Below are 288,358 nucleotides of genomic sequence, written 5' to 3' on the forward strand. Positions count from 1 at the left end.
AGGAGGAGGAGGGGAGGAGGACCCGCGGCGAAGGGCGCAGCGGGGAGAGGCGGCGCCCGCAGCCCCGTGGCAAAGCGGCGGCTGGAGGTGGAGGGAAGCTGCGGCGGGGCTTCCTCGCTCCGCGGTATCCGGGCGTGCGTTAGGCGTTGCGGGGCAGAGCAGCCCTCCCTGCCGCCGTGATGGTGCATTTTTCCTCCGGCTCCGTCGCGGGGATGGTGCTGCAGCCCGACAAGCCCTTGGCCGCTGCCTGCCGAGGCCGGGCGGGATCTCCCTCTCCCTCTTCTCCCCGCTTTCCCCGCTGCGCTCCTTTCTTCCCCTCGCCACCTCGGCGGCCGCGTGCCCGCCCCAGGCCCCGCATCCGCGACCGTCTTTTATTTTCCTAACGTCGCATCCGTGCGTGATTAAGTACAGGCACCCGGGGTGCGCGGCGGCCGGGCAACTTCAGCAGCTCCCGGGCGTGCGTGCGTTGGGAGGGGGGTCACGTATGACAATGCCGGCGCACCCAGGTGAGCCTGCCACCTGCGGCTCTGCGCCGGTCAGCGGGCGATGCGCCCACATGTATGGAGCGCACATGTATGGGACGTACAGGCTCGCACATGTATGGGATGTATGGGCACGTACATGCATGGATGCACACATATATGGGATGGATGGGCGCGCACATGTGTGGACGCGCACAAGTATGGGATGTATGGGCACGCACATGTGTGGACGCGCACATGCGTGGACGCGCACATGTGTGGGATGTATGGGCACGCACATGTGTGGACGCGCACATGTATGGGATGTATGGGCACGCACATGTATGGACGCGCACACGTATGGGTGCGCACGGTGCGGCGCGGCGCTGCCCGGCCCCCGCCCCGTCGGGGTTGCCCGCATCCCTGCAGCCAGCGGCGCAGCGCGGGGGTCGTCCCGGGGCGCGGGGGTGCCGAGCGCGGGCGCGGCGCCTCTCTCCCACCCCGCCCGGCGGCGGCGCGGCCCGGCCCGGCCCCGGGCGCTGCCGCGGGGCGCAGCAGCCCCGCCGGCCCCGCCCGCCGGGCCCCGCATCCCGCTCGGCCAATGGGGGCGGCGGCGCGGCGGCACGTGACGCGGCGGGCCGGGACCTGCTGCTTCCCCCGCGCAGAGGGATGCGGGCGGCAGAGCGGGGCAGGCGGCGGCGGCGGCTGCGCGGCGGCGGCCCCTCCGCGCCCTCCCCCCGCTCACCGCCGCCCGGCCCCTATGGCAGCCGCTCCCCGCCCCGCCGCCGCCCGCACCCCCGCGCCGCCCCGCCGGGCTCCGCCGCTCGCCCCAGCGTCGCACCCGCACTCGGCCGCCGCTCGCTGATCCGCTGCCGCCGCCGGCCGGGGCCCCGGGATGCCCAGCGGCCCCGCCGCCCGTCCTTGCCGCCCGCGGGCTACGCCGCCGCCGCCGCCGGAGAGTTGAGTTAGGAAGTCATGGTGCCCTGGGAACCCTCCCCGCCCCGGCAGTGCGGTGGCGGCGGCGGCTGGACGCTCTGCGACTGCTGCTGCTGGCTGCTGCTGCCCGCCGTGCTGCTCGTCCTCGCCCGCCCCGACAAGCTGGCGGCCTTCCCTACCTCCTTAAGCGACTGCCAGACGCCCACCGGCTGGAACTGCTCCGGTAAGCACCGGGGCACCCCGCGCCCGGCCGAGCCGGGCGCTCAAAGTTACGCGGCTGAGCTCGGGGAAGGCAACTTCAGAGGGCGACTCCGCGTCCCGGTAGAAACACGGGAATAGAGAAGGCAAAAAGTCCAGGCGTTGGGGCTCGCCGCCGTTCCCGGCGCGGCCGCAGCCCCCGGGCACCCCGTTGCCCTCAGCTCCGCGGGGCCGGGCGCGGCAGCCGCGCCCCCTCCGCCGGGGCGCAGCGCCGCGGCCGCGGGCGTCTCCCCATAGCAGGGCTGCCCGGCACCGCCAGAGCGCAACTCCCGCACTTCAACGGGGCAGCTCGGCGTGTGTCTGCGGGAGAAGGGAGCCGGGCCGTGTGTGCGCATCCTGCGGGCGGCTGTTCCCGATCGAGAGCAAATCGGGGTACGGACACCGGGGACCGGGTGCCTGTTCCTTAAAGTCGGGCTGACCTTTAATAATGAGTTTTTTATGTAGGTTAGCAGTCGGCCCTTCTCCGATACGTAAACTAATTCTGAAATTAGACTGTAATAGCCTTCTAAGGGAAGGAGTGTTATTTGGGGTAATGTGTGCATTGCACATAATATGTTAGATTGGGGTGAATTTCCACTGTAAGATCTTAATTTTAAGCATGTAGTGATATGGTTAAGAGTGCTAGTATTTTTCTTCAAACAAATTGATGGATTTGGATCTTAATGGGTTTGGAGTCTGATATAGCTGTTTTGTTTAATACCTTGCTGCACGCTGTTGGAGTGGGAAGTCAGCTAGCGAAATCTGAAATTCATGCTTGTATTCGTGAACTGAATCTTCAGTCAGATCTGTTGGTTCCTGGAGAAAATGAAGGCAAAGAGCTAGGTTCACTCAGCGGCTTGTGGGGAACCTGGCACTTCTCCTGTTAACTTAGAGGCAATCAATCTTCATTGGGATCAGACAGACCATCACGGAAAACACATAGCCTGTTTGTCTTTATTATTGGGGGCTTTGTTGCATCATGGGCTGGAGAAATTCCAATTTGGACTTTTGTCCAACACATTTGCAATCGGATGGGGATAAGTTGATGATATTTCCAATCCAGAGCCATGAAATAGCATAATTACTGGGTGACTTTTGAGGAAACAGAGTCTGTGAAATAGAAAAAAAGTGTGTGAGGCTGTGGGGAATAAGGATTAATAGAAAGACTGAGGGAGAAACAAGAGAAAAAGTGGAAAACTGAGGACAGGGAAGGACAAAAGAAATCTGGACTGTATCATTTCATCAACAAGGTTATTGTGCTGTGTGCATTAAAATGCAATCATCCTGTATTGTTCCACTTGCTAGACCAAAGATGACATTTTTTATTTTTTTTCTCCTCTTTACATTTGAGGTTACGATGACAGAGAAAATGATCTCTTTCTCTGCGACACCAATACCTGTAAATTTGATGGGGAATGTTTAAGGATTGGAGACAGTGTGACTTGTGTCTGTCAGTTCAAGGTAAGACGATTGATACTTTGTTCTCTAATTCACTAATGAGAATACAAATCAAGGATCTCTCTTTATAACCTATCACTTGGCAATTTATTTCTCTACATGCAGAGAAGTTAGAGGGAAAACCCGGTAGGCTGTATAAAAGCCGGCAGGAGAACCAACTGGTGTCAAGAAGACATAAGTTTCTCTGGGAAAATGCAGATGCTGTGGCTTTAAATGTCCCTTCGGGTCTGCAGTTTCAGGTTGTGCATTTCTGATTTTGTGTCTCTGCCCTTTTAACAAGGATTTAGAGTCCTTTCTAAATTCATTTCTGATACAGATCGTGGCTTATTGTATTCGGAGTTCTGATCTAGTTAAAGAAATGGATCTGTAATGTGCTTATGCGATATTTTCAGGAAGGGCTGCATAGTGACAATGCTTCTGCCTGTTTATCTGCCCAGCTGATCAGATTAAAGAGCAATCCCTCTGTTCCAAAATCATGAACTTCCTTTAGGTTTTATATAGTTTTTAGGGGGGCTATTACTGAGTACTAGGTTTTTTTCCATCTATTTCTTCTCTCTCCCTCTTGCAGCTACATCTAAACCTCAGGCATTCTCAAAGTCAGACGATTTCATTATGAAGGATTCCATTTAATATGTTTTAGCCAACTCGCAAAACAGCTGTGCTTTACATAATGACCTGAATAAAAACTGAACAAATTAAAGGAGTTTTAAGCATGTACCAGCACGTGTCGTGTATACGTTTATGCCCCTGTGGTTTCTGGCTTTTTAATGTGGATCTGTGAAGTTGTGGAACTTGTAACACTGATTTGAGTGTTTATAGTAGAGCAGGCCAAATAGTGCACAGTTCAAGATCGTGCACATCTGTAATGATTAATTTATTATTGATTTGAGTGTTTACAGTAGAGCAGGCCAAATAGTGCACAGTTCAAGATCGTGCACATCTGTAATGATTAATTTATTATTGAGCTTTGATAGACTATTCGCTTTGAAGCGTGACAAGTATCGTTTATATTTCTAGAGCCAAATGTGTCTTCAGAGAAAAAACCCAAGTGATAAATTCCTTCATTTAAAACAAAGAAGGAATTTTCTGTAATAAGAACAAGACAGTTGTTTGCTGAAGTGCTTGTGTTTCCCATGTTGGGAGAGAATTCATACTGACCGTGGGGGTTTTTTATTCCATTTCTAGTTTGCATGCAATCAAAAATTCAATGTAAGAATGCTGTTTTGAGCATTTGCCTTGGCTCAGCATGTGCAGTGATTTAAGGGTTGGTCTGTTTTCTCTTTCTAAGAAAAATCTGTAATGTAGTGAAATGACTGTAACGTGTCCTATTGGTGGCAAGCTAGGACAGATGTTGTGCCATGAGCATTGGGAACTCAGAGCGGCCACAGAGAGCGCTTGGGTCTTGTCTTTGGTCCCAGTTTGGTGTTGCCATGTGGCATAAAGCAGTGGACTCGTAGCCTAGAAGGAGCAACCTCAGATGCTGCTATCAGCAGGGAAGAAGGTGTTGGGAGCCTGGTTTTCCCAAGACAGGATGCCAGTCCCTGATGATTCAGGGTAAATGAAGCTAAGTAAACCTCTTTGGGCTGCATTGTCTCTTCTTTGAGAGGTGAAAGCTATCTATATGCTGAGTTGAGCACTTCTCAAGGGGGCAGCTGAAACAGATTTAAGGAAATCAGATAACTGGTGTATGAGTATGTAAGTGAGATCCAAAGAATGAGTTGGGCAGTTGTGGACCTGATCGCTGGTAAATGAATTGAAACCAGCAGTAATCTTTGGTTTCAGTGGCCTTTGGATCAGGCCCCGTAAACATTCGGAGCTCTTTGTCTTGATTTGAGCCCTCCGTGGAGCCGCAGGGCTGACTGTGACCTTGGAGGGCAAATTACCTGTGGCTGATCCTGTGCTGGCGCTGCGAAGGGTGGTGCAGTGCCGGGGGCTTCTGTAGTCAAATGCGTCTGCTTTGATACAGGCAGAGCTGGGGGGATGTTTGCTTCTCTTGTAACATCAGTGGACAGTGTGACAAGCCAAAAAGATCTGCCACCAGAGTAGAAAATTAATTTCTAGTGTGGTGTCTGAGACTGGCCGAGTGAGGCAGAGCCAGCCAGGTAATTTATGTCACGAGTAAGGGGGTCCTCCATCAGAATTCAGGTCCCCCGTTTCAGTGACAGCTCTCAGGGGTGATAGTGAACAAATCAATAGCAGACTCCTCATCATTATAATTACTTTTTATGTTTTCTTCAGAATTTGCCAGGGGCTTTAACTGCAGCTTGAGAGAATAGACAAGGACGGAAAGCTAATTTTGCTTCCATACTGTTGAAAAGTCCAGGGCTGGGGGTGGCAGAAGTGGGGAGCAGGGCTGCTGCAATTTGGGTTTGGGTTTTTTCAAACCAGAATCACAGGTGCATCAGGTTTGTCTAAGTGGAGTTAAAATTAATTTATTGTTATTTGAAAGGGTGAATATGATCAGACTGCTCTGTAACACCTGAGTTAAGCTTCCATCCCTGGAGAGCAGGCAGGCATGTACTAAGAAAGGGATTCATATTGGTTGGCTGTCTTGTCGTACTCTACTGCAAAATGGTAGCCCGTTCACTGACTCCTCAAGATGAGACATGTATTGCATTGGAAAACACCATGTCCCACTCTAATCAGTAAACGCAGACCTGTCCCCTGCTCAGTGCAAGCCCAGACCTTGGTGTCAGAAGGGAGGGAAGGCACTGGGCCAGCGCTGGCTCCAGCAGTGGGGCTGAGCGTGGGGTAAACCACCACCCTTTCCCTCCCAAAACAAGCTCAGTGGGTCCACCAGAAGGTGCAGAGCTGTGCCAGGAGGTGTGTAGTTGGAGACACATCTTGTCAGGGTCTGTACCTGAGTCTGCCCAGAGCCGTAGGTCTGGCAGCCCAGGTTTTCTTCCCTCTTAGAAGTCATGAAGTATATCCAAAAATACAACAGAGTATTTCCATCAATGTGGCATGTCTTTTCTCTTTAGTCACCAAGACTGTGGACACTCATTGTTTTTTATGTGAGGAAAGAGCCCTGTTTTCATGTGTGTTGAATCCCTCACAAGCTTCAGTGTTTGTGGAGCTGGAACATCACCTGGCCGACTTGCAGCTTTATATTATATTTCCTGAATATATTTTCGTGCTACTTGGTTCAAGATGTAGGTGGCGTTTTGGGAACAGTTAATCCATGAGAGTAGGAGGAGGTCAAACTTTTAACAGTGTTAGCAGGATGAGGAGTTACACAGGTTATAATTTTATTTAGAAGATAAACCTTATGCTTTCAGTGCACGGCACTGACCCTGACACTTGCAAAGCTGGTTTGTCTCTGGCTGTGATGGTGGGCACTTGAGGCTGCTAGTGCTGAGGAAGGCAGCCTTTGACTGATGCTGGTTGAATTGGATGTGTCCATTTCCCTTCTCTACAGCTGTATTTTATGAACCTGTGTGCGTAAGAAGTCGACAGTATGGTGCTATGCTGCTGGGTTTAGTGTGAGTTTTGACGTCAATTTCCCCATGTGCTTGATCAGGCCTTACTTTAGGGAGGGAGAATCATTCTCACATCTAGGGCTGGGTCTATTGAGCCCTAAACCAGTGCCAAAAATGTGTCACTAGACTGAGGAGACTATGGCAGTCAAGGTCTAATATCCTCCAGTATTAGCAATAAGTATGTTATGACAATGAAGAGCTGCAGATGTTGGATTCAGCATGGTCAAGTACAAGAGCCTAGCTCTAGTGGGTCACGAGTAACCTGGTGACTAACGTCACAACCTTCTCATCAGCTGTCTTGTTTTCTTTCCTGGGTAACTTCCACTACTGTTTCCTGGTGGCTTTCAGAGCCATCCCAGCTCAAAGCCAAGGCAGGATCTGTCTGGAAGCTCTCACCCCTGTTGTTCCCTGTGGCTCAGCGGCAGCTTCTAGGTTCCTGCCTTTTCTGTCTGAATACTGGTTGTCCAAAGGCAGTGGTGGGAAGAACAGGCAGGAGATGAAGAAATGTATCTGGGTCCAGCACAGTTTGAGAAAGAAACGGCTGTACCACCTGAGCTCATCGTGGAGCACACTCCGTCCCGCTGGCTGAAGCCATGCTCAAGTGCGGCATGAACCACAGGAGAGATGGGGAAACTCCTGTCAAGAGAGTTAAGCCTTCCTGGAGACCTGGTGTCTTTCAAATGCATTTTAAAATTGCCAAGCTTTGGAAGAAGTTTCCGCCTAGCTCATAGCAGCTCTGTCACTCGTTTCTGTGGGTCAGGATTTCTTGATGCCGTACACTGGCAACACAGGGCAGACTGGCCTTGCAGATCTGCAGCTGAGTCTGTGTGAAAGACCGCCTCTTGCTCTGGGCAAAACCAGCAGAGAGTTTGCCACTGTGTTTCTAGGGAAGAGGATCCAACATTGTTTCTACGTGTAAGGGAGCCCGTTGAGATACTTTGCGCCAAATTCCGCACAGATTGCTCTGGCAAAAAGTCCCCTTGGTGACAAGCAGATAGCGTGTCTAAAGTAAGCACGATTTGATCCTTCATGCTTTAGAAAATTCACATGATTGTGTTCACTGTCCTGGTTAAGTGTTCCAGATCAGCCTCCAGCAATTGCTGTTGAGCTTCTGGATGAAGTTGGTATTTTCTGCTAGAAACACTGCTCAGATTTGGAACATAATGGTGACAATAGCATAGAAACACTTTTTAATCAATCTTTGCATGGAGGAGCCCTTCGTTAGGAGCAGAAGGAGAGGATTTCTACTGTTGTGGCTGCTGGTTTTCTTTTCAAGGGAAGAGAATGCTGGGGGTGGGCAGCAGCTCGGAAAGATTTAAGAAAATACAATGCATAAGGAAAATGTCATTTGATTTGGCCCAATCAAAATGTCACTCTGACCAGCTATGAATAATTTCTTGGCAGCCGCTCTGCATGGAGGCCTGCAATTAATGCAATCTGTGCAATTGTTTGTGTTAATCACTTCTGTAGTCATTCACTTTGAAGCATATTTGTTGTTTATATCCCTGGAATTTCAGTTCTGCATTTTACGTTGTGCCTGACGAACACACCTCAGACACTTTGTGGCATAATGCAGCTAAATAGGAAGTATGATTTCTTTTAAATTTTTACTTGGATTTAAGCAGAGGTGAGCATTTGTAAATAATAATTGTGATCATTCCACTTGTTATAATTAAACAATGAGACATACCAGGAGTACAGTAATCATGAGATAATCATATCCCTGATATAATTACTGCGTACAGGGTACATCCAAGTATTTCTAAGCCTCAGAGTGTGATTATCTTATGATAACTGCACCCGGTAGGTTGCCCAATTTTCAATATAAAATGGAATTATTTTTATTAAAATGAACAAGAGAGGGCAAAGCCGTCTTTCAGCGGCAGAGTGAACAAAGCGGGTAGTCTGGGGAGCTGAGCAGGGGTTTGAGGTGACGGCAGGGTGCGTGGCGCGAGTGACTTCTGCGCTCTTCAGCGCGCTGGCTGAGCTGGCGGTGGTGCTGCAGCTCCTGCCCGCCCGCCGCTGCGGGGAGAGCTTGGACCTTCACACAGCATCCCGGGCACAGCTCGCCGGGAACAGAAATGTCCCTGCAGAAAGAGGGATGGATTTGGATCATAGGTCTCTCAGAAATAAATTCCCTCTGTCCAATCAGTTCTAATTACAGCGAAGTACTTAAATAGAGAGTTATGCGCACACGGACACTCCTGCGTGTGCAGGCGGCGCTCTCTGAAGCAGTGAAGGTGTGTGTGTGCAGGAGGAGGGGAAAAGCGAGCCTCTTCGTTGCAATTTGGCTGTTGCCATCCAATGGAAACAAATGAGCTGCTACTGCAGATGCGAGGAGATGTTTGCCTGGCCCGTATTCCTGCCCCGGGAATGTCCCCCCGCCTCATTCTCACAGGGAGAGGCCTCTCTGGGGGCAGCTATTGGACACTTTGCCCATTCAGATAATCTTTTCCCTAACCTGTTCAAGTCTGGTTTATGCTCCTCTGCCTTTTGTCTTTTTAAAAATCACCCCCCCCCTCCCCCCCAATAGCTGTAAATGTGAAAAGGAAGGGCAGTGTCTCCCTCTATGTTGTTTCCCCAGGGTTTTAATACTGGGGGGGGGGCAGGGGGGGTTTAGACGATGACACCCAAAGGGATGCTTGTGCCACCCCGCGTGTGTGACTAACACTGCTGCTCTCTGTCCTTTTCCATCAGTGTAACAATGACTACGTGCCCGTGTGCGGCTCCAATGGTGACACCTACCAGAATGAATGCTACTTGAAACAGGCTGCCTGCAAGCAACAGAGCGAGATACTCCTGGTGTCCGAAGGATCCTGTGCGACTGGTACGTGTAACATGCTCCAGGCTGCCTGCAGACCTTTGCCATACCCCTGAATAAAATAACCTGTGGATGCCAAAAGCCATTTGAATCCCTCCTTTGAATTCATTATGGGTCAATTCTTTGCAGTTTTAGGCATGAGAAGTTGCTACCATCCTTCCCTCTTAAGTAAATAACATAGTATAGGCTCACAGTCTATGATACAGTATACCCTTGATGCTGTTTTGAAGAGTGTGACACAGAAGTTGATATCTTTTTTTTTTTTTAAATACGTGTCTTGTGCTCCTGATCATCCTGTGCGATGCATGCGCTTCTGAGCGCTTACGACAAGTAACTGGAAGCAGATTAAACGAGCAGATGTCTGATAAATGGGCATCTGGATTACTGCAAACCTCTCCATAATCTGGAGAGATGGAACTGGAGCATTACTGCCTGCAATCCAGTTTCTTAGGTTTTTCCTTATGCATGTAGGGCCAGACTCCCAGCTGGTAAGATTCAACAGACCACCGGTTGTAATGAGCCCTGCTGATTTATACCAGCTGAAGATTTGGCCCAAAAAACACTTAATGAACAAGTCTGTGCAATGAGGGTTTTTTTTCTGGACTTGCTGGAAGAATTCATTAAAAAGTATATGTGAAAACTGACTGGCATTTGAGACATCTTTGCTTAACTCTGAGCATCGTGAGTTATTTGTAGCTCTGCTTTTATGAAACAGCTAGATAGGTAAATGCGCAAAGGCAGTCAGGAAAACCAAGATGCTTATGTGCAGGAGTTCTTGATGTTTTCCTTTTGTGCTCGGTATCTGTTAGAGGTGGGCAGTGAAGCTCACTTGGAAAGAACAGGAGGAGTAAGTCTTTGTTCTTGAGAGAGTTCTTTAAACTTAAAGCAGAACTTTTTCTTGGCTGAGGATGGAGGACTCAATAAAAAGTGCATTAGACAAACTTTTTGCAGTGCTGTAATTTTGTGTTTCGTACACCTGAGAGGAAAATAAACTTCTTTCCCTGGAAAAGTTGTTCTTTTGTGAAGCTGTTCCCTGACAATTTTCAAGAGGAAAAAGACATACACTGCAATTTTTTTGTCTATAAATTGGTATTAAATGGAACTCAGGCTGACAAAGCCTATTGTGGCGTAGGATTTGTTCAACTTAATAAACTCTCAGCACAGCAACTGGTCTTTTTTTGTTTCAAACTTTTTGATTAAAGGGATAACTCCAGTGCATTGCGACATCTTTTCTTAAACTTGCTTGCCCTCTGGCAGTGGCTGTGTTGGAAGCATCGTCTCCTGAAACACATTGTGGATTTTGGAAAGGAGAAGGGCTTTCCTGAGGTCTTGATCATTTGGCCTCTTTTTCCTTCTCCCAAGGAGGAGGCTCAGGGGAGAAGGGAGCAGGCATGTACCTCAGGTTTTCCCTGCGGGATGGGGCAGAGAGAGGGTGCACAGGACCATCAGAGACCTGGGCTGCTGAGAGTTTTCCAGCAGCGGGCAGCCCTCCTGGCTGTGACCGGCAGGGGTCTGGGCATCGAAGGGTAAGGGCAGGAGGAGACACACAAGGTCCTTTTCCTCTAAAGAGCCAGAGAATATGGTAGTTCATTGCAGGAGGCAGGTGATAGCAGGCGTTCATTTCTTTGTGCTGGGGAGACCTGGCACGCCTGGAAAAGCAGCGCTTCCCAGAGCCGTGAAGGCATTGTGATGAAGATACCTGCCTTTCCTCAGTAGCTTATTTGGGAAAAAAGCATCAGGACAGAAGGAGCATCACACTACCATTTTCTATTCTCTTTTCCAGCCCCCTTGCTCATCTGCCCCAGGTAGTCTTGCTGTGTAAATCTACTGTTTTAAGCCATCCTTGTGACAGGTTTATTTAAATAAAGGTTTTCCTTTTTTTTTTATCTTTGAGCAATGATGGCATGTACAAGCCAGTTCAGATCCACCAGACCTTGCTGTCAGTAAACTAGATCTAACAGTTCATAGGGTAATTGGATCCCAAAGCATCCTTTCCAAACTCTTTCTATTAATCTTGATGCTGATAAATGGATAACCCCTCGACTAAGGGGGAGGATGGGATGACAACCTCCCTCCCTTCCTTGCAAAAGAAACTCCTCTCATGGACTATTTTTGGTAACCCAACATGTGTGTGCATTTCTGTGCTTTGCTTTGCTTAGACAGTTTCGTAATGAAGCCCTGGGCTTGGCAATTTCGTGATATTGCGCCTTCTAAATTTGTGACTCTCATCATTCCAGCCAACAAAACACTGAGTGGAGGAAAAATAAAGGACTCAATTTTGAAACTCAGCAACAACCTGCAGAAAAACAGCATTTTAATCATTTATCTGAAGACTTTGAGTAATAATAATTTCAATGGTTTATTCCAACTAGTTATGATCTCATGAGATGTCACTGTTTTGTAAAGATGATGACATGAATTTCCAATTGGTCTGGCCTCAAAAAAACTGGCTTTAAAAAATTATCTTTGATGGAGAGAGTTTAGTAGTGGCCAAGTGAAGTAATTTTGCACAACTGTTGGGAACAAAGCTTTATCAGTCTCAGTACAACAAAACGAGGCAAAGGCTTCTGAAGATGTTACAGCACTCCAGGGCTTACGTTATTTTAGTCTGATACAGAGACTTTAAAGAAAAGGAGTTGAGACTAAGATGGCTTGAGTGAACTATGTTCAGATTAGATCTCTATAATTTACCCAGGGATGACATCAAACATAAGGTACGCTGTAATACACTTAACTGAACAGTCTTGCTTTGCATGCTTACAGGACATACTGTAGCACATGAATATAAATTTCTTTCTCTTCTTTTCTCAGATGCCGGCTCAGGATCTGGGGACGGAGGTAAGAGCCATCTTTTAATATCTCTGTGTTTACACGTACACCATTGTCTTTCATGATTTCAGATTGTAAGTGGATAAGCTTTTCACTTCAGTTGTTACACTACGTATTGTCTTTGTTTAGCTTTTTCTCTGAAAAAAGTGACATTTTGCATTTTAGTCAAGCTGGAACCTAATAATGACATGCTGTTTTCTAGGGAAATTCAGGAAGCTGTGTTACTTCTAATAGGACTTGGAATTATTCATAGGTTGTGCTAGGACCTCTATCTCCATCTACTGTTACAGTTGCACTCGTTTATTTCATGTTTAGAGTAATATTTCTTTTGTTTTTAAAACATGAGCTAAACCCTTGGCTCGTCCTCACAGGAGGATTCAAGCCAAATATTTTGTGGTAAAGGAGGGCATTCTTTCAAAGATATGAAGAAATGTCACAGAGAAAGAACAATATGTTTTTATAAGAACAGCAGCAGCAAAAATGAACATGGATATAGTCTGAACCCTTTGCTGCATATAGGGGATATTGTAAAATGTAGGCAAACTCGCATTTAAGTTGGGTTTGGCTGTTTGTTTGGTTTTTTGATTTTATTTCATAGGTGCAGTTATTTCTGGGTTTGCTTGTGTAATGCTGATCCTAGGGTTTGTGACCGATCCTTCTTGGAAGTATAAGTGTTGGGTCTGGGTAGTGCCCTGCCTTGGGGCAGGGAACATGACCTTTGGGAGTTACTTGCATCGTGGGGCTGGTGGGTCAGGCTTCTCTGGGGGCTGGGAGGGCCAGGGCTAGTTTGGGTGGCTATGGTCCTTAAGAGTTACCGTAATTTCTGCCCAAGCCCCCTGAGTAAGCTGTAGGAGCCCCATGGCAGGGAAAGAGCAAGGTCGGCATCAGGCTGGGATGCTGCTGGGTTCCTCCGGCTGGGGCAGCCACCAGGAGCTGAGCCAGCTTTCTGCATACGATACAGACAGCAGGTCTGGGCTCTTACCCAGTTTTATGGCTGCTCCTGGCTGGATTCAGGTTTTTCAAATACAGTCCCGTTATTTGGCAAAGCATCACCTAGTCCTCGTGTAGTTTTGGTAACCAGTATATTAGAAAGTGCAATATGTAGGTAAAGTATTATTTTTACTTATGAAGTCGTCAACAACATGAGCACGAGGCACTTGCAAGGGACCTTATTTTCCAATATTGGACTTGGGCTGTTTTCTGGAAATCAGGACACTTTAAGATGTTTCAAATCTGGCTCCCAAAAAACCACAACCTAAAATATTGCTATTTGTTTTAAAAAGTTTTTTTCTAGTTATTCCTATTTTACTCTAATGTCCTTTTAAATTTTCTTTTTAAACTGTTAGACCAAAGACATTCCTTATTCAGTGCTTAACAGAAATCTAAAATTTGATTTATATTTATGATAGGGTTCTTACGCATATGGCCAGTAAATAAGTTTTCAAATAAAAATAGACATGCAAAATTCATCATGTATATATGAAGGAAAACAGATAAGATTTACAGTTTGTTTTATGACTGGGCAAGGTGGGGAAGCAAATTTGGCCACTTTCTAAGAGTAATGAATTCCATACTGAAAAAGCATAGGAATTTAAAAGCGTGATTTCCAAACAGTTTCACTTTAAGAGCTGAAGCTGACAAAAGACAAGCAGGATAGGACCTTGGGGACTGACTGGGCAGATAGTAAGGAAGCAGATTTGTGAAGGAGACAGAACAAAGTTGGTGTATGTGTTTAAAGGTCTACAAAGCTGCCTTGTATTATTCAAGATTTAGTAGCCAGCCATGGCTGTTCTTAAAGTACAAAAGTATATTTATGTGCCCTAAGAAGCTAAATCCAGCCAAGTAAATGTTGTCACTACATCACTCTTTACTAGACACCGTCTTGTTGTAAAAGCTGTAATAAATTTTGGGTGTCATCGCAGTAAGTCTTGTAAAATCCATTTCAACAATCACGAGTGGAATGTTTTTCCATGAGAAGCCTGAGATATTAGGCAATCTTGTGTGTTTTCTGTTTTCATGAAAATTTTCCTTTCTTGCACTTCTTCAAGCAATCTTGGTTAACAGCTAACCAATGCAGCATAACTTTTTTTGCAAAACTAGAAGCATAGGGACCCTCCAAGCTGGCCGTACCTCTGCCTAAATCAGCAGAATGGTGCTGTGCTGGGTGCTGTAGGTGTCAGAGGTGCTGGGTATGTCTGCAGTGAGGTACCTGACGTATCTCAGGTGCTGGGAGCCCTTAGGAACAGCCATTCCCTTGCTAATTTGCCCCGTTTCTTGTTGCCATCACAGTGCCAGCAGGATGCAGGCGAGTGCTATGCTTTGGCTTTGCTGGTTGCTCTATGTTGGGTGTATATATGTTGTGTTTAGCAGAGCTGGCAGACTTTCTGGCAAGGTTCAGGTTTGCGCAACTGTTGCGGTCTCTCTTTGGAAGGTTTGTTGAAGCCAGGGAGACCCAGGCTGGGAGCCCTGGGGGACCACTGTGGGCATGGGCAGGCCACCTTCTGGGCACGGTGGATCAGAAGGCTTAGGTTGAAAAGAGTTTTCAAGAAGGGAAGGGGTGGATGGACTTTTACTTGAAGGTACCTAAAAAGGCTGATCCTTTAGTCTGAATTGCTGAAGACCATCCTGAGCAGCAGGAATCTCTGCCTCTCAGCGCTTACAACTTCTTACCAGAGCCCCTCCATTTTACTCCCGGGGGTTCCCGTAGTGTTATTGTGCATCACTCCACAAGCTGTGAGACAAGGAAACCAGCTTTTCAACAGAGTTGTATCTCGCTGGATTTCTTGAGTTGGATTTGTTTGGCCTGGTAAGGTACATATCTACTAAGGAATTAACTCAAATTGCAAACTAGTAGAGGACATCAAGTTTTTCTGGTTCCTGGAACACAGCAAGTTTCCTGCTCTGTGGTGGTTTCCCCCATGACTGATAGAGTTCAGCTCTCAGTACTGCTTCTCCCTCAATGGAGCTCTTGTCAAGTGAAAGGATAACTGGTTGATGCTTCAGAAATTGCTGGAAAGGGGGTGGTGCAATGGTCAGACATACACAAACACACAGTGTGGTCACAAAAGCCTCCTTTTCTCAGGAAACTGGGCAGAGTAGAAACAAAACATGCCATGTTTTGCCTGCCATGTTTACCTTCCACGTGTTCCTACTTGGGTGTGCAGAGACGTCTTCTCAATTTAGGATTTAGGATTTGGGGGTTTCTGCTTTACTGTCAGGGATGCTGGGATGAGAGGAGTCCCAGCTTCTTAGCACTTTCGTGATCTTGAGGGCTTCCAGAGGTGATCTAATCCCTGCATTATGCAGCAATAGCATACAAAAGTCCCCTATTTGTAAAGTGACGGGAGAATCTTAATCTCATTTGACTACTGAGCCTTCAGCATGCACTTTTGAGGATATCTAGTAAACGGGTAAGAACAGTAGTTGTTCAGATTTCTTACTGCAGAAAACATTTTTCCCTGTAAATGAAGACTAAAAATTCAGAATCAAGAGCCGTTTCTGTTTTGATTGCGGAAGCTGGGACTATGGTTTGGAATTATTTAAAAACCCATATCCCAGAAAGATACTAATCAATGGGAGAGAGAATGAATGTGAAAGAGTTTATACAGAGAGTAATTTAAAGAGATTCCATTCATTTTCATCTACACTGTTCTCTAGACAACTGGGTTTTTTTTAGAACCCAATGATTCATGTTTTAGTCTTGAACAGCTTCATAATGAATTCTTGCTCGTTTCCTAGCTTCCTTCAAACAGCAACAAACTCAAGATGCAGTATTTCATTATAGCTCTTAATGTGCTGAGAACATTTGGTTTCTTTTTTACTTTGAAACTCCTTGGTTTCTTTTTTACATTGAACACTTCTTTCCCCTCTCTGCATTATCTGTATTCTTAGCTCTGTGGATTGGCTTGCATTCGTAGTCCGATGGATTTCGTGTGGGTGACTATCGCACTAGGTGTTTGTGGTCCCCAGCACAGCAGTCCATAAGCACCTACGCTGAATTAGTTTCAGAGCCTCATTCAATTTCCATTCAAGTCCTACTGACTTCAGTGGGAATTGTACGGGGCCCCTGGGTACACAGATCTTATCCTAGTTTGATTTTTACGTTAATTCTTTATGATCTAGACTAAAGCAGAATGAAAAAAACAAGTCATCATTCATCAGTGTCATCGTCACTGTTTATTTTACAGTAGCATCTAGAGGTGCTAATTATCAGATTAGGAATCCAGTGTGGTACACTCTGATACTGTGAGGCACTTCTTCACGGTGAGGGAGAGCATAAAATCTGTGAAGCAGAGTCTGGATATCCAAGCTGAGCAAAGGCTGGAAGTTGCATCACACTTCAGTGGCTGAATTCACGTATGCTGCTCCGTGCTGCTTCAGAGCCAAACCAGTGCTGTGCCTTGGGAACCACGCTGCTTGTCAACGGACCCATATGTAATCTAGAAAGAATCGGAGATTGTACTGTTCTTAAAGTTATTCCTAATTTGTTAGACAAACATGGAAATGAATAACCTTACAAGCCATCTTCTTTCACCCCCTCTGTCTGTGTCCCTTATTTTGTGTGTATATTTTAAGGATGCGAGTGCCTTGCTTGTTTGTTTGTTCTTTCAATTTATCCCTTCAATCTTATCCAGAAAAATTGAAGTCCTGCAGCTCTTTGTAGGTGCCAACATGTAGATTTAATGATAGATTTGGAATTCTGGTCTGCCTTTCCTGTTGGCTTAGAGATGTGTGAGTAAACACATACATATTATAAATCTGTATGAAGCGGCAGTCATCTTGAAATGCTAACGCAGAGAAAATAGGGAGGAAAAATTAACATGTTGAAACCTATATTATTTTTAAGGCAAACTGTAATGCAGCATGTGTATCTCTTTCTTTAATCAACAGGCAAATGGCTACTTTAACCCAATTGTGTTTGTGCTTGTCTCCATGCTCGGGTTGTATGACTAACTTGAATTCAACAGCTCTGCTGCTTTTCCACCAGTTTCCCTTTCTGCTTTATTATAAGGACGATTGATGGGCAGGGCTATGCAGAACACAATGAATATTCCTGTAAACACTGTCCTAGCAATAACACTTGAGTCAAAATACACCATAAAACCTGGAGTGTGTATTGGCTTGAATGAAGCAGTGTATAAAATGCAATGCTGATAAGACACACGCATACACATGTGTTATCAATATATAGGAAAATACTGGGAATGTTCTTGTTTAACCTCTGTAAGAAAAGGAATTCATATTTTGAGCTCCAGATCCTGTCTTTTCTTTGCCTGAGTGTAACGGGTGATACAGATTTCTCTCATGTGAATTTAAAATATCTGCTGACCCCACGTGCTATCATCAACTGCAATAAGGCAATAGGAAAGCTTCTACTCTAATTTCATTTGGGATGTATAATTTAAAGGAGCATCAGAAGGTACAGAATCAACTATAAGCAACGTGCGCTGACTGGGTAAATACCTCTGGAGGGAATGTTTAAATCTTAAATGATTGACCTGACTGTGGATGGTCAAATATACATCTCCTTTGTTAAACAGGTTTTTACCTTGTTAACCTCAGCATGGCACCGAGCCCAAACCAATAAGCTCTTTGAAAGGCTGGGTTTATTAGCTCAGGCTCTTCACTGTCCTAACGTGATTACATGACTTCTAGTTCAGGGCTGGTGCACATCTGACCTATATAAGAGTTAGGTCGGGAGAAGGCAGTTAATGTCTCTTCATGGCCTTTAAAAATTAGGAAAGGATGAAGTTCCTCTGTTTTTGTTGACTAGATGAGAACCACTCAGGTATTTGCAAGTGCTGAATTTTTAAGTGCTTGCCATGGGCATTTTATGCTGGGTGGGATGCAGTAGCAGTTTTGGAAATCCTAGGAAGGTATGGGAACAACAGGAATACCAGCTTTTGGATTCTTCTCAGGCTCTCATTTGAGCTAAGTACTGAGCTAATTGACCCTGCCTGAGATGTTCCAGCAAATCCCCACAGCTCCTGTGGACTTGAAGCTCTCTAGGGCTATATACAAAGTACCAGTCTGGGAGACACTGGTTTTGGATTTAGTTGCCTGTGTTTTGCTTGCTTCTTCTGAAGTCAGAATGCAAAAATCCCATGAGAAGAGATGCATTTTATCCCTGCGCTTACTTTGTTATTAATGGGCCAAAGTCCTTGCTGTGGTCTCGGAGTGGCTGCACGGCTCCCCTCAAGCCATCTGTCAACACTGAGAAATACCTTGGGAAAGAGTTGACCCATAGTGAGTGATCTGTGGCCCGTTTTCAGCCATTCAAGCAAAACTCAAGAAAGTGAATAGAAGATGCCATAAAGATCCACAGACTTTTGCAGGTGAGAAGTAGCAATGACGTCCGTTCATAGCCTCTTTCCTAAATTATGCAGTCCTTTGTGGGTTTTAGCACTTCTTTTAAGTAGTTCAGAGCACACAAGGAAACTGTGAATGGAAGATGCTTACCTACATCAAAAAATACTGAGGATGCTCTGGTTTTGCTTTAAAATTCAAAATTTCCTGTCCACATCAAAATAAACAAAAAAAAATCCAAAATATGCTGTCTAATCATGTGCAATCTGTAAATCCACAAATAACTAAGTCATCAAACCAGCAAACAAATCCTACGATACCACAGCAAACAGATTAAAAAGGGGGCATCTGATCACAAATGCTCATTTATTGGTCTGCTATTGTAAACACAGCAAGAGAGAGACGTAGTGGACTATATTTGTCTGCTACATCTCCATAAACCTGGATTAATTTTCCCTGTGACAACTGTGGAGTCACTGGAGATTAGCCGTGATGACAGCGAGAGGCGAATCTAGCCCACCATTTCACTTTCCTATGCAGGGAGTCCTTCCACAGGGAAGAAAAATGCTTCTCAAGCTTTCCAATGGCTCTGTCACGCTTACTATGAACGCCTTGCCTCATGGAGTAAGATCATGCGTTCAAGCACGTGCTTAATTTTTGTCACATGCTTAAGTGCCATTAACTTTTAAGTTTCCTTCTGGATGTGGGTGTCTTGCACAAGTGGGGCCTGAGGCAGCCTTGGAGTGACCAGAACTTCTCCAGATCCTTGTGCATCTCTCGGTTATATATTCTGTGGCTTAGTGATTGAAGAAGCTGATTTGCTATGCGCTTGCTTTGAACTGCTTTTGGTGTGACATAGGATTTTGTTAGATGCTCTCATGAGATCTTAAAAAGAACAAATGAGATGAAAACTGCCAAGTCTCTCTCAAGGTTCATGTACTCGCTTTTCTTTAACTCTTACATTTCAGACCTCAGCTGCATCTGACAAATTTAATATATTCTGCATTACATGTTTAAATTCCCTTTTGTCTAAGAGGCTTTCTTTCCTTTCAGAGATAGGGAAATAAAATGAGAAATTTCGCCTGCTGTCTTTGAAGTCAGTGGGAGTTTATCTTCAGGAAGGGCACGACCGATTTCCAGACACTTAGCAAACTGGAGATTGCCACCTGCTTTATGTAAATGCACATACAGGAGAAGTTTAATGACTGTGGTGGAAGCCCAAGAATCCAGAACAATTCATAATCAAATCCAGACAAGTTAAAATTGTATGGTATGGCATTACCAGTTCTTAAGAATTTGCCACAGGTCTTTCAGCCTGGGTTTTTTAATAGTGTTATAGAAGGTGATTAATTTTTCATTTGAAACATGCACATAACATGTTTTTAGTCACTCAGGAGACTACTTGAATAGATGCCCAAAATGCTCAACAACAGGGAGATCTCCAAATTGCATTTCGAAAATAGCATGATTTGGGGAAGAAGTCCAAATTCTTCCATGATATTTCCTACAATTTTTTTAATGCCTCGGACTTCTTGATCTCATTTGTTCTAGCTGCATGGCAGTTAGGTAATGATGGTGCCTATTTAAACCTATTAAAAAAGCAGCTACTGAAGCAGGACCCTTTTTACCTCAGCGGCACCAAATACCTTGCAGGCAGGAGTTTAAAGAGAGCTAGCTGGTTAAGGGACTTTAATGTTGGTTTTCGGTAAGTCTGAGAACATGGGAAAGTTCTAAAGGTCTGAGAGAACGTAGGTGTGTGGGTATTAAAAAGGGTAGGGGAAGAAAACCCCACGTATTTATAGGCCTGTCAATCTGACTTTGATTGAGGTAAAGCAGGACATGCAGACCCGGACCTCCTTAATAAAGAAATAAATGAGAACTAATGCTGAGCAATATGGGCTGATGTAATAGATTTTGTCAACTAATTGAAATGTTATTTATGAAGCTACAAGTTTGCTTGATAAAGACAACAATATTGATGTAGTGTATGTGGATGTCAGTGAAGTATTTGGCATACCGTTACATGCCACTATGATTAAGGAACAAGAATCATGCAAAATTAACATGGGGCATAATTGGTGGAGTAAAAACTGCCTTTCACAATGTAATTACAAGTAGATTTATCATTATTGGATGGACAGCACAGGGATCAGCCTCAAGCTATTTATTTATTTGTTTGTTTTACCAGTGAACTAGGTGGGCACATTCTTTCCTCATTTGATCAAGTTCTCAGTGGTTGTAGCTAGGGAAGTAAGAAATGAACAGTTCAGTGGCACAGACCGATCTGGCTTACTAGGTACACTGGTGCAAGAGCAGGCCTTCTGATGTGGCCAAACGTAAAAGCCACAACCGTAGAACAAAGTTGGGAAACCAGAGGAGCGAGGTTCCACCCTCCCTGGAAATGGTGATGCTACAAAGCAAGCTGGAGCCTTGGTAGTTAGCGGGCTCGTAGTGAGAGTCCTCTGCGAACACAGCGGGCCAAAGGGCCACAATTATCCTGGTATATTTAAGAAGCAGACTCTTGAGCAGGGGTAAGGATGTCAAATTACCTTTAGCGGAGGTGGTGCCTGCAGCTCCAAAGGGGAGAAGGCTGTGCACAGCCAAAGGCAGTGGCTGGCAAGCCAGCTTTGCCGTGAAAGCTTTGATGCCCTTCACTTTGTCAAGGGAAAGGAAAGGGATGCGTAGGTCACGGTTGGTAAGTACCAGTGTGGGGAACACAAATGAGCAGCAGGGCTCTTCATGCTGACAGACAAAGGTCTAATGAGATGCCACGCTGGCAATTAAAGCTAGACAAACTCAGAGTAAGGTTTAGATGCATGTTTGTAAATGAAGGCAACAGCACATAGAAGTAAGTGATTAAAAGTTATGTAGGATTCTGCGTCGCTTAAGGTTTTGACACTTGGATGTCTAGATTGCTCTGCTCAAACAAGGATGAATTTGAAAGTCCAGGGCCGCTGTCACATGGGAGGTCACAGCAGATGCTCAGTGAACCCTTAATTCTAGGTACCATAAATTAGTTGACACATGAAATAGTCTGAGATTAGCCGATTTTGTTCAGCAAGGTTTCTGTGTTAAGCAGTCCGGAAAGGGATTGATTATGTGGATATGTTTGTTCATTTCAAAATCCACACAAGTGTTTTTCTCTCTGCCCTCTCCCTTCTCATTGTGTTCATTTACATATGCAGGTAATGGAAGAGATGTGGGCTTTAGTAGCAAGTGGAAAACCTCATGCATAATGCTCTGCTAATTGCTCTGTATTTAAAATAGACCACACTACACTGCATTTCATCCTAAGACTTCTTTATGTTGTCTGGCACTGGGTAACTTCGGCAGCTCCCTATCTGATCTGTGTCATAACAGGCCCCTTTGGGCTTCTCTCTGTCCTGCAGTGCTGGTCTGATTCCCAGTGTAATTACTGGTCTACCCCCAGCCAGTGCTTGGAGAAAGTCCTGAGGAGGAGGAGGATCACCAGCTCTCTCTGGAGGATCTCTCCAGGATCCTTTTCCTTCCTATTTCTCCTGATGTAAGGGAGTGAGAGCAGAGGGGAGTTTCGCACCCAAAGAGCTCTGAAGTTGGAATCTGTATTGATTATGATTAAATATAATATGATTTTTATCTGTTAATTAAAAACCCTCCCTAGCTTTGATGTATTAATGTATGTGACGGGTTTGGGAGGTGAGAGAGAAGGTACCAGAGTAGGCTGTAATTGCTTTGGCTCATAAACGTCGTCCACTAGACTCACAGAGGCACACCTTCATCTTTTTAGCCTTTATAAACAACTTATTTTGTAAAGTGCCTGCGATTTTTATCAAAAGAGGAGGGAGCCAGTTACATGAATCACAAGGCCAGTGCAGGACAAGTCTATGCTGTAATTCATTTAGACAAATGCTGAAGTAAATTGATGGACTCAGGTTTGTTTAGATTAGTGGCCTTTTGAAAAATGAGTTGTCCTATGTGTACAATTTTTCAATCTGTTTACATCTAATTAGCTGTTCAGATTGGCTAAAATTAAGCGATGTCATTTGTAATGCATTCAGAGGTGAAGATATGATAAAATAGGCTCTTTTATAATCTCTTCAGCAAGTGGCTTGGAGCACTGGCATAGCGTGAACTGAGGGCGTTTGGAAGATCAATCTGTAACGTGGAATCAAATATAATCAAGCTGCAATCTCGCAAATGTAGTGAATAGTCTATAGCATCTCTCTGGTACTGATTCAAAGAGGGAGCGAGTTTTTCCGTCATCCTTTCCCACGGCTCTTTTTCAGTAGGTCTGGCTGGGGCATGGGGCTGGGGTGGCTGCCCCTGTACACTAGCATCTTTACCTGTTCTGATATTGATTCCTGTGGGCTAGATATTCCTCCCTGGAGACAAGTCATTTGAACAGCTTGAAATCTAAAAACTGACTGCTGCAATGTCAGGTTTCTAATTCTGCAGCTCAGCTGACAGCTCTAGAAAGTCCCTATCAAAGGCAGAAAATACAACACTCTTCAGCAGACTTTGTTCTGCCACCATACGGCCCCAATTCTATTTTACTGCTCCAAAGCCTACAGGCTTTTACATGTTTCTGACCGAAAATTCTGCTATTAATATGTAAGCTTCTCAGCAATTAAGCTGTGCTCATTGCTGCATCAGTGCTTTTAGACCGTGACCAGCAAGCAGCATCCTCTCTACAGCAGCAGCAGTTGAGTTCTTATGCTTAGTCATAGATGCACATCTAAGGAGATTTTGGCACAGGTTTTCTCAAATATTTTTAAAAGTTTTTGTTAGTCTTTTCTTTCTTCCTTGGCTCTCCAAAGGCCTTTGCTAGCAATGTGCAGAGCACTCCCCTGTCCTTGTGTAACAATCCCCGAGATTTACGGGGTTTGAGTATTTGCCGAACTGTGAGCTTTCCCATGGTGAGTATAAGGTGCTGTCGCCTGGCTCCTGCCTCCAGCTCCCTACTGCATGGCACAGCAGTGCTGTCCTCTCTCAGATGACCATTCAGCCCTGTAGCACCTGGCATCATGGAGTATGGGCAGGTTCCCCTGCCCCGTCTGTGCAAGGAGCTGTGGTGGGGCTGTGGCCCCCCTCTTTGGTGTCCAGTCTCTCTTCCTGAGACCTGACGTGCCATGATCAGCGGTGATGCACCTGAGTATACATGCTGGAAATGAAAGCTCAGCTCAGTGGCTCAGGACTCCAGGGGCAGGGTCCTGCCATTCACTGAGGTGCCACAGAAGCAGCAGAAGGGGACCTTTAAAAGCTGGCCAGAGGATTGCCCTGTGAAGCCTTTGCAGGCAGCACTGGAGAGGCTTGGCAGGTGACCTGGTGACAGCGCAGATCATGGTGACGGTGGCCGGGCCAAGCTGTCCGTGTGCGGGAATCAGGCTGGGAGCTTCTACCTAGACAACAGCAGTGAAAAGGCCAGCTGTCACCTGCCCAGGCACCTTTGTCATCATAACCCCTTCTGACCCAGCTCCCTCAGGTACTGTCCGTAGCTGGTTTCTGGCTCATTACATTTCCCAAAAAGAACAGAGGGTGCTCAGCGAGTTACGAGGTCAAGCCATGAGATCTCAGGTGCTGGAGCAGCGCCAAGCTTGGCTCCATCCTTGCTGTCGGAGCTGCTTCTGGCTTCATCCTGGGGTTTCTCCCTTCCTGCCCAAGTGGTGGTGGCTGTCCCCTTGCCGTGGCAGTGGTGGCTGGGCCAGGCAGGGTTCCCTTGTGTCAGCAGGGGGAGCTCACATCTTGCCTGTGCCGTGGGTTCTGGAAAAATATGTTTGGGTATTTTCCTTTGATTTTTTCATTTACCATTCACATGGTATGCTCTATCAGGTTGTATCTTGTGGAGTGGATCAAGTCTGAGGCCCTCAATCTCAACACTTCAGCATTCTCCTAAAGATGAGGGATGCCAAATGCCTAAGCAGTTTCTATAGGCAGCAGCAATAACGTTTGTTTCAAAATCAGAGTATTTTTGGTGGAGAGGAACTCTTGTAACCAGTAGAGTAAATGTGTATCTGAACCCGTTAGTGTTACTCAGGGATTTGGCTTGGAAAGCTGCAGTGTGCTCTAGCTCCTCTGCTGTAAGGTACTCTTTTCAGGATGTCTTTAGCTGGATGACAGGTGCTTTGGGGCTTAAATTTTCCATATATTGTTCAGGAGGATTTTCTTGGATTCTTTTTTATTTGAAAACAATACCATGATACATTTTTGAATTGATGATAGTACGCATGAAGTGAAAGGTTTTGTTTTTAAGACATCCATTCTTACTACTTGAAAACAGCAGTTTTAACAGGCGTGAGCTAGTGCTGGGCAGTCTTCAACAGGATTTTTTTGTTTTCTTTATGCCTATCCATCTATCCTCTACCTGAGGTTTAAGCACCTACTTTCCATCTCAACTCCTGTGCTACAGCATTTGTTGGTTAAAAGAGATGCTCTTAATTTCACTTAGCAGTCACTCATTTGTGTAAAGTTAAGCCTGTTTACAGGGGTCAACTAGATTAAGAATAATCTATGTTTTGTTAGTCTCGAGCCAGGGCCAGGGCAGACAAAAAAGTACCCTTAAATTGGAAGTAATGCTGAGAAGATCTATCTGTAATTTACATTTTGTAAAGAATATCTGAAATCATTTTCTAGACCATTATAGTTATTTGAAAACAATTTTAAACGTATAACACAAGAAAATTCAAAGTTAATAAACAGATGTGAAGAAGCCTCTACACATAGTAGCCTGGAAATCCACCAGGCTACTTCATCATATTTTCCTGTCTTCATCTTTAGGTCTTCCTGCTTTGTTCCTTTTCAACTTAATTCATAGGAAGGAAAGATTTTGCTTTGTCTTAACTAAAGAATTGAACAGCTGCTAGGGGCAGGAAAAATGGTGGCACAGTTAATCTTTCATCCTGTTCCATGAGACATTTCGGAAGTCTCTTCTTTCTTGAAGAGATTACTTGTGCAATCTATGTAATTAGGAATACACACACCCCCGTTTCTCTTAGGCAATACGTGGTGGTGAGGCATATAATCTGCCTTTTCTCCCTTCCTCTAAAGGTGCTGTGACTTCAGGATCAGGGCCTCAGAAAGTCATCTTTGCTGTTTTTGCGTTCAGTGGCATTGTAGAACTAACTGATGATATGCTATTAATTTAAAGGGATGTAGAAGGAATGTCAGACCCTCAGCAGACTCTAATCTGACAGCAGGTGAACAGTATAGGGAGCTGTCAGATTGCACAAATTGCTAAAGTCGGGTTAAATTAGTGCCCAGCTACTTGTATAGTGGTAGTAGGTGCTAACACATGTGATACAAGTGTCACTGTGGAAATCCCTGCAAATTCCAGCCTTAAATTAAAGGCACAGAGAAGTCATGTAGCCATGTCACTTGTCAAATGGCAGTGTCTTGGAATGGGGCTGGCAATGAAAATTCGTGGTTTTTAGGGCTTGGTGTCACTTTTAGTGCTATCTGTAAGGGGTTAGACTGGTTCAGCTTGATGTCTCAGCTGAGTTTATAAACACACCAAAAGTTCCAGAGACCCTCATCTTCATTACCTCTCAGGAGGATAAATTGTGAATAAGGTGCCATCATCTCATGGCGACAAAAGTAAGCATACTCTCATGGTTGTGTAAGCACGTAAAGAAGAGAGGGAGAAGATGCCACAGAGCACCCTGGCCTGGTGATCAGCTTTTGGGAACACTGCTCAGGGGTGCATGTTGGGTATGTTCAAGAGACCCTGTGAAGGAATACACTGAAACGCAGAAGAAAGAACCAGTAGCGAGAGGGGAAAGCTCTTCCCCCTCACTGTGGTTGCATTGGTATTGTCTCGCAAGATTCAGTGCCAGAGGGCTTCATAAAAGACAGCAATCCTGAAAGTGCAGTGGAGAAGGTTGTGTTACAGAACTTCTCCTCCTTTAAAGCAAGCTGTCGCACAAGGCTGCTGTAACGCAGCTCTTAGCAGTAGCAGCCAGTTCTGCCATAAACACAGTCAAGACAAATGTAGTGTTTTACCAGAGGCAACCAGCAGATGCTTTGTGTAGACCTTAGTCTGCTGCTGGACAGATTAATTTTTGGTATCTCTTACATTGCATTGTCTTTAAAAAAATATATTTAGAATAATAATCATGTGATAGCTTGAGGTTCTTCAAAGTGCACAACAAAGATTCCCCTCTGTTGAAGGAAGGGCGAAATTTGTGCTTTTGAAGAGCTCCTGTTGTAATCACTGATTCACCGTATAGTTTACAGGCGTTGTAGAGGATTAGCTACAGAGTACTCCAGAGGTGCTCTTCAGTTGTCATCCTGCAGCTGACAATGTCAATTGAGGGAGAAGAGTGTAGGTAAGAAATGCAAATAAGCCAAAGAAAGTGAAAATGTTACCTCCTCCTTTGGCTTGTCTTTCGAAAACACAAGATATAATTTCTGATCTTTTAAACCTACCCATGAATGAAAGCATGTCGGTGAGTGCTCCAAAACATGCGGCTACTAGTGTCTCCTGTATAGAACCCATTCTGCTTATTAAAAGCTGCGCCTCTGCTTTTATGCTCAGAATAGTAATATTGTAAAAAATGCAAGCTTTCGAGCCAACCACAGTATCCTTGTGATGAAAAGAAGCGAAAGGTCAGTGAAGCTTGTCCTTGATGAGAAGCAATCCCAACCGATGCTCAGAAAACTGAAATGGTAAACTAAGCTGTGCTCACGTGTGGCAAACACGATCAAGCTTTTCACTCATTTCAACTGCTTCTGGACAATTCTTTTCAACTAGATGTAGTCTTCAGCCAGGCTTAATTGAGAAGCTGGTCTTGCTAATGAATTTGTATGAGTTTACTGGCCCTGGCAGTTTTCCCTGTAATGCACTCAGTATATTATATTAAAAATGTATATCACAACTGAAGCAGTTTTGTTAAACAAGCTTTAATGCAGCATCTGCTTATTTGTGCCTTGGGGATGTGAGACAACAGCAAACTGCTTACTGCTTGAGAAATCAGCACACCAGCACAGGCGGTGCTCTGGTGTTAGAAGTCAGGGCAATGCCTTGATCTGGATGTGGATCAAATTGTTGTGTTGATAATTAGAAGACAATAAGCCTGCGTGAAATTGAACCAAGATGTATTAAAATCAGGTAGTAATTCTCCTTAATGCTGACTGGAAGTAAGCCATGTCAGAAGGTAACCAGAATGCATTATTGTTTGCCATTATAAAAAGGTCCATTTAAATAGCTCTCTGTCACCTAGGGCTATTTAACCTTTTGTAGGTATGAGCATTACAAGGGAGCCTAATGCATATTTTGTGTGCATTATTGTGCATAAATGCATGCCCACAATTTTTATGTTCCTGTGTGCATATTCATCATGAATCAGACCGGGGTCAACGTATTTCCAAATCATGTCACTGGTGATAGCCAGGAGCAGCTGTTTCCAAAGAAGGTGAAAGAAGCTTCATCCTTGAGCTACCCTAGTGGGAAATCACTTCCTAAGACCTACCAATGGATGCTTGGCTTGTGTGTTGAGATGGGAGTGTAAATGTGAACGTGAATGGTCTCGTAGAAGAAAATGTGTTTGTATGTGAGAATCAGCTGTGAATACACCTAAATGCTGGGGTCTGGCGATATGTTAATGAGCTTAATAGTGATCCCTTTGCTGGAACGAAACCTGTTTCCCTGGATGTCGTCTTTTCCTGGGATACTGAAAGCTGAACGCAAGACCCTTCAGGACGTGGAAGACCCTTCTCTGTGCTGGGCCTTGTTTTATTTGCCCGTCTGCTCCTTTCAGCTTCAACTCCCTTGTAAAAGATACGTGTCATCTTAGGGAAGCACCTTTACACTTAACACTTTCCCAGTGTTTCAACTTGTCCATTTCCTCCCTGTGCTTTTTATACACTATTTTCTATGCTAATGGGACATTATTAGTTTTATTTATAAGGAGTACCGTTACTAATTGTTAAGTGGTTGACTGTGGGGCGTTCCCAGAACCTGACATAACTGGCTGCAGTTTGGTGTGGTTTTTTAATGCCGCTTCTTTCAAAACAGATGGCCTCATGTGCTTGTGTTGATCAATAACTAAAAGAAAGAAACTAAGGCAGCATTTGGAAGCCCATGGATACACTACGCCTGTGAGCTCTCTCTTGGTCTGATCAGCAGCCTTATGGTGGGTTTAATTTGGCAATCATTATTTGAGCAAAACCAGCTGAAGCTCAGCTGGTCCCGAGCGACTTCACAAACATCAGCCTGTCAGTGTCTGGGCAGCTCTGACAGGTGTAACTGGAATCTCAGACCTACACCTCATTTTGCACTGCTACAATGAACAGTTAAAAAGCCCCAAACTGTGTGAGCACCATGGTGTTGCTCAGGCAGCAGGACAGGAGACACGTCCTGGGGAGCTGGACCTCGTTTGGCCGGCGATGCCAAAGTAATGGAAGGTAAATAAGAAACTTCCCATTGACCTCTCTCCTGTTCTCAGCTCTAGGGCACCACTGCAGGTGGTGGTAGCAATATGGGGCAGAGTATTAAGAGAAAGTGTCATTTCTGTTTGCATTTACGGTGTTTATTCAACTATCAAAAACATCAGTAGAAGCCTGTGCTGAAACTATGGGTGCTACTGTGCTGTTCACCTTAGCAGAAGAATAGGGAAGATTCTTAATAGTCTTCATCCACTCCATGCCAGAGCGGTTTGGGTGCAGGCCAATAAACAGGACCAGTGACACTGGTTGGAGATTTATAACTTCCAAGGCTGCGGCTCTAGGAGTGAATCCGGTTGTGTAGCTCTGCCTGAAACCCAAGAGCTAAATTAATCCATCTACCCAGCCACAGTGGTATCAAGGCATTTAATGCTTTTCCTAATCATGTAATAGTGCAAAAGGCAGTACAAGCAATCTGAAACTTGGGTCCCTGAAGCCTGATGCTTCAGGAAAGGCCTTTGTTTCTGAATTGTGTGCCTCGAAGTACTTACTCAAGTGCTTACGGACCATTTGGTCAACTGTTTACACAAGAACTGAATTCCTGAATATATGCTAAACATTTTTTCATCCATAATGTCTTGGAAAAAAAATACTGAGGCAGCCTCATCAGATGTAATGGCTTGTGCCATTCCTCAGTGCCTTCTGTTTAAAGGCAGGCACTTAAGTGGCTGATTCTTTTCCTGCTTTGTTCTTCGGGAAGCTGTCTTTCCTTAAGAGTAAAAGATTGAGGCAGTTTGTGGCTATTGCTTAGACCAGTAACAGAAGAAGGGCTGTGCAAGTGTCAGTGTTTGTATATGTAGCACATATGTAGCACATATGGACATACAATATGTAAGATTGGGTTACTTATATTTAAAAAAAAAATCAAAATAATTGGTTAATTTATTTTAAAGCCATGGGAAGCAGGATTGTTCTTCTTTCTTTCTTTTTTTTTTTTAAGACCTGCAGTGTGCACTGACTATGAAAACCCGCATTATTAAAATTGACAATCACAATAATACTCTAAAATCCATGGGAAGAGGCTCTGGTGATTGAAAAGCCAAGGAAATCATCAGTAGTCAAGGGCAGACAGGCATCCTAAAGGGATTCCAGCTTGTAGAGAAGAAATAATACACCAGGAAGTAACAAATGGAATTAATTGGGTCTTCAAGTAGAACAGTTACAGGAGGAAGGAGGATTATACATATGTATTATTATTTAAATAAAGCCAATGAATAGAGGACTCCAGACCTGCAAGTAGCACACAAACACTACCAAGAGACCCTGGGCTGCTGAAATAAATCTGCATGACAACTGGGCAAGGAAGGAGGAGAATAAGGTACAGTAGCTCCACTTGAACTTATTTTGGCTGCTGCTGATTTGTTAAAACGTTAGACCTTCAGGTTTTAAAATCGCATTTTTGAACACTGAAGAGTTCCATTTGGTTTTCATTTGTTTGTTTATTCAGGGGTCCTTGCCTGCTCTGAAATAAGCAGCTTCATAGTTGGAATTCTGCAAGCCTGACATTTAAATGGCAGTTTCAGTTGTATGCAATTTTCTTCTTCAGTTCTTTTGGGAGTATTTTAGTGTCCTATTGTGCAGTGACAGTGCTACAAACCAAAGTTGTCCGCGTACCACGGATTGCATCTCCTCCTGCGTTTTGTCCCTGGCTCTAGGCAGGAGTTCTGTGTGGGAAGCTTACAAGATTTGAGAGATGTTGTTGTTTGAAGTTTGGCTGCATGCCCTTTAAGTATGAAGGTATTGGATAAACATAAAACACCGTTCTAATTGTGAAGTGGAAAATCTTCAGAAAAATTTAAGTCGGAAAGTTGTCATAGCAGCTATACTATTTCCATTAGAGGAAATCCCTGTAGCATCTTCCAAATAGACTCCGTGTGTTTCTCCTGAAAGGCTAAACCAACTTTTTGCTTTTCTCAGCTCTTATAATTAGCAGGGATAAAAATGTTCAAGATTTCAACAAGCTTTCTGCTGGAGTGCAGATGTGATTCTTGGTGACTCAAACGTTTCCCAGAACTTAGTTAGCCTCTATGTAATTATTCCAAAGAATTATCCTTCCAAAATTAGAAGAAAAAAACATGTAATTACAACTGCAATATTAACATACTTAATGCCTGCCTAATGTCTGAGCATCAAGTCAGAGGCTGTATTTTCAAGCAATATACACACTGTAAGCAAAATGAATTGAGCCACGCGATGTCTTGAACAAAGATTCTAAATATATGAGCTCCACATCATTTATGCCATGATTGGCAATGGAACTTGAAGAGAAACTGGGGGAAAAAGTAACATTTCTTTCTAATTACTCTTTCTCTACCCTCTTTCTCCTTTACATATTGATCCGGCCGTTTTGTCAAGCGCAGCGATCTCGGCTCATCTCACCCTGGGCTGCTGAGGTCCTGCCCTGCATTTTGCTGGCCTTGCTGTTTTCCCAGCCCCTGGCTGTGCCATTTCAATACACCACCCAGCAGAAAATAGCTTGTGCATCCGTAGCTTTGTCTTCTGCAGTGAGGTGGCTCAGCACAGGGCCGGGCACAAGCCAAAAGCGCCTCCGGGAAGGGGCTGAGGAAGGGCAGCTGCCCGCATTCCCCAGAGGGATGCCAGCAGAGCTGGAGAAGATAGGTGAACCTGTGTCTGAGGCGATGCTGCATGGTTAAAGAGTGGTCTGCAGGTATTGTGGATGTCAGTCCTGTTTCTCTCCTCCTTACAGAGAAATCTGCTTTTTAATTGGAGCCAGTGTTGCACCCACAAGCCCTGTGGATTGTGGAAAATGGGGAGCTGGAGACGGATCAGGCCAGAGGTGTATATGTTAGCAACAGCAGTATCGAAGGCTGGTAAAAGCCCTAGAGACACATTTTGGTTAAGGGGCTAGTTAAAAAGAAACACTAGAGCCTTAGATAAAGTCAGGTTGCATAAAATGTGCGTCACTTAGGAGTTGTTTTTTTTAAAAATATAGCACCTGTTTCAACTTCCTCTTTTTTTCCAGAGAACTTTGTTTTGTGCTTTATACTTCTTCGTAGCTAATTTGGCTCCATCTATTTAAAAAATGAGTTTTCAGGTTGCTCAGCCTGATGAAATCTTGCTGTGCTTTTGTTTGCAAGGAGCTGGAGTGAGTGGAAAGGAAGGCAGCACGTTCATATACGTGGTAGAAAATGTAACTTGCAGCACAGTGTTACATTTATGTGACATGACATGCTCATGTGAATCAAATGTGCTATTTTTACGGCATGTATTAAATGTGAAATTGTGACTGGTGTTAGTCAGAGCAGTGCCAGAACTCCTGCCAACGTGCCATGTAATTTTATTTTAAGACTGAAAGGTCTTGAATGAGAACCCTGTATTTCCAGCAAATTTATTCCATTTGTCTAGGGTCAGCTATGCCCATAGGTCATTGCCCTCTTTCTGTTTGATTTCTTCCTTACGTGACATTTGATTTCATCTCAGAATATGAGCAGAGAAACCTAGATGGCTTCTGCAGCTGTAAAGTCCTGTGCGGCGCAAGGGAATGTCCCATAGTGTGTGCTCCACATCTCCAGCCAATGTTGACTGAAGTAGCTGAAGCTGTGTTGATGTATGTAAGCCGAGGAAGAGTCTAACCCAAGAGGCGTCGTTGGTCAGCAGCACCCTTGGCTATGAAATAATCCCTCCCTAAAGCAAAGTGTGAGCTGGGTTGGAATTCATGCCAAATTCATGTAGATCGTGGTACTATCTACACCGCAGACCTGGGCCAGGGGTGCGTTATTAATATGGGGATTAGTGAGCGTGGTAAGTAGCTTGTGGATGCCTAACTTGAGCCTTTGTGAAGGAACCCGTTTTGCTAGAAAAACTTGATATTTCAGACTAATTAGTCTGAATGATCCTTTTGCTCCTTGAAGTCATGTCATGCTGTGCCAAGGAAAATGCCTGTCCGTTTTTAAAACATAGGCATGGCTTTGATCCTCCTTCGTCAGAACGAGGTGATTAACACCAGGGACAGACTGACACTTGAGGAAAGGAGAGTCATGATGGCCATCAAAGTCCTGTGGGCCCACACCAGCTGCCACCACGCTGCAGCCAGGTGGGCCAGGTCAGGCGGCAGAGGAGCAGCAATGAATCACCATTTCGGCTAATTGGGGTCTGTCAAGTCCAAGTACAAGACAGGATCATTGGGGACAAAAGGAGGCAATACACAGATGAGTTCAGTGAAAATAAGAGTGAGGGGGTTTTAATATTTACCTCTGAAGTGTTTCTCATCTCTCATGTGTTCACCTCACGTTCATATCTCTAAAAATCAAAAACCCCCACAAATAAAACTTATGATTTCAGGGAATTATTTTACTGTAATTATAGCCAATCCAATTAAAGGTGATTTGTAATGACTGCAAATTAATTACAGAAATACTGGATTTAATGAGTGGATTACTATTTGTTTTGATAAAAGAGAAAATGCAAATACCAAGGTAGAATATTTAGTTCACTTAGATCATGCTGAGCTCGATACTGCTGGACTTACAGAGCCATTTGTTTCCAAAACGAGGGAGAGCATAGTCCCAGCTGAACACATCAAGACAAATATCAAGCTCTTTTCCTTTCAAAGAGTGTATCAGTACGACAGGGTCAGACTTTCTTGATTTTCTTATAGTGGAAATCAGATGTGATGTCTGAGGTCAGAACTTGGTGCAATACATTGGGAAGCAGAGAATTCTCTTCGGTTTTTTTGGGGGGTAGGTTTTTATCTAATTTTCAGTAAAAGCTTTCTAAGCTTGTACACAGGACACCACTTGACAAGAAGCTTCCTCTACACACCGTGTGTCTTTTTCTACCATTGAGCAACAAACTGAATCATTGCTGGCTTGACTGGTCAATGGTGACCAGTCACTATTGGTCACCATAGTGATCAGGCCACCAATGTTGTGGGCTGATCCTGCGGCTGGTAGGGTACATGGAGAAATGAAGAAGCGCGTGTTTCTGGTCAGGCCGGGCAGCTGAGAGCCCAGCAAAACCCAGGTGCGAGGCAATGGTCATTGGCTCTGCCGCTGGTGCGGTGGTGAGCAGTTGGGGGCAAAAGGCCCTGTACTGGTATTTCAAGATGGTAAAATACATAGGTGTGTTGCGTCCCGCAGCCCTGAAGCAAAGGCAGGTGCAGGACTAAGCTGTCCAGGGCTTTGCTGGGTGGTGTTTTGTGTAAAGGTGTTGGCTGGGGGACACAAAGCGGATACGACAGCTCTGCTTCTGCACCTTCCTGATCTGAAGTAGTGTGAGGTTATTGTGCTTTCTACGGCCTGGAAACATGGGAGAATCAAAAGGCTAGCACTGAGGGTTGCAAGTGTGTGTTGAAGGTGGAAGAAACATTCATTGATAAGGTTCAAGTCTTGGGGAGTGAACAGGTTTATAAAGACAAGAGGGCATGAGAAGATACAAGTGTCTTGAGGCTCTGGTGGGGGAGCCTCTCAGTGACCAAGTATTGCGCAAGCAGAAAAGGAGAGTCTCATTCCAAGGATGTGCACAGACGTCGGCCAGGCGGTTTCCTTAGTGGGCATGCCGTCTTCATCACTTTATGTAACTCTTCCCCTGCTTTTTTCTCCTCTCATCAAGCCTTTCACTTCATTCTGACTGTCCATCTGCTGCTTACGTAAGTGCTGCCATCTCACCATGCACGTGCTCCCCTGCCCATGGCTTGGCCTCGCTTCGTCCTCAAAGCCTTTGCAGCTCTAAATCGGTCTCTAAGTCTGGGTCATGCTATTGTATTAGCAGCTTTTTTTCAATCAGCTAACTGTTTTGGTTATGTTATTGAAGGTGATTGACTAAGTAAATGGAAATGAGCTTCCTTCCCAGCACCTCCTGCAGCAAATTAGGTATGGAACAAACTCTGGTTCCTAAGGAAGTCAGAAACTACTGAGCAACCTGTAATCAAGGTTCTCCTAATGTTGTGTTTTAAGTAGACCCATTATCATAGCAATGTCTTCCTGAAAGCATTTAGACTTCATTACCCCATTAGAGAAATTAACATATTTTAGCTGATAAGCTTCTGGCACATTCAAAAACTTGCAATAATGCTGGGTGTTGAAGCTACTCTAAAACATGCTTTCATTAAAGGGTTCTTATGCCACATAGGAAATATATAAATAGAAAACCCATAATTAAAATGCCACATTATCTTGTTCTAAACTTAGTGTGTCTTGAAATTTAAATATACAGCGCTATCATTAGAACTTTCCAGCAGAATTTTTCCAATTTTATTAGCATAGCAGAAAAGAAACTAGGTAGTGTTTTGGGTTTGTTTTTTTTTTAAAAAAAAAAAAGACTGAATATCAAATGTGACTGTAATAACTGTCTTTAATTAAAGTTGGGATAAATCTTTTTAAACCAGCCACTGATTCTAAGATGTCGCTGATCATCATTGCCGTATTCAGAGCAGAGATTGCACAGGAGCGAGTCAGGAAGAAATGACAAGGAGGATCAGCAGGGTCAATGTGGAGCCAGTGTAAGCATTGTGTGTAGTTGCAAAGTCAACAGAGAGGAGCCAGTTTATGCCAGATCTTGAAAAAAAAAAGAAAAATAACTAAGTCCATAAATACAGATGTAAGGAGGCCTTCTTTTTTGCAAAAATAGCCAAAATTTAGTTTTCCAAACGCTTTCATGGTCAGAAGAACGTATAAAGCCAGTTCCTGTGGTTTGGATTCACAGCAGCTTTCTCCTCCAAAGCTCCTTAATGTTGCAAGTACAGCACAATTTCTAGTACTAGCCTTTCTGTCAGTGGGAGCTGCGGCTGGGGAGCTTCATCTGAATGAAGCTGCTTATTCTCATGAGGCTTGTAGGAAATTAGTATTCTTTTAAATTCTGATACAAAAATTGTGGGAGTCATGCAAAAGACTGAGGGAAAGAGAAAAATCAAAAAGTTATTCTGTTTCTCTAACAGTGATAGAAATGGCATGTGATCTCTGGAGGGCAAATTTAACTATGGAAGAGCTAAAAGATTTTTGTATTTGTAGGTATCTGCGGTATTTGTGGTGCAGGGCTGCCTCACTGTGTCCCAAATCAAATTCAGTGCCTTGCTGTAATGGAGTTGTGAAAGCTCAAGCTGCAACCCATACGGAGAGCACGGCAGGAGCCCTAGGGTAAAAGGGAAAGCATCCAAGGAGAGGTGATCAATACAGCGACTTGATTAGCAAAAGGGTGATGCAGAGCGTAAGGCTGCATCTTTGGACAACTCTGATTGTAATTACTGTCACCTCTTCCAAGCTGTTTCATGCAAAGAGAGAGAGGTTTTACAAGTTTTGCCTTTTGAAATATTCCACAAGTGTTTAAAATTTAAAAAACAACTAAACAAAAAACCCTGCCCTCATTCCTGGGTCATGCACAGAAATCTTTGACTCGTTATTCTTTGCACATTTCCGTAAGTTAAATGTCATTCTGCTTTTTTAAGAGGGACTGCACCAGGCGGAGGGGGGCACACACACATCTTACGGAGACGGGTGGAGGTTGGGGTACTCATACTACTTAATGGACCCTGGATAATTGGCTGCCTTATTAGTCAACCAATGACCTTCTGTGCTTCTAGAAAATTATACCTTGATCGATTGTAGGCATGTTGGGTGCTTTTGTTTGTTTGTTTCTGCTGATAGGGAACACCCCAGAAGCGTGGTCGGAAGCAATCTATATGCCATTCCCTGGCCACAGTTTTCTGATATATTGGCCGAGCTGAACACAAAAGGAGCAAGTTCCCATTCATCAGGCTGAGCTTCAAAGGCATGGCAGGGAGAGAGGGTTGTCTCTGTACTAATGATCTAATACACACTGTTTGTATCAAAACTGTCATAGCAAGGACACTGGTGGGAGTAAGAATGCAGTCAACTCAAAGCTGTGCTTCTGGCGTTATCTGGCATGTTTGCAAAATACATTCTCAAAAATGTAATTACGCTGAATTCACAGAGGTCTTGTGAAAAATGTGTCAAGTTGGATGTTTATTCTGATGGCAAATGAACTCTGACATTCCTCTCTGTGTTGAAATGTGATCATGTGTGGGCGTGTGTAATGATACGTATGCTTACACACATAGGTATCTCTGTATATTCTATACAGAAAGAATGTGTATGTCAGTGTCTGGGTGCGTACTTATGTATTTGCTGTCTCACAGATGGTAAGGCCAATCTGTAATTAACTGATACCGCACCTTATATAAAAGTTACCACGTGGCTTAGGCCTAAATCCTACCTTCCTCCTCTGCTCTAAAAAGTGGGGCTTTGATGTCATGGGAACAGCCTCGCAGATGCTCCCCTGCTGGTTTATCTGCAGTGGGCGGGTGGGGGGGGGTGGCAGGTTGTCACCTCCTGCCTGCGCAGGCAGCACTGTCCCCTCCAGCTCTGCGCTGGGCAGAGGGCAGCCCAGAGACCTGGTCCCCCGCTGGAGCAAAGACCCAGGTACAGGTAGCACGGGGACCAGGCAGTGCTTCCAAATGCTGTCTTTGGTCTCTCCGTGCTTGACTTTTGGCATAGCGTTTGACCTACGTGGCCTCTGCTAAATTTATAGACATGGTTATGCCAGGAAACTCTCTGCTCCAAAAATGCTTACGGGCTCCGTAGAAAAGACAGGCAAGTGAGCAAGGAAAAAGTAGTAGCGCTCCTTCTGCTTTACTGCTGAAGAACTGAGATGCAAGAGATTAATGGGTGTGCCCAAGGTCATATTGGAAATCTGCAGCAGAGCCAGGCACTGAATCCAGATACTCTGCATCCCAGCTCACTGCTGTAGCAATGTTTTTTTTCTGTTAGTATTTAAAAGAAATACTGTTCCTGGAGAGTGAAACAAATCAGAAAAATAAGCTGGTAGTGTGTAAATGAGAAAAGGTCATTTATCCTGTTTCATCACTTTGATGGCCAAAGATCTAATTACTTCTGGAATTACCTCAATGGCTTTCAATCAGTGCCTGTCTGTCTTAGGTCATTCCACACACCTCACCGTGTCAGTTTAAGATGCTTTCTAAAGATTCCCACCCCCACCCCCTAGCTCTTAATTAAAAAATAATGCTTCTGGCCAAATCTTCTGCACGTGTTTTCCAAACCTGTGCATAAGGCTGAATACCAGTAGAACCAAGCACTTGTACTCCTGACATCTGATGATTGCCGTGTAAGAAGCGAGGCACTTTTACCTGTAATATACCAGAGCTTTCCGTAGATTGGAGATGACTTATAAATTACACCGTGGAACTTCTTCACCTGCAATTGAAAGGTAATCGCCGTGGTGTTGGGAGGTGTGGGCCATTTAAGAACGCAGAATTTCTACACCGCACCTTCCCTTACGGCACATTTCAAGACCAGGAATGACTCTAAATCAGCTTGTTTTAAAATACCGTGTTTCTGTTATTCCCTTTTGGTTTCAGGATCTTCAAGGGTGCATTTATATTTTTGAGTTTTTTCTCTGCAGTCATAGAGTTGGGCAGGACTCCTCGACAGTCCTTCCCTGCCTGTTCCATGAAATCACTTACGTGTTTTTCTGGTTCCAGCACCTGAGGACCACACAAAGCCATCAGGTATCATACGTATCACAACAGAGCCATGACAATAAGCAGCTCTCTGTGTATGGCAGGTTAGGCAGGCAGCTGACCTGGAAGAAATAGAAAATCAAAAAGAATGTGCTCATTCTCAGTGAATAGCACTTTCAGCCTGAAAGACAGTTGGGATCATTCCCCAGGAGGTCCACTCCCCCTCAACTTTGTAACTCTTCCAATTTTATTTAATTTTTTAACACTGACCCAAATTCTGGGTGACTGATTTTGGGTGGGACCATGTGTATACCCATGAATTCTGGGGAAAAGCTTTTCCTGGCCTGGCTCCTGACTCATGCTGATCTCTGCTCAGAGGGGATGGTTACCTATTCTAATGCCGGAGATACTGGGACCTCATGGAAAGACCAATTATTAAACTAAACAGTTTAATTCTTCCTACTATACCTCATAAATCTCAAACCACGTTCTGCCTTGACAGCTGTTAATGCCAAATGAGAGCTTCAGAGGTCATCTGGCAGTAGGCACAGCTGCTGGCCTGTGGCTAGCCCAGGCTGGCTCACTTTCATGGTGTGGTGGGTTACTATACCAGGGCCCAGGAACTCTGATGAGGGACACGGACCTCATTTTGCGAGACGTGCAAGTACAGAGAAGAACAAGTCTTTGCCCCTGGAAGTTTACAATCTAAGTAGGCCAAATCTCAGTTAATGACTTGAAAATAATTTTTACAAAGCCATAATTAGGTTAGATTGTACCTTACCCTCCTTTCTTTCCCCCTTCTATGAATGGAGTCGGTGACCTAAAAGCTCTGCTAGACTCCATCCTTTTGTTTCTATTATTAACACTGTTTACTTAGTATTTTACTTGCTGCTGAGAGGGACAAAAGATTTTTTTGTTCCCCTTAGATGCAATTTGTATGATACTGTATTTATTTAGAATTAAATGACAATAACCATGTCCAGTCTAGGCCTTTTTGGAATTAATCAATCTCCCTCAAATTCTGTGTGCAATAATGAGCTCACTTGGGCGGCAAAGAAAACTGCCTCGTTTCACAGCTTCCCCCAAAATGTTACCTTCGTTTCTCTTCTCTGCTTCCTCCTCTCCCTGCCTTCTCCGGCTCGCAGCACAGCTTCCCTTGGTCTTCGTCTGTGCAGTCAGCTGAACCCGATTAGTGTGTTGCAAACTGATCCGTACCTAAAAGCGTAATGGCAAATTTAACCCAGGATAAGCTTAAAGTGGCTTCTGAAAGAAAAGCAGAGAGTAAGGCACTTTCAGCTATGCCTTACAGCGTTTGTACAGTCAGGGGCATAGAGGAACAGACTTTTCAAAGGAAAAAGTTTGGCTGTTTTCTCAGAGTTTTTGCTTAGCGTTAGAGCATTAGCTTTCATCAAAGACCTTAAAAGCAACGGACAAGCCAGTTCAGTGGGGACTAAGTAGAAAGAGGCAGCAGGTGAGGTCCGGCAGTTCTATACCAGCTTCTGTTGGTGTTATAAGAGAGTGCCCAGCTTAACCTGAGTAAAGGAAACACTGAAAAATGTCAGCCAGTGAAACGAAGAGATCCACTCTTTGCAGAGCTCGGCAAAGAGTGCCAAGCACCAGTTGGCAACCCAATAGGAGTGACAGTGAAATGCTAAAAATGTTGAGGATGAAAGATGTAAGTCAAGGATTACGGTAGTGCTCTTATTTATGGGCAATTCTGTATCAGATTCACATCAAGTCCTAAACCAGCAAGTCCCAAATTGAATAAAGCCGTGTTACCCTGCATTTCTTTATTCATGTCAGCAGCTAATTCAAGTTACTGTTGACCAAAGGTCCTTTCACAGTCACCTGGCAACTTCTACTGTATCACATTAATAATCCTCATCAAGATGCGCAGAGGTGAAGGAGCTTTTACCGGTTTCAGACTGAAAGTGTATTTTGAAAGAATAAATGGAATGATTTTGTGGCATTTAAAATACCACAGTACCACGCTTCAGCCTGCACATCCTTGGGTGAGTTTAGAATTGTCCTTGCATTAAGCACAGTTAACGGGTCTCTTTAATATGCCTCTAACAGTCTGTTGCAATACATACAAAGGATTGCTTTATTTCCCCCCAGTGGGGCAAGAGCAGCGATATTAGTTTTGAAACTTTTGGACTGATCTGTCAGCTTAGTCCTTTACTCAGCATGACCTTTATCATCCCATATCTCATTAGAGCCAGAGATTAGTGATTTGTCTTTTGAAAGATCAAAATCATCATTTTTAGATGCGGTTTCATATCTGTATATTTATATCATACTCTTTTCCTTGGCATTTCAGTACATGGTATGAAGCATTGGTTTTTAGCTCTAACAATTCTGAGAGGGGAAGAGCGAAACACTAGTAAAATGTCAGCATTATTATGGCTTAAAGAAGAATATTACAGTGTTAGTAGTCAGAGCGTACGTCTTCTTGTGATGAAATTAAGTTCCTCTATGAGAAGAGTAGTTATTTTCATTTTACAAATAAGCAATTGAGATATAGATAAGTATAATAGTTTTCCTGAGGTCGTAGAAGGAGCTTTGAGGGATACAGTTCACCCCTTGTAAATCTGACCCTGACTAAATGAGCTAATGGAGGAAAAAGATCTGTGCAAGAATAGAGAAAATGGAAATCACTGGATGTGTGTAAGAAAACATCCATAACTTTGCCCCAGATTGGTGTTTTCAGAAGCATCATTTTTCGTTTCTAAGTGTTTCCTACAGTGGAGTAGGAAGTCTTTGTGTTTATTAATATTATTACTTGATCAAAATTCTGTAGCAAGAAGTATTATTGGTTTGTGATCACCATAAGTACTGCTATGTGTGTATAGGCATAGTGGCAGGATTATATTTTGCGTTCTGAAGGGATAGTGTATTGTTAACCAAAAAGCGTGCAGAATCACAGCTCCTTGCCTTGCCTCTCCCTTGATAATGTGTTACTTTTGATATAATTACTTGCACAAAGGAGTTGATCTGTTAGGAACCCCACCTCCTTTGCCCATGGCACGGCAAAGGGAGGCAGTTGCATCGTCCGCTGCCCTCTGAATATAAGTACCTGCAGGGGAAGCTCAGCCTCTACGGTTACCCCTGCGCACAACGGCAAGTGGGACAAGCTGGGCCAGAGGATGTTCAGAGCACTCAAATTAGGCTCTTTCTCTCCATCGTTATATGCCCTCCAGGGTCTTTTTGTCTCTCTGCCTGTTGATATGTATATGGACCTTAGAGACAAGAAGCACCAAAGCTAGGGTGCCTGAAGGAGAGAAGTGTTTGGGAGCACCTACTGCTTCATCTCTGCTGGCAGCCCCCTGGGGAGATGGCATCAAGGCCTGGCCCCTCTCCACCTTGCTGAAGTTACCTGCCCAGAGGAAGCATTGCGCTCTCCTCCCTTGTGCACAAAGCTGTAATCTGGGATGGGCAGAAAGGATAGTTTGTCCTACATTGGTCTGCCATATGATGGTGTGGGGAAAGTTTTGACCTTCCCGCTGCTGTTACCAGGAGATCCACGTGGAAATGATGCTTAAGGACTTGGTGGTACATCTGGGCTTACCCATGGGATGTGATGGGCAGGGAAATATGCACGGATGTGGGTTAAAGTCAATTTACCATATCCTGTAAGAATTACTGCATATCAGTAGTACCCAGGGAAATTGAATATAACTGCAATAGCTAGAACATACCTATTTGTACAGTGCCTGGCACAACCAAGCCATGGACCATCCTCAAAGCATAGAAACAACCTCCCACATCACCAGTGCTTCTCCTGTGCCTCTGGAGGGCACTTCTCAGCCTTATTTAATGGTGAACTATCAGCCCATAAATCAGATTGACCAATATTGGGTTGTGTACGTAGCAGTTCCTTTTCTCTTGCAACCAACCAACGTTGGACAGAAAATAATGCAGTTCATGTACTAAGTATGGTATTTTATGAATGTTCAACGCAGTAATTCTCTTAGTATAGAGGGGTAATAGTTAGGCCAAGTGATAAACCTAAAGGCTGATATGAAAGATCTTTTTTTTTCCTTTTAGAAATTGTATTTTTTTAACAAGAACCAAACTTCATATTTTTTTTGATGAAAAGTTTATCAAGGAAAATAAATAAAGGAAAATCAAAATAATTAATCACACAATTACAAAAGGAGGAATGAAACAGCTTGGCAAATTGCATTTGCAGCATAGTAAAATGTGTACTGTGTCTGCATAAATAGTAAATCAGCATTTTTATAGCAATACTCTGTGAAGCCACAAACTAGATATATGTAAATATTACAAAGTACAGATGTATTTGAATATAAGAAGGTAAATACACCAAACCGAAGACCAAAATTAGGCAATCAACTCCTAATAATTATTTGTAAACATCCTGTTAATCTTAGAACTCTTTATTTGATGTTTTAATACTCTGTTCAGTGATGATACATTACGTGTAAGGCTGCATTTAAATAATCATTAGTTTGGAAGTTTCCGTTGTTAGCAGGATACTGAGAAGACAAATGATGAATTGTGGTTTCCTGATTCCATCTTTTCTTTGCTCCCTTTAGGTCTCATACTGTGTCCTCTTGATTAATGCCAGAATCAGAGCTTGTTTTCAGTCTGACTGGTCTAGTCCGAGTACAGGCTCATTTTTGGGTCCGTGTCAGGGAAATCAAACCTTTTGGGACCTGCCACACATATTGCCTCCGGGGCCGGAGAAAACCTCCATCTCAACACCGCTGGTTTTCTCTGCTGGGGCTTAGAGACTGGCTGTCTCCAGAGGCCCGTTCTGGAGATCATCAAAGGCATTGAGAATGCTGATATTGGCTTAATGGGTTCGGGTGTAGGTATATATTGTCAAAAGAGCTGTAAATAAATGTTTTGGGAAGATGGTTTCTTTCCCAACTGTGTGTAGCAAAGGGGTGGCACTTGCTGCCAAGGTTTGTGGTTTCATCATGGACTCCATGGTATTTTGAATTTATGCACAAGCTTAGGATCCTCTACATGTGATTTATTGAAGATCTGAGCTTTCTTTGAGAGTTTTTAAGGGATCCTCTTGCCCCTCTGTGGTAGAAAGCTAGCTGGCAATGCAATCTGGAAACCTAAGGTGGGCCTCAGATTGATTATTTCTGATGAAAGACTTTTTTTAAGACAGTCTCACAGTTCCTAGGCCTTCCGTCATCAGTCTTGAATTCCTGCCCTTGTTTGCTGAATCTTTGCTCTGCAATCTTGCTGCTTTGCTTTCTCACCGCTCTTAACAGCACTGGATATTAATGTCTTTTATCTTGTGTTCACCCAGTTTATGGTCACCTGAGGTAACTACAAAGAGTGGAAACACGGATCTAAATGAAGCCTGTGTTTAAATAGAAAAAGGTAGCTATGGAAGGGCAGCTTCAGGGATTCAGCCCAAACATCCAGCTCAACAGAAATCTTTTAATTGTGGATCAGACCCTGAACGTAGATGTCCTGTTCTCTTTCTTTGGGTCTGAACCTTGATAAAGTACTTTGACATGAATACATTTTGGGAAATAAACAGCAAGTTCCCAGTACAAGGCAGTTGTTAAAGCACTGTCCGAGTAGTGGAGGAGCTGCTTATCGCTCATGGCCTCTGCCAGTGCTTCGACTGAGAGAGTACAAAGAAGATGAAGAGCCAAAGGAGGGTGGAACCTGAGCAGGAACTTGCTCCAATTAGCAGAAGGCATCTCATCAGGGTGAGCTGAGCACTGACGGGTTTGCTCTGGTCTCGCCTTTCCCGTTGAACAGTTACGTAATAAGTATTCGGAAAAATAACTGCTTGGCAGAACACGGTGTATGGAAAATGAACTCGTTTCTCATGATGATTTAGATGCCACGGAGATTATGATGTTAAGGCTTTTGTTCTAAAGGGTTGCAGACTTTTAACAGAGATCACAAGGAACATCTTGCTTTGGGATTTAACATTTATTCATTCAGTTCATCAAGTACTGATATGCACATAGTACTTTGTTGCAGGCATCACAGTGCTGATAGTAGCCCGAGGTTATGAAGAAAGGATCTCTAGACAGTATAGAAAAGGTTGGCCTTGTATAGTTCCAATCCATTTGTCATGCAATACTTCCTTAGATCTGACTTGCATGTTTTGTACTTTGAACAAATACATGTAGTGCTTTTGCTCACCTCCCCTGCTTTCTGTTTATAAAGGGCTTTACCAATTGATTCTCGAAGCAGGTGTGAAATGGGTGATTTTTCTTTCCAGGGAGTTTCAGCCATACTGGGACTGTGATAAAATCACCGGAGCCTGTCTGTTCTGAACACCGAAGCAATCAAAATGAACATACTACTAATTTTAGCAGCAGTCTTAGAGTTAAAATTATTAAACATTAACCCAGCCTGGATCTCAGTATTGCAGCCATCATACAGTAACCAGAGCAGGGTTTCAGCTGGGTTCATAATGTCAGAATTTCACTGGCCCCATTCAGGGGGAGGGAAGGGGACATGACAAATACAGTGTAATGTTAGCAAAACAAATATCCTTTGATTTCAGCGAGGAATAATATTTCTATATGTGCTTCCTTGTCTCACACTCTTTCTTTTTTTCCCCCACTTTGGAAAATTCTATAGCATGTTTTAAAACCTTACAGAAATGCTGTAAATTTTTTCCGGAGGGGTGAAAAGTTTAATGTAGAAATTCAAACAAAAAAGTTGAATCTTATAGGAATTCCTGGGTGTGGATCTTCTATCAGGAAAGAAGTTGGCCAAGGTCACCCTCCAGATCTCCTCCGATGAGAGCCAGCTGAGAAGCTACATACAGAGATGGCAGAGACTGAATGGCTCATGGATCCTCGTTCTTTCCACTTCCTGACACATCTCTCTCTTCCCTCACACAATATCCCATGAATAGTCATGACACTTCTCAACCTCTGTCTTAGGTCAAACAGGCCACAGTCTCCTGGAATTTCTCTATTTCTCCCTATCCATAGTCAGTTAGATTCAGAAATCAGGATTCCTTGAGCATGGGTAACTAGAGCTTATGACAGCACTCTAATAACAGTATTAATACTTCTCTGTTTCTCCTGTTGGTGAAAATTCGTCCTCACAGAAATCCCGTTGCCTTTCTCACAGTGGCATCACACCCAGATGGCTCATGGTCTGCCTATCACTGCCTCTTTACCCCTGTGGTGTTGCTATATCCACAGTGTTTCTCATGACTGGGGGAGTTGTGGTCATTGCTGCCACCATCTAAATTTGACTCTGAAGTCTAGATGCTTGGGTATCACTGGAAGTCACTTGATGCTGGAAGTAGCTTTCCTGTTGACTTTATAGGGAGGTTTTGTGCCCAGACAGTGTGTAGCAAATTTGTTGGTATCCATCTACCACTGTGGCTGGTGGCAAGATGTTCTCCTGTGTCACTCATCTCCAAGGAGGCAAGGAATGCAGGTCAGGCATAAGATCACACATGGAGGTGTCTTAATTTTGTCACAGATACTTCCTGACTGATAACAGGAACAGCGGGCTGTGCTTTGATGTGCACTGTGGTTGTTGCTCATAGAAACTTTTTCAGCATTTTGCTGAGTTGGGGTAGAAGGATGGAGGTGATGTTGGTTTTTCTAGTCAAGTAACTGATGATAGTTGATGAGCTGGATGGCATCGGGCTTGTTCTCCATTAATGCTCTTAGTAACTGTACTGCACATGCCAGCATCTGCTGTTCCCAATGTGTTTTCATTTGTGCTAAGCTGTTTGGTCTCTTTTTTTTTTTTTTTTGCAGAACTCAACTCTCTATATATTCACAGTAACTACTATCCTAAAAATCTTCATGAAAGGTTATTGCGGTTGTAAGTTAATTTGATGAAACAGCACTCTTAATGCAATTATTCATGATAACAATGATCACAGAAATGAAGAAAGAACATGTTGAAAAAATTTATTTTAGAACTTGTGAAAGCAATATTGCTTGCATTGTTGCTTAACAGCATTCAATTGCTTTGCGTTGCTTGTTACATTGAAATCAATGGCCTTGTTCGCTGTTGTCTTTTTTTTCTATTTGTGTAAATACAATCTATGTTAATGAATATGATATTTGAGCACATCCAAACTGGTTTGTCTTGGAGACTACGAGTAACAGTCTATTTATAACCTCATCGGAAGCAGATCAACATCCAGGCCAAGCTTTATTCTCTCCCTTTATTAAGAGAATAGAATAACTTTCATACAGTAATATTTATGTTGATAGAATAGAAATCATGTAGTGCTGGGAAGCTCAGTGCACTGGATTATTTGCCGTGTCACTAATGTTTTCAGCGGTGCTGCAAGCTAACCCTTTAGAAATCAGTCAATGCTTTTACTAAATGGTAACATTTAATTTTTGAGTGCTTTTACAAAATCCACACAGTTGATGAAAGCAGATTAAAGGAGCATGAAATTAGTGGGGCTTACATCTCTTTATGGTTTGTGAGCTGAACTATTATTGGTCTCCAGACCTGATTCTGAATCCCAATAAACGAAGGCCAAAGTTTCTTATATTTAGATTTCCTAAATAAAAGAGCTTTTAAATTACCTTCTTCACACCAGATGAACACCAAATCTCTTGTAAATTTGTGTATGAAATTACCCTCTGTCCTTTTCTTTAAGCTGTAACAAAAAAGAGCAAAATGTTGAATGAATTAACGCTTTGGCAAGAAATTTAAGGGACGATAGTGATTACTAGGGCCTAGGGAGAAGCGTTCCCTGGGGCCACATTATTGCCTTGATGTCTAATGATGGGCTGGCGCTGACTGCTTTTGGAAATCAAATAATGCATCAGACTGTTAAACTCCCATCAAAACTGCGGTGTTTAATGTGTCTGTGGGCCGTTACTATTTAAGCGTTACTATTTAAATCCCAGGTCAGGGTTAAAGAAGAAATGCTCTGTAGGAGCACCTAGAAAAGATCCATGCTTGTCTACTGATGCAGGTGACTATATTACGCAACTATTTTATTATTTATTATGATACTATCCATACTGGGTTAAGCTCCTTCTAGCTGAAAAAGAAGACCCAGAGAGTTCAAATTCTTAAAACGGGAAGGTGAGTAAGTGGAGACTGTCATTACAGAAAGGCTGCAGGATGCAAGCAAAGCTGTAAAAATGGTTCATAGTCAAACCTTAATGTAGTAACTTCCCTCTTACTGCATTGCTGATCTTGTTTCTCTTTTCAAGTATGATTCACGTCGGAAAATTACGTTCAGGAGAGGTGTCTATTGACTTTATAGGTCTTCAAGGAGAGGAACGAGGCAATAGATGTATGGGTTTATAGTGTTTGTAAGAGTCTGAGAGATGAGAAGGGAATGGGACGGACACCAGAGGACCAGGAAGATGTCGGGGATTCAAAGACGTGGGGAAAGCAGGGGAAAAACATCATGCTGCTGAAGGAGGTGTGAGCAAGCACCCTGGAAAAGGGGAGGACTGCTCAAAAAAGTGGTTTGAGGATGTTTTCACTGGCAAGGAATCTTGTTTGTGTTTGTAGCATTTGAGAGCTAGGCTGTAAGACTGCGTGGAAAATAACGAGATCCCAAATCAGGTAGATTTCTGGAAGGGAGAAATGGCGGCTGGTGGAAGATCCCCCGTTGCATGATACAAGACAGGAGAAGCTTCAAAAAGTTCTGATCAGTGGTGGATTTGGGCAGGTAGTTTCTTTCCTCCTGAGGAAGTGAGCGGTCTCTGGGATTTGCTGCATTCTCTGGAATATGATTCCTTTCCTAAAGTTGATGTCTGAAGGGTTGTTTGACAGTCTGACAGCTCTTTTTTGCATGGTCTTCATGTATATGGAAGTTCTGTTGACATTTTGGCATGTTGCTCTCACTTTATACACAAGAATATACGATGCACAGACTTTGCCCTCTTCAAATGACTGTTCAGAGGTGTGAGGGGAAGGGCTGCACCAATTCCAGCCACGTGTCTGAATGGAGGTGCAGTGACAAAAATGTTTTGTTTGCTATGAGGTTTAAAACTCGTGCTGCCCAAACCACTTCAGTGTTTAGATCATCTGCTTTCATGCCAAAATTTAAAAAAAAAAAACAAAAAAAGAATGTTTCCAGCGCAATTGGAAGCAGAACGATCTGTGATTCCTAGAAAGCTCAGCTAAGCAATGTTTCAACAAACATGAGAGGCTATTGCTTAGAAAAAAAGAAAAAAAAAAAGGAGCAACATTTTCCAGATGTGAAGTTACACTGACACTTTGACTTCTGTTATTGTTTTCATTTTATAAAAATTCTTCCAGTGGCTTGATCACAAAAAAATCTGGTTTTAAGTTTGAGGCTCTTAATAAACGTGGATTCTCAGCCGCACCCAGATAGTTTTATTTTTTTAATATAAAGAATACTAATATAATTCTTCTGCCCTGCTCTAGTTACACTTCTGTAATTCTTGTCTTTTAAGAGAATAAATACTTTTTCATCTTCATTGTCTGTAGAGATACACAAGTGCAAGTCCTACTGGCGTCACCGCACTAAGAAAACATGTAGCACAGAATGGGATCCCAGATATTTCTAATATAAGAAAAATGCCAACTGAATTGCTGTTTATGCCTGTTCGCTTACTCTTAGCACAGCAGTAGAATAAATACATTGTAACAGCTGGGGATGGCAGGGGGTGTTGTCATTGAGGAGAAACCCTGAAAACATCACTGATTTGCAATGAGCCTGACACCATTGTAAAAATACGCTATTAGAGTCACATAAATATGACAATAAGTTTGAGTTCTTCCACAAAAAAAATCTAAAACTTTTCATTTAAAGCAGAAACTTTTGCATTAAAAGGGACATTTTTTTATTGAAGAAACATGTTAAATTTTCAGTCAAATTTAGTTTCTTCTGCTTTCATTTTTCATCCATCCATCCATCCATCTATTCATCAAGCACATTAGCTGTGTCTGTGCTGCCTTTGGTTGCTGCATTCAAGTTTGGGTTTGAGTATAGAGACCCAAATATCTGAAGACAGCTGTCAGTGCTGCTTTTAATGGGCAAAGCCTGAGTGTCATCCACTCCATCTCCCAGGTCTAAAACTGCCTCTGCAGAGAGCTGGAGGGTGAACCAGCAAAGCAGACAAACAATCTGCACAGCAGAGAGTTTCACCTGAAGCCTTTTGTGTGTTCCTTTTTTATGTGCTGGGTTATTGCTGAGTTACTGCACTCATACCAAGGTACATAAACGTTGTGGGGGTTTTTTTCCCTTCTCCAAATGCACAGCTGTAAAACCCTTCTCGCTGGGAGAAATGGCAGTCCTAACAAGTACGTTTTATTCAATCTCCTTTTGTTTCTGTTTGGTCCCATTTAGCTGAAAAATATTTGAGTCATCGGAGGTTTGATCCAAGCTAAGAGAATATGCACATCCCTCTGTTTTCAGCATGAACTTACATTCATGAACCATTTTTGATTAATATTAACATCAGGTTTTAGATTCTCAGTTCGGATGACAGAAGAGACCTTTGAATATAGCTTGGCTGCATTGCCTGCATACTTAAACGTCTTCACGTATTTCCAGACGGTCAGCAAGATCAGCTGTGTGCCCACAGTGGTACTTTTGAGGTGGGGGACTCGGAGGAGGGCCCAGAAGTGACCTCTGAAGAGATCTCACGAAACAGACAGGGCGCCATGATATTATGCAATATCACAAGGAAATAAGTCTGAGTGAATCCTTTTAATCAAATAAAGATCAGAGTATTAGGACCAGAAGATGGCTTTTTCATCTACAGGAAATGAATTGCCAGATGAAAAATTCTTGACGGATACTCACAAATATATGCTCACTTCCAGCTAACATAAGAGCAAAGATCAGATTCACCATTTTACCTGTAAACAATTAAACAAGTGAGAACTCAAAGAACCATCTACCAATGACCTTAAGACGTGTCAAACCCTGAAATTTCTGGCAAACTTGATGTGAAGCTCACTCCCATTAAGTTCTCATTAGTGCTGCAAGTTTAATGCTGGCACCAAGAAAAATTGTTGGCAAATGACGGTATAATGTGCTAAGTGTTAAAAGTAACAGCGAAGCTATTGCACTATTTGCTTAGAATTTAATGAATTAACACAAGATAGATCCTGTATGCTAGGTGCTCGGTTCATTGATGGCAGTTGAGATCTTCACGGCTGGCAGAGGAGCTCTCTGATTTATTCCACCTGGGAAATTGCCACGACTTCTCCAAGCCTGATTTATTTTGCCTTTTTTTGTTTTAGAATAGTAGATTTTCTGAGGCCAGGCTACCACAAGTTATTGTGATTTCTTTATCTAATATCCTGCACGAGAAAAGCACAAAACAAATGTTTCTAAAAGGTCAGTCGTAATATCTCATTTAACTACTCAGATCAACGCTAAACAAAGGGACATGAGACAATGAACTGTGCAAATGCCGTGCTGCGGATGGTAAACCGTTATAATCTGGTACGTGAGGGTCAAAGCACACAGAGATCAACGTAAAGACCTTTGTTGGTTTTGGTAGATCATACCCTTGTTTTCTAAGGCTTACTGACACTTGCCGTTTTTATATCTGGTAGCAAAGAATGTTATGTATGTTCACCAGCAAACAATACCTGGTGGTTTGTTCTGCATGAGCAATACTCAAGATCTCAATGGAATATTATAAAGGCCTTTAGGATTTCTAGGTTTTCCATGCCCCTTTTTTAAGGTACCATTTGTTACCAAAATTAAAGTCTGCATTTTATTTGTCATGGTTTGTCTAGCAAACAATTGAAAACAGAGTTTTCACCCACTTGTCTGAGTGAATGGTGTAGAAGTCAGTTTAAAAGGAATGGATCAGACAAGATAAATCCAAAAGCATGCATGGCAAAATAAAAATTGTACACGATTTATTTGTCATTTTTTCAGCTGAAGACTTGTACCCCAATATTAGTATCTGAAGACAGGAAAACTAGTGCAAAGAACATAGAGTATCTGTTGTGTTAATGACTGTATTAAAGTTGGCTCGCCATGCATGATTTTCTAATAGTCCTGTTTCACCTGCAAGAGACTTTTTCATTGTGTCACACAGGGATATGCTCTTACTAATTATAATTATTAATAGTATTTCTGATTTGATGGACTAATAAAGAATAGGTTACCAGAGTCCCTTTATTACTTAAGTAATCCATGTAACGATTCTTACTATACACCATCGCGGTCTGATGTGGTGATTTTATCTTCAGTTTTATATCCTTCTATTGCATAGTCCAAGAATATATGCATTGCAAGTTACCACAAAATTTATGATACCTACTATACTTTAAAGTATTCAGCTACTAAGCCGAATTTATCACAGGTCTGTGTAGCTCCTTTTGTGAAAGGTACTAAGTTTATGATGTTCATAACTTTGAAGTCAGTCTCAAAGAAGGTATATCGAACTTTCTAGACTCAATATCAGTGATCTGATTGTATGTGTGATCTTTCTTGTGATTCTGGAGAACTGGACCTAGTGACTCACTTGATCCCTTCCATAGTGATTTTTCTAAGAGAAGGAAATTTCTGAGATGGTGGTAACGGTTATTTGCAATTTTCTCATTGGATCGAGTATCGGGCCTTTGCTATTAAATGATTGTAAAGGCCACTGTAAGGGGAGAGGTGCTGACTTTCAGACACAACATCATTAACTTGTGGTCATTAGAAAAATCCCATGATACTTTTTGAAAAAGTAGAGTAGTTAACCTTGGTGGCTTGGCCAGACGCCAGCTTTTGTAATTGCATCCTGCCTAACTGAAATTGCATTGCACGCATTCAATCGGATGGGGTATTCTTCACCTTTTACCCTGAGCTGCTGAGTAGTTGTGTTCAATATTTTCTATATTTCAACCCAGAAATGTCTTCATTCAGTGTTATTTGTTTTGAATGATAGTTCATAAAGTGCTTTGAAATCTTCCTTCCTGAAAGTTACTGTCTACTATAAATGTAAATTTTCTTTGTTGCCAGCTGTAAAATCATACAGGGTTTGACATCAAAAGATCTATGCCTTGCACCATTATGATTTGGCTTGAAGAGCTCCTGAAACCCTAGGCAGAGCATGCGTTAAACACAGCCATTTTCTGCAAGGATGCTGGAGAGAGAGTGTGTATCTCCCAAAGCCAAGCAACTAACATCATGTACCTATGGATCAATAGTATGCCCTTCAGGGACACTGATACTCCGAGGCAGTTGGGGAACTAGCTACGTGGTGTGCAAATACTGTGCTGGTAATGGTGGTGTTAGCTTTAAGAGACCGTGGCCGTGCTCAAAATACTTGCAAGAGGTTAAAATTCATCACGCTGGTAGACTACTGGCCTGTCTTAAATGTAACTTTTGTAGTCAGCCAAGGGAAGCCTTTGCTTGTTTGCGCTGAAACCTGTCAGGGGAGTTTGGAGTGGACTGTGGTCTAAATATAGCAGTGATTGTTTTCTGCGCAAATCTTACATTTTTTTGACAGAAGTCTTCCATCCGTGCATCAAAGCAAGTGCACTTCAAGGGGCTTTATCTGTGTAGATAAGGCTATGTGATACAGGAATTAGGAAAGGAATAAAGCTGGAATTAGCGCTAAATCCACAGTAATATTCTGCTGTGAGATACTTCGACCCGCAGTTCTTTTCAAGTTGTACTGTGTACGCTGTGAGCCGGCTGTATGTGCTTGTAATGAAACATTAAGGAAAGTTTCAGGCAACTGAAGGAGAAAAACACCTGTTTATTGTTCTCTGAGTAATATCTGCTGTGAGAGTCAAAACCTGCCTGCGTCCCCAGGAAACAAACAGAAAATTCAAGGGTGAGTGTGAAAGAGGAAAGAAAAGATCTGCCGAGGGAGAGGGGTAATAAAGACAAAGCTTTGTGCTTTGCCCAAGTGTAAATTCAGGGTTATTTTCCCTTCAGATAGTTTTCTGTACTTCTCCTTGATTTTTTTCTTATGGGCAGACTGCTCCAGCACAAGCAATGCTACCCTTGGGATGGCTTTTGCTGGCATCTGTGGCTTGATCCAAAGCTGACCAAAGGCAGCGCTGTGCTCCCCGTGGACTCTGGGGAGTTTGAGAGTAGAACGCTGGAGTGCTCCGACAGTGTCTTTATTCTGCCAGTCTCTTCAGAGGGACGATGCTTAAAAATGCCTTTCATCCAAAAAGTCTGAAAGTTTTCCGACTTTCATGGGCACAGACTGGAGAAGTTTTCTTACCTTTTTCTGCCGTGAGCCTGTGGCCCCTCTTCGTAGGCACATAACCCGTTCGGTATTTGATGTGTCCAAGTGGCGTATCGTTCTGCAGGGCTTACGTGTAGCCCAGCAGATCTGCTGCCTGCGGAAGGGATGCAGGCATTTTCCAGGCAGTGCTGTCTCCTGTCTTGCAGAGCACTCCTACTCAACAGGGCAGTGCTATATTATCTGAGACACAGCTTATAAATGTTTTTAGAGGACCATCGGGTGTAACAGTCGTGGCCCAGGAAGCAAGGATAACGATGGCTTTGTGGTGAATGTGGGGCTAATCAGGGACCCTTGGCACAGAGGGTATTTTGGAGTGCCTTGCCCTGGCAGGAGTGACAGGCAGAGGTGACAGCCTGCCTGCAGCCTCCACTGCAGGGGTTTTCAGGAGCAGGGAGACCATCTCCCATCCATCATGCTGCTTTCTGGTGAGACTGGAGCGGGCAGGGAGAGGGGAAGACATCAAGAGGTTCATAAAACAAACAGCCGATCTCTTCGGTTTCCTGGCAGCACAACTGCAAATCTGATTTCAGATCATGTTTCAGTATATGCAGTGGCAGCTGGGTTTTATTCAGACACAGCCAAACCCCCTTCCTTAATGTGATGACTTTCCTTCCCTACCCAAGGAAATACGGTACCCACCCTTCTTCGTTTCTACAAATGTTTCAAATTGAGCCCACAAGGCATATTTACTCAACTATGTGCCTAGCTTCATGAAATGCTGAAGTCTATGAAATGAATGAGAGGCAGAGGTTTGTTGTTTCTTGTTGTTTTTTTTAAATACCATAATTAACTCTTGCTCTTGGTCCTCTTAATAGCCACTTGTATTCAGAGCGTGCAAAACTGCTACCCAGACAGTGTTGCTACAGTAAGCCTGGGTGTATTTGCTATAAATTTATTAAATTGCTGGCAGTATCCTTGATTGCCTTAGAAATGCAATATTCATAGAAATATGAACTTTACAGTTGAACTTAGTATATTGGTAGTTTTAACAGAGGAAGATATATGGTCCTTCTTAGGTGGGCAAGGCACAAATCTTGGTGTAGCTAGCATTGTTCCTCCAAAACCTGATGATGGAAACTCTGGTATTCTTTGTCCTTTTATACTATGCTTTTGGTGTGCTCCGGCAGTATAAGCCAATTTTCTAGTTATCTACACACCCACCTATTTTTCTCAGGTGTTCTCCAACTGTAGCCACAAAGATAAGTTTGCATTAGGCCTTACGGAACATGCCGCTCTCCTGAAAAGAGCTCTTCCACCTCTAATGAAGTCGTGTGGTGTTGCCATAGTAATTTCTTCTTACCTGCCTGTGAAATGTCTACCCTGTTTCATCACCACAAGCCCTGTCTTCTACAAAACCTTCTGCTCCGCGCTGGGATACTAATCTTCAAGAGGAATGCTGGCCAGCAGTGAGAGCATTAGCCTGGACTTTTGCAAAGTTGAGTTCAGAATCTTCCTCCCAAAGACTGTGCCAAAAGTGGCTATGTCCTGTCCGTATATAAGGATGGCATACGGGGCGTAATCTGAGCTCCTCCCCTCAGTTAGGTACAAAGTAAGAAAATCCAGGTTTATGGCCTCAGAAAGCAGCTAACGGCTGGACAGTGGGAACACCCAGGACTGCAGTACCCACACAGCAGCAGCCTCAGCGTAGCCTCTGTACTTAGGTCTCTTCATGTGAAATGTGGACAGTGATGTTCTTCTCTCTAGGAGATGTTCCATGTAGATAGATACAAATATTTAAGATGCTCAGTTGGGACCATATAGCTACAAGATATGTTGCAGTAGAAATCTAGGAGCCAAAAAGGAAACTAAGAGCCAGAGGGACACTGTGAATAGTCATCAAAATCATCCTCTGTCCCTTTCCATTGCCTTCAGCATCCAGCAACCACTTCTCTTGTGCAAAGCCACCCCTTCCCTCTATCTCAGGACTCACCTGGCTGGCCCTGGTGGTTAATTTGTGCACGGGAGTAGGTGTTTCCATGATGTTATTGCTGAGTTCTCCTCTGGCGTTCAACAGCTTTGAGAGCAGATGACGGGTAATTGAGAATGTGGTAGCTACATTTTGGTTACCATAATCATCCTGCCAGAATAAATGTCCTTGGGCTGAAGGGACACTTCCAGTGTCAGCTCTTTGGTGTGGGTCTGTGGCACTTAGCCCTTGTGTGATAATGGTGGGATCCGCTAGCACATATCAACATGACATCGTTAAGTCAAGATGACATTGTTATTTCTCTTCTGAGCTTTTCTAGAAGATCCTTCATCTGGTAACAGAAGAGTTACCTTTAAAGCTTACAAATGGCTGCCGAGCCCTAGGAACAATAATTTCAGCACCTAAAATCCCAAACCCAACTAAGGCGTGGGGATGGGCACTAGAATACGTAGAGAGAAGAAAAATATATTAGCAATAGCATGAAAGCTTTATCTGCACCCCTTAGCCTGTTCTGTGCAGGCAGGGTACAAAATTGCTGTGAATTACAAGTGTACTTAAGAGGTCTGAAAAAATAGATCTGCAGCAAATACCATGTTCTGAGTAGTCGGTGGAGGCTGTGGTTCGCTCCTTCCCATCTAACTCAAAAGTAAGAGGCAATAGTGATGTTTAAAATTTGTGGAAGCAATTAAGGAAGAAGCCACGGTGTCATGAGGCCTATTCAGGCTTGTGGGACTGGTTTACGGGCGTGCTGGAGAGCACGGGCAGACAGGGAGGCTGGCGGCTGCTCAGCCAGAGCGTCACGGAGAGGGGCAATATCAATAAGGTTTGGCCTTTTGCAGAGTGCACACCAGTGAACAGTGCACTGAAACTTTATATAGGTGCTGGGGAACGTTTGCTGGCGTGAGGCCAGTTGCAAAAGATAAATAAAAAAAAGGGAACAATGTGACCAAAGACCCTCCGGGAATAAATCGCTGAACTCTGGTCAAGTCTCTGGGATCTCAAGCCAAAATAGTGCAAAGAAAGAATGTGGATAGGCTACAGGAAATTGAGTGTCTCCTAGAAGGACCTGTACCATTTTTTCCATTTGTTAATGATACCTTTGATGTGAGTTAGAGCTCCGCTGATCGGACTATTCAGATCCACCCATTTGGCAAGACGGAAGAGTAGCTCACAAAGACATGGTGTTTATGGCCTGGCAAGGATGTTTGCAGCTGATTATGACATTTTTAACTGCTTAATGTCCTTGTTGGCTTTGATAGGTTTCTGAACCAAACATTAGAGAAGCAAGCGTAAAGCAGGTGCACTGTTTTACCTTGGCAACGGTGAAGGAGCAGAAATTATTTGGGATGACATTTACTCAGATGCTTAGGTTTGCCACTGTTGTAGAAGGATCAGAAATAATGCGATTCAAAGCAGAAGTTGAAGCAATAGTACTACTGGGTAAGCAGGAATATATTTCAGCATCAGATCCTGTATTTGAATAGGGATCAGTTCAGAGCCAGAATAACCTATTCTGGACCTGTCAGAGTGGCAGTGGCGACCAGTAGATATAGACGGTGCGTATGAAATGGGGAAAAGATAGGTGCCTATCCCACGGGCACGCGTGACACAAAGCTGAGATGAAGCTTTCTGATACTGCATAACTTCTGTTAATCTATTTATGTTGTAAATAAAAAATAACCATTAAAAAACTTATGCTTGCAGAGGGAAAAATAGATGCTCTGTAAAGGTTAATATCCAGAATCAAGTCTAAATATGGACTTTTGTTTGTAAATATATTGTGTAAAGGGCAAGAATAAAACGAGTACGAAAAAATGCAGAAGCCAATAGAAAGCATAATGCTGGACTTCTTTAATATTATTTTTTTTTTACTTGTTCTAAATAATGGTATTGTGGTAGAATAGCTTTATGGATATTTTTCCTTTGATCAGATGCAAATCTGAGAGCAAAATGGAATGCACTTAAGTAGGATATGCATATATATCTTACAGGTCACATAATGCCGGGGGTATTTTAGTAAACCTGACCACAAGACCCTAGACACTACTTCCGATAGCAGAGAGTGTCTAATGCACACTGTTCTTCAGGGTAATTACCAGGAAATGCAGAGGGATCAATCATGCTTGATGCACTGAGCAATTATATTTTATCCCCTGAAAAATCTTTTACTGTTCAGGGGATGCAAAGGGTGTGAATTTCATTTCAGCACAGAAATATTGTTAGGAAGACAGCAGCATTAACAAAGCAGACAGGCACAGTGTAAGACCATGAAGGTGCTCAGGTGTTAGGGAGATGCTACCCATAAAGTAATCCCATTTTAGAAATATGAGCAAAGAAAGAAAAACCGCTGTGGGAATTTTCAAGTTAGGAGAAGGTCTTTGAGAAGAACCATCCCCTGCCTTCCCTTGCTGCATGCAGACCCAAACCCCACAGGGGCAGGCATTGTGCCTCTGTGAAGCAGGGATTCCAGATCCCGGGGATGTGAACCCAGATGTGAACCCAGATCCTGGCAAGAAGCTGGGATGTGGCGAAAATAGGCTGTGGCTGATTTAAGAGCGATAAACACTAGGTTCTTGGAGAGAAGAGAGAACCACATTTCATGCTCTGCTATGGGGTTTTGCATGCTCTAGCAGGGACTTAGAGCTCCTTGTGGACTTAGCACCTGGAACCAGACCATGGCGTTGGCAGTGATAGGTCACCTGCTTTGCAGCCAGCTCCGCCACCAACTGTTGAGGTTTCTCTAAAGCATCTTTCTTGGAACTAGCGCAACGCATGGCTGCATTTTCCCTGCTTGCTTTGTTAGCTCTTTGATTAAACTACCTGTGATAATAAGGCTGGAAGAGACAATTTCTGTTTTCATTAATAACGTGATAACACGGAGCTAGGCAGAGCATCTGGTAGATGCTGGTTGAGTGGTGCAGCTGAGATCCTCTCAGATGGCCTCCTGCTGCCCATCAGCCCTCTCCTGGCTTCTGCAGCTGTCCTTGGCATGTTATTGATGCTCTCACCAAAAAGTTGCGGGGTAGAGGAAGAGTTCTGCTCTACCCAAAAGCAAAGCCATCTGCAAACTTCATACGTCCATGGTTAGGTCTTAGAAAACAGCCGTCAGCTCTGGTTTGGGTGGCCAAGATTTTGTGGCCTGTCTGGATCTTGAGCAGTGATGCAAAAACCTGTGCCATCCTCCTTGAACAGGACGCCCCATGGGTGTTGAGACTAAAAAAAGAAACATGAAAAAAATAAATCAAAACTGGTAATTGTTTTGTTTGTCCAATGCCATCAGAAGGGTGATGCCACTTGGAGCCGAGAGCATGGCCTGAGCCGCTGGCAGGCATCGGGGGCCTTGCTTCTGCTTTCTGGTGCTGCCACTCCCCCCAGAAAACAGGAGCACCAAGAGGTTCTTATTTGAAATCACAGGAGAGATGCGACACAGATGCCAAGTTTTGTAAAGCTGCAAGAAGCCTTATCAGATGGTGGGCTGGAGATTTGGGTGGGTTTGATTAATTGCCTCTGTCTGGAGGTGATTAACTCGGTGGGGCTGCCGGGGGCACAGGGAGGGATGGGCCCACCCCTCAGGAAGGGACTGGCACGGTCCCTGCCTCTCCCAACGAAGCTCGAACCAGCCATGTCTGTTCAGCGTTATCCTCTTGTCATTTCTCATTCTCTGCATCTCAAGTGGTGGTATTTAACCAACATTTCTTATTCCTTCTTTTCTTTTTTATTTTTCTTCCATTTTTGCTCTTTGAAGTTTGTCTTTCTGAGGTTTGTGACAGGGCATCCTGAAAGTTCCTCCTCCCGCTCAGCCAGGCGAGGCTGCGGGGGCTCATGTAGCCCGTCCTGATGCAAAATGATAAGAGAGGATTCGCAACTCCCACAGCAAGAATTCATTGCAAGTATATCTGCAAAGCACGCAGGTGCTGAGAAATTGGGCAGGCAGAGCCCATGCGAGTACGATTAAGCAAACAGCCGTGCCCGGGAGGGGGGGGTTGTGTAAACCAGATCACACACACCACACAAAGTCAGAGCCTGCATTTGCTCTTCACTCTCTCAGTCCATTAATGTCATTCCACTCACACCCAAAATGGAAAAGCGACGTTAAAAAAAAGTTTGGAAAACAAAGCAGGCAAATAATCAGGCTACAGAGAAGATGCGTCTGTGGGGTTTTTTTAAAGTGTATTCACAAGTTAATTCAGGTAGGAAATTATTCTGACAGGTAGAGAGTAAAGTTTACTCCCGTGGGCTCTTTGTGCTTTATTTAGGGCTTAAATGAAGCGCAAAAGCTCATGAAAGACAGAAAATCCTTCAATGTGGAAGACAATCCTCTGGAGGTGAAATACGGCTAATCCAACTCCACCTTCCCCCACAACGTTTGCAATTGCTGCCCGACAGCGGCGCGAGGGGTCGGCAGCCCCTCTTAATCCCAGCCTGTGGCGCGCTGGGGGACTGGGGTCAGAAAGCTGGTTTCTCCATGTGTAAATGGTCTCTTTTAAGCTCACCTGTGCACGCTTTGGGGTTACCAGGCTCCCAGTGAGGATAAACACCCCTTGGAGACGCACACAGTTGTTTTTAAAACCATGTGTTGCTGTCAACAGAGTTATAAGCAGAGGCAGACCCCCCGCCTAAATTGTGACAGCCCTGGACCACCGGTAGCTGGCAGAGAGCTTTTTAATGTGTGGTTTTCCCCTCAAATGAGTAGTCTTCTGTTCTTCCTATGGTTAAAACATGGACACGAGCTATGCACCGTGCACTTACATTTTAATGTGGAAATATTATTGCAGAGTCTGAGGTAATTACCCGGTTTTCCTTTTACTGCATGTAATTACAACAAAATACTATGGGGATAGTTTATAGCAGTTCAGTGTAAAATAAGGTACATGAAGCAGTGGTTAGATTAGGTGATGTTTACGCTTCTTCTACTCTGAACAGGCTTTTGCAAAGAATCATACCCACATGTACCATACGCTAATTAACGTTTCCTAAGAAATTTTCATGGTGGCCACCCAGAGCTTGGTCCCCACCTGTTAGGAGTCAGCTCTGCTCTGCTGAAGTCAAGTGGGCACCCACCTGAGAGGAGCTGAAAGCTGACCTTCCCTCTGAGCCAGGAGGCATTTCCTCCTCCCTCACCATGCCGTACATCCAAGGCCACAGCGTTTCTTACGTTTTAGACCGGCACTTGCCAGATGGAATTTATCCTGGGGGGGTTTCCTGAAGCCAAATTTACACAGTGTTTTGAGGAAGAACAACTTTGCATCCTCTATTGCAAATACTTAACGCGTGTTAAGACTTTTGCCCACCGCACTGGACCGCTTGGTTACGCTTACAGGGTCTGATGGCCTTCTGTGTGATTTTTTTTTTAGTCCATATCCCCTCTTCACATGTTTGCGGGGAAGACAGAAGGGCTTTGCTCTCTGCTGAAATAGCATCCGTACCATCTGCATGCATTCTATATGTATTCATGCATACAGATTTACCGCATCAGGCAGGACGAGTTCAGGTGCCTTACCTGATGCTTAGCTGCCATTTCAGGGACTAGGCTTTCTTGCTTCTTATCTCTGTGCTGCGTCTACTCAACCAAACATAAAGGGTTTAATGTGATTGTTAGCAGAGGTAACGAAGAGAGTCCCATTGATTAGAACAGGACCTGAATCAGACCCCCTTATTTTTCCTGGCTGTCACATGGGACACATTTATTATTATGGCCTTTCTTTCTTTTTTTTTCATCAGAATTCACTGCAGACTATTTTTCCATCATTATCTAAGAGATTTTGGAAGGAAAAGTTACATTTTAAAAAGAACCTGCCTTGCTGCGATTTATTCAGCTCCCCATTTCCTGACTCCAGCTGTGTCCTCTTGCTCTAATAGGGTTAGAGAGGCTGAATTCCCCCAGCGCTAAGTAGAGAGAAAACCTCCAGGTGATCAGGAATTGTGCATGTAATATTCTTAATTGTTCTGTACATCATTAAAATGTTCGTGCGTTTCATGCACTTCTGGCTGAAAATTGCCCATTCAGCTTTAACAGCTAATTACAAGAGTGACCAGGCATTCACATGGCACACGCGTGCTTATTGGATATGACAGATGGGTATGTCCAGACCTCTGATTCATCGTTTTATATTTCCTTTCTGAAAGGCTCTGTTATCACTATGCAGATAAACTGTAATTCTGCCCCAGGCCCGCCTGCTCACATAATTTTTCCTGTGTGAAGGAAGGGCAAGAAAGCACACCCCTAAGTGTGTACCTAGGCAGCTACGTAGCGTGGGCACTCGCTGCGAACACTGGAGGCTGAGGAACCTCTGAAGACTGGCTTTGCTCTAAAAGGGCTGCTCACTCCTTGGAAACGGGAACAGAGGGGACAGATTTTGTGCTGTGCCTCCGGCAGATGCGGCACAGAAAGCACAGCTCCAAGGGACACAGAACAAAGGTGGCTACAAGCCCTCTGCGCTGCGTGACTCTCAGCTGTTGCATGGGCCACTGAGGCTCCTGACACACATTCGGGCAGTCACAGTCTGCTCTGGCCGAAAGTAGGGCTCCCCGAGACGCCTAGCTTTGCCGTCTGCAGATTTGGAGCTGGCATGAGGAGCATTTTTCCTTCCGCCGCCTTCTGCCCTTTGCATCGGGGGGGCAGCCGCCGCAGGGTCCGTGATGGGTGGCATCGGTTTGGTGTGAGGGTGGCAGGGCAGGACCTCCACTCTGAGCAGGAGCGGCCTCCCTGGGTATCACCTACGTAGAGACAAACTGAGTAATAACACTGGAAGCTCATTGCCGACTGCTCCGGGAAATGCACTGCATGGCTGGTATTTCTGTATTAACATGGATTTTGCAACCCATTTAACAAATTTTTTTTAAAAGTTTTCCCTTTAAGGAGACGTATGCCTTTTCTCTAAAAGGTATTTTATTGTAATGGAACAAAAACTTGGTCAACTGGAACAAATATTTTCAAACCAACATGTCTAAGAAAAGAAACTTCTCTCTTGAAGGAGGAAGAAGATGCAGTTGGCTCCCCTATCTCTTCAGGATCAGAGGAAGAGCTGAAATCTTGTCCACAGGGTCCTAGGTGTAACCAAATCCTCCAAATCTGCAGGAGTCAGGGACTTCTAGAGATAATGCAAAAACGTACACTGGCCTCGTACGTGGGCAGACATCACACACCTAGCCAACATGAAGACATTTTAATTACATTACCAAAAAAGGCCCCCAATTTCAGCGGGAATTTGTTCAAGTAAAGACTGAGTTATGTGTAAGTATGGAGCCCAGCCATTGCCTGACCTGCAGAAAAGGGATGATATAGTCATAGGCACGTAGTTCTGGAAGTAGCTTCAACTGATCATCTTATCCATCCTTCTGAAGTCTGATAGGAACAACTATAGTTAGGCTGTCCCTCCTGAGATCTGCATGGACCAGTCTCAGAAGCCACTTCTGAGCGCACAAGCTTTGTTCTGGTGCCGCCTGTTCCAGTGCATGGTAATCCTTAGAAGTTGGGAAAAAAATTTCCTAATATCTAACTTAAATCTCCTTTGCTGTAAATTATATCAATTATTTCTTGTCTCAGAAATAGTAGATGTGGAGAACAATTGATTATCCTTCTTTTTATAGCAGCCTTTTTAACATTCCTTTTTATATCAGACGACTAGTCTCTCTTCAATCTTCTCTTTTCCAAAGTAAAAAATTTCCATTCCCCTAAGCTCACCACGGAGGTCGGGTTTTCTGAATCGTGTCATCCTTGCAGCTTTCCCTCGGACTCTGCGAAGGTGGCTGCCCCTTCTTAAATACTCTGCTGGAGCATGTCTCTACATGAAAGCAGAGCAATATTAAGCAGAGTGGGATAAGAATGTCTTATAAAGATACCGAAATGGGGTGGGTGGGGGACAAATAGACATTGGACTAGCCAAAGTATTGATTTATTTTTTTAAGCCCAGAATAAAATTGGGAGTGAGATTTCTTCTGCATTACACATTTTTTTTCTGCCAGTTGTCCTGTGTTGACCTTTCCTGTCCCCAGGAGGTATGTACTGACAACTCCTATTGTATTAAAACAATCTGGTCCTAGTTAATCAATGCACAAGGCTCTCGGGCTCTACTAGGCTGCAAGTCTGCGTTTCCTTCTCTAAATCATTGACGCTTTTTCTGTTTTGATGTTCAGCTACTCCATTAATAAAACTTCTGAGGAAATTGTTTACCCTCTCTGTCAAAGAGATGTCTTGTATCTTCCAGTATCTTGTAGGTCTGAGTTTCCTCTAAATAATTGTTCTTGCTCTGTCTTGGATTTCAATTTAAAAAAGCATTAACCCGATATTTACTTAGCATTGGCAGCAATATACCATTCATAGGATTTTATGTCCTGAGGGTAAATAGCTCGTTCCCTTCACTGTTCGTTAAAAACAAACACAGTTTGCACCCTTTGTCTATTCCCTTAAAAAAACCCCACCAAATTCTTTACTATATTGCCCACAAGCGAACATTTCATTATTTATTGTTTAATTGCTGTTTCGTACTTGGCATAAAGGATGTAAAATAGGATGTGACTACTAGAGGAATAATTATTAGTGGTGAAGAGGAGAAAAAGACCCAAAATATCAGTGGCTGTGTGGAAATGCTATTTCTCACTTGGTGGCGTCTGGTATCATTAGCTGTGATAGCGAACCCTCTCAGCTGGCATGGTGAACCCTCGCACCATGAAGCACTTGTAATTGTTCCTCTGTGGCGCTGCGCCACGGAGAGATACCATTTTCTAACTCGTTTCTATTGTTTCAAAATGAGATCTACAGTCTGCGGACGCGACCTCTTGAAAGGAGCTCCGTGCTTGATCATCCTTGTCGTATTTAACTGGGGTTTAGAGTGTCCACTTGAGTCTACTGACACAGTGGGTGAGGAAATGGAGAATTAATCTTCTATCACATTCCCTTCTGTAGAGAAATTTCCTAATTAAACATAGCTGAAAATTACTTTAAAAGTAGCAGAAGGCGGGGGAAAAAAGTCTTTCCCTTACTGTGGGCATGGACAATATTAATTGAAAAATTGTAATTTATTCATGCAAAGCTTCTAACTGCACCTCATGTCCGCAGTGATTTTCCTGACATGGAGCTAACTTTGTCCCCAACAAGGACTTGTGTTAGGAAAACAGGGGAACATACTATACTGTTTTGCTTCTGGTTGGTTTGCTTCAGATTTTCTGTTCATATCTATATGTGTTCCCAAATTTGAGAAAAATCCCTTGATAATTGCCTCTTCTCTAAGATCTTCTCACTGTGGCAGTTGTCACACACACTGAGAATTTTCCTTTTTAATATTCTGGTCTATTAGCCACTAAGAGCACAGATAAGATAACGAGAAATGAAAGTCCCCTTTTTAAGCATTTTTGTTTTAAAATGACAACTTTAAATGTATTACTCTATTTAGAAAGAAAAATCTGAGTGGATGGCATGATGGGTAATGATATGTAAATGACCATTCATGCATGAAAATCAGGGCCACGGTTGAATGTATTAAGCAATGACTGATATAATCATTATTTTGGATTTTGCATCTGAAGAGGGGGGATTGCAGATATCAAGTGAATTGCATATTTAAAGAAAACATTCATGTGTGTGTGGAATAAAGAATGTTTTCGACATTTTTGCGTTAAGTATCCTGGTGTTATGCTGTTTGGACTTAAATAAGGTCAATATGTTGGGTTTATGCTTTTCATATTATCTCTGGCTCTCGCTCTGGCAGATCCTCCCTTTCCCTGTTTGTGCAGTGTGCCATCGGAGTGCCAAGTTTGTAATGTCAACTCTTTTCAGCTCCCTGTAATGCTTTTATCTACAGAAAGCTGCCTGCTGCTCACACGGGGGGAGAGCTCAGGGAAAGCCAGTCGCTGGCATTTAAAAAAAAAACATGTAGAAATTCATCATCGCTGCGATGCCTTTGTCGCTCTCGCGCTTACACGTGCTTCCCGTGCTGGCAGGGTGGTGCGGGAAGGTTCACGCTGCAGGTCTGGTGGAGCTGCGAGGTCGAGCCGGTGGCCCCCGTCATGGGCTGACACCGGTCCCTTGTCTCCTCACATCCCCGTGGTGACCGGGGTGACCGCTTAACTGGCAGTTTCTCTTTCAAGGGTCAGGGCGGCTGCTGTGGAGTTTGGGGCCATGGCACTGGGGTCGCCGGTCGGGAAGGTGACGACCGACACTTCGTATGGCTGCTCCATCATCCCCCAGCCCGCACGTTGGTGGTGCTTCTGCTGTTGATGTTACAAACAGAGAAGCTGGACCTTAACATGGGCTCAGAGCGCAGCTGCTATTCCGCCATCTCTGTAAATTTGTAAAATTTCTAAATGCGGCTATATGTGTGTTCTGACTGGTGCTTCCTAAGTGTAAACTACAGATTCTTTGTTCTGGTGGCAGACAGGGGAAGACTGTCTGAAGCTGACACAAAAAAATAAGGAAAGTGTCCCTGGGGATTATTGTCCGGGAGGTGACGGTGTAACTCACTCACTTGCTTCCCAGCCATAGCTCTGTGACCACTCTGCTGTCAAAGCACCGCTTTCATGAGGAGACGGGTAGTCAAGACTGAAATAGGAAAAGGAGATGGTATCAGGATATACCTGAGAACACAATGTTTTCTTTTCTTATTCTGTTTTGTAATATGAATTTTAAAGAAAAAAGAAACTTCCATTTGGGAATTGGAGAAAAATAAGCTTCTGTTATACAATATCTACATTAATGGATTCTTTCCATCAAAGGCAGAAAATAGCTGTGTTACTAAATATAATTAATGCATCTCGGGTTTGGAGAACATTATGCTAAATGTCCATGATACATTCTCTGTCCCCTTCGGCAGTAGCATATGATCAATTTTCCTACTCTGTCCTTACCTAATTATTGCTGTTGCTAATGAAGGGAAGTAGAGAAAAACATGTCTTAGTAGGTTAATAAGCCATCCAGAAAATTATATTAGCATGGTCAATCCTTAATGATTATGGTTTCTCATAATATTAGATCACCTGAAAGGTGTTTTTCACAGGAGATGGGAGGGGAAGTAGATATCATTTTGCAGCCATTCTTCCAGGTGCGCTCAGTTGGTTTTTGGAGAGAAAAGCAGTCAAACTTTGGCTCAGGAGTTTTGACTGCTCTTGCAAACATTGATTTACTTAGTGGAACCCGTTTATTTTATCATACAAGCGTCGGGAAGGGCAGCAAGATTTTCTACCTTCCCTCCTTCCACAAATATTTGTGGCACTGGCTTTCAGCTGGGCTGATGGTGTGCGTGTTCTCTGTTGCTTTTCATAACTTTCTGTGAATAAGCTGGCACTCTGAGATCAATCTGAGCAGCTTCCAACGGGCATTTCCCCCCTTCCTCTCTCCATGATGATACACCTTCATTTGCAATCTAGTATCTTGTTTAGCGTCTGTCAGGATTTCTTTCATTTGTTTATTTTTTGTCCTGCTGATGCTTCTTCAAGTACCCATGTATGCCAGTACTGCTGCATCCTCAGGACATGTTTATTTTGATGAAAGCATTTCTCTTAGAGCATGTCCCAGGCATTAAAATGAATAGCAGAGGGGAATGATCCTCAAACATCAGACTTTTTTTTTTTTTTTTATTTAAAGATTTTCCCCAAATTAAACTGAATCACAGTCCTCCCTTTTAATTTGTTAATTACACTTCTGCAATGGTAATGCAATCAGTGAATATAGCTAAAGTGTTTGTGTGTGGGAATCAATATTAATGAGAAAGAGCATATTTGCAAAGTGAGATATGTATCAGCTATTTGCTTTGCATCTGTCTGCCGGTGCACGCCTGCTCTAAACTTGACCCACCTGAGCCGTGCAAAGAAGCGCAATTGCAGGAAGAGAAAGGGGAGAGTCCCTCCAGGTCATTCATTCACTCCCTATAGTCCCCAAATGCGGGGGAAGGTATGGAACAGGGTGCAGTGCCATTCAGCTGGGAGAGGCCCACATTTGGGCAGCGGAGCCCTTGGAGAGCTTGAGTTGAGGGATGGCGGTGCCTTGGCCGGAGCGGAACGCCGGGGCTTTCGCAGCCTGCCTGCCCTGACTGTCTGCGCAGGTGACAAAACTCTGAGCGAGCTCATAAAGGTTAATCACGACTAAGTGAGAATGAAATCTGGCATTTTCCTGCTGGGCTTCCAATTTTCTGTATATGCAGTGTATTGAAGCTAAGTGAGATTAAATGTTTAAACCTTTCGTGCCATATGGCTTCCCCTATATCATAAACACATCTGTAAAATTATGCTCAGAAGGGCAACATTGTTCTGGTGTAAACGGATTCAAATCCATGCTTCTCCACTGCTCGTATCAAGGCTGAGTTTGACATGTGGCACGCAACCTGTTTGTCCTGTTAGTGGAGGTCTGGGAGGTTTTTCCCTACACAGTCACGTAAATTCTGGGTGACAGCAGAAAAACAGATCCTCAGTTTATCCACACACCTGGCCGGTGGAGGCTCCTTCTCCTAAATCTTTGCCACTCTTCCAGGAGTGGCTGTGCTACTCATGAACTCCCTTGCCTTTGTGCTTAGGCTGTCAGCAGTGCTGCCGCTATTTGTCATGGGTTTTGTGCTATGGACACGACTATTCCATTGCATAAACCATAAGCCAAGGAGTACAATAAGCCAGTAATGGTGCTACTCTTGCAATGCCTCAACTTGCCCACTAATAATGGAAATAAAGAGGAAAAACACGGTTAGACTGATTTTTTCCCATTTGTCCTGAAAAGTCATCTTGCTGCTGAACGTTTTCATGCAATTAATTGATGCAGTATGTTTTCATGTTTGTTGAAGAATAGGGTTATATAAAAGATAGGATCTATCTTGCATAAATACTGTATCTCCTCCTGCGGGACTTAGAAACTTTGCAGTTGCCCTCCTCTTAGCTTCTAGCAAGGTCCATCGGTGCCCGCACTCCTGTGCACCCTGAGCTACAGCAGAGGCCCCAGGACTGCCGTGCTACAGGCTTGGGGAGGCAGAAACACCTTTGCACATGTCAGAAGGGATATTTTTCAACTAGCTCTGAGCCAGCTTTTCTTTTTTCCTTAAATGGAAATTCTCACTTATAGAGAAAGAAGCAAACACAGGGATGAGCCCTGGTTGTGCAAGTTTGAGGGATCAGCTCGGCGGTGAAAATTCCAGATCGGGGAGTGCTACTGTGGAAATATTAAATTCTTCTGGGGCAGGAGGTGTGAAGGGGGATTGGGGACTGCCCTCTGCATACAGGCTGGCCACAGATAAGGAGCCATCTATCGTGGCTCCCAACCGCAAGGGTACAGCCTGGCTGAACATGGGGTTTGACAGCCAGTTTTGGCACCTGGCTGAGCTGGCTCCTTCCGACACCCCGTTACAGAGGATGAGCTTCTCGACTTCTGAGCTCCAGGGCTGCGCCTGCTCTCAGTTACATGTGTGTAACCTGCATTAGCACTACAGAAATAAAGAGAAGGGAGTAACATGGAGAAAAGCACAGTGGGAGAAGAAAACTCTGCTCCTCTTGTTGAATTCAGTGAAAGGTAGACCTTCACTGTCATTTTTACAGTAGAGCCACTTTACACCACCCTGATCATGTAAATGGGACATCAAGTAAATTGGACTTTCACTCGCTCTGACACTCCCTTCCGTTGCCAGAGTGATTTACGGAAGCCTTAGCGTAAATTAGAACCAGGACCAGGGTCTGCAGTCCATGTTCTAGGATTTAAACCCAGTCATTTCCCAAGATAATTGTGGCGCAGTCAAGACTAGGAGCAGCTTCCTAAAATTGGTTAATACCCAGATTTGAGTTTCTTCAGTGGCGTAAATGGAGTGGCATATTATCTCCTCTATAGTCTGCCTAAAAGATAGATTTGATGTCTGCGAGTAAAGACATGAAATTGCTATAGGCTTCCACTCTTATAGCCTGCCACCTATTTGATTTATGTGATAAGTGATCTCAGATGACCCTCCAGGGCACTGAACCATTAGAGAGTTATGTTGCACAGCGATAAGAAATCTTCAGAGATACCTAAATCTTCTTTTACCACTGGGAGTTTCATCTGTTCTGGAATAAAGAACATTTTTATGTATGATGTTGCTATCTTGCTAGCCATACTAATATTCAAAAGGATACACAGACTTAAATCAATAGCAAAGTGACAAAGACCTTAAAACTGAAGTAGTCACCAAGTGGATGCTAGACAGCTCTTTTAGGTTTTATCTTTGTTCCTTTCATTCTGTTTCTTGAAAGATGAGTAGCTGTAAGGGTTCACATTCAAGTCGTCTTTTAATCCTTCCACCAGGTAGGAAGCTGGCAAAAGCACTCTTCTGGTGTGGAAAGCCCTGGAAAGTCACATCACCCATTTGGGACTTCCTTATTGGAGGTTTTGTGAAACCATAGGTTGGATCCTTCCTTTTTTTTTTTTCCCCTCAGAATTTCTCTAAATTTGGTGATCCAGGTTCCTCTCTGCCGAGAATGAATAAAACCTCAGGTGGAATGTGAATTCTTGACAGAGGTCAGGGAAAGCACAAATGGGTAATTTCTGTAGTTTATATCCGACTGTAGCATCTTCCCCTGCAGAGGAAGGCACTGCTGACTCATGTTCCTCCAGCTGAACCTATATCATTGCAGTATTTGCTCGATAGGATTCGCTGTAAGTGCTATGTTAGGGTGTGTATATAGTCCATATGTTCTGTCCGTCAGATTATCATTTCATCATGTGTTTAGTGCATCCAAGCATAAGGTATCCAGCAGTAAGGTCCTGTTTCAGGCAGTATGGGATGCAGCTTCTGCCCAGACATGCAAGAGGAAGAGGAAGGGCCAGAACCAGTCCCTGCTTTTCAGCAGAGCCTGATGACGCCGGGGCTCTTTGCAGATCCTCAAGGAGAGGGTGTTTTGCGGTCCACAGAAAGGGTGAAAAGGGTTTTCAGCCTGGCTGCTCCCCTCCCCTCTGGCACATAGGGCTGGGTGGCCACAAGCAGCTCACACTTGACTGTCCCCCTGAGTAACCTTCGATGGCCGTTTTTCTGACAAATAAGAAAAGCGTTATGGTATTGGGTACTTTCCTGGACTGCGGCTTCCCATCTCCCTTGACACAGCGCTGAGGTTTAATGATGTGTGTGACCAGGCAAGTCAACCTGAGGGGGGAATCAGACATCATCTTTTTCTATTTCTCCTTGATCCTGAAAAATCTTCTGGTCCTTGCAATTAGGACTACAGTAGTCTCCTTCCAGGCTCTGTAATAACAGCCTTAATTGGTGGCCCGTCACATTGCATCCATCCAGCTGTGGGCATGTCCACTTGGTTGTTTTGTTCGTGCTGTTGGGCATATTGAAGTACATGAGAGCAGGGACTGATGCCACAAAAGCTTTGGCGGCATCGCAGATGTGTTTTTACAACAAGCTGTATCTATTCCTTGAAAATTCTCCTGCAAGGAAGTGATTTCTCTTTAAAATTAAATTAATGCAAGGCAGAGATGAATAGTCCCCACGTGCTATTTGGCTTTTTACTCAAAGCCGTTTATGAGGGAAAGCTCTTGGCAAAATTAAATGAGCCTCCTCTTCTTCAAGCTGGCAAATACTGTCGGTGCTGGTCATCGTACACCTTCATAAATCTGCGGTGTTGGCATCCCACACACACCAGGCAAACATCAAATTTTGTAGGGGGACCACACAAGGGTGCAATAATCACAGCTGTTTCATGTCAGCATTCAGGAAGCTTACAATAGGGTTTTATTCAATGAGCCATCCCTTTTGAAATGCCATTAGAGATATTTGCTAGGAGAAACTGGCCTCGACTAATCGCATTTAATTTTTTATCAAATGCGCTGTGGGAGCAGCAGGGATATGCATGAGACAGAAACAAGCAAATGGTGTTTATTTAGAATAAATAAACTTTGAGTAAGAATTGAATCCCTTCCCCCCTGGCCACGGTTGTACAAATACAGGCAAGTCCCCACAGAGGTCTGTAGGGGGTCATGTCCTTCAGACCCGGGTGCTCTTGGGTCTTCCCAAGACTTCCAGTTGTGCCCGCTGAAAGGAGAAAACTGCAATTAGATAGATGCAGAAGAGCAATGCCGTTCCTGTGGAACCATTCCTATCCCATCCACTTTTAGCCACAATAAATGAGGTTCAGAGCGTGTGAAGGCTGCCCGTCTCGTCAGGGGAGGCTTCCAAGCCCCTGGACTGGACAGCAGCTGGAAAAGGCTGGTTTCTAAGACGTTGAGCTGTGTGAAGCAAGAGGCTCACGGCTTTGCATGGGACCACTCCCCTCCTCACAGCAGTAGCCCCTCGTCGGGAGGGCTGCCAGAGCTGCTCCGTGCTGGGCCCTGCGCTGGGGTAATTGCAACTGAAGAATTGGAGGGGGGTGAGGAAAGGAAAGCAGCCAAAAGAGGATGGGAAGGAAGGCATGACAGGAAGCAAGACAGGAGGTAAAAAGTAAAGACAGAACTAGAGAGAGCACCAGCGCTTAGTAATAACGTGAAACAATTTTTGAACTAGTTATTTACTGAATGCTGGGCACTTCCCAGACACTGCTGCCTTGCACTAATTAGACTGCCCAGGGCAGAGTCGAAGCCTTCTGCACAACGTGGGGGTGAGCTCAGCGCAGGGCCTTGCACAAGAGCGAGCTGTTTCAGAAGTGCTTCTTTCCTGCCTAACATAAACTCAGCAATGCGCAGGACTGAAAAATCCTGAATCAGCCCTACGAAAAGAATAAGTTTTCAAAAATTGTGAACTTTATAGTTTCTGGTATTTATTATATTTACAAGCTTTTTCTCCACATCCCTAAAGCTTAGACATCCCTTTCAGAACAAACGTAGATAGAAATTGACATCCTTATACCATTAGATAATCCATCAGCTGTGATTTTAAGGAAAAGTATGACCTGAGAGTCGCAGTAGAAGAGAGAGAGATGGAAGACAGTGCAATTTGAGTCTGACTGGCATGAAAGCAGTGCCAGGCTGTATCTACATGGTCTTTAGTGAGAAGATAAGAGCACATTTTATCAGCAATCCGAGCTGGTGGCTGGATACATCTAGTTCCTCTTCGAAAACCCTGTTAGGTATTCACATCATACTGAACTTGTCCCGCTAACCTTTTCCAGCACATGGCTGAGAATGGCAATGTGGAGGTACCCAAGACAGGGTCTAAAGCAATAAAAAGCCTGGGAAAGGTGGTCTGGTTTCCAGATCAGCAGCCAGCTCAGGTATCACACAACCCTGGTGCTGTTTAAATAACCTGCCCATCGATAGTGGAGAGGTATTTTCAAGGACTAACCCTTGGTGGTGTGGAGAAACCGATCAATGGCCCCTTGGCATGAAGGAGAATATTTCAGGTCTCCTTGAGAAGTTGTGAGTTGGGTCCTGAGCTGGGTAGAGACACTATTTTCTGGTGCGATAAGTAATTTCCCCAGAGTGTTTGTGTGTGTGAGAGAGAGCAAATTTGTATTTATTGAGATGGAGCCAGACGGCAGGAGACAAAAGCAGAATAAGGCATGTCAGAGTTTGGATTTATTACTGATAAGGTAGGCCATTTTCTTTTCATTTTGACCGTAGTGCTGTTCTGAGCCTCTGCCAGACTTCGAGAGCAGAGTCATTCATGAGCCGACCCCCTGCTTCACACCCTTCATTTTTCTCACTTTGCAGGTTTTGACTGAGCTAATGCTTTCAGGAAAAAAGACTTATTGATTAGAGTGAAGTTGCTTGCAGCATATGGGCTTTTATTGGTTGAGTTTGTGAGGTGTTTTTAGCCATTTGGTAGAGGTGTGGGCAGTGTTTGTTCTAACATATTTAGTAAATTCTTCTGGCTTCTCTGCCCTCGTTACTCAGAGCTTTCACACTTCATCCACTTGTCTTGTCACCAGCCCAGAGCAGTCCCGTTAGGACCGAAGCATGTGGTGAGATCACCTCAGCTGCTCTGAAGAGCATTCTTCTCCTCCTCCTTCTCCTCCTCCACGTTTTCATTTGCACATTGTCTTTCATTCCAAAATACACAAATGGCCATCAACCCTCATCTCCATGTGATTTTTGTTATCACCTAGATTTTATAGCTAAAACCAAGTGGATATCCGGTTCGGATCAGCTAGAGAAAGCTTTGTTTGAAGTACTTCTTTGAACAGTAGCAAAGATGTCCCACCATGAGGAGTCAAGTCAGAATCAGGGATTGCGATGAGCACGCATCTGATCATATAAATCAATGGAAGACTGCATAATATGAAAACCAATCATAACAATTTATTATAGTCATATTTCTGTATATTCAAGTGTGTGGTGATGATGTTTTATGCTGTTTCTTTGTTGTGTTCTTCAGTATGGTTAAAAAATATTGAATAAGGATTATTATAATAGTGCCAGTAGTCCTACAAAGCCCCATGAAAACTGAACAGGGACTCTCCCGAGTTTGCCGTGTTGCCTTCAGACGCGTGTTAGCGAAGAGAGAGTGAGAGGTTTCTGTTGCCACCTAATTGTCTCTCATGCTCATGGCTCATCAGCTACTCTTTACACTTCCCTTTACTCCTCACAGTATGGTCCATCAGGCAACTTATATGCATGTCCCTTGTGTCACTTAGGAAATAGATGATGCTTTGTATCTCAGATCAAGACTGTGAGCTGCCGTGCATGTTCATAACCATCCCATTGGAGCTGCTATTCTGGAAATTGCAAAAAGTTTATTTCCATCCTGCCTTTGACGCTGGTGGAACATCTTGGGAAGACTGAGCAAGGGTTATCCTAGAATCATAGAATGGTTTGGGTTGGAAGGGACCTTAAAGATCATATGGTTCCAACCCTCCTGCCATGGGCAGGGACACCTCCCACTAGACCAGGCTGCTCGAGCAGAAGCTCATGCACAAAGATTTTGGTGTCCATTTGTTAAAACTGATGACACTTTCAGTCTAGTTTTTCAGCTATGGAGACAAAGTAAAATGTCTCAAAACCAGTTTCTTTCTTCTAGGGCTTGCCAGAAATGCAGATATTCTTGAAATCATGCCTGTTTGATCTGAGTGCAGTGAGAATGCCAGAAAAGGACCAAACGATGAAAACAGGAGCTGTTGTGGTTACCACAGTCCATTGACTCTGTAAATTGTGTGTAGTGCCTTCCCAGCTAAAGAATTTATATTGCTTAGGAGATTGAGATAGTCTCTGGAGTGACTTTCAGATAATGTTAGTGACCTTCTAACCCATGCTAGCACATTTCCTTGAACTATGGAAGTTGCTAATCTTGCTAATACAAATAGAAACTAACAGCTTAACATTTCTCAGTTGTACGAGTAATAAGCAGTGGGCTTCAGAGATTAGCCTCCCTGGAGCCCTGCTACGTTCCTATAGGGTCTTGGTGTTAAACCTCAGCCATAGCTAACATGAGAGCCACGTAACATGGATGGGAAAAATACAACTGTATTCCTTTTGTTTTCAGAAGAGGAATCCAGAAAGTAGTTTATTTTTGCTAGCATTGTTTTTTAAGTCCGGATGTGAGAGCAAGTGCAAATCAGCAAATGCAGTGAGGAAAAAAAAAAAGGAAAAGGAGTCATCTTAGAAAATGAGCATCCACTAGTCCTCAAGCTAAAAAGTAGCAGGAAATATTGGGGAAATAACTCTTTCTAAAATGCCCAGCTTTATCAAAGCATTTATCTGCACAGCGTGGAGAAAACGAGCCCCTGTGTGTGTCAGTCCTGGGTGTGGGTGCACATGCCAGCATGTGTGTTTGTGGAGGGGGAGAAAACACATCTTAAGGAAATGTAAAGAATAATATTATCTGTGGTTACTGAAAACAGAGAAAAAAAGAGAGAGAGATAAATAGCTGTCTTTTTAAGTCAAGATTGCTGCGTGCTTGGACATTTAATGACAAAGTGCACATTGATTATGGAATGCTGGATACAGAGCTGCTTCAGAAAAATAAGGAGTGACCTATTATTTTCTAGTAGAAATTAAGAACTGCATTGTGCCTCGTGCATCACATGGAGATGCTAATGTTGGTCGGACATGGCACTTGGACACCTTGTCCACCCTCATACGTGGACCCTTATAAAACATGAGCCTGAAGAGTTCCTCAGTTATTTAAGGAAACGGAAGAACCTCAGCTCAGACCCTCCCTGCAAAGCCTGACAGTGCAGTAGAACAAAAATCCAGTGTCTGTTTTCTGAGTTTCCCCTTTGGTTTTTTGTACATTAATTTTATGGATATAAAGGTGAGCAAACTTCTACAAGTAGGGCAAAACCCTTTTTTTTTCCTTTCAGGATAATCAGGATGCTCATCATTGGAGAATTTTTTCAGTTTAATATAATCTAAATTAAGGCACGACTGATAAGAAATTGCTGCAGCATAGCTCATACGTACATACCTAAACACACCAACACTTCCTTTCGCTATATTAAGCCTCAGGTAAAAACTTCTTAGACAAACCGTCTACCTTAAGTATTTCTGTGGTCTGTATCACTGTAGTATCTAGCATATAATGATCTTTTAATATATTTGTTTCCATATTCTCTGTTGTTAGAAAGTGGTGTTATTCCCATTTTATGCAATGGGAAACATGACAGAGTGGGGAACAACTTGTCCAGGGTAAGAAAGCAAGTTTGAAAAACAGGCATTAGGGTCACACTTGCTCTTCTAGGGGCAAGAGCCCTTTGTCCTCCAACAGCTTTGTGAAAGCTTGGGACTCTCGTCCTTTCTTGAGTAGATAAGAAAAGCAGCCTATTCGAAGTCAGAGCACTCCCAACACAAAAACCTCCAGTAACAACCCAGTTAGCCGGTAACACCCAGGTTAATGGTCTCATGCAGTGGATGTACAACATCAGGCAGGCGATTTGTCCCATCGGTGTCACTGGGGCTGCCGACACACTTCAGCGTATCCACCAGCTTTGGCAAGTTGGACCCAAAGGTGCAGTAAGCCTGCACTACAGCGCTGATTCCAAATGAAGGAGAGAAATGAAAGGATGACACTGCAGAGGCTGTTTATGCAGATAACAACATCAGTCAAAGCTGATTGATACTGAAAGTCTGGGTTGGTTTAATTATTCTGTAATTGGCAGAAGGACATCACTAGGTACAGCATCTTGCTAGAAAGCAGCATCTTTCGAAAGATATCAAAAGGTGCTTATATACTTTAATACAAATGTAGATAATGTTTCTCTTGGATCTTTTAACATACTGTCTTCTTGGTACTTGCCTTAGTGGTCTGTTTCTCTCTTTCAGTACTCAGATGTCAATATTTTTTTGCAGTCCTCTTATACCCATATTTTTGTTTTCCCCTTAGTCCCTTCATGGTTTTGACTTCAGGGCCAGGTACAAACCTTACACAATTGCAGACATTGGCGTTGACTTTCCTGGGTTTCAAATTTAACCTATGCTGGAGATTGTCCCCTCCTCTGGCAGCACTAAATCTTTCCTGCCAGAGATAACTAGTCCTTGGGGCTCGTAGCTGTACTTCTGAAGAGAAAAATGTTTTGCCTTTGGAATGAACTAGGCAGCGCACGATGCTATCAATACTCCTCCGTTATTTTCCCAGGGAACAAAGCAGTGAGGCTCGGTGGTGACACAACCTTTCCGGGCTGCGGCTTGAAGAGGTCATGGTTTAAGTGGAAAAGGAAAAGGAAGGGTCTTTCTCCAGTTCCCTTTTAATTCCGTAATTTATCACAGACAAACATGGAAATGTCTGTGTTGGCCCCATTCAAAAATACTGTCTGTTGGCCGGGCATTGGCTCTGTGAGCAACGCATTAAGCTGACGCAGTGAATAGATTTTTCTAGAGAGAGAGAGAAGTGCTTTGCTACAGTGCTGCCTATACTAATGTGTATTCTTCTGCTTTCCATCAAACAGTCAATGAAGGCTCAGGTGAAACCAATCAAAAAGAGACATCGACCTGTGACATTTGCCAGTTTGGGGCAGAGTGTGACGAAGATGCAGAGGATGTTTGGTACAGTAATTTGGTCTACTCTTCTATTTTAATGAATGTTGTATTATTTAAAAGTACTGTGGTTTAGAAAGGCATTACAAATATTAGATATTCAATTTTCTGCACCCGGAGATTCATCACACAGTGATTGAGATGGTTATTACTCTGAAAAAAATGGGTAAAGCAGTCTGGTTTATAATTTTGGAACATGCACAATTTAGACAAAGTCTAGAAACACAGTTATCCATTTTGTTGCTGTTATAACTTATGTTATTCCATCTGGGGTTTTACTGCTTTATACTTTGGTAAAAATAGAATTGGGAAAAATAATTGACCTAAAGCTTTTCCGGTTAAAAAGTATCATTAGTATTATCATCATGTTAATTCATGTGTGGTATTAGATATGCCGGGAAATCTGTCTCGCTTTTTCCTAGTTGCTCAAGTTGAAGACTTAACCTGCAAATGTTTGAAATAATTGCAGTGTATGTTTAGACATTTTCTCAATGGAAATTGGTTTATTTTTTATTTTTTAAAAGAGGTTTCAAAATTACATGGTGGGGGTTTTTTTATTATTTTGAACTTTAACCGCATAAGCTGAAGGGAAATAATTGTATCTACTCAGAAATATTTTTTTTTTCATTTTGCCTAGATACTATGCAAACATCTATTAAGCCAACTTTAAACTAATCATTTCATTGTGATTTTGAAACAGCTAATAGATCAAAAAAGTAACTATTCACAGAGCTATACTTCTAACACTGCCTTTATGCCAAGCCTCATATTTCTACCAAAGTAATTAATACAAATTTAGTGAGACAACAAAATAATCATGTAAATGTTAGAGCTGTTGGCTGGATGATGCTTCTGAAACTGTGGGCTGGTGGTAGCTAAAGGATGAATACAGAGACTGGGCAGTGAGATGTCAATAAAGCAGTATTGCCGGAGTTCTAACTTGGACGGTAGGAATGGAGCCAGAGAGGAGTCAATGGAAGAATGAATGAATGGTGAACGTGACAACTGGGGCCAATGTTGGGCAGCTGACCTCATGCAGGCAAGGCATCCATGCACTGTTGGTCAGGCATGAAATTATGAACATTTCTACTATTCAGTGAAGAAGCTTAGGAATATGGTCGTGGTCATCCATTTGTGCTCGTTTTGATTTTGTCTTGCCAGGCTTTTAATAACCTCCAGTTATAGTCTTTAAAAAACAGCAAGTAAACAAACCACAGGGGCCTTACTCTGGCTCCAGTCATCAAAAGAAATTGTGGTGTTGAAGAACAGGAGCAAGATGCATCATGGTTATAGGTTTGCAGCAACGTAATGAGATTTGTGTGGAAAAAAATTGCTTAATTTTGACTTCGCTTAAGAAAATTACGCCAGATGTCAGGATTTTCATTGTCTCCTTGACCGGTTGTCCTTGAGAGTTTTGGTGGTGCAGTGTAGAAACAAAGCCACGGTAAAATTAATATATCAAAATTCACAGTCTAGTGCTCATGTTTTCATAATTAAGTGCGCTTCCAAATTGGAAGGCAGGCGAAGAGAGGGGCAAGGAATAAAATTAGCTACAAGATAACATTATTAATCATAAGCACTGAGTAGCGGTGTTTATTTTTTTTCCAGAAATAGCTTGGTAAAATAGCCTGATCCACCTTACCCCAGCAACGTTCCCACTCCAGCTTTTGCACTATCTAATTCTTCCCCTTTGAAACAACTTGGCTTATACAGAGCAGCATAATGACTGCAGGAGCTGAAGTTCTCAATTTTTATTGACAGACGATCTTTCTGCAGGGAAAGATGCTTCTCGGGGTGGGAAGCAGGGAAGGGCATTTACTGGGAAGATGCTACCAGACAAACTGTTAAAAGGCAGGAAAGCAGATTTCCACCCAGAAGTACAAAGACCATGTAAAGCCTGTTAAAGGTCTGCTTTGAAGTAAACAACTTCATATGCCGTAACGGAGCCCTGTTTTCCTGTCCCTGCCCCCTGATTAGTCTTGGATAAACGTCTTTCTAAAAAATGAGCCTTCTGGGTGTTTGCTCTTTGTTATTCGTATTTCTAGAATAAAAGCGGGCTATGTATGGGGACCTAGATCCCTCTTTCAAATGTACGCTAATTGAATTTCCATGTTTGGCACCAGATAGACAGATTCCCCCACTCCCCCTGCCAAGATTCGGCATGCAGGAAATGTCCTTAGATTAAGTGGGAAAAGAAATTTCAGTTTATTATTTGATCACTATTTTTATGCTGCCCAAATTTCAGATGTAAGCAGGGCTCCTTTATCTGTCTCATCTGACTGATGAGGTTTGTAAAATCCAAATGGGGTCAGCGGGTCCCAGCAGTCCCGGGACCTGTTGTTACAGGGTGATGAGCCCAGCACCGGCAGCGTTCCCCTATCAATCAGAAACAGTTTGAGGGTGCAGGGTCAGTGCCTGATCCATTGCAGGTAAGAGGGATGCAGGCTGGTAGCAGAGCCAGACCGCAGAGAGCTGGAGATGCGAGGCTGGCTGTTCGCCTAATATTTCTAGGGTGCCAGAGTAGATCAGAGAAGAGAGCACAGGTGTGATAGCAGATGTGGCTGGGCTGCTGATGATTTAAAGCGACAATTAACATTATTCTGCATTGCCACAGTCTGTTATTTTGCAGTCCCTTGTCTCTGCTTTAACTCTTTTTTTTTTTTTTTTGGTTATTCATTGCCAGTTGTCACTCAGCTAAATTGTGCTATTGTACTGTGTCACCATTATTTTTAAATCTTCTTATTTGAGTAAAACCAATCTGTTAATGGCTACACTCTTGGGATTCTGATAGAGGGTTTGTCACCTAGAAGACTACTTGAAGGGGTAAGATATGTGTGTGAACATTTTCTGGGAAGTACAAAGAAAAAGCAGAAAAGAACCCACTGTAATAACAGGGTTTTTGCGGCATGGTAAAGCACACATGTATTATTATCCTATTCTCCAGTCTAATATCATGAGAGTGAATGCAATTTGGCATTCCATTAGTGAATCTCTTTCTCTGGGTTAAAAACAAAGACTGTTCAGTTGAAAGTCTTTAACATCTTGCTACTTTAATATGTGAAAGCTTCTTGTCACTAAGAGGATCGTGTATTACTGGCATTATTCCCACCTTTAATGCATTTTGCACCAGTGGGCTTCATGAATATTTAAAGCAGGGCACTGGCTATGCTCTTTAGCACTGGATTGCAATCTATTGGTAAATCAGACATTTGGTGTTGCTTACTTTGGGTTTTAGTTCTGAGCTGGCTAAGGAATAATTGATTTTGTAAGACAGGGCTACTCAACATAACACCCCGAGAGATATACTTAAAAGGAAAAGAAGAATGAAGCGTAACATTCTGAACCGTGGTGTATTTCTAAGATCTTCCAAAAAGCATCTACGAAATACTCACTCACTGTATATAAATAATATTCACCAAATGGAGTGCCTGCTCATCTGCTGAAGTGGCTTAGTGTCAGTGCATAACCACGTCAGAAACCTGGATTCCAGTATTAATCTCCTCCTTATGGGCCACTGAGGAAATAAGAGCACTCTCTACACTGGACAAGCCATGGTTTGGATAGATGCTGGGCGGCTATTTCAGAGCTCCACAATGTGTCCAAATAAGTGGAAGGAGATAAATAATAGGAAGAACCCTTCTGTTGAATTTCCTGTTGGAAAACGCGAGAAAGGGAGGACAGGAGTATTTTCTTAAAATAAGATTAAAGCCTGCAAACCTCTGACTCGTGGAGTTAATCAAAATCAAAATGATGAATTGGGGTTAAATATGCATGCTTTTCCTTCGAATTTCAATACCAGCAGGTCAGTCAGCAGCAGTCTCAAAGTGCAGCGTTGCCCAGAATAAGATGCAGTTTCCTAGCTATGACAGACGCGCAGAGATGTATAATGTGCTTGGGAGAGAGTGCTTTCCCTGCAGCCTGGCAGTGTCCAAGGAGGTGAGGAGGCCACCTCTGCACGTTGCTCCTCTGCCTTCCCCTTCCACCCTCCTGGAGTTTGCAGGTGGAGGAGAGAAGCAGCGGTGTCCTTCGCAGGAGGTAACTTGACCTTGAAATGGGCCACTCAGGGCTTTGCACCAGTGATAAAAAGGGGAGGAAACACCCCTGGTGCTTCCCCCAACTTGATCCCACACACCCCAATGACTCCTTCCTGGCTGAGTGTTAGGGTTTTGTGCTCTGCCATACGCACCATGCTTTTGGTGCCTTCCTCCCTCCTCATGAACCCCATCCACCCAGAAGAGGCCTTTTCCATTTCTCACAAGTGGACAAGGATCCCACCGGGCAGGTTTGGCTCAGGAGAAGACGCTGAAGCCATTCTGTGGGGACACTGTGTCCCTGATGACCCAAAGCTGGGAGCTTGGAAGAAGGCATCCAGGCCTGAATGAAGGGGCTTGGCATGTTCAGTGTCTAGGTCAGTGGGTGAAGGAAGGAGCATCAGTCTCAGGCATGCTGTGCAGCTGGGTGGTATTCCCAACTGAGGTGTTGACGTTGCAGCATAATTACATCAGGTCCCTTGTGTCCTGCGCTTCTTTCCACATGGCTGGGACAATCAACGCCAGTTAGCCACAGCCGACAGACAGACAGGCATACACATACACACAAACACACCCACAATGTAGTAAGAAGATGAACTGTTTCAGTCCTTTGTTTCATATTCTACTGCTAATCACTGATACATATATTTTGGATAAATGGTCTTATAAGGCAACACATCAGGATGGTGAAACTGCATTCTCATGCAAATAAGTGGCACTGTACATGGGAGATATTTGTGCAAATCGTGAAGCTGCCATCCACAGTGACCCCTACAATCAATATTGCTCTAGCAATCAATATTTATCTTTATTATAGTATAGAAAGAAAACATATAAAAGAAACTAATGATTTTGCCAGCTTCTCAATCCACACAGCAATTGGGTCAGTCAGCTTTGGGTCCCTTCCCCCTTCCATCAGTTTCTCTCAACCAGAGCATCTGCAAACAAGATGCTGTACTACTATAAAGTACTAAAAGGTAGTTTGAAAGCTCACATACATTACACGGGTATTGGCTGCTTCATGTTCAGCAGTGTGTGTAATAACTATGTGTGACCTACTTGTTCCAGATGCAGAAACAACGAGCTTCTTTAACATCTGCAATGTCCCGTGCATTATATAGTAGATGTATATTGCTGGTTGCTGCTGCTTTCCTTTCTCTTTTAGAGAAAAAGTAGATCTTTGTTCATGGCTATGTATAACACTTGAAGATACTCATTGGACTTGTGGATCAAAAAACCACAGGAATGGAATCAAATAATTAAAAAAATGCAATCCTGCAAAGACTTAAATTTCTGCTTAGCTTGAGATCACACCTAAGGCATGAAGCGAAGCCGCTGCTGCGTAAATCTTCACATGGAGCTTAGTAGTCATGTCTAATAACAGTCCAGGCAGGGGTTTACAGAGCAAAATAAAGGCGCTGCAGCACGCAATCACTGCATTGCACAGCAGGAGACAACCAAGCAGCTTACACCCTCTTACACCCATGTCACTTACCTTAGCCCCATCCTAATAGCAGAGCTAACACCAGTGCCTGCCCAGAAATTAGCCCAGTTCTGGCTTTTAATGATTCATTTGGGGTGTCTTCTATGCTTAAAAGATTCTGAAATAAAAAGAAAGCAGCTTTTTGTACAGTACTTGTAGTGTAACTGTTGAGACATGATGTTGAGATAACTCTAGAGATACCATGGGCTGAGTCAGCAATACAGTAAAAAAGTAGACTAAGCAACTGGAAAACGGTCAATGAAGGATTTTCAGTGAAAGACAAAACATCAGGAACATTAGAAAAAGCAAGATGTCATTTAGCTGTCTGTACATTATATTTTAATTACTAAGCCTGCACTGAGAATGGGCCAGGTCGGTGGCTTTTATAGGAGGCTGTTCAGCCAGATCTGCTCCCTGAGGCGTGAGAGCTGAATAGACAACCCGGCCACGTTCCTTCATTTGGGCTGTGGAAAGAAATGCCATGTGAACTGGCAAAAAAGTGTGAAAACTCACAAAACACAAAATTGCAGCTTGAATTGCTGTCAATGGCACAAACAAGAACGAAGTTGCAGCAGTTCCAGCTTCGGTGAAAGCTTCAGACTTATTAGCAACCAGTGTCTAGACATCAGGTAAGAGGCGGAAAATATGGTCGCCAGGCGAGTGTTGCATGAATGCCACGGTTCCTGTCAGGTTTCTCACTGGCAAGCTACTGAGGTATTGTAGGACCCTTTCAGTGGGCAGTTTCAACTTAAAACCACCCCAGGTGAGAAAGTGACTTTGTGCCCAACCATAGCCAGAGAAAGATCCCCACCGGCTTCTAAAAGACCTTAAATCAAGCCAAAAATATGCGGGTTTCCTCTTTCTTTAGCAGTGAGTCCTCAGAAAGAGCAAGGGAGGACACGGGAGCAAGAAGTTAGCTTTTATCTTCAGAAGTTTCTCTAAGAGCAGGTTATGGTCCAGTCTCGTTGAGGAGGAGGAGGCAGGAATAAGCACATTGTATTTCTAAACTGAATGCAGTACTAGAAGGTGCTTGGCTAGAGAGTTAATATCTGGAAAAATGATGGCTTGTTTGGCCATCTGGTGAAATTGTTTTACTCTACATATGTTTTATTTGGTTTTATTTAAAAACAGCCATTTTTCCGAGTCAGGTAAGTTTTGCAAAATCACCTTACCATCTTCACATCCTTCATCCTGTGCCAAAAAAACCTATTCAATTTTGAAGCGAGACTGATTCCCCAACTCCCTTAGGGTGGTGGTTTGGAGAATTTGACCTTTCCATCCATTGAGTCAACACAATCCTTCAGAGGCTTATGTTCATTTGACAAACTCCTGCCTTTCTAGATACTCAGGATTTATTTTCTTAATAACATTCTTTAAAAAAAACCTGGTTTTAACATAAGCCAAGGTTGTCTGGAGTTACTTATACTTCATAGTGTTTTATTACCAATACTCTTTGGAACACTCTGGTAAATAATTCAGCCTACACAAAGAAATTGGCTATATTTTCTCTATACATCGAGGAAGTCTGTTATGTAGACTATATATCACAGCTCTAAATGTTCTCAGATAAATGCAAACCCACATTGTGTTCCATCTGTACCACTCACCCAAGTAGGTCTTTTAGGGACCCTATACGACACATACATCTCTTATCCAAAAACTAGAATCCCTAGCGTTTGGTTTTGTAATAAAAAAGACATTTTTTATCTTTTGCAATTACAGCAAAACTTGCTGGGTGTCCAGGGGATAATACCCTACACAGTCATAAAGCTTATAGATTTTTTTTCCTTGTGCTCCTCTTTTCAGATGCTGATCCAAACTAGGTTTTCAGTTGCAGAAGGTGAACTTACAGCTTTTGGAAGTCAATGGAAGTTATTCCACTGACTTCAGTGAAACAAAAGTTCTGTCCCAGTAGAGAACCATACTCATAATCATGGAGTGACTTCTCAGTAGCCAGTGGAGCCTTTCGCTGGCAGAAAGGAGAATAGACTGTTGGAGTGTAAATGTGCAGTCGTTCACAGAGTGCAAAGGAATAACTTGGAAAATGTGATGATAAAAGCAGAATTTGTCTTACTGAGTGCTTCAATTGCTTCAGAGGAAATATTGATTTGTGAAAAGGCAAAAGTAACTTCTGAGATTTTGGAGGGATTTCTTGTCTTATCATGGTATCATGCTGCTGTAGGAGCAAGACGCAAATTTTTCTGAAATTTAAGGGGAGGAAGGCTGGTAAGACATGTTGAGCGGTCATTTGTCTTCACAATTATTAGTCTGTCCGCATTAGAATTGAAAAAAAAAGCTTCAGTAATTTTAAAAGTGTGGTTCAAAAAAAGCCAAATTTTCCTTTAGGAGGTTTCCATGGCCAAGATGCCTACCCCTACGTTCAGCATGTGGTGTGTGGACGGGAGGCATGAGGCACAGAGGGATTGGGTGGTCATAGCAGAAAAGGCTGGAGGGATGGACTGAGAAAGGACAGAGAACTGTGGAAGCAGGGAGAAAACTGAAAGCTGAGTTGCAACTTGTCTGTTTTGCTGTTTGCTGGAGGGCTGGGAGGAGCCGCACAAGCAGGGGCTCGGGGAGGGTTTTTGGGACACTACCTGAAGGCAGCAGGGAGGTCCTCCTCACCTGCCTTCCCTCTGCCTGGCTTGGACACTGAAATGGCACACCCAGCATGGAGCGGGTGAATTAGACATTTACGTGGTAGGGACAGCTGGAGGATGTGCGGGGACGCTCGGCGGGTGTCCAGGCCGTGGCTGCGGGCTGCGTTAACGCCGGTCTGTGCCGGTTACAAGGCTGCATGTGCAGGGCTGGACATCGTGTGAGACATCCACAGCATCCCTCTCCATTTGCAGGAATTTTCCATGCACAGATCAACATATACACGTGACAGCACGGCAGAGGGCAACCATTTTACGTGCCCAGTTTAACAGGGGAGCAAATGAACCCAGAGTTTTGGTATTTACTCCTCTGCCACCAGCTGTGACTGCGTTTGCCAGTCCTAGGTAGGAGAATGTAGCAGCCTTCTGAGCGCACACCTTTATTTGCATTTGAAGGAATGGTTTTGGCAGTCTGGTTTGTGCTCTTGCTGTAATACAGGGTGTTGTAAAGATCATGGCCGGCTCCCGCCGCTTTGTGGGAGGTGCACAAAAAGATCCCTTTTGGCTCTGCAAAGGCAGAGCTGTGCGCGGGTGCTCTGAGGAGAAGCCACCGCTCGGTTGTGTAACCCCACGGCTGGGAGAGCCTGGGCTCGCCAGGTTGTGAAAGTGCACATAAGGGATAATATGATAATGCACATCAAATATTAATGTGCATTGACACATCATCGTCTGCGTACATCAGGGCATTACAGCAGGAAAGAGCAAGTGCAGAGACCTTGGAGAGCAATGCGCTTTTACGCCTTTTCCCCCCTGTTTTCTTTTCCCCTTTTTGTTATTTAAAAATAAGCTTTCCTCCCTCCCTGGCCCCCCATTTAGCCAAAGTCATACCCTAGTAGCAAACTGAGCGGTGCCTTCATGACGGCCTATTTAGTTGCAATAAAAAGCCAATTGGCCTAATGCGCAATCAAGAAAGGAGTGACATTTATTGCTTCGGTTTTATGATGCTGTGAACTGAGCAAGATTTGGAGCCTTACAGTGCCTTCAGGGGGCAGGAGATCACCAGCAATGAATTGTATTTATACCTTTTCCAATTTTCTACTAGCATTTTAGCAATAAATAGACTGTGTTGTTATTGAGTTTTATGTAAGTATGTTTACGAAAGCAGGAATACAACTTTGTAGCTCAGAATTACACGTGTTGGCTAAATAGATCAGCAGAGAGAATAACTATGTAAAGCACTGGGAAAGCACTCTCCAATTTATTATCAAATGTCTTAATAGAATGCTCCGTCTCTTCCATCCCACTTTATGTTAACTATTAAATTAAAACTGCATCCATTACAGAAGGTCGGAGACTCCTTCACACACCCATGTTGGAACATCAGGGCCACGATTTGTTCACACATATAAGCCATTAAAAATACATCCCATGTATTAAATATGAGCCTGAGGAAAACTGAGTAAGAGCTGACGCGGAGGGCCAACCTCAGCTCTCACAGCCCCTGAGGGGTGGCAGGGGTCCCTTCCCCACAGCCATCTCCTGCCCCAGTCCTTTCCCATGTACAAGTCACGGCTGAAAGCCTGCGTGAGGTGTGCCCAGACGTACAGATTTAATTGCTGTCTCTCAGCCTGCCCGTTTTGTAACGAAGCTCTCCCATGTGGAGGAGCACGGATGCCCCAGGGACACCCATCCTGGCCAGGGTGCAGTGCTTGCAGCGCATCCCTTTTGGGAGCTGCAGGTGGATTCTACTGATCTGTGTCCCAGACCTGAGAAGGGTTACTCTCCTCTTGTTGGTTTGCTGGCAAGGATGTGATCTTGAGACAGCACATTTCATGCATTCGTTCATCTTCTTTTCCCTGGCAGCAGTACTTTCCCCTGGGGCGTGCTCCCAAAGGCAGCCAGCCTCTGTGGTCATCGTGAGACAGCAAGAGAAGAGGCAGCATCCCCAGCCAGTAAAGTACAGTAGCTTTCACCTACAGACCTGAACGCTCTGAGGAAAAAGCGGGTTACTACTGCTCTCTCCTCCTTGCATGTGCAGCGATTTGCTCGGGGTTGCATTGGTCCCAGTCTCATACCTATGGCTGAGATCTCATTTTGTCACGGTGTGGGATGACATGAGGTTATTTTGCTTTATTTCTATCTGTGCAGGAGGTGCAAACAAAGCCTGAGGGAAATCCTGGAGTATCCTCCTAAAATTTCATTAAATAGCTAGACTGGATTTTGTTTTATAATTTAAGCCAGCCTACAAGCAGGGTAGCCTGGAGTACGCAGCCAATTCAGATGGTGCTGCCTCAGGGGGGTCTGTCTTCTCGGAAGCAGAAGGCACACGTGTTTGAGGACGCAGAGCAGTTTGTGGTGAAAGTCAGTCTGATTTTGCATGTGTGGAGGGAGTCTTTACGAGGAGGAATTACTTTACCATGGTTTTCTTTTTACTAGTCGTAGGAAGTTTGCTCCTAAGCCTTGCCCTCCCTACTGGCAGTACATGGCTGCATGGGACGGGGCTTGCACTGCACTGGTCTCCACTAGCAGGAAGGCTGTCATCTCACTGGTAAATCAGAGTCCACTTTCAGAAGTAACTTCTGGCATTTTTAACAAAGATGTTACCAGAAATTTGTCGTTGGTCCCATCCCAGCTGGTGCCACAGTTCTTTGAGAGCGGACCGAGCCTTGCTGCATGGCAAGGTCCATGCCAGGACCTGCAGCTAGATGGTGTCCATGCTTCCCACCAGACGTTGCACGCCAAAGTGAAATGCTGGGATTTGTGGGAACAATTCTCGTTATTCTGCTGGCTTCAAGATAGGAGCGAACAATATCAGCAGTCTGAGGCACACAGCGATAAAGCATTCGTGAAGGACAGCCTCACATGTTTACAGAGGGAGAGAAACAGTCAGCAAAGCTTTGTTTTGACACAGACTATAGAGACGTGAAGGACACCGAGTGTAGGCAAACCATAAAAAGGCATTTATTTTGTTCTATGTGCTTTAAATAAACTTCACACGTTAGATACCTGCAGACGCTTGAATTGGCATGTGAACAGAATTAGAATTTTCTCCTCTAGTCACACAGCCAGCGTGAGGATTTTTCCATCACTTTTCAAACCCAGTTGTCACCCCTGTAATTCTCTATTTTATCTGTTTGTGTTTAAAGCATACAGTCTAGCAAAGACTGCTTTACACAGCTTAGTTCCTTTTAAATAGGAATGATGTTTAAAAAAAAATAAAATGAGACATTTATTTTGTCCTAAAGGTTTTATCATACAATTCAGTGTACTGTTGAGGGCACTAGAGGCATTGGGAAGCCAGATGCATGTCATATAATAATTGCTGCTTTAGATTGCAAAAGGGAGGCAAAGGTGGAGCTTGTGATGTTTTTTGTTGAAAACTTAGTAAAGAAAGTTATGGGGGGAGAACGAAAGGAGAATCAGGAATCAAGTTGCAGTGTCTTCTACAGCAGATTAAAGTGGTTTTCATGAGTTGCAGTCTCCAGGATGAAGCCTTGAAAACTGGTGGAGCATGGGACCAGCTCCTCACTAAACTGGTCTGGCTCCGGCAAGGAGCCAGCGCCCGGGTAGCTCTCCTCAGCGCTGTAAGGAGAGGTGCCTCTGGGACTGGTCCGCAACACTGATTTGAAACAAACAACCTCTGTGAGCTGTCATAACAAATGTGCTCTGAGAAATCCATACGTATTTCTAAGCATTACCAGTCTCTCTCTGCTATTAAGCAGCAGCAGCAGTGTGGCAGCTGTACGGCCATTGCCCTGAGCTTCTGGCTCCAGGCTCACAGACTGTGTTGCATTTGGTATGCAAGGAAGGGCAGCAATAAATATATTCACCACTTTAGTGCATTTTAGCTTGACATATGTCCAGTAAACAATATTTTGGTCTCTTGCAGTCCAAAAAAAACCAACCCAACAAAACCACCTGATTATTCAGCGCTTCCTTCTGTTACGATGCTTTAGGGTCCTTCAAATCATTTTCATTATGCACTACATAATAATAAAAATCTCTATGCAGTATGCTGATAATTCTGTGCATGGTTTCTGTGATTTCTAATTGTTTGAATAACGGGATGCTATTGAAATGCCATGCAGAAACATTGTGTCACCCTGAGGGAATCAAGCTTTTTTCCTTTTACTCTTGGTGAAGATAAACATTTGAACAGACAAAATAGGTAAAATATCCCAGGGAAGCCACGGTGAAAAGCAGACTTGCTAAAGCCCTTAATGCAGATGCTGGGCTGCAAAGGACAAAAAGAAAAAAATAAATTAGATAAATAACATTGAATGGAAGGCACTCAAAATAAGCTGTGCTTTTTCTTCTCTTGTGATCTTAAAGCAGAAGAGAAGCACTAGCAGACCCAGGAAAGAAATATCACATGCTATTTTTGTGCTGCCATTATAAAATATGTATTGTTTATTGTTCTGCACTGCAGCTAAAGTTTTGCATCAGCCTCAAAAATACAGCAAAGTTTGTTTTGAAGGAGACACGCAGAGTCTCTATTCTTTAAGCCTCTTAATGATGTTCTTAAGAGTGCGGTGATAGGATTTCAATCTCCTGGCAAGCACAGACAGGTTGTAGGGTATGATTCATAGGAAGTGTAAAAAATTGTGTGCATGTGTGCATTATGAATATATTTTATATATACTGTTTTACATATATGTATGTCTGCGAACCTGATGTTCAGCTGTATGCAAAACCAGACAATGATGCTGGGCAGTTTTGTCTTCTCTCTGGATACATCACTGGGTGCCGTGCTCTTCGTCTGTGCTCCGCAAGCTGCAGAGACCACTGTAGCGTACCTGAGTTTGGCCAAGCTACCAAAAGTCCCTGTTGACTCTGTTTTGAGGGTGCCTGGACTTTACGCTAAAATTTACCTCTCTGTAAAATGGGTATAAGAGTACCAAGTCATTGCTGCTATAGGTTTGTATGAGATTACTGTAGAGCTTAATGGGGTACTTGCAAATGGGCGGAGGGTCAGAGAAAGAAGCTGGTATTTACGTGGTCCTTTTGAGACGGATGTCAAAAGGGAGGTGCCTGCAAGCCCCCGGAGCAATCCAGTTTAGCTGCCTGTGTGCACGGGCAGCTTTGGGGATGCCTGATGTGGTGCCAAGGTGGGTAGCAGAGGTGACCTGTCGCTGCTCCTCAGTAAAGGGGCATCGCAGGCGGTGTGTTGTACGAAGGTGCGATGCAACAGCTCACAGATGGTCTGAACGGGCTCGCTGAGCTCCCAGGGACGGTGGATGCGTGTGAGCACAGGTCTGCCCAGCCTGGTTAACCTTGCCAGTCCCTGCTTAGGGCTAGTTCAAGCATCTCTGCGTGGCGATGTGTTGAGACACATTAAACATACCCAAAGCTGCCCGGGTAAACGAGTGCTCCCACCAGCCTCCCGACACACGGCTGAACCACGGTACAATGCGTGTTCGAATGTTGAGGCGTAATGTTAAGCCTGGCTTCATTTCAACTTGCCTGCTGGTAATGTCAACAAAGATGCCCCGTGTACCAGAAAGAAAAACCTTGCAGGAATCTAAATGATAGAGAAGGCATTTGGGACTGATTGCCAGGTTCTTTATGCAGGCGTATGCTGCCAGATTTGCTTTAAAAGGGCATTTAATACTCTACTCGGAGGGGCAGGGGGCTTGGAGAGGACCACACTGACATCCAACCAGAAATTTGAGTTTCTGATCACTGTTTTCTCGTCAAAAGAGAGGAAGATAAGAAATGTCTCTGGTGGAAATATCATAAATGTACAACAACCAAGTTTTTATTTATACATTGTTTTATGGCAAAGGGAAAGCTTTGGGCTTTTTTTTTTTGCTGCAAAATGTTGTTGGTTTTTTCCGTGGTTTTTCTTTTTTTATTTTTGCCTAGAGAAAATACACGACATGTTTAAAATGATCGCAGAAAGGAACATCGCTTTCCCTGTAAAATAGTGCTCAGTGAGACATGGTGGGATCTCACACTTGACCAAATTAGCATATGCGCTCAAATATCAGAGCTCTGACTAGTAAAAATAACACTAGATTTGCATTTTCACATTTTTAGCTCTCGCTTCCCTGTCTGTTTGGTTTTATGCCTTTTTTCTTGACTGACAATTCTCTTTGTGGCAGATTTATTGCTGTTCTGCTGTTTGGACCCTGTAATCAACTAGACACTTGGCTGAAGACGTTAGTCATTTCATTAAGTACTTTTTTGCAGATATCTCAGACACAATTTTCTGTTGCTCTGGTTCCAAAAAGCAAATGACCCGTGGCCAGCAAAGTCTGAATATGAATCTTTAATAAACAGAGGTAGTACCAACAATGCTCTTAGGTTTCCAAACGGCAGAGGGCTAATTAAAAGATGTTGAATAGGGAAGAACTGCCATTGCCATCTCGCTCTGACAAAAATGTGCCTGCATCTGTTCCCAGTAAAACCGCTCTTTTAGAAGTATTGTCTCTTTTATCCCCCTCCTCCCGTCAGAGCTACATGTGAAACCTTCCTCATACTACACACAGATATTGCATAGTAATTTTTTTAGAATTATTTTTCAGTAATACATTGCTGAAAACAAAGACCGAATAGTTGTCTTAGGAGTAAAGATAAAGCATGGAGTGGGGTTCTTTTTATCATCTCTGTGTCACTAATGATTATACTTTATTCATGAACGAAGGAAATATAATTATAGCATTCCCCTACACTTCATGGGCAAAGAACCATTCTCTCGTTTTATTGAGACGCCTCTTTAAAATGCAGTTTCTCCCTCCAGGGACAGTCCATAGCAGTGAATCCTCTCTTCAGTAGCATGCTCTCTGCAGGCAAAGATACTCTCTGTGCTCAGAAAATAATACCGTATGTTATTTGCAAAAGAATGGGGAGTTAGGAGCCTGTGTGCTCACCAGTATATTCACCCGGGCCTGGTTTATTGACCCCATTAATTTTTACAGAGACTAATTCAACCAAAAGCCAAGTTGGCTGCTCCAGCTTGGCCAAGCGGCCGGGTACAGCACACTGCCATCGCTGCTGGGACACAGACCTCTCTGAGGTCTGGGCAGCCTTTTTTTTCATGGCCAAGATCTGTACAAGAAATAACTACTGGTCTACTGCTGCACTATTCTCTCGTTTCCCAGGGAAGGGGAGAAGCATGTCGCTCAGGCGAAACAGTGACAACCTCTCCCAAAATGCACATGGGTTCCCCTGTGCTGTTTAGTACATTTATTGAAGTTACTGCCTTGACAGAAGCTCAGGGACAGAAGTGCAGTGGGTTGCACCCCGCAAGTCAGGAGTCAGGCACAAGAAGGCGCCCGTCAGCATCTTACCTGTCACAGGCTTAGTTCAGCTTCGTGGGCTTCTCCAGCGTGTCTGCAGAGACGTCCCACTTGTGCCTTGACGTGGTATTTTCATCAGAGGGTCCAGCAGTGTCGCCAAACTGTGCTGTAGGATGCGCCTGGGGGGGTTAGCCCAAAATCCCCCGAGGAGGTGCCCAGGTTTGCCCGATGGACAGTCTTTTTAGTTTGTTTTGATTTTTTTGCTTTCATGATCAGCAAAATAACGAAGTGGATTGCTGGATGTTCAGCTCCTCCAAGATTTTCATCATATGAAATGAAATGGAATAAAATAAACCATATAAAAGAAGTGGAATTCATCAGAGACTATCATAATGACCTGGAAGAATAGACAAAAGAAAATGAGCCTTGTTTAATGATTGTTTACAGTGACAGCCCAAATTTTAATCAATTAGAATATGAGCCCATTACTTGAAAGATGCGATGGGCCTGTGGGACAGCGTTCAGTATTTCTGCCTTTCTCAGGGGAGCTGCAGGGTATCGGCTGACATCTTGGAAGCACTCTTTCCTCACGAATGCTTTTAAAGCTGCTTTTCCAGCTGCAGAAGGCATGGTTAAGCCTTACACATGTATTTTGTGTATGCTCTTGGGTACAGTTTCATCCTGTGACCCCCTAGGAGACCTCATTGACCTTCTCACAGCTTCTTGAGCCCAAGGAAAGCTCAGTCAGCCTTTATATTGCCAAGCTTTCTTCAGTGCTACACTTAGGAACACAGAAACCAAATAGATTTATTGATATAACTATAATCATCAGTCATAGCTAGGATGATAAAATGGTCAAATGATCAAATTACTTAAAATTAGAGGCATAGTGAAGTGCCTCAGGGACTGGGAAGCTGCAGGCAGGCAGCCGGCCTGCTGGTCAGCCCTGTAGCAACGGGATCCATGTTTCCAGCCCCACACGGGCAGGGAGACATGGAGGGACCCCGGGACTGGTACGGCCAACAACCAAAAGAGATGGGGCTGCTCCAATTTTGTCACTTGTGAAAGAACAAGAAGGTGACGGGGCCAGAGCCGGGACACAGCCAGGCTGCAGGCTGAGTGTGAGAGGGGAAGCACCAGCGCTGGGTGCAAGCTGGGAGCGGGACGGGGTTTCTGGGCATGACGAGTGTTGGGGTGAGGCTCTCTTTTTGGGGTAGGGGATTTCTGTGTTCCCCCACAGCATCTGAAATCTTAAACACCATTAGGACTCTCACCTAATGTACAACCTGGCGGGCAAATGGGGACATCACAGTTTGATTATGCTTAATAGGAGACAGTCCCACTTCTGCGTTTTATAACGCTTCAAGAAGTGAAGGCACCTTTACCTATGGATGTAAGATTTTGTTCAATCAAATATGTTAAGTGCCATTCATATTGTATTTATTACATCGCCGGTGGACCCCGCTTAAGGATGATGTATGCTCGGTGACCGTGGGTGCCTGGGCATGCACATTTGCACACAGAATCACAGAGTGGTAGGGTTGGAAGGGACCTCTGGAGATCATCTAGTCCAACCCCCCCTGCCAGAGCAGGGTTTGGAGTAAGTGCCCCACTTTTTTCGCTGTAATTTACTATTCTGGACTTACAGGGGGCAAGGTTGAAATGGCAGACTGCTTGTTCCTCTAGTTTAAAAAAATATGTTTGAATGTACTGTCATTTTCTCTGGTAAGATGAGCACTACAAATTACAGAATCAGCAACCCAGGCACATTAATCTTCCTGATGCAATCCTACCTTTAGCATTTCCAGACGTATATTTGATGTTGCCTTAATTGTGCAGCCTAAAAGTAGGATTTGAGTATGTAAGTGCAAAAGCAGTAAAAAACTGCAGATGCAAGCTAGAAGTTCTCCGCTGAAAACTGTGCAAGGGGTGGACGATGCACAGATCCTTGCAGCAAGGAGATTGGGGTGATGAGTTTATTGTAGTGGTTTTTTCCTGCCTATCTAGTCAGCCCTGAAAATCAGGCTGCACGCAGGAGACCCTGTAAGATTTGAGCATATAGCGTCATCCAGAGGTTGTTCCTCGCTGCTCTCCTTGCACACCAGCCATCTGACATCAGCACGAGTAGCGTGTGGTTCATGGTGCTCGTGTGGTGCCTCCTCTTAATGCAGCTTGTGGCTCCAGAGATCTTGCTTGGAAAGAAAGGCTGGTCTCATGGTTTAGAATGGTGTTGAGAAAAGTCTCGGTTCTCTTCTCACTTTTACTGAAGGAGGTCAGAAAAGTCATTTTGGAACTTTGTTTTTTGGAAGGTATCAAAAGATGCAAATAAATGCCTAATGGGCTCTGAAATGGTCTTTGAAATCAGTAGGAGATAGGTCTCTGAGATTTCAGAAATCCCACACAAAGTGTTTGCATGCATCTTTAAGCATCTAAACACCTTTAAAAATATGTCTCTTAAGTGTCTAACTCTGAGCATAGGTTCCTGTGTCCCCTAGGCATTATTGAAATTGCATCCAAAGTTGCTTAGACTTCCCCTAAAGAGCATTCTTTTGTTTTAATTTTCTCATTGACTTAATTTTCTCTTGACTTGAGACATAATATATATTAACCTACACTCATTTTTTGTAGCAAAATGTAGAGAAGTGAAGCTGTTTCTGAGCTGGTTTATTACAAAAAAAGGAGCATATGGCTGATTGTGTCCCATCTGAAATGCAAATGGTGGAGCTACGTGGAAAGAATTACTATTACTTGAGCAGTAGATGTTTCCTACTGGAGTGAGTTTGACTAAGGTGGGAAGCTGAAAACGGCTGCGGGAAGAAATGACGATGGATAATATTTCGGTGGAGCAGAACATTCTTATTCCTCTGATAAGGAGGTTCTTAGGAAATGAGCTGGATTTTTTTCTTATATTCTATATGTTCATCAGAGTGGGGAAATCGTTACACAGGGAGCCAGACTCTTTTATTCCACCAGTTATGAAATCATGTAATTTAATTTATAACCACAGCTTTTCACCTTTGGCTTCTTTTTGAGCTGAAGTTTTCTGTATTTTGTGAACATTTGGGGAAAACAGACCTACCCAATGTAAAGAAAGTCTAAAAGAAGACAAGTACTGGTTCCACTGATTTTCATCTCCTGGGCACATTTGTGGAGGCCGGAGGCCAAAGGGGGTGATGGAGAAATCTGACCCACGCTGTCTAATTTCCTATGCTCCGTCTTTCCACCAAAGGTTTTCTCTTACGTATATCCCTCTACACTTCCAGTGGTCAAAGGTGTCCAGATGTCTGCTGCAAATGGGAGGTGAACTGACTTTTAAACACTTTCTTAAATCAAGCAGCAAGGCTAGAGGCTGACATTTCCATTACTTAACTTTCCAACGGGAGAGCTGTGGAGCCAGTGTTGTGAGGTTCAGCGCAACCAGTGGGCTGGAGATAGAACATTGGCCGCATTACTTTGCCTTAAATGTCAGAAGAAGCCAGGAAGAGTTTAGATAGCAGCACGTGCACAATTACGTGCTCAGAAGAGCCGAAGCAGCTGCCAGGTTAGACCTCTGGCTTTGTCCCCAAGCAGAATCACGGTGGCGGTAATGCAGGCGTTGCTGAGGCTGAGCTGTCTGTTATATGGCACAGTCAGGGGATGGAAGATTAGCATGCCTTTCCCTTGAGGGTGCCCAAGGGTGTATGACATCGCTAATGATAATGAAATAGCCCCTGGTTTTAATACTGGGTAGGCCCACCATGTCCTGGTAGGACAGATCCTACCACCCCTAGGCACAAAGAGTACAGTCGCGTTGCTAGTGTCAGTCCCAGTCTTGGCAGATGGTTTTATCCCAGTAGGATGAGGTGATGCTTTGGTATCACATCTTTTATTATGATCAGAGTGCCTATAGGTGCTGTAGTTATTATCAGAATTAAATCATAAATCAATAGAAAACCACATTTGTACAGCATTACATCCAGTGGGCAGGACCTCAACAGAGGTTGTATTTTGTGGCTTCTTTAATTGCAAGAGGGTGCAGCAAGAGGAGTAATCTGCATATCTGCTCGGGTGTTCTTTGGTTTACAAGAAATTACAAGTGGTAATGCTGTGGCATAGTTTTCCATGTATAATGCTCTTTTTTATCTTTCCTTTTGCTTGCTTTTCTTTTCTGTGTCTTTTCCCTCTCCCTGCATTTCATTTCCATTCAGAAATACAAATGACCTCTTGATAGAACTTTCCGCTTTCATTCTGTTGATTTGCATTGTGCAGTCAGGAAAATGCAAACACTTTTATTTCTGAGATGTATTTATGATGTCATGAAAAAAGTTTCACATATTAGCCTCTTCTTTTTTCTCTTTCCTTATCTTTTCAGGTGTGTGTGCAACATTGACTGTTCTCAAACCAACTTCAATCCTCTTTGTGCTTCCGATGGGAAATCTTATGATAATGCATGTCAAATCAAAGAGGCATCATGCCAGAAACAGGAGAAAATTGAAGTCATGTCTTTGGGTCGATGTCAAGGTAACTCTCATAACAAAACTCATTTCAAAGAATGTTTTCAATTTTTGTTCAGGAAAAAAAAGAACCAGGGCTGGCTTCTTATTTGGCACTTCTTACATTTCGATTAGACTCTTGCAATTTATATTGTGGAGCACAGGCTGCGGGAGGGGGCAGAGCCCTCCACGGTACAGATGCCAAGCGAGGCATGAGGAGTGGTGTGCGTAACCCTTCCCATCACATCCTGTCCAGCCCTGCACTGGTTTCAAAATCAGGCACCTGGATTTTGCCCATAGCAGCTCTGCCCTCCGGCTAGGAGTCGGAGGAGGACAGCAGGAGAGCCCCTCAGATACATTTTTTCCACCCAGGATAGATCCTCTGTTGCTCCTTTAACTGGAGCAGCATGCAGCAATCTCAGGAGGCCAAAGATGTGCTCACAGCAGTGGTGCTGCTGCTGGTTTCTCCTGTGACCTGCCGTGGGCCCACAAGGTGCCAAACGTGCCTGGAAGGAAATTTTGCCAATAGCAGCTCAAGACTCGCAGTTTTTCTCCATGAATGCCACGCTTCTCTGGGCCCAGCTCATGGGCTATTACAGCACCTGTAGCCCTTGAGTTGACTTTAAAAGCTCTTTTTTGTTCTAAAATAAAAATGAAGAAAATTTGCCTTTAAATAGCTCCTGTAAATAAAGTGTCTACTGAGGCTCAGACTCTTAATAGCTTTTTTTCCCCTTAGCTTCTGACCTATAAATCCTCAGTACATCTACTTACAAGGCCGTACTATACAGGTGTATGAAACACATTCTAGTTTATTCCTGTCTCTTTAAAGTTAACCACCCGACGTGGCATCATTTCAGGGTACATGTTAAAACTCCCCAATTACTTCAAATAGAGCAGAAATGACAACTCCTGCTTCATACTGGTACATTTATCCCAGCTGCAATCTGTTATCACATATTGTCAGAAAAAAAAATGTGTTTTCTTAATGGAAGATGTTTCATGTTTCATTCCAAAAAAGCCCGATCCTGCTGTTTTCCCCTGGCAGGCCCAGGGGAGCCTTGCAGCCAGCAGCAATGCTGTGCGTGCAAGCGAAGCTACCTTCGCCTGGGCACTGGCAGCTGGGGCATAGTCTGTATCAAGTACAGGCTCCCCAACCAACTCGACGTATTTCTTTTCACACAGATAATACCACAACAACTACAAAATCAGAAGATGGGCATTACGCAAGAACAGATTATGCAGGTACGGTTCCTATTCTGTGACAATCACAGTTCCCAGGAACTGTGTAAGTCTCTTTTCTCCTCTGTTTGGTGAGGTGAGGTGTCCTCATCTTCTAGTATCGTTTTGTTGGTTTACTTTAAGAAAACAGTGTCTTTGCATTACTCTCGCTTTTGCTAGAAACTAGCTTCCTTCTTAACAAATGGACTTCTCCCATTTTTATCACTGTACAGATATTCTGGCCATAAAACACCTGTTCCGACAGTGGAAATAAATGTTGTAAAATACTTGCCAGGATTAGCAGACATTTTTGAAAATTACTGAATCAGTGCATTAGTTTATGCATATTTTTGTCACAATATACAGGTTTAAGGAAGTGAAAATCCAGATTATAGCTGTGATACTACAAAACGTTGCCATAATAGATAATATTACCTGCCTGTGTGTTGACTATGAAGTTAATAAGGTTCTTAAGATATTTTTTTAAGTGATAAATGGTTTTAATTTATTTAGAAGCTACAGTAAAATATAATGGCTGAATAGCCTTGTATGGCATTTGAAATTAAAAACGTGTAAATACTAGCAAGGTTTGGGAGACATTTTTTACACCCTTTGCCTGGGAGGATTGATTTAGAAATTGAACGTGTGTGTGCGCGCACACGTGCATGCAGATATTCACAGCTCATGCTGAGAAATCAAGCCTTTGGGGAGGTATTGTGAAAATGGGTCAGGTGATGCATTCGTTGCTTCGGTTTGTGATATTTTTGCGGTTTGAAAGTAGGTATTTAGAGAGAGTAGGTGCAGATCGCTGGGTTTGCCTGAGCGGCTTGCTGCACGGCTTAGGTGAAATCCAGCTGGTGGTTTCACAGGTCTTAACATTGCTTACCAGGAGAGTCCCCTGGCATTACTTGATTCTCTGGTCATTTCTTGTGAGGGCCCTTTGTGCACGATGGCCCTGTGTTAATAGGGTACCCAGCTGTTCGAAATGATTGTTCTGTTCCTACTTAAAAAAGGTACGTGATGATTAAAACATAGACCTATGAATAAATGATGACTTGGTGAGGCAGAGGAGTGCTAGGTGTCGGGGGTGGCTGCGGCACGAAGCAGTGAAGGTAGAAATTTCTATGGAAAGTGATTGCTGGGATTTATTTCCAAAAGATCAAAGATGAGCCGTGGTCCAGATATTTCCTGCTGCCAAGGAGCCCTTCCATGAGTGAAGAGTCATGTGAAGAGGGGAAAGTTTTCATTCCCCAAACCCTTGATTAGTCTCTTTTTTCCTGGGAGGCAGCAGTCAGTTTTCTTAAAAGGCTGGAAGGGCTGAGATTGTATCCTATGATGTGCAGGAGATATGGCCAAGTAGGCCAAAATGATTTAAGTTACAGTTAGAAACAAGGGCAAGCAATATTGTTTTGCTAAATCCTTTTTCTTTCTTGCTGGAGAACCTGAGGAGAGCGCTGGCATCTGCACATCAAGATGGAGACATCCAGTCCCTCTTTAAATGTTTGCAACCTGTCCTACTCTGCTACTGTCCCGTGCTTTAGCTTTAAAATGGCAGCGACCCACATCACAGAGAGAGAAGGCAACACATTTAAGCATGAAGCAATTGAGTTGTAGCAAAAAGGGAGGAAAAGCAGCTTGAGGATTAGGGAGGAGGAGGAGATCACAGCGATGACAAGAGAAAACCAAGTCATGGGTCACGGAGGAAGAGACACACAGAAGGCACCTTTAGCTCAAGTGGGCAGGAGGAAGAGAACAGCTCTCGCTTCGGAGAGAGATGATATTTCAGCCCACGCTTGAGAGGAGAGATGGGGGGTAGAAGAAAATCGATTGCAGCAAAGCGTTGTCAGGGGTTGGAAGTCGGGCAAGGAACAGAGAAGGGAACTGGGTTAGTGGGCAGGGAGGAGGGCAGAGCTGCGGCACGAGGAGCAGGTCTGCAGTGGAGATGGTCTCTGAGAGCTGAGAAGTCAGGAGGAGTGTGGGAACAGACGGTCCAGCGAGAGGTGGGGGGGGCCCCTGGAGGGGCACCTCACTCCCCTGGAGCCAGGGGTGGGGATGGAGACATCCTAAATCAGCAGTCAGGTCCACTAAGTACCTGTTTGGCACTGAAGGGCACCATCATTGCACCTTAGCAAGCAGCTCCTCTAGGCTTTTAGTATGGATCAGGCCCCAGGGGGCTTCTCGAGCGCAGCGACTGTGTGGGTGGGTGTCAGCGGGTGCCATCCATTGATTTAACCTGAACGGCAGTTGCTTACACCCGCTAATGATGCATCTTCTTATAGTGCACCTAACTACTATTCTTGCTTAATTTTTCCATTTTTATATATGGTGACAGCATGTAGGTTGAAAGTTGCAAGGTCACGCAGGGCAATCCACATGCCTCCAGCGTCCCCAAATGTTTGTGGCATAACCCTGCAGGGAGACCCTAGGGGAAAGGGACCACTGTATCAAAAAGCTGTACCAACTCCAGCCTTTTGGAAATAGCTGGTGAAAAGGAAGACAGCAGTATAAAACTCGGGCTTGGTGGACGTTCAGGCTTCAACGTTTGCCAGGCAGGAAACTCCATGTCGTCCTCGTGTTCTTTCAAGTGCAGAAATGTTTGATTATGGCTATTATAGGAATGGGGTATGTGCTACTTTTTTCCTACCTTCATATCTCCTCAGAAGGGAAATGCTGCCCTGACTATGGGGAGCTTTGTGTGAAAAAGCACCAGTTCCTCAGCCATTGAGCCTCTGAAGCAATAACCCCAAGCCTGCTCCTTTCCGGAGAATACTTTTGTTCTCTACCATTTAACGGCATTAAAAATCACCGAGACTGCGAGCACTACATGCTTTTAAAAACACTGACTCGTATGGACTGACTTTCCCAGGGGAGAAAATAGCAGTGGGCATAATTGATGTTTTCAGTTATGCTAATGCAGCAGTGCCAAATGCTCTTTGCAGAGATTGTGGTAGCCGAGTGGTGCGGGTTTTTCCATAACCACGCCCGCACGCTCAAGGTGGGGTCCCAGGAAGGCAGCAGCCTTGCGAGCAACCACAAGTCCCATCACCCAGCTGATTTTTTTTTCACATTGAACTATTCAAACCGTCTGTTCAATCAGTGTCTTTGCTCCCTCCTGTTCTTTCAAGCCCGTTGATCCTGGCAGATAACGCACAAATCTTTCAGTTTGCAAAACCGAGAGTGCTCTATCCTTTGGAGCGTAAATCTTTGCATTAAGTTTGCATCGCCTTGGTTTTTTAAGGGCTCTTACTTTACACAGGCAAGATTTACTCTAGTATTGGAAATGCCCGACTAATGTCAGAGACACCTGAAAAGTGGTGTCCCCTTTTTCAGCAAAGCAAACATGGGCAGAGTGTGCCATGGGTGGCCCTTCTCTGACAGTGTCCACCTCTCCAGGTTCACCAGTCCACTCTTGCCACGGCTGCGTGCGCAATACATGTCAGCACAGTGTCTGTACGTGCGTGTTTGTTTCCCTCTCTGTGCAATTCTGGCCTTTAATTTTTCTGAAACCCCAAAGTATTTATCAGACTCGGGGGTATTTTCACTCATTTCAACAAATGGTTGTTGACATTGATCAAGTTTGTGAAACAAGATTTAGTTCTAGTCAATAAATGAATGGGTGGGATTTTACCCTCAAATCCAATAAAAATATACTTTATCTTGCAATTTCCATTAAAGAGCATTTCTAAACATTTTAAGGGTAATGTATCTTTTGGAACGTAGTGTCTGAGCTGAAAGTCCCGTGACTGATGTTTTCTTGAATTTCCCCATTATATGCATAAAGAAATTGGCTGTTTTGGTGGCATTTTTGCGTTCAGAGTCTAGGCAATCAAGGAGTTTTCATCCTCTTTGTTCATTTGCCTATTTATTTTTATTCTTCAATATTTATATTCCCTTCTTAAGATCTGGGTATTGGCAATTATCCCCCTAACTGATTTTGTCCTTTCTCCCTATCAAATTACAGAGATTTTTTTCAAGCCATTTTAGGCACTATAAAGAATAAGTCAGTATGGATGAGCCATATTTCAATGTTATATATTCATGAAAATTGTCAGCAAAGACACTGACAAATTTGATAGACATATTCAATAATATCATCTTCCAGGCCAGACAAACCTCCCTTAGATCAATCTCAGCAGATGAACGCTAGCAGCACAACAAAGCTGATGGAAAGGGGAAGAAGGCATTTTCAGTCCCGACAGTTTCCTTTGGTGAAAAGTGCGAATCCACAAACGTCAATTTGAGCCGTATTTTTGGGTTCCTCAACAGCAGTAAACTCTCCCTTGGCAGCAGCCTCAAGTGGTACCTTCAGGTGGTCTTGACTAGTCCGGGGACTCACTTGCAGGCAGTGCTGTGGCCCCTCTTGCTGATGCTGTTGCTGTGCCCGGGAAACACTAACGAGCACAAAGTGCTGCGTGTCTGCTCATGGCTGCTCTGTTCCCTGCTCTCCCTCCTGGTTTCCCATGGGATTTCAAATCTACGTGACAGTCTTGGATCTTTTTCAGACCGCTTTCTGGCACTGGGGCCTTCCTGGCACTGCCGGAGGTGCTCGGGCGAGTAATCCACAGATGGCTGTGTTGCCCAAGCAAACTGAACGCTCCACCAAAAAGGGCAAAATTCATCTGTGTCAACACATCAGCTTCCCTTGGCTGGGCCAGGGCTGTGGGAGGAAGGCCATGGGAGCCACCGCAGATTCCCCACTCCAAGGATAAAGAATTGTCTTGGACACACTAAAGAGTCTCTTTGAAAGTCCAAGAATCTTGGACTCCAAAATAAATACAACGTAATGTTTATATTTGAGAGAAGAAAAATATCCTAAAACTTTACCAAGACTCACCACTCTGCATCGTTAACTTCTAAAGCCCTTTGAACGGGAGAACAAGCCGTGCCTATCAAAGAAAATGTGGAGAACTGGCAGCAGTGCACTGACCCAGCACATGTGAGAAGCACTGGGGTGTGATGCAGGCGCAATCCAGAACCCACCGAATTCGGTCACAGTCATCTTCATTGTCTGGAGTAGGCCTGGAGAGCGGCCAGGAATCACAACAGCAGCACTGGATTTCTATAGAGTGACTATTTTTTTTTTCCCCCCGGGAATGAGAATTTCAGCCCAGATTCCTTCTTCAGTTTATGACATTTTCAAAGTAGGTTAACTTTTGAGTGTAAACCACTTGACATTGTCCCTTAAAATTAAATTTTGTGTCTACTACCATGTCAGCCATTTCCTAAACTGGTGAAGAATAATAAAGCCCCGGAGCTTAGCTATGGGATATAAACTATCATGCAGTTTTCCTCTGCCTTTGTGAACCAGGCTTTCCTTTCTTCTCAATGGAATTAGCAAGTGAGACATAGAGCTGAGCACCGCACATCCATCACAGCTAGAGAGAAACCATTTCTCATCTGCAGCTTTGTAAAAACGCTGGGGAAAATTGCATCCTTGCATATGCAGATTTGCTTGGCTTTCGATTCCGCAGACTCCAAGTCAGAGGTTGTCACACTAAACAAATAGATTATTTAGGAAGCGTTCCTGCTTTTCCATCAAATCACTTAAAAATTGAAAAAAACCCACATTTTAATATTTTGACAGCTGTGTGGCAACATGAATGCTGTCTAGCTGCGGCCTCCACCTGCTCTCACACACATAGGCACGCACGCTCCTGGCGGTTGGGAGTGCAAGAATAATACAATTGATACATTTCTTGAAAAACACGAAGCTTTTGAGTGTTGCTGCAATTGTTAGTTACAAGTGCAAGGTTTTATGAAAATATACCTAAGCTTTATGCACAGTGAAAGTCCACAAAAGGCGGCAGGTGAGCTCTACAAAACAGAGAAGAAAAAACATTATAGGCTGTATTTCAGGCTGTACAATTTTGAGTATTTTTGGCCTAAGACTTGAGGAAAGCAATGAGGGCATCTCCCTCCAGGAGATATGACCATATTATGCCCCACATACCTGAATGTCCTTTAAGATGGTTTAAAAATGTAGGTGTCTACAAATAGCTGAAGTCTGGGGCACATAAGATGATGAAAGAACAGAGCCGGTCTCCACTTACAGCGTAATTTACTAATAAAGGCAGGTGGAGAAGGCATTTTGGTCAATTTGCCTACCTAATCCAGGCACTTCTGATAGAAAAGTTTTCCAAAAGTAGAACAGAAATGTCTCGGCTCACTGCGTGGAACCTGGAGGTTTCCAAAATCAAGCTCAAATTTATCATCACGGAAAGCAGTATAGCATTGACTTGGAAATAATAACTGCATCTAACTAATTTATGGAGTACTATAAAACACAGATAAGAAAATATTCCTATTCTGGGGTTCTTCTGAGGGATTTTCAAAGGTGAGAGAGCCTGATGGCACGGCGGTCTCCATCCCTTTTGCTACCTTGCAGATCCTCCACTGTTGTTGATATCCAGAAAAAAATTTAAAAAGTAGAGACAGAGGCCAGCTGGTAGGTTAATAAATCTTCCCGTCAGACACTTCTGATCTAGAGTGTGAGTAGCCGGCACTGTGAGCCCCAGCCACGCACTTGGCCCCCAAACCCTCGCTTGTCCTGGGTGTTTTTTTAAATGAAAAATTGCAGCTGCTTCTTTTTGTAATTTAACTCCTGGGATTCAAATGGTGGAGTGTGGAAAGTCCCACTCCAGCATTTTTCTGTGTCATCAGGAGGACCGAGTGCTTTATTTCTAAAATATGAAAAAACAGGGTATTAATGCAATTGGTCTAGCGGTGGGTGCTGCAGCGTAAGCTACTCTTAATGTTTTTCTTCTCTAGAACGTTCTCAAATGTATCTTTAGATCCCACTAAGCTCCCTCTTACTAAAATCTACATAATTTGGGGGGGAGATGAGCCAGACACACTGAGGTGGAGGTCACGTAGGAGCCTCACAAACAGGTCCTATGCCAGGAAGGAAGCTGCAGCAGTTGGGAGCGCCGTGGTGCGCCGTGTGATTTAACAGCACTTACTCCTAACAGTCTTTTCCTGAGGAGCATGCAAAATGAAAACAGGCTTACGGAGATTTTAAAAACCGGCAATAGGGAGTGAGAAATATTGCTCATTTAATCTGCTAGCCTCAAGAGAATACCTCACTTTTTACGGGAGTTCTCCTTTAACTTTGAAATACATACGCTAAGCTTGGTAAAATGTGCCTTGTTTTTTTGGATTTCTGTTTTTTTGCGGTTTTATAATGAGAGAAATTGTGCCTTTTCATTACTTACGATTTCCCCATGTCATGCTCATGGAACATGTAATTGTTAGCATTAAAACTTAAATTAGGTCTCAGGTGAACTGCTAGACATCTCTTTACCTAGACTGATGTAGCTCAAGGTAAAAGAGCATTTCCACTTGTGCCTTTAAAGCTTAGCCCTTAATTTAGTCACTAATGAATGTGAATCAAAAGTTGCAGAATTCATTTGTGCTTTCGTCCCATAATAAACAAATTCAGTAATGTTGTGAGTGAACACTATAAAGAAAGCTATTTGATTTGCGTAGAAGCTCAGTAGCCTGAAAATTCACTATGTCCAGGCTAAGAGTTTGATCTGTAGGAAATAAACAGGACAAGCAAGTACCAACTTGTAACACCGATATTGGCATGGGCAGCCTAAAAATACAAAATCAGACCAGGCTATTTTACTGTTGTCAGCATCCCTGGAGTATTTAAGTCCTGGAAATGAATTTGGGGTGAGGGTGGAGTTTGTAGTGTAAGTATATTTTTCCATCTGGGGTTTCCATCAGAACTGTGCAAAATTTGTAAAGCTTGCTCCAAACGCGGGCTCCCACTTATTCTGCTTCCCCGACGCTGTGAGTACCTTTCTGGTTGTTTTTTCCCTTATACTATCACGTAAGCAGTCTTCTGTAACATTTTGTTCTGTTAAAGGTGATGGGTAAAACCAGAAATTGTATGTGCAGTAGGATGGGCAGACCTGAGTTCACACAGGAGTTCCTATGGATCCTTCTTTTTGTGTCACAGTCCATAAACACACCATGTATCGTTTACATATCTTTTGTCTTATTTGGAGCATAGAAACTCATCATCCTGAGCAAATCTGAGCCTTTCAGTACCTGCTGATCTTTTTGTCCTCTGCTCAGTATCTGTGTTTTGATCAGAAAAATGAATAAGCTCAAAGGGAGGCAGAGCTTGCATAAAAAACCCAAAAAGACACTTTCCTGCTTAAACATAAAAATATGATCCCTAAAACTCAACACAACCTGGAATGTGCCTGATTTCTCGAGTTGTCTTTAACCAGATACCTTCCTTCTAAACAGGACCTCTAATGGCAAAGGATACCCAGAAGAAATGAATGCAGGAAGGGACTCTTGGAAAAACACGTCCATGGTTTGCAGTTGTTAGGCTCTAGTTAAAGCCACTTCCAGAATTTATTTTTCCCAGCCTTTGTTTTCAGAGGATTATGGAAATGAAGATCCAGCAGCATGATCTACAACCACTGTTCAGTGCCTTGAACATATGGAATATGCACCATAATACTTGGCCTTGTAGAGCACACGGGCTCTGCTATTGTGAAAGGATTTACAGTTATCAAAAAAAGGTCATTTTATATCCCACTGAATCACATTGTGGCACTTGGTTAATACTGTATCTTTGCTACTTCTTAGATGAGGTACCCACCACTTGCAGGCCCCTCCTTTGATATATACCTGGATTAAATAACAGACCTCTATATTAACTCCATCTAACAATGCTGAGAGAGTCTGGCCACAAAGTGACTTTCACAGATTTGTACTTAAATTTACTGCAGACAGCCCCAAACCCACTTCATATCAGAAGTCATGGGGAAGCTTAGATTCTTCTCCCTTTGTGGTCTCGAAAAACCATGCAGCCTGATTCTCCCTTAGGACCAGCGAAAGCGCCATGGTACCGTCTGAGACTTGCTGTGATGCAGGGTGGTGGCACGTGTGACTCTTCTGATACTCTGCCACGATGGCTGCGTTTCACCCTGTGTCAGCTGTGGTGCTGTTTTACGTATCGGTCTGTATTTATCCACGTGCCAGGAAGATGGTAGATCCTAACTGTCTTTGGCTTTTTGACATCTTGATGAAGGCATTTCTCTCTTGATAGCATCTTCTTTCCCTTCTCAACTCCCCTGCTTCCCCTACAAGAAAGGAAAGTAAAAAAAAGTATTTGAGACAAGGCTCTGTCATTCTTCCCCGAGGAATAGGCTGGGAAAATGAATCCTGTTGTCTGGATTTGGGTAGGACTTTCACTCTCCCTTGGTTCCCACCCTTCCTCCAGGCGCTTTGATTAGATCAAGTGTCGTCCTTGAAGGATGCTGTTTGAGATGGTGCGCAGCAGCAGTTTGCCATCCAGGACACTGGTTTGAATTGGTTAGTGGATATTAAGGAGTACCACAGTGTATTTTTATGCCTAGCGGCTCTATTTTAGGCCTAGTTTCTGTAAACCTGCTGTTAGGAATTACAGAGCCTTCCCAAAGATTTGAGAGTTAAAGTTATAATGAGATGCTAGAATATCCATTTTCAGGAAACATCAACATTTAAATATTTGTGTTTGATCTAGTCTGAAATGTTAAAAAAAATATTTTGAAATATTCATAGAACTGAATTTCTTCAGAATTTTGTTTTATGGGATGTTTTGGCATTCTTTATGAAATGTTAGATATCAAAATATCATGAGATGAAAGCATATGACAGTTGTAATAAATAAGTTGCATAGTAAGGAAAGTTGCTACTTAGAACTGACTGAAACATCATCTTTTCTAGAAGGAGTATCGTCATGTCAAATTACAATACAAACACAAGATAATTTGATCATTTAGACACGTGAAATGGTAACCTGAGCCTTAAGATAACAAAGGCTTTCACCTGTGCTCAGGAAGTATAAATGCATCTGGTAGAGTGAAAAGAAATATGGTTGGGGAAGAAAAGAAGGAGCTGGTGAATTTATTTTTTAATAGACCTTCAGAATTAGACTACATGGAGACAAGTATCAATTTTTTGCCGAGTTTAATAGATTTGAGTAAAGAAAGTAAAGACAGATAAATACTTTGCTGCATCATTTTCACTTTGCTGATGGTTCCACTTCTTTTCATTGAATACATCTGCTAAAACTCGTATCTGGGACTGATTGTCCAAGCAATGCAACGTACCTGTTCTTTTTGTATTTCTTAACATTTAGCGTATGAGACACTGAAACCAGTAGTGACAGCAAATTGTTACTTAAGAAAAATGGAAATGGTTTATAGGCAGTAGGAAATCCCGTGGGAGACGCAGCATTTTGTGTATCAGCAGCTCCACTGCTTCTTTGCATAGAAGCACTTCTCTGCATTTGGGAGGAACACAGCCTCGGCAGTTTGAGGCACACATCTGTACCACTGAGCAAGTGGAAGCCCTCTTAACTCAGGTTTGAAACACTGCATTTACCTGCTTAGCAAGGTGACTTCTTACGCACTTGGACTGTCATTTTACCGTGTACCCATGAGCATTAAGTTAGCGTGAAACTCTCTCCCTGCAAATACAACAGCTGTAAACGAAATGTGCTATTTCAGAATCAGCGGCCACGCATTTCAGAATGTTATCAGCAGTGAATCGAAATTTTTGCAAATAATCGAAATTCTGCTGCTATCACCAGCCCTAGCCATTGTAAGCAGCATTACATAATGGTAAAATATTTTTCAGGAGGAGAAAAAAATTTAAACCCCTCCCTATGGTTTTAATCTCCCTCTTTTATTTTGTCTGTTGTTTAAAGCTGTGTTAGGTATACATCAAAAGCACCCCCTCCCCAGGGTATTTCATTTACAATTTCATTTGATAATGGAAGTGTACTTCCATCTAGCTAGGATGGGAAAGGATTAAATAAAAAACACTGTTCTAAAATCAAGTAGCATAAGTCTAGCCTGCCTCTGTGCTCTGCAAATGAAGTAGCCATGGAAGGGCTTGTTATTAGTCTATAATATCAAAACTGATAAACTATTAGTATTTTGTCAGGCATAATATATGCTAAACATTTTCCTCTGCGGATTGCCTCAACAAGAACCGTGACTGTTTTTAGACACATCTGGCACTGCGGATTTTTTTCCATCCTGCATTTCAGTGATTTAAAGGGCCTTGGCTGGGCAGAAGGATGTCAGCTGTTTGGTTTAAAATACTGTTATAAGAGTGAATAAGATTTAAAGAGGCAGTAGGTAAAATTCTGGCCTTGCTGAAGCTAGTGGGAGAATGGCCATTGAGTTTAATGGCTTCCTGATTTCTCTGTACAGCTTTCTCATCCATTTTTATTCTTAGTAAATTTTCCATTTCCCGAAATTGCCCTTTCTTTTCCATTCAGCTTCTCCCACTTTGACTATTAGCACTAGGAGTGAGCGCTGAGATAAAATGCCAAACCCTTTATTTACACAAATGCCATCTCTGCAGCTCACTTCTGTGGCACTTCTGTAAGACAATAATAATGGGTGCGGGCATATAAAAACAGTAAATGCAGGTATTCGTTTATAAAAAAAGATGTTCTTAATATACTTTTCTGGCTGTGCTTCAAAATGGGCTGGGTAACCGGTGATGAATCTCAGGACCTCTGCGGCGTAGAGAAGCTATTCTGCTCTTCACGGAAAGAAATAGCAGGGCAAGCTCTGCACTCGCATTGTGTCTTGTCACACCAAAATACATCGACATGTAAAGGCAGGGGGAGCCGTGGGGTCTGAGGAGAAGAGTTTGATGGGAGATGGACATCACACGGCAACCAGACCCCATCTGCAGTTGGCTTATTTCAGGAGGCAGAGTCTGAGCTGGGTCCATGGAGAAGTCACTTCAAGGACATTGTGCTTCTGGAAGAGTTCGCAGTCATCAGACAAAGAGAGGTGGTGGCTCTGTAACAGTGTCTTCAGTTCAATGTGCGCTCTGGAGGGGTCTCTTTCAGCTCCAGGAGCTACTGATAGGCACAGAGTATGTTCTGCAGGATTGGGTGGTCTCCTCTCCGCATCTCAGAGACCGGTTAATGTCTGATAGACCTTTGGTATTTGAGTAATAGACAAAAAACTTAAATTTGTATGGCAGGATTGGACCCTTTTGTTGCAAAACCAAGAAAATGCAGTGGTTTTGGCTTTGTCATGCTATTGCACATGACAGTTTAATGACAGATGGGAAACAAAGCATATCTTTGGTAAATTAGGTAAAAGAATATAGCAGGTTTTGCTGCAGCGGCATTTTATATTGTTTTACCTTTTTCTCCTACACTTAAAATTGTGAATAGCAAGGGATATCTTTCCCGCTTCAGGCATGGGATTTCCTGATTACCAGGTAGGAATTTCTAACATCTAGTCTGCTAAAAACTGATCTCTGAGCAGCGACAAAAGATTTTAACAATAGAACTAGGCAGATACAGAAAGCAAAGTTGTAGACCGCACGGACCCATTACCATCACAGTTTTACAATGCAGGACTCAGGGGAGACAACTGAGTAAAAATAGAGGCAAACTGAGCAGGATTCATTCCTCAGCAAGCGTAGTGCTTTGCTTTGTACAGACGGGGCATCACAGTTTTGCAACATGCCAATAAAATGTATTTACTTTTCTGAATAGCCTGAACAAAAGCAGTGAAAAGCATGGCTGAAACCATGCTTTTAGTCAAGAACAGACATATCTCTGAGTAGTCACAGGACATTCAGGGTCATCTTCTGGCAATTAAAACAACGAAGATATGCACAATGGATTTGCCAGGCACAGGATTTAGGAAGCATTCGAAAATACGCTATATAGGAGGTACATATTTTTAATTCAGTCTCCTATTTTCTTACGCACACTTCCCCCAGATTCTGCAGCTCTTTCTTCGGTTTCCTGGATGAATTCTCTTGGGCAGCATATTTTTACAAGCACAGATGCTACCTTGGAAAAAAAGAAAGGAGGGAAGGGATCCAAATGGGTGTCATGCTCCAGCTTGGCAGCACCTTACCGACACGCGCCCCCCTTCCTCCCCCAAAAAAGGAAAAAAAAAAAAATACCGCTTTTAGTAATCAAAACTGAATGTAAAATTAGAGCAAAACTGGGGCTGTAAAACCTTCAGATTGTCAAAAGGACTGAAGGAAACACCTTGTGGCCAAAATGACGTCCCTGACCTACTTGTCCGCATTGTCACGTACCTGAGTAACCTTTCCATCTCCGTGTCTTCCATCAAACCTTTCTGACAGTTTTGCCATTCGTACTTGCTTTCAGTTGTAATTTTTTGAGTTTGTTTGAAGCGTGCAACCAAAAAGTAAATTCTCGTAACGTTCATGCTGGCAGTCCTAAAAATAAGTCAGAGACCTTTTCCAATACTGCTTCTTGGCATCCATTGATCTCTGCAGAAAACAATCCATTCAGACATGGAGTTCCTATTGGAAATTAGGGGACAGCCTGGTAATTGGATTAGGGTGCGCTTTTATTTGCAGCAGTTTCTCAAAACGAAGCTCCTGTTTTGTTTCATTGATCGCCTGCCCAATCTTTCTGCCAGTAAAAGCCACTCACATAGCTGAAGAGACAGGGCGAGGATTGATAGCTTTGTGTTACATAAAATGTGCGTGTTCCTCGTAATATAGTCAGGTAGGTACAGATGATAAGTGCATCTGCATGCAAACATGAGAACCTGCTTTCTTAATCCACAGTTAAATTGCTTAAAAGCAATTTTTATCAATGTAGTCTTTAAAAACTGGAAGAGCCACCAGTTGCATCAATACTAAAATTCCTGCCAGCCACCTGCAGAGGTGCCAAAGAGGGAATGGCTTCAGGACACTGGGATTGCGTGTGTGAATTTGGGACCTTTGGAGTCTACATTATTGTAGGGATTGGGGGGAGAGCAAAAAACTGAGTTTGACTTCCACATTTCCAGAGGTAGTTCAGAAATCCTAAATTAAATTTACAGGGTGTACCCAACAGAAACACACCAGGCTTGATCCTGTATGGAGCACGAGTTAGCCAGGCAGCAATTGCCAGGCCGTAACTTAGGGCACTACAATGCCCTGTTTTACTGGTCCTCCAGAGCAAATCTGCCCCAAAATTATTGTTTATAACTCTTACCCAGTCTATCATTCCCTTCCATCTGAACCGTGCTGCATGTTTTATCCCATTGTGTTTATGAAATAAGCCTTTAGATAGTTTAATTCCTATATAGTCCTCCAGAGACATACAGTAGTCACAGCCTGCCCTAGTGTGAGCCACGTGCCAGCCAGCCATGAAAAGTTCTACCAGACACTGAGAGCACTCGCACCCTATTTCTCCCATTTCATCATGGCCACAGAGGAAGAGATACATCCTGGGTGGGCAGAGCTGAAGTGGCAACTGGAATCCTCTTTTCCTGGATGGGCACCAAAGGCACAGCCCTCCCTGGGGCCGGGAGACGGGAAACATCGTTAGTCATGCGACTGTCCCCCCCGGCGGTGCCAGTGAAACGATCTTTCTCCCTCCGCACATCAATATTCTTGACACTCGTCTTAAAACTTAGGTCATGCATATCCATCTACTCTTGGAGAAGTGTCAGAAGGGTACAAATATCCCTTCACTATTTTTAGGGCCATATCAAAAGTATTTATCAGCTTTCTGGCACCTCATCCCATTTGTCATATTTGATGCTATCTACCAGTGGGCGGGGGGAGGAGGATGAAGTCCTTTAGAAATGCAGTGGCAGATGGGTGAAACTCCATAAGCTAAGACTGCAGTGACGGTTAAAGGTGACTCCTGGGGGTTGTTGTGCCTGTTGTCACAGTCAGGAAGCGCCTGTCACAGTCCCCTAACAGCAGGCGGAGCAGGGGCTCGAGGGAATGGCTCGTCCTTACCGCGGCGTTTGCCCACCCACAGGATAGGCAGGGATGTGGAGGAGGTCTGCTCGCAGCCATGGAGAAGGGCTGAGCTATGAGAGAGGGGGACAGCTGATTCCTGGTGACTCCACCATCCGCTCCGCATGCCATCAGCACTCCCACACCGCCTGGTGATGCCAAAAGACTGCTTCCTTTAGCTCACACCCTTTGGCGTCCCAGCGCAAATGTGTACAAGGATGGGGCTCAATCTGTGTATTATACATAATTCACACTCCTCACACTAGGTGGTACGTGAGAGGTGTTGAGACTCATTGTTTTTCCATACACCCGTTGCCAACGGGAAGCTCTTCCAGCTCCTCCGTAACACATACCTCGAGGCCCCGCATCGGACGGCTCTGTACTGTGCAGGTAACACGTTCGTCTGCCTCGTGCCACAAAATTGGGATGTTTTCCTAGCACTATTGGTTTTTAGCAGGCAATGTATTCAGGTTGAAACTTTGCCCACATACCATCTGCCTCAGCCTTATCTGTCTGTGACAAGGAAGCTGAATATATAATGTCCACTTGGCTTTCCCGGCATTACACGAGGTTGTGGTTTTGTGTTGGGTGGGCAGTTTCGGAGCTCCCCGGCAGCTCTTGCAACGAGCTCCTGCTCTTCTTTTCAAGTGGAAAGAACTGTGACAAAAATCAATATCATCTCCATAGCTATAATGAATGTGACCCACAGCCTTTTTTAGGATGACCACAAGCTTCCATCATATGCCTGAGGCCTATTTGCAAATATTGATTTGTATTGCAGATTATCTGTAGCCATTTCACATGAAATCTTAAGGTCTCGCAGTTTTGCTCTTCGTGCTCAGTTTGGTATCAAAGGTACAGCTATAAATCAAAAGACCTGCCCATAGACACTACTGATAGCCATGGTTGCCCCGTTATGAAAATGAGATGTTTGAGGGTTTTTTAAGCTTCTCAAGGAGGACGGAGAAAGCTCGAATTGAGTGAAAGCACTGCTTTGGAGTCACAGCAGACTCTGTTTACTCGAAGGAGGGGAGGAAAAGTGGAACCTTCATATGCAAATGTATGGCATTTGGAAATGTCATATAGCTGCATCTACATATAAATAAGCCACTCTCCGAGTGCTGCACTAGCAAGGCTGCTTTGATACAGAAATTGCGTAGTAGCACACAAAGCAGAAACAGCAGGACATCGCTCGGTCAAGTTCAGGGAGTTTTGTTCCTTAATCACCACTTAACTAAGTTAACCAATATTGCTGTGTCGCTTGGTGTTAGCCTGGGAATGGTTGTGAATAGCTGCTGTTTGGTTTTGCTGCTGGGGGGAAGCGTGTGTTTGTAGGTGCTGCATGGGGCTGTGCGGTGGGGACCACGGTCTGGCTCCTGTGCCCCAGAAGATAGTGCTGAACGTAGAGATGCTTCCGATGTCAGCGTCCCTCCTAGCCACCCTCTGCCTCCTCCTGTAGATCCATGCCTGCCTGCTCTGAAGGAGACACAATTTGGTCACATAAAGAAGCATCTGCTGCTGCCAACATACACGTACTGGAATGGTATTTCCGTCTCTGTTTAATCCAGTATTTTAAAGAGTAAATTGCCACTCTCAGGCATACTTTTTCAGAGGAGAGGACGTAGAGAGGAGCCTTGCTCTGGTTCCCACTGTAACGTTTTTGACCATTTCCAGCACTGGCACTAATGAGGAGCTCAAGGAGAGGTGGATGGGAGGGAAAGTGAGCCATCAGCCAAGCCATTGGGAGGAATTTCTCACAGAGGGGTGACACCCGCTCCGCTCCTGCCGTGCCGCATGTGATGGATGCAGCATTCGCCCCTCTGCCTTCAGGCATGGAGGGAACCTCACAAATCTCTAAACTGACACCAACTTTTTTTCAACACAGAATTACAATAATAATAAGGTTAACTCATTCTCTAAGGGCTCTGTCATGAGCTGCCTAAGGAGATCATACTACGAGGAGAAAAACTACGACTTTATTCCTTTACATGGCTGGTTTCCAAAGGGGGAGGAAGCTGCTCCCACGGGGACGGCGGCATCTCTCTGAGACAGGGGGATCTGAGTGAAGGGAACATCAGTGGCCTGCCAAAAACAAAGACTAGCTGAGTTAGCACAAAGAGGGATTTAATCTATTCTAGGAATGGGGTTAACGCAAATTTATTCAATCCTGTAACAAAAAAAGGAAGTGCAAACTGTAAGGGCCCCTTTACCCTGGGTAAAGGGATAAATCCACAATACAGCCCCACATCATTAAATCACATCCGTAGCAATTAGACCTGCCCCTGCGGCGGCAGCCTTAAAGAGCTCCGTCTGTGTAGTTAATCCACAAAAGTATTGAGAAGTGACCTGGTGACAGCTAACACTGAGACGGTATGGGGAGCTGAAGACCTCTCCAGTCTACCGGACTGGGAAGCAGGCAGGTGCCGATCACAGGCAATGATGGACCGCTCCGAGAAGCTGCTGAAGGAAGAGGTCAGTGCGTCACCTCTTGATGTCCTCAGATCCAGTGTGCAGCATCCGCTTTACACAGCAGTGGCCACTGCTTTTACCGACGGCCTCGGTGGGGGTCAGTGGATGAAAAGTGGTGGTGGGGAAGCAAAAGAGGTCAGACAAGGTGAGACAACAGCCTGCTCTGGGCTTTACCTCCCTGAGTGAAACAGGCGCCCCAGGTAGGAGTTGTGCCTGATGTGAGCACCTGAACGCTGAGAAAATATCGGTTTGAAGCAACATGTTAGCCCACACGGTGTTTTCTTTTCTTTTTTTTTTTTTCTCTTTCAGCCTGGCTAATATTGCAGGGTATTCCTGTTCAAACGTGTGAGCAATGGTTGCTAGCCTGTACTTACTGCTATGCTATTTTTGGAGGATGCTCGGCTGCTATAGGGGTCTGTCAGTCTCTAGGGTAAAGTATCTGTGCCCAGCCATTGAATACAGGTGGACTATGGCCACTGAAAAAACAAATGAGGGTCAAAAAAAAAAAAGGTTACATATAGTTTTGAGTAGACAAATGGTCTTGTTATGTGCAGGAAAATGACTAACAAGTTGCCCAGTTTCTCACATAAGGAAGATGTGTTCACAGATGTTGTAAATAAAAGTACTTCTCGATTTCAAATGTTCAGAGACAGCTTTAACATATATAGCATAGCCCACATATATATGCTGACAAGCTGAAAGCGTTTTGTTCACCATTTGAACATCTGGGGATTATTAGTGTCTTAATTCATTGGTTTCTATTATTAATTGTAGCAGCAGGCTGAATAATTACAATACATTGCTGCAAAAGACAGAGCACAATATTTTTTTCCAAATGCACTAGGACATCTTGCCATCATTTCAAACATAAAAAGCACTAGATTATTTTTAAAAAGGAAAGTGGATGTTATCTTATTCCAGGGAACTCATTTGCATAGGGGCATTTAAAATTAATAAATTACTGTGTTGAGCAAGCCTATTTTGTGCCTGAGAAAAGAAGTGAATGTAATTTAATTCACAAAGTTCCATTTCTTTTTTTTCCTCTCGGTAAAATAGCTAATGTGGGGATGGTATTTTTTGTGCAGTTTATGTAGCAAGACTGGCTTGAAGTTTGTACTTGGAGTGGCTGCAGGATGAATTTAGGCTGGGGCTGCAGCACAGTGATGCCAGACCGTTTTCAGCTGACATTTAGTGTCGCACTTTCCACGAGCTCTCAGGGAGAGTGGGCTGCTGAGCTCCCCCTGGAGTGGCAGCAAGCACTTCCTTCTCAATCCTCACTCCAACGCCCACCCAAACAGGGATTTTCAGGCAAGTTGCTTGCGCACGTTTTCTTCCTTGGAAAGAGACACTCTGTAAGATGAAGAGCTTTGGTATTAAGGGTTTTAAAAGAAGGGAACGCACTGTGTCGAGATAATTAATAAGTCAGATCTGAGCAGCTCTTAATGACGAGGTATGGCTGTGGGGGTGGGTGGCAGCATGGCTGCTGGCAGCTTTGTCAAGGGCAAGGTGTCTGGAGCTGTTGAGCAAAGACTCGTGAGAAATCTCTTTTCTCTCATCAGAGCCAGGTCTGAGCTGGGATTTATCGCATGGTTCTTCATTAGGAGGAAGCCTGCTTAAGGACTTCATCCTCCTGAGTTTCTGTGGGACCTTAATTCTTGTTGGATGCTATTAGAGAGGGGGAAGTACCAGAAAACCTGCTAAAGCAATTCTGCACTTTCAGAGGGAGCAATACCATTATGGCCCCGTTCATTCTGACTTTGCAGAGGGACCTTTGAACCTCTGCAGATGCTGCAAGCGTTTCTGGGCTGAGGAAGCTCCCTCTTCCTCCAGCAGAGTACTGTGAGGACTGCAGATGAGTAACGTAGACTGTCTCTAGGCTCATCCATTGGATTCAGAGTCCCACCCCATGTCAATCACTGAAGCTCTTCCACAAAACTCAGGGCATTCTCTACCTTTGCTTCACAGGTTGTTACTCTCTGGACCTTTATTTTGATTTCAAATACGAATTGCCACACCAAGTCTCTATCATGCAGAGCAGAAGAGCATTGTTAAGTTCCCAATGCTATGCTCTGCAGCATATCTTTGGGAGAGCTGCCAAGGAGGTAAAAGGAGTGGGGGACACACACTTCCAAAAGGAGTTGAGAAGGTTAAGGACATGCATTTGACCCAAGAATCCTTTTCCCCCTTTATAAATCCTCTGAAACTATGATGTGTAAGGAGTCACTACCTCAATATCAGCGAGAGCTTTCAGCTGCAAAGTTGGCTGACTTCAGCAGTATTAAAAAATTAAATTATTATGTAAGTCAGTTCTCCTTAACCACTGTTTCCAATGAGATAGGTGTTAAAATAGCTCTTACTGTACGTGATTCAACATCCCATCCCTTATTCAATGAAATATATGTGTATATATATATGTATTTGCAGGACCTCCCTTGTCCAGTGATGACTGTACACAAGGTACACACTGCACGTGAGCCAATATTTTCTTATATGGGCAGTTATTATTTCCATAAGCTCCAACATTACGCACTGTAGAACGGTGAAAATGCTAACATGCAAATTTACAGGCGGTGGCCCTCTGCTTTGCTTATCGGAAATCACCTGGAAAGTCTCACTGCTTCAAATGTAAGGAACAACAGAATTATCAGCCCTGCAGAACTGATTAAGTGCCTGGCAGTCGATTTTTGGATATAAGAATCCTATTTTTGCCTGGATTTTTATTGAATTTCTCCAAAGGGGATTGCAGGAACTTATGTCTGGAAAGAATTTTCTGGGCACTCCAGGCAGTACTTCATATATTCCTCATCAGGGGCACTAATGGATTTATTTGTTCATCAGTGGCGCTACTCCACATGTTCAGTTGTGTACCAGAAGCCCCATGCTAGCTCAGATGGGAGCTGGGAGCTGGTGAGGGCTGCCCAGAGAAGAATCTGGCTGCGTTGTTCTCATCCCTTACAGAGTCGGGTCCTGCAACCCGGCACATTCTTTCGGCTTTTGAATTTCAGCCTCTACGGAGATATTTAACCGAGTATCCTAATGGTGCACATTCGGCTTCCAAAAACTTTGAAGTAAAGGTATAGCTAATCCAGAAATTAAAATAAAAAGAATACAAAGTATATTTGAAATAATTCTTCCACTGCTTTTTAACGGAGGACAGGAACAGCCATAGATATTAAGGAATTTAGACAAGATAGCTTTAAATAATTTATTTAACATTTCAGAAGATAATCCATCGGGAAAAGCAAGATCACTGAGTGGGCGGTTAGTCACACTGGATAACTTTTCAGGATCAAATTTCTTATCCCAGTGAAATATTTCATCGTCTCGGCATCTCCCTGCCATCCACAGAAGGGTTGGAGAGCAAGTGTTCGACTGGGAGACTCTTCTACTAAGCAAGATGATAAGCTGTTTCAGTCTACACAAAGTAGCATCTGGCCTCAAAGCATTTAAAAATAATCTGTTTTGACTAGTGTATCTTATATGATAGGCTATCATGTCATGTTCTGGCACTAACAAAAGATGTGAACAATATGAGATGTCATGTTACGCTAAAGATGCAAAGAATGTTGCAGAAATGAAAAAGATGTTGGCTTCATCAATGTGATGTTTTCTATCAGAAAAATGCTTCAAGAAAAAGGTTTCTGAAAACAGTTGATCGGGAGGGTGAGGGTGTATTTCTTTTTAAAATGAAAAGGGGAAGCATTTTGAGAAATGTGTCAGGAATTACATTTGTCCAGAGACAGGAGAGATTGACCCAGTCATTCGGGTTTTTATCTTTAGGCTTTACAGCTTCTGTCTCAAATTCTAGCCATCACAAAAAGGTACAAATCCGTCTTTTTGGTGCAAATAAAACTTTCACGCATAGTTGCCAGTAACAATGCAGCAAGTCTAATGAAGAGGAGTTACTGAATTTAGCTTTACTGAAACCTGACGAACTTTGAATTGAGTCTGTATTGTTGCTCTATGAATACCGATCTGCTGTGCTCGGAAAAAAGGGGGTAACTTTGTATTTAAGCATTGCTCTCTGTAGATGCCAGGTTGGTGTGATGGAGGGGCTCCCTAGTTTGGTGATACTGTAATCTGATCAGTGAGGATTGCCTCCGGTACTGAATTTATAAATAATCCAAAATTATAATAAGGGAGGAAGTCTTAATTTATTTCATTTAGTTTTGCTTTTTTGAACTTTGTACAGTTCTTATTTGATTCATGATTTAAACATGTTTTTAATTCATATCCTCTCTTTTTAGAAGAGATTTCTAGTTCTCGTTTCGTAGTGATGTGAAGCCTGTGATGCATTCATGATAGTATCTCATTGATGGCTGTATTGCTGAAAAGTGCTCAGATCCTTCAGGAATGAGAGCAGTCAGTTTTAACATGAAGGAATTTTTAAAGCATATCTTAGTGCTTGGGTCTCTGTTTTGAATCAGAAAAGATGTTTCATGTAATAAGAAAAATAACCTGGTTTTTTTAGACAGGGGAATTATTTTGGATGAATTCGAAATGTGCTGGAAGAGGAGGGGGACTTCTTTGCCTGAAGTAACTGATGCTTTCATTGTCATCTGTCTTTCAAACAACCAAAATGGCAGATGAAAATAAATACAAGCTTTTTCCACCTTTCTGCCTTTTTGTTCAATCCCTAACTCTTTTAGAGCAGTCATCAGTCAAAATGAGGGACTACATGCAATTCGTGTCTACGTTTTGTGGTTTCTTCCAAGCCAGATGACGGGTGTTCCCGTATGAAGTGTTTATCTTATGAAGTGCTAGCAAAGCTTGGGCCATCTCGTTTTTGATTCAGTAAAGCATTTTCTATCATAACATTACGCTTAGAGGTGTAATTGCAAGTTCTGCAGGATCCTAGATTTGCTTTAAAGTATGCTAGAGACCTTTTTAAAGAAAACACTGTTTCCACCCACATGATTGCAAGAGGAGGAAAAATCCTTCCTCTTTTTACCAGCCCTACAGCCTACACACAGTGAGAGCATCGGCAAGTCTGGGAGAGGTCCTGGTCCCCCTTTCAAGTCCTAGTGGATTAGTCTGTCCTGAAAGTAACAATTTCCCTCACCATCCTGAAGCATGCCTTTAAAAAAAAAAAGAAACCAAATGGTATCCTACCATTTTAGCAACACTGCCGGCTCATCGGAGAGAGGAGGGATTCTCACACTGGTTGGTGGTGGCTCATGGACATCGCAGAGATGTCTTGGTATCTGAGAAGGAAGAAGGATCAGAGATCCTTCAGACACACAGAGCGGTCTCCTGTTCTTCAGAAAGGAAGCAAACTTCCTCTTGATAATGGAAGATTTGAAGGAAATGGCATATTTTCCACAACAGAAAAAAAAAAAAAGTGTATTAGTAAGGAACCCCTATTTCTTGATGCAGTTTCCTGGACAGAAATATGTTTGAATGTGGACCATAGCAGAGGTCCAGCACACCCGGAAGCCATCGGGCATGGTGCCTAGATGGCCACTACACGTGTATGGAGTCCAACAAGTCCTGAGTACATCAGGATCTACCTGTGTGCACTGGGCAAGTCCATTGAGAGCTGGCCTATGTCATAAACGATTTTTCTGTTCTGGAAAGGTTTCTGGGTGGAAAAAAGGAATATACACGAAGTCCTGGTGGGAGAATAACTCTCTCTGTGTATATACTTCACATGCTGGTAGCTGTGCCTCCCCTAGGGGGTGATAAGTAGCCAAAAATGTTTAGCGCTGGACCAAATAGATCTTCTGCTACTCCTCTTTCCAATAGCAGGAATTCCTGGGCAAGCTCTCGAAGGAGGTTACACCAGGCCTACAACATGCTTCCTATCAACCCGTCCTATCTGTGCCATCCCAGAAGCAGCTGTCAGCCCCAAGCCCAGGGATCGTCACTGCACCGTGATGCCCACTTTTGTGCTGCCTTGTCATTAACAACCTTCATGGCAGCCTCGCGCAGGTGTCCCAATGTAAGCAGGGACCCAGCAGAGGCAGACAGATTTGTGTTCAACAGACGTGCCTTTAAAAACAAGCGCTAGCAGTCCATAGTGCAGAGGTAGCCTCGCAGAAAGCTGGCTATATGGCAAGTAGTCCACAAGGCCAGTGCCAGTTGTACCTCTCTGGGGACCTACAGGCTGGAGTATCTCATGGAAGCACGTGAATGGAATTTCCTCCCTTTAATAAAAAAAGATGAAAATTAAGTATTATTTATTAGATTTATGACTTCACAGGCTGCGTTTGCTGCAGTTATTTTCCTCAGGTTAAGAGAAAACAGCGCTGGGGCTGTGACATAAGCCTAGCGTTGCTGCCTCCCGTCTCTTCATCTTTCCCAAGAAGAGACTTCATCACTCGTGCTGAAATGTTCTGAAAGTCCTAACAACAACAGAGGAGTTAATGCTGTCTAAAGGGATGTAGAGGTTGCCTTGTCGTTCTCGTTTGCTGGGAGCTTGTCCTCGCCTGTTTTAACATAAGGACAATATAACCAACTTTATTAGTGCAAGTTGTTAGAGACTCTTAAAACTCTCCTTGGACGGCCACAACAGGAAAGAAATTCATTATGAAAATCTGCATCTTGGATCTGCCGCACACACTTTTCCCAAAGGTGGGATAATACCTAAGCGTACCTACTGCCGGCACGACTGGCTTGGAGGCAGAACACAAATTGCAATTGTTTCATAACACTCAGGGACTTCCTTTGGAGGATACAAATGCTTCAGCTTCTTTGTGTGCAAACTACATTTCCTCACACATCCATTAGGAGATATTTTTTCTTCTGTTTTTAATAACTTGTGGCTAGATTATACTATCAAAGAAAAAGGATTTTACCATTTGATTGGTTAAATGGAAGAATTTGCCAAAATTACCCAGATTAATTAACACCTCGGTGGTCTACAAAATTCACATGAGTTTATTGCAAGTAACGCTCTGCGTTTCAGCCCATGATGTAAACATTGAGCACATACCTGTTTCAAAACTAGATTTTCCTGGCTACATGGAGGGAGGCATTTTCAAGGATTTGCAGTCTCAGTGGCTATTTAACAGCTGCAGAAGGAAGTACAGAGGTTAAAGTAGTTTAAAGGTAGCCATGCTGTGGGGCACGGGCACGTAGCACTGGTGATAAATTTCAGCTCTGGACGCCTGTTCTTCTACTTCAGCTATAAAATTATCTTTTCAAATATGTTGTGTTGAATGACCAAATATATTCTAATGGTACATTACATGCAAATGTCCAGAGTCTTCCTCCTAGCCTTGCCTGGGTGTGAGGAGACAGTCCGTAGAGGGTAACAGAAATGATCAGGCATTTTTCATGTGTAATAAGATTTTGAATAGTCAAATATTTTTTTTGGTGTCTCATTTGCTGTAATTTCACAGGAATTAGATATGCAAGAGAATAACAGAAAACCTTGCAAAGCTTTGCATTTACATTGGCCTACCTGTTTCAAGGTGCAAACCCTTGCTCCTGCTTCCCATAAACAGCATCTTTCACATCTTGTTCTTCTGATTTTCCTTTCTTTTATATGTCAAATTCTTTCCATCATTTCACCTTATCCTGCATTGTCAGGTTAATGTTCTCTTCCCCTGTGTTCGCAGAGAATGCAAATAAACTGGAAGAAAGTGCAAGAGGGATCTACATCCCTTGTCCAGAGCATTACAATGGCTTCTGCATGCACGGCAAGTGTGAGCATTCCACTAACATGCTGGAACCATCTTGCAGGTAACCCTTCTACCAAGAAGGAAAGGCTTCACACATGAAAATATTGACTTAAAAAACTCTTAATCTTGATAAAACATGGAAAATAATGGTAACTGTGGCCCTTTGTGCTACAAAACCCATTAGACTTAAATTATTCAACAAAGTCCCCATTTTATGTGGCAAAAGTGTATTGAGTTATGCACAATGTTAATTGATTGTAAAAACATTCCGTAACCTTCATCTATATTTAGATATATTTTGAAAAGCACTTCACAAAGTGCTCCGACAGCTGCTAGGTAGCCTCTTCAGCCTGAAGAAGAGGAGTGCCACCAGGGAGGGATATTACCCTGCTGTGGCAGGAGTGATGATCATGGGGCAGCGGGCTGGGGCGAAGGTGGCTCCTTCGGGAGGTGGCTTTGGAGGAGGTTAGAACAGGGAGGAGAAGTAATAGTGAAAGCATGTGTTTCTGCAGTGAATGCCGCCCTGCAAAGACTCCTGAAGTCCAACCAGGTGGCAAAGAAAAGGACTATTACGCATGAAGCGCCATTTTCCCAGGACGTTGGACTGGGAGAGCAAAGATACGGACCAGACTTACTCCCCAGGACAGATCCTCAAACCAGCTTCTCCCAGCTCCTGCAAACAGCCAGGGCATGTTTTGCTCTTTGCAACCGCTGCATTCTCCATATAGATGGATAAATGTCCTTTCCTCAAGCTGCTGGCTGCTGTGGGAATGCAGGAGAGGAAAAGGGTGGAAGCTCAAGGCTTGACCCATCAGGTTCAGTGCCCCACTAACACTTCTGAGAGGAGCCCAGACAATCTGGCTCGGTCTCTTATGGTTGCTGCTGCCATTGACCTGGATTTTTGTATCTTCTCACTTGGGCTCTTTAGGGGAAAGAGGGCAAGAGCTAAAATGGGAAACCCACTGTTTGTTCCCCAAAATCACAGAAGGAAGATGTCAGGCTGCAGGATGGGAACTGGTGAGCAGCGCAGCAGGCGGCATTGGGGTGGATGGTTGCAGCATCAACAGAGGGTTTTTTATAGCAACCAGACAAAATGTAAATGATGTATCCACTTGCAGGAACATCTAATCACATTTCATACGGAGCTTGGATGATTGCTTATCACCTCCTTAGGGGTAATCTGCATAAGGATCCACAACTAGAAGGCTTTTCACCCTCCCCCACCTCCCCAAAGAAAGGGAGAAATCTAAAATATGTTGTGCGAGGAACTAAATGGATTCTCATCACAACGTGCAAGTAGTTCTACTTGATGCTAGACGAGTCCCCATCCCTGGGCACCGCCTGGTACTGTAGCAGTGTCGTTCACTCTCGCAGACATTGGTGACGCTGAGGACCTGAAGTCTTCCTTCTGAGAGGTCGAGGAGGCATCAGTGCTTTCTTGGGGGGTGCGGGGCATCCTGCAAAAAGTACCCACAGGAGCTAACCCTTAGGCCACTGATTTTTTTTTTCAGATATAATTTTTTTTTTTTCATTCTTTGAAAGCAGCAAGTATAAGCAGAAAAAAATTTTTTGTTTCAGATGTGATGCCGGCTATACTGGACAACACTGTGAAAAAAAGGACTACAGCGTTTTATATGTGGTTCCAGGTCCAGTACGATTTCAGTATGTCTTAATAGCAGCTGTGATTGGAACCATCCAGATTGCTATCATCTGTGTTGTAGTCCTCTGTATTACAAGGTCAGTACTTTGGTACTTTGCAATAGAAAAAGAAAAAGACCTTTGTTTTTCCTACTTTGTGCGCTGATTATACGGATTTCTGCAGTGACACTACTGATAACAAATACTGTTTAAATCACCAACAAACAGACAATATTGTCTGGTCCAGCCAGCCAGTACTGTTTCATTATTATAACGGAATTTTTACTTCCATCTTAATCAAACTTAGGTAGCAACGGTGCCTACAGCAAATGAAGTTTCCTATTTTGTATTCAGGTGCTTGGACAAATATTGTTCATATAAATAAGAGGAATACAAATACAGCAGCTGGATCAGCACTTAATAAAACTAATCATATCTCCATCTGGTTTCCTCAAGGGCCCATTCCCTTAGTCCTAATCAGGCAAAGCATACAAACTTTTAAGCCTGTTTGCAATCCCATTGATTAAATGATTTCATTAGGCTTGTATACATGTTCCAAGGTACCGCACATGTTTAAGGTCTTCACTAGATAGTGGCACACCAAGCCATATATGTTTGGTTTTTTGCTTTAATAAGGAAAGGGTTGTTTGACTGGAAAGGACAGCCCCAGGGTAGTTCAGAACAAGAGAGGTGAACGCAATCCTTCCCCTCCTACGTGTGCTGCTCTGCTTCCCTACTTACTGCATCTAGGAGGGCTTGGGGTAAGTTCTGAACGTCAGACATCTTCAGGCTGCTTTCAGAAATTACGAGGTTAAATTCACTCAGCTAGGAACACCGATAAATCACTCTTGCCGAAATAAATTTCTTTTAAAAGACAAAAAAATTAAAAGCCAGGTATCATACCTCTGTAGAAAATAAAATCTCTAAGATATCTCAGTCCCTATGTTGCACTACCCGGCTGGAAGACAAGTGTAGCATTTGTTTCTAGAAAAGACAACCCCCCAAAAATCATAAGTCCTTCTGTGGCCTAAAGGTGTAAACCGAAACCGTCTTATGAAACGTAGCTACTTTTGTGGCCGAGTCCATCAACTCAACAGTAAATGCTGAATGAGTCAATAGATTATATTGTGGTGATATTCACAGAATTAATTCAGAGAACCGAAAATGTAGTGTGTGGTAACAAAAAGGAGATGGCATAGTAACTGATAGTGGAACAAATGCTCTGTAACATTTTGTTGAGTGACTCCAGTTTTGTCACCTTGACACAGTAACGCAGAATACTTTCTATTGAAGAATGAAGACAGTGTGCTCTGAGAGATCTGGTACTGTAATGCAAATTACCCATCACACTGTTTTCACACAGAGATGGTACCTTTTCCTGCACACTTTGTAACCGAGTTAATTTATGATCTTTTGACTTCTTTCTGTAATGCATGTAATTACTGCAGAGCATCCTCCATCCCAGCATTCGAGATACATTTGCAAAAGTGTACTCTTAAGTGGCCTAAGAGAAATCCACATGACAAGAGAGCGTTGTGGCAGCATATGCATAAGTAATTGAGTTTTTGAAGTCATCTGCATTGGAGAACCTGACTGTACTGGTTCGAACTCCACACCCTGAACTCTTGAAAGCACTAAAACCACCCTACCAGGTTCCTGCGAGAAAGAAGGGAAGCTTCCCTCACTCAGAGGCTGCTGCGGCCAAATTCTTTGCTGCTCATTTCAGTGCAGCTTCACCTAATTAATTTATCAAATGAGTTTGGTGCGCTGTGTCCAAACCCTGCATTTGAGCCGCGTAAGACTACCATTGCAAATCTTTTAGCTGTCGTTACTGTTGTTGCTTTTAAAATTGTACCTGTACAGTGGTGCAAATCTTTGGGGTGTCCTCCATTGCTGGAAGGCTCTGGGCAGTTCCCGGGCACTTTTAGAGCCATTGGTGCAGAGACACTTTAATCAGGATAAATGAGCTGTGCTGCTGACAGGGGCGGTCTGCCCTTGCCCCTTCCCCTGGCTCCTGGGCACTTGGTCCTGCCAATGCTCTCGTGCCACCATCAGCATTTGTGTAGCCACGCAACAAACCCAGTCAGGGGACAGATTTCAGCTGAAAACTCAACCCACAAAACTGATAATTTAATTTTAAGCGGCTCGGCTCCTTGATGAGGTTGGCCACCTGGCTGCTCATCACTAGTGCCAGCAATGGGAATAAGCAGCTGGGGTGGAAGGGCAGGGGACCAGTGGCCAAGAGGCAGGGGGAAAGGGGGTGCAGCAGTGAGGCACGGTCCCTACGCCCGAGAACTTTTAGCTCAGAGGTAAGGCAAAAGAGAAGCAATGATAAAAGTGAAGGAGGATGGTAAATAATATAGGTATGGCCTAGTGTCATAATGATTCTCAGCAGTTTTCTTTACAGCTTTGCATTTTTAGTGCTTCCCTAATGTTTAGTCACAGCAGCTTATTTATGTGAAGAAATAACTTGATTAAAAATGAATGCATAATGTGTTTTACCTGCTATGAATCACATTGTGAGTAACTCAAGCTTGCGAACAAGCTTCAATGGAGGGAGGGCAGGCAGCCTGTGCTCCAGTACCTAGTTTACATTGATATAACTGCTGTGTTCATAAATGAAAGCATCACCCACACAGAGTACTACAAAGAACTTTTGATTAAAGAGTTAAGGAGCAAGAAAAAGCTGTCACTCAATTTTAGCAGATGATTAAGTCTAAAAAACTGGTTAAATGCCAATGCCCCTCCTAGCAAATCCAAACGCATTTCAGACACAGCCTACCTGTAAATGCAATAGCGTTGCGTTTAAGCAGTTGTGGTGTCAGTACGTGGCCCTGGGGCCTTCCCAGGCTTCCATCAAATGGTAGCATAGTGTCTTATGCAATTAAACATGGGCATTTTTGGTTAAGAGGTGCTTTTTCATCATCTTAATTGGAGTAATCTCTAAGTTTGAATCGATTTCTTTTGACCTTGGACTAAGTGCCCGTACAGATACTGTCGATGTCGGTTTTGAGAAAGTGCCCGTGAGATGCACATCTCCTTGCTTCCATCTGGAGCAGTCGGTGTCCACCGTTCTCTGGGAGTGCACGGCCGCATTGCCTGGGATTGCTGACCCTCCTGGTCAGCACCTGGTACCTCCACACATTTCTTACAAAAACAGTCCAGTTGTGCCCACCGTGGCTTCCCACGCCTGGTTCCCCAACCCTGCTTGGGCGCTGGGGCAAAGCAGGGCTGCGCCTTCTGGTGTGAATCCCCATCCTCTGGGGCTGGGGAGGAAGCCCTGGCAGTTTGGTCAGCCTGCGTGGCTGCCGGCGGCTGCAGCAGAATTTAGCGGTGCCATCTCTCAGCGCGTGGAGGTGTCGGTGCCGTCTCCCGTGGAGTGCTGTGAGGTCCTACTGTGCAGCCTCCGGCTGAATGGACAGGAGAGGCCGCGCAGGGACAGTCGGGGCTGTCGGCGTGCACATGACACGCGGCTCAGTGAATCAGCCCTGTGTTTGCCAACAGCGGCTCCCTGGCTCGCTCAGAAAGTTTGATCGCCTTTTGAGGAACACGCAGTGAATAATGAGTTTGTCATGAAATCGCAAACCAGCTAAAGTCTGCATTAGTTTCATAATGAAAGCTCTGCCGTGACCTCCGAGAGCACTGGAGACGCAGGCTTATTTTTCCTGGAGTAATGATAGCAGCCTACTTTACCGCTTCCAAGAAAGGAAGGAGGCAAAATATAGCGCGCAGCCGTGCAGTTTCTCATGAGGGGGTGGTCCTGTTGGCTTAAAAGTGAGGCAAGTCAGGACAATCTGACCCACATTTTGTTAGACGCTTATATAATTGTATTTCAGCGTTTTGAAATGCTTCATAAGTCCTTATGCTCTTGTTTAGCCTTTCAGTTGGCGTCACTAAACTATAGCATCACTCCCATTCAACAGGGGGGAAAAAGGTGGTCTTTTCGATTTTAAGGGGTCAGTAAAAACTTATTTCACTCTATTTTGCTGTTAGTTATTTGACACGGAGCTGAAGGCGAGTGCAATGAGCTCTCACTGTACTGAGAGGTTGGGCTCTCCCCACTGCATAACCCAGAGAGGGCTTCACCAGGTGCCACTGAAAGCCTCCCAGTAACAGAAATACAAGATATCCGAATATAAAGGGATTTTTTTTTCCCATGTCAGTATGGTCTGGAGTATCGTGGGGCTTTCTGTCATACCACTCCAAGGGGGTGTTTCAGCCTTTCTCGTGAGGCGCACCCGGGCGAAACCCCGTGCAGAGCTTCGGCTGAAGAAAGAGGACAAACACACGGCCAAATTAGGAATAGCTTCCTCCTCCTCCTCTGCAAAAAAGTTAACCAGGTCACCCTGAGTAAAGGACTGTTTTTACTGCTGGTTGGTAGCTCACCGTTTTCCTACAGGTACCACAAATGCAAATAGTCTGGGCCTTTTTTAGAGGGTGTTGGTCACCCTGCTGTGCTTCCGCTTGCCCAGCAGTTTCTGCCGTAAGCCCCTTGGCTTTCAGCTGCTCAGAACTCCCTGCAGCCTCCACCCGGGGCTAAACTTCTCCATGCTCTCTGTCTAAGGACGCCTTTCCATGGGAGGAAAGCAGAAACACACGATTATCTTTCTATGAGGGGTAAACGCTGTAGCAGCCCCTGTAGCTGACGCTGCTGCAGGTAAAGGGTTGAAACGTGCCCTCGCCGAGGAGCACTGTGAGGTCCTGAGGCAGAAGAGATTTGCTTTTGCAGCCATCCACAGGAAAATAAGGTTTTGTCTTTGCGGTGCGATTGCTTTCCGCGCTAAGCCAAGCAGCCGTGTGAGGAGCGTAGCGTGGTGCAGGCACCCGTAAGTAAAGTGGCTGCTCGCTAATGACCTGAGCATGGAGCATTTCCATGGAGACTAATAGGGATTGCGGACGCTGAGCTCCTCAGAAAGGCGGCCCCCGCGTCCACACTGTAAGTACTTCCCAGGCCTGGGATGCCGAGCAGGTGAGCGTGAGACCGTCCTAAATCTTCTACCCGCGCCTTGCTGAAAATCGTTCTGTTATTTAAAGACGAGCCAAGAGATGTGGTGCAGTAGGATCTGTTGCAGCACAGCAGTCTCGCCACGGCTCTCCAGGAAGGAGCAGGAATCTTAAATATTTCCCTTGCCATCTTTTTGTTTACAATATGGTTTGTGGCGTGTTGTTGTGATGCCGTTGCCATTAGCCAGCCCTTTTCATTTCATCAAAGACAAAATGTGCCGAGGGCCAGAGGATCCCTCTCTCGCCCTCCTGTCCCCCGCTGCCCGCACCGACCCTTGAGCAGATGCATTCTTAAGAGCCGTGTATTCTCACAACTCTCTTTTCCAGGAAATGTCCCAGGAGCAACAGAATCCACAGACAGAAGCAAAACACAGGGCACTACAGTTCAGACAACACAACAAGAGCATCGACAAGGTTAATTTAAAGAGCGCATGTTTCCACAATGGCAAAACTAACTGCAGAGAGCTTGGACTACAAAATACAGTATTATAGACAAAAGATTAAGACAAGATCTACACATGTTGCCTTGCATTTGTGGTAATCTACACCAATGAGAACATGTACTACAGCTATATTTGATTATGTATGGATATATTTGAAATAGTATACATTGTCTTGATGTTTTTCTGTAATGTAAATAAACTATTTATATCACACAATATAGTTTTTTCTTTTTCATGTATTTGTTATATATAATAAATACTCAGTGATGAGAAAAAAATTGCCTTTCTTAAATTTGCTGTATCTCATAGCTGTGTATAGTCTTGGGATATTGTATATGGACACTAACAAATCTCTTCTTTTTTTTTTTCTTTTTCCAGTTCTAGTGGCAATTTTGAGTCTACTGAACTCAGTAGTAGGGTTTTGAGTTGGTCCAAGATCAGCGACAATTATGGATGTGGGAAAGGTGAAGAATAATTTAACCTACATTGAGGAGGGATAAAATATTTCAGATCCGGAGTCAACTACATTTCATCAGCCTTCTTCTCCCATACCATCTATCTTTACTCTCCCATAGCTTAGGAAGTCTTTGCCTTCTAAATTAAATCCTAACCGAAGGGGAAATGGAGATTCTCGGTAACCGCAATGGGAGTGTCAGGGGTAATGTTTTGATTTGGGAGGGAATTAGGTGTCTATCAAGGTGAACCCTACAAGAACACTTTGCAGAATCTCCAACTCTGGTCACTGGAGTGAGTGAAAATTGCTTCTTACTGTTGATTGAAAATTATTAGGTTAAAAAAGTTAATAACATAATAACAGCTGAAATGCCAGTACCATTTGTACCTCATGAACATGCTGATATAATTTATTTTTTCAAAGAGAAGGTGAAAACCACTCAGAAAACACCTTATGAATAACTTTATGGGTGACCCTACTCCATTAAATGTAATGAACTCAAATGTTGGCTATACCTCAGGAAAATAAGGGCATGTGTTTTGTCACATCCACATGATGGACAAGATGCAAAGTTATTTCCATGGCAGCCGAAACTCTCCAAAACACATTCTTTCGAGAAGGTAATATCACTGTAGTTTGTGCTATGAATTTTGAAGACGACAGAGTGAGACTGAAGGGCAGAGTGCGGTAACTTCGCTCCTGCTGGATAACATCCACTCCACTAATTGACTGCCGGAGTACTAGTCACACTAAATAACATAATTGAACTAAAAAACCCTTGTGTTCATTGTGCTGCTCCTTTCCAAAGAGACTTTGCCTAGGCAGTAAGTACCCATGACAAGAGGCAGGAGTATTTCTCGCTGTCATCACCACGTGAAATTGCATTTGAGTCAGAATCAGGTCTGGGGTTACTCGGGATGAGTGTGTTTCCATTTCCTGCTTCAGCATCGGTCTGGTCACTCACAACAGTCACCACCAACCCCACCAGTGACAGTCCACGCGATCTGGCCCTCAGGCACAGGCGAAGCGATACTTCTACTCTAACACGGCCTTTGGTTGTCCGTCCCCCCCCTTCAGCCTGCTTTAAAGTGAATCCATTGCATGATGTTCACACGCTCTCAGTTTTTGTCTTGTTCTGGGTTTCTTGGCTTTTTAAAGGTAATAAAAGGCGATTGGCAAGAGATGCTTCCAGGCAGCTGGTCTGTGCTGATTGATGGGAGTGGGAGTGCGGTGCTTCCGCAGGCAGCGGGGCCGAGGAAGGTGCCTGGCAGCTCTCCGGCGCTGGACTGCCGTCCCTGCAGGGTCCATCTGCTTCCCGGAGCCCTGGGCTGGGGAGAGGTGGGGGGACGGGGGGGGCTGTACAGCCGCTCCCGCCTCCTCAGCCCTCGCCCCCAGCTCTCCGGTCCTCGAGGCTTCTTTTCAAAGCCGAAGAGCGATGGCGCGGGGTAGGAGTGACAGCAGGGCGGCAGCGAGCAGGCGTGATCCTGGCCCGCTGGACCACAGGGACCCTTCCAGGCAAAACCCACTGGAAAACCCTCCTCTTTGTCCCAGTCCTTGCTGGTTTTGTCTCCCACACGCAGGCTCAGCGGGGGTGGTACGACATGGAGGGGAACGCCGGCACAGCAGCGTGGGGCTGTACTGGTTTGGTGGCACATGATCCCTTCTAGGGAGACTTTGCAAGCTTTGCTAATTAAAGCGATACCTAAGTGGCATTATAACGCCCCTCTTCAGATCCCTCCATCAACTAAACCCGACGCAGCAATGGCAGCGAGCGCCTCCGAGGAGCACCTCAGTGTGAGGTTGAGGATTAGGTTGGAAGTGGAAAACGTAGCTCTACCCTGCCACCCCCCCCGCCCCGTGCTTTGTGCTTTCGGAGTGAGGTGTTGGAGTCTAACGAGCATCGAAAGCACAGACTTTGAGCTGGATCCAAATGTCAGTCCCCCCACTGGGACTATCAGATCTGGATTGTTTATTTCAGTCACTTACATTCAATACAAAAAAAAAAAAAATCAAATGTTAACACATACACGCAGCCGTGTAGCTATAGCAATAAACCTGATTTAAAAAAAGGCAAGGCTTGGCCTGGCCTGGCCTAAAATAGCATAGCATCGCTTAGAAGTGATAACAGGAGTCCACCGCACTATCTGTATGCTTCCCAAAGTTATTTGCCTTGCTTTTGCCGTGCAAGGCCACATTTAACCCCTAAGCAGCCTGCGTTTGCGAGGCGTTACTCGCTGCATCCCCAGCTGCACTGCCTGTCACAAAGCCTTCCCACCTCCAAGGGCAAGGCCGGTTTTTAAGCCCTTGCTGCAAACCAGAGGGCAGAAAGGGGGAAGTGATTCCAGTTTTAATGCACAGAGGACAGGTCCCAGCGAACAGCAGACCTCCCTGGGGCCTGCAGCATGCGGGTATGGGCACACAGCCTGAAACTAACCGTGTCTTGGGGTTGCGTGTACAAGAATGGAGATTTCTACAGAAAACACTCGCAGAACTTGTACCAAACTCAGTACCAAATTTGACGTGGATTTTTTTTGGTTGCTTTGTCCTTTCCTGAAGGGACTGGGCTGCATGAAAAGAAGCGTGGCCAGCAGGGTGAGGGAGGTGATTCTGCCCCTCTACTCTGCTCTGGTGAGACCCCACCTGGAGTACTGCATCCAGCTCTGGAGCCCTCAGCACAAAAGGGACATGGACCTGTTGGAAGGGGTTCAGAGGGGGCCACGAAGACGATCAAAGGGCTGGAGCACCTCTGCTATGAGGACAGGCTGAGAGAGTTGGGGTTGTTCAGCCTGGAGAAGAGAAGGCTCTGGGGAGACCTTATAACGGCCTTCCAGTACCTGAAGGGGGCCTACAGGAAGGATGGGGAGGGACTCTTTAGCAGGGAGTGTAGGGATAGGATGAGGGCTAATGGTTTTGAACTGAAAGACAGTAAATTTAGATTAGATATTAGGAATAAATTCTTTACTGTGAGGGTGGTGAGACACTGGAACAGGTTGCCCAGGGAAGCTGTGGGTGCCCCATCCCTGGAAGTGTTCAAGGCCAGGCTGGATGGGGCTTTGAGCAGCCTGGTCTAGTGGGAGGTGTCCCTGCCCATGGCAGGGGGGTTGGAACTAGATGATCTTTAAGGTCCTTCCAACCCGAACCATTCTGTGACTCTATGGTTCTATGACTGGAAATTGCATTTGTTAGAGCCGCGTGGCAGCCATAACTCAAGATGTGAAAAACCTTTCTGCAGTTTAACTTCACAAAATGGAGGAGGGCTTGGGAACGTAAGGACCTGGCCAGGTGAAGTGGTGGGTGAGGACAGTGACACGCGTGGAGGCAGAGCCGAGCTCCTCTGCACGGAGCCACATGAAGGGGTGACAGCGTGTTGCCATTTGTCCACTTCTCAATGCCCTCTTACACCAGGCAGAACAAGGCCCCTTGCAACACCAACGGGTATCGGCTCACCTCTTATCCAGGGTGACAGTAATTCATTTATTTTGGGTGTTTCATAGGCTTTTTTTGTTATGGTGCTGGAGCATCCATAAATAATCTCAAATACCAGGACACACGTACTTTACAAACCACACAAGAGAAGACCTAGATGTACAAAGCCGCTGACAAGAGCAGTAGTGCCACACTTAGCAGGATTGCTTAGGGGCAGCGCATGCCACTGACATCCCAACAGCCTGCCGTCACTTGCCAGCCTGGCTGCTGTTCTACTGAGGCCAAACCACTTCGTAAAACAGGTAAAAACCAGGACTGCCGGCACACCTTCCCCAAGGTGCTTCCTCTCAGCCTGTAACACTTTTGGAGCAAGAAGGTGTGGGGTTATTTTGTATGTGATGCCCTTAACGCAATCACCCCTGACCTCGGTCCCCAAAATAAAGTCAGGGGTGCTACTTATTGGCACACGCCAAGTGCTGGTGAGCTGAGCTCAGCCACCCTCCCCAGCCTGCGACGTCCTGGTGACGTTCAATCTCTCGGTGCCGTCAGATGCCGGCCAACAAGCCCGCTCTGCTGGATCCCAGCCCATAAGGAAGCCGCCTGTACCGGCACCAAACAGCCTGACTGCAGCGGGTGGGCGACACACGGCTCTCGCCTTCTCCTGCCCCAAATGCCGCACTACGGGACGGGCACAGCTTCCACGCCTCTCCATCACAGAATCATAGGATGGTTTGGGTGCGAAGGGACCTTAAAAATCATCTAGTTCCAACCCCCCTGCCCTCGGCAGGGATCGTGATGCTTTTCCTTAAAATAAAGTCTGATCAGCCGTTCATTATCATTCCCTTTCATCCAATGATGGTAAGACATGTTTTGCAGAACATTATCATTACAAAAATAATACTGTTATTGAAGGGGGGCTGCGCATCCTATTCTAGCCACTGGCCCCTTTACTCACCTGCCTCCGCACACTGAAGCCCCGTGATTCCCTCAATGAAAAGGCAGGGGGGCTGTTTTTCCTCGCTGCTGTAGCCATCCGGGTGTCACCCCTCTGGGCAGCGCAAGATCATCCCAGCTTTGCAGGCGTTTACCGGGTGCCAGCCTGCAGGGCCACGTGCCGGCGGCAGGGACGCCCGCGTGGATCCACGTCTGTCCCACGCGCAGGTTAACCGAGGGGGCGGGTGGACGTGGGCAGAAGGTGGGCGCCGGGTACCCACCGCCTCCTGTTTTCCAGAGGCAGCTCTCAAAAAGCCTCATCTTCAAAGAGCTCTCTCAAGCTTCTTTGAAAACAAAATGATTAAAGGCTATCTTCCCTCTCATCCAACATCAGACACATCTCGCGCCGCATCCTTGCTTTCACCCCTGATTATGCATGCAGCTTTTCCGCAGCTCCCAGTTTTGCGTGGGGATGGAAGTTACAACCCCGAATTAAAAGCGAAGTTCATTACCGCACATCAAAGTAGGCGCCGTGCCTCGGCCAGGCCGGCGCTTTCTTTTATTTATAGGTATGTGGCCGGACCAGGGCGGGCTGGGGGGCTGGTTCCAAGGTATTTACAAACATCAGCCCCCACGGGTCCGTCAGGCGATCTGGGCGTGGGAATGCCCACGTCTGGGGGTGCCGGAGGGTGGTTTTCCCTCCAGAACAACCAGTAACCTCAGCCGGACTTAAAGGTAGATGCAGATACGCTGGCCATTACGATTAGGTCTTTAGAGCCATTTTATTAATAATAACAATATTTTCTCTATAGCTCTGGGCCGGACAGGCCACAGCCTGGCTGGCTGAGCGTGTTCAATTGTGCTCTGTTCGGCACGGGAGCCAAAAGTCTCAGGTTTTGCCCCAGGATGCTGTGCCCTGCCAGTGCCACCAAAGCAGCCTCTGCCAGCACTGGCAGGAGGGGCAGGAGCAGGCAGGAGCAGGCAGGAGCAGGCAGGAGGGGCAGGTGGGGCAGGAGAGGCAGGGGGGCAGGCACAGCCAGCTCCTACTCCAGCCAGCTTTTAGGCTGATGCTTTGCCTTCAAATGCTTTTCGTATCAGGTGGGCTTAATTTATGTTAGTTTCAGTTTAATTAATAGTTTTGTCACAGCGGGAGGGCTGTTGAAAACAAAGACGTATTTAAAAAAAAAAAAAAGGCAAGCGGGATTTTTGTCAACTTTTTCTTTTTTTTTTTTTTTTGTGCTGTATTGAATGTGAGCCACAAAGCAGTAAAATATTCCGCAGTCTCACACAGCAGCCGCCAAGCTGCATAATAAAAAAAAAGCATGTGAGGAATCTGCTCTATAATGCTAACTAGGTGGCATCTGGCACGGCTCTGTAAATAAAACGTGAGGCCTGTTTTGCTCAGCTCAGGAGGAGCAGACCCCAGGTAGGAGCCGTGATACCAGGTCTCTCGCCCATCCGAGTGTCCCTGGGCCGTGGGAGCCATCAGCCCCACATGGCTCTTCCTCCTGAGGGTGAGGAGGGGCAGGAGCAGGGCTTCAGCCCACCAGTGGCCAAACCCCACGGACACAGATGTGTCCCCAGACACCGCCGTCCCCCTGGCTCGCTTTTCTGGGGTCACAGCACCTTCACCCATCACCACCCCAACGTGAAATAAAAACGATTGGAAGGTGAAAAATGTTGAGAAAATGTAGTAACGTCTCATAAAATTGCCATGGGAGGTGCTTTAAAAAGGGCTTGCTTTACATCGGGTCACTCAGCAATGAAGTGTAATTATTCAGGATAAAATCCGGCTTCGAAATGCAAGTGGGCGCGACAGCCCGTCACCCCTGACGGGGGAGCGGGGCAGCGGCGGGCTTTACGGAGAGGAGCTTTCAGCAGAACAGGGATGAGCCGAAAGGTGAGGAAGAGTCGTTTAATGTGACCTGAATTAGCGGCTACAGATAGTGCTTCCTGCATGTTTTACATTTTCAAATAAAAAGGATCTTCTTGTTTAATGGTTAATAAAAATGATTAGTGCTCCCAGGGCACGGATCCTGACAGACGCAGGCTGTGCTGGAGGGACCAGCTACAAGACACAAGAGAAGATGAAACCGCTTTTTTTTTTTTGCCTTTTTTTTTTTTTTTTTTTGCCTGTGGAGTACATCTCTACCAGCATTTGCAAGTTAATTTGTAATATAATTATATGTTGCTTCTGTCACAGAAGCACAGCACGTGTGATGGGCCGGCAGCCCGCCACTGCCACCGGCAGCAAACACTTCTGCAGCGGAGAAAAGCCAACAGCTAAGAGGTTTTTTTGTGTGTGTGTACATATATACGCACACACCCTCTTATATAGTACATATATACACCCATATGTAATATATGCGCATGCCTACATATAATATATACACATAGATCTAAAAATAAAAATGTTTTTATATATATGTATGTATATATGTTTGTGTGACAGACACTAGACAGAAGAGCAAGCTGATGGCCTTGGAGCGTGCGTTGCCCTAAAGCCATCCAGGCTAACTGGCCGGAAAAAAATCTCTGCCCTGCCTGGCTCCCCAGTGCAGCACCCAGCCTCGCCACCCTCTTAACACAAACCAAACCTGCCGTGCCCGCCTCTTGGCAGCTCGACAACCTCACTCTGAAAGCTGGGCTGGCTTTTCTTTTTGGGTGATTTTTTTTTTTTTTTTTTTTATTTTCACGGCCTGCCATGTAGAGGATTATGGTCAGTAATAGTTTCCTAAGAAATAAAGTCTATGAGCGTAATTGTTAGAAACAAGCAGCAATAGCAAATGCTTGCTGAGTGGTTGCCATAGCGCAGGAGCACAATTTGAGATTTAATATCATTACTAATGATATTTACTTGGCCTGCAGGAGGGAGCGAGACTTGTGCTCCCTCAATGTCATTTGACTGCTAATATGTCAGCGAGCGCTCCCAGCCCGGCCCTGGGAAGGGACCTGGCGTGACCCGGGGGAAGGCGACGCTGCTGCTGCTGGTGTCCCCTTCCCCAGGCTGTGCCTACCTGCCGCCCCAAGGAGCCCACGTTTGGCAGGAGTACGAGCCCCCCCCCAACCCGTGTATCCGCAGCGCTGGGGCTCAGCTCCTCCCTGGCACCCACGGGGCATCGCTGCCCCGGCCGCCTGCAGCCGCCGCTTTTTCAGCTGCCTTGCACAGACCGCAAGTTCAGGCTTCCTCTCCTGTTGGGCTTCTCCATGGGAGGGGGGAGACATATTGCGCCGCTGTAAAGTGAGCCATTTAGTTTATTAAACGCTGTGAAGGGTGCCCCGAGGTCTCTGCACATGTGGGACCATCAAGGCGGAATCGTTACTATTATGGTTCTTATTAGTCATAGTCATTTTCCCAGCAATACGTCCAGATGTCTTCCCATCTATCTCTTAAATTTTGCGATGCCAACGCAAAACTGTTATGAAAATGGACTAGTCCAAGTCCCCTTCACGCGGTACAGGAGCAGAACATTCGTGCAAAGATAAATATATATTTTTTTAAATTGAAAGACAAACCAAAGAAAGGGTCATAGTTGGCTAAAAATGAATTGTGCCGTGCATAAAGGAGACATCAGATTAGAGAAGACGATGTTTTAGTTTAAGTGTTCCATCATTATTAATTCATTTGGTGCTCTTTATGATAATACCAATCATTTGGAATTCATTTGGTGTTTATGTGGATGTCATCTCGACTCCTGCAGAAATTCCAAAGTAATTCAGCATTAATGTGCTATTAAAAATTGTTACCAGCCCCTACCTTCATTACTTCACCAGCACACACTAATCTTTCTTCCCTCATCCTCTACATTCAAACTTCAGTGTTTATTTTGCTTTTATCTTTATTAGGGCTTTAAAATGTAATGCTTCTATTTAAAAATTCCCCTTATGCTACATGAGTGTTGTCTTTTTTTTGACAGCATCAAAACTATGCAAATAAAGGAGGGGGTTAATGGTGATTTTTCATTTTGTTACTGGCATTTGACTGAAAAACAACCAAAGAGGTTTCAGCTTATCATTGACAAGAGTGAAGTTACCGAGCTGGTGTTTGTGTTTGCAGCAGATGACACTGAACCAAATCTGGATGAAATACCATCTGCACTGTGTGGAGTTCGTTCTTTTGGGGCACAGCAGCTGCCCCTGCGCCCCCGCGCCAGGCAGGGCAGGGATGCGGCTGCCCCGGCTCTCCCAGGGGTGCAGGGTACCCAGGGGGGATCGAAAGGGCCAACCTGCCACAGACCACCCTTTTCTGGACTCACCCCATCGCTGGAGCATCCTTCTGCTTCCAACTGGGGAACGCCGGGGAGGTGGCTGCAGTAATGGATATCCTGGGTCCAAACCCTGGCAACGGAGGGAAGAAAAGGCTGCGCTCGCACATAACAATAAAAATTAAAAAAAAAAAAAAAAGAAGAAAAAGCCCTGGGAGATGAAATGCAAAAACCTTGTATTAAAAGAGCATTAATTAGGTTTTAGTCAAGGACTCGAAGATTAGAAAATGCCAGATTGCTGGGAGTCTGAAAAAAATATTTTTAAAAAAGAAAGAAAACAGACAGCCTGGGTTCAGTTCCTAGCTGTGCCCGCCTCACTGTGCAGCCCCCTAATTACATGATCACGTACGATTTTTTTCCCCTGGGCACCTGCTTCTTTTGGACCACAGGACAAGGGCACCCAGGGGCAGAGTGAAGTTTGGGCTTGGCAACTCTGGGTCTGGCATCTGCAACTGGAGTGCTTCACCGCGCAACCCCATGGCACTCTGAAGGCTGTTCTTAGCAAGTATTATTTGCTTGAAATCGCAGACTACCGCAAACAGATGCGTATGTGAGGAATTTATGGTGTGTCCTAACTGGAGCAAGTAACCCACCATGCATCTCCCTTCTCCTGGGTCCTCGGGCTGCACGCTGGATGCCCCCTGCTCCTTGCAGACCATGTCAGCATCCCGGTGAGTTCCTGCCGAAATGCTCCTCCACAGCCCCAGTTGGCTGCTGAGGGACAGGGGCGGCTCACAGCCCGCACCGGCTGCGGGGAGCGGGGCGGGAGGTGAGAAACTCACCCCTGCAATGCGTTAGACTGAGGGAGCAGAGGGAGGGAGGGATCTGGCTCATCGCAATGGCTGTGCTGATCCCCATCCACACGTCCCCCTTGGCCAAACGCTCGCCCACCATCAGGGAAAGAAAGACCTCACGAAAAATAGGGGCGGGGGAGCTATAATTCCGCGTTCTTTATCCCAGAGAAAGTGGATGATACAACATAAAGTTTGCCATCAATCACTTTAAACACCCTTTTGATGGAAAGGATGGATGAAGTCCCCCAGGTGATGACCGACCAGCAGCAGGGTCAGGTCAGTGCCCGGGCAGCAGGAGCAGGACAAGGGCAACGGTGCAGGCTGGTCACACCGGGGCTGACACCGAACACCCCCGGCCGATGGCACCCACCTGACTTCCAGCCATGGAGGAGGGAGATGCCACCACCATCTCCTGCCAGCAACAGGTCCCGGGCAGGGCTGAGCATCCTCCGCCGCTCGCACCAACTGCAGAGCACAGCTTTACACAGAGAATAAAGCCCGTCGCAGAGGAATTTTCCACTTAATCAAAATCCTGGGAAGAATATGAATGCTTATAGGTTAAAGGAACCTGGCAGCTCTTACTTGTCTGTCATGTCTTTAAGGATTGCCATTAAGTCATAAACGTGACAAAGATTAAAGAGTTTATTAATGTTATTAGAGAGTTGAGATAAAATGCTATGCCTTGCAGGGTCTCTCTCCCTCTCTCACTATTTAATGAAAACATTTTCATCACTTTCTGAATCTATTATACCAAATATTCATTTCAGGAGTCCTAAGATGATTTTATTTTAATTAGAAAAGATGTAGCAACCACCTGAAAGTAATACAGTTAAAATACTTTGCCACAGTTCCCCTCCCCCCTGCTGCCAGCAGAGGAGCATTTCTCCAGCCGTGCCTCGGCGCTAGAGCGAGCCCAGGGTGACCGACGGGAAGCTTTGCAGCACGGTGGGACCATCATGCTCCTGGAGACCCTGAGAGCCAGCGGCAGTGGCCTGCCAACGGCCCTGTGCATCTCCAAAAGCCACCCCGTTGGGCAAGGTCAATGGGCGGTGGGAGCCGCCGCATCCGCAGGTTGGAACCCGGGGTACGTCCCCAGGGAGCAAGTGAGGGGTGGGAGCACCTTCTGCAGGTGCAGGAGACAACGCGAAGCCCTTCCTGGTGGGGAAAAGCAAGAGAAGGAAACAAAATTTAAAAAAGAAAAAGAAAAGGAAAAGGAAAAAGAAAAAGAAAAAGAAAAAGAAAAAGAAAAAGAAAAAGAAAAAGAAAAAGAAAAAGAAAAAGAAAAAGAAAGAAAAAAAAGAGAGGTTTGCGATGCCCTGTGAAAGGAGCATTATCCACTGCAAATCTATGGCAACTACTCACAAAACCAGAAGAAAATTAGCAGCCAAAGTCCGTCCTTTGTGTGGCTGCTTTGACTGCACTGGGCAGTACATCAGGGCTGAGTTTTAATCCATGTTTAGAGCAGGTCCAGTCTTTGATGATAAAGACTGAAAATCAGCCACTTTCAAGTGGCACCTGGCCACTTACTTTTTTCCTTGTGAGCCTTCCATTCCAGCCCAAGACTTTTTAACTGTCTGTGCAACACAGGCAGCTCACAGACACTCTTCCTTCTAAACTTTCCAACCAACCCGATTTAATTTGTTAATTTATTCTGTAACCTGATTTACTGTTAATTTATTTTGGTGAGTAAGATATCCCGGCTTTAAGTTCCAATTAATTAAAGGGGAGGGCTTAATGTTTTTGCTCCGCAGTATCTTCGTGTCACATTGTATTCCATTTTAACACCGCACTGAAGCATTTCCAAAGTTTATTGCCATTAACTAATATAAATCCATACATCTGCAAATTAATTCCATGCGCACAAAAGATTACCCTTTGCAAGTGTACCTTTAAGAGGGGGATATTGGCTATAGCAATCATCACTTGTTGCTTAGCAACAGCCATAGCATCACTTACGGCAGGTTTATCCTAAACAGCAATGTAAAACCCAGGGATGTGGGCATCCGCCCCATGTCGTCCATCCCTGCAAGTGCTGTTCAGACCTGGGTTAACAGATTCAGACTTTGCTCTTTTTCTTTTTTTTTTTTCTTTTTTTTTTCTTTTTGGAGGAGTGTCTGATTTGAGGGAACTTAAAAACAATAAAAAAAAAAATCTTCAGCCATTAAGCTAATTTTAAGCAGCAATCCAAAGCTTGGTGCCCCGTGCTGACCATGATGGCAACGCCAACACACGTCAACGGGAGCACGAATGCTTGTTCAGGTTGTGGCTACACTACTGTTGGCTCAGCGTTTTGCACCGAAGACTTTTAAAAAATTTACACACAGTTTGTTGCAATCAACTCAAGATTGGAAGAGAGAACTCAGATTGTATTAAGACCATCCTGAGGGTATCCCGAGGCTGTTCTAGTCTTCCTGAAGCCTGGGGAAGTCCCTACAGCCAGAAGCTGTCAGCTCTCATCTCTCTTCTTGCAACCAGCCGGCGCTGCCACAAATGACCTCTGCAATGGTGCGTACATCCCTGCGTCCATCCCTCCATCCGTCTGTCCGTCCGCATCCCTGTGCCTCCTCCAGCTCCTCCCCTCCGCACCCTGCCTGCCCAGCAGCTCTCAGGTGGGACGCTCCCGCCTGCCCTTTGCCAGCGGTGGGCGCCTGCCATCTGCTCCCCTTAGCCAAAAATGTGGCAAGTAAATATTCTAACAGCATCCATTAGCCCTGCTTTTGGCGGCCCATGGAGAGGGGCCCGCAAGCTTGGGCCTGGGTTTTAAAGCCATTATGCCGTGTCTGTAGGCACAGCTAATTCACAAAAGATGAATGCAGGGTTTGCAATCAAGGAAAAATTAGCATCTCAGCCAGCACAGAGGGTGAACATGCGAGCCAGCCAGCACTGCCAGCAACCTTGATTCCCCTTTTGGCAAAGCTGGCTGGCTTGGCAAACACAATGGTAATGAGATAAACTGAAACACCAGGCAACGGGGCTGCTCTTTGAAGTAATTATCCTCCAGGGCAACAAGGAACAAGATGAAAAGGTTTTTAGAGACATGGTGTGGATGCACAGGGAACGTTAGTTGCATTCCTGAAGACAGCCCCCCCCCCCCCACCGCCCGCCCCCGGTTTGCAAGGCTCAGGTGTGCCGATGCCAGGCAGGCAGGGAGAGGGCAGGAAAGCCCCAGCAGCGGGCTCAGCAACACGGGAACGCAGCACGGAGAGGAGCCGTGCAAGGAGCAGCACCATGGGGCCGCACCGCCCCAGCACCGCCAGTGTCACACCTTTCTTGCTCCCAAGAAACGCTCATCCGGGCAGCCACAGCGTACCCGGTGTACTGACCCACCAGCAAAGGCTTTGTTGCAAATATCCAACTTTCAAAAACACATATTGATTTAAGGGGTAGAACAAGGGGCTAGAGAAAAGATGAAGGATTAAATAACGCACTGTCAAATCTTGCAGTCGGGAACTACAGGTGAGCACCGAGCGGGAAGTCCTCTGACAGGCTCTGCAACGCCGTGTACACACGAGAAGAAAGAAAAGGCAAGGCAAGGAAGGGGTAATACATGGCACAAGATGCTCCCGTGGTCACTAACTGGATACGTTGCTGGCTTTTTCCTGTTGAGACACTGAAGTCTAAATTTGAGGTCTTAAACAAAATTATTTTCAAAGTAAGAACGTAACAGTCAGCATCACCAACCCCCGCCATGCACAACCTGCTGTGACAAGCGGGTTTCTTTTAGAAGGCCCAGGGTTAAAGCTGGACCAGCAGCACAACACCTCCCTGAGCATCTCCCCAGCCCCCTGGAGGGGATGGGCTGGCTGGGATGCGGGACATGGCCCACTGCTCCCAGCTTCCACAGCAGGCAGCAGAGATTGTGTGTTAATTTTCTGATACTTGTGAGTTAAAGTCTTTTCTTTTTTTCTTTTATTTTTGACAGAAAGGCCATGAAAAGCAAGAACGCACGTGAGGACTGGGAGGTGGCGAAAGGCAGAGCAGCGGGGACACGGGCGGAGGCGGCAGGACCGGGAGCAGCGCAGTGGGACCCGGGAGAAGGACACACAGGCCTGGCCACGGGATGCCGCAGCTTTCCCAGCCGCGGCCCTTCCCTCTGCCCCCGCCACCACCCAGCCTTTGGCGAAGGAACTGGAGGCGGAGAATCGCAGCATGAAGCCCAGATGTACTTCTCTGAGTCCCTCAGAAAAAAAAAAAAATAAATTAGGAAAGATGGTGCAGGAACCTCCTGGGGTGAGCCCACAGTGCCCGTGACTGGATTCGGCGAATAGTGGTTTCGGAAAGAAAAGCTCTATTCTAGGCAAAAGCCCCATGTTTCCTTCTGCACAGCAAATAGTCCCCATTAGTACAGAGCCAAGCAAGGCAAAAATGTTTATTACAAAGGAAAATTATAAGAGAGGAGTGCCTGAATCCTGAACAAAATGTAAAACAGGGGAAACAAAATGTAAAAAGCTCTATAAAAGTTTTAATGGATCCTTTCAGATTCCTTTCAGATGTGGAGTGGCATTTTAATGTGACGTTTTAAATGATTTCTTTCCCTTTTTTCCCTTTTTTTTTTTTTTTTTTTTTTCTTTTTAGCTTTTAGGCAGACCATTAATCCGAGGGGGCTCTTTCTGCCTGCAGAGGAGCAATGCTTCAAAGCAGGCACCTACCAGAGGAGTGCTGGTGGGCAAAGCGCAAGAGGGGGTTGAAAACGTCAGGGCCGCGGTCTCCGCAGCACGGGGAGCCCTGGCCCTGCAGGACGGCCTCCCCCCCACCAGGCACCCGGCCAGACCCAGCATCACCCCAGCCCGTGGGATTGAAAGGGAGCATCACCCAGGGCAGGTTTGGTGGGGAGGAAGGAAGAGCCGGCGCAAAATGGCGCGTGTACATCTCCTGCTGCTCGCAAACGCGTGTATATCCAGCCAGGCAGTCCTGCCGAGAAGCTTCTCCCACGCTTACTTTTCTGACGCCCGGGACCTACTTTCAGGATTTGACTCCAGCCTGTGCATTTCTGACACATTAAAAGTCTCAAACTGTGTGCTTAAAAATCTTTGGCCTATCGCTGACCTTTCCAAATCCCGGGGACAGCCATTTCTTCTTGCTGATGCAGATGCAGGAAATTCTTAACTAAATCCTAACTGAAAGCCAGAAAAGCAGATAAGCAGGCTAATCCTCCAGCCCGTCAGACCCCGGGCTACCTCAGACCCCAGGTCGAGTCCTCGCTCTGCAGACCAGCTCAGCAGATCGCCCGTCCCTGCCTTGCGTGGGTCGGCGTGTGCGTCTCCGGGGCTGGGGAGGAAAGTGTCACCACCTTCCAGAAAGGGAACTCTTTCGCTGCTGTTCGTTCACTCACCGACATTTGTGGTGCGTTGAAGCTCTGGCTGCTGCTCCCTTCGCAAAAGACCTTGCAGAAGCCTCTGGAAAATGCATGCAAAGGAACACGCGTGGTTCTTGCAGTGGGTTTTGTTTGTCAGGTTTTGGTAACACAGAGCCCTCTCCTCCTCAAAAACCTAATTCTTCCTGGCAATATGTGACACCGCTTAACCCGGAATAGCAACATCTTCTAAGGAAATGTCTGTGTTAGTTAATAAGGACAAATAGTTTCAAATGCAGTAGCACTGTATATGCAAAAAGTATCAATTTTGATGCCTTCAGAGACTCTGCTCTGGTTAAAAAGGAAATTAAAAATGAAAAAAAAAAAAGGGAAGCAATTTTATCTAGAATAGTGCAGTATTGGTTTCGACTCAATTTGGTCTGCTTTCTCAAGAAGGGGTCTGGAAAACCAGTACAGGGGGAAAAAATGACGTCCCAGCCATTCCTTCATTAACGAAACAGCAACAAACTCATTAAGAGCAGCGATTGCTGCCGAGGGTGCCCCGGTTGCACCAGCTGCTCGGCGCAGCAGAGCCCTGCCGGGAGCCCCAATTACGCTGATGGAGCTCGCCGGGCTGGCGGGGGGCCAGCCTGCCCCGGCAATTTAGAGGAGCTGGGCCCAGGCGGGACTGTCACAACGACAGAGACCTCACCGATACTAAAAACAACGCCAGCGGTCATCGCAAAAGCTGCTGCGGAAGAAACCCGTGCAGAAGAACAGCAAGGTCAGGAGGGCGAGTGTGCACAACGCTTATCTGGGGTGGTTTTTGTAACTCACAGGCACTGACCCCTGTCCCCTCCGCCACCAAAGGCTGGAGGTCTCAAATCCCCCTTTTTTCCTTATTTCACACCCTCTCTGCTCACAGGTGATTCTCCCCACACCTGCAGGCAGCATTAAAACCAGAGGTAGCATGAAGAAAGGGAGAAAACGATGAAGTTGCTTGAAAATAACCACAATAAATTAACCCCCTTGAAGGTTAATTTTGTCGCCTTGTCTTTCAGGTTTGCGTAGGACTGCTCTTGCTGTCTGCCCATCACTCCCCATGGTCTCTACAAACACCAGCAATCGCTTGGTTTTCCCATGCTGCACTTACCAGACCCCAGCCCTACCCTGAAAGACAGCCTGGCACAAGCTTGAAAGACAAATGGGCCACCTTTCAGTTTGGAGTCATCTACAGCTCGTGCCCGAGACACTGACAAGTCTTGTTGTGCTGGAGGTGGAAACCCAAAGGACAAAACCCAACCTGATGCCCAAGAATGAAGAAGCCATTTCAGAAGAGGGTGAGTGACTTTTAGGACGTGCTGCTCAGAGAGGTACATGGGGGCTGTCATGACTGCAGGACAGCCTGACCGGTTGGCCCTGCTCTCCTCAAAGCTGGGAGAAAGGAGATCCTCAGAGGACAAGGATACAACATATACAGCCCTGTTGTTTCAACAGTATTATTTTCTAAATGCATTTGCTCTACCAAATGGCGCTTAAAAGCCTGGCCACAAATCAACCATTGTCATTGCTCCCCCAGGGACCCGAACTGCTTCATCCCAACACATGTCACCTGCTGCGATAGTCACAGCTGCTCTGCCAGAGGCTACACGGGGAACACAGGTCCCCCCCTACCAGGGCACAACAAAGGTCCAGCCAGCGGAGTGTTGTGCCTCTGACTTGGGTCAATAGCAGAGGGTAAGAGTGTTCAGTCCCTCACCAGGGCTCCCCGGATGAGCAGCGACTGCTGCTGGCTTTGAGCGGTCACTTGCAGGCCCTCTTCCATCAATGCTACTGGGTCAACACTGAGGAAAGGCAGCTCAGGGACTTCAGGAGGACAAATGCTGCGGCAAATGACCCACTGCTGCTTTGAGCAGTAACAGCACGTGCAGGGACCTCGTCTGCTCCCACTCGCTCTCCCACGTCTTCCCGACTTCTGCTCACGTGTAACCAGGGATTCACTAGAGTGGAAACTTCTCCCTCCTGCTCCTCCTGCCAACAGTTCTCTTCCTTCTCCCTGTTAATTAGTTCAAATTCCATATGCAAGGGTTTGTCTAAAGCCCTTCCCAGTCCTCCCAGTTCTTCTCCTTGTACACCTCCACCCTGTCATCAAGGACAGCTGTGAAGTCACTCAGCAGCATGCCTTCACAAATGTTGATGCATGCTTGTTCAGTATTAAAATTGGTCTACATTAATGTTGCCATAATTAGTGCTTGAATAAAGTAAGCAAAAACCAGAATACTAAGAAATACTAAGAGGTCTCAAAAACAGGAGTTCAGCAGCACGGCTGAAGTGCTTCCAACCCACTCCTATCAAAAATAGAAAGACAGTGAAGGAACCTCTTGACCACGTCCTTACCTCACCCTTGAGAGAACTCCAGGGACTAGAAGGCTGGTGGAGCTGTGTGTGCTTTACACACCAGATTGTGAGAATGTTAAAGGTTGGTTCAAAGGATGTGGGATGTATTTGTATACCGTCTGTTGCACAGGTGCCCTACGTTACCTTACCAGAGTTTCACAAATATTCATCCACATCAGTGAAAACAGTGTTGCCTCCCTGTGAGGTACTAGAACCTGTAAAGCCCCCACAAGTGCTAATTATGATCCCCCCACTGGTGGGACCTCCCCTTCCACATCTCTGTACCTTTGGCTGCTCTAGGTACTTTTGTCAGTGGGTGTTTCTAGATGTGATTTCTATTTTTTTTTCTGGTGCCTATTGACAAAACATGTTAATCATAGCATGGTGGAGTAGCAATACCAACAACCTTACGCAACACTACCCTTCACCAAACTAAGAAATACCATCCTGTACTAAATCTCCAGTCCCATCAGAAGAGTCTGAAACATGGATTACCCCTGTACCACTTTCTGTAGTCATTCCCTGAAGGGAACAGCAGAAAGGCGCCGTCTCACTGAGCAGCAGTCACAGAGAGCAATACCCCACGCCAGAAGATCTTTCCTCAGAGCCAAATGCAACGATGTGCTGGCCATCAGCCGGGCTTTGGTGGCTTGCCCCTGACTGAGCACCACTTGCCGGCTGTGCCACACTGCTCCCCGGCGCTCCCGGCACACAGAAAATTAAACTAGTGTGGAGCAAAGATCTGTAAAAGAAGACCACATCATGGCCCCTGATTTTGCTGGACAGTGAATAACTTTTGATGACGATGAAGACTGACCTGGTCAACTGGTGAAGCCATGCTGAATTTGATTAATGCTTTTCATGAGAAAACAAAACCTTGAATCCAGAAATACATAAGTTCTTTGAAAAAGGTTTTGACATTTTCTAAAACTTCGTTTTCTTACCTTTAATTTTCCTAGAAGGGCACGCATTATAGATTTTAGACATCCATCCTTACCTGGGTGGTCCCTCTTTGTAAGCAAAGGAGAGATTTCTTTAAAATGCTCTTAAAATTAGGTTCTGAAAAGCCTCTGCAGATGACCATCATCCTCCACAAAGAAGTGTCAAGGGACACCGGCTAGCTCCTCTGATGAGGAAACCTCTCCTCCTGCTGCATTTGGAAATTCCCACGTGTTTTAATGCACCTGGAAAGACTGCCGAAAAGAGCTGCTTGCCCTTTAAAAGCAAAAACCTTTCAAACCTAAAAAATAATGACATGGATTTCACCTGAAGTGACAGTGGTAATATGCTTTTAAATAGAGACATACAAGGCAACAGACAAAAATACCGACATCAGAAACCAACTAATCCTGAAAAGCCATTTTTACAGGAGAGCCAGAGGAAAGCGGGAGACTGGGAAAGATAACCATGGTCTGAATAATATCAGAGAGAAAGTACTGGAAGGTGCAGAATTAACCTTTTCCTAGTTAATTACGACTTGTAAGGCAAAGGAAATCAGCCAGTCGAGAGCAATTTTAGTGAGACAGGGATTTCAACACTTGAAACACTCTGGCTGTCCTTTAAAAGCAGGAGAGGAAGGGAAGCGGCTGGTGTCAAGAAAGGGGGGTGCGATGGAGCTGCGAGACCGCCCCAGCCCGCCAGCCACAGCCGAGCCCCCAGCTCCGGAAGGACCGAGCTCAGGATGGCAGCGGGGAAGATTTCATTATAGGATGTAAGCCCACAAGATAACGATCAGTAAATGCATCCTAAACAGGGTTATTCAAAAGGCAATCAAATTTTCGCAAGAGGAAAATTATTCGGGAAGTTGGACTTCAAAAGACTTCTTTAACCTCCTACAACCTGACATTTCATATGCTCCTACATTCAGCTCTTATTTCTTTCAATATTACCATATTTAGTAACTGGAGAAGATGTGGAAATCTTTCCTGAAGGTATTTGGTGGAGAAAATTTTATTATTTACTTTTTAGTCTGGATCTTAACTCCTCAAATCACCCAGCGACTCACCACAAACCTCCTGCATCATCCCTATGGCAAACACCTTGAGTGCAACTTGGCCAGAAGCTTTTTTTTTTTTGGCCTTTTTTTTTTTTTGTTTTAAAACCACTTCATTTTTATTAACACCCACACACTTATATCTCAAGATGGAGAGCTCTCATGGGTGCAGGATTCTCACAAATGCAGATACGGCAAATGATGTAGAGAGGATTCAGGTGGAGAACAACCTGGTCTGCCTGGTCCTCTTGAACCTCATTAAAGCCGCAGAAGGTACAGACCTGCTGGTCTGGCCCAATGACATTGAATCTGGAAAAATATACAGCTTTAAAGCATGCTGCTGCTTTAGGTTGTGCTACCTTGAACTACGTGCTGCTGCACTATGCAAAACTGTGGACCGATGTGACGATAAACAGGGGGGAAACATTTATCAGTATTTTAAAAAAAAAAAGAGAAAGAGAGAAGATAGCAAAGAGTGCTATGTTTTCATACAGAATTTAGCTTGCTTTTTTTTCCTTACACTTCCCATTCAGCTGGACGTTGTCCAAGAGCCAAAGATATTTTTCTGAGTCCCTTGAACGATATTTTTCATCACAAGTCAGCTAAGGAAGTCAGTATTTCCATTCACATTAGTTTTTTGGAGTTACACGTAGCTAATTTACAACAGCCAGCTTTTTTTGCTTTCTGTGCATGAGGGTTAAAAGTGAAGTAGCATCGAGAATAGCACTACAGCACTACAGCATCTTGCTTGCCTTAACCCACTGAGGTATCCTCAGATGCCTAGAGATCGCTCAGAAACAAGCAAACAAACAAATAAACCCGCCGTAGCACTGTAAAGCAATACACTGCAAAATAGTTGCTAGGATGGCTAGTGCTAGGAAACGTAGTAGAGTTCTTAGTGAAGCTCTGAGGTTGGGCAAACATGTCTAGTAGTCAGGAGCCAGGCTTTTTTTGTTCTTTTGAATGCACTATTTTTTAGGACGCACTTTACTAAAGCACAATGCCAATTGTCTTCTTTATTTTTTTTTTCCTTTTTTTTTTTTTTGGCCCTATAGGTTTTATAAAAGGGAATTTATCTGGAGAAAAAACCCAAAATCCTGATGCTCCATTTCTTCAGTCACAACTTACTCCTTCCATGGTCTTACCTGCTCCCATTCAGTATTGGATTTGTGGCTACTGCTCCTGGCAAGCATGAAGAAGCTGGAACGCGAGATTCTGCAGAGACACCAAGCTAGGAGAAAAAGCCCTCCCCAGGTGAAGATTAATTTTCTCAGACCTTCTTTCAGCAACCTGCAATCCTGTCAGAAGATTCAGAGAGGAAAATACTTTGGTTTGGGGTTTTTTGGAGGGATGATGTCCCTTTAACAATAGGTCTGCAGTACCAAAAAATCCTATGCTGAGGAAAAGTCTAAATCAGAGGAGATGCCCATGTACTACTCCGGTGCCTTACATCCCTGGGCTCTCCCTGTCCTCCCCTTCTAAGCAACGAAAAGCAGAAGAGATGAATCTCCACTCACACTGGAAGCTGTGGGACCTGGGGACCTGCCTACAGCTGGCATTGTGCAGTCGGGGATAGGTACAGTTGCCACTGATTTATATTCCACTTACGAGAAATTTTTGTGAAATTATTCGAGCAGCACCGTGTGGGTACGCAATCGGGGCGAGAGCCAGTTGAAAAGCAATGGCATAGCAGCTGGTTTGTTTGGAGGACTAATTATGGGATGGAGTCTTACACATCTGGGTCATCGCTTCACATCCATCTCAGTTGCATACTAGCGACAAGGTCATTACTCTTTGATAGTCGCTAGGTGACAGACACGGAATGGCTCTGCAAGTCCAGACCAGTTTGTAGCGTGCTGGTCTCCTCCTTAGGGTACCCCGCATGACAGGGACTAATTGATCTTTGCGTTGGCAGCGTGAGCAGAGATCTCAGGGCTGATCTGCTCAGGAACGGCATCCAGATTTGATGCACAGCAAGAGGCCAGCATGGAGGAAAACTATCCCACCAGCTTCCCTGCCACAACCCTTCTGCAGCCACCCAGAGAACAGAAAATTATGCCAAGACCTTGTTCAAACACATTCAACACAGCAAAACAACATCGACTTCGGCAAAGGATCACGCATGGCAGAGCACGCCCAACGCAGCCGCTTCACCATCCTTTCTCACGGCAGGAGTAACCTGGATGTGGCTGCAACCCTAAATTGCAGATACTGTCCCAGGGATTTCCAGAAAGCCTGGCAGCACAGCCTGGAGCCTGTGGAAGGAGTCAGGCCTTAGTATTTAGTATTTTGTAGGGAAAGACACAGTCCCGTTCACAGCTGCAGCAGCCCCTTGGCGCAATGGGAAACTCTCTCAGATGACAGCCCGGAGAGGGAGGCAGCACCAGTGTGAGTTACGGGCTCCTGCAGGGCACGAGCAAGCCGTCATCTGAAACACTGAACAGCACCACGGGTTCAGTTCTGCAGCCAATGCATGTAATAACTCCTGGTGAACTGTGCTTGGGTTCAAAAACACAAGTTCACCCCGCTCATGGCTGTGATTTGAACGTGGGTTCACCACCTGTAACCTGGAGCACGACAGCACGCAAGAGAGCCGGTCTAAAATCCTCGGTGCTCGCTGTGTAAACAAATCAATTTGCAGCCTGACATTTTAGCCGTGTCCTATGTAGATGACTTTCTGCCTATTCAATACTTCTGAATAAAAACACTTACAGGCTGTGCAGTAATAAATAAGGTATTAATACTATGCACCACAGATGCTCAGTACCTGATTTAACCTTCTTTTTTTCTTCTAACCTCAACAGAGGCTCTGAAAAACATGCAACTTTTTTATAGCTAAGATAACAAGTGTTTTCAATCCCTGAAAATAATTATTATCAAGAACAGACAGCAGCACGCATAGGGCATATATAAGACAGCAAGGGGAGAGTGCTGGAAAGAGAGAGGGAGCACAAGAGAGGAGGGGAGAAGATACTGTCAAACACCCGAGATCCTTCCAGCCCTGCCAGCTCACACCAGATGCAGTTTTCATGACAAACTGGCTGGTCAAGGTTCAAGTCCCAGTTTGTTTTTTAATCATTTGATTTCAACAATTCCTCACTTACCCACTTCACACAACTTACCACGTGTTTGGTAGTGCTTTTTTTTTTCCTTTTTATTCCACTACCTTAACACAGGCGTGCTGTGGATACACAGGTGACCGGAGGATAAAAAGGACAGAGAAAAATCAAGAGTGCTGCGGTTGGCAAATGCTACCAGGGAGGCCAGCTGGCCTGTGACGGATCCCGTTTGACCGTTCGGCCCATCGTTATCTTGCTTAGCCCCACGAACCTCACCTTGACCAAGTACTCAGAAAAGAGCTCTGGGATGCGCAGCCGGAGTCTGCTGTTCTTGCTTCCTTTTCATGCCATCTTGTCCCATCGTCGCTGCTCATCAGAAACAGTAACTCAGGTTGACATCATTCCTACCAGAGACGGGAGCTATTGAATTATCTAAGGACAAACCTAAATACTAGCTTTTAAAGGATAACCGATCTACTAAAAGCAAGTATTGTTTTGGACATGCCATGTCATATTTATCATGCTTGGCTTTGCATTGCCCTGTTATCTCCTGCGATGTCACTTGAACAACATGAAGTTGCATGGCACAACATGACAGATGCCTCAGCAATGAGGGAAAGACACTCTCTAGATTCCAGGTCATCCCAAATAAAAGATTCAAGGGATATGAATGGCAGTGTGTCTGCAGACCAAAAGTGACTCGAGTCTCCCCAGTTATCTGCAGAAAACAGATCTCCTCAATTCACCTGCTTTTCACATAATTAATGTTCTATTTGCTTCCATTAAATGTGACTTCATTATCATCTTCTTCAAAACAACCTCATTACAAAGCAGGGAAGGTTCTTCTTTCAGCTTTTTACCGATAATGACAATCCCGAGGGATGTGCCAGATAGAGGAAGACTTCTTTTTAGCACAGTACTGATGATAATCCCTGATTTACTGCTAGAAAATCTCCCCTCCATTAGGAAGAGGCATCACCTTGAGCACTCTCCCTAGAGCAACATGAGAACACTCTGCCAGTCTTCACCTGAGCAGACCATCCTTCTCCTTTCCAAGAAGGTTGCTCTCTTAAATGTTCCTTAGGAAATTTCAAAAGGCATTCAAATTTCAAAACATTCATTGAGAATGTATTGTAACAAAAAGTATCCTAGAAGAAAAAGCATGCATGTGTATTCAACTTCAAATTCTTAAAAGCGTTCTAATTTTCACTCTCTTTTAATGGAGGAAGAAAGAGAAAGCAGACAGATCATCTCTGCCTTTCTCTGAAAAACACCTCTCTTTTTTTCCAGAAATATACAAAAATGAAAGGGAAGAGTAGCTCTGTTTCCATAGAATCATAGAATTGCTTAGATTGGAAAAAGACCTTTAAGAACATCAAGTCCAACTGTTAACCTAACACTGCCAAGTCCACCACTAAACTATGTCCAAGCACCACATCTACATATCTTTTAAATACCTCCAGGGATGGTGACTCCACCACTTCCCCGGGCTACCTGTTATCAGACTGACAACCCTTTCAGTGAAGAATTTTTTCATAGTATCTAATCTAAACCTCCCCTGGTTCAACTTGAGTCCATTTCCCCTTGTCCTATCGCTTGTTACTTGGGAGAAGAGACCAACACACACCTCGCTACAACCTCCTTTCAGGTAGTTGTAGAGAGTGATAAGGTCTCCTCTCAGCCTCCTCTTCTCCAGACTAAACAATCCCAGCTCCCTCAGCCGCTCCTCATAAGACTTGTTCTCCAGACCCCTCACCAGCTCCGTTGCCCTTCTCTGGACCCGCTCCAGCACCTCAATGTCTTTTTTGTGGTGAGGGGCCCAAAACCGGACACAGTACTCAAGGTGGGGCCTCACCAGTGCCGAGGACAGGGGGACGATCACTTCCCTCATCCTACTCCCCACACTGTTCCTGATACAGGTCAGAATGCTGCTGGCCTTCTCGGCCACCTGGGCACACTGCTGGCTCGTATTCAGCCACCAGGTCCTTTTCTGCCAGGCAGCTTTCCAGCCACTATTCCCCAAGCCTGTAACGCCGCATGGGGTTGTTGTGACTGCATGAGGTGCAGGACCCGGCACTTGGCCTTGTTGACCTTCACACCGTTGGCCTTGGCCCATCGATCCAGTCTGTCCAGGTCCCGCTGCAGAGCCTTCCTACCCTCAAGCTCCCACCCAACTTGGTGTCATCTGCAAACCGACTGAGGGTGCACTTGATCCCCTCATCCAGATCATTGATAAAGATATTAAACAGAACTGGCCCCAGTACTGAGCCGTGGGGAGCACCATATATAGTTTCTGATCTGAAATTGGGGAAAAACCTCCAGTGTTTTCTTCAAAAGAACCTGGCACCTTTGGAGGAAATTTAAAATGTCGGTGAGCATTTTAACCACACTTCCAAAAAGCCAATCTTTCAGTTGGAAAAGCCTTTCACAAAAAAAAAAAAGCCCCTCCCTCAAGCTCCAGTTCCCTGTGACCTCGCAGATCCTCACACCCACCACAAAGGCCTGGCCGCGGGAGGAGGTTTCGAGGCTGAAGCTGTTTCTCTGCTCCAAAAGCAGAGCTAGTTCCCTGTAGGTAACCATGGCCCATCCTGCAGATCCTGCCATTTTTCATGTCCCTTTAATATCACCTCTGTATCTTTCTTTATTCTGATATTAATGGACTTGCTTATCCTGCTCTGTGCCCCACATATTCGCTAGATGAATGTAATAAATTGGCAAGTCCAGTCTGACTGGCCATATGCTGTTCAATTTGTGTCTGCTGGTGTCCTGACCTCGCTTTTGTTCAAGCTGCTAAAAAGTCCAACTGAGCAGCTGAAATATTCTCCTTTATCTGAAGCTAAGGAAACTATTATTTCCCCTTTCACATAAACTTAATTTGCTTTTCAAAGAAAAAAGTAGTTTATTATTGTGCTCCTCAAATGTCTGAGGAAATACACATAAAATGCCTGGCACATATGGTATTTTTATGTGGCTTATTTTTTTTTCCTTGTCTACAAGTCTGCACAGAATTATTACTATTTGGCACACAGCAAAAGGAAGTCTCCCGTGCATAACATGATTTAGTCTGGCCGATAAAGTGGAAGTGGATTTCTTCGTTGCATATTAAGTTCTGCTGGATACCATTTGCACAAGAGAGCAAAATTGCAGTTTCGTGTTCTTTTATGATGATACATTTCCCGTCAGCCAGCCTCAACTCTCTCTCTCCCCAAATATTAAAATTTCTCCCAGCAGCGACTCTCCAAATTTCCCGTTCTCACATATTGGCTCTCCGAAGACCGTTACTCTTGTTTGCATGGAGTCACCAGCTAGGAGCCAGGCCCTGGGGTGTTCCCTGCCTCGGGGAGCAACTTGGAAGGCCGTCGGGACAAGCAGAGCCCTTGCAGGGAGGGTACGATGACCCGCTCCCCTGCGCACCCCACAGATGGGGCGGCAGGAGGGGCTGGTCTCTGCCTGGAGCCTCTTCCAGCCAGTGCCTCACCCGCCGCCTCTCTCTGCTTCTCGAAGGCTCGTGCTGCCAGTGCACCAAGGAGGATGCTGCTGCTGCATCCTTCTTCTACAGCTCCCTTCTCACCGACTCCCCCCTTCCCAGGGACCCCAAGCTGCCCAGATCCCAATCCACCTTGTACACAGGTGGTGGGTTTTCACTTGCTCGCCTCATGCTAAATATTCTGCATGGCCACCGCGGCGCGTGCAGCCTCCCGGGTTGTCTCCCTCGCCCCAGGAGCTGTGACGTGGTAAGCAGCTTCTCCCTGACCCACCACTTGCTCCTACACACAGAACACTACATCCCTTCTGGGAGACTGATACCTTCTCAAAATCTGAGTGCTAAAGGAGAGGCTGTCAATAATCCACTGCATTTACTGGCACCTATCCGCAGGGCTGGGTTAGTTGTACTGGTCCAAACTGGTTGCTCAGTGCCAAAGGCAATGTGGTAAAGCAGTCACCGTTTCTCTAACCTATTACGTTTCTTCTCTAATGCTTGTACAGCACAACACAAACTGGGTGCTGCCGGTGAAACTGGCTCATAACAGACATACAGTTTTATTTTAAAACACATCAAAAGGCAACGTTAAGGATTGATGGACTAATTTCTCTGCTCTGTGCCATGGGAAGAAGCGGCCTATGGCCAAGGGGAAGAAATGCCTTCTGCTGGGACAAATCCCATCAGCATTTTTAGCCCCACTGCCAAATAACGCAGGGTTCCCTCCATCACCGTGCGTGTTTAACGAATCGGCCGGCCTGCCCTCCATTTCCCCAGAAGCTTTTGGCCAGTTTCAACCAACCCTGGCTGAAAGGCAGAGGCTCCAATGGTGTGACAAGTGCCACTGCAACAGAAGCAGCAGACCCACCTGAGGGAACTGGTACTGTGATCAGCCCTCAGAGAAACCCTCCGGCAAGAGGCAACCAAGTTTTACATCTTCAGTTGCTCGCTGGCTGCAGACGCCACTGGTCCCTGCAGCCGTAGGCACAGCATCGCTTCTCCCCATCCCATTTGTACTCTCTTTTCTCCCCTGGACCCCTGGGAGCAGATATCAGCCCCCTCAAGGCACCCACCCGCCTTTGCTGGGCTCTCCTCCCACGCTTCCCGCAGCTCTTCTCATTAACCAGCTCTTCACCTACCTGCGTTTGCAACAGTTCATGGCCCCACGCCATACCGTTAAAGTCAGTGGGAGCTTGGACACGAAATTCAATAAGCTGAGGATGACCTGTACCGTCCCTGCCATTCTTCCTTCCCCTATTAATTCCTCTCTCCACTCTTTCCTGTCATATTGGTTTGCCTATTACTCCATGCCTAATAAATTACCAGTAACGCTCCAGCATCAAACATCATGTGACTAATGAGTGAGTTAACCTCCAATTTCTGTCCGTGTAATTTGCACACATTGATTTTACATGAAAAGAACTCTTGACTTACATTGGATGATCCTGATAAATTTAATCTCTTTAATGCTTCTTCTTTGTAAATAAACGCAAAATGCTTTCCTCTAGAAAGTTTCTCAGCGGTAAAACCTGCATCGTAACTTGGCAAAAAAACTCCTCCGCTATCCTGCCAAATTAATCAATAAAACTAAAAAAACCCACCCAAACCTGCAAAAAAAGTCTCTGATTCCTCCAAGCGCTGGCAGCTCAGCCAGCCTGGCAGCGTTGTTACAAAAGCAACGGGTAATCGGAGCTGACAGCTGGTGTCAAAACCCACAGCTGGAATCCAGCGGCTGGCTGGAAAAGGTACCAGTTTGGGGCCATCTTATTCCTGGTCTCATCACCCCTCCCGTCCCCACAGCATCGCCTCAGGGCTAGTGACCCGAGTGACAAGGCTGGGCAGGGAGCACAGGGGCAACACGGCACCTTCTGAGCCATGGGGACCCTGAGGAACCCCCGGCGGTGGGTGCTGACAGGCCTTGCAGCTACATCAAGGCTGCTGTCCCTGGCTTTGCTTTACCGGGGCAGAGAAATAACCAGGAAACCATACTTCGGATTTTGTGCTGGCTATCGGGGGCATTGCAGCTTTTCCCTAGGATGCACACAGGGATGGGTGTTCTAAACACTCAAAAATTTGCAGAACCTTTGCAGAAGGCTCATAACAGGAGTCAGGAGAGCATTTATATAGATTGCAAAGATAGCATGCCTATCTTCTCCAGCATGCAAATGTGCCACGTAGAGTAGAATGTTGATGCAGAAAGGCTCAGGAAGACAGGCTCCAAAGTGGAAAGCCAACATGGCCAGCAGCTGGGACCACAGCAAGGCCAGGGCTTCACCATCAAAACTCAAAACTCATCAAAACTTCAGCTCATCAAAACTGAAGAAAAAATTATTTCAGGGGAAAAAACATGGGATTTTGTCACAGGAAAGATATGCAGGTGGGCATGGACAGAGTTGGGTTGCTCCTTCCATGGGAAAAAGGGACAGGAACTGAGCTGAGTCAGAGACGGGGAGAGCTGCGCTTGCCGCTCCTCTGGATTTGCAATGGAGAAGGCTGCCGGCAGAGAAAAAGCAGGAGTGGTACTGCTGGAGGCAGCGGCCTCTCTCCATCCCTCCCCTCCGCCACCCAGCCCAGCACAGTGTGCCATCTCCGCTATAAACTATGACCACTTTGAATTCCTGCTCTTCTCCACACAGTGACAGCGCGTTAGACCCCACCAGGGCAACGTCATCCGCTGCTCTCTGCAAAAACGCCTCCTCCCTGCCCAGGCTCCAAGGTCCCAGCCAAAAAAAAGGGAGAGTAAGGAAGGAAGCTGGGCAAGATCCTGTACCAAGAGGGGTGGACACCGGCAGCCCTTTGGAAACACGAATGTCCTCGGAAGGGCGTAGCAGGTAGTGCTGCCAGGGAGAGCCAGCAGAAACAGAAAGGATTTGTTTAAGTTAATGCCTTTAAAATATGTCCACTCCCCTCGGAGCCTGCATATTTTACAGTCTCGGCATATTTTCCTTGTTGACAACTCTGGCAGACTCGGCGATTTTTTTCCTAAGTGAACTCACTCACCAAACGCATTTTTCAAGCTCCCACAACTTGAGGAACAGAAGTTGCAGCCTGAAGAAAAGCAAGGACCAAAAAATCAGATACTAATGGTAACATTGCAGAACATTCGGGGGCTCCAACATGCAGTGATTGAAACAGCTAACTCATTTGCATTATTCTTAAGTCATTAATTTTTATTCCTTTTCATGGGAAAATGACTAAAATATTTTGGTTTCTGTGTACAAAAAAAAAGGGTGAGGATCACAGCCATTTGGACTCCAAATAAATGTTTTTAATCTACAGGATGCAGGAAAATCATGGAGGAATTATACTGAAGTATTAGGAAAATATTGCAGCTACCCAAGTATTAGAATTCTAGATACCCAAGTACTAGAAACATCTGCGTTGCAGCAAAAAGTCCTGTTACCAGGCAAATGTTAAGAACAGAAGATAAAAAGAAACTGACTGTGCTTGAGAACGTCAGCATGCAGATGAGCAACCCAAGTCCGTGCAACTTTGTAATATTTTCCCTGACGATAACTGCTTTGGATCAGACCTGGGAAGAGTTCTGTATTATTCTAAATAAAACAGCTTGGTATTTCTTCACGCCAAATAGCTCCTTTTGGCGCTTCGCAAAAGCTTGAAAACACTGTCCCTCTGCCACCGCACCGTTTATCGCTATTCCCCCAAAACAGCCATCCTAACCCTATGATTTTTTACCCAAGAAACACTGGAGAATCAAGTCAGGGCAAGCAGAGTGCCCAGCGAGTCTCACATCACGGGCGGTGAAAATCTCCCAGCACTCCTTCCACCAAGCAAGCACCCCATGCAACACCAGACTGGTGGCGCGTGGGGGTGGCGGTTTAAATAACAATCATAACAGAATGGAACGGAATGGAATGCAATAGAATAGAATGGAATACTCATTATCTACATTATTATTAAAAAACATAATGACTAGAATAGAATAATAATTATCTACATTATTATTAAAAACCGTAATAATAAGGAGGAGGAGGATTTAAATTATTACTAAAAAATCCCAGTCTGTTATTGCATGGGGTGCTTGCTTCGTATTGCTGGGAGATTTGCTTCACCCTGTGTGAATATATTATAAGTATGGGAATTATTACAATTATGACACATAGTCAAAAATATTTTAATATTTTAGAAGAATAACTATACCAACTAATGATGTTGTTATCCGTGATTATTATATATTGCTATAGCACCTATTATAGACTATTATAATTGTCATGTTTAATAATAATTTTTAATTTTTATCATTAGCTTAACTCCTTCCGATAAAACGCCAGGCTTGAACTCCGATCGACACCCACAAACTCTCCCGGACCACCACCACCACCACCACCACCGACACCCTCTTTTCCTCATTTTCCCTCCATCCCCTTCTCCACCGGCCGCTCTTTTCCCTCCCATCCCCAGCCGCATTCCGCGGTATCTCCTGCCATCTACTGATGCTTGAGAAGAGCCGCCTACTGCATTTCGCAGAGCCCGGAGCGAGAATACACCCCTTGTTTTTTAAAAAAGGGAGGTGATACGGGATGGGGGGGAGGCACCGGGGGCCCGGCCACGGTCCCGGCACGCCCCGGGCGGCCAAAGGCCGCCCGGGGCGTGCCGGGGCCGGGGCCGGGCTTTGCCCGAAACCTCCCCGGGGGAGGGGGAAGGCTCAGCCCTTAAGAGCGGCGCCGGCATCCAGCGTCCCATCCCGGCGCCGCGATGGGGGAGGCGGCGGGAGGCAGCGCGGTCCCCCCGCTCCCGCCGTCGGAGGCGGTCGGGGGGCAAGTGAACGCCTTGACCGTCCTGGCCTTGCTGGAGAAACTGGTGTCGATGTTGGAAGCGGTGGAAGGGCAGCAGCGGCAGATGGAACAGAGGCAACGGGGTTTGGAAGGGGCGGTGCGGGGTATTCAGGGAGACCTGGGGAAATTGTGCCGCAGCCACGGGGCGACGGGGGAAGCGGTGGAGAAGCTGCTGGAGAAGTCGCGGAAGGTGTGCGCCCACACCCGGGCCGTGCGGGAGCGGCTGGAGAGGCAATGCGACCAGGTGCGACGCCTGGAGCAGCATCACGCACAGCTGCTCCGGCGGGACCGCTTCAAGGTGCTCATCTTCCAGGTGAGAGGCCCCACCACCAGCCCTGCGTCCCCTGGCCCCACCGAGATCGCTCCCAAACTCGAGGGAAGAGCGCATTTCTGTCAACTCCTAGCAGACTTGGGGGGGAAAAAAAGCTGCTTTTTATTCTTGGCAAACTTGGGGAGAGAGCTGACTTGATTTACTAACTTTTAGCAAACTTGGGGAAAGTGCAGTCTTTTGCTAACTCTCAGCAAACTTGGGGAAAGAGCCCTCTTTGATTCTTAGCAAATTTAAGAGAAATGCCCACTTTTACTCTTAGCAAACCTGGGGAAAGAGCTGACTTTATTTACTAACTCTTAGCTAACTTGGGGAAAGAGCTGTCTTTTTGTTAACTTAGCAAACTTGGGAGAAAACCCTTCTTTTAATCTGAACAAACATGGGGAAAGAGCATTTTTTTGCTAACTCCCAGCAAACTTGGGGAAAGAGCCCTCTTTGATTCTTAACAAATTTAGGAGAAACACCCGCTTTTACTCTTAGCAACCTTGTGAAAAAAGCCTGTTTTGGTAACTCCTAGCAAACCTGGGGAAACAGTCTTTTTTTCGTAACTCGTGGCAAACTTGGGGGGGGCGGGAAAAGCCCTTTATTTTTTTTGCTAACTCTTAGCAAACATGGGGAAAGAGCCCTTTTTTTGCTAACTTTTAGCAAACTTTGGGGAAGACCCCTCTAAGTCTTGGCAAACTTAGAGAAAGAGCTATCTTTTAGTAACTCCTAGTGAATCTGAGGAAAGAGATGTTGTTTCGCTAACTCTCAACAAACTTGGGGAAAGAGCCTTCTTGTATTAACTCTTAGTATATGTGGGGAAAGTTGTTTTGTTGTGGTGTTTTGGGGGGGGGTTAAGTAAACTTGAAGAAAGGGCCCTTTTATTCAGCAAACTTGAGAAAAGAGTCCATTTTGCTAACTTAGAGTACTGCCCCTAAAAACTCTCATTGGATCTGCCCTCAGAAGCAGGAGAGGGGCAGGGCTGCAGCTCCCTGTCACACTCAGCCTCACACCCTGCTTTGCTCCTCAGGCTGTTCTGGCGCGTTCAGGGATGAGCTTAAAAATTCAGTTAAATACTCAGCTCCCTGGGAGTCCATCCAGTGATAGCAGCAGTTTGCATATTTTCCCCTTTTTAAGCAATGGTCTGGACAGAACACGGCGTGAGCTTTAACTAAACACAGGATGTGACTTTCACATCTTTTTTTAAAAAAAAAAAAAAAGCCAGACCTCCACAACATGCTGGGGGAAGGAAGGAGAGTGAAGGTGGGGCTGGAGTAGCCACAGCTCAGGCACATCACCAGCTCCTCACACTAAACTTGTTGGCTGGGTTGTTACATCTGTCAGTTGATAACTCTGCTCCCTGGGTGTTGTGTGTTTGTGTTTTTTTTTTTTCTATTTAAACAAACGCAAAACAACAGAGCAGTACTTGATTTTTAGAAGCTGGCAGGCCTGGTTAGTGCACAGGTGCTTCCCCCAGAAAGGAAGCCCCCACCTCCCTGCTTATTGTTCTCCCAAATTACACTCCAGGCTTGTCAAGCCAAAAGAGGAGGAGCTGCAGCGTGTACTTAGCATGGTGGTTTCCACCCCAGAAAGAATGTGGAAATTATTACAGGGACTGGGTAAATTTAAAGACACATGTTCTCTGTGCTTCTGCAAGTAATTTTAAGATCCGTTACTGTAAGTCAAAACACTGCCATCTTCCAGGCCCTGTTAGCTGATGACTGGCTCCTGCCTCCAGGTTCAGACCTAGACCTTGAATGCTTCTCGTGGGGAAGGGTGCACTAGTGTGGCCTGGGGGAAGGTAATTTTGTGGCATTTCTGCTACTTCCAAGTGTGAGAATTAAGGCCTTATTTTTACAACTACACTGCCTTCCTCCACAGAACTCAAATTTTAGCATTTTAAGATGACATAATGCAGAAAGACGAAAACAGCTGTGTGTGTGCAGGGCAGTTAATGTTACCTCGGGGGGAGATCCCCATTGCTGCTGCCTGGAGGCAGCGATTTGCAGGCACTGGGTGAAAAGTAACGGTAAAACTCATCAAGAAGGGTCTGAAGGGTAAAGCAGAGTCCTGACAGGGGAGGGCTGGCTTTGCTTATTTCATGACACTAAATAGTATTACACAGCTAAGGCTTATTTAAACCTCCGAGCCTTTCCTTAATGTTGGGTCCTAAAGCGCACAACCCCAAAGCAAACAGCACAGGCCCCACATCCCAGAACAGCAGCTAAGGAAAATCCACTGCCCGTCACCGGGCTGGTACCTTGGGACAGCAGGACTGTTCTTTGTTGCTTTTACAAGGCTTTAGTTGACTCTGTTCCCATCTCTCACTGGAAAATATGTTGCCACGGCAGGGGAAGATGAACTTAACCGATCCCAAGCTGATGCAGATGAGGAACACAAGCCTTAGAAAAGAAACACTGCAGTTAAGTTCAGTAAAAAAAAAATTCAGCTGTCAACTGGGAATTGCTGCTGGCACTAGCCTGCTGCTAAAAGGTAGCATGGCTCTCTGGAAAACCAGCGCAGCTAGCGGAGCTTCCCAGGGTGTGGGAGGGTGGCTGGGGTGGCCAGCACCCAGGGCTTTCTCCAGCAGAGCCTGGGAGGAGCTGGGATTTTCCACTGGGGAAGTGGCCGCACCCAGAGGGATGGTGGGTGCCCGCCAGGCCGTGCCCATACGCTTGCTGCCAGCCTGGGCAAGAGCCTTACCTGTGTGCCCACCTCCTTGAAACCTCCCCGCGGGATCTCCTTACAAGCTGGAGGTGGGACGACCTGGTAGTCAGCGGGGCCACCGCCTTGCTAGGATAATTGTACAGCGGGAAAAGCAGAAGGCTGGCTGGGCTTCTGCCCTGCCCCACACAGGAATCCATGGAAAAACAATTGCGGGAAGGAGAAGTCGCAGCAATGAGGCCACATTGACGCCGTACTTCTGTAAAAGGAAATCTGGATGTATGAGACCTCTCTTCAGCTGAGGGGATTCTTCTTTTCCACTGAAAAAAAATCCATCCCAAACTTCACACAGCACATTTCTCATTAGGACCCGCTTTTCCAGCTTAGGAAGACAGCTCTGTATGAAAATAAAAATATACATTTGTGATTCCGTTCTGCATTCACCATATACCTTAAAGTCCCTGATACTTGGTGGGAGCACTGAGCACAGCCAGAACACGACTGAGCTCCAGCTCTGCATTTTATGAAACCGTGCTGCACTCGCCAGCATCAGCTTTCCCGCAGCGTACACATTGAGAATGAACTGTGTTTAGAAAAGTTCAGCTATTTACATATTTTCCATTAAAATGCTCTTAGTTTTCTCTCCCTAGCCTGTCTGCATTGTTCCTAGTTTGCATATACTTCTTTAATTGGTGACATATTTTAGTGGAGCTCCACTCCAAGCATTTGAGGATGCAAAAGTTATTACAAATGCCACAAGTGACACAGCAATTTAGCAAAACACTGAAGTGACTGTTTTAAAAAATCCTTGTTAAGCTTTGGCATTGTTCCCTTCTATTTTGTTCTCGCCACATGACCAGCTTTTTGGTTCTGGTTTGGTGGGGGTTTTGTTTGCTTTTTTAGCTGCAAAAGCAAAATGCAAGACAAAAAAGGCTCATGTTTAATTTTTCAATTAACTGTCATGTTTACTGGTGAATAGGACAGGTAAAATAAGTCAAAATTACAGCCTGGGGTCAAGCACGCTGATATTCAAGCCCCTTTCAGATGCTGCTCTTGGTAAACGCTCCATCCTGAAATGAAGCAAGAGGAAGGCACAGGAAATCGGCCATTTGGTTGTATCCTGTTGTTTGGGTCACTGTAATAACCTTTTGAAAAAGCAACTTCAAACTCAAAAATGAACAAGTGAAGGAAACAGAAGAATTACAAACTGATAATGCTATTATCAAACTACTACATTTCCCACTGGACCTTTGCAGGGAGAATACTCTTCTATTGATTAATGACAAAAACAGCTCACGTGGCTCTTAGGACTTGATCCAGCTGTGCTGTAGGAGGTTTGGTGCAGCCAAACCCACAATGCACTCCCAAAACACCCCAGCCTTGGGGACGGTGCAAATTGGCAACTTCCTCCTCCTTGCCCGCAGTCCCAGCCTGCTCCCTGCCCTCCTCCCTCCCCTTGGTGACATCCAGGTCTGAAGTGCACATATTTGTCCAAAGGAAAGGAGGTGGAGCTATAGCTGTTTTTAGAAGGATTTGTCATCTTTTGACCTATTTTGTGCAGCAAAACAAGTTTTAGACTAGTAATCCTGTAGGCATATAACAGCATCTACAAAGGACAGAGAAGCCCGGACTGCTGTAAGCATGGGAAAATGCCATTTCTCCTTCTTGAAGGCCATGGCCTCTGAGCACACCCCTAACAAACATCCACACCAAAGCACACTGATTTCCCTCATGCAGCATCACAGATTCAGCGCTTCTAAGTAAATTAACTACCTTTTCACTCAGGCTGTCCAGTTTTGTAGTACGCCGTTACGGATTTTATCTTCCTTCCTGGTAAAACTTAGGGTTGAGATTATGACCTATAGAAACTTCCCAAGAATGGCTGGTCAAAGCCACAGAGAAGGCACTGATTTTAACTTTGCAAGTATTAGTAGTATTAGCAAGGGTTGTTTTACACAGAGAACTTGCACAAGTCTATTTGGCTCCTACATGGAAAAATAAAATTCAGAGGAGCTAGCTACCTACAGTCAAGCTCATCTGAGAAAATGCAAGTGCTGTTTTTGAACTCAGATGTGGAAAATAAAAAGATGTATCGCTTTCTCAGAATTTTAGATTAGATCAAGAAGAAAAGATCAAAGTTCTACTTTTTTTGGCATGGAAAATAGTTACGCAGTTTGTAACAGTTGGCATTTTTCAGTGTATTGTTCTAGTCTTCCTAAATGAAATACCAGACTGCTTGAAAAATGTATCAAAACAAAATATAGGTGTCATATAAACTTGTTAGACCAAAAAGTTATCAATAGCGCACTTACAACATGTTATCATGCTGTATTTGAAACAGCAATGTCTGTTCCACCACAGAGCATTTCTACTACAGCACCTTTGTATTTCCAAAGCATTTTACTTAATTTATTTTCATTTGCATTTTAATAGTTCCTGTGATCCTTTTAGAAACATGAGATAGGAAAGCATGTCATTCCTATTTTACAAGCAGAGTAATAGATGTCCAGAGGCTGATGTTTTCCAGGGCCATGCAGGAAACTTGGGCAGAGAGGTAATTTCTTGAATGCCAGTACTGTCTGATAGCCAAAGACCACCTAGGATCTGTTTTTAATTGAATCATTAGCTCATTATTGTGTAGTATATTGGTTTTGCTTTGTTTTCTTTATAAATATGGATAGTTTGACAGTCTCTCTTCTACTCAGTCACAAATTTGATTAAAATTGAAACAAAATCCATGTCCATATTTTTCTAGAGACTGCATGCAGTACTTCAGTTTAACGTGAATACTGTAGGCACAGAGCTAAACTGACCTTGAGATGAGCCACACAGGCCCATCTCTGGCTCAGACTGCACTGTGATCAATCTCATATGACACCACTTTCCTAGATTAAAAACTTTAAAAGTTACAACCCATCTTTACTCATTAAAATCAGAGTTTTCTATGCCATTGAGGGACATACACCTGAATGTTGAGGTGCTTAAAACCATATGTGATTACCTAGATTTGGAAAGAATGCAAAAGACACGTAAATTATGCTTTATACTGAGTTCTAATGCTCTGGGGAATAATTTAACACTGCACCCACTCATGTAATTCATATTTCATTAACTGCAACGGAGAGAAAATATAAATATTTGTTCTGCAGTTACAGCTGTTTTCACTTAAAGCTGGTGCAGGTTTTCTTTGTTTTGTTATCTTGGTCACTGTTGCCGATAGTTGCATCAACATTATAGGTGTTAGGAGAAGAAAGCTGGCTTTGTTAGATGTTCCACTGCCAGCAAAGGGCTTGGAAAGCTTTGTCTGTGCCAGTGTATCTGACTGAGGCCGCTGGTCCAGGAAGGTGTGTGGAAACCGCAGAAGCAAAGCACATACAAACTGTCAAACAGCCATCAATTTTTTAGTACTTTTCATTTTCTTATCACCAAGGGATACTCATCAACACACTTGAATCACAGTATATATGATTATATACTGTGTATATATGGTATAAAATGATCCTGCCTGCCCATGTGTGTATTTTTGAGTTCCAGAAGCGCTACAAGGTAGTATTACAACTAGTATTTTGTTTTTAAAAGCAATCACATACAAGGTACTGTGGTATATTCATAAAGACATCCTTATACAGTCATGACAGCAAATTTAACTCGACACTATTCTCTCCAGTGATCACAACTGTATGCTCAGTCCTGAAATAACGAGTGTGAACTTCCAAGTGTATGTGGCCTTTTTTCCCCTTAACTGTACACTCAGGCCCACTAGGGACAGATCTGAGACTATTACAACCATTTCACTCAGCACTTACTGCTTCCCGTATCTAAAGATGAATTGGGGGGGGCAAAAGGGGGCAAAAAAAAAAAATCCTTCAAATCCCAAACAGTAGGTGATATTGCATGCACTCTGTCTGAAGGTGATAAAAAGGTAATAAATAGAGAACACGCAGATCTAAGGCATAACAATTCTGAAAAGAAAAGGGAGTGTGTGAGGAGCCTGGTTTTCTTTGCATGGACAGATGCCGGCAAAACCTACCGCAGAACAGAGTGTTCATTGTGCTGCCTCTGAACTGCTTGGGGTTGCAGAGCTGCTGCGCTTGGTAGTCACAGAGGTCCTTCGTTACCAGTTGCAGCTTCTGCCCTTGTTTAGCCTGTTTTGTTTTCAGATACCTTCTTTCTTTCCATGCCCTTTCTTGGTTTTGTTTCTAAAAAAGCAATCATTTTCCTCTTAGCTAGAAGTGACTACTAGTGTTTTCTATGTCTGTTTATTTTTGTATGCCGTAAACTTTTTTAATTATTATTTTTCAAGGAGTTTTCCTGTCCATATTTTTAATATTTACCAATTTACCAACCAAATTTGATGTTTTTTTCCTGTAAAGAGCTGTAAAATAGCACATACTCTAAACGTCATGGGCTGCATGGCTTCTCAGTGTCAACAATACATTTTTAACAGCAACATAGATTTTTCTGAACCACAGTGAAAGTGCTAACTGCATTTGCCATCTAAGCTACCTCTCAGATGCAACCAACATCTCTGCAGAGATATTCCCGGTCTTTGGCTAGAGAAACTGAAAGCTCTGGGGGGTTACGTGACTTCTATAGGCCTACGCAGGGGTCCACAGAATGACATCCTTAGTCACCATACGATCCCTTCTGCCCAGGGATAGGTGTACAACTTTACAGCTAAAGTCTTATTAAAGAGTATCTAATTTAAATGACAAAGAATGGGATTTCCATTCTGTATACATTCCAAGTCATTCTGAAAGAGAAATCTTACAGCTGACACCTCATTAGTCTTAAACTGTACCAGATAATGGTTCAGTGGGCTTTGAGTGGCTTGTTACTGGTTAAATATACTGAAACAACAAGAAATGTTCAGCATCCTTCATCTCATCATGGGGGGGAAAAAAAGTAATTGTTCAGGGTTGTGCTTTGTTTATTAAATTTGTGTCCTGTGAACTATGAAACTCAAATATTGTCAATTCTTTCAGGAGGAAAATGAGATCCCTGCCAGTGTTTTTGCAAAAGAGCCTATTCCCAGCATTACAGAAGGAAAAGAGGAGCCTGTGGATGAGAACAAGACACTGGAAGAAACCTTGCACACAGTGGAATTGGGTTCAGATGATGAAATGTTTCATGAGGAAGATGACGTGGATGACAGTGCAGAGGAGAAAACAGAAGAATCAAGAGCTGAGAAAATTAAAAGATCCAGCCTGAAGAAGGTAGACAGCCTCAAGAAAGCATTTTCCCGCCAAAACATCGAGAAGAAGATGAACAAGATCAGCACAAAGATTGTCTCGCCTGAACGGAGAGAAAAGATCAAGAAATCACTTACTGTACATCATCAGAAATCCTCCTCTTCCAAGAGTTCGGCTTTCAAAGTATCTCCCCTCACATTCAACGTGAAGAAAGTCCGTGAAGGAGATAGCCCTGCTGAAGCTGAGGACAGACCAACGGAAACTACAAGCAACGACCAAGCTGAGAATGAGGATGAAATGTCATTTGCTGACATGCACTCAGATATGACACCTACCACCTCACTGACCGAGGAGGGCAAAGCAGTAGCCGATTCTCTAGAGAAGGAAGCCAGAATGGAAGGGAACGCCATGATGAACAACAACATCGAGCTGTCCATTGTTGAAGATGATGAAGAGTATAGGATGCCTCTAGAAGTTTCTAGCCAGAAACTGTATGATGAAAGAAACAACCCAGTCGGCGGGGAAATGGAACAATCTGATGAAGAAACAGCCCAAGCAGCTGTCCTGCAGATAGACCAAACAGCGTAATTGACCCGAGCCTTCCTTCGCCTTCCAGATACGCACGGTTTTACTTAGGCGAGTAACTGGTTTCTGCTACACAGGTGGTAGTAACAATTCAGTTTCTTCCATCCTTTTCTCTGCAGTGGTAATTTATTGCATCGTGTTGGAATGGAGAGTGAACAAGGTCCATGACACAGGCTGCAACGTGCTCTGTTTTAGGCCGAGACACTGGTGTTTATTAGTTTAGAGATGCTGTCAGCTGGCATAAGAGACTAGCAGAAAAGAGTATGTCTAGTAGAAGCAAGCTGGTCAGCTGCCTTTCTTCTGGTTAGGTCAGAGGAATGCGTGGAGAGTAGTCAAAAACCAGACATTTTTGTTCTGTTTTCCTATCTCTCAGTATTTCACAGCACTGTGAGTAGTTTTGTATGTAAATGTAGAAATACCAATGAGAACATTTGATTTCGGTTTCCTTGCTATGCTCTGTGAAGACTAACAGCCTCAGTAACTGTGCGGATACGTATAGTTTTTTTGGGGCTTTGCTCCACGACACTGTAAGACTAAAAGAGCAGAGTACTTAGAGGGCGAAGCTGAAAAGTTTCTTCCATCCATTTCAGTGGGGGAAAGATTTTTGCCAGTAATCTCTCGCTATTCACTTAGAAGAAATGACTGTGTTTAGGGGGAAATGAAAAGATGTTTTTCAATCTACCAGAGTTATGGAAGTACACTAGTGACAAGCATGAATGTGTGATCAGTTACTGCACCTTTAAGGGATCAGAAATTGAAAAAAAAAAAAAATAGAAGGAATTTGATACAAACATGGAGATAGTCTGAAGAAAGTATGAAATGCTATGAAATGTAAAAAAAGGAAAAAAACCCCACAATAATAATACTATACTCCCAGCTTAAAGAATATATACTCAGATAACACTAATTAATTAATTCTTAGTCTTTATAGCAATATACTGTCAAACTTTGCACCTGCACAACTTTGTATCTCAGAGTATTTTGAAAATAGCATAATTTATCTTTTTACAAATTATTTCATATATAGAGCTATATCTAAAAAGAAGAGTTAGATAATTACAGGGATGTAAGGACAATTTTTTCAAAAAGGTGAAATATTATTTTAGGCATTTCTAAAGGGAACAATGTGTTATGGAGTGAACTTCATGGCAGGGATGAGTTTACATAAGGATGAGTCTGCAAAGCCACAGGATTTGATTCTCTGCTAATAACTTTCATCACAGCCACCTAACTTCTCTCAAAATTACAAGTCTGTAATTTTTCAAAATTAATGGAAAATGAGAGATTACAGGGTAGTTTGTTCACTATGAATGTTCATTCCTGTCACTTTGTAACAAAGGTAAGGCGGAAGGAAGGAAAGGGAAGCACAATACCCACAACAGTTACCTTACATCCTTGTTTGTTTATGCAGTGGGTTATTTTTATTTTATATATATATATAAAATTCTACTGATACTTAACATTGCACTAAAAGGTTGCTTCCTTCAACTTGTATTTAGAATCACAAATTATAGAAGAAATAAAAACTACAGCAAAAATACCATTATGAAATGATTAACAGATATTACTCCACGGGGGTAATATCTGTAACCAGTAAATCACACTGGAAGTCAGTCAATAAGAGCTTAGTGTAGGCGAGTACTATTAAGAGTTAAGCTCTTAAGTGTATGGTATCATATAGGAGATACTGTTTGTAAGAAAAATCATGGCATAACTCGTGCAGCTATATTTTTATTTTGTATTAACTACAATGGATTTCAATCATTTTTACTTGTAACTAACTACAAATATGACAAATAAAAGCATAACATAAAACACAGCCATGTCACTCTTTGGGAAAAGCAGTCTGAGAAGTTGGCAAAGATGAAATTTAAAGGTCAAGCATTTATTACTTCAGTTCATGTCCCCATTATACCTATACCATTTTCTTTCTCACCCTCTGCTGTTATTCAGCAACGCAAACACCAGTGCTTTGCTTTCCAGATACTTGTCAGATCTCTGGCCCATTTGAATGTAGTCAGGCACTTTCCAAAATCTGCTAGCTCCATCTGCATTTTTTATTGGACGGCAGCACACTTCTAATACTTTAAATAGTCCTGAAAGCATATTTATATGGAAGTGTATATTCTGTTTAGGCACACAGTTAAACTCTTGTCTTCTAGAGTGCCACATAGTCTTTAGCAGGCTTAATTTTACTGACAGACCAAAGAATGCACGTTTAACCTTTATGTAACAGCTGTCAACTTCCCGAAGCCACAAAGTGCTAACCAGGAACCCCAGCATCGTGTTTACATTTCGCTTTCAGATATGCCTGGTTTGTTTGTCCTACTAAGCTTTAATGCAAACAATACCCCTGGCCATGCTTTATCCAGTTTTAGAGATGCTGAAACGAATCCCATGTGCAGTGTTTTTTAAGAGCATTACAATGCTATCCAGTAAAACCATTGGAAATGCAGATACTGAGCATCTGTAAGAATTAATTCAAATACCCACTTAAGGATACACCACACACACAGCCATCAGTTGCAGGGCTAGAATTAAACGTTTTCTCCATCACAATCACACATTTACAAGGACGAGCAGGCCTGTAATCCTAACAAAACTGAGAAAGCATGTTTTGCAAGAAAGAAAAATGTTGACTCAACTCATGAATGTCGGCCTTTGCGCTATCTTATAAACCAGAGAAAGAGGCAAGCTCAGGATCCCAAGATGTCCCCCAAGCTGTTTCTTCCCCTCTCCTTCCATTCTCGAGTCCTGACTAAAAACATTAGTCTGCAAAACTTACTGTTTCAGGGAGGAGGCAGACTGCGGCACCAGCAGCACTGTATTCTTTCAAGTATCTGAAGTATGTGCCTGGATCTTGTCGAGCTGGCAGATGTCAAGCATATGCACGGGTATTCCATGCTTGTGCTGACAGGTTTGTCTACATAATTACTTTTTAAAAAACTGCTTGTTTACCCTTCTTGACACGATAACACGGGGACAGCACCTGCCTGTGGGCTCCACTCATCCCATTATTCCTTGGAAGACCTGACCTGTTAGCTGCTGCACAGATTCAGAGTTTGACCTCCACTGAAATAAGTGGAAGCTTTGCACAAAGAAAGAGGGTGTGATAAAGTCCTTATGGTATAAATATTTAAACTAACAGCACTCAGCGGCTCCTGCTACTTCCATTCTCAATGCCAGAAAACCAGCTGACATTTCTGTCCCCTTTTAGGGGAAAGGGCAAAGAGCATCCTGTTGACCCCCACGTGCTAATCCATGAGCTGGCTCCTCTGTGAAAAGGCACAGATACGGGCTTTCTGGACCATTTCACTGTCAAATAAAGAGAATGCAGTGAAAGCCCTCATACGGTCCTGAATGAAGCATGGTTGATGGTTAAAGAGACAGAAGAAAGAGAAGAAGAAAAGGATCAGAAGGTAAAAGATACCGGTATGCCCTTTACGCTGATGCAATGAAACCCATTTGTTGTTATACACTGTAGTGCCAAACAGTTACATGACTGGTAGTCACACGCTTAAAAAAGAGGTAAACTCAGGAGAATTAGTGAAGTAATGGCAATCTGTTAGAGGGCAAACTGTCCAACCCTGAAAGTCAGTGAAAAGCCTCCAGCTGGCTCAAAGGACTCTCTGAGCCGTACAAGGTTTTTGGACCAAACATACAACTCCTGTGGCCATCACTAAGAGCTGTGTGCATGGATGCAGGACATGAGATCTGTGTATCTCCCCATTCCAATCTGCTTAGCTCATCAACAGAATAAAAAGTTTTACTGCCATCAGCACAGCAGACACAACAGCGTGGCAGAAAGGAAGGCTATAGCCTGCTTTGCAGGGTGAACTGTGAGCAAAATTTCAAGCTAAGTTCTGACTGCAAGGTCTTTGCTGTCAGTAACTGCTTACAATGGAGCACATGCAGCTCCAACTCTGGAAAACGAAGTTGAGTATTTAGGTAGAAAAGTTTAAAAGTTTTACTGTGACCCACTAAGACAGACCACACTCGCTCTGAGCATCAAGAGGAAGGGGTCAGGTAGTCTTCCTGCATGCAAAGAAAAAAGGTTTACCACCCGAGCAAAGCAAGCACGCAGCTGTTTGGCCCCAGTCCTGGTTAGGGCTTTGCCTAGGCAACCAAACAACTGGCAGGAAACAACTGCCAGAGCAGCCCGGAGGGTGCTGACTCAGTAGGTAAGTATCCGCTACTCTCTGACTTACGGCCCTTGCTTTCCCAAATAAATGGAAAAAGGCTGATAGCCACTTTCCACCACTTTAAACTGCCCGTTGCCAGGGTTTTGTTTCAGGATCTGCATTTGAACCAGCCTCAACCCCAGGCTGCATCTAACTGCATGCATAAAGAAATTTTAATCAGCACACTTGCAGCTGTCAGTGGTGGCTGATCTGTCCTGCCCTCCTTTTGATCAAAATGCCTTTTTTCCCTTCCTCTCGCTCTGGCAAGTCAAATGGGAGAGTCTGAAGTGCACACTAATTCAAATAAAGAACTCTCTCTAACTGCATGTTGAGAACTGATAATCAATGTCATCTTTAATTTTTCTTACATGGTTATCCCCTTTAATGGAGTGTGCTGCAGTAACTGAGAATAAATCTGCTTTGGGTTAAGCTAGAGATTGTTATTTATTTTTCTTTCAGATCAGAGATTAATATTGCTGTATGACCATTGGCACTAACCTCTTTTTCCATAGCAACACTAAAGAGAACATAAACTATGAGTCATAATTTCTCTCTGGAGGACTTTTTTGTAATTATGATCATTCCACAGTTCCTAAAATATATTAGCTGATTTATAGCTCTGGTATAACAGCTTTGATTTTCCTTCGTTTGAACACACAGGCAGAAAGAAGAAACTTCCATTATTTTCTTTCTCAGGCTGAGCTAAACACTACACAAAGTACCATACATTCGTTATTCATTATAACTGTGTGCTTCTAAAAAATCCAGAGCAATGTTTTCCTTACAAAGGTGGAACGGGTTTCCTTGCTTTCAATAACCTTAAATGATACTGACCTTCTGAAAGAAAACTCGTGTCCTTCACAACATGGTTAGTAAATTGGGGTCTGACAGCTGGAACCGATCCAAACTAGAAACTGTATTATACTGGGTGGCAGCAAGGTTACAAACTTTCATGGCTCCTCTGCCAGTCAATAGCTTTGAACTCTCCGACAGCTCCTCTCCCACAGAACACAGCTGCAATATACAGCCCAAATTCAGTAATAATCATGATTCTCTTTACTCCCTTCACTGAAAACCTGGCTTTGGAACAACTTACACATACAGGTCCTTGGAATAGCTCAGCAGATGATCACACCAGATCATCACAAGAGACTGTAAGACTTTTTTTTTTGTGCGTGTGTGTGGCCATCTCCTGCTTCCCTAACAGTTTGTTTCCCATACTGTCTGCTGCATGCTGGTGCAAAGCGCTCAGAAAACCTATAGTGTCTGTTGCAGGAGAGGAATCAGGAAAGAAGATTAGCAACCCGAGGACACACACATTCAGTCAACAGTCATAATCCAAAATGGAGAGACAGAACAAGCTTGCGTCTCTCGCTGCTTTGCAGTGTCATCCCCAGCTGCTAAACCAAAGCCAGATGACATCAATGCAAAGGGTACGTGGTTTGTTCTTGCCTTGCCCAACATGAAGCAGCTCACGCAGGCTCAGGCTTGTGCAGGCACACAGTTAAAGACCAGAACACCAACTAGCATAATATCAATCACTCTACAGACTTGTGTACTCCTCCCTAAAGGTGTGGGAGAAAAAAACCAAATGTTCAAATTCCTGAACACAGGGAGCAGAAGGTCTTTGTAAAGCCCTGTGCCATTAACTCCAATGAGGAAAGTCTGGCTCTATCTTCTTTACTCCCTCCCATCACGCTTATGTTGTGTGGAAGTGCAGGTGATGTGAACTGTGCCTGGATACTGAAAATGTGCAAGACAGTGTTAGGTACAAATAACACACAGGGGATGTCTACACTGCACACCATGTACACATACCTCATTTAGATCAAGTACCAGGCACAGCCTAACTACAGAAACACAATGCTCCATTCAAGCAAATTTATCTTATTTCTCAGCTACTTAGCTCCTGATGTCCTACGCTATTCATTTAAAGCGAGCTTCAGCATCTTTTCAGTACGCTGCCAACTACAGTTATATATGCCCTTATATTACTTGTTCCTTCTGACATGCCTGTAGGCAAATGAGCCCCGTGAGGGTGACAACATGAGCTGCATTAACCAGCTGCCTGGTCCCTGAATCATTACAACTCCACACAGCACTGAGAGAGACGTGGAAAAAAAGGACAGTGAGAATGTCTGACTAGCAGTAAACAAATTATGAACACAGAGAAGTCGTCTGCATTTGCAGAGTCAATTGTCACTTCCACACCATCACAGTGAAAGCTACATGCACTGTGACTTCTTTTAAATCGCCTTCATTTTCCTACAAGGTTTACCATTTTACTGTTGATGATCGCTGGAAATTGAAAATCAGTGAGCAGGTTATGACCGAAAACATTAGCAGGTGATATGTCATGCAAGACCTGCGTAAATAGGACCTACACATATTTGAAAAGAAGGGGTTTTCTGTTTGCATGTCCAGGCGTTAGCTCTTTAGAAGAATGACTGCATGCTCTGCATGCCAGTGCACACCTCTTCAAATAAAAGACAAGCCTGTAGTACATGGACGTATGCAGTTCTGGTTTAGGTTTTCCATCATGGAGATCTCAATTAAAACAAGCTCATGTTAGTTCTAAGCCACTACATATGACAAAAACATGGAATATACATGACATCCAGTTTCAAATAAGGTGAGAACCTGGAAAAGTTTTTATGGATTTTGGAATGGTTTTAAATTCTTTCACTAAAAATAAAACAGACGAACAGGATCCTATAAATCCAATCCTAAAAACCAATCCATCAGATTATTTTTTTTAATCAGCTCCCATCGCTTCTTAATGATACTATAGCTGACATTCAGCTGGGAGTGGAAGGAAGAATTAAGACAGGGAAAAGTGTGTGGGAAGAGAAAACAAATAGGAAAATGTGGGTAAGAAATAGAACGGTAGGATATGCACGAGAGAGGGAGCATGTGAGGGAAGGAGCTGGTGTGAAGGGTGAGCAACAGGGAGGAAGGAGCTGAAAGGCTACTAAGAAACACCAGCAGAACACCCAGAATGGAGACAAAGACAATAAAGCAAAGGATGGGACAGAACCAAGAGGCACTAACAAAACAGAGAAAACAAAGAAAAACAAGACCCAATAAGGTCTAGATTTCAAAAGGATGGAAATGAGAGTAGGCAGTCAGAAAAGACTGTGAGATAGCTGCCATGTAAGAGACAGCAACAGCGAGGAAAGAGCACAATATGTAATCATCTCCCTACCTGCCAATCAGTATTGCAGAGGCAGCACCCAGGATTTGGGTCTAGAAATTATTTTTATTGTGCGATGTTGTCAATGCTTTTTGTTTTGCTTGAAGTATTTTGTTTTGCTTTCATTTTTTTGTTTCTTTTCAGGGAGAGAAGTTAGTCAGGAATAGGCAAAAGCAACATCATATTCACACACACCGTAACAGCTCAGCCTGAGCCTGCAGAAGCCCATGCTGGAAACAGCCCGTTCCCAGGTCTGCAGTGCTTGTGAAGAAAATAATTCTGGGCTGACTCCTGCTTGTCAGCGTATGCTCATGCAACACTGCACATTTGCCATGCCTACTTGCTTCCAAAAAGGCTTGCAGGGAGGAGGGCTGGGGGAAAGAGGGTAGAGGCTGCTAACAGCAGGATGGGGTCTCCTCCTGTCCAGACATTTAGCTAATGCCCCACTGAGTATGGACCACCTGTGGGCACGGGGCAGGCAGGATCTACTAGAAGCACTGAGGAATGCACCCCCAACAGCTGGATTTCACTGCCAGATCACTGAATCCCAACGGTTTGCTGGAACAGAGCCAGTGGGATTTCTTTGCTATTGCAAACAGGTTTCTGAGAAAGTAAACGCAGCTCTCCTCCTCCACTGGGCCTCACCCCCCTGCTTTGCCAAGAAGTCTGCTATATTAAGATACGAGGCAGCCATGCTGGCTGGGCCACTTCTCCTTCGTGCTTGGCTTCCCGTGGGAGTTGCTCCATCCTCACATATCTGCTGAGAAACAGCTTGTTCTTTCTGGCTTTCCTCAGTTTCTTTTTTTAGTGGTGCCTTTCTGCCACTTTGCACAGCAGAGGCCAGGTTCTGCTCTGACATTGGCAAGAACCTACCCAAGTCCCATTCTTACCACACACCCCTCAGATCAGAAGCAGCTTTCTGCTGCTCCACTCCTGACATCTCCTAGGTTGCTTCCTGGCGTTTTCTTGTACTTTTCCAGAAGCTCTTCAGTTCACTATATAACTCTCTTATAAAATGAAAGGCTCTACTATTAATTCCTGTTAATGTCTCGCAGGATGCAAGTTAATTGATACAGGGCGTTTCATATCTACCATACTTGGATCGTTTTCTACGCAGAAGAGGGAAACAGGGACAAAACGCTTAAGAGCTTTGGAGCCAACGGAAGGAAAACCTGGATTAGGACTCTCCAAACGGGAAATGTCTCCTCGCCTACTTGTCTGCTGCTGTCAAATTTTAGTGCTTGTTCAGAAGAGAGGAAGGGGGACATGTACTGAGAGATGAAAATGACAGTGGAAACTCAGTTGTAAAAAGATGAAAAACTAAACAAATTCAGGCAGTCCCCTTTTACGTGATGTGACAGAAGCCAAAATCTGTGCCAGCAGTGGGAGATTAACGAAATCCAAATGTGTTTAGAGAAAATTAGGGACAAGAGAACTTGAATTGGTGGTTCTTGATCACATATGAGAGTTACTCAAGCTGCAGCTCTAATAGGAGTAATCCCATATTACAGAGAGTGTTTGCCTTTATAAGGATTTCATACGTTTCTTTCATACACAGTTTTGCACAATATTTTTCAGGCAGAGGCAATGTTCACACTGAGACAGATGCAAGCTCACTTCAAGCCAACTGGAAGACATGTTAAATGTCAGACGTTGCCCCAAGCTAATATGCCACGTCTCTTATTAGCTCAAATGCACTAACTGCATCCATATGATGCCTGGTCAGCTCAAAACACAGACAGGGTGAGATCATCTCTGCCCGTACAATACTGTTAGGCAACGCAGACAGAGAGTTTTGCCTGCAGGAACAATACAGTTGCAGAGGGTATTACTCCATTGTTGCTCTGTTAATGCCTAACCTACCCCAAGTAATAGAACAAAGTAGATCTTTAGACTATAATTAGGAAAAAAAAAATACATCTGGTAAATGTTTTACCTGTAGTAAGTACTGAAGTTTCAGAAAAAAATGTCTCCTCTCATTTTCTTTATACAAGGCTCCAATAGGAGAATAAAGAAGGGATCAGCTGAACTCTGTAGTGGTTTTCTTCTGTCTAAATGCTCTGGGGAAAGTGGCATGAAATACTGCCTGTGGACTCAGCAGCAAGGCATGTGTCTCCCCCTCCATGATACAGGGGCCCATCCACTGGGCCTCTGGGCAAAGCTCACAGTCAGATTTGTCGCCAGCTCAGTTCTCTTGCCATGGCTCTGCCGTCCAGATGACCACAGGGACTTGAGGTGGAAGAAGTGGCAAGATGCTTTTCTGACATGCCTGAGATACACAGAATTCAAGAAGCTTACACAGAATAACTACTTTGTGTAGGTAAGGATGAGGCTTTAGCCTACTTCCATGGCCCCACTGTGATGGAGACATTTTATTCTTTAAGATTATATATTATTCAGTGAATTGTGCCATCTTTCTCCAAATATTATTTTTACTCAACAATGCAGCTGGCCAAATACTACAAAAAAGTATCAGCTGAAAAAAGTATTTGTCAGGAAATAGGGTTTCCTCTTCTCCACCTAATGCATTCCAGCAAGTTCCAGCTACATTGCTTCCTCCCAGCATTTAACTTGACAAAGCTTGTGGTAAGCCTGGCAAGAACCTGAAGGCATTAAATGTTCATGATTATCAGCATTAATCGCTGTTATTGTTCTTATAGCAATAGTTAAAGCTTGCCCTTAGTAAGAAGTCGTTCTTTTTTCCTGACTACTAGAAATACTTCTTGCACAATAATACTCTTTACATAGCAACGTGGTATTTTCAGATTTTCATGTTCAGCTTTGAATGGTACATGGCTACTGCCTGGTGAGGAAAAGCCTGCTACAATTAATATATGTTATAGTTTCATTCTTAACTGGATTTAGTACAGTGATCATTTGTTGTTGTTCCTTTCCCAAGTTGCATTGCTGTGGCTGCAGCCTTCCAAATTTCTTGCTTGTTTTCCATCCATATTTCACTACCACTACCACCTGATTTGCACTATAAGATTGTTTTTCACCAGGCTTGTACTAACCCATGTTAAACTCTGCAGTGACCTAACTATACTCTTTTCTTTTGGTGGTGGTGATGTGGGACGTGGGGTCCTAACATCCATCAGCAGTGGCGTCCTGGAATCATTTGTTGCACCATCCATTCATTTACATTTACCCTGACCATATCGTAAGAGTCCTTATGTTGCTGCTTGCCTTCAGATCTGACTGAGTTTGTACATAAGGTACTCAAAAGTGCCATTTTCAGAAACAAAATCATAAATGGATAAACTGAGTGTCCTGATTCCAGGAGTTAATTTCTTTCTTAGACTTAATGTTCTTTCTGGTCGCTATGTTTCAGATTTAGTATGAAAGGAATGTCAATAATGCATATTGTTTTAGTTGTTGTCAGGTGATGTTTATACTACTCAAGGACTTTTTTCAGCTTCCCATAGAAGCTGAGAAGGAGCATATACAGAACAAAGGAATGGCCAATGGAGCATTCTGTACCATAGATGTCATGCTCCCTATAGAAATGTGCGTTAGCTGGGGGTCAGGAATCCAGGATCGCTGCTTGGTATGGGCTGGGCAACCAATTCACCGGATGGTGAGAGTGACTTGTGTTGTATTACTTTATCTTGTATATTCTTTTACCATTATTATTTTAATTATTATTATTCTCCTTTTCTGTTATTCTTCCATTAAACTGTCTTTATCTCAGCTCATGAGGTTTTTTTTCCCCTTCCTTTCCCCTCCTTTTCTCCTTCTTCTTCCTACCCTTCTGGAGGGGAAAGGGGAGAACTGTGCGAGCGGCTGTGTGGGCCTATCAGCCAGCTGGGGTTAAACCATGACACTGAGTGAGAGCTAAGTATGGGGAGCTTAATTCTACTCTTGTATACGTGGATGCAGTTTTGAAATGAATGCACTGAAGCCAATGGGACTGTGTAAGCTCTATCTATGCTGTGCAGCAGAAAAGATGATCGTGGACCAGGCTCCCCTGCACTGCTAGGTTAGGATTGCAGAATTCTTGTTTGTAGGAATACAGAAGTCCTATTTGAGCTTTTTCAAAAGACAGACGGACCCTTCAGTACCTTCAATACTAAAAGCCTGACCTGAGAATTAATTCAAACCAACTTCAGCATGCTTTGCATTTGATTAAAAATGAGATACCCCCCTTTGCTATAACCTCCCCAAATACTTTCAGTATGTAAACTAGCTTTTAAAAGAACTTTCTCTGAACACAGATTGAATACTCATCTGCAAGACGTTTCTTTGGATGCAAGGTAAAGTACCCAGATACTGTTCTAAGGAGTATGATACACAATATCTTAATTCTCACTCAAACAGTTCCTGTTTATCTTCATGGAGGACTAACTCAAATATTAGCTTTTGGATTTGATAAGGGACACATTAAACAAACACTGACGCCTGTATCATAAAAAAGGTGGCTCTCAGCCAGATAAGTGGAGCACTGCCTGCAAGTATTACTATATTCAGGCTTTGCTTGCAGTGGTATTTTCCATAGCCTGCATTTTTTTCAGTAGTGCATAAGCATATCTAATAGAGTAGCTTACAGGGAGATTTCAGTCACCCCCTAGCACATGACAAATGAGACATTTCTTATGCTAGCTCAGCTGCACACAGTACTCCTCTCCCTCCCGAGAGCTCTGTTAAGAACTTAGGGTCTGAGACACCATTTTGTTATTCCATTATCACGCAGTGATGAAAGACACAACACTTTAATTGTTTTGTATCTGCGAGATAATTAATTACTCCTCTCTCTAAAATAGAGAGGCAGCAAAAGAAGGAATATGAATACTCATTTCCTTTTCCTGTCAACAATTAAAACACTTGTCAAAAAACCTGACAATCGGTAAAAATCAACGTAAAATTTGGTAATAACTTGACACTTTCAATATTGCAAAACCTCTCACCTAATGCTCTCAAATAATCAACCTTACTAAAGCTGAATGGTTCCTTGAAATTAATGGTGCTTCCTGTGGACTATGCCCCTTTTCAGCATGAATTATACAAGCAAAAAATCTCAATGCTTTACAAAGAGATTTTGAAGTAGATCGACAGTAACTCCCAAGGAGCTTCTTCTGATTTAAAAAAACAACAACAACAACAACAACAACAACAAAACAAAACCAAAACCAACCACAAAATCAGCCAACAAAATAGAATAGAAAAAGAAGGGTAAGAAAAGGTCACACTTAACAGAAAACAATGAAAGTTTCCACGGGCATTTACCAACTTCCTTACACTGCACCACGCAAATGTTTAAACACACTCTTACTAGATCTTCCAACAATAGTGAATATTTCACTCCTTGAAGATGACTTCCACATCTCCTTAAACCTGTGTTTTACCTCAACATTTTCTGAAACCATAGGCACAGGCTAAAAATGCCAGAATTTGCCACTGAAATGTGCCACCTGAATGCAGTAATGTTTTCGGAGCTCAGCTTAGAAGCTCTTCTTCCCAGGACTCAACCTTCTGCTGCTCACATCCTGAAGTAAAATGCTGAAAGGAGTTATATTGCTCACATTGGCCATAAATACCAACAGCTCTGTCACTCATTTAGTAAATAATTTTTTTTTCCATAAAACTTGAGAAAAATACTAAACTTCAGCCTGTCCCTGAGGACCCGTCCCCTTTCATCCCAGTCCTGCTCATGATCAATTCCCTGCACAAGGGGACTCTGAACCATGACTGTGGCTCTCAGATACCACCACAATAGAGAGTAAATAGAGGAAACAACAACAGGTTTCCCCCCAAGAGGACTGCATCCAGGCACTTGCCTCACAGCGATAAGCGAGCATCCAAACAATCAGAGGCACAGACGGCATTGCTTTCAGAATAGTTCCCGTGTTCCCAAGTCTTGTGAGAGGTGAAGAGTTCCCTCTCAAGGGACGCTGCTACACATGCACGCTTTCCTGCACCTAGGCTTGCCTCTGGCCCTCGTTGCTCAGCCTGCCCTGATCTCCAAACAATTCAAATGAGAAAACACCAGAATCCGGAACAGCACAACCCACTTGTGCGCTATTTGCCATAGATTTAGTGTGCTCTCTAACCAGCCCCCAGGTTCAACAGCTTTGGTTGTACCTGAACATTACCATCTACGCAGGGAGCATTGCTGAAACGAGTCATTGCTGATGAGGGTCACCTCTCAGGGAAAAGCAGCACTCTATTTCAGAAAAACTAGCACTAGCTTAGAGCCTAAGGTAGCGAGAAAGAAAGGATGAGTACTGTCTTTTCCTCAGGCAGGCAAGTATCCATTAGAAACCTATTTCCAAAGGTTTAGGATAGACTGTCATACCTGCCAGGTGAAATAAAGCCCTGAGCATCTGATCTTGTTCCACAAGCAGGTAAATAAGCTTCCCGCAGCCAAAGCAGCACAACACCCAGCTTTTGGCTCCCGTCTAGCAGAATCACCCAGGAAGCAAGATTTATTTTGCTTAAGGGTAAAAGAAGGTCTGTTCCCACAGGAGAGCTTTGCTTCCTGCTTTGGGAAAACTAAATAGGTTGATTATGTCTGCTACAGCCTTATAAATCCACGTCAGCTACTGCCTCGGGGAGAGCCATTGCTCCTCTGGGTGATTTTCTTCCCTACTTAGAGAAGATGAACAGCTGGTTACGTATATCACAGCTCCAGCAAAACACTTACCCGTAGCCTTATGCCACTGAAGGAGCAGGTTTCTGTCATTGAGACTACAGGAGAGCAGGAGGCAAAGCAGAAGCAGCTTGTTTTCTTTTGCACCAGCTTTTTCAGGTCAGAAGACAAAATGGTAGTCAGAGCAGGCTTTGGTAGTTGGCTTCCTGAACAGCGCTAGAAGCAAACCAAAGAAGCCAAATTTTAAGCCTACTTATGAACATCAAAGTAACTACAATTAGCATGCAGAAAAAAAATAAACTTACATACTAAAAAGCTGCACGAGCCTAGATAAAATAGAGTCTGTGCTGAAGATGGAGGGCTGCTGCAGAGGAGAGACTGTGCCTCATGACAGATGAGCTTCCTATGCAGTCACATGTGGCTCCAGTGTCAGGTCCAGCAGCCAGCATTGTTGCTCAGGATGAACAGCACCAACGGCTACGGAGCTGTGAAATTTAGACTACCCATGGCATGGCACACCCTGTAACCCACCCCAATTCAGCTGCAGGGGCAGCCTGTATACCGCTCGTGGGCAGGCAGCAGCAACCTGGGCAGTGCGGTAAGTCACTGGCTGTGCTCGGTCATCTGGGTCCCACATCATCCAATGCAGCTTCTGACTCCAGGGTTTTGTCTCCAGGGTCAGCCTGAGCCTTGGGGAACCTGGGCTCAGTCCTCACAACACAGACATCCAGGCAAAAATATTAATCATCATGAGCCGATTTAGTACAACCAGGTCATTGCAAAACTCCAGGAACTACACAGCTCTGACGTTTTTTCTGACAACATATATAGCTCCATCCATACCAACAGAGATACATCAGCTCATACCCACTGAAAATCAAGTGCAAAATACATTAAGGTAATACTGGCATTTAGTAACTTGGTCCTTACAAGAATTTTTTAAGACACGCAGTTTTGCATGCATATGGCAAGTTTCCAAGGAACATAAAGTTCCTTTATACTGGGGCAGAAGCATTATCACAAACGTTCTCAACAGTCTGTTTTTCCTTTCATAGCTGGACGTGTCAAACAGACCACAACCAGCAGATAAGAAATGCCTGCAAAATCAAAGCACAGATTAGAGAGGCAGCAACAGCAGCTGAGAGAACCATACACCGCAGCTGCAAGACAGATCAAGGGAGCTGAGAAAAGCTAAGTGCAGTTTCAAACTGTACATGACATTCAATCTATTACATAAATAAACAGGGCATTACGAGCCTGTGAAAACACTGATTTTCTTTGCTGTTTGTTAGCCATGGACTCTATGACATCAGTTGTGGCTAGCGCTGCTGCTCATGATGCTGAAAGGCATGAACGGAGAGCAAAAATAAATTAGCCTCTTCCCTGAGCTTAGAGGGAAATTTTCATGTATTGGTGTTCGTGAGGATGTATACATCTGTTTTTCAGCAAACTGTCACAGCAATATTAAAACCTCGAACTATTAATACGGGAGTGCTCTGTAATTCAGAGACATGCCTGACATGTAAATCTTTCCCTCCAATACAAGCATTCCCCAGAACTAAACCAAGTACAACTGCAGCAGAGTTTGCATATCCAGGAACGAATTTATGTCGTGCAGTGCCAACCCACGGAATGCAATAAACAATGCACAGACAAGGCCTGCAGTATTTTCCAATGCTTTACAGTTACAAGTCAGCTCTCATCAGGGATAGCGGCCAAACACTGTGTAAATGAATGTAGTGGTTTGGGCCGGACTGACTACTGAAGCGAATGACAGATGCTCTTCCCCAGGACAATGAAGCTACACAATATGAAAGTTGTTCCTAGCAGAGACCCAAAAAAGGTCATGAAATCATGAATGTCCCCAACTCACACAACACAGGGCTCTGATCAGCTCACATTGGTGAACAATTGAAGTGTCAGGATCTCCTACTGGATGATGATCAGCATTTATGGGTATGCTGTGGCCTTCAGGCAAGCAAAAATACTACATCTATGGGACAACTAAAGCCAACCATCTGCTGTCTGGGATCACATGGGCAGATGAAAGCAGTACCAGCTAGGGGAACTTAATTCCTTTCAATAAAGTATTGCTTGTTAAACCAATTGATTCGTGTTTGCAAGTGAGGAAAATTAGTATGTTAGACACCAGGTAGTTCGATTTAATTTTCCCAAATTTCCAGGTGGGAACTCCAACAGCGTTTAAGTAGCAATCCCTCTCAATCTGAGCTGGGTCCACGCAGCTGCATGCCAGCCAAATTCTGGCAGAGGCTTATCACATCTATAATAATGCAAATATTACCTGACAACCAATGCCCTGTAACACCAACTAATAGAAAGAGCTACCCTGAACACACGTGGCAGAAATCAGACCATGCAATTTCTGATTTTAGTGTCAAAATGGATATGTAAATAAAAAAACCCCAAAACTTGAAGACCATCTTCCTCTTCTTCACCTTCAATCTATAACTATTCTACCATCTGAAATTCACTGTTTCTAAAACACATCTTTCTTCTTGGTATGAGAACAGCGACAAAAGCGAAAACGTCAAGTGAATGCAACTGTGTCCCTGATGTCAACACAGGAACAGAATCTAAGAGTAAACAAATAAAATTTACATGTCATTTGTCCTTCCCTGCAAAAGAGTGGTGTGATGCACTGAAGCCCATAATGCTCCTTAGAGCATGGCTCCTTTTTGTATAGCTTGAAACACTGCACTTTCAAGGACTGTATTTTTCCCCACTCACAATAAACTGAATAAAATGGGTTGGAATGAAATTGCCAGATGTAACAAAAACTTGCAGAGCCATTGTTGCAGCTTGAAACATCCACCCCATTTCCTGCTCCATCTCAGTGCGGCTGAAGACACGTTTATGCTGCAATGATGAAACCACTACAATGTACACACGGTACAAGAGCTAAGAAAAACATCCAGGGTGTTATTAAATGTCAGTAGAAAATCTCACAGCACTTAAAGTATCCAGTTATTTTTACCTGGGGTTCTGGTGATTAACAAGCTGTGAATGTCAGATCCATCTAACTCACCCTGAAAGAACAGGAGAGGGAACCAAGGAACAGGTCCTTAGCACCACTTACTGAAACAATACAAAAGTAAGAATTATTATTATTGCTAGTTCCACTATTGCACTTCAATTCAACTGAAAATCTGCCCTCTGATAGCACAAAGGTGAGTCAAGTGCCTCAGGAGATGAAGCAACTAACATTACTCTCCAGCTTAGCTTATATTATACCTTGTAAGGTGAAACTATTAGAAATCAACATTCTTTGTATTCCTGACATATACAGGTGCTTTTAATTCATAGCTCTGCCTTCTCCTCCCCTCTTCATGAAAAAGTTGGCGGGTTATGAATATCAATTAAGATAAGAATATGGTGTAAAATGCTTAACATGCCTCACAATGTACTATCGACGGACCACATGCCTGTGCAGCAAAGCATCAGGCCAAAGCGGGAGACAGCATCTGCTTCAGAAAAAAAAGCATGTAGTCGGGAATTACCTTTCAGTGGAAAATATTTAACCAGATGGGAATGTTATTTATACGCGATGCTTCCCGTTAGCGGCGACTAACGTTTATGGTATGAAATCTCTTCTTTTTACAGCACTAGAGTTATCCCATGCTTTTAATAATTAGTAGCACTATTCTCCTTTTCCTTCCCCAGCCTGTACTTTCGTCTATGCAAGAACCGCTGAACTATTAATGGTCTGGTGACCTGCTTAGCACGAAGCAAGGCAGCAGCCAGCAGATAAGCAAGGGAAGAGGGGCAGTCACGGGGACTGGAATTTGTTGCTGCTTTATGATTCACCACTAATTTATGTGGGATGCAAAATCCAAGGACGCATTCAAGTTCACCCTCTGCATTTTCTTTTTTGCTTATAGGTGGGGCTCAGTTCACAGGATTTCCCCTTCCTCTACCATTACAGATCTTCAAGATCGCTTATCAGACAGGGACCACAGGCTGGAAACACTTCGAGAAAACCCAAGTTTCACCCCAGCTAAGGGCAGGCCATCGCTATGCCCTCGGGACAGCCCAGGCTGCTAATGCCTCAGGACAGACATTTTTTGGACCTGCTGACTTTAGCGTGAGTCATGTAACTTATGCAGCGCTTTAGCGCACATTCATGTAAAGGCTGTACCTTCCTTCCACAGATCTTGTGCTTAAAATTACAGCATATGCAGTACATGCATCTTTTCTAAGAATATTATTTATTGCGTGTCCGCTAGCACCAGGTCCTGGTGCAGCCATGTTGGAGGCAAACAGCGCCTGGCTCCTACAGATGGGAAAGCCCGGCCTGAGCCCCAGCAGCTTGCTCCTCACCCAGCGCTGCAGCCTCTCCTCCTCCTCCTCATCCTGACCACACGTATTCCCGGAGAACCGCAGCTCCCCTCCCACACAACCTCCCGGTGCGGCGGCGTCAAGGCCTTCCACGCCGTACGGGCACCCCCGCGGCTGCTTTTCCAAGGAGGAAACAGGGGCCTGAGGGCCCGGTGGGCGGAAGCCTCCACCCTCCGCACCACCCACCACCGGCCCGGCCGACTGAAAGCCCCCGACGGGCCTCCAGCTGGCTGCTGGCCCTGAGGGACGGCACCGGCCATCGCCCAGCCGCCGGCCGGGGCGGGATGTCGCTCTGAGGCGCCCCCTAGCGCCCCGACGGCAGACGGCACGGGGGAGGCCGCGCCCGGCCCGTCCTCAGGCCGGCGTCCCCCCAAGCCGTCGGTCTTCAGCCGGCGGCTCGTCCCGTCAGCCTCTCTGTGCCCGTGACGGTGCCGGGACGCCTCTCCCGTACCCCCGCAGCAACGGGAGCCCAAACGTGGCCCCTCCGCATCCCCGGGCTGCTCACTCCATAGCCCAAGCCCTCTCCGACGAAGGCTGCAGTGCAGGCTGGAGCGTCGCCGGAGAGGGGACAGAGCGGATAACCTGGCTCCCCTCCACTCCAGGTCGTCTTCCGCAGACCCCTCCACGTCTCTGCAGACTGCAGGCTGGCTGGGGTAAAGGCCCGTCCATCTCACGTGCGGAGGCACCAGCAGCAAAAGGGGCTAAAACCGACCAGCACTCTGGCAGCGGTTCTCCGGCAGCTTTCCATCCACGTTCCCCTCATTAAATCTCCTTTTAATACAGCCCTGCTGAGACAGCAGCTTTCAGAGGTGGTGCGTTTTCTGGCTGCGTTTCAAGTCCTGGTTGAAAGCAATTAAAAGTGCTAGCGTGGTGCTCAGCTCCCAAGGTCCCAGGCCTTGTTTAGTAGGTCGAAGCTGTTAGGGTAACACAAAAGCGTGTCCAGTCAACGCAACAGTGCCTTGGGATTGTATAAAGGCAGCCCGGTCAGGACACGGTACAGGGTTACACCTAAGGAACCAGGAGAAACAGACTCACCTATGTGCCGGATAACATAAGAATATACTTTTCTGTTTTAGCCTTGGTCATCTGAATCCCATAGGACTCAGAGGAAGAGAAACGTGGAATGGAAAATCCCCTGTGCCCATTCCTTCCACCTTGGCATGTCCATGAAGTTTGTCCCTGCCTTAATGGGATCACATAGTAGGACAGGACAGAACTTGCATGACCATCCATGATTGTCTTGTGCTCCCCTTCTTATTAAAAAAGGAGCAATGATGCGTATCTTGCCTTCAGCAAGGCTTTCTTTGCAGATATAATCATAAAGAAAAGGAGACATGACCTCGAGTGCAGAAGATACTCTGTCCTCAGAGAGCATTGTCAGTGGTTCACTGTCAAATCGAAAGGATATTTTCTATGATGATTTGTCTTGGGTGACTTAAACACTTTCATAAATAATTTGGATGATGGAAAAGAACATGCTTACTAGTTCTGCAGATGACAAAAGCTTTAAGGAAGTTTGAAGACAGAGCTAGAATGAACATGATCTTGGCAAACCAGAACAAACAGTCTTAAAAATGTAAGTCTTAAAAATGTAAGTAAGTCTTAAAAATGTAACCCAGCTTTGTAATCTAGTGAAGAAAAAAATGCCGTGGCCTACCCTTAGTCAGGATAAGCACCTATATGAAACAGGGAAGGGCAAGGCAGTGGTGCAGGAATGCTTCTGGGATGTTTGTAAGGATTCATAAAATGCATATGAGTCAAAGTAATGCTGCTGCAAAAAGACTTACATCATAAAATGCAGTATCTATAAGAAATCCCTGTGGAGTAACAATAACAGCAAACCCAGCAGTCCTTAGACATCAGCTGAAATACTGCATTTAGAAAGCTACGGGCCAACTGGAGAGAGCCAAAAGTGTTAAAGGAACGGAAAATACATGATACATTTGTCATAATTCATTTGTCATAATGCATGAAGATCAGAGGAAAACTTACCAGTGGTCAGTTATGAGAAGGACTTTACAAAACTAGGAAGGGATCATCTAGTTATTGTCTCCCTAAAGGAAGGGAGAAAAGTAATGATCTATGCTGTCAGCAAAGAGAATTCTGAACAACAGAAAGGGGGAGAAGATGCTTTTTAACGGTACCCACCACGACGCACTAGCGAGATTGTTTGAGGAGGCTGAGGAGTCTCCGTCATCAGATGCTGGTAAGAGCAGGTTGGACAGAGCCCTGCCAGGAATGACGTACCTGTACCTGGACGAGGTGGTGGCACTAGACCCTCTGAAGACCCTTTGCAGCACTGAGCCTCCAATTCTGTTCACTGGCAAGGTGGGAGCCAGGACATCGTGAGTCAGCCTGTCCCCAAGTCGTCATCAAGCATCCACTCAGCTTTTTGCTCCCCTCAGCCTGCAAGAGCAGAAATACCCAGTGAGTTTTAAGAGGTTGACCAGTCCTCAGAACAACGCTGCTTAAAAGGCCTCCCTTCCTCCCAGGGCAATAAGCAATCTCTGCCTATGAAATGCAAAACTGGAGTTAAGTCTCTGACTGGCTACAGGAAATATGAAATTATGTACCCTGACTTGAAGGGTTTATGTGAATCCAGTCAAAACTTTCTGAAGTGGATGCCTCAGATCAGGCCGTTAAGTCCCTACACAGAAGCCTAAATCAGTGGCCTCATTTTCAAACACACACTGAGCACTCAGCAGCTCCTGTAGAGTCTAAGAGGAGCTGGTGATTGCTTGTCACATCTGAGAACTCGTGCCACTTCGGCTCTGAAATGTGGACCTGAAAGCAATTTTCTATGCAATTTTTCACAGTCCTAATCCTGGTGTTTTGTGAACACTTTCCCTACGTTTCTTTTTCCTAGGCCATTATTTTCTTTGTAATATAAAAATAAATATTTCGCATTAAAGCAACTCCAAAGCTCCAACTTTGTAAATCTTCAATGGGCGCAGAACTTCAGGCTGAGAACTACAGCACGCTGAAGATTTTACCATATCAAACGCAGTTTGCACTCCTGCATCCCCTCCTGCATTCATAATTACATTCTGACTCACATTATAATCACATTCGGGTCCCAGTCCTGCTTTGGAGATTTCATGGCTGCAGGCAGGGACATATCTTCCAATGCACAGCACCCATCTTCGGTTAAGCCATATGCAATCTTTATTGCCGCAGCCAAGAAACCGGTTCTTCACCATTTGAATGCACCAGTTACCGCATCTGGACTTTTGGCTGCAAAAACTATACAGTGCAGAATCCTCAACACCCTCTTTATTAAAGAGATGCTAAAAAGGAATATGGCTCCAGCATTAAATGAGATTTTGTTACTGTCACTCTCAAAGATGTTATAATGCTGGGTTTTTTTGGAGCTTAGCAATAGAAGTATTCTGTATCTGTAGGAGGGACAAGAAGTTGTGCCTACCTACAATCATAGTAGAACAGGGAAAAATCCATTTTACGCCCAAACTCTGAGTATTTTATGCAAAATGCATCAAACACATGATTTTGGGTAAGCTTTGAACAGAAATTCCCAACTTTTCCCAGAATTCATCCTCAACAAACTGTAAGAACATGCTTCAGGAATTTTGCCAGGAGGATGCACAGCCAATAGCAGATGTTTGCAACAGTAATTAAAGCTCAGAAACAGGAGAAAAGAATCCAGTAAAAATCTTACCCTGTTACTATGGAGCTTATTACATATGTGGTGGGATTACTCTCACCTAACTTCAGATATCTACAAGGTGGACTTCTGCATGGGACATAGCCGCCCTTGGCTGGCACCATAGCCAGGGAAAAGAGAATATGGTATCTAATGAAATCAGCTTACCAGGGGTAGCAGCGTTTGCACAGTGGGGAAAGGAAAAGCTCCTACTTGCTTTAATAACTGCTTTTCCTTGCATTATCAGGTGGTTTTCTTTAGTCTATTGCATTTATCTTAAAAGTGGTAGCTTGTATTTATTTTAGTGTGATGCAATTCATACATCTCAAAGTGTGCTCTCCTTTACCTTTCCCTTTTTCCTCTTCACAATCCTTACAAACAGTTAAGAGATTCATAGGGAACTGCACATGTACCAGAGAATAAGAACCCTTACCTGACCTAAGCTGCTTAGATTTCAACTATCTTAAATGAAGTACCAGTTAATTACTAATTCATTTATGGTATTTTAAAGACATATTTCTTAAGAAAGCTTTACTTTATGTGTGTTCATGCTGTCCTCTCATTTCCCCACCTATAAATCAAAATATCCCAATGATATCCTTCAGCCATGCTGGAAACCAAACTTCAGCCAAACTGGAAACATAGCCAATGAGTAACAGTTGGGTCGAAGGCAAAGATCATCAACTTTCCTTATTTCAGTAATTTTCTCTTAATCACTATTAAAACATTAAAAATTCTACCTGCCAATGAGAAAAAAAACCACAAACCCTTCCACTTCCAATGAGTAAGTCACCCTGACATGCAGCAGCTATAAATTTGGAAGCCGTTTCCCACTCCCATATGTGACACCTCCAGTTTCTCAAGATAAAGTCAATCTAACATCACCCTGCAGTCCCAGCTGCTTAATCAGAATGAGTAGGAGATGGCGTCCCCACACCTGCATGAGACAGATGGAGAAAGCCACGTGCCACCATCATGGGGGCCATACGAGGTGGTGTGTTTCCACGCATCTGCTCATGCCATCCTGCACACTGCCGACACAGCTCGCCTCTGCAGCATCCGAGAAGGCAACAACCCACAGAGCCAGTGAGCAATTCCCATCTTATCCGTCTCGGTGTATTTTATTACAAATACAGCAACATGGCAACTGAAAACAAACCAACAACTGAATCAACATCAACAACCGGCATCTGAAGTAGCCACGGATCTGAAGACCTGAGGATGCAACAGTTCTGCAGGAGGTTAACAATATTAACATTATTTTGGGGTAGAATTACACATATTTCAAGAAGTGGATTTGAATGCTTCATCTCTTACCAAGGAGGCTTTTGTTCTTGAGAATTCTTTTGTCTGAAGTTATAATTATTTGGGTTCAGAGGAAGAAGAACTGGCAGTGGGTTTCTCTTCATAAGAATTCAGTTGTATTGCAAGGTGAGGAAATAAATCCTAAAGGAATTATATCTATTAGCTACTCCAGTTAGCGATGTTAAAAACAATATAGGCAACACTAATCACGAGTTTAAAACTCCTCATTAAATGATAAGAAAAGGCATTTGTGTTTACCCTTAAAAGCAAGTACTAAATACTGAGTGCAACCATCAAGGAGTTGCTTTGAGCAGAAGAGTTGAGCTTGTGGGCAACTCCAGCCCTGGAGGCCACTGATGGCAGGGATCAATCAGTCCGGGGCAGCCACCGTACAGACCTCTTGAATCTCCGCTGTCAGCCACAGGAGGGCAAAGCGAGCCTAGCCAACCTAAAGAAACCGAAGAGAAGCAGCCAAACCAAGACGGGATTACACGTGGCAAAAGGGAGAAGGTGTCAGGACTAAATAAAGGAAATACAGAATATTTCTAGACATCCTCCAGGTCGAAGGGTTTTTCCCCACAACTCATTAGCAGCAGGAGCCAGCTCAGGAAAGAGCGGCAGACGGCGCAGAGCGGAGCAGCCCGGCAGGACTGTTGGGTACGCAGGCACTGGCAAAGGGTCTCCCAGGGCCAGACGCAAGCCAAATCCCAACCAGCAGCACTCTGCGCACCAGAAAATCAGGCCCCAAATCCCCAATAGCGGTCGAGCGGTTTGCCAATCAGAGCACCAAGCACTGATTTCAGAGTAAACTTATTTGGCCATCGCAGACACTGCAGCTATTCATAATTCCCCCTCAATCACAAACAATTTTGTGATTTGAAAGAATACTCGTTTTTCATAAACGCTGGCATCTCCCCAGCAATCAGTGAACTCCCTGGCAGCCGGCCAGACACATCCACTGGTGGCAGCAGTAATTCCTTCTCATTATAATGTTTATATGTGCATAAATCTGAGCCAGGTGAATTCACAATATGCAGTAGAATGACAAATGTATCACATGCACCAAAAGGTCGAGAAGGTGACTCTGGAGATTTTTCATCACTGGATGACAGCATGATCCAAATACACAGTTCTCAAGGTTTTCGAGTTCCCAAACTCATTGCCAAGTTTCTTAGCTTTTTACTTTCTCCACAGATTTGCTTTAGTTCTCATTAAACAGATGATAAAGTTAACCTGTATATGATTTTTTGTAACTCAACTCAAATGTTTTTTAACTTAAACACGCAAGAAATTTTTTTAAAAAGTAAATCTTGTTTTTTTTCGTTAGAAAGGTAAGGCAGATCTTTGACAGCTTTGCTGCAGGGCCTGTGGGAAATAAAGGGTACTTATTTTATGCATTTTTCATCCTAGCTTATATAGGGTTGGTTTGTTTTCTTCTCCACTTGGACATATTCTCTTTTCTCACTATCAAAAAATCAAGTTGGGGGTGGGACCCAACAGAGCACGAAGGACACTCAAGATTTTAATTTGTGCATTGTGTGTTCACATCATCCAAAGGCAAAATTACTTCAACACATATGTGTTGGAGACATGACCAGAAAGAAACAAAACGGTACCTCCACCTTCACTGGTAAAGAGAGATCTTTAACCAAGCTGTGCTCCCCTCAAAGTGCACATGTCAACAGCCACGTTCAAAAGAGCTTGGCTAAGAATCCACATCTTCCAGTCTAAGCAAAAACAACATTTCAAATATAAAAGTCATACAAAACAAAAAGGCTTTTCAAAATGATCCTTTCCACCATGAGATATATCCCAAAGAAGCAAAACCAGGGGAAAACATTCTTTCAGGTGCCACCTTAACAATAAAAAACAGCTGTGAATAAGTTGCCAATAGCACAACAAAATTATCACCCTGGTTTTCTCCAAAGAAATCATGACCTCTAAAGCCAAAAAGCTTTAAAATGGGGTGTTATATATCTTTGTCTTGTGGTTTTCAAGCCAGTTGCATCACCCTGTTGAGCACCCTCATGCTTTCAGGCCAGTTTTATTTAATGAAAGCAGTCTGATCACAAGACTGGAAGCTTGAGCCCTGAGGAGAATACTGACTATCATGAGACTCCCTAGCAAAAGAACAGGAGTGAACTGTGAAGTGCAGAGGTCTTTAAACATAGAGGCTGTGTTTCATATCTGTGCCGTTTGCCTGTTTGTGCAGGAAGCTCGTGCTTCGTTTCTTCCCTCGGGTGGCAGGCAGTTGAGCTTTCCATCTGAGAACTGAATTTGCGATTTCCAGGTGTATTTCAAAAGGAATTTGAAAGATCCTCCGCTTGTCTGTGGGTATTTCAATCCCATCACTCAGGCAGGAACTGAACAGCTGCTACATTAAAGGGAAAGCCCACGCGTCAGAAGCAGAAGAGAGGAAGATGTTACAAGCAGACCTGAGCAAAAGGCAGCTTATGATTAAGTCATGAGAATGTAATTAGGGGTGTAAGAGCACTGGAATACCCTAGCAGATACTTTCTTTGAGGCCTCCACCTTGGGAAGGCAAGAGGCTCTGCTGTAAACACGTGCAGGATCTATGTCAGCTCTTCTTCGTCACAGATCCGTGCAAACTTCCAGGGCTCCTACACGGAGACAGGCTAAAGTAGGACCTTGTGAAGGGAACTGGTGCCACCATGCTTGTGTCAAATTAATCTGAAGAGCAGATAAATAGGGAAGACTGACTTTTACAGCACTTGGGAAAAGGTATTGCGCCTGCAGTAGCCTGTCCTGATGCATTCAGGTCTGCTATTAAATTGCCCCAGGATTTTTAGCTCACGATTGCAGTGGGGCTGCAGACGAGCAGGAGAAACAGGATGCACCAGAGTGCTTCATGTAAGAACGGAAAGAAGGGAAAAGGCAGCAACTGAAGAACCAGGGAAGTGCTACTGGACTGTGGGATGCAAGAACGTGCATGCGGGCAGAACAAAAGAGCATTATTTCAAAAAGAAGGAGAGAACAGGAATGGCAGAGCCAAAGATACCAGGAGTCAGCAGGGGAAGGAGCTCGGGGCAGACAGAAGCAGGGGGACACAGCCACTGAAAAGTTCAAGTGACAAAGAGTGATACTGGAGATTAGCAAGAACAGGAAAAGAGGGGGAAGTCAAAGAGTGTCTCTATACAAGGCTGTTCTGAGGAAGGTTTGTTTCTTGCATTTTGTGGCATGGGGGAGGACAAGAAATATTTTTTAATATCCTCAAGCTGCTTTGAGGTCGTTTGAGTTAACTTTGTTGAGTTAATTCACTATTTGCATATAATTAGTTTTTGCTGCTAGGCAGTCATATTTGCCATTTTGAATCTAATTAATCATTAAGGCACCTGGGGTCTTTGTACCAGCATTTGAGAAATTCCATATATAAAGGCAGGTTTGTTTTGGTTCATCTGTGTTGCAAACAGGTTTGCTAGCCAGGGACAGAGCTGACACCACTCTAACACTGCACACTTATAACCTTCAAACCTTGACCATAGAATCGTAGAATGGTTGAAGTTGGAAGGGACCTTAAAGATCATCTAGTTCCAGCCCCTCTGCCCTGGGTGGGGACACCTCCCACTAGACCAGGCTGCTCAAAGCCCCATCCAGCCTGGCCTTGAACACTTCCAGGGATGGGGCATCCACAACTTCTCCGAGCAACCTGTTCCAGTGTCTCACCACCCTCACAGTAAAGAATTTCTTCCTAATATCTAATCTAAATGTCCCCTCTTCCAGCTTAAAACAGTTTAAAACTGTTACCTCTCATCCTATCGCTCCAATCCCTGATGAAGAGTCCCTCCCTGTCTTTCCTGTAGGCCCCCTTTGGCGGGGGGCTGGAAAGAGCAAAATAAGGTCTCCCCTGAGCCTTCTCTTTTCCAGGCTGAACAAACCCAACTCTCAGCCTGTCTTCACAGGAGAGATGCTCCAGCCCTCTGATCATCTTCACGGCCCTCCTCTGGACCCGCTCCAACAGGTCCAAGTCCCTCTTATGTCCGGGGCCCCAGAGCTGGACTCAGTGCTCCAGGTGGAGTAGAAGGGGAGAATAACCTCCCTTGACCTGCTGGCCACAATTCCTTTGATGCAGCCCAGGATGCAGTTGGCTTTCTGGGCTGCAAGCACACATTGCTGGCTCAAGTTGAGCTTCTCATCCACCAGCACCGCCAAGTCCTTCTCCTCAGGGCTGCTCTCAATCCATTCTCCACCCAGCCTGTATTTGTGCTTGGGATTGCCTCAACCCACATGCAGGACCTTGCACTTGGCCTGGTTGAACTCTGTGAGGTTTGCACAGGCCCACCTCTCAAGCCTGTCCAGGTCCCTCTGGATGGCATCCCTTCCCTCCAGCATGTCGACCGCTCCACACAGCTTGGTGTCATCGGCAAACTTGCTGAGGGTGTACTCAATCCCACTGTCCATGCCACCGACAAAGATGGTTAAACAGTTAAACAGCACCAGTCCCAGTACCGACCCTTGAGGATCACCACTCATCACTGGTCTCCACTGGGACATTGAGCCGTTGACCACAACTTTGAGTGCGGCCATACAGCCAATTTCTTATCCACTGAGTGGTCCATCCATCAAATCTATGTCTGTCCAATTTAGAGACCAGGATGCCATGTGGGACAGTGTCAAATGCTTTGCATTGACAGCAAGTCCAGGTAGGTGATATCAGTTGCTCTTACCTTATCACCAATGCTGTAATGCCATCATAGAAGGCCACTAAATTTATTAAGCATGATTTGCCCTTAGTGAAGCCATGTTGGCTGTCACCAATCACCTCCTTATTTTCGACTTATTTTCCATGTGCCTTAGCATGGTTTCCAGAAGGATTTTTATTTTTATTTTTTTTTACCATCAGGTATCTTTCTTGTGTGCGCTTCTAAGTAAAACTCTATACTCACTGCAACAACCAATCTATTTGGTGCAGAAATAGATTTTAAAAAGCCAAATACACAGAGGGGATGTAAGGGAGGGAGGAAAAATACTTCCGTGTCTGTATGTGCATAACCAGGGAGTATACATTAGGTGCCTTCTCAGCCAGACATAGCCAGCAAGATGGGCTTCTCGAGAGAAGGATTCAGCATCATCAGGGTCAGCTGTCTGAACATTTAGGGCAGCACACAGACCATGGTGAATTGCACAGCTCAGGGGACTGACAACCTGGGGCTACGGGTTCAGTTCTGACCATTTTTGCAGGGAGCAAAATGTAGTATCTGCTAAAACCAGGTGTTCCTAAGGGGCCAGGATGTGAACTGTACGAGGTGGAAAAGGAGGAGGTGTCTTGAACCCAGCTGGACTCAGCCCAACAGAGGCCTCGAGGAGAGACCTCATAAGGCTCTTTGCAAACTTTGGGTAAGTAATGAAGTATTTTGAATAAACTCTCATTGGTTATCTGGGCAGCCAACAGAAATTAAAAGAGTAAAATTCGTAACAGAAAGGCCTGTGAATATCAAAACTCACAATAAAAACCTAAATTCTTCCTCAGTGAATTAGATGGAGGAAAGGAGGCACATTTCTCCCTAATACTGATTTACTAGAGCTGCACTTCGCATTTTTGCCATTACCATTAAAGTAATGGTTTTGATTGACAGGAGCTCATTTTTAATTAGCCAGATCAACGAAGGCACAACATCAGCATTTCTGAAAGCATCTGAAAAAGCAGCCTACTGCTGCAAGAAAAGCTTATTTCCATTTGAAGATTAAAGGTTCCAGACAGCAGCAATATGTTTCTATCTGCCATTTCAAAAGGAAGACTTGAAAACATCAGGCTGTACCACATGAGATTAAAAGATACGGGGAGATAACTCACAACCAATCCTACTTCTCATAGGTCTTTCTTCCTTAATCCTGTCCAGCAACAGCCTTTAACAACAGTATAACCACATTAATCAAAGATTATTAGCAAGAGATCTTAATGCAGCGTTTTCACCCATCCGTCTCAGAGGCGCTCCACGTTTCTCTGGAGAGGGCCGTCCTCCCTGAATTCATCGACTGGAGAATCGCACACCATGGGATCATGACCCATCCCACTTGTCAGAGCAGTCTGCGTGTTGGTGCGGAGCAGGACCTGCCCACCCGGCAGGGAAGCTGGGAACGATGGCAAGGTCTTCTCCTCGTCTGCGGGGACTGGTGGTCACTGCAGTTTTTTCCTGCAGCTTGACTTCAACAGCAGCGGGAGAAGGCGGTCGCCCTGTCCAAAACTGTGCTGTGTGAGGAGAGGCAGCTGGGAAGGGGAGGAAAAACAAATGACCGAGATACCAGAGACTGATCTGCCTTAACTTTGCTCTTCCATCCTATCTGGCAAAGGCCTTGATTAATCCACAAATGTAGCAAAGCAGCAACCTAGTAGAAAAGCTGTCTAAACCCTGTTATCTCCACTACTTCTATCTCCAGGACTGTTCTTACTGTTTGAGACATTTTTAACCAAGCAACATTTTTCTGAAGCATACTGCTTTTCCAGAAAACATTTCAGCCTGGAGATATACTGCTTTCAATTAAAGCTGCCTGGGAAAGCAGGCAGGGAGGCTGGAAGGGTGCGGGCAGGCACATACGCACACAAGGGGTTTTGCAGGTCGGTGCCATAGTGACAGGGGGGACCTGAATCTCCCATAGTGGCACCTAATGCCCTTACACACCAGGGCAAGCAGAAGCAAAATGTGCACTGCCTTGAGAACACATCCACTATTTTTGCACCCGAACCAGACGTTTCAATTTTGATGAAAAGAGTCCAAAAGAATTTTTTTTTGTTTCCATATGAAAAAGACACAGTTAAAAACCTTGAAAGCCGCAGCAAAGAGAAATCATCATTCCCTGGACAGCTGTGCGCAGGATGACTGCCAGCTACAGGGCATGCAAACAAACCCTTTTAGAAAATATTCCTGCAGACAGACTGCACCGATTTCTTTTCTCTCTCCTCGGCTTCATAGTCTCCTTACATTAAACACTGTATGGCCTGAGCATCAATTCCTTCTGCTGTTGGGTGGACCTGCAAACAGATATCCATAGGGATCTATTTCGAAGAAAAAGCTGAACCAAATATTTCCATATAATAAATTTAGACTCCACAACCCCACAGTTAACCGCTGGAAAAACTAGGACAGAGCTCCTTTGGCAGTGGAAGTCCTGATTGCCTCATGTTCCTGCAAACCACTAACTCTGCTTCTCTGATTTATACCAGATTTCCCAGACCTGCAACACAACCCATTTACAAACCTTACAGGACACGTTTACAGTCCGATCAGCAAACTACACAACTGCACATTCAGTGGGCAAGGGCTTGTTAGACGCCCAGCTTTGGTGCAGATTGGTGCAGATCCTCTTTTTTCTTTTCTTTTTTTTTTTTTTTTTTTTTTTTTTTTTGTCAGTCATAGCTGCCTTAGCTGACACTGGGGCTTTGTCATTTCTGCTCAGCATCAGCAAGGTTTTCACTTTCCGTCATAACCACTACCACTTAGCGCTACGCAGAAGATGGAGACTGTCCAATTGCTTCACTGTCCTCGCTGCTGCAGCCTTTTTTCCTCCAAGAGCTCCTTTTGGGCGAGCTGAGCTCACCCCTCTCGGCTGCAGCAGCCAGGCTGTGCCGAGGGGCCGGGGCAGCCCCCGGCAGCAGACCCAGGCTCCCACCGACCTGGTCCTCACTCTTGGGAGTTCACTGCTGTCTGCCCTGTCCCTCTGCTGCAAGACCTGTCTAAATGCCATCTACCAGGCACAATCCCGAGCACCTATGGAAGTAACACACACAACATGACACTGCCTCTGCTGTTTTGGTACTGCCCAGACCACGGAGAGGTTATATTTAAGATTCAGCTTTACTTACAACTGGCACAGCGTTTAGCTTTTCCTTCTCCAATCCCACTGTTAGCCTAACACATGTACTGCAATCTTTGAAAAAATGCTCCAGCTTTCCAGAAACTGAAGCAAACTTGCACCACCTATCGACACGACAGAGCCAGTGGTTCAGGGACAGAAACCTGACAGCAATTCAGCCGTGCTCCTTGGTACGGAAACTCATCATTGTACTTCCAGCATCTTACATTATAATATGCCTCAAAAAAAGCAGCGCTCAATCTTACCAGCTGTTTGGCAAACACCAGGGTGCCCCTGACCTGACTGTATCTTCTGCCCTCCTACACATCCACCCATCCCAGCACAGTGGGTGAGCCTGGAGGCCCCGGGGTGGCCAAGGGGTGCAGCTGCCCCTCCATGAGCGACTGTGCGTTGCAGAGGAGGTCCTGTGCCTCCTCACCTCTGGCTCAAGCATTTCTGGATTCCTTGTCACAAAGAGCCCTGGCCACAGAGAACTGTCTTCACTTGAAGTTAACTTTCTTTTTCCTTCCCCCTTTCAAGAACTCAAAGACAACCTCTTCTCCAATTTAATTTATTGTCATCACATAGGAAGCTCTGATTCCCAGCTTACCCCTACCCCACTGGCCCTGCAGCGAAGGGACGCACAGGTCACAGTCATCACCTGGCACCTCCACACTGCTGAGCCTTTTCTACAAACTTCACAGCAGGCTCTCAGACATCAGTATCATCAGAAATACTACGTTACATAAAAATTTCCCCCAGCATCATCTGACCTCTGTGTGCAGCAGAGAGCTATTGATACTTTGGGAGGCTGTCCCAGGTGGTGACATCTGTGGTGACTTCTTTTTAATAACTGTTGCAACTATGAGCACAGCCCACGATCGAGAGTCAGCACAACACCTGCCAACGGCCAAAGGATGCTATTTCTTCCTCACCTTTGACGACCACTCACTGCCCTCAGGCCATGGTCTCCGTGGAGGAGGCATCTCGGTGACCCTGAGGACATGGCGGCCTCTCAAAGAAAAGAGCTGCCGTGACCGAGATGGATATCAGTCCTGCCCTGCATGCAGGCACTGGGAAGCTTTATTTTTGCTTTTCCCCGGAGTGGGAAAGGACATGTCAAATGCTCTCAGAACAAGAACTCAAAAGGAATACAGGGTTTCTGGCTAGGCTCTTCCCTGATGATTTAGCTGCTATTCAGCATGCCCCACGTTTTACCACAGAAATAGTGTATTAATTCCACTGTAATGTGCTGAGCTTCCTGCTGTGGGTATTGTGGATTTGCTTCATATTATGACAATTTTAACTTGCAGGCTTCAGTGTTACCAGCACACATTACAGTTCTACTCCTTCAAAGCCGTGTACTCACTGGGGAATGCTGGTTTTATTCCCAGTTTCCCCATTCTGCCTGCGCCATGCTCCACTTTCTGTCCACTCTGAATGTTTTCCAAGAATCAAGTCAAGGCAATGGTGTCAGCATTTTCAGACTAGGTCCAGGTGTCTATGACCCTCAGGGATTCATTTCATTTTCTTCATAAAAGGGACGCAGGGGAAAACGCTACCGCACGAACACCCGGGATTTGTACCACACCTCTCCATTCCTCATAATGAATCTTTTCTCAGGCACACACATTAGGTCATATCCCTATCATGTTTTAAGTCAGATCAGTTCCACTGAGGATAAATAGATCCAATACCCACCAGATGAGAATTTGCCCAACAACTATAAAGCACATGGTGCAGAATAGAAAGACAAACCTGCTCCTTTCTCCTTTCGGTGGTGACCACCACTGTCCACCTTCTGCAATAACAGGGTTTTCCTTCAGCCCTCGCCAGGACTCATCGTTCTCTCCCACCCCTGCAGCATGGGTCTGCTTTGGTCTCCTTGCCTACAAACCTTCTGGCTCCCAAGTCTTTTCTAGCGTCATTAATAATATACTGAAAGACACGTAGCTGACGGAGGCTAAATATATATGTGGGTACCACTGCTGTCAGCTCAGCCCACGGTCTCGCAGCAGGCAGGACCCAGCTCAAAACCTTTGGCTCAGAAGGAGAAAGCTCTGGCCATGTGTAGCACATCTGGAGCCAGCCCAGAAATGATGGGGAAAGGCAAAGGCTGGACAACTCTTTTGTCCGAGCCCTGTAACAGAGTTGTCATGTCTCTCAGTGCCACAAGGCATGCATAGCAAACCTTGGAGACAAGCAGAGAGGGGCCCTGAGGTGGGTTCAGAGCTGGGATGTGATGGTGCAGTTTCAGAAATGCTTCAGTGGCTTCAGCTGAGCTGCTTCACACTCAGAAATTCTACTTTTTAGTGCATTTTGATGCTTAGCAATTAGGCAGAGCTTCCTTCCCTAACTGAAATAACACACAAATTCTTCCAGGGCAATGAGCAGCTGGGAAAAAAAGATTGTTTTGGGAAAATTTGGGAGCTTGGGAATTCAAAGTCTAGCTTTGAATTTTATGAAGGTATAAAACGGCTTCAAACCTGTACCAATTAGGAGGCAGTTTGCTGGAGAAAGCCAAAAGGAGAGTTCAGTTCTACCCAGTGCAATGTCCAGTTGCCCATAATGACCTTTAATATAACAGATACTATTTCAGTGTTTATGTTATATTGATGCAACTACAACGCAAGAGATCCAAAATTTAGAAACTAGTTTTTCTAGCAGTTTTCAAAGACAGAGGGAGAAGCCCACTTTCACAACAGAGCTTGTTCAAATATATGAATAAAGAAATGAATAAATAAAAAGCTATTTCAACCTCACTGGCCTGATCTACCATGATAGGAATCCATCAATTCTTTGAGAAAGCCCAAGAAGCTTAATTGTACATTATATGCTAACACCCAGGGTACATTATTCAGCATTTGGAAGAGAAATTGGTGACATCCAGAGGCCAATTTATTTGTTTTTGCAAAGGATTCGGTTTCATACCAGCTTTGATGCTCAGTTTTACAGAGCGCAGCATCTGCCAAATGACAGCAATCTCCAAGCATAGGTAAGAATCCCATGCCAAGGAAATACAGCAGCTATTTCTTCAACAGTTTTTAACAAACATGTCTTAGTTTTCAACATATCTATTAATATTACCCAGTCCATTACTCTGCATGAGCTCTACAGCATGAAAGTTCTGTCAGATTTGAGGTATTTTAATCCATTTTCTTCCAACTCTCTTTTTGATTTTTGGAAAAAAAAATACACTGATGTCTTTCTTCATATATTATATGTCAGTAGTTAATTGCAGAATAACCTACTGTAGCCTAGAAAATAATGTTATTGTTGTTGAGTGTTTCTCGAATGTTTTTTGCCCAGGACACTCCCTTGACTGTGATAAAGCAAGCACCAAAGAATTGCAGCGATCCAGAAAGCGCTTGCTGACTCACATGAGGGCCAGATTCTCATCTTTATTATAATATTATTTATTTCCAAAAATTATGTATGAGACAAGTCTTTTGATATTCAGTAACCTGTTTACGGGAAATGACTTTACACAAAACATCAAATGAGTTGACAGCAAATTGAATTTAAAATATGATTTTTTAAAACGCTCATGAAATTCATATTGCTTTAAATATAAATTAGGAACAGTGCCAGGAGGGATGAATGTATTTCACTACTTGTCTGCAGATGATTTAAATGTACAGTTTTACCTACGTTCCCTGTGTTTGTTGTACTTTTCTATGAAGGGGTGAAGAAGCCTTCTTAGCTGCTCTGCTGCCTGGTCACACACATTTCCTGGGAATGCCCGGAGGCGAAGGGGTGAAGGGAGAAGCCTTTGGACAGTCACGCTGCCGTACCAGTGCGAGACCAAACCTGGCTATGCTGCATCTGCAGGATACCAAAAGAAAACCAACGACTGCGCGAGATGAGGGGTATCATCTTGCTTTCCCAGCCAACTTGTCACCTTGGTGCCAACAACATGAACTGCCCTGCTGAACATGCATGCACCCAAATTAAAAGTGAAACGACATCCTTATATCCTCTGATCAATGTTCACCCTATAGTATTTTCCCTCAGTTAAAGCAGTATCGTGCATCCTGGTCAAATTCCAAATTTAATAATTGCATTCTTCCGACATAAATTCTTCCTACACAAATGGAGTCAATATTCTTTATTTTCTGACCATAAGTCCTCTGTGCTTTTAAAGATTGGCTGCCTGCTACCCTGAAGTGAAGCTGAAGTGATACATGCAAATTATTTTGAAAGGTCTCTGTGCTCCTAAGAGGAAATACGCTCAACTTCAGGATCTTACCATCATTAATACATTCATACAGGAAATAATAATAATAATACACATTCGATGGTTCATACCACTCTGATAGTCGCCTGAATAGTCACACTCTCGTCGATGAACAGCCTTGCATAAAATTATATCCAAACTTTCACTTAATGTTTGAATTCAACCACTTAAACAAGAAATAACTTTCCCTTTGCTTCCTTACTTTGCATGCACACAACCAAACACCTGGGGATTTCCTAGTTTTGCAGTGGAAGCAAACTGTGAGGCAGCCAACATGGTCAACCAAGAGTCAGCCTAGTTGATCTCCGCAGGCAGAACCCGCGCACTTGAGACGGATCCACTACCTGCAAAGCCATGCGCTGTCTACACACCGGCTCTTGTCTCACCCTAACTACACAATATTTAAAGACATGACGAAGTGCCGCAGACATGCAAAGTTTAAGAGTGCTTCAACAGAGAGCGACAACTAAAATAAACCTCTCTGCATGAAACCAGCTCTGTGTATTTTTCCACCCTCTATCAAGTTACAGGATCACCAAATTATGTTAAGAGAAGCCGTGGCTAAAATGTGAGTTGCTGTATTTCATCATCTGTCAGACACGACTCAGGATTACAAGTACTGAAATAAAATGAACATCCTGTTACAGTTTCTTTAACTAAATTCTCTCCCTCAAATAGCATCAACAAGTGACTCAGTACAATATCATAACAAACAGTGCTTTTGGTACAGCAATGTACTTGGCAAACAGCAATTCTCACAAATAAATCAGTTGCATTTTACTGTAGCTGCTAATCAAAAGATCTTCATTTTATCTTGGGGAGAGAAGAAAAAGGAAATAGTATATAACAACCAGATGGCAAGTAAACCATGTTATTTCCATAAATAAGGGGGAAAACTATTAGTCTGCATTTGGATGAACCAATAAATAATATTTAGGACTATATTTGGCTTCAAGTTGTGACAGCAATGTTAACAAGAGAGCGTATCGCGCTCTGATCTCACTGAGACCAGCAAAAGTGACATCTTTTTCTCTTTCAGATTTTGGTTAAAATATCCCAAGTACTAATGGCAGCCAGGCGAGGGAGAAAATGGTTTATAGCAGAGCAGCACCAGCCTGCTGTAGATCAGAATCACCTGTGCAGTGAATGAACATCATTTTGGGGCTGCGCACAAGCTGTACCTGTACACTGTTCTAGAAGTTTTTTAATGGACTAGATCTCTTCCAGATGCCCAGTTCCAAGCAGTGACTTTATTGCCACCCTCAATCACATCGCTGTGATATCTCTGCACTATTGCCTGCACTCCCAGTTTCTTACATTTGGGAATCCTAGCAAAGTGCAAGTCATCACTCCAAGCCTCTTCTCAAATAGCACTCTGCTCCTGAGCAGTCAACCAAATCACCACACATTACATTTTGCATTATGTTTGGAAAACAAAACAAAACAGAAAACAACCGACATCACTGTGATATCCAATTCTTGGCAAATAATTGTGAATGAAAGGACGTGCCATTTAGAGAACCCATTCATTTCCATCAAACAAAAATCTCATTAAAAGTAAGCTCCTTCTCACCTGTAGCTAACTCAATAATTAGGTGTAGCTACATTAATTAGTTATAATCCAGAGATTACATGGGATAATAGCATGGTCTAATAAGGAAAAATGATGTTCAGCTTTTGAACATTTGGGTTTGTGGTAATTTCCTCAGAGGGGAGCATGCTTTACAAAAGCTATGGATTCAAACAAAATAGCAATTTTAATTCTTTACTGTGAGAAGTGAATACGAAAACAGTTCTCAGAAGCGCAGGAAACCAACCTTGCTCTTTCTTTGGCCATCCTCTTCCAAGCACTGGGTAGTTATTTTGAAGCTTGGATTTTCACTGAGTAGTGGAAGCCCTGGGAGCGCCGTGCTGCCCCAGCCCAGCGAGGAGATCGGCTACGGCCCTTCTGGAGAGACCAGAGCACCTGTGAGGCAGGGCTTTAACAGCACACAGGTGAGACCCCCGGGCAGCCAGCACTGTATGGCACATGATGGTCAGAGGGTTCATTTTCTCATCCGGAGCACTGCAAGCAAAGTGGCAGGGCCGTGACTGGATCAGCAGAGGTGAAGATTTCCTTTCTTGCTGCAGACCAGGAGAATCAAAACAATTAGCTTGCGTTCCCCTTCTCTACAGCCCTTAATAACCTCCCTAGGAACCCCCCTGGCGATCACCTTCAGCTACACACTTGCCTATCAGTCCGTCTTCCTGATCAGCACCGTGTGGTTATGCCTGGTGGTATATACAAATATCAAACAACACACAAAACCTCCCATTATTTAGCACCTTGTTTCACCCTGACAAAAAAAAAAAAAAAGCAAGATCTGTACCGCTTCCCCATCTGACCTGCCAGTTTTCTGCTAGATTTTTCAACATCAGAGTCTCACCACGTGAGACAGACTGCACAGCGGTCTGCCTCAAAAATTAAACAGGCAGCAGGACATTGGATTTCACCACAATGCAAACATAGAAGTACTTGCAATGAAAAGTGAGCGCAGATTTTGGGGAGGGTGATGCCAGGTTTGAAGGTTTTGGTGGATGCTGTTGCTTTTGTTATTGTAAATGGTGACCTATCCTATGTGCCAATAGAAAGCAGATCCCCCCCTCAGCCCCACAGATTCACAACACTTATTTTTTGACATCTAAAATCACGTGATGGTTCAGGCATTCCCATGGATAAGCATTTAGCTTTCAACCCTCTCTTTTCAGCTTAGGAAACAAAGTTTTAATCTTCCAAATAGTTTTACAGTGACTTCATATTTAATTTGCAGCCCAGCAGGTCAGAATACTTTTGGTCATCTTTAATACACTTACTCACGTGGTGCAGATCTGACCACATCTAAGCAAAGGCAGTATTTGCAGAATGCCTTCTTTAAATCACATAAAAGTTAGTTGTTTTGTCTCAAAAGAATTTTTTGTTCAAACCTTGACTGTGGAACTATCCACAGAAACATGACGAACAGACATCAAGAGATTTTAAAACATTTATTCTACAATGATGCTACCAAAGCTAGGTGTTTTCTTAACCAATCATAGAAAGGCAGAAGCGTAGAAACAAATGTATTTTTATCTTGTAAAACTAAACACTTTTCTGCTGAAGAGAAAGACATACTGTTTTTAATGTAGATCTGTTTTGAAAAGGACACAGCTGTTGTTCATTCCCATACCCCACTGCGGCCATAGTCTCCAACAGCATCTTACTGCAAACTCAGGCTTAGCCATGGGATGTTCACGTTTCATTTGGGACCCTTGAATGGGACCCCCCCCCCCCCCGCGAAGTGGGCTTCATGCCACCAGGGCGGTTAGCATGCTGGGATGCCACTCTCTCACCCAAGACTTCCACATCAAATGCACAGTCCAGCTTTTAAGCACAGTCCAGCTTTTTGATAGTTCGAAGGTTTCAAGCTGTCCTAGAGCGGTATTTGAAGTCCTAAATGCTGCCATCAGCCCAACGGGCTATTTTTGAGCCCGCACCCCACTGCCCACACCTGGGAAAGCCCTGCTCTGCTAAAGAGTCCTGCTTTCAATGGGTTTCTTCAACAGCTCCTTCTGTCACTGATGAGTAGATTAAAAAAGAAAAAGATAAAACAGAGATTAATTACAGTAATAATTAAAAGCTCACCTTCCGGTAGTTAAGCCAGACATCTTGACTTCTGAAAGAGCCCGTCCTGCAGGCACAAAGGACAGTAGTTCTTTCTGAGTTACTCTTCACCCATTTTCAGATGTGCAATTTGACTTATTTTATAAATCACTGCCTCAAAACAAGACCAAAACAACCAAACCACTCTCATTTTCTATTTGCAAGACTCAGTGCTTTTTCAGAGAGCAGAAGAACATTGTTTCAGTGGTGGAGGAAGAGCATACTTTGTTTTCTCCAGTACTAGTCACTCCTGTCCTTGCATACAGAGATATAAATCTAGATGCTAGAGATAACCAGGAGAGACAAAATTTACCCCACTCTAAATTTAGTTTGATTGTTTTATAGCACAGATTAGAAAAAGATCTCTTTAAAATACCTTGAGCTAGCCTGGAGTTAAAAAACGAGAGACTCGACATCCCCACTTCCCAGCAGAGTCCTGGTTCCCTGGGCACGGTGGGAAGAAGGACGGCGGGCAACCTGACCCACCGCCTCCTCCGCCCCAACCAAACGCTGCCTTCACTCCACGAGGCCTCGGCCGCAGTATGTACCATGCAAACAGCCACGAACCCTCTAACTATCCAGCTGCAGAGCACCACATGGTTTTCTGGGCGGCAAACAGCCACTAGTGTGAGCCACAAGTCCAGCAGCCGCTCCTGCCCCCTGCCTCCCCCTCCAACACTTCCCCCAAAACTTGGTGTAGCAATAGCTATTTCCAAAGCCAGGCAGCCTGGTGAGACACGCTCTGGGCTTTTGTATTTGGAAACACCACAGTTTGGGTTTAAGCAGGTATTTTGTGATTTGTTCAACTCTTTTCCTCCACGTCTTGGCATCTCATTGAAATGGGCTTTACTAGGCAATTATACAGTAGATCTGTAAAGAAACCAGTGGGTTAATTCAAGAGAGTGCAATCCTTACGGTATTTCCCTCTGGGATTTTCTTGAAGCACACAAAAAAAAATAATGTGTGTATCACTTTTTCCTACCACATTGTTAGTTTTATTTCCAAATCCATATTCTGAGGGGGAAAAAAGTCTCAATACCCCTTCTGCGTTAGGCTACAAACATTGCAGAGCAGGAGGGGCAAAAGGATCTACTACGTTATGAAAAGAAATGTAATGGCATGATTACAATCCCACTTGCAATCCAAAGCCATGAAGACGTTACCAACCCTGCAATGAGTACATTTTGTCACTAAAATGGTTGCTGTTGTGGGTCAGCGTTAGCCCAGATCAATAATAGATCTATCAATACCAAATCTATTGACCAGATCTATCAATAAAGAACATATAACATATCCCTATGCAGGTCTTAGCTACAGCCCCCTGGAAGGGGCAGTGTCAGCGGTGCTGGGAAGCTCCTACGGGGCTGACAAGGGGGCAGATGAGCTCAGGATGGGGGAATGTGCCAAGCCCACAAAGCTGATACAGGACAGAAGAAGCAGAGAGACTGGAGATCTTGAAAGCCCTTGAAGGTAGCAGGGTAACAACCAGCTGAACCGCCAGAGCTGCAGGAGCTCGGACAAGCCACGAAGAAAGGCTGGAGGCAAAGGAAGGCAAAAATCACCTATAAGCCTATTTCAGCTAAGACACAAGAGCAAGAAGAATTTGAAGGAAGAAGTGGAGGTGTTGCCCCATGGGGATGATGCATATGTAGACATACAGCTATTTTAGTGCCCTGCTTTGAGTAGGATCAGGTATTGTTGTTTAGACAGCCTGAACAGCAAGTCCTTCCAAGGCCAGAAACCCCTATCCTTATCCTACCCTTGTCCCTAAAAACTACCCACACCTCTGCAGTTCTCACTCGGTGTCCTGCGCCCCATCTCCCAGTGCAAGGCATGATGGTGACATTCAAAAGACATCCAGTTCCATACAGGGCCGGCCCACCAGATGTCAGAGACGCAGAGCTACCCCAGCAAGTCTGCAGAGTATTTACAAAGCAGTTTGCTAAATTATACAAACGGAATAATTTGCAATGTAATGGTGTGTTTGCATTCTGAATATCTGATTTCCTGTTCAACAAATAACCTAAACACTCCCAACCAAATGAAATGTAGACAAGACTTAAAACGTTTGAAGAAAAGCACTCATCCAGAAAATTAAGGTCAACACGGAACAGATGGTGCCTCTGAAAAATGTGGCTTCAACATTTATCTTTATGTAAAATAAAAATCTTTTAAAAACCTCCGGCTGTTTGGTGACAGTCCTACTTGAAATATTGAATCTCGCACTCCATGGATAATAAAGAAGCACTAAAATATTACTTCAAAATACTAAATCTAAATAAAGTTCTCCCGACTACTGTGCAATAAGATTTTTGTGGGCATGTAAATACATATCAATAAAAGATAGATTCAATTGCTTCTGTAACCGCTATAAATATTGCAAGTGCTCTCCCCATTTCCATAAATATGACCCACGACTCCCAAGTGAAAAGCTTTTTCATTTGCAGCAGTCAGGAAAAAAATGATCCTTCCTTCTTTATCAAAGCCTTTTGAAAGGCTGAATTTGAAGCCCGGTGCACAGGGAGTTGCGAACAACTTGTTACGATGATGCATGAAATGCTCTCTCCGGCCTTGGAGGATCGGATCAATGGGATTGCAGGAGGACCGCTGTTACCCTGGAGGGCAGGCAAGGTCACACCTACCTGGGGAGGGAAACAGGGGCTCCAATTGGGCGGGCCTGCAAATTACTTTGGTAATACAGAAATGAGGCAGAACAAGCAGAAATAACGAGAGGCAGACCTGTCGAACACCTGATGAGTAATAATGTTAGAGACAAATCAGAATGATATTGAAGAAGTTGAGTATTGGCAGCAGTGCAAGTAATCAAAGGGCAAGGTGAGCAAGAGGCAGGGGAAGGCTCGGCAGGGCGGCAGGTGAGACCCCCCCCGCGGCTGCTGGCGGAGGCTTTCTCAGAACAGGTAAAAGCCAGGGCAGTGAGAGAAAACACAGAGCTGCACAGCAGGGAGCTTTCAAGTTTACCTGAATCAAGAAAAAAAAAACAAAAAACAAGCCAAAGTCCACACATCCTGGGCTGGAGTGAACCAAACATTTTTTGGAGGAAGAGGAAACACCTCCAGTACCTAAACCTACAGTCCCAGGGAGACCTCCTCCCATGGGTCACCGACAGAGCACCCTGCTGACAGCCAGGGCCCCCAGACAGGCTGTTAAGCCTGATGACAGGCTACGCACATCACCCAAATCGCTGCACACATCACCCTTAAATTAATCCCTAAGCAGCCACCTTCATGCCTGGACTGAAGAAGTAGCCTGTGGTAATAACTGCAGCTGACCCGCCATGGCCATAGGAGGATCTATTTACTCATGGCACCCCAAAAAATTCAAAATTAGCCCAGTGAGAATAGACTGCTGAAGCACATTCACAAAAACACAACGTAATTACAGATCTGGGTTTTGTCTGACAGTCACCAGACATCCAAAAGAGCCACCGTTATGAATGCACCTTTTCCCCAACGTGGCTTCCAGCCATTTGCATCCACTAGAAAGACCCAGATTTTTGTAACTCACGCCTTCAGCTACAACAGTGATGAAGTTTCACAGAAGGCTTCCACAAACCCACTTTGCTAAAAAAGCTACAGGAAGCTCATTGCAGCCGTTTTCCCAAGCTGACACATCCTTCTTATTGGCTTCGTGATACTGACTTACTGCTGTTTTGGGTCCCACTTTCTCTAGAAATTACCTCTGATTCCCTGCACTGGCTGGGGAAAATAAGCCCAGCATGAACATTTAGACTCACTGTCCCTAGCAGTGGGCCCTGCCAGCAGCAAAGCATAAACAAAATGAAACTAGATTGCGTGTACCGGCGAAAGGCTTTCAAGAGTGGCTTTTACACAGGAGTTTCTTGCTTCAAGGTCATCCCAAACCACATCCCGGACAGCTCTGATAAGCACCAGCACAAGAATGGCTCACCAAAGTCTTACAAATAGCGGAGAATAGATAAAGTTCTCTTTCCCCCCCTACCTAGGGCATTTTTAAACTAAATTAGATCTTTTCTTTTTCTTTTAAGAGAAGGTTGTGTTGATTTTGTCAGTCCTATTGCACAGCTGCTGCTGCTGCACATAGAAATGTCTATCTGCATCAGGCCTCAACTCACTATTTCTAAAAATAAAATAAGTCATATTAATTTGTTCCTCCAGCACCTGGTGTTTAAAGTTATTTCTTGGCAACCTCTGTTCTTGGCATTTAAACATTTTTCATATTCAGCTGAAGTCTGACAGCACTATTGGTTATCCTTCTCTGCCTCGCTAATAATTTGGTTGATGGCATGCAGGTGGGTTTCTCATAATTAAAAAACCCATTTACAAAGTTTACATTAGGTGATCTGAAAAATAGAGCACTCCATTCAAAGGTTAAATATAAGTAGGCTGCAGAGCTCCATGAAAATATTGCATAATTTAGAGCTAAAATTAGTTTTGCTTTATTCAAGCTAGACAGGATAGGTAGATTTTTACCGCAATCAGCCTAAACCTCATCTCTCCAAGTTACACGCTCAAGTTGATTACAGAAAATTAAATTTAGTATTAATCAACCTAGGAAGGAGGAAATTACAAAAATTAAGCTAATGCATAAATCATAGAAAATAATGGTGGAAACGGCTACAGGAGATCACTTAATGCATCTTCATGCTTGTCCCACACCAGAATCAACTCCCCCCTCCCCAAACCACTCCTGACAGGTATTTGTCTGAGAGTTTTAAAAATTTACCCATGATACAGGTACCAGAAGCCACCAACCAGAGCCCTCCAGGGCCCCACCAGCCCTTCTGCTGCAGACCTTGCCCTGGCATCCTCCAGCTATCCTGATTTGGGGTATCCATATCCCCCCGCATCTGCCCTGGTGCGGATGCACAACAGGACCTGATCAGAGCAGAAGCACCAGCTCTAACAGATGAGTTGCTAATGCTGCATTTCCACCCACCAGGACGTGTGTTTTTTCCTTCAGGGGGGGAAAAAAAAAAGCAAGCATCACTGACAGGTCCTGCACAAGCAGTTTCTACGCTGCTGGACCGCTGTGCCCGGCAGGCAGCTGATGTTGCCATATCCAGATGTCCACCGGCACCCTCAGAAGCACCAGTAACTGGTGCTGGGGTGGAAGGGATGGCCTCCCCCGACTTGCCAGGCGGCCGTACAGGTACCCACGGACCCCACACCGGGAGCCGGCACCGCGAGAGCCGGAGCTGTGCGATGACAGCACACAAGCACTCCTCGCAGCAGCCGCCTCTCCCGGTTGCACCCGTGAGCTCTCAACAACTGATGGATCATTTGCAATTTGGGCACAGAACTGCAGCACTTTTGGCACCTCTGGAAGAAAGAGCAAACCCAAATACATAACTATAAAGAATTCAAGTATAGGAATACATATTCCTAAATGTCTCTTGATTTAGAAAGAAAAATCTACACATTGACTGTAGCTTTCAGCTTTTCCACAGCGTTCAGTGTCTTCATAAATTATGAATTTAGCATCAAATAGATCTGCCCCCACCACCGTATCCCAGTTTTACAGATGAGAACCTACTGCCTGCACAGGACCCAATCCAAATCGCACTTGAAGCTGGTGGGATCTCCCGGCCAACCCCGCAGGCAAACGGCAGAGCTGGGCAAGTGTGGTTCCAAATTTCCCAAATATAGTTGTTCAGTCCTTTGCAAGACCTTTTTACTCTGTCTGTGAACCTGAAGATATCTTGGTCGAGGGCTCTGCTGATGTACCTTACAACATACAACTACACTCCTGCAGTCACAGTTAATGATGTAGTAAGCCGATTTTGTCTTTTATATGCCAGTTTATCTAACATGTAGCAGCTAGTCAGCCCTGCAGTGACTGCACTGCTTCGGGTCCCCCACTCTGCAGAGCAGACACCATCCCATTTAAACTCATATAGTAAAGAAGCATTTATCTCTGAAGGTACATTTACAGCACAAGAGTTTTCTTTTCTGAGCTAAATCCTAATGTTTTACCCCATCCCTAATCTTGTTCCCCAGGAAAAGTACAAATCTGGGCAGTCTTTATCAGCTGGGGGGAGTGGGAGAGCAGTTTTAGATGAAGCTTTTATAACGGCATTGCTTTCTTCCTGAGAAACAACATCAGTGATTTAGAGAAATTAAAAAGCTAAATGAAGTCCTTAAGTGTTTCCCTTAGTCACTTCCAAACTTTTTCTTAATCCCTTTAAACTCTATCCTCTGTAGTTCAGTCAACAGCTTGTTTAGGATTAATTTTTTCCATCCCAATTACAAGACGCTGTGTGTGTTTATACATGTTATACACACACACACATACAAATGTCCATCACAGAATGAATTAAAAAGCATAATCCTTATCAAGAGCCGTAACAATTTCAAATTCTGTGGAATCAGGAATAAAGGAATTAGTAGCGCGATTAAGGCTGAAGTCAGAAAGTGTGTTTCTGAATGAATTCCTGAAGGGCTTTGCTGAAAACGCCAATCTCAGTTTTCAGCCAATTGCCCCTGGTTTGGTATGTGTCTTCTAATGGGCACACAACAGCTTTTTTTCTTGTTGTTTAAATTGAAGCCACGTCCCCATGAGTGGTTCCCCCTTCAGGGAGCTCCAATTTCCCTAACTATGCAGAAGCAAACAAAAGCACGCCAGCAAAGGGCTGTTAAATCAGCCGCAGACACAGCCCTCTAAGGCCTGGGTGTTTCCGTGGTCCTAAGCAATCCTCTGCCCCCTGCCCCGCAAAATGGAGCAGGCCCTGGGGATGCTGAGCATCACCCGCAGTGGCTGAAGTACCACCCAAGCCACTGGGGCCAGCAGAGCTCCCCTGAGCTCCCCAAACACAGCACCTGCTCCTGCCACAAGCCCCTGCAAACGGCCAAGCGAAGGCAGCAGCCGGGAGCAGGGGCCTTGCAGGGCCCAGCACCTCCAGCACCCACGCACCATCCCGGATCAGCCTCAGAGCTGCAGCGTGGAGGGGCTGGGGGTCACTGGAGAACCCCTCCTTGGGGGATGCTCCCGGCCACTCAGCCCAGGCTGGCCAGGGCTCCCCGGCAGCCAGGGCCAGGCTCACCCCGCGGCATCGCCCAGCTGGGGGAGCGCCTGGCCCAGGCACAGCCATCCTTAGCTCTGCTGCAGCCATTAACAGAGCCAGGACACAGAGCCACGGCCCTGCGACCTCCTCCGTGACACACGGTGGGCTAAGGGGAAACTCCCCAAATCGACCAACTCCAGCTCAAGAGCTAGCCACTAGCAAGAGCTGCAGGAGAAAGCAAAGCACCTCCCTGGATCCCCTTGGAAAGCACTGCCAGAGACCACTCTCAGCAGTGCAAATAATTGCTTGGCTCAAGGGTTGAGAATGAACAGTATGTCTGAAAGGGCAAACCTATAGACATTTGAGAGAAGCGGGGGAACAACGGGGCAGCTGAGCATACACAGGCCATAAAGCAGCCCAGGAAACTTGCCCAGAAACCCTCAAAACCCCATTGCTTTTACTAATTCCTAGTCCTAACAAAACACTTAGGGAGCTGCTGATGAAAACTGCCTTATAGAACAGGAAAGGATCCTTTGTTCTGGGGGTACGGTTATGAGGTGCAGAGGATGACCATAGCACAGCCAGGCCATCAGCAAAACACAAGTGTTAACATCTGTGAAAAACTGACCCCAATGGGCTACAGGGAACAGCATCTGCCTGCTAAACACTCCCCTCTGCCCAGAGAAATGCACACACTGACAGAACGCGGCTGACATCCCTGCAATGCTGCTATGGGTGTTGTCTGTGCAGACCGCACTGACGTAGAGAAGACATTTCATAGCACCAGTAGCAGCTTCACAGAAGCAGTACTGGCTGCAGATACCCTTACTGGAATTTGTGTGATGCTGAAAAGCAGCATTAGTGGAGTGCACAGGACAGCCAAAGCTAATTAAATGAGTTGGGAAGGCAGATTATGTCTCGCCTGCCTTGGTCCAGCATTTATATTTGCTCTCACAGCAGCTTCCCATTTTCACTGTGGGCATGGAGTGCATGGCGCTACCACGTAGCCAAGCTTAGGACAGTATTTCACAGTACAGGGCTGCTTTTCCACTGTTGGGATCAAGGGGAAAGACTGACACCGAGTATGGAGAAGGAACACACGGAGGACTGCAGCAGACAGAGAGCAAAACTCTCTCTGCTGCCACATTGCTGCAGTCCGCCATCAGTCCTTTCATTAGGGCAGGCAAGAGGAGATGAGCTGTTGTGGGGTGACAAAAGCTGGGCATCTTGTGACTCAAGCGTATGAGAGCCCAGCTGCACTTCAGCATGGTGCCGTTTGTCTGGAGAGGTGAACACCTTACAGATTTTCCTTTGGCAATCTGTATTATCTAGAATGAGACTACTCTAACTGCAGCCTTACCTTTAATATCTCGGGAAGACATCTGTAAAGAGACTCCCTAATGACCTAACCCCTGGGCACCCGTGAACTGCCTCATGGTGTCAGAATAATTAATGACAACTGCTTGTTTACACAAGAGAAATGCATATCTGTGTCTCTCCATACACCAAGGTGGTATGATCCAAACAGACGCAAGGCAGGCTCCCAGATTCCTCTGCAAGCTGAGAACTCACTATCTTGACACTTCCCTCAGAGAGGGAAACAACTTTGTCTTAGGTTCACTGGAAGATCAGAAGATCTTGAAAAATTACTATGATTATTTACTTTAAGTCCATGCGACTTTTCAGGGCACAGATTTCCCCTGCAAAGAAGTAAAAATTTATTAATAAACTGAAATAGTTTCACATAAGAAACAGGGAGGCAGGAATGCTACTAACCTTGAGAACATGAAGACCAGCCTCTTGCTTTTTTCCTCCCAACTGCAAATCAATCATCCACTTGACGGCAAGCTTTTAATCTCATGCCACTTATCAGCAGTAATCATCTTACTTTTTATTTGGAATTTGTGAACAAGTATTCTGTTTATTCGCTTAATAAAAGCTCAAATGCATAGAACTACAAACATCAGGCACCTCAGCACACACTAACACAGGGTTCCTCCCCATTTCAACCTGCTTTATGCTGTAGAGAAGCCAAGACCACCAGGATTTGGGATCCATGGTTGACATACCCCAATGAGGATGAAGTCCCCACCATGCCATCACTTGAACTGTTCACTTGCTACCTTTACAGCTACTACTGGAAAGCACAGCTCTCACACCATACTTACACCTCAGTTACCTCCGGAACATGTCATATATACTTCACAGGTTTAGAAGTCCTCTTGGCTTCCTTCTCACAAGCATATCAAATGTCTTAATGCAACAGTGCATAAGAGGTTGTCCATGCATCTAGACTACACATGACTTATTTAAATAAGAAAGCAATTTAAAGTCCCTGAGTTACATATCACCTCCTTACGCCATCTCCCCAGAAGTCATTGCGTGCTTCCTGGTTTACCAATTACCACTGTTCTTCCATAACAGAACCCATGGGTGATCTCATGAGGCATGCCACCCTCTTGTGTCCAAGACAAGTTTCACTAGTTCCACCTGGAAGCAAGTCTCAGGATAGCACTTTACCAACCAGAGGCAAACATCCCTCAGGTGTCTGGGCACACAGGTTTCTCTAAACAAATTTCAGAAGTTTGTTGTCATGGCTGCTTGCATTAAAAAGAGTTCAGTATTTCAGATTAAGCAAGGAACTTTTACCAATTAGAAGCAATTTTCAACAAACCATCGTGACAGAGTACCAAAGCAGAGGTATCAAATGTAAATAACTTGTAAACATTAGTGACATGGTAGTAGATTCAATTAACATGAACAACCACAGAGACAACTCACAATTCAGAAAGAGCCTTTTGTCATGAAGTCTTTATGGCTTGACAGAAAGAAAGTTAGATTTGTTTCTGAAATGGTTAGTGCAATTTTTTTTATTCAAGAGGTCAGCTATAAGAAGAGTTAAACAGATGAATCCAGTATGACACCTCAGCTTCCAAGTTGTTTTTGAACCTGATCTGAAATATGGCACTGGACTCTTACCTAGAGTCAAGGCATTTGTGATCTCAGAAATAAAACCACAGCTGTTTTCCCCGGGAGATGGTGGTGGTGGGGTTAAGTTCTTTAAGGGATAATTCGCATTTCATATAAAAGAGAGGAAGGAAAGCTTAGCAGCGTAACAGCATCAGAAACGTAGCTGTGTGCTTGGCTAGTACCTCTGTAATCCACACATACAGCTTCATCTCATACATAATTCATTTGGAAAAGTGAATGAAGGAAGGAGAAGTAGGCAGCCTCATTGAAGAGATAGTTAATGCAGCATTTGAAAACAGTTCTTTCTTGGAAATTCACACTCCTGCAAAGTAACCTTGGGCGCTTACACTAGGAGTGGCTACAAACAGCGTATTCTCCAGTGCTGTCTGAATTTAGATCCTCCTCTCCTGCCATTTCATGCAAGCAAGAATGAATATCCAAGCTTCTATCCAAGGCAAAGAAATCAGTGTCACTCTCCTTGATAGTGATAATGGTGTTTATGGAGAGTTTTTCTTTTAAAGTAGTGTACACCATTCTGGAATCAGAAGTCAAGCTTCAAGACACTCACCATGTTTTCAACTTTCATCTGAATTACCCATTCTCTGATTTAGGAGACACCACCAGGTGCTGGCACCACCATTTCCTTATACTTATTGCTTTTACAAGCTATATTCATTCCAAGGACACCGAGTTCACTAGAGCAGCTTTGCTCTTCCCTCTCATTTCTCTTCCAATACGAAGAGCTCCCATTAATCCTAATGGAAGTCAACGTATGCATGCACAGGACATAGCAGACCTTTTAAGGCTATATGGCTGACCAACAGAAACAGAAAAATACATACATGTAACTGAAATTTTCTTCTGTTTAGCAAAGGGTACTGAGTTTTGAGACTCTTAACCCATTACCCTTACTTTCTTATATCCACCTTCTCCCCCTACCCCCTTAATTTATGGGGAAGACTCACTGTGCTTCCCTAAGCAAAACAAGAAATAGATCACATCAAGTTTGCTCCATAGACCAAAAGGTAAAAAAACAACAGTAAAGGACAAACTGGTTCACAGTTAACTATAAATAAAAGTGCAATAAGTGTTCAAGTAGAGTGTAGAGTTTAAGCAAGCTGTACAACCACATTTGGCATAGTCATCTTTTAAAGGCTCTGCGTGGGTCCCTCCCATTACTGACAGCAGGAAGAGGCTGAACGCTATTAGCTGGTGCTGGATTTACGGGTCCTCGTCCATTGCCTCTCCCACTACCTGCATAAGTGTGGCCGTGATTATATGTAAATGGAAATCCGCTTGATTCAGGTCCAGTTTGTAAGCCATTTCCTAAAGAGACAGAAAAAAGGTTATTGCCAAGTTCCATGGACTGAAATCACTGCCCCTTTACATAAGTTTAGCAAGAGGGAATGCATGGAGTTGGCAGCAGCCAGCAAACCCTGGGCACCAGAAGCAAAAGCCCCTCTGGCACTGCAAGACCCCAAACCACAGCATACCTTTTTTCCTCCCTCCCAAACTACCTCCTCTCCACTCTCAACTAAAACAAGAAGGGTCGCGGAGTTGCACGCTAATTCTTTGGCCAGGAGAGAGACTGGAGTCTCGTGAAACTAGACTGGTGCTTTCAGAAACATACACTGGCTTGTAGGTCACACACCAAGATGTTCCAGAGAGACAGCAGGGCAGCAGAAATCAAGGAGGAACCAGCAAAAGAAAAGCAGGCTACACAAAGCTCCTTGCGTCATCCCCCACTACCAGGCACACAGAAACAGAAAGCTGCCTTGTGAAGTCCAGCCACAGAGGCAACTCAGCTAGCCCCAAATTCTCATGAACTTGAGCTTCATTAAGCATCACTGCTCATATTTTGCTGGTAGGAAGAGGGACAGTGCTGAAAAGGCAGAATGATGACAGGAAGCATGGTGAGAGAAGGAAAAGACAAAAGGAAATCATTGCATTTAAAGACCACACAAGAGGCAGGAAGAGAAAAAAAGAAGTTTCAGAAGATATTCACAAGCTCAGTGAAAACAGCTGTTCACCACCCAAAAGCAGGAACATCAAGGAAGTACCTACATGCTAATTGGGCTGAAAGCCTACTCGCCTCACCCTGGCACTGAGGAAAGACCGGCCTGAAAACACTGCCCTTCTTTGCCCAGAATCATTTCTTTTTAAAGGAACACAAAGGGCTCATAAGAAAGTAAGATAAATGAAAATCGTGTTGCTAAAAAGGAAGCGGACAGTCACTGAAGTGACACAGAGGTTTTTAACAGCAAGTTATGGATCTGTTTGCCATCATCCACCAGCAGAGCTTAGCTATACAACGCCAGGTACAGAATTTGGGCATCGTGTAGGCAGGCCATAACTAAGGTTCCCTCTAAGCTTACACCCATTCAAGTCTTCGGAGCATTTTCTTATTTAAGATTCAACATTTAAATACATCACAAAATAATCCAGCCAGGTCAAATATTGAAATTCAGATTACTACCACTTCTGTTTTGGGGAGTTAACCCGGCAGGAACGCCAAGGTGACTGCCAAGTTAAGAGTCATTCATTTTTAAAGCCAAGGTCTCAGGTGGTTTAAAAAAACAGAATTTGTGCTGCAAAAACTCTTTGAAAGCATAAAAACAATTTAGGATCAGTCAAGTCTTTTATATGATAAAAGTACCTTGAATATTCTGATCTCTTATTCTTCTAGGGAAGAAATCCTGAAACCATTATTCAGGAAACGTTCATGCTTATGTGCTTGCAGGTTCGGGCCTCAGTCTAAAAGACTTTTTAGAGCATAGTACACCTTTGTCCCAGAGCGGAGAACCCTTAGCAAGATTAAGTTTCTTTTAATTCCCATTAAGTGTTTCTCATTCTTTCACTTTCACAAAATGAAAAGACTTACCCATTGGCCCGAAAGTACAAGAACCCATATTACTTGATGCAGAACTATTATTCTGTTCACCCTGTGCCTTCAGAGAAATGTAAAAAAAAAAAAAGACAAGACATGGATCAGAAAGAGAAATCACATTTTTTACAGAAAAGGGCTGATTTTTTTCTCCTGTGTTCTTATAGTGGGTCCACACAGAATTTATTTGCTATTCTAATTATTGGCTCATTTTTGTCTATACATCACTTCACTTCAAGTCCATTTTTCCAGAAGAATCACATTTGATCACAGCCTAGTGTGAAATATTCAGAACAAAGAGCACTTTACGCCAGAAGCCTCAGACAAGTTTAACATACCAGTTTGTTCTGCCCGACGTGTTCTGAGTTGGGCTCACTGAAGTTTGGCACTTCTGAGTATACCATGCAGAACCTGAGGAGAAATTAGGATTATGAGGAAGTTCTAAAGCCATTTAACAGAGTTCTCAACTTCACAAGTCAAAGAGCATATGTTCTTGACATATCCCATCACCTAGAAGTAACTAACCCAGAGCCCACTGTTCAGAGAGTATCCATAGGTATTATAAGACTCTCTGATCCCTTTATAGGCTTGTGGCAAAGCTGTCACATCTTCCTGATGACGGTGTTTCAGTCAAGCAGAGGCAAGCACATGCTTACTCTAGGAGGTAAACTGGCCTTAAGGAAACAAAAGGTGATGAAAGGGCTCCCTTCACTGCTCTTCCAGCTGCACAATCTTGTCCAGCGTCCACTCTCAAGGTCACCTGAGGCACAGAGTCACCCAGCCTGCTTCCAAACTGTGACTGCATTAGATCTCTAGGGAAAACTTAAACACTCCCATACTATGGAGCGCTCCATTAACATAATAGCACAGAGCAGTCCAAAATAGGGAGTGAAATTCAAAACATCCTTTTGCACTCAAGGGGACTATGGAGGAATAGACCCACCGACTCACCACATGGAAATTACGGCAGAGGGGAAGAAAGATTTGAATCATTACGCAGCTTGGACTGGTTAAGCAGAAGTGGAGCTCCCACCTCCTGCAGGGACGCACAACACAGATGAGGACTCACCTCGCTGTCTTCCTCACTTCCTTTGCATCAAAGGAAATCTGCACATCATCCCTCCCAAACTCCAGCTGAGCACTGGGCACTTTTGAACCACCTGAGAAAAGCGGTGGCCACCCACAGCCCCATTTCCCAGTTGTCTACAAGGCCTTCCACGGCACTTTGTGCAACAGCGGAAGTACTCTTCTCATTAGAAAATGTTGCTATTTTTCCTGTTGCTTGTCAAGTATGTTACTCATGTTTGTTCTTAGTCAGGAGGAGTCACCGCCTTAGTCTGTGGGCAGCTTAAAGAAGGTTTAATGAGGCTCGCTTCTGTCTAGATATGATTCACTGGAGTAACCTTTGTCTTCCTCCTTTGCACTGCTTGCCTCTAAAGTACAATACACACACGCAAACAAAGTGGTCATACAAGCTGAGGCCTAGGTAAGCAATGCAGATTAAGTCCCTTGTCATTTACACAATTCCCCCATGTGACACCCAGATCTGTGCCACGACGAAGGACAATTTTCCTCAATATACCCTAGAATCCAGAGAGGGCTGGAGCTCATTACCACAACAGCATGTAAAAACTCACACCATAGTTGCCCATACTGTGCCTATCCATGAGCAATCAACAGGCTTTTGCTGCCCCAGCCTCCATTTACTAAGAGCCACCATGTCTTATACTTACCATGACGCTCTGCTGAGAACAGTACATAACACCGCAAGTATAAGCACGCAATACTTACTCCCCAATTTTATGCAGCTCGCCTCCTCGTCCTGTGTAAAGTGTCAGGCATCCTTTCCACAGAGATGCGTACCTGGCCAAAGAAAGGAGAAGCAAAGCACTGTCTCTCAGTGAATGAGAAATACCACCGTTGAAAAAGGAAGTAGAAGCATGCTATGTTAATAATCATTACATATCAACAGGAATGGACTAAAAAAACTCCCAGAGACCACAACTTTACCACGCTAAAATTTTATAGATCCCCATGTTTTACTTCTAGCAAAAGATACTGGAAGCTCAGCTGACTCCTTTGGCAATTCCAGGAAAGCAGCCAATTATTTTGAGACTGGATGCTTTCTCCTTGGTTGGAGCAGCCCTTATGACTGTTCCTGCAGAGGAATGGCATTGTGCCAAAAGCAGTATCCGTGTTACCCTTCACTGACAACTCTCAGTTCTGCTTTCAGCAGGAGCCAGGAAGAACTACCTTTGTTCACTGGAGAATATAAATACCGCTCCTGGATATGTATAATAGGATGTGACTACTTTTTTAGTCTAGGTCCTTACCAGATTTTTTTATATTTTTTTAAAGGCACAAGTTTGGCCATCATGATCCCAGTGACATATAGAAAAGCAATGAAATCACTTTTTGATTGCGGAAACATTCACTTACAAGACAGCATGAGTGCACTCCAGTCTTTATAGTGGTACTTGACTTCAAGCACTGGAATTTGAGTTATGCAAAACTTTCTGCATAATTGTTCCTTCCAGTGAGGGGCATCATGTATGTGAAGAAAATAACAAAAATGCAGAGCAGAAACCCAGGTGCTGCTCAAGGGAGTTAACAGGAATATGGGTATCTTCTAGCAAAGAAATAGGGAGCCCCAGCAATTGGACTCGCAGGAGTCACAGATAACCCGTACAAGTCACCACTTCCTTACGCTCCAGGTCTATCTCTGGAACAGAGATAACAAACCTTCCTCTTGCCCTTTGCCTTATCTGCTGAGGCCGGGAGCCATCCAGCTGCACACAGCACCTTGAGCAGAGGCAGCAGGGAAGAACCAGGTTGGCAGAACAGACCATAATGCCAGTGCAACGATAACCACCTCTGTACTTCAGTGCAAGCAATAAAGCACAGTATCTACAGTTACAGTGCCTGCATTGGAAGTTTCCCACCCAGAGGCAGGATTAATGCTCTCCACTCCATAATGCTACCTTTTACTTTAAAGATTCCCTCTATGCTTAATCTTTAATAACCAGCTAGTTGGACAGTCTGGTGGCAGAGCACAAAGGAAAAGAGCTACCAAATAACAAATATAAGTCAAACATACATTCACTGGGATGAGACCCAGCAAATCATGGGACTGATTACCTCCAGCACAAAGTTATTCCATGTATGCAAGCATTTGTTTTTGTCTCAGAAAGAGCTGGCCATAAAGCACTAACTCCAGAACTAACTTCAAATTTAAAAATATTAACTGCAGCAGCTTCCTGTAAATGAGTTAATCGGCCAATGACAAAAAAATTAGCAACAGTGTCTGCTTCTGCAGAGGAATGCATCTACAGCTTGAAATTTAGCAGGAAAAAAAAATAGGATACATTTACATGTGGGGCCTAGCTAAGCTTTTCTGCTAACAGTGAGTATCCTGCACTGACAAGTCAGATTAGCCTATAGAGATTAAATTTACCTGCCTTGTAATGGCAACATCACACATCCAAATTAGTCCTATTTGAATTAAGTATAAGGCTGTATTTGGAGAACCATGTATGCCAGCATGAGGGTGTTTTTCTTCATATGAGAGCCAAACCAGAATGTATTTAGCTTTTGCCATTTCACTCACTACACAGTCCCTAAGTGAGCATGTAATTCATGTAAATGAAGGCATGACTTAGCCATCCACCAGGAACAGCAATGTCAGCTCATGAACTTAATTCACACAAGCCAAACTCACTTTTTGACATGAAGGGATGCCATGACCCTCCCATTTGTTGCACTGAAACACCAGAGCAGCTACAGTAAGCTCTGTACACAAGAGCTTACTGTACAGCAGAGTACAGTTAACAGCGCTGAACAGTACCACTATTAACTTGTTTCAGTGTCATCTGCACAGAGTGGTGGCCCAGGGCTCTGGTTTAATCCCAGCACTCCATGTGCTCTCCACGCAAGCAGGGTCCCCAGAACCAGCTCTGCTGCGGAGCCAGTCTGCTTCGTGTAAAAGGACATTTGCATAGGAGGAAGCAGCTGTAGTTTTGGTGTCAAGGGTCATCCAATTTCACTCCAATATCAACAACTGCACTCAAATGAACAACTTAAGAGCAGCTCAGTCAGCAGCTCCACTGAGTAACTTTCTACGTACTTTTTTCATAAAAGCCTTACACACCATCTCCTGGCGTGCTGTAGGCCAAAGGATCAGAGTAATGGATTTCTAAGTGTAACCTAACTGGCAGGAAGAACTCAAAGGAAAGTGACTATCTCTTTGCTACTGACAATTTAGTGACATGGAAAAGGATTTTCAAATTGACACTACTACTGTTTCTCACAAGCAATAAAAGGGTTATTTTTAAACAATTAAACCAGAATGGATAAATGAACTGCACCTAAACAAACTAACATGCTCTACAGTGTAACCCTAGTATGCATTTTTATAGTGAATTTGAAAAGCATCTCCTTCTCTGCCTGTCATTTCTGCTAAATCCACTGCAATGAAAAGCAACTTTTCTGCATGAGAGACATTAATCATTTCCTCCTTTCATTAAGGAGCTGACTGCTGGGGTAAAGAATTGGCTGTAAAAATAAGAACAGGCTTCTCACTTCCCTGCTTGATTTACAGATCAGGACTGACTGATCCATCCCCCATACAATCCCCAGCCCAGCACCCCCCCCCCCCAACAAAAAAAAAAGAAGTATTTTCCTAGGGAGATTTTTTCTGAAGCCAAAGCGAGTCTCTTGAACACCACCTCCTCATTAAAAATACAAGCCCTTCCTAGCCATCTACTAGATTGTAGGCTCATGCCAGGCATGTTCCGGGGTGGAGGAGGAGGTTTTAATTTGGCAAGTGATCTCAGGGCGCTGCCTCGGTAACAAGGAGCCAGTCCAAAGGGGGGGAAGCTGTGTCACCCGTGCCTCTCGGAAGGCGGCCGGAGCCCGCTCACGACCCTGCACCTTCGCCTGGGTGACAAAGGGCTCCCCCCGAGCCGGGGGAGCGAGGCGAGGCGGGGTCCCGGCCCCATACGCACCCTTTGGTCAGGCGGATGATGTCCCCCGGCTGGATGAGGCCGCCGATCTCGTCCCACACGGAGATGGTGATGCTGCCCGTCTTGTCCGCCACTTTGCAGGACCTCACCTCGTGCCCGTCCTTCGTCTTGGTGACTCGCCCTGTGGGGGGGGGGGGGGAGGGAGGAGAAGCGCGGCTCAGGGGGGGACACACCGAGGCGGGGGGTGGCACGGCCCCGCCGGCACCCCCCGTCCCCCCCCGGGAGGGACACGCGTGGGCGACCCGGGGGTGGGGCGTACCGGGCGCCACTTACCGATCTCCAGCACAATAAAGATGACATTTAAGTTTTTCAGTCCGGGTTTTATGTCTTTTATGAGGATGTACGTATCGCTCGCCGCGCTCATGCTGCGGCCGGCGCGGGGGGCAGGGCTGGCGGGGCGGGCCGAGCCCGCATCCCGTGGGGGAGCGGCGGTGGCAGCGCAGGGCCGGGCAGGGGGGCACCGGCAGCCCTCACAGGGGATGGGGACACGAGCACCGAGGGGCTGCGCAGTGACTGTGATGCACGCCCGACCCCCACCGCTCCCTCTCCCGACCGACACCGCACACGCAACCCCCCCACCTCCCTCACGCTCCCGCCGGCACTGAGGAGCACATGTGCGCTACGCTCTCTTTTATACCAATGGGGCGGGCCCACCCTGGGCGCCAGGCGGGGGGGGACGTCGGGGGACGGTGCCAAATGGAACCGTCCGGGGTACGCGGAGCGCCGGGACTGGGTAACAGGCGGGCGCGAGCCGGTGCCGCCCGCTGATTGGGCGGTGCTGCGGCCATTTTCCCCTTCCCGGGGCACCGCCAAGACAGAAGCCGCTGCCGTTGGGGCGGTGAGGGGTGCGCTGGGCTCTGGCTGGGGCCGAGGCTGACTCGCCGAGTGCTCTCCGTCGCCTCAGTCACTCACTTCTCCCCCCAGAAAAAAGCCAAACAAAAAAACCCAACAAAAAGCCCAGCAGCGGTCCGATGCGTAGCTGGCGGGGCAGAGGGGGAGTTCGAAAGCGGGTTGCCCCCTGCCCGCGCCATTTTAAGGCCCGGTGGTAACACCGAGAGGGGTCTCGTCATCGAGGTCTCTTGGAGGGCGATTCCGCACCAGTTCTTCATTCAGAAAAAAAAAAAAAAAAAGACGAATTTAGGAGAAGTACGCGTTTGTTGCAACATCGGCTCGGGGCGGGTTTGTTGTTACTCGGGGGAAGACACACCTTGATCTCCACCGAGCAGAAATGGCTGATGTCGGGGCTGGAGGGAGGAGCAGGAGGGCAGCGGTGCCGCCTGGGACCCCGTGATTTTGTGGGGCTGCAGGGCTGGAACCAAATGCTTAGTGGATGCAGGGAAGGTCTAGGGTTATGCAGTACCATGGTTTAAACCTTTCTGTTCGGAAAAATGTAAGCCTAAATCCTACTGAGTGCTAAAACGGCTGTGAAAGTGCCCTGAACTCTGCCAGGAGCCAGCTTTGGAGACACGTTACTCTGAGCTTGGCTACAAGCTGGGTCAAACATGAGGAGAGAATAGCTTCTCCAAGGGGAAAGCCACCAAGGTGCTGGACTAGTGGCAAGGACCATCAGCCTTGTGACGTGCTTGGCTGGAGGGTTCTGAGAAAATAGCTCCCTGCCACAGAACAGCCCACAGGTGTGCAGGTGGTTATGTTATTCAGCTTTCCCCCTTAGGAAAGGTAACAGAGCAGCGTATGGACGCTTTGCTTTTCCTTTTCAGAGCCAGACTGAGTGAGCTGGGCTCTCCCCTTCTATTTTTGTAAGCAGAAATCCATAGATGACAGCAGTTGTGAAATGCTTGGCCACGCGTTCCGCCACACTGGAGCTCTGGTCCAACAAATGTTGTGCAATGCTTATGTGTAGGCAGTGGAGCAGCCCTGCTGCCTGCAGCTCGGTGCTCGGAATAAAATATGCTGCTTGCAGGAATCTGACAGGAAGGCCACATGAGCCACAGGAGAATTTGCTTAAAGCCCCCAAGAGCTTAATCCACTTCTGTCCCAAATCCTTCAGTTGGTGCAGATGGGGGGGATGACAGCCTGGCTCGGTGGCATCTCTTCTGACTGGCTCTGTAACTGTAATCTGGTAGCGCTAAAACCTTTAGAGTGATGAACTGTATGTCAGTACATGAGTTGCTTTAATTTAGTCAGTTGGGAAAGGGTTCAAACTCTAGGAAGGAGTGTCCCTGACAAGGGTTGGACAAAAGTACTTTTGTCTGTGTAACTGGTAAAATTTTTCTGTGCAGATGGGCTTTTTCTGCCTTCCTCTCTGCCTTTTGTCTGCCCCATCTATTTAGAGCCCTTGCACAGTAGGACCCACTCCTGAGTCACTCACTGGGCCCTACCAAACCAGAACGTACTAAAACATTGGGGACAGGACAGCCAAAGGCTATATGCTGCTCTGCCTCGTGGAGAGCAACCCTATGGAAAATCTCCACAACCCATCCCAGCTCTTGCATTCTGACTTACTAGGAGAGAAAAAATAGAAGGTGGATCATACAGCAAATCTCATTGGAGATTTGAGGAGACTGCTTCATTTTGCAAGAGAAAATGGTTAAAAGAATACTGACCTTATGACAAGGCTCGGGCAGAGAGGAAGTCACAAGGGTGTTTAGCTCAAAAGCAGAAAACATTAAAAAGCGCTTCACCACAGACACACTTCTAGTTATGTGTCACCAGTAAGATAGTTTGAAGCGAACATCTGTCCAGGAAGGCAAATGTCAGTGTAACACAGCAGCTGGGAGAGGGACAAAGGATGCTAGATTCGGGCTACTGAGCCACCTTGCTGTTGTAGTCAGTATACTTGCAAATAGGCAGTCGGGCTACCTTTGCGTCAGTGAGTGTGACCACTTTGCAACACATCATGCCCAGGCCGCCTGGTGTTCATCGGCCAGCACAGAGCCACCAGGCCTGCAGCAGGGCACATGGACCAACAGTGAGCACTGAAGGAGGTGGATTTATTTTATACTAAGGTTAAGTTTAAAGCTGGTAGGAAGAGGTTTAAACTATAAATGACAATACAGCAGAGCCCAAGCAAACTAGGAGAGTTCAAGAGCATGCTGATGATGACTCCCTAGCACAGGTGATCGAGGAGCTAACAAGGAAGGGTGCTCTCGTGGAGCTCGTGCTTACAAACAAGGAAGAACTGGTTGGGGACATGAAGTCATTGGATGGCTGTGAGATGGTGGAGTTCAGGATCGTAAGAGGGGAGAATGGGGCAAAAGGCAGGACTGTAACTCCGATTTTGAAGAGCAGACTTTGGCCTCTTCAGAGATCTGCTTGAGATATGGTCCTGGAGAGCATAGGGGTTCAGAAGAGCAGGCTGGCTTTCGAAGATCACCTCCTCCAAGCTCAGGGAAGGTCCATCCCAACAAGTAGGAAATCAAGCTCTGGCGACAGGAGAGAGGCAGACTAGAGAGGCAGACTCTGCCAAGTAGTGCTCACTGACAGGACAGGAGGCACAAATTGAAACACATCAGATTCCATCTGAACACAAACCCCCTTTTTCTTATTGTGAGGGTGCTCAAAAACTGGAGCAGGTTGCCCAGAGAGGTTGTGGAGTCTCCACCCGGGGAAGTATTGAAAACCCAACTGGACACCATCCTTGGCAACCTTCTAGCTCACCCAGCGTGTTGCAGGTTGGACTAGATGATCACAAGATGTCCCAGACAACTTCATTGATTCTGTGAAATATTTCCTATCTGTCTTCTCAAATGCAAAAAGAGACACAGAGCTCTAGAGAGCCTGATGCACGGAGTGGGAAGGCAGCACCACAACTCCCTCTGTATCCGTAAGGGCCCAAGACTGTGCTGGGAAGACAGAGCTGGTCATCTTCCCTCTTCTTATCAGGGACATACACATTCCTTCCAGATTCATTTTAAGGCAGCGTTTACAGTATCTGTTCCAACACTGATGAACAATTTTGCTCTGTTTCACGAGACACTTAAAATCTTGCTCATATTTTTTTAATCATCATTCCAATTGCCAGCACCTGGGAGTGCCCTTGGCATTATCCAGCAGTGATTGGACGATTCCTATTTGCTGTGAAGGTGACCTGCAAAGCAAAACAGTTTTTTCTCCCCTCCTTCTTTATAATGTATGAAGAAGCTATAATTATTATTAATTTATTTTGTTTTTCCAGCATCTTCTTTCCTGCTTCTTTTTTAACCTCAGAACCATAAGGCTATCAAGTGGTAGCTGTGGGTGATGGCAAGCACCAGTCTTCTGCAAACAGGAGGAGCACAGAGGGCTTTGATGCAGGTGTATCTTCAGCCACAAGAGCTTCCAGAAGATTCGCAAATACACTGTAACATGGGTAGGCCTGTAAAGAAGTCCGGAAGCCATGACAGCAATATGCAAAGGAAAGAAGAGAGATGCATTGTCAGTATCTAGGGTGTTCCTGCAATAACCTGGTCTTAAAAAAACGTTGATGAGCATTGACTGCATGAGAGGGTCACGCAAAGAGACAGCATCAAAACTTGGCTCGTGCAGTTCATAGAAGCAACAGGGAGTATGTCGAATAAACGGTGTGACTGCAGCCAAAGCAGGAGCCTTTCCGTCACTGAAGGAGCTGCCTGTCTGTGTGCCACTCAGTCAGTGTCTTACCACACAAGCCAAATTTAGCCCTTGGTGAATGTCTCCAGCAGGAGTTCCGCTGATGAAGTTAAATCTGTTTCCAAGCTCATTTGCTTTCTGCGGAACATTTTTCTTCTGTGTGCAAGATACAAGTGTTTGTAGGCTAAAACTCATGGGGAGGTTTCAGTCCAAAGCAAAATCAGGGTTGAGTTGTTAAAAGAGTTCTCAGCGGTTGCAAGTCTGGCAAAAAGCCCGTGCATCTCAGCAGAGCTGGGATTTCACCCTCTGGCTTTAATGGAGTTATGCCAGCAGAGACACCAGTCCAAACTCCCCCTTTTCTTTCAGTTGCTCAGTATTCAGTGCTACTGGAGTCCCAGAGTAGATCTTCCTGCAAGAAATCTGCCAGCAAGAGCAAGAGCTGATGTTTAATATTTTATTGTACACAGAGATTAAAAACGTATGGAAGCCCCCAAACATCATCTTTAACCAAGCCTTACCAGGCCATTACCATACGTCTGACAAACTCCTAAATTAAGCTACAGGTTCAGTCAGCTGTTTTTTAACATTGATGACACTTCAGCTCCCTGATGACACTTCAGTGCTCATTTAACAAGCTGGCAGCCAGTCTGGCATTCTGCAGACCCCGGAAAACAGTGGTTTGGTGCCTTCAGCATTTCTTGAGTACACCATACTCAGCTATCGGGGTCAGGATTTCCCCAAGGCAATGACTTCAGGGGAAGCCATAAAGGCTTGAGAGGAATTTCAGCCCAGAAGTTTGTGGGACAGATGTGGCGGGGGAATCCTCACTCTCTTGGAGTCGGGGGTAATTTCATGCATGTAGTCCTGCTCCTGGCTCAGGAACACAGATCTGAACTGCCTTCTGCCCCCCCCGCTTCTGAGCAGTGTACCTGCATGATGCCTGAAGCAGGCAGGACTGCCAGGTGTCTGACACCCGCATTTCAGACAGCTTCGTCTGCCTACCTAGCTGTTAGCTAAGAAGGCTGACTGCAAGACTGAGTACCAGGGCTCCATAACGTACCACAGCAAAAAAAAAATAATTTGCAAAGTAAACATTCTGAATTTGCAGCATTCTTTCCAAAGGAACCACATGGATGTCCTGCAGCAGTAATGTAGCCTTTTCTTCCCAGGCTCCACACATTTTAGCAGATGTTTTCATCAGAGGAGCCAGTCCTGCAAGGCATTTATGGAAGTTCTTTACTTCCCTCTTTTGATTAATCCCACACATGTCAGTAGGATGACTTACATGAAATCCTTGATGTGGACCAATTCTAGTGCAACTTTCCTGCTCAGCTGTGAATCTGAGCTTGGACCAGAGGAATTTGGGTCTAAATTTGCCCCATACAGATGGAGAGCATAGGAGCCTCCTCATCTTTTCCATTAGAGCTCCAAAGGACTATGCTCAACAAGGCTCAACAATTTCTGGGTTTGCAGCCCACTAACACTCACGATTGCTGTTTCTTGGGTCTCTAGCGAGTGCTATAGCAAAAACCAGACCTCACAGCTTTGCTCCTTCATCAGACTGATCTTTACTTAAAAGGTTTAACAAGTGCAGATGGGAGGATTAGCACTTTCCCACTGTAGCTACGCCAGAGTAACCCCCACTCTGTTCACAAGGACACCAGTCACAGTCACCTAAACCAGTTCAGTAACTCCTGCTTATGTAGGGAGAATAGATACCAGCTTTACACCAACAAAGACGTGGAGTGATCCCTTAAACTAGCCCCACTGCTGTGGTTGGTTGGCTGATAGAAGAGACAAACGCTTCAAGTCAGAGGAAGAAGGCAGTTCCAGAGGAGCACAGAGCTCTGCCTTTCCCCTAAGTGAGTCACTTGTTCCACACAGGTGGCTCAGCGCAGGGCAGTCAGCACCAGGGAGTTGCCTGAAATGGCCCAGAAACCCTTAAAATACCAGCAAGGCGAGCCCTTTCCTATCGGTTTCAGCCAGGGGGGACACCATTTTAAAAGGCTTTGCAAATGCCTTCTTTTGCCAGCCCTGCCTCTGCCAGCGGCGATTCCTGCAGGTTAGCCCATGAATTTGTCCCATGACACCCCCATGGCAGCAACACATGCCCGCCTGTAGAGACGAGGAGGATCTCTTAACACTTTCCAGCCCAGGAAGGCTTTTGCTTCTCACCTCTTCTCCAGTGCCTGGAGGAGGTATGCAGACATACCACATCACCCTGTCTGCCGGCTGGCTCCGCAGAGGCTAATGGGCTGGAAGTTCAGTGTTGGTCTTGCATCATCTCGTGCTGACCTTCAAAAGAAAAACAGGGGATTTATGTGCAGGAAGGAGGCTTTGAAGATTTAATTTGGTTTGGATTTATTTTTTGTAATGGGGATTTGCGTTTCTTTTCTATGTTCTTTTTTTATTTTTTTCTTCTTTTTTTTTCGGTAGCAGTGTCTGCTTTTTCCTGAAAGTTTGTAGTTGGTCTTAACAATATGGACTTCTACCTTTCTCAAATCTTAATAAGCTAGAAAGTGTGTTAAAGATGGAAAAAACCCCCACCTTCCCACAGGTCTGTTCCCTAGGCAGAGGAACCGCGTCCTGTTCACACTGCCGCAGAGCTGGATGAGGATGTGCTGACCCCCACACTGCCCAAGGTGGTCACCACCTCTCCTCCCTGACCTCCCAGCACCTCTCCAGTCTCCCTGTGTGACCGCTCCATTCCTGTTAGGCAGACGGTGTGCCTGCCTGCCCCTTTCGCTAGCGAGTCAGAAGCGGCTGCAACACCTGGTGGAAAAAGGGGGGTGCGGTGCTGGAATGAGTAACTGTGGGAATATTAGCCCGGCCCTCCGTGCTGTGCAAACAACGTGGCCGTGCTGCCAGTGATGTGGCTTAGAGCAGAAGTGGCAGAAGAGCAGGTAGACGCAGTCTCAGTGGTTTAGCTCTGTGTTAACAGCGAAAAACAAATCCTAGGCGGACTAAACAAATCTCATCATGGCAAAGTGCTTCATGAATTACTAATTCAGCCTCCTGCAGACTAATAGGGAATCAAGCTGTTTACCTCAGAGTATGACACATTTTTCTTTCTTTCCTTCTCCCTGTGGCACCTGTAGATAGATTCTGATGTGCAGAGCTTTGTGTCAGTGACTAATGAGTACCTAACGGTTGCTGCAGATTTCCATAGGCTGTACATTATCACTGCTATTTACAACATCAGGAAAGGACCTCAGAATCGTCTGCCTGGGCCAAAAAGGGTCAGCAGATAAAAAAATGTTCTTTCAGAACCTCAAGTCTGGCTATGCGGCATGTTTCAAGTGCTACTGTCAACACGGAGAGGTTTTGTACCACAGCTTTTGCGTTTCCTCTTCCATTTTCTGAGCATATATAACACCAACATTCCTGTCCAGATGGGATAACAAAGGAAATTGTTCCTTCTGAAAGTCACCAATGTATGTGAAATCAAATGGGTACTCCAAGCGGTGTTTTGTGGTGAGCACCTCTGTGAAGGTAGTGTTTGAAGCTAAGTTGTAGTTTGGGATATTTGAAAACAGGAAAAAAAAAAAAGCCTAACTCATACTCATCACATGTTTGTAGCAACCATTTTACTGCAGCCTATGTTGTTGCCCCGTGTTGTGTTAGGGTATGGGAGGGAATAGAAAAATAAATGGAGTACAGTGAAAGCTTCCTAGGGCTTCCCAGCTTTTGGGCTTGCTGATGACTGATAGTTCGGGAGCACATGTTCCTGGACATTCCTGAATAGTCCAGGCAGGGAGGCTCGGAATAGGACCATCCACACTGTGAGTTACTCGGAAATAGGTGTCGCACTTTGAATTCAGACCCAGCTGGAAGGTATGCACTGAGGAGGGCAACGCGGCCAAGCTGCTCTGGCATTGCACAATCCAGCTCCTTATGATCCCACAGCAACTCCGGGCACAAAAGCTGTACAACAGGCTCTCAGGTTACCAACCTCACGTCATCAGCCGCAAACCAGCTGGGTGATCGTTCCCTCCTGGCATCTTACGCCTACCAGCAGGTTAACCTTTAGAGGCCTGATTTAGTTCTCACTGCAGTCCCTGTGAGCTCCTCTGAGAAGGTAGTGCCAGCCGAGTAGGCACCACGTAGGCAAAGGGGACTTCACCCGGGCTTAAAAATCTCCCCAAACAACCCGTATCAGATGTCTCAGTGAATGCAGCTTCACTTCAGGGAAGAGGAGCGTGATTCTTCTGCGGTACTGCTGGGGAAATGGTTATCCCAAGGCATCGGATGCCTTCACTTCTTTTATTTAAAGGGACTTGCCAACTGGGTGCATTTCCGCTATTGTAAAACTTGTACTACCATGAAATAACTAGTTTCTGTTCTGCTGTGTCTCCTTGACCAATAAAAGGCTTTAATAATAGTAAAACATCAGATACTATCATCGTGTTGTGTAGCAAGTCACTTCGTTCCCTTCCTGTTACTTTCAGATATATGTATAAAGGAGGGCTGAAAATTAGAATCTTGTATGGACTAATTTTTTCTGTGTTTTTAACCATGAAGACACTGGTGCTGCCAAGTATACTTCTTCCTGTTGAGGTTATATTGAAAAACGTTTCTAAGAGTCTCATCTTTGCTCAGGGTAGTATTAGATAATAAAATATATTTTCTGCAAAAGGGTAGTTAATTATTGGAATTAAGCTTAACAAGCAAACATAAAAAGTCTTATGTAGCCAGAGGACCAAAAATTCCTCCACGTTGTTCACTTTGCAGTTGCATTATCTATTCATGCTGTAGTTTCATTAATTTCTGTAGTCAAGCTAGACAATACTGAAATCTTAGCATACAAGGAAATTATTTTGTATTACAGATATTTCAAGCTTCTTTTGTAATTTATAAAGAAATAGAAGAGCATCAGTCCACCCGTCTTATGTGAGTCATCTTTACTGTTTGTGGATGCTGACCTCCACCTGATACAATCTGAGGGTTGTGTCTGGCATCTTGAACTGCAGGAGGAGCTGAGCCTTAAAAATTCCACCCAGCCGTTGCAGAAAAATACCCTTAGCCTCAGCTCCAAAGGCTGAATACAATGGCAAGAAAAATCTGAATGATCCTACTTCAAATTTGAAACTTGGTTCTCTTTTTCTCTCACGTGTTCCTAAAGTGGCAACCACCTGAAGGCAACTCATAAAGGACCACGGATGATGGCTAGCTAGCAGAGCTTTTGCTGGACAGATGATGGTGAGCTCAAAGTACAGTTCTTACCATGTTGATTTACTTCATGTGATGAAGGCTTTAGTGTGACCAAAAGCTTTCATCTGTTGGGCTTGTCTGTACCCTGGACTTCAGTGTGAAAGATGAAAGCCAATACGCATATATTACCAAAGTTTTGTCTTATTCCTTCTACAGAGGTATTTTAGCTTCTGCTGGGTTCACTGATTTTTCCTGTACCAAGAGGGAGTCTTTCCAGTAAGTTAGACTACACGTTTGTTAGACTACCGTTTCATACACTGTTAAAATATTGTTAGGAAGTCTAAAACAAAATCCTAGAAGAACAACCCACTTATCTTTCGACACTGATGAAACGAATAATATTTTATATCTGTCTAGCATCTTCCATTGGATAGAATCCAGGCATGTTATCAATGGTACATTAATTTAACCCCTTGAAATGATTGTAAATTAATGGATATTACATTTGGTTAACAAATGAGAAGATATTGATGAAAGTTCCCTTCTCAGTTTGTCACTTGCTAGATTTGGGAGTAAAAGCTGTATTTCTGCAGCTGTATTGCAATGTCTGCTGTTTCTTGCGAAAGAAAGCAAACTACCAAAATTATCTCACTGCTGCCATAAGTAGGAGTAGTACTTTATTCCCTGATGCAAAGTATTTTCCTGTGATATACTCCGTGCATTTTACAGGTCTGGGTAAAGTCACTCTGCCTCCCCCTCCCACGTGGGCTCACACACAGAGAGTCTGAATGAGAAAGCGCTTACTGGGACATACGTGTGTCCATGGAAAGTCTTCCAGTTTGTCCAGTTTGCTTACTTCCCACAGGATCATTAGGAGGCACATCATCCGCTCGTTGCCATTTAGTCATCCGTCTCTTATGACAGCTTCAGCTGCTGAGATGCAGAACTGAAAAATGTGAACACCTCAATAACACGGTTCAGTAACCCCCTAAATAAATTACATCCTGATCATCATCAGATGCCACGTAACAGAAGATACATAATGACACGTTGGGAATATTTTTGTACATGTTTTCTGTATTCAGGCTTGTTTTTGTCTTGAGATACAAGAGTTTTTAAAACATTCATATAAGCTGCGTTTTAACCAGATGTTAATTTCAGAAGCTCAGTGGCACCTTTCTGGTTTTGAAAGCCATCCCTATATTAGAACTATAACGAAACTCTGCAACGTGCACATGTTATATTAAGAAAACTCATGACATTTGTCAGCCTAGCTGCCAAGGTGAAATCATGGCCAGTCCAGCATAACAGAGAATTGTGTGTCTGATCGTCCCGGCCCATCTGCAATGTACGGGGTCCATCAAGCAATACCAAGAACACATTCCTGCAGAAACCCTCTCTCAGCACAGCCCCTTCCATGGTTGCTCACCCACAGGAAACCCCGCTGAATTCCCAGCCCCGGGAGCTGCTCCTGCAGTTCCCCTCAGCCTTCCCTGAAGCCTGCAGAGCAAGGGAACTCCCTCCTCTCATGGCCTTTCTGCAAGCCTGCAGAGCCACGGCGCCGTCTCTCTCCCTGCTATTTATTTTTCCAAAATGCGTCTGTGCCAACATGACGGGGTTTCTTTTCCAGCCAGATAAGAAGAAATGGCTTTTCCTACCGCAGTGTGTTCACTTCCCTAGAGTTAGGAACCGTGACATTTGCATACATTTATCGCAATCAATATTGCTGTATTTCTGAACAGGAATATCAGTAAATCCTGAAGAAGATTAAAAAACCCAACCAACCGCTGTTGTATTACCCACTCCAGGTTCTCTCTCTATTAACATTTTTACCCTCCACCTCCGCATTCACTGAATTTGGTGGTCACTACCCTAGAGAACACACATCTCAACTTTGCAGCCCTCCTTAATTAGCAGGTAGCAGAGCAACACATAATTAGCAATAAGTGTTGTCTGTTTTCAGCCAAATAATGGAGCAGGGGAGGGTGCAGAGAGCCCACGTAGAGCAGATGTCACGCAGGCCACTCCGCGCTGGCATGATGGCCACGCAGGCTCTTCCTGGGAGAGCTCATCAGGTACAGGTTAGCCATCACCTCAGCAGACAAGTGCGAGACGCTCAGAGCATCATTTTGATAGCCACCCTCTGATTTCATGGGCTTGATTTGTCACGGAGGTATCTGGCGTGCAAAATGCAGACCAGGTTAAGGGCTTTATAAATAGCCCCAGGCTTTCTATCAGGCATCACTCCCTTCATCCCAGTAGCAAGAGGTATAACAATGTCAGGAACCCCATTACTAAAGGCACGTCAAGCAACTGAAATCAGCTGATGGTGGCTAGTGCAAAACACTTGCTTTCTTTAATGTTAACACCTAAGAGTGGGAAATACTCGTTTTTACCAAAGCATGAGTAAAGATACGGCAAAACAGTTTCAGGTCCGTGAAGATTTGATCAAACTGCTTCAGTTTGTCAAATGGAATTAAAAAAAGCAGTTGGTTTTGGTTCAGCTTGGCATTAACAGGTATCTACCCAAGTTGCCAGAGTACTTTGTAGGAAATACAGATAAATTATTTCCTGGCCCTGCTCTTCTACATGGCTCATGTCCCCCCATTTAATTTTCCATCCCACTGTCCCCCCTCAACAGCGACAGGGCCTCATATGGTTTCCCTGGCCAGGACGCAGCACAGGAGATGCTGCCCTGCTGGAAATCTGGGCCATGGAGGAGAATTGGGAACATGGGGCATCCAAGCCGCCGTTCCCACGGGCACTGCCGCTGCTCAGGCAGGGACTTCTCTGCCCAGCTGACCTGGGAAACATGGCTTCAACATTCCAGAGTCATGATCTTTTTCAGCAAGGAAAATGACTGTTTTTGTCCCTCCCCTGGGGCAAAAGAAGTGTCAAAGTACCAGAGTTCTCCATGGGACAAAATTTGTTGTTATCAACCCTCCTGCTGGCAGTGAAAGGGATGGGCATCAGCAATGACCAGGAAAGCGGGGTAAAAACAATAACCCAAAACACAGTCTGACACTGAATGCCAGGACACCGTCAGTGAAGCTTACCCAGGCTTCCTCATCAAGACTAACAGTTTTGCATGAACGCTGCCAGACTGTGCACAGTCCCCCCGGGGCTGCCTCCCCCCTGGCTACACGCAGCTGTGCTCGGTGGCCCAGCACGCAGTTGAAGCCAGCGCCCAAAGGGTTAATTCTGCACAGGGAAGCATCGCTTCTTTGAAGAATGGGTCACTAGACACCAGATAGTTTCCACTGCCGGTAATTAAGCCAATTCGGACATCCAAAGGGCAGTTCTCTTGCCAAGGTGCAGCAGCTCCTGGCAGACAGCCCTCCCAGCTCTCCTGCATCCCGCCGTTGCCATGGCAGCGCGAAGGATGTGCACCTTGGTGCTTATTAGGCTCCAAGAAGCATTTCCCATGTGATTCGGACTGCGCAATCACAGGACAGAACTGTTTAACCATCACGGTATGAAAATTAGCAATGGCCACAATTACACAAAACTCGAAAAGCTGGAAGAGCACTCGTCTTCTTTGCGCACTGGCTGTCCCTGTTTAAGACTTTATCTCTTGACTTTCAAAACACCCCGATAAGCAGAGTCTGCTACGTGGGGACATCAGGTAAACAGGCATCCTTTGACTCTGTGTTTGACAAGGGAGCCCTCCTCCCTTTCCACTCCTGTTACAGTAACTCCTTTAATACTTACCCCCCACACAGTGTTTATTTTCCAGTCAGAAAGGAAATTCATGTGCTGTGCCTGTGCTAGCCACCCCCTGGAATTGCCAGCAGCGAATGTAAACTCCTGGGTGACCTCCTGGGTCTATAAAGCCTGTTGCCGTGGTTCATGCTCTGCTGGTTTAGTTTTTTAGGATTCCACAGATGCCAGAAGTAATCTTAGTTTACATTAAATACAGGCAGGTCAAAGACACTCCACTGAAGCCAAGAGCACTACTTGCCTGAGTAGGGCCTGCCCACAGGAAAAGGATTACTGGTAGAAATAGGGTTTAAAAGAATGAAGCCATCTGTCCTGGTTTGAGGTAAAACAAAACCAATTTTCTATTTGGTAATTTTACTTCTTAGCTAGGCCTCTTCTAACTCTCTGAAATAAACAGCATGTTGTGTTGAAAACAGTTCATTCACAGAGTGCTAAAACCAGTGTTTACAGTTTGTGCCAAGGAACGGTATGCAGAGAGGCTCTTGCTTATACTTATTGCTATAACAACCAAGGTCAGCTAATTTCATTATTTGCCCCATTGGAGGGTTGGAAGCGGAAAAGCGTAGAGGGGTCCCACCTGCAGGGAGGAGCAGACAGGACAGGTGACCCAAAACTGACCAACAGGGTATTCCATCCCATCTGCCCCTTGCTCAGTGTAAAAGCTGAGGGATCAAAGGGTCAGCTCTCTTCCTTCAATGGCTGACGTCCGAGAAGGACCCTGTCTGTTCATCTGCCTTTGATCCCGATCCGTGTGTTCCTGACTCCATCTCTGGAACCCAGTTCCCACCCGTCGCAGCCTGGGACTTCCCCAGTGCCTGCCGGTGATGTCATCCTGGGAGCTTAATACGGTTTTGCATATACTGTATCTATTTCATTATTTCCTTTTTATATTATTATTGATATTTCATTAAAGTAGTTCAGTTTCTTCTAAACTCGTAAATCTCTTTATCTCTCCTCCTCCTCTCCGTGTACGGGAGGTTGGAGGGGAGCATCTGTTGCCGGCCATTGGCCAATTTGGCCAAAACCATGACACCATCAGCCCATAAGTCTCTTTTTTGCTGTGGCAGGCCTTGAGTATGTAGCCTGGTCTGGAGCTGAATGACTCCCAGGATGATGTTGCCAGGAGATCGCGGCCCCACCTACATTCCCCCAAGGTTAGTCTTGGGGCTTTTGAAGTTTCTACCATTTTGGAGGACACCCAAGCCTAATTACAGCAGGGACTGGGTGCTGCCAAGAGCGCAGAAGCTGCTGAAATGTCTTCATGCTCTAATATTGCAAAAGCAGCTTGATGAAGCTCAGCAGTCAGTCCAGGCTCTGGCTCCCAGCGGAGTGGTATATTAAGGAGCAGGGCAGTGACAGGGAGTGATGAAGCACCCGCGGCGGTGACCCTTTCAGGGCTGTCACAACACCCCGCTCCAGGACAGAGCGTGCACTAGCTGACTGGCACGCGGGTCTTCTAAGTTACTTGAGGGATGCGACCTCTGACAAGGTCAGTAGCAGGTTTAGGGTGACTCTATGTTAATTCAAGACACTCGAAGCAGGAGGGGAATTCTGCGATGCTGAGTCATGTCACTCAGCCACTACTTCGGGCCAACAACTTGGCTACAGCCTGGGATGCTGCCCTGTCTCCCGTTTGTTAGCTGTGGCACAGGGAAGAGGGGTTTTGCCCAGACTGCAGCCTGTGAGACCCGAGAGTGTAAGACAAGGTGGCTTTTCTCTCTCTCTCTCTCTTTCTCTCTCTCTCTCTCTCCTGCTTTCGACTAAAAGAAAGTCTGCCATTTACAATGCATCCACCGCCAGTGAACTCAGCGGTCTTCTGTGATGGCTCCAGCTCAGTCACGTGCTCTGTTGTGGTGGACATCACAGCACCGATGTCTTTGCAGGACTGGGGCTAACTCTGGTTGGGACTTGCCTGTACACATCGCCTTGGTACGGTTTCCCTCTGACCATACGCAATGCACACCTCCTAGGCAGGATGACTGCCAGCCTGGTAAAAAACGCTGCGCTGACAAGAGCGGCAGTCTCTATGGGGTGAGTAGGAGCAGTGAGGAGAACATCAACGCAGGGACAAAGCAGAGAGCCTTTTCCTTGCAGCCTCTGGTAATAGCAGCATTTCAAACCCCCACGTACGTGCAAGCCGATATTTCAATGCCTTCAGGTTGCTATGGACAACCAAAGATTTCTAAACTGTCTTACAGAGCAGAGCTTGTCACACTATACACACTAACAACACTTGGCGTTTTTATTATCAAGAACTCTATGTCAGAAGGTAAGAAGTACTGTCATCACTTTGCAACCGAGGGTACTGAAGGCACTATCAGTTTTAAATAAAAGCGATCCCTCAGGTAAACCCCGCCCGTTTAAATGCTCTGGTACCTGAAATCACCTCCTCAAACATACAGCCCCTCAGATAACCCACACAACGTCTGGGGCTGAAGCACGGGCAAACTATGCAGAAGCAAGTCCCTGGGATAAGAACAGGCTCCAGAAAATGACGGGGGGGATTACTGGAAAGAAAGGTCCCCGGAGTGAAGTTTCCTCATGCATTGTAATCCAGGCTGCAGTGAAACTGCACACTGACTTGCAGAGCAGCATCCTGAGTGCCGGCGCAGCCGGTGGCATTCCCAAGGGCGCAGTTAGAGCCGTGAAGAGAAGGACGGGGACAGGGTGTGGGCAGTGGGTGCAGAGACTCAACACCTGCCCTGGCCGGCCAGCTGGGATCCGCCATGTGCGGCGCAGCCCCATCTCGCACGGCTTCAGAAACCCGAGTATTTAAAAAAAACCTACACCCACAAGTTCTTTCTTTGGATCTCTCTCTCATGAACATTAGCATGGCATTATTAACGCTGTGCCTTCTGGATGCAGGGAGTACTGTTACCCGCATTTCAGACAGGGAAAACAAGGTAGAGCAAAATGCAGTGACCTACCCAACATCATGCAGGAGGTCCGTGGCGGAGCTGTGGCAGACTTAGGTCTCCAGAGTCTGCTGACAGCGTCGCGCTTGCTATCAGGACCAAGACAACTATGAAATTTAGTAGCGTACTGCTGTTTTAAGCTGGTGAAAATGCCTGTAGAGTTACAGAAACTCACGCCCCCGCAACTTGTTGCCTTAAGCAGAGAAATACACTTTCATCTGCTCTAAAATGAAAACTATGACACAAAATGATGCAGGATAGTTATTAAAATTACAGTCTCTGAACCATTCTTTGGCCTGGCACAGAGAAAATGTCAAGGAAGAAGATCTAGGAATAGATTCTGCTTATCCTTCTCCATCTATACTCAGTGCATGCCCTCCTCTCTTTGAGCAGATCTGCAAAGCGCCACCTAATTTATCTTCCCACCAACACAGACACAGAGCACACCTCCATGATTAATGGAGTTTTGTACCCGAAGAGTTGGTTACGTTGCAGCAGACAATGAGAAATTTGATTACCGCTAATACGGTATTGACACAAATGTCAATGCTGTAAGGCAAGCAATATCATTTTGAATCAAGGATCCCTTTCATCATTATTATTTTTGTTTGCTTCTTCCATTTTAATAAGCTGTTGCTCTGTGTATTACCCAAATACTCCCAACTAAAACTATCTGGGGACAATTTAGTTTTTACGTAACCCTTGATTTTGTCAGAGGCACCTTTAACAAAAAGGTGCTGTGTGTTCACGTAGCCCTATTATCATTTAAACACACAATACTCCAGCTGAAAACTCCAGTCAGCTGATGCCTTTACCTCAGTGTGTTTTATCAAAGTCAAATACAGTGGGAAGCGGGAATAATAGCTTTTTTCTTTTTTTTTTTAATCTCTGGAGAAGTGCACTGTTCAAATCACTCAAATCTTGACCAGTCAAAAATTTAATTAAGCCTGGCGATCCCGTCACTCAGCTGAATGACTGAGGGATCCTGATCTGCAGGTGGGGCCCTTTCCTTAAGAAGGGCCCACCGCAGCATGGGCGGGAGGCTTCGGCCTCCTGTTCCCCTGGCCACCCCTTCGCTTGGGAAGAGGACCGTCCTTCCCAGCTGGGCAAAGGCAGAACAGGGCTACTCTGCTGGCCTGTCTGGTGGGAACAATGGCTTGCTGTGGGGCTGAAGGGCTTTGCACTCAAACACCTTTCCTGGTTATGGACTTCTTTCTGGATTTCGGACCGCGGTGCCTGACGTGGGCCTTACCTCCTGCCTCCCTCCCCACACGCATCCCTTCCTCTCCATTGTGGAGGTGCAGGGGTCTCCCTCCCGTTAAGGGTGATGGCTTCAGCTGTTTTCCCTGTCTGCCTTTTCATGAGTGAATCTCACTTCAGTACTTTCTGACGGTGCCTCTGGCCTCTTTGGGCTCTTCCAAGCACTGCCTGCAAGCCCCAGGTCTCACGTGGCATCCAGCTTGGATCCAGCTTTCTGTGGAGAGACCCAGTTACCCTTGCTGAGCGATCATTAAATTTCCATATCTTCAAGAAGGAATTAGCCTCTGACACAAAAATTTCAATAAAGACTAGAGAAATAGGCAGGTTGGGAGAAGAAGCAGAGTTTCTGGGGGCTAGGAAAGGAGCTCTTAGTGACACCCATGCAACCATTAAAATCCTTAAACTCAGCACGGAGGCTGCGCAAGAAACTATACCAAGCCTTGAAGCCCATCTCATTTTTATCATGGAACAGGAGGGGAGTGGAGGGAGGGGAATGGAAGGCAAGGGAGAGATGAGGCCTATGGCCAAATGGCAAAGCTCACGCATCGCTTTCAACTTTATACCTGTCCTTCAGGAAACAAAAGCACAGCCCAGGCAAAACAAACAGAACGGACCTTCCGTGGGAAGAACTCGAAGTGGAAATCGGCAAAACCAAAAAAGAACTTTAAGAGCTAAAGAAATAAAAAAAAAACCTCCATACTTTTTATTAATATGTTAAAAGCAGAAAGTCTGCAAAAGCATTTGGAACCACCTGAATGAAGCAAAGTATGAGACAGAAAAGCACTGTGAGGCAGCTAAATAATCTCCTCGCCACCATCCTGCTGCAGGATGCGATAAGGTGGCATCTGCATCCAACCTGCTCCTCGGGGCGATGGACCAAGGTGCTGTCAGGAGTGGGGAGTGAAAGGAGGCTGCGCAAGCTCAAACTGATAAACAGAAAAAAGAAGTTATCGCAGGGCTGGAGGGCTTTCATTGAAATGGTATTTCCTCTGCTGTTACTAGTTTGCTTATAATTATGCCTGAAAATTGGGAGTGCCTTAGTTGAAAATAAAGTATGCCAATAATGGGAAGCTAAACTAAACTATTTGAACAAATGAGTGGATGGCTCATGCTGAGGGTATCAGTTTGGTAAAAGCAACCATCTGCTTTTCTTCTTCAGACACTGTGGTCTCTGACTTGTTGCACCTGATAAACACATTACACCTTCTGGCCAGGAGTTGCTTAGGTGGCCGTTCCTCTCTTCCTCAAGACCTCAAGATATTCTCACAACCTGGTGTTATCCTAGATTTATTATTTAGTGATGACAGCAACTTTAAAAGCCAAAATGAAGGAACTGAGTCACAAACAAAAATGATTTGACACTACTTCAGTCTTGGGAGAGAATCAATTCTATAAATAAGGAATACAGCCCAATATAGACTAGATAGAAAAGGCTTATTTTGATTCTGTCCAGGTCCTCTCTGACCATGGAAAGTCAGAGGGCAGCTCTGCTCTTCATCGCCTCCTAAGCATTACATCATTATATTCCGACTCCCATGACGTTAAAAGGAAGACGGCAAAGATCACTACCCAAATGCTTGGTCATTAGTGCAATCTATTATAAACAACCAGAGACATGAGGTACAATTCACACCAGTGAATATAAAAATTGTATGGAAATGCCATCTATTTCACGCTGCAGGCTATGAAACAGGCAACAGCTGTGACAAGGAAAAACATTCCCTTCCCCATCACCGGAGATTTTAAAAACCGAGTTAGACAGACACCTGCCTGGTGAAGGTAAAGCCAGTCGTGCCCTGGGGCAAAAGGGTAGCCTAGATGAGTTTGAAAATGTTACCCAAGCCCTGTTTGCTACAGTCACTCACGTGCAACGCTTCACAGCCGCCGCACTGACTGTTCAGAAGTCGTTGTACTGCGATGATGAGATCACGGTTACTACAGTAACCACAGCGATTTTCTTTTCTAAGGGATAGACAGAGGAGGTTTTTTCCCCTCAAACTGTAAGTATGCTCAACTCACATGCTTAAATGCCTGCCGCTGCCAGGCTCTACGAACTAGCCCTGAAACAAAGAGTAACAGCAGTGTTTGGTCCATGGGCGGGCAGTGGTGGTACCCCTGGGTACCCACACCTGACATCGCAGGGCTGCTACACAGTTAGCACCGCGCTCTCAAGAACTTTTAAAAAAAAAACAAAACAAAACAAAACCAAAAAAAGGCATCTACAAATTTCCTCCTGCCAGATGCGATGCTCAGGTTAAAAAATTTGCAAATTAAAAACTAACTGAAATAGCTACAGAAAGGGAGAATAGTAATAAGGAAGAGAATTTAGGGTTCTCATTGGTAGGCCAGGAGCAAGCTTGGTGTGAGGCTGGAAATTGCTGGGCACCCTGTAAATAAGATACATGGACTGCCCTCTACAGTGTATCATTAGACTGCGCTTAGTTGGCATGTTCTTAAGTCACTACGACTGTTTTAAAATTCAAGTTGTACATGGAATTTATCCTCCCACTTACCCATACCATTTGAATCTAAGTGCGAAAGCTTCATCTGCCACATTTATCTTTCTTTCCTTCAGACACTTCTCCATTCCTTTACGTTTACATTCCCTAACAGAGAAATGAAATGTTATTCTTCTTTAGTAATCTACTAAAAAACCCCTCTGTTGGTACTCATATTGCTGATAGGGATATTCCCTAATTCTGCTAATCCTCCAGTCCTTATTCGGGGAGTCGTTACTTGATTCAGGTTTTTCCTGTCGGACTTGGCCTTAAATTGAACTGATGGAGCCTTTATTCACCCCAGATAGAGCACTGATTAAGGTATGCAGCATTAAATGCTCACCAGTAAAGCAAAGGCTTTCTAAACTGGCCCTCACATATGCAAGTGGGACTTAACACCTCCCATCCCAGCACCCATCAACTGCAGAGATCATTCTAGACATATTTCTAATGCCGTGTAAGTGAGGTTTTGTATGAATTTACTGGTGCCTAGCTTTATGCCTTGTATCCCATTTTCATTGGCATATATAAAACTTGGGGTTTTTTTCCCTCTGTGAAAGTCTTCCACTGGGATCTGCTTCTCTGTACTGGGCACTTTTAAGAGCATCACAAACTACTTTTCCCCAGCACATAGTTTCCCATCCTATTGTATTTATGTCTCTGCTCGACCTTCTCTCCCAGCACATTTGTTGAGAAAGTAACAGCCCTTGGGGGCAGATATTTCTTATATTTTCTTCATGCCTACAATAATTGTACCTACTTATTAAAAACCTCACTGACAGTATGATACAATAACCTTTGTGATTTATTTATCTTTCAGGGAGCTTTAAATAGAGCTACTGCCTCTTTTCCAGCTTCATACTCTATAGTCCATCATCAAATGCAGCCCTGCGCTCTGATGTTTGTAACATACGACAACAAGAAATTGGTCTTTGAATTACATTTATTCTACCCTTATCTAGTTGATTTACTGGTTCCTCAAATATTTGCTTCCTTATACTATCTTAATTGAAGATTCCTCCTGCCTGTATTTTCTTTCACTGCTATTCTACAGAGAACAACACTCTCCTAGCAGCCCTTTCATGCTGTCTTCCTCATTTTCCGTGTATGGCGCCATACCTATTTTTTTTCCATCGCTTTAGTCTTTAAAAAAAAAAAACAACTAAAAGATTTCAAGGGCATTAAAACCAGCTGGATTCCATGATGCATTTTTTCTTTTCTACAAGGAAGGTCTGCCTTCTGAAGGCACAGGTAAAACATTTATGGGAGGTATCAGCATTGTTAAGGAACCTCCTTACGGTCCTTTGCCCTTGTCTTCTGTACGCCCACTATTTTTTGGATAACTTTGCATGCAAAGCAAAGGACCTATTAATTGTGGGTTTGTTTATTTTTTCTGATAGATGTGCCTGGAAACATGGCCAAAACCTCACCAGTTTCTGGTCTGTTTCTGCCATTCTAGCTTGAAGTAACTCAACCATAATCAACCTTCCACTGCTATAATGGAGATCATGTCTGACCTTGCAGCCTGCCCAAAGCAGTGTTTGATACACCCAAAATCAACAAGTTTAGCCTTCCTTTAGTGTCAACAAAGTACATGTGGTTCCCTCTGTATGGGGTATCACAGACACACCGACTGATGACGCTGTGGGGTAGGGCTCGATGCACAGCAGCTCCTTCACTCTACGCCTTGCTAATGAGAGAGGAACACTAGATATTGTAGTGAACTTATTCCTGTGACCAGCGAGGTGGGCTGATCCTGGCATTGCTCCACATCTGACAGCACTGTCCCAATCAGCCTTGGGGGACACCGGCATGTTTTTAGCAGAGGTGGCTGGTTTCAAACTTCTGCGTTGCGGGGGGAAGCTCTCAGCCGCGCGCGAGGGTCTGCCAGAGCCTCGGCAGAGCTCGGCTTGGAAAGCGGGAAGAGCCCCAGCAGACCAGAACAGCAAAGACATGGTTTTTCCAAACAAACACTGAAGCTCTGCTAGCTCAGCCTCCCTATCGGTTGGATCTGTACCTGTGAGTGAAAAGCAGATGACAAGATCTACAAGTTTAATCTGTTGGTTGGTGGTTTGTTTTTTTTAAAATCAGGACTAAGAACTTCACTTTATGCTTTCTCCTGTGCTGTACCAACCTCTTTGATATAGTGGTATTTTGTGACAAGGATTTATGCAAATTAATTCTAAGCATTTTTTTTGATTGGTTTAACTCTTCTTGGTTTTCATATCTTCGAGTGTCCCCTGTTTATCCTTAAAACAGAAAAAGGAAATGAAGCACCAGATTACCTCCTCACGATACTGCAGAGTGTGGCATGGCACGTGATGGCACTCCTTATACTCTTCTAGCACCTTTTAAAGTTTCCCGGGGCTACTAACACATTTGTAGCCCAATTTTGAAGCCTCCTTTTTCTCAGAAATATAATCATCCAGTTGGAAGGAAGTTTAGCCCTTAAGAGCAAAAGAAAATCTTGGTTTTTTCCTTTCCTGCTGGGTGCTGAAACAGAGCTATATCTTCTCTTTTTTTTTTTTCTTCTTTTAATTAGATACAAAGAAAGCAACTAATAATGACCACAAATAGGAAAGCTTTGCCTGAAGTTGCTAATAATATTCTATCACCTTATCTTTAAATTGTTTTTCATGGATTATAGACATTTATAATTATGACTCCTCCAGCTTCATTTTATCTAGTACAGTAACATAATCAAAATTATCCTGCTCTAAACTCTCTATAGCAAATCGTCTTTTTAAAACCCTTGTTCAACTTCCTCCCTCATTTTCATTTTCTTTGCCGCTTATTATTACACCAAGGCCTAGGAGCTGAAAATTGAACTGTAGCATTAACCATTTTTTCCACACAGACAATACCTGTTCTTTCTGGATGTTAATGCTGTAAATACATTTTAAAACACCAGGCTGCCTGCAGTGAAATGCCTTGCATTCCCATTGTGTTACTGTAAATACCATTATTATGAAGAAATTATTGACTTTGTCTAACGCACTGTTCAAATCGTCTGCAGAGTTGTCTGTGGTGCCAGTGTCATTCCTGTGCTTTAATTATAATTTTAATCATCCATGATCTTCCATTTGTTTGTGCTATAAGCTAATTACTTTTTTCTATCCCAAAGCACTGGAATGATGTCTTAGTATTAATAATTTTTATTATTAAGTAGATTTGCACTTCACTCCTGCTTTTTTTTGCTCCACAAGATGCTCAGTTTCCAAATCTGCTCCTAAAAACACACACAACAGATTCTCTGCCTCCTGCCCTATGCACCTCGCCAGGACATTTGATGACTTATTTAGGTTTGGACTTGCATTAGCAGAGAGTCACCCACAGTGTTAATACAGACGCATACCTACAGGGCAGGGGAACAATTCAGTACACCCCACAGCCAGCATCCCACACCTCTGGGGACCTCTCAAACACCTTTTCCTTGCCCTGTGGTCAATAATCTGTGTCCCATGTCCTTCACCGCTTGCCTTTTAACACTACTGCTGTACTCTCTTTAGTGGGCGGGTACAGGAGAACACACTCTGCTCTGCCAACCAGACACCCTGTAGTCACGTAACACGGCACCGCCAGTCCTGAGACAGTAATTCCAGGTGAGAGGCGGATCATACTTGTTTTGGGGCAAAGCACTTGACTACTTGGCAACGCACCCCTTCCATCATACAGCGACCTCACCTTAGGCTGCAGCAGAGCAAAGAAGACTTGATGGCACAGGAGCAAAACACTGCTCACTTTCTGAAGTCACTTCAACCCCACGCAAAGCTCTGCCAGGAGCTAGGTGCACTCTCATCCCAAAAGCAGGCACGACAAGGCATCGTACCCTGAGCCTCCCAGGTGACTGTCATTACCTTGCAGCAGGTGGGGGGGGCTACCTCGTTAATCAAGCTTATCCTAATATAAGGCTGTGGCTTTATTTCTAATTCAGTTCCTAGGGATGGAAGGGAAACACTGAAGCCCTATTAGCAACTACCCTCTGTGAAGCAGAAGACCTTGTAGCAGCACACTGTATATACTTATAAGCCACCGAACTATGGAATGTCGAAAATAACAGAAAACGCTGGTTTTGTAGGATTTGCTGTATTAGTTTCTCAGAGGGAGATTCACTGATGTGTTCTGACAGAAGCTGTCGTTCCCTGAGTATCAATATCAGGGTGCAATCAGTGGATCCCCTGCTAGCGCTGGCGGACGGGAGCAGGTAGCCAGCGCTGAAGGTGCGCTCCGAAGGCACGCTAAAGGAATCTGCAGCAGCTCTAGCCTGACATTTGTGGGCTAGATGTTCAAAGTGCCTGTACGCATGTGTCAACATGCAAACAGGTATGTGTTCATCTGCGGTTTTTGAAAACACCTCCAGGTAGCTTAAAAATAAGCCTAATAAGAACATGCCTCAAGTCAAATACAGAAAATCTGGAAAAGGACTTAAAACATGCTCTGGGCTGACTGAGCTTCCTGCTCCACACACCCTTAACTCCAGCAGGGATGCGAAAGACTCACAAGCTCTTGACCAGGTCTTGCTCTGCTGCAGCAGACTACCTGGCAGGCTGCAGCTCAATGAGAGAAAGCATAAAGGAAACCACTACTGATTTTAGGAAGCGATACCAGTGCCGCAGAACCTGACCCCCACCGGCTGCTTGGCCGCCTGCAAGAAGTACCGTCTCACCTGCTTCAAGAAATCTGAGAAAAAAAAATAACTTTCCACCTGATTTTCTTCATCATTCTTCTTTGGATGCCTATACACACTAGAAAGCCTGCGGGTCAGCTCCAGGAGCAAGCAAAGAGAGATCGCTTAGAGACAATTAAAGAGAGGCTCAAGCTGTGATGCTGGATTCATTTTTTAAGAATCCCTGAGCATGGCAGGTATTTAGATACTGGTTGTTAGTTCGTGCCCGTGCCTGGAAATGCAGCGGATTTGCATTACTTTTCTGCTTCTGTAATTTCAACGAGCAGGCATTAGACGTTCTGCGAGGTCATTTGATGCTATGTTTTTCAGCTTTTAGCTCGTTGGTGGATTTATGTCTCTTCCCCGCCTGTGAAGGGTTTCCCATTTTCCAACGGGCTGCAGGCAGCTGCCTGCGCCTGCCCTCTCCTGGCAGCCTGGCACTGGAGAGGGAGGAAGGGACAGGCTTGCCCACCGTCCGCCGGTTTCATGCCGAGACAGTGACCCGGAGCAGATTCACACAAGGGTTTTCACTGGCTGCAGCGCGTGCCAGGGTTTCCCTGTGATGGATTAATCTTCCCACATGAACCGTGCCAAAATACCATACTTTAAAGCGTATCTAAAATAACATAAACATTACAGCACTGTGAAGCACAAAAAGGGTGAATCGAAGCAAGGGGAAAGGGGCCTCTCTGAATTAAATGAAGAACTATCATTTTTCTTCCCATCAGGATTTTTTAGTCAGTAGCTCTTGTGTTTTATATCCAACAGCAAACACAGTAGCCATTTCCAGAACAGCCGTTTATACTGACGTAAATACACCCAGGCAAATGCACTCACCCGAGGTAAATACACTCACTAAATAGCTACAAGCAGAGCATTAAACTAGGGCTAAAGACACTGAACATCTCTTAATCTGTCTCACATCGGGACACAGAGCAGGTATCAGAGCCACCTGAAAAAGGCAGAAGCTGCTGGGTGGAGTAAGATGTCGGTGCCGCCAAAACCTGAGGTGAGGTTGCGGTGGACCTCAGGGGCCAGAAGCTGGCCAGGCGTCCTGGTCGCTGCCCTCCTCCTCCTTGCCCAGAGAGGCTGAGCTGGCTCGCTCTTGCAGCAATGGAAATGCAACCCTCCATGAAAACAAGACTGGTGGCTTTCAGGCAGCTGGGATGGAGTTTGGGGTGGACATTTCCCCCCTGTATTACCCAGGACGAGCACAGAGCTTGGGGGGTATCTTCCAGGCAGCAAAACGAGGTCCTGAAAGCCAGGTGGCCCTTGGGGGAGCTCAGCGTGGGCCTGCCTCGATGCCTACCAGACATGGGCATCTCACCCGAGGGGGATGGCAGCCCCAAAAGGACCAGGAGATGGAGGCAGCATTCTGGTCTGAGCGCCTGGGACAGCTGTGCAGTGAGTGATTACCGCTTCTCTCAGCTCAAGCTGTGCTTGCGTACAGCTGCGTTGCGGCATGTGCCCGTACTCAGTTCTGCATTATTCAGTCTGCTTTATCTCCTGCTGGCAGGATCTCCTCCTGGAGCGCTACGCAGAAGTTGCTGTCACTGAGCACAGTCTTCAGTATGTCTGTGGTGGTTATGCATGCCAAGGAACAACCTCACCAGCCTTGGCCTCCATCACAACACCTTTCTTACCAAAATCTGCCTGCAGCAAAAATCTGGCCTTGATGAAGTCAGTGACTTCCATTTCCCTTGGTGGCTCTTTCTAACCTACAAGATTTCCTTGGGAGAGGCTGTTCTCCATCATTCCTTCCAAATGATACTAAAGCTGAATCAGATGCGTCCTACAGCGATGACTACTAGCTTCCTAACAGCCCTGCCATTCCTTTTAAAGGCCACACAGAACAATCATCTTTTTTCCCTCCCTCAGCGGAAGAGTCATTAGCGCCTAAACCATCAACCTGCATGCTGAATGCTCTGGTTGCGATAGCCACGCACTTACAGCTGCATGCTCATCAGCTCCCATTTCACACTGCTCATACAAAAAGATTAAATCATTCTTACTCCATGGTCACATCCACATACCGTTCTCAATTAGTTGGCCTTCGCTCAGTTATTTGCAGAGAAGAGCCTGTGCTTCTTGACTGACACTGGGGTCAGAGTGGAAAGATGCTGATCTAGAACAACCATTGTGTCTGCCTTTTGTATCTGTGTTTTCTGCAGAGGTTGTGCTTTCACATTAAATACTGTCTTCCTTTTATTGTTGCTCAGCTGAATTTATCTCTGTATAAAATGATCACTGCCTTAAAAATAATTTTACAAAAAACAGCAGCAGCCGGCGCTTAGAAGTGATACCTCAGCTTCCACTTTTCTCCTCAGTGAGACGTGAGTTAAAAGCCATCTGGGGCGTACGTAAAAGGCTAACATCATTTCCCCAGCAGGGAGAGGAGGAAATGCTCACCTGGAACCAGCACGGTGGATGGGGTTTTGTGGGGATGGAGCAGAGCACCACTCACGTACCCTTATCCTGCCTTCTGCCTAGCATTGTCACCTCCCCCTCTCCTTTCCTGGTGGCTGACAGCTGAGGAGATGACGGGGATAAGCTCCCACTGCTGCTGCTGAAGCCACTGGGAGCTGACTTGGGTGAGAGGCATCACAGGACCTCATTGACCAGCTCCCCACAGGTTTAGGGGCAGGCAGGTGTGTCCGGAGCCACCACTGCTGTTTCTGAAGCCCCTCCTCTGTTCTTAGCCCCTGGGGACTTCAGGGAGTAGACTCAGACTCGAGTCCCTGAGCTCTCTCTTTCACATAAGACTGTTCACAGCCTTGGGAAACAAGAAACCAATAAGAAATATTGTGCTTTAGAACTTGAATAGAGTTCAGCCGGCTGAAGACAAGCTTCAGAGCCTGCTCCAAAGTCTGTGAAGCTGGTGGTAATGCGAAGACTCGCCTTGACTGCAGAGGGATGAAGGCCCAAGGGAAGAGCGGGTTGATAGCTGACCTGCTTGCCTCGCAGCGCAGGCTGAGAAAGGGAGCTGTAGCACAGATCTCTCCGGTGCGTCAAGTTACAAGCAAGTCCCCTGACGCCGCAGATGCTACAAGAAAGATGAACGCGAGGTCTGGGTCTCCCAGGGTTTTTTTTTTGTTGTTTTGCTTTTGCTGAAAGCTGCTGTTAGAGGGAGACTCCTTTGCTGAGCTGATTTCGCCCAAGTGTTTGTGCTTCAGAGTGACTTAATTTAGTTAACAAACAAATTACAAACACGCACAAAATCTTGGCATTTCAGAGCAGCCCCATGCTCATCTGTACTCTCCCTGCTAATATTTGCCCAGTCTCCTCCCTCTGTCCCCAGCCACTCCGCTGCTATCAAAGCCTTCTCACCAGACTCTTTCCTTATGCTTCAGGCTCACAAACAAACAGCAGCTTTGGTTGTTCCCCCTCAGAATACCAGGATATAAAGGACAAACCACAGTGCTGATACAAATATCAAATTAGCAATAAGAAACAGGAGCAAAACCCTTCATATAGGAGTTTCTAGAGGAAAGCCCCAGGACAAACCAACACGATGTGTTTCTGACCCACCCCTACACCTTCCCAGGGGTGGTAACCCATCGGGTTATGGTAACCTGCTGCCTTACAGTTGTGCCTTCGTGCCCTAACGCCTCGTTCTGCACAAGTGCTGGACTGTGCCTCCAAAATCGCACATAACAGAGGTAGGGAAAATGGTGTAAGTTAACCCATTTGTTTTAAAAAAACCAAACCAAAAAGCTCTCATTTCTAAAAAAAAAACAAACCAAAAACCAGAAAAAAAAAAAAAACTGTTCACAGAATATTATTCACGATAGCCTAACATCTGTTACTTTTTAAGTGGGAGTTTGAAGAAAGTTGTCAGTCCACAGTTACCCTTTATTAAAATCCTGTAGGTCAATATGGGAATAACTACCCTTTATTGAATAGATAAATTATACACACCGAGGAAAATTCATCATAAATGAAAAGTCAGAGGCTTTTTTCTCCAGCTCTCACAATATATTTTATTATACTGTAGTATACACAGCATGTGTGGTTTCCTTTATGGAAGAAATGGTTTGTTGACTGTGACAGGCTGTAATTAGACTGTAATATAAAGCAGGGCCAGTGTAACGCTCTGTGTTCATACACTGTGCATCTCAATGGGATCTCATTCTTGGTTGTCTGTTCCTTGTGCCTGCCCTAATAACCACCATTAACAACAAGAGCAGGTAAAAGCTCTTTTCTTTGCCTATACTATGCAAAGGTGGCCTGTGGGTTCCGTAAAAGGAAGCGATATTACACTGGCCACACCAAAGATGAATGGAGCTAAGAAACAAGCTTCTCTCCAACACTGCCTCACAGACTGTTCAACCTGGATAGATATCAGACCTGTGTGTAAATCAAATTAGTTTTGAAGACACTCCATCATAAGGCTTTCAGCAACAAGGTAGAGCATGTTTTTCCAGGGTTTGGAATTAAGCACAGTTCCCTGAGTCCCTACGTTAGTTCAGTTTGCAAAAAGGCAAGTTCGTTTTTATTTTGCCCAGACTGGCTTCTACTTTGATGCAGGACTGGCTCCAAATCCCTGAAAGCGTTGAAGCTACAATCAGCTACCCTATCTGAGAAAGGCCAGGGACACTTCTAGAGACTGCTACAGAATTATGTAAAGGACAGAGTAGTATAGTGGGTGGGTGAGGGGAGAAATCAGAGATACTATGTAGGAACAGAAAGAGAGACAACGTTGGATCACAGGAGAGCACATAGGAGCAAACCCCAAAAGATGAGTAGACTCATGAAAGATCTTGAAAGTGAAAGCAAGAGTAACCTTGGTCATGCAGGGATTCAAAGAGCAGAAAAACAAGGAGGTCACACTGGAGAAGGCTCAAGTTCACTGTGTATTCTCCGGATTGGAGAGAGATTTTGTGCGTACCGGGACACAAGAGGGAAAGCCGCAGCAACCGGTGCAGGAGATGTTGAAAGAGACCTTTAGGTGGAAGGAGAGAAAACAAACATGAGCGCAATAGGTGGCATCTGAGAGGGGCTGTTCTGGTGTCTTCCAAAGAACTGGTGAGGAAGCTGAAAAAGGGCTCTGCTGGGCTTGTCACAGTGGCTGTTAGTGAATAGTCCTCGGTGACACAGAGCCACGTGAAAGGGTGAAAGCTCTGGAAGGTTGTTTCCTATCTCTGGCTTTCTTTGCTTTCCTCTGCGAGCGGCTGCCATTCAGATGCTGCGATAAAGCAGGTTTCTCATTTGCATTTTCCAAAACAGGCTGATGGCTTGTTTGCTTTTTAAAAATTCTTTCCTATGACCTTGGCGGGAGAAAGCCCACAAATAACTACTGCTATTTGACTTGACCGCTCTTAGGAAGCGGAGAGAGGAACATTTCAGCAGTTCTCAGCCCATGCAAGTCAGTGGCAGCTGCCCGGTGTCTCCCAGGTTTCAGCTCCAAGAACTCGGCCTTTCAAGCAAGCCAGTTGGATATGAAAAACCACAGTATAGACAGGAAATAGAACTTCGCCCGTGTCTAATTATTGTTCGTCTGCTGCCCTGGCAATTAAGAGCAGTACTAAACGATCTGTGGGCTGTCACCCTCGTGTGTTCTGAAGGGTTGATTTCACACTCAACGGGGCACATGGCACATGAGAAAACAAAGACCCCTATTTTTTCCAAGGCAGCGACTGCTTGTGAAAGCCCATGCAGCACTTTGTTACAGCCCGTGTCACTGAAAATGCTGCCAAACATTCAAAAGAGACAAGCAAAGATCTGAAAGATCTGCAGAAAATAAAGCCAGTCACCGGGGCTGGGATTTTCCAAGGAAAATTAAGTAGGGCAACCTTACTGAACAGAAAGAGTGGGACCTAAAATACTGTGAATATTGCTGTCTTGCTGTGACCAAATTAACTTCCGTGTGATTTAGAATAGACCTGACAACTCCATATGTGATCCAAAATAGCTTCATACAATGCAAGACTCTCTCATTCGCTTCCATTAAGAAGGTTTTCTGCCTTACGCAGCCTAACGGCAGGCAAGGCGTAGTGCTAGTGAGAGAGGGTCTTAGTGAAGGGCTGCGCTCCCGAGCACAGGCGTCAAACATGAAAAACCAAATCTGGGTGTCATGGCCACAGCGCATCGTAGGAGGATGTACTAGATACATTTTTCTATTGAAATACCTACCCTCTTTGTTCAAGGAAATCTAAGTGGTTTCATTTCTCTGCTGCAAACAATTCACTTCCTCCTTCTTCTAGCAGGAGGAAGCTGGGGGGATTTTGGGCAGGAGAACATTAACCCCAGAGAGACGCCATCTCTGAAATACACCTACGTACACCAGTCGCTCACGGCTGCCTCAGAAGCCCTGGTTTGCTGCCTGACCTATTTCTAGCTTCGGAAAAGGAGAAGAAGAAAAACAACCCACCATTGATTTTGCAAGCAGTTGTTGTGCAGAATAAAGCAGACCAAACCCGGTGTTTATTGTGCTTCCTGGGGATCTGTCAGAGAGGTCACCGGAGAAGTTACAGAGATGTAGAACAGGAGATAGAGAGATGAAGTTGTTTTCAGTTCAGGAGGCTCATATTTACTAAAGCTACCCACCTGCCCTAGATTTCCCCTTACTGCAAGAGTTTGGTAGAAAAATAAATCTTACAAAGGGCAAAACCTGTGAATTACACAGTGGCATTGATTCCCCGAAGGAGGGGTTTAGAGCAGGCTCTTAAAAACTGATGATAAATGATAACACTCTGCGCAGGCTCCCAACATGAAACATGGCCACAAGCATCCTTTCTCGATGACGCTCTCTTACTCCTGTCACAGCCCCTTCCCTTGCCTTTGCTGCTGCCTTTCATTTTTTTCTGCGACACGGGGATGAGTCCTCCCTTAGCCCATCCTGCAACAGCTAGGATGTCCTCTACTGGAGAGCCGCTCCGCGCTAACTATTTAGAGAAAAGCTGCTCCCAAGCCCCTGGGTAGGCAACTGAACCGAATTCTCCAGTGGCAGCAATGGCTTTGCCCGGCTGGAGGCTCCACAGAGGTAGAAATGCTCGTCTGGAAGCAGGTGGGTGCATCCGACCCTCTGCAGAGCCCCATGTGCTGCTCTGGTGCTGGATGCAGGTCCCCAGGGAGATGCCAGCGCAAGTGGGCTGGGTCGGGTGGAGGGGAGCAGACATCGTTTCTGGCAGGTTTCAGTCAAGTGCTGGGACCTTTAATACTTGTTTCTGTGACGGGTAGAGGCAGAGAAGCAAAGGCTGTCCGCAAGATGTAGTTTCCCAGACAGGTGCGGTGCCACTGGGGGTTGCATTTGCATCAGGTGTCCATCACTGGGCTTAGCAAATGGAAACATTTAGGGTCTCGTGCATTAACTGAGAATCACAGCACCCACTGCGGAAAGAAGAAAACAAATGACATCTGCCCACACAGAGAAAACTGAAATGGGAAGCAGGAGGCAACACTATGACAACACCCAGTAGGTAGTTGTGGTTTTTTTTTTTTAGGACAAGACAAATGCAAGAGCGGCCAGGCTGGGTGAGAGGAAAGGTTTTGCAGTGGTGTTCCCTGTCCCTGAGAGTAGTCACCTCATAGAGACTGGGGAAAGCATATAGCAAAACTTTCCCAGAATGTTTTGTTCAAGGATTTGAGAAACTGATGCCTCCCTCTGAGACGTGTGGCAGAGGGCTGGAAATGCCAATGTGCCCACACAAGTCCTGAGCTAGGAAGCATGGATGTAAAATGCCCGCTGAAGACAATCCGAGGGGAAAAGCTGAGATTCATGGCTACGACAAAGCCTTGTGAAATGGCCCTGTGACCAGGAGTCCCTCCGGGAGGCGTGCAGAAGAGGCTGGCACCCGAACAAGTGTCGTTGTTGCCCACCCAGTGGGCACATCTCAGCAAGTGCCCTTGGCTGTAGCTGATGCAGTGAAGGGCTTGTCTCAGCAGGCGGCACAGGAGAGCGAGCCTGCAGGACAAGGTGTTCCTATTCCCACGTCTACCTCAGGAAGCCCAGCCTAGCCACCAGGATCTCTCCCTGTTTAACACAAGTAAACTCGAATGGAGCAGGTAAAAGATGATGAATTCATGATGAAAGAGAACGTGAATCATGCATGCAAGCAAAATGGCAACGGGACAATCCGCCGTCAAATGAAGTCCTGGATAAAAAGAGATGAGGAAGCAGAACAGCGCACTCTCACCTGGCTCCTGCAGTTATGCATCCAGAAGCATTAAGCATAATTAGGCAGAGCTGCCTAATTTTGGAGTTAGAAAAATGAAGCAAGAGTGCCTAAAATCTGATCCTCCTAGAAGAGGGCAGGGAGAGGGGGCTACAAAGAGCAAAGGGAAAGCTCTGGTGATGGCTTGCGCGCTCTCCTGACCACTGCCGGGGAGGACATCTGGGGGTCACAGGAACACAGGGAGAATCCACAAGCTTTGCCAGCAGAGTAATTGAAGATTTCGTAATCCAGGGCCTTTTCCCATGCCCGAGGCCAAAATGCCTGATCAGCACCTTGCAAACAAGCCTGCCAGCCTTGCATATCAGATATGTTTGGTATTCTGAGAGCTGAGGAGGAATTTCAGGGGGGCTGGAGAAAGAGCAGTTTCTCCCTAGCCAGAGGCTGCCTCTGACAGTAAGGAGATGATGAAAGAACATCCAAGCTGAAAACAAAGGCAGCTAGACGAGAAATTCCCCTTCATTATAGGGCTAAAGAGCATGTTCCTAGCAGGAAAAGGTAGGGAAAGGAGACACAAGAAGCAAGTCCTCATCTTCTCCTAAACAGACTGTTTTCTCTAGCTATTCTGACCCAGCAACTCTCCCTCAGACAGTCCATCTCAGAAACTGGAGCTATAAAATCTGCTAAGGAATGATGCGTCTCACCTAGCAATGCAAGGAACCTATGGATAGGGATGTTAGGAGGAAAGAGAGACCACACGGGCCATTTGCACCATCACCAGGTGCCTCCCTGTTCTAAAGCTGCTTGCCCAGAATCCCACCTGCTTCAGGAAATAGCCACTGATTTACCTGCAGAGTTGTTCTTTTAATTAGATCTACACCTCGTGCGTGCCCACCCTGCGCATAAAAAAACCCCAGTCACTTGAATATTTGAAAAAAAAAAAAAAAAAAAAAAAGGCAGAAAGGTATGAATCCATTCCCAGGACACACTTTGCCAGTGCCCACACTGAGAGCAGCATTTTCTCCCTGCCAGGGCTGGGTCCATCAGCCGTGTCTCACCCTGTTGATCCCAGCTGCTGGTCCCAGAGGTGTGCAGTGCTGCTCCACCACCAGTCTGACCACACCTTTGTGGACGAGCTCAGTCACTGGTGGTGTCTAGTTACTCACTGGCCCTCAGGGGCTTTCTCAGCTGATGTCAACATAACTTCATACATATATTAACATAGGAAAGTAATCTGACTGTATCAGTGGTCTAATTTTGTCATTGCTGCTATGCAACACATAGGAACTGGTAAATGACCAAGATCTGAAGCATCTCTGGACTGCTGCTGCCATATATCCTTTGTGATCAACCAGCCTGTCTTGGCATGGGCCTGCATCTACCGGCCATGGGTGCAGACTGCGTAAAAGACACTGGAGGGAGACACATGAAGATCATTTTGACACAGGCTTGTTGTAGGCCTTGCAGCTTCCTTTTGTTGCGACCATTTCTAGTTTGATCCACAAAGAAGTGGACTATTGAGGAAAAAAAAACATGCTATAGCCAAGCAGGGTATCTGGGAAGACAGAGGGACGAGGAGCTTGTGCATTTGATTACCAGACACCACCTCCCTCTTCTGGACCTAGATGCCTGGGGCGAGACCAGCTGTCCACAAATCACCAAGGTGCCAGTTGCTTTGATGGAATAGAGACATCAGAGAGATGTGGCCCTGGAAATACTCCTGCGCGTAAGCCCGCTCCTCCAAGAATACAAGTCAGTATTTGCAGAAAATGCACACAGTCTACATACATAATGAACACATCATGATGGTCCTTTCCACGGACCTTTTTCACCACTCTCCCAAATGCCCATTTACTTATTGTAGAATGAAGTTTGAGACTCATGAACTATGTGGCTGGTGAGGAGTTATAAGTCTGGCCCCCTCTTGGGTCTTCATGCCAGAGTGACTAGGCTACCATGGGGTGATCCAAATCCCAGCCTGGATAGAGAGAGAGTCACAAGTGTCATTACGACTGCTGCCTCCAGATCACCTCGGAGCCTAGACACCCATGCCTGGCTCAGCTCTATACCATGGAGAAGGGTGGGATCACCAGTCATGACCCAGAAGTACAAGTTGTGTCCAGATATGCGTGGAGAAACCATTCAATTCACTTACTTGGGTGAAATGCAATGCAGGGGTGGCCTGTGAACAGCCTGGGGACCTGTCTCCCTTCATGTCGCGGGTGTATGTCACCTCAGATACTACCCCTTTCAAGTCTCAGGCTTTTCTCACCCTCCTATTCCCGTGCCCTTGTGCCTCCCTACAGTGTCATCAGTCAACCAGGTCTCACACAGTGACCAAGACAACCAGTTTCTTAAACTGTGCCAGGGTTGTTGCTAGAGTTCCCAAGTAGGACAGAGGGACCCTAGAAACTCTTTCATGTCTGCATCCTATACCAAAGGCCTATCTGCGGAGTGATAAGATGAGAAAGTTTTCATCAGTCATTTCCGTGACTGCAGATACCACCTGCCCAGCACTGCGGTTGCTTTTCCTGTAGAGCTCACAAAGGCTCTAAGGCTATTTTTCCCCCCTAGGAATGAAAATAAATCATTCCAATCAGCTGCTTTTGTTGAGGTGCTGCAAAACAAACTACAGTGGAAATGTTATCATTGGTAACAGATTTAGCCTGCAGGACCACACATGATTTAAATTTTAACATTTAAAGATAGTTTCCTATGGCACCGTGTAAATACAAGGTATGGCCAGCACAAGCGGATACAAATTGCATGAAGTTATATTGCCTGAAGGTATTTATTTCTGCATGTGACAGCTGCTGATGAAACCCTGCCCCTTTACTCCTCTGTGTCCCTCATGCATTCAGGATACCAGAGTGACTCAGAAGGACGAGTATGCAGGAGACATTACCATCTTAATCATTACAATGCTGCTTCTCTCTATCACACCTACCCAACACCCAAATATCTGTGAGGAATAGAACATTTACTATCTTGACAAACCAAGCGTGCCCAATTCATACCACTGCCAGAATTATAGCAGTCCCCAAGAGCCCAGAGGTGTCCTCATTGCACTCCTGCTTACCATGCTACCATTACAACACGCTTGATGGCAAAAGGGGTTTTACATCCACTCTTTTCCCAAAAAAACCAAAACCCAAACCACAACCAAAAAAAAACCCACCCCAGTTTTCTCTGGAAGCTGTGATGTGGAAGGAGGAACCTGCAAATATTTTGTGTCATCCTCCCCAAGTAAACTTTAAATATACCTTCCCAGCGGTTTAAATAAACCAACCCGGGGGGGGGGGAGGGGGAGGGAGGGAGGAAAAAAAAAAAAAAGACAATGTGCAAGAGAGGCTCTTGCCTGCTCAAAATTCAAAGCTTGCTCTCTGCTGGGAGGCAGAGACACCCCAAGCAGCAGCCGACCTCCCTGCTTTGCTTTGCGAGTGCTGTGGCAGTGTCCATCTGTCCAGGGCCAGCGCCACAGGAGGAGATCCTCTTTGCTCTCCCTCTGGTCCCTGTGCCTGGAACCGCTGCCTGCAGGGCATCAGCTGGGCTCTGGTAATCACAGGCCCTTCAGACTCGAAGGCTGGCCAAAACTGAAGAGTTTTAAGCCACATCCCTAGCAGAAGCCATCATTCCTCCAGATGTCAAGGCCTTGCCCTGTCAGACTATCACAACCTCTCAAATAATAGGTTTTCCCTCCTCTCTCCTTGTCCACAGAAATGATACTTTCCTAAAATATGGATACTTTCCTAAAACACTCAGCTTGAGTCCCACCTGGCACAAACCAGCTCAGGCCACACAGTGAAATCTTGCCAAAGCACCAACAAACTGAGAGCAGGACCCAGTAAGTGGCAATCAAACAACTTGCCCCCTTAAGATGGGGACACTAAATAGCAAAATGAAAGTGGCCTATGCCTTTCTACGGGCTGAGGACAAGCAAGGACAGCACAGAAGAGAAGAGATGCTGCCTGCTACCTTGTGGGAGCTTAGAAGGCAAAGCAGGGAGTCGGAGAGGCCGAGAGTTGTCTTTGCAAGGAAAAAGGCTTCAGCACACAAAGCAAGGTGTATTCAGAAATACAGGGATTTCTCCCCGCCTCCAGTTTAATGAAGGGGTGCCTAATCAAGGAAAACAGAAGGAAATCTATCCTCGCATTTCCCAGCTACACCTAGTTGGATACGTGTTCCTCGTGCCGTGATTTATTTGCCCGTGCTCTGTGTCTCTCACTGATCACACTGACCACACGCTGCCCGGTATAGTCAGATGATGCCCAAGCATTGCTGCCCCGTAGCGGCATCGTCCTTAGGGAAATAAGGACACGGGAAGAGGGAAAGAGAGAAGCAGCAACTTGAAAGAGCGACTGTCAGAGCCCAGAACAAGTTTTCAGACCTGGCATTTAGGAAAATTCTACTTGTGACGTGAAATAAACTAGATCTAGAAATAAAAAATAGAAAAAGAAAAGTTATGGAAGCCCTCATCATCGATCTTAGGGGCTGGCTTTTCAGGGAAACCATCTTTTAGGGTCATGAGCTCATCTGCCAGGTGGCACATCTTTTTCAACTGAATCCTTACCACAGATGGGCTTTTAGCTGAATTTGTTCAAAAAACCACCCCAAAAAAACAAAGCAAACAAAAAAACCGACCAAACCCAAAACCACACAGTCTCATATGTATACACGCCAGAAAAACTGTCACAAATGTCAGAGGCTTGTCATTTTTGTCATTTCGTATCTTCCTTAAAATAGAGGTTCTTTTTTAATGCCATAAGCATAAGGAATCAGGGAAATGATGGGTCTATACTAGAACAAAAGCATCTGTTCCTTTGTTTGCCAGTTCTAGTGAAACCGAGGGGATTCTGAAAAATGGCAAAATGCTTGGTTTTAAGTTTCCTACATTTAGAGCATTAACAGCAACAGGAGGGCACCGAGAGCCGTATTGGCTGTGATACCATTACGGTGCCATAGGATCATCCCAAATGTTTGCTGGAAGTTGTGTTTTTCTTCATGTTTTGTTTCTTTTTACCATTTTACAAAAGATGCTACTGCAAAAGCTAGAGGAGAAGAGAGATCGGTCACATTCCTCTCCTCTCCAGGCTGTTCCCGCAGTCGGCAGAGAATTGCCATACCTACCCGTGTCCTTATTTAACGCTTCAGTCATTCTTCACACTCCTTTGCAGGAGACGCCAGAGCTTCGAGACAGGTCTAGCAGCAGGTGCACTGGGACACAGGCGCGCTGTGAAGGAATACAAACACCAGCTAATTAAATCTATTGTTAAAACAATTTGTTTCTTGCTGGGGCTGAGTCATCTGAAAGTGTTTGAACGAGACAGGTTTCATTTCTGAGGGCAGACTGCCATCTTCACTCAGGAGCTCCTCATCCTCCTCGCTTCTGTTATTTTAAAGTTCAGATCAGCAGCGGAGGAGGGATTAATATTGAAATAATAATAAAATAAAACCCCAAAGCCCAAAGTGTGAGCTCTTCCTTAGTAAGAGCAACGCTTGGGGGGAAAATCCATGATTTAGCCAGGCAACATGAGCTCCTCGAATAAACAGCGGTGGTGAGCAGTGAGCCCTGCAGCATACAAATCATAAAGGTCTATTTCCAATGAACACCTGCCCCCAAGAGGGCACTGTGATATTATATATACTCCATGGCTTGTGAGCAGTGGGGTGCAGACATGCCCGTCCTCCCGTCCCAGCCCGTGCTGGCGTGCCTGACCTCCACGCTCTGCAGTGACTGTCGGTAAATCAAGGGGAGTCGCTGTTTTTAATGGATTTATTTCCCTCTTAGGGAAGCATGCAAGCAGGAAAACAGCAAAAAGCTCAATTTTCTGGAAAGCAAAATAACATCAACAAATATAATGCAAGGTCTCCTGCTACTTGTATGAGCGGGTCTGTATTCACTGCCCACTCACCACCCATCCTTTTGTCTCTGCATGTGATAAGCCTCAGTTTGCTTTGGCGGTTTTCCTCTCAGGGTCATGGCTAGTTTCTTGCATGGTTTCACAGAATCACAGAATTATAGTGGTTGGAAGGGACCTCTGGAGATCATCTAGTCCAACCCCCTGCCAGAGCAGGGTCACCTCGAGCAGGTTGCACAGGAACGCGTCCAGGCAGGTTTGGAATGTGTCCAGAGACGGAGACTCCAACACCTCTCTGGGCAGCCCATTCCAGTGCTCTGCCACCCTCAAAGTAAAGAAGTTCCTCCTCGTGTTTAGGTGGAACTTCCTATGCTCAAGTTTGTGCCCATTACCTCTTGTCCTGTTGCCAGGCACCACTGAAAAGAGCCTGGCCCCATCCTCCTGACACCCACCCTTTAAGTATTTATAAGCGTTGATAAGATCCCCCTTCAGTCGACTTTTTTCCAGACTAAAAAGACCCAAATCCTTCAGCCTTTCTTCATAAGAGATATGTTCTAGTCCCCTAATCATCTAATCGTCCCAGGCAGTTTCTTCAAATACAGCAAAAGCTTGTCCAGTTAGATGTTGCATGGAGCAGCAAAGAGACCTTCGGACCCTGATAGCTGCCTCCAGCCTTGTTCCCCGAGTGCTTGCCTGCCTCCCTCTTTGATATGTGCATACCCACAACAACTACCTGGTCCAAGATTATCTCCTTCTGCCACTTAGCATTTGTCTTTACTATCTTCCAAATCTCAGCCTAAACTTTCTCATCAGTCTTGATGACTCTGAAACTTGTTGGTTTGCATCTCCAGCTCCTTTAACTCCAGCCCTGCCAGACTCTCGTACAGGACTGGCTCATCCAGGGCTAACCAGATCCATGGGGGAAGCCATCTCAGTGATCAGCTGAGCACCTTCAGGAAGCATTTTAGCACATGACTCCAGAGCAACACATGAAATCAGCCTCTGGCAATGTCCATCCCATTTAAACACCTGCTCCATAGCCATAACACTTTGCCATCAACTTTCCAACTCTGGGTACTGTAGGCTGTCATATCCTAATTACAGGCCAAATTCTGCAATCCTCAATTGGCCACAAATTAATTACAATAGGTGTCAGACAACTAAATCTCTTTCTGAATACATAATGCTCTGTGATGAGGTTATCCACATGTAGTAAAATCAGCATGAGGAAGAAATGTGAGTATTGTTCATTTGGGATAGTTAGCCACAAAACACCTGGTTTTCTAACTTAATTATATTTGGATTTCACGGTCGTAACTTGATGTAGTAAGAAAAGCATCTCATTTCCCAACTTTTCTCTTGACCCTCATCACCACCCAGTTCCAGCTCCATTTCTGCTAACGCAAGAGGTGCTTCCCACAGCTTTTGGAATCTCTGCCTTGCTTCAAGCCTGACCTGAAGCCCTCTCCCTCCTGTTCGACAGGCAGTCATAGCCAGCTCTGCCTAGGGACACGGATAGCAGGCACACAAATACAGTAAGCACGTCAACAGCCATGGTAGGCATTTAATCTTTCTGCTATGAAAACAGATTTGTTGATGCTGAAGCAACAAGGAGAGCAGAGAAATGTTGCCTGGTCTCGGTAGACGTGCAGCACTGAGCCCCTCTGCCTACCCACACCTTTCTTACTGGCTGCCCAGTACCCAGGGGGCTTCTCAGCAGGCGTGCTGGGCTCTTTCCCTGGCCTCAAGGAGGGGCAGGAAAAGCAAGCTTAGACACTTCTCTTGACGCAGCAGCCTGTCAACGCTGCACAGCCCTTCCCTTTGGCTCGCAAGGGTGTTTGGAGGATCTCCCTGGTAAGTAGACAGGAATCAGCCACTTGAAGGCCTGGCCAAGGGTCTGCAGCACCAGCCAAGGAAGAAAGAGCTTCCTAGCTCTCGGAAGGGAGGTGGTGGGAAGGAGCCGTCTGAATGAAGACATAGGGAGATCAACATCTCCGGCCAGGAAAGGGGTGGGGTGAGCTCCCAGGGCTGAGTCCCCCCGCCCCTGCCCCCAGCTCAGCAGGCATTCCAGCACCAGAAAGGAAAAACTTGCCTCCCTACACAGCTGGTTTTCCTTAGCTCTGGCAAGACAGACATGACTCCACTTACTGCAAGGATGGAGGCATAAGATCTCACTCTTCTCCCTCTCTTTCCAAAGGGTTGTTGGTGCAAAGCCTCTAAATGGCAGATCTGGCAGGGCAATCTCCCTGCTCCCCAAGCCACCAACCTACCAAAGCCTGCTTAGTCCCTTCTGTCTCCCACTCCACTCCAGCTTATTGCCTTCAGGTTTGAGATTCTTGGCAGGTGCAGCCTGGCAAAACCAGCTGCAAAATCATGTTTGCACACCAGCCCATTAGCCCTTTCCATCCTTCTTCATCTCCTTTGGCACCTACTGAGGCGCTCACAAGCTGCCCAAGAGGTGGTGACCTGTTGCCGTATATCCATTCCCTCTGGTGGCTTACAAGCCCATTTTATGTCCCTCACATGGTTTAAATTCTCATTTACATGAAGACATGTTTCTGGCACACAAAGGTGTCTGAGCAACCTTGGTTAATCAAATGGACATCCATAGAGTTTTCTGTTCGGTGTTCCTCTCATCCTGCCAAATTTCTAGGAGACCTCTTACTAGTCCCGCAGCCAGCTTCACTAGTTTATTCTTTGTGAACAAGAGGCTAAGGGCAATATCTGATGGCAAACAGCTGTGGCGATCACAGCTGCGTCTGAACATCAGGAGTGTGAGGTGCCAGATCTGCCTATCTACCAAAGGGATAAAAAACCCAACCCAGCCAGAGTATTTTAAACAAATACCAATCCTAGAAACATGAAAGAAAGAAAAAGAAAATGCAGCACATTACCAAGCACAGCTTGCTGATTACCTACAACTTTTGGGTTTCTCCATTGCCAACGCTGCTGTTGCTGCCAGTAAGGAGCCGAGACCATGGCCGAATTCAGGCTGCAGCTGTGGGCACACACACAGCTTTTGTAAAGCATTCAGGGAAAAGGCTTTGCAATTAGTTTTGCATCTTTGACTTTCTAGGTCCATTTAATACCGGTGCCTAAAATAACCTCACAGACAGCTTGATTTTGCAGGAGAGGATCTAGGGCAACGACAGCAATTCAGCTTCTGAGGCAGCTTGGATTCAATGTACTTTTCATGGGATCTGTCCCATTTTTCCAACCGCTCAGACATCACACAGGCCAGCAATCAATTACCTTTAAATAGCTCACTGAACGGTACTTGGCAAGTAAGGGGCAAATAACATCGCTAGAAAAATGAGAGTTCTTGCCAATAGTGTAATTTTCTTTACTGACTATGCCCTATCTAATGAGTGGCTGTACCTGTTACAAGTTAGCCTCACCTTGGCTTCTTCCCGTTGGTACCTATACCTGGAGCGTGTAGTGTAGTTCCATGGGACTACAGAAGAATTCTCATCTGCAAAATTTTCACCAGCCTTCAGCACCTGCACGAACTCCCTGCAACATCCAGATGGATGGAAAATAGTGCTAACAAGCAGCGGGTTTCTTTTCAGTCCAGTGTTTTCTGTAAAACAACTATATACATATATAAAAAACCCATCAAATGCAGGGCAAAACATCACAAGCTTATGTTTAAAGAGCTCTTTTTACCCATTGCTGTCAAGAAGATCTTGGTAACCTGCATTAGCTAGGAAAAATTGTTGTTGCCCTTTGCACTATCTATGATGAGGTAGTCAAGCAAAAATAGTGTCATTAGTTATTTTTACTTCTTGTTCAGCTGTTCGCCCATTCCCACTTTTCACAGGGTGGTGAGCAATAAGGTCTGGCCGTTAGACTGGCCACAAAGTGGGTCACCTAGGAATTACTTGACTGGTCTTGAAAGTTACAAGCCCTGGGCAAAATAGCCCTTCCTGTATGGAAATTGAGGTACTTAAAGAAATCTCAAGGGCTCCGTGCAAGCACAGAGGTCGTTCTACACATTGTAACTTACAGCCTCCTGGCGTAAGGTATAAAACTATGGATTTGTTTTGGCTTCTAGACTATCTGCATTAACAAGAGTTGTATTTTGGTACGCTTGTGCTGGCAGGACCCACATTACGCTCAACACCATTTCCTACTGTGAGAAACCCTTGCCCCGGAGGTGTCAGCCTGTCATCAGATCAATGACCAGCACCCTGAGCCCGGGCGGCCACTCTGCCCCCATGCCAGCAGGACTCCCCGCAGCCCTGCCCGGAGGGATGGGGTCACAGGACAGGGGACTTCGGGGACAATGGGATCATGGGGGACAGATAGAAGTTTGGGAAGCATGCATGCTCTCACGGCCCTCTTGTTGGCTCAGTTGTTTGCCATCCTGCACGACGGTGGCTATCTCAGTCCAGTAATTACACTGAGGTAGTACTGCCTGGCTGAGGTTTGGCAAGAGGGCAGCCACCCAAAAAGGACAGCACAGACACGTTTGATTAACCTAACCCCGATGTTCAGATAGCAGGCTGGTGATTTCTCAGCTATCAACTGCAACACAGCCAGGATTGTCCCGCAAGACCTACTTATTAGCGAAAAAATATATGGGATGACACAGAAAGGAAAAAAAAAGAAAATCCTGCTGCGTTACATCTCATGGCTTGTTTGTTCTTCTCTGGTTGAAGGTTGCTGTGTACGGGGCAGAAGGCTGTAGAGCTCCAGCTGCGTTAGCTTCTCAGCAAGGTGACTTACCCCCTGGGGAACACCATGCTATGTAATTGTAGTGCATCCAGGACCTGGGCAAGGTTAACTCAGGTTTTGGTGTAAAGTGATGCCCAGCACAGCTTGGTCTCTGGTGAGCAGTCCAGCCCCAGGCGATGCAGGACTCACCCTGGCTGAACTTACCCACGGAGGTAAATTAACTTAGGCTGAATTTGAAACAGGCGAGTTGCTTCTGGGGCACCTGGTAGCTCTGTGGCGTCTCTGCGCTGCGCAGCAGCATGAATGTTCCTTCAGGAGTTTATCAGCCCTTTGGCAGGGGAACTGACTACATTTCAGGCTGATGCACGGCCACACCGTTGGAGTCGGAAAACGTGCCCGTAATGAAAACCCTGGCAGTGAGACCCAATAATTTATACCTCTGCAGACCAGCTCCTCCCGCTCATGTGCCAGATTGAGCAAACCGGTAGTTGCTGCCTGATTTCTAATTGCTCTCATTTATAAGAGCAATGGAACAAGTCAGTTCTACAAACACAGCTTTGATGTAAAAAAATGTACCAGAAAGCTCAGCATCCTTTTGTATGTTAGCACGGAGTGCCCTACTAAAGTATATTAGTGTGACCTAAATATTTATATCACAGGCAGCAGTACTTGAGGTGGAGGGATTGGAAGCAAAAGAGGGCTTGGGCGCATTTTTATACCAATACATGTTGAGCCAGCAGCTAACAAGGCAAAAATCTGTTTCTCTGTGATCTAAGCACAGCACAAAAAGCTGAGCTTAGATATCTTTCCTCCTCCTCTGCCTGACAGCATCCTGCCAAACCAAAACCTCTCTTTCATGCCTCTTGCTGTCTTTTTTTTTTTGAGCTTTTTGCAGCAGTCCCAGGCCACGCTGTGAGCTGTGGGTTCGGAGCACAGGGATGCTCAGTGATGATGTCTGCAGCCCTGGCAGCAAAGCCAGCTTGCAGGGGTTTAGCCTGGAGCGTACTGGAGGGGGAGTGTTTGCTACAAGAGACTCCGTCCCGGTTTTCACCAGGGCTTTCTCCCCATCACCTTCCAGGCACTGCTCAAGCCCTTCAGCCCCCAGGATGCTCCCGCAGCATCTAACTGCACAGTGCTTTTTCTGGGCTTGGAGGAGGGATTACTGACTCTCAAACTGCCCACCTCAGCCAAGCTTGCTGAAAACCTCCCAAAAGCGACAAGCTCCCTCGAGCAGACGGAGAGTCCGCCAGCAAGGCGGGACTCCATGACACTGCTCCTTACCATCGCAGCGTGGTTTGTAGCTGCCGCTTCAGTTTTTCCACTGTGGTTTGGACAACACCTCTTCTGCTTACGTTATTACAGGGGGCTTCAAAGAGGTTTCCTGTAAATGGGGATTTTACCTGTAGGATTTGGGAACAAGTCTATAACGTGAACTCCCGTTCCTGTTTTCAAGGATATACTGAGCATCAGCTTAGCCCCTCTAGATAGCTACACACGCATCTTCCTATCTGTCAGAGCACGCGATGGTGGCATTTTCCAGAGGTGCTCTGGTAGTAAGCGGAGAAGGGACGCCTGGTCTAAGCATTTTCCCTCGTATAAATGCCCACATTGGTTCAGTTATGTTTAGCCACCTCAAAGTTCCCAGCTCCTATGAAAAGTCCGGCTCAGACCTTTGCTGAAGTCACTGTGGTTATGACTCACGGACTAAACAGAAGTGCCAGGAAATCATGTGTATCCAGCAAAATTACTGTCTGCATCTGGCCTACTGATTGCTAGGCGGGATTTTTTTGTGTTTAAGTAACTGCAGTTTCTGAATGGGAACTTCTGGAAATGGCTCTATCTGATCCTCTTCAGCAGTAAGAAATCTGGGGCCCTTTATTTGACGGCCCAAACAGAAAGGGAGCGTTGGCTGGCTCGTGTCCTGCGCCTCTGCGTGCATGCGGGAATTCCATCTCCACTCGACTTCCCTACAGACATCAGCCCCTGGCAAAGTACTTGCCATAAAATGGGATGTCTGCTCTCTTTGAAGGAGACAAGGATGGACTGAGGACATTCCTCGGTGGTCAGCAGGGTGGCTCCTGCGCAGGAACAAATCCTCCGTTGTGCAACGTGCATGCTGCTTGCCAGGCCTTTTGACAGCATGCCTGATGATAAATGCCTGATACATGCCTGATGATACGTGCCTGATGATACGTGCCTGATAACTGTGCTTCTACGGCATACTGAATTCTTATACTTCCAAATGGCCTGTAGAAATAGCACCTGAAGTGGGAAAGTGGTTTGGTTTTGACCCACGACTTCTACAGCCGATGAAACTTGACATAGCCACTACTTGCCGTTAGGAGTCAGGGCAAAGCACCCTTGCAGCACATATAGACGTTTGTTTGCAATTTTAAATTAATTTGCTTTCGTCAAGTGACTTCAGAACACTGAGAAGATGAGAACACTCACGAGAAAGATTTCCTTCAGTCTTCGGTTGAGTCTTTTTCCTCTCTAGAACTGATTTGCAAAATGAAGCATATATTCAAAAATTAAAAATAGCATTTGGGCTGGTATTTAGGAAGACAGAAGTTTTGTGGTCCGAGGCTTCTTTGTACAGCTGGGAAGGAAATGCGGGCTCCGCAGGGAGGACAGGATCCTCGAGCAGCTTAAAAAACCAGCACAAACCAGAAACAAATGTTTGTGAGAGCCAAGGACTCAGCACACGGAGGAAGGAGCCGACACTGGCCTGAGACACAGCGTGCAACGGGAGGGACGCTTTGCCCAGGGGTGGCTGTTGCGACCCACCCCAGCTGCCTGCTGCTCCTGCTCCATGCTTAATTCGACTGTCACCTTATGGCAACTGAAACTGACTGAAAGCACTTAAAATCTAAATTACAGAAGCTCTCCAAAGGATCTCTGGTCTCACTTCTCTGTAAGTTTCCAAAATAGCATTTTGATAAAAATAAAGGGAGTGAGTGCAATTCCAAATTCAAAAAATGGAAAAGCTGATTCTTCTGAAAGATGCGTTTAAGGTTCCCCATCCCCACCACACAAAGTCCGAAAGCCTACCTAGAAAAATAGCTCCCTGCACCATTGTAACAAAACCTGAAATATTTACGGCCAGCCGAGGTCGTTTGTAGTTAGGAACAGTAGAAAACACTCCTTTGTACCACTCTGTGTAGTTCTGATTTTAATATAATACCCTGCAGAAAATGGGTACGAGTCCCCAGATGGATTCCTCATCCCAGAAAGCTCCCGTTTAAACTCTTATCACCAAAAGATCCCTGTTTCGAAAACTGAAGTGAAGAGGAGAAAAAGGTAAAAAGTCTAAACTATTCGTCTGCGGGAGTTCTCTCTCCACGTGTGCGTGGGCATGCCTGGGACACCCCTGTGGGGAGGGACCCCACCAGCCACCCCCGTCGTCTCACAAAGGTGCTGCCGTGCAACGCTCCACCCCATCACAATGACTGGGTGAGCCCTGGAGCCCACCGGAGCACCCGTGGGACCAGGGGGAATAACGAAGATCAACAGCTGCCTCACACCACATATTAAAGCTTTCAAATCCTGAAGGAAAACACCAGCTTTGATTAAGCCCAGAGGGATCACACATCATGCCAAAAACTGATGCAGGAGAGAAGGTCCTTTGTGAGCTGGGCTACAGGCTGGGTCACACATTAGGGGAGGGCACCTTCTCCAAGGTGAAAGCAGCCACCTCCAACAAATACAAGGGCCCCTTAGCCATCAAGGTGGTAGACCGACGGCGAGCACCGCCAGCCTTCAAGTACAAGTTCCTGCCCCGGGAGCTCTCCATCATGCGCAAGATCCGGCACCCCAACATTGTGCGCATCTTCGAGCTTATCGAGGTCTCCAGTGGGAAGGTCTACATTGTGATGGAGGCAGCAGCCACTGACCTGCTGCAGCTGGTGCAGGAGCTAGGGAAGCTACCCTGTGTCCCCAAGGCCCGGGACATCTTTGCACAGGTCGTGGGAGCCGTGCGCTACCTGCACGACCGCAACTTGGTGCACCGGGATCTCAAATGTGAGAACGTGCTGCTCATGGCTGACGGCCGCCGGGCCAAACTCAGTGACTTTGATTTTAGCAAAGAGGCAAACAGCTACCCGGACCTGAGCACCACGTTCTGTGGGTCAGCAGCCTACGCTTCCCCGGAGATGCTGATGGGCCTCCCCTACGACGCCAAGAAGAACGACATGTGGAGCCTGGGGGTGATGCTCTACGTGATGGTGACCGGCTGCATTCCGTTTGACGATACCCACATCTGCAGCATGCCCCAGCAGCAGAAGAAAGGGGTGCTGTACCCGGAGGGGCTGCCCCCGCTGCCGGAGCCCTGCCAAACCCTCGTCGCCCAACTGCTCCAGTTCAGCCCGGCCTCCCGGCCCGGCGTGGGGCAAGTGGCCAAGAATAGCTGGCTGAAAGGGGACATCTGAATGAGGAAGCCGTCCCCAGAGATCCCAGGAGAGCAGCCACACTTCAATGCTGTAGTGGAAAAAAAGTGTTTCTGTGGTTTATTGATCATTTTGAGCCCTGGGGTGCCTGTATGTGGGACTGAATAAACTTCAAGCACAGGTAAGACCGTGTGCTCTCCAAAGGTGGTCAGAGCCCTCCACAAAGGAGGCATGCGAGCCTGCTGTGGGTTGGGTTTCAAGACACAATGACCATGCTGAGCTAGGGGTAAGAGCAAAGCGTGGGGCTGCTTACACCAGCAGTGGGTGCCTGACCGCAGCCTGGGGACCTGCACCCCCCCGTCAGGCATCGGGGCTCTCCCACGGAGACAGCAGGGTGGCGAGGTGCACTAACGTGCAGCACTAATTTAAACGTCCTTTAAATTACCTGCTCCTTAGTGCATGTAATGAATGCCAACACTTGCGCGCAGCTACACCTCTCTGCTGCTCCCCACTCTCTGCCACCATACGTGGAGGGCACTGCCCACGGCTGCAGGAGGAAAACCATTTTCATGTGGATCTTGGCTTACCCTCGACCTTATTCCCCAACCAAACTGTATTTGAGCTGGTGGGAGGGCAGAAGTAGTCCTGCAAATCACTACTGCAGAGAAGATGTCACTTTTTTTGTACACCACTGTTTAGATGTCGCAGTGATATTCACAGCCCAAATTCACAGCAGGATGTTTGCAGGCATTACCAAACCAAAAGTTTTGGTGTGGGCTTGAGATCCACGCCTTACATCAACTACATCTTTCAGATATTGATTCTTACCAACATTTGAAATCTCTGCCAAATGATATTTGATGAGAAAGAAATGCCACTGGCCGCGGAGAACCTGAAATGGGAAAGAGATAACGATAAAAAGGAGAGCTGCTTTGCTAACACCTGCTGTCCAGCTTCAGTGTAGAAAGTTACGATTTAATCTGAATGCAACCCCCAAAGCCTACTACAGATCCCTACTGGCAAGTCCTGTTTTGAAAGGGTTAATTAAAGGTAGGGGCTGGCATCTGAAATGTGCTTTCATGAGACATTTCAAATCCCCTATAAGCAATCTCCAACCTAGCTTCCACCGAAACTGAAGTCAAACGGCAAATTTCCAGTTGGGTGGTCCACCAGTCTTCATGCCGCTGGTGCCACGTGAGCGTGACACAGCGCAGCCCTGGCAGAGCTCCCACAGCCAGGCTACGGCTTACACGAACAAACCAGTGCACATGGTTCTGCTAGAAGAGAAGGAAACATCTTTGGCAGAGCACACATTTTGGGTCTATTAAAAGCAGCAGTTTAAGTAGAACAAGATGTGGCATCAGAGCCAGCCCAAGCCTTTTCAGCACATGGGCTACAGTGAATTTTGCCACCCCCAGAACGAAGATTTATTTTGTTCGCCTCCTTGCAGCTGCAAAATGAAACTTCACAGCAGCAGCAAAGTCCAAAGTAGACAGAATAAGGGGTCGGAAGGGTGTCTTGGGGCCATCTATGGCCGGGGAAACAGGCTTTGGAAAGATCTGGAGGATGCTGGGGATGGAAAAGAAAGAGAGGAGTCATAAGGATGTGGGAAGCGAGGAGGTGGATTTCAGGGTAGTGAGATTTTCAGCGAGGCTCAATTCTCCTTTTCCTACTCGCCTTCCAACCACCTTATCAGCCTCATCCCTCTCCAAAGCCACCACCTTCCTTTGGGAGAGCTCCCCAGTCCATGCCCCAGGATATCCAGGTACCTTCTCATCTCCATCCCCTACCTCACTCCAGCCCTTGATTACCTCCAAGTACCTCCCCACAACCTGGGAAGCAGAAAACTGGTGCCAAACCTGGTGCTACTGTATTACCTCTCCTTTTTGCTTTCTTTTAATTTCCTTTTGTTAAAGACAAAGCTAATGTAAAATGAGTTGTTCTAAAACCCAGACCCTCTTCATCTCCCCTCAGCACCACGTTCTCCTAAACAATTGCATCTGTTGAGGACATGAGTTGGGACAGATGACTAATGTTTTGCAAGGATGTACCCCCGTGAGTGGCTTGGGAAAGCAGCTGGGGTTCAAGTGGCTAGTGATTTGAATGAGCCACAGGAGGCTTGTGGGGCTGCCCCGCAGCCCTCGCCTGCGTGCCGATGGCAATCGCACAGGGCCCAGCACTAACGATCTCAGAGCAGCCCCGAGACTGGAAAAATAGCCCATTACAAATCTAATTATGCAGATTAAAAATAAAAATCACAATTAAAGATTCTGAACCAATTCTTATCTAATTTACACCAATGGGAAATCAGTTTTGAAGGAGAACAGAACCGGAGGCGCCGAGCAGGCTGGGGAGGAGGAGGCATCTCCCCCGCCTTGCTCTGCGCCGGAGGGACTCCTGAGGTCTCTGTGTGTGCTGAGCCTGCCGCTTCCCTGGGCGTATTTCCTCCTCAGGAGGGTAGAAATGCTTTTTAACCTTCCTGGGAGGCACACAGTCAATGGAAGTGCCCCTTCCCTGTCTTCTGGGAGATGAGCCCCACTATCCTGTATTTATGGGAGAGCCCTTGAACTTTGAACGCGCACCCGTGGGAGGCATGAACAGCTACTCCGGGTTATCAATATCTCGATCAGTCCCACCGGAGTCGTTCTGCAATGTGACTCTGTCCTCCTCAGGCTGTTTGTAAGGTACTGGTGTGGTACGATCTCAAATGAGGGGTCCTGTCTAATATCAGCACGGAATAAATAACTTTCCGTGGGGAAGCTGATCACCGTGCAAGATACACAATAAATATACTTTATTTAGTCCCTCTTCAAGGACAAGAAGGCAAACGTTCAGAGACCAGTCCTGCAGTATGCCACCGCCTTGCTGCTGGTGGCTTACTACATGATCTGAGCGTTACCCTGTCCATAGCCCTGTCGTTGGCCGTTGTCATGCCCGGTGTCACCCCACGGGCTTAGTCTGTCTTTCAGATTTTTGAACTCATATCTTGAAATCAATTAGAGGGACTCTCCAAATGGCCCTCAGCAGAATAGAGTGTTTAGTATTTTCTTAAGATATGTTCTAAGCATCTTGAAGAAATTTTCCCCCATCTAATCTGAGAAGAGCGCTAATCATTTCAAAGACATCTTCCAGACTTTTAGTGTAGCTTTCCACGCACTGGTCCTTTGTCCAAATTCAGAATCACCTTGCCTGAAATAGTCTTTTATTTCAGGCAAATGAAAGGAAGGGAGATAATTCACTGCACGTTGACGTTAAAACTCCCTTTTCAGCTAAGCAAAATTTGCTTTCAAGATTTTAGGTCATAGCTGATGCGTGTGATAAGCTTTAGGACTCAGCTATTTAAAAGCCTACATGTTACAGAACTCTGGAGATAAGTGTATTCATGAATTGTGGGAAAACACTGCTGGGTAATCAAACACCTGTATTCCTGCGTTAACTCTGGAGCTGGCTCTCTCAGGGCTGTACGCTTCTGCCTGCAGCGAAGCCGGGCTGCCCAGCCTGCAGCTAATGACCTGCTTCAATTACCCTTGGCCGAGCCAGCGCGGGCAGGTTGGGCGAGAGACGTACCTGAGTGACCCTGCCTCGTTGGGAAGGCAGAGCTTTCAACAGGCAATTTAGCAAATAAATATACCTCACTCTGCTGGAATACATTAACCTTTCCATAATTGCAGTCTTTAGTGCTAGCAGCCTTTTATCCAGCTAGCTAGCGTCCTCCTCTCTCTTTTCAAACCCCACACTGTTCCAAGTTATGCGTCTCCCATGCTCTTGTGTGCATCTTCGCCCGTCTTCAGTTTAAGATCTCCTTCTCTTTTCATAGTCCATTGCTCCGCGGGTCTCTACACTTATCTGTTGAAAGAGATAGGGAGGGAGAAAGAGAACAAACATTTTCCTGTCTCGAGCCATTTGATTCTATTAAGCATAATGAAAAAAAGCTAACGAGAGGTTCTCGCCAAAGGATGGGATCCAGAGGCTCCTTGCGTGTACAATTTTCCTGGCAAACAAGAAGCTTTCTGCGAAGAATATTTTCATTTTCATGGCACCGAGCAGACATTAATCCTTGCACTAGCACCAAGTGGTAAATATGATTCTCCCAGTGTTATAGTGAGCAGACAAAGTGGCCTACCTTAAGTCAAGAGGATTTCATTTTACACTACAGCTCAAAACTTCCCTGGCCTCTAGTCTTCTAAGTCAGATCATGACTCTGTCTTGAAACAATAATGGATTCAACAATATTTTATGGTCTGAAAAGACATTTGAATTCCCTCTCCCCAAATGGCTTCCAAATCGATCTCATTTTATCTCATAAATGAATGAATGGGAATATATTACAAAAGCAGATGGTTTGAGCTTCTTTTCCATGCTCTGAGTAAAGGATCCAAATTTCTTAACTGCATTTGACACCCATTTTCAACGGTCAGGGCAGCACCCACACCACGGGATGTAACGTGAGCCCAGGTTGCCCAGAGAGGTTGTGCCATCTCCATCCTTGGAGGTTTTCAAGGGCTGACCAAAGTCCCAGGCAGCCTAGTCTGATCTCAGAGCTGACCCTGCCTTGAGCAGGACGTTGGACTGGAGACCTCCGAGGCCCCCTCCTGCCCGAGCTACCCTGTGATCCAGTGAACCCAGAATTCTGCTATGAAGTGACAACGATTATTTCTCTCACGGATACACAGACTTCTCAATGATTCTGACTGCAAGGGTAATAAGTAACTGAAGTTTCTAGACCCATGAAAATGTGGGTCAGCAAGCAATGGCGGCACCTGCCAATTATATTTTGGTTGTTATCAGTTTCTCTTATAGGTGGTGACATGACATAAGCACCTAAAAAGACAGAGCATAGGGGTGAGCATGGTTGTTAGGTGTTTCTCTTTGAAGTTAGAGAGCTGTACAAGGGTGAGTGGGGTGTCTGTTCTCCTTCCTTCCTTCTCACATTATTATCAACCACAGCGGCAACCAACAGATTCCTTGAAAGGCATCCGTGGTGCTGTTTCTTTCTCTCAGCTGACAGATGTTCATTATATTCAGGTAGCACCCAAAATCCCAAATGTCAAAGGAGAGCTGTTGGAAAAGGTCCTGCATATCGCTTTTGTTATTGATCATTCCTGCCTCAGAAGTTCTCACTTCTTAGATGAGAGGTACCTTGGCCATATAAGAAGACCTTCTCCTGCACCATGCAATCTCTAGGTGACATCACAGAGAACAGATGGTAGGACACCATGGTGATCTGTTTGCCTCATGTATTACCTAGCATCAGGGAAGCATTTCAGGGCAGCAGGGCTCACAGTATGCTTTACAATGCAAGCGATTCCTGCTAACAAATAGGAAACTAATTAAATGCCTCTTAGCAAGCCAATTTAACACCAATATTGAGAAAAAGTCTATAGCAGCATCATCAGAGTCAGCATGGTAGCTGACAGGTTCACAGGTCACCTGGCACCCCTGGAAGAGTGTATTTACAAAGGGTCTGGATCCCACCGGATGCTGAGAGCTCTCAAGTCTTACTAAATGGTTTTAACGTAAATAGTAGCTGAGGGAACTGAGCACCACCAGACAAGCTCTAAAGAAATCCCTGTCCTCTCCTTCTCCATATGGTCACTTTGCGTATTTTCCATGTACCGTTTTGATCCACTGGAAGTGTAATTGGCAACATCGTTTTTTTCATAATACTCTGCACAGCACGGCCATATCTGTGTGTTCTCCAGAAAGGGACAAACACACCACTTCCATGAAAACCTTAATTAAAAATACAGCTTGAGCATTTACTGAAGGCTGGTAAGATGTTGGAGTTCCACCACAAGTACTGGGTAGGGCTCGGCGGGTGGAGGCGAAAGGGAGTTTGCAAAAAGGAGAGGCCAGATTTGCACAGGATGCTGGCTGCTGTGAACAAACAGCCTCACCCAGGGGACACCAACGAACCAGACAACATTCTCATTAATTACAAACAAAAACGCCCAGAATACGCATTATTGTCTCAAATATAATGATAATCCTCGTCTCCTATTCATTAGCTTGTTAATAGGTTACCTGTTACGGAAGACCTAAAACACAGTCATGCACATATGCACCCAGTCATTTATTATAACAATAGCTTCCTCTCTTTCTATTTGATATATTTCTCCCCGGTCCAGACAATGGCTCAAATTGCGCCATCCAGGGCAAACCATAACTGATGAATAAGTCTCGAGGAAAGCAATTTTGCTTTCTGTGCATTATACAGCCAATTATCTTCCCCAGTAACGACGACTGTGTTTGTTTATTAGTGATGGATCCAGGGCATTGCAGGAGGAAGGACCCACGGGAGGGTCGGATCTACTAGCAGCCTTCAAATAAATAGATGTGTTCCTATAAACAGGGTGAGAAATATCAAAAAGCAAGTCCTCACAAACCACGGGTCTTCAAACCACTGTGTCAGAGTAGAAGGAAACTGCTGCTGGTGAAGGAGGAAGCCTCTGGGTGAAGCCCAGGCAGAGGCGAGGACGGACCTCCTGAGCCCGAGAAGGGCGGATGGGTGATGATGTGCCCGGGGAAGACATGCAGGGGCGGGCGGGAGAGCGGCGGTGGCGCGGGTGGGTCGCTGGGGACGGGGAGGCGGAGGGCAGCCAGCCTGGGTGAGCAGGACAGTTGCTCGTGTAGGTGGTGGGCTGGTGATGCAATCGTTTCTGATTCAGCAGCGTGACTAACTGTGAAGATGGGAGCGAGATGTGACTCAGGGCAGAGGAATATGCAGGACATTCCCTGGAGGACATTCACGGTGGTCGCTGCAGCTTCTCCTGTAGCCACCACGTATTTCATTTCATCTTCACGGCAGAAAAAGCAAATTCAGTTTTCTATCTTTTGTTAGACTCTATTTCAGGCAGCGCCCGGCAGCGGTGGAGACACATTCATGGAGACAACTGTGCTGGTGGTTTTGGGACAGAGCGTCAGTCTGTCAGCAGATTAAATCTATTACAAATGCTATTCTCAAGACATCATGCGGGATCTAAACTTTGGAGCAGCAGCTCAGCACAAACTTTATTTCATTAGGAAACTGGAGCCTTTTCATATTTTTTCTACAACGCTTCTAAAACATTTGTGCTCTTCATTGCACCCTGCTCCGTTTCTTTGGTTTTACTCTACCCCTAAATTTGCTGCATGCCTCAGATTTTTACGTGGGCAAGGAACAGCTGCACCTCAGATGCTTTGCTAGCAAAACTCCATGGCCCCGCAGCCGCCGGGGGGACACAAAAATGAGCATCAGCTGATGGCCTACCTGACAGCAGGGGAGCGACGGGGGTTTTGGTAAGTGGGTTGGCGTGGGTGTGGAATTTCCCATTGAGCAAAAAGCATTAGAGGAGGCTCTGGCACCTAGGACCAGGACTTTACCTAAGTGCATACGTTAAAATGCTGACTACTTCAATTATTAACTCTGCTGGAAGTTTAAATACCACGTCTCCAGAATGAATGGTCAGATAAAACAAATCACTATATTGAGCTACGGTTGGAATCATCGCCCACAAAAAAGACCATCACAATGCATTGCGTAAGTTGATCTTCCCCTGAATTTACTGGCAAGAAAAATTAAAGTAATTATACACGGCTGCAGAGCTGCAATTCATGCCAGAACAGGACAGAATCTATAGTTAATTCCAGTATCAGAGAAATACAAAAAATAGCACACAGAAGGGTAGTTTTTGTAACAGGGACGTTTTTTCCAGTAGTAGGCAGACTCCGGTCACTTGTACGTATTTAGCATCTGTCAAATGATAAGGACTGCCGGCTAGCAAAGCACACATGATCTCACTCCGGGCACGCCAAACATTTCCACAGCTTGTCGTTACCCATGGCTTTTATCATCTCTGCCACCAGATTTGCAACTCGTTCCTGCAGCATAAGCAGACCATAGCAGACCTTCTCAACACTAAAAAAACCCACTTCCACTCATTAAACTGTGAAGTTCTCAAGTGGGACCTGGCATCACCAAGCACTGCTGCAGAGGGGAGTCCTGGAACACTTATTGACCTTGACCTTCCTGCCCAGGGGACAACACAAGTGCTACCAAACCCTTGCGTGATTGCCCCCCATGTTGCCCACACACTGAGGAAGGGCGGGCAGTGCTGCACCTTGCAGTGCTGCGAGCAGACAGCACTGGAAGGAAATCAAGGGTGGCATAGGTTAGGCGCGGCCAGTAGAGGAATGCTGCTGTCAAGGATGGTCTATTGGTGTTAGCACCACGCCTTGTGAGCTAGCCTTCCCCACAGTTTAAAAAAAACAACCCTGTTCTACCAAGACAAACTCGCAACAACCAGCGACAGCAGGGAAACAAAATACGAGGTTCAAGAGTGCGGGAGACTCTCTTTCACATCGATGGCTAGTAGTCAGTTCAGCTGCTGCTGGGGCTGGGGAGGCTGGAAACGTGGATGCTTGGAGCTGGTAGGAAGAGGAAGGGTCATAAGAGAACAGCCCAGAGACCCATGGAAGGTTGAAGAACAGACACACACACACACACACACACACGCACGCAAAAAGAGCACGTTGTGTCCAAAGAAAGTTCAACAATTTTCCCAGCTCATGGGATTGTGGGAACTTTGCTTTTTCCAGGGAATAACTATGCTATTTTTAGCATTTTTATTATACAATTTGTCACGAGCCGTCTCAGGAGACTATCAACAATCAGTTTCAAGCAGCATCTGACCACAAACACTTCTCCACATGTGATTTAGAACATCTGGAGCAAAGGAGTTGGCTTTCAAAGCATGCCAGCACTGCGCTGCCTCCTTCCTTCCTTCTTCCAATTTCTTCTCCTTGCTTCCATCTTCACATCCACTGTCAGACCACGTGTAGAATGTGAGCTTGAGAAGGAAAGCTCAAAGGCCCTGACAATACATCCACGGTCTGTATTTGCTGTAAGCGCGTGGGGAGAGCGGACACCACCTGCTTTGAAGAGGAGCATAGCTGGGGATTACTGGTGGCACATTCCCCGCATCGCCGAGCTGCAGTGATTTATACATCACGGCCCCCAGGGATGGGAGATGCGATTCTTGGCCTGGAGGTGGGCCAGTGCAAGGACTCGTGTCAAAGTGTGCACATGGCATATTGCATCCACAGACCCAAAAGGGAGGCGCACGCTTTGCTCCATTCCTCCCGTAGGCACCAGCTCTGTATTTAGTGCAGATTTCTCTGGCAGCCTGGGGAAACCTTTTCACCAGAGAGCTCTGGTAGGTAAACTGTAGATTCACAAAGCACTTCTTCAGCAAGGCTGAGGAGGGAATGGGAAGATATGAAAAAGGAATCCGAGCAAATAGCAGAGGAAATGACATTATGATCCCAGCTGGGAGCTCTGTAACGATGTGCTTGGTGTCTGCGCAGAAACCTGCATGAGAACGGAGAGAGGTTCAGGCCCCCGTGGAGCCGATGAGAATTTTATCATCAGCCAGAGGGGGGTGAAGGTTTCACACAGTCATTAATTTTGTGTTCATCTTTAGTTTCTCTGAGTGATCCTTGTGGCTGTGGTGCAATCATACAGTAGTCTGCATTCGCACCACCTTCTGCCTTGCACGTCTGGCTTCCCCGCATGGCTTCCGAAAGCTGTGCTCATTAGGACATACACTGTGGAGCTACCGGCGCTCGCCAGCCAAATCCCATACAAATCCTGGTTTGTAACAATAAAGTCAGCACTGGGGAAGAGAGAAATCTTGAACTGCCGTTGGTAAAGAGACAGTGACGTGGCAGCAGATTCTGTATCTACTTCTTAGAATCATAGAATTGTTTAGGTTGGAAAAGACCTTTAAGATCATCGAGTCCAACTATTAGCCTAGCACTGCCAAGTCCACCACTAAACCATGTCCCTCAGCACCACATCTACATGTCTTTTAAATACCTCCAGTGACTCTACCACTTCCCCGGGCAGCCTGTTCCAAGGCTTGACAACCCTTTTGGTGAAGAAATTTTTCCTGATATCCAATCTAAACCTCTCCTGGCACTACTTGAAGCTGTTTCCTCTTGTTCTATCAGTTGTCTGTCTTAAGTTAGAAAACCTGGGATTTTGACACACAGCATCTTTTAAGAGAACTCATGAAGTCCTTGAAACCCATTGCGACCTCATAAAACACAACTGCTATCCCAGCACATGGTTTCACATCACGCCCGAGCCGCATTCACAGCTCCCCGAGTCTTCTCCCCTCATCCAGCCCCATGGGGCCACGCAGGGACCTGCATCCCCCCAGGGAGCCCCTGTCACAGGGAGACTTCTCTGCCCTTCTAGCACATGGCCTGGGCAGGAAGGACCAGACCATGCCTCTAGATGGTTGGACTAGATGATCTGAAAGGTCCCTTCCAACCTAGCCATTTCTCTGATTCTATGCTGTTGCAGTGGCAGAAAACATGCTGGTTTGGCTCATGCTGAAACATGAAACCACAGCCTTCAGTTTTACTTTTCCAGCCATTTTCAGGAAAGAAATAGCTATAAATACAGGTCTCATTTGCAGCTGCTAGGATCCATTTTGTTTCTTTTTTTCAAACTCCAGCAGTAGCCAGTTCACTCAAAAAAAAAAAAAAAAAAAAAGGAAATTTGTCCCTCTGCGTTAAATTAAAGTTTTTTTCATGAGGAAAGAGACCTATCCTTAAAGCCACAGTGACCTTTATGTCACATTGCAAGTGGAACAATCCAAAAAAAAAGAATAACCAAACAAACAAACAACAAAAAAACCCCACACTGAACTAAAGCTTCCGCAAGAGACCAGGCACTATCTCCAAGGAACAAAAGGGGCCAAATCCTTTATATAATGAGGAATTGCATCCAGTGGATGTGGCAGACCAAAGCCATTCACATATCATGCGCATTTTCATTTCTTTGAAGTACGCACATTCCCACACCCCGGGTGAGGATGCAGAGAAGAACTTTGCAAGCACTGTCGCAAGAGCAACCCTTCCTCAGTGCTGCCCTGCCGCATCCCAGCAAACGTGTTTTCCACCCATTAAAGTTGTCATCAGTATTGAACCTCCATAAAGCCTCATGCTGAACCTCACAAGCTACCCATGAAGCACGAGTAAGATGTCTGACATTTTGACCAATGCTCTTGGGTTTGAGCCCAGGTCCTGATGCCTTGCAGCTCCAGTGCCTTTTCCTGATGGCTCTTACCCATACCCTGCTTTGGATTTGGTCTCCCTTCAGAAAAGATCTCCCGCTCCCCCTTACATCTCACCAGTTTCTAGAAATACCTCACAAGTGTCTCCGAGCCCCAGCAGAGATGGGCAGAGAGGTCTCGGGCAAAAGGGGGCTGTAGGGCACGCCGGGGTGATGTGAGAGAAGGGAACATCTGGCAGCGCAAAACTGGGCGCAAGGAGAAAGCCACACCAAGGGAAGCCTCTAAATAACACCACGGTCCGGGATTAGCACAGTAACACAAAAATAGATCAGATCTACAACAGGCTTTGCCCTACTCCGACTGGAGAAAGATGCATCCCAGGGCCTAGCAGCTGGAGAAGACGCTCTCCTCTCTTTGGAAAGGGTTTCCTCACCCCGATTGTACAGAAGAGCCTGAAGACGGGACTGACAGTTAAAGCATGGATCTGGCTCACAGTCCCCCTTTCATTTCCAGTTTTTTGTTCTTTTCGCTTGTTTGTTTTACCCTGAGAAAACCTACTTCTGCCTCAACAGAAGGGAGAAAAACACCCAGATGGCATCAAAACCCACATCCCAGGACCGTGCGGTGCTCGGGAGCCAAGCACATGCGGGACACCCCGTGATGTCAATACAGCAACGCTTTCTAAATATAGCTTTCAAATAAAGGACGGCGAGGGAGAACATCTCTGTGCCAGGAATGGTCTGGCTGTGAGCTGGAAACAATCATACCTTGATGTTGCAATGAGTTTGCTGTTGGTTTAAAACAAACGCCTTTTTCCTCTATCAGAAATAGCTGAAATTTGTTATTCTTTATTTTTTGCATTATCAGAACTGCTCATGAAAACTCATCACAAGGCCGCAATCCTCATGTAATATTAAGAAGTTTGGGATGCAATCAACATTTAGGACCTTCCACTGCAAGCTCATCCACAACTTTTGGAATTTATTATTAAAAATTAAATGTTAATCGATAGCTTATGGTGATTTTGATCAGACAGCATTGCTTTAAACACCTACAATCACAGTATTCGTGGTTAAATTTATTCCAAGGTCCTTTTCCATAGCTATAGCAGCATAAAGACAAATAAAAGCAGACATAAGCGTATTTGCAGCTATTTAATGGTCCTTTGCATCTGAATATAAATGAGTTCACTCCTTCTGGCACCACAGTTAGAAACTACCAATTTCATATTCTGATGGATTCCTTTTTTCCAGCTACAAGAAGCATGGTACAACAACCTTGAAGGCTGCGTGCAGTGAATCAAGCCAGCAGGGACTTCAGCACAACATCACTCGGAGGGGATTTCTCTTCTAACAGGAAGAGACAGAGAGCACAGCAACAGCAGCTTTTCATGTTTCAGGCTTCAGTTTTGCTTTTTGTCAGAAATTCGGGAAACACCGGTGATACTGATGCAGCTAGCAAGTTAACTCGAAAGGGAACACAAAACATCTTTCATTAAAAACAGCTCTTGGTTAGAAGAGAAATAAAACATTTCCTGTATGTTCAGCTGAAACTGAGGTGCCAAGATGCAGTGGTAGATAATGGAAGAAAATAACTAAAAGAACACATTACTGCTTTACGCTGGAGATGTACACCTCCCTCTGTCATTGCAGAGACCGTCAGAGGCAGGAGGGAATGGGGGCAGGAGAAAATCAGAACGTGATGAGAAGCAGAGTGGGAAAGGGCACCCAGAACCTCTGAGACCACCCAGCATCAAGGTCCTGGTGGGGAAAGGATTTGTAAGGTCCAGAAGGGACATCGCCAGGCCAGTCAAAAATCACCATTCATGGTGGCAAAAAGCATCGTCTCCCACTTTCGGAGGAGAACAGCCTAAAAGGCATTCGATGTTTCAGAGGGTGAAGGTGAGACTGGGCAGTAAAGTCCTGGCAGCCTGGGCAAGGACTCCTACAGGAACTCCCTGCAGATCCCCGGTGCTTTGCCATGCTTCCAGGGAAGAAAATTCCCTGCCCAGCGGAAAATTTATTTTTTATCTTTTCTCTAATGATTAAGGACCATAAACAGTGGAATGTTATATAGCCAAGAGATCCTTACCTTGGGTTAAATGCAGGGTGCAGCCTTGGAAGTCAGCTGAATTATTAAGAGGAGATGTTCAGGTTCTTCAATTTTTCTTCTCATTCATGAAAAAGGCTTTTGTGCTTCATACTTCAAAATTTTACCTAGTCAATTCACAATCAGATGTCAATGTGTTAAAAGTTCAGGAGGAAGGAGAGCGGGAATGTGTTTCTAAAAATCTTTTAGGACACCATTTTATCAATTTATTATAATCAAAGTGAACTGCAATGCCCTCAAACTTTCCTAACTTTCATTTTAAGCTAAAGCCTGCATACCCCGCTCGTTCATGTGTGCAAGGGAACAGGAGCAGAACTGGTTCTAGGTGATAACCAGTTGGGTCACCTGGTTATTTCACCTATCACTAGTTATATCACCTATCATTTAGTTTGATATTCCTCTCACAGCCCCAATCCTTTAAATAGCCGTAGCTCACTGTAGACAAATACAGCCAGACACGAATTAGTGACGTGTTTCCTTAAAAACAACAAATTCTTACGAGCACCTTTTCCCTCTTTGCATTCCAGATAATTTTTTCGAGAAATATGCCTGGATTTATGTAAATACATTTTTACAAG

At 45.1% G+C, this 288,358-nt stretch overlaps 4 protein-coding genes and 2 long non-coding RNA genes across 7 annotated transcripts; 3 read left to right on the forward strand and 3 right to left on the reverse strand.

The window, feature by feature from the left end:
- The first annotated feature begins 1,288 nt into the window (after nucleotides 1-1,288).
- On the forward strand, nucleotides 1,289-131,219 carry TMEFF2 (transmembrane protein with EGF like and two follistatin like domains 2). Of its 2 annotated transcripts, XM_054209710.1 has the most exons (11): nucleotides 1,289-1,620; nucleotides 2,986-3,095; nucleotides 9,269-9,398; nucleotides 12,204-12,230; nucleotides 77,227-77,323; nucleotides 97,015-97,163; nucleotides 98,318-98,377; nucleotides 123,148-123,271; nucleotides 124,789-124,947; nucleotides 130,180-130,266; nucleotides 130,674-131,219. In XM_054209710.1, the coding sequence occupies exons 1-11, from the start codon at nucleotides 1,437-1,439 to the stop codon at nucleotides 130,768-130,770; spliced, it is 1,224 nt and encodes a 407-aa protein (XP_054065685.1). In that variant the 5' UTR covers nucleotides 1,289-1,436; the 3' UTR covers nucleotides 130,771-131,219. The 2 variants fall into 2 exon arrangements, with proteins under 2 accessions (XP_054065685.1, XP_054065684.1); XM_054209709.1 differs by lacking the exon at nucleotides 130,674-131,219 and having other exon boundaries at nucleotides 130,180-130,502.
- A 7,193-nt stretch (nucleotides 131,220-138,412) lies between these two features.
- LOC128912868 (uncharacterized) lies at nucleotides 138,413-140,684 on the reverse strand. Its single transcript, XR_008467782.1, has 3 exons — nucleotides 140,538-140,684; nucleotides 139,365-139,446; nucleotides 138,413-138,803 (listed from the first exon to the last, which is right to left on the reverse strand). It is a non-coding gene; the product is annotated as an uncharacterized LOC128912868 (long non-coding RNA).
- Nucleotides 140,685-153,219: 12,535 nt separating this feature from the next.
- LOC128912867 (uncharacterized) lies at nucleotides 153,220-184,559 on the reverse strand. The gene is made up of 5 exons (XR_008467781.1): nucleotides 184,203-184,559; nucleotides 183,952-184,113; nucleotides 164,200-164,557; nucleotides 163,757-163,898; nucleotides 153,220-153,313 (listed from the first exon to the last, which is right to left on the reverse strand). It is a non-coding gene; the product is annotated as an uncharacterized LOC128912867 (long non-coding RNA).
- On the forward strand, nucleotides 161,070-171,752 carry CAVIN2 (caveolae associated protein 2). Its single transcript, XM_054209555.1, has 2 exons — nucleotides 161,070-161,499; nucleotides 169,146-171,752. Exons 1-2 carry the CDS (start codon nucleotides 161,107-161,109, stop codon nucleotides 169,938-169,940), a joined length of 1,188 nt encoding a protein of 395 aa, XP_054065530.1. The 5' UTR covers nucleotides 161,070-161,106; the 3' UTR covers nucleotides 169,941-171,752.
- Nucleotides 184,560-215,978: 31,419 nt separating the features above from the next.
- On the reverse strand, nucleotides 215,979-227,408 carry NABP1 (nucleic acid binding protein 1). Its single transcript, XM_054210126.1, has 6 exons — nucleotides 227,093-227,408; nucleotides 226,802-226,940; nucleotides 223,590-223,661; nucleotides 222,137-222,209; nucleotides 221,796-221,862; nucleotides 215,979-220,240 (listed from the first exon to the last, which is right to left on the reverse strand). The coding sequence occupies exons 1-6, from the start codon at nucleotides 227,181-227,183 to the stop codon at nucleotides 220,056-220,058; spliced, it is 627 nt and encodes a 208-aa protein (XP_054066101.1). The 5' UTR covers nucleotides 227,184-227,408; the 3' UTR covers nucleotides 215,979-220,055.
- A 46,351-nt stretch (nucleotides 227,409-273,759) lies between these two features.
- On the forward strand, nucleotides 273,760-274,650 carry TSSK6 (testis specific serine kinase 6). The gene has a single exon (XM_054209711.1). It carries the CDS (start codon nucleotides 273,817-273,819, stop codon nucleotides 274,648-274,650), a length of 834 nt encoding a protein of 277 aa, XP_054065686.1. The 5' UTR covers nucleotides 273,760-273,816.
- The last annotated feature ends 13,708 nt before the right edge of the window (nucleotides 274,651-288,358 follow it).

Source organism: Rissa tridactyla, chromosome 7 (genome assembly GCF_028500815.1).
Source record: "Rissa tridactyla isolate bRisTri1 chromosome 7, bRisTri1.patW.cur.20221130, whole genome shotgun sequence".
In the NCBI taxonomy this organism is placed as follows: Eukaryota; Metazoa; Chordata; class Aves; order Charadriiformes; family Laridae; genus Rissa; species Rissa tridactyla.

Coding starts and splice junctions, on each gene's coding strand:
- TSSK6 (XM_054209711.1), top strand. CDS start 273,817: ATGCCAAAAACTGATGCAGGAGAGAAGGTCCTTTGTGAGCTGGGCTAC.
- TMEFF2 (XM_054209710.1), top strand. CDS start 1,437: ATGGTGCCCTGGGAACCCTCCCCGCCCCGGCAGTGCGGTGGCGGCGGC. Junction 12,231..77,226: donor CTCAGGATCTGGGGACGGAG/GTAAGAGCCATC, acceptor TCCATCAAACAG/TCAATGAAGGCTCAGGTGAA. Junction 123,272..124,788: donor ATGCTGGAACCATCTTGCAG/GTAACCCTTCTA, acceptor TTTTTGTTTCAG/ATGTGATGCCGGCTATACTG.
- NABP1 (XM_054210126.1), bottom strand. CDS start 227,183: ATGAGCGCGGCGAGCGATACGTACATCCTCATAAAAGACATAAAACCC. Junction 226,941..227,092: donor CTTTATTGTGCTGGAGATCG/GTAAGTGGCGCC, acceptor CCCCCCCCACAG/GGCGAGTCACCAAGACGAAG. Junction 223,662..226,801: donor ATCATCCGCCTGACCAAAGG/GTGCGTATGGGG, acceptor TTCTTTGGCCAG/GTACGCATCTCTGTGGAAAG.
- CAVIN2 (XM_054209555.1), top strand. CDS start 161,107: ATGGGGGAGGCGGCGGGAGGCAGCGCGGTCCCCCCGCTCCCGCCGTCG. Junction 161,500..169,145: donor TCAAGGTGCTCATCTTCCAG/GTGAGAGGCCCC, acceptor CAATTCTTTCAG/GAGGAAAATGAGATCCCTGC.